The sequence below is a fragment of the Diorhabda sublineata genome, chromosome 10, assembly GCF_026230105.1.
Source record: "Diorhabda sublineata isolate icDioSubl1.1 chromosome 10, icDioSubl1.1, whole genome shotgun sequence".
Lineage (NCBI taxonomy): Eukaryota > Metazoa > Arthropoda > Insecta > Coleoptera > Chrysomelidae > Diorhabda > Diorhabda sublineata.
In genome coordinates this window covers 9,691,321-9,979,678 of record NC_079483.1, presented here as the reverse complement: position 1 = coordinate 9,979,678, position 288,358 = coordinate 9,691,321, and the positions used below count along the sequence as shown (strand labels likewise).

Here is a 288,358-nt window from a genome sequence, read left to right as displayed (position 1 = left end):
CGAGTTTCAATTATCATCTACAATTACATTTTAATTTTTTCACTATGTCATTCACCGCTCTTCCATGGCGGACTCTATTTTAATTTCAAATTGTTAAATTATATAGTTACGTAACTAAGAATAACTGTAGAAAAGCCAACTCTCCTCTAAACCGTTCTTGCACATACTTTATGTTGTTCAGGGACGTAGACTTAATATGGGTTCAATGGATGCATAAAGCACAAACTAATTATATCAGTCAAGTTGCGGTTTCAGCGGCCACATCCCTGGATATACGTGAGGGTTTGCGGTGGCTGCGAAATGAAACAAGTGCCTGTCCAAATGAGCAGTCATCCACAGACAATCCCTTGAGGGAATCCTTTGAAAATTTAAAACAAGCAAAAAAATATTCAGTTGCCTCTGTTGGAAACGAGACGTTCCATGTTATTGAATATTAAAATGGTATCGATAAAATCTACTTTGTCACAGGGATGATTGTTGGAAAAAGGAAAACAAAAATTCTGACAATGTAATAGTTGGATGGGTGCTATATTTTAAATTAAATCTTTGTCCTAAAAAAACAATATATAATAAGAAAATCAAGTGAAAAATTTACTTTTAATTACTGATTAAATTCGATCTACCAGCCATGGGATTATAAGTCGCATTCTCAAACCATTAAACTACCGAAGTTATTTTACATTTCAACTTTATTTGTAAAACAAGTTTATTGTTAACTCAATTCATAACCCTAGAAGTTTTTGTCCTCAAAAAACATCGAATGACAAACAACTGTTAATAAAGATCCATTTTGTGGCTGACTAGATCCTCCATTATGAAAATTCAGCACATTTTTGGTTACAAATTGTTGAACTGACCTGAGCAACTCGCTTTACCTGGAATCGTGCGACATATTCTGATTTCCACGCATTGAAGGAAGGCACAAAAAGACACCGAACTAATTTCACATAATTGAGGAGTTAAAATTAATAACGAAGAAGGCACCGTCAGCAATTTATACAGTTTAGTACATAAAATAATCCAGGCCATGGAAGCACCGTTGGAACGAATGTAATGGTTATGATAAAGAGTATTTTTTAGACGATGCCATCTGAAAGTTTTTCGTTCTGTAATCATTTACATACCGAAAGTTGCATTTTGAGTGTTCCATCAAGTGAAAGTGACTGCAAAACACTTTCGATACGCTCTGGAGTAGACAACTTTAACTTCCTTAAATGTGACTTTAGCCACTTCAATGTTGACAGTTGACAGTTTTACTTCGAGATTTTGCATAACCTTAAATTTTTAATTTTCTGAAATTATTTGTTTTATCCGAAGTTTTGTCTAAATTAATACATAACAATGATGATGATCAGCGATGAAGAGTTACTCGAATCCACGCCACCTGATCTCACCGAAGAAAGCAATGCGGCCGTTCTTAATTCGTTGCCGGATAAATCTCGTACAAGGTAGGTACGAAAAACAGTACGAGCTCTTTATGGAGTGGTGTCATCAGAAAAAGGAAAAGTTTTGGATCTTATGCGTCGTCTAAAAAATGTTTTTCGACGTCTTCCGATTTCTAGTCCACATCCACCTCTCTCTCCTGCATTTCTTCATCTATGCCCTCTGTTCAACTTGTATGTGGTATTCCTCGTCTCCTTTTCCCTTGGGGTGTTCACTACAGGACTTGTTTAGGTGTGTTGTTGCACACCTTGTACAACCATACTAGATTAGTCCGTCTCTTCTGGATTTTCCCGCTGCTCTTCTCCATATTGTTTTATCCGCCACACTTCACTGCCATACGTTATAATATTTTTAAGGATCTTGTTACGAGGATGGTTCCAGAAGTATTATTATCTCAGTAACTTGTTCTGATGAATTCTGTCTGTTATGAGATCATATCCTGGTACTTTTTGAGATTTAATTTTTATCAGAATCGTTTTTTTGGCTTCTTGGTAACCAAAGTTCTACATAGGCTTCTTCATACGAAGTTATTATTCATTTCCTGTATTTTCTCTTCATTAGTCTCACTATCTATCGATTTTATTCTTCTTCCTCTTTCAATAGGACAAGGTCCTTTTCAATCCTGTACGTTTGGCCCTCTTCCTGGATCTTCCTGAGAAGCTAAACACCCCAGCTCTCGTACCACCTCTTTGGTGGTCTGCCTACAGGTCTGCGTGTGTTCGGTTTCTGAGTTTTAGCCCATTTGTCTTCTGGCATTTTTTCTACGTGATCCCTCCAGAATCTTTTTCGTGCCCTGACCCATCTCACCACATCCTGTACGCCCTATTCTTCTCTTATGTCACTCTCACTCCTTATTCGGTCCCTGAGGGTGACTCCCACGATGGATGATGGATCGATTTCATTGTATTTATTAAATGTTTTGCGAATCCATTCAATTTTTCTATATTATTTCTGACCAATTTTGTAACTTAGTCTTCAATAGGTAGAATAGGTTGCTGCAGTCTATTCAGTTTTCGTGTTGTCCGGTACAGTGAATGTTTTCGTTTGCTAATTGTTATCTTGTCGGTTAACTGATATTTCAAAGTCTTATTTTTCCAGCTATTTTGTCTTAGACTACCACAGAATTTTCGTAATCCTTCTATTTCCGACAGCGTTAATTTCCAAGTTGATTGATCATGATGGGAAATATATATTTGATAGATTTATTATCAAAGATATGAGATAAAATCATCCATAAATATTTTCATAATATTGGCTCTCTAAAATCAAAAATATAATGTAAATATTGCAAATATTTGTTCAGTAAATTAAAATTTCATGTACTATTTGGTTTCAAAACCCTTGATAAATAGTTTACTCATCAATGCCGACGACTATGGAAGCGTCACTTTGCCTATATAGAACAATAAGGAATAGACATGTTCTTTTGGAAAACGTGGAACTGGAAAGTGAAATAACGTCCTTCTATTCAACGAACTGTCTGCCAGCTTTCAAACAAACGCTCTCAATACGTTTCTGGGTTATTCATTTCCATTTACATGGAATCGTAAGCGCCGATTGAAAGCGTAAGCACCATTTGCATGCATCTCTATTAAGATTTTGAAATCAGATATGAGTAGTTACAGTTAACAGATCGAGTAATGTCGGATGGTAAGCTAATAGCTGTGTTACAAAGAGGTCAACAAATTTTGATTTGATTTTGTAGAAATCTTAAAAAAATATTTTTTACAGAATCGTCTTTGAAGGACGCTATATCCTTTGAAAGAATTATTAACTTAAATTAGATGATATTCATATGAAATTAATATCTGGAGGTCTGGAAGTTCCTAGACAACCCACAGTGGAAGCTCAAATTCTTATCCAAAATAACAGAAATAGCTATAAACAATATAAATAGTTAAAAATGCTTCAACTGATATTTTTTGTGTTTAATCGCTTTCAAATGAAGTAGTTGGCGTCTTGTCAGCTTTTTATTCCAAAAAAATCTAAAAGCCTAATAACTTCGTGAGATAAACAGTTTTCCGGCTTTATGAAAGTGGACGCACGATTGTTACTAGGGGAGAATATGAAGAAACTCGAGAACATTTTCGGGCGGTAGTAAATTCGGCCAAAGAAATTGGGGATCCAATTTTGTTACATTTAATCCCAACCACATTTTAGGATGCTATTTTAAAACCAAGATAACTCAAAAAGAACTCATATTCTCAGAAATTTATAAATTTATACGAATATAACAAATATAACAAATTATTTACACAGCAGACAACAAAGATATATGTTTTACGACATTTGCTTCCTCACAAATGCCTTAAATATTTATTTGCGCTTTCTCTGATAAACTTGAGGCAATAAAGCACTAGAAATTACTTAAATCTATGTACAAGGACTTTATGAACCAAAGCTCGTATAGAGTAAGTTTGAATGCTTAAATTCATAGTTTGTTAATAATATGTAGTACATTTTACTGAAGTAGTTTCGAAACTAGATATTGTAGTTTGCAAAATTATTCCAAAACGCTTCATTACATCTTCATTAACTTCTGTAATTCCAGAACATTTTTGATAATACACAAAAAATCGCCTGGCAGTATTTTTGTCTTTAGACGTGCCTCCTCCGCCTTGTTGTACTCTACGAGGACTGGTTACAACGAGACAGGTTACGAAAAAGGGTTTTATTATAAAAATTATTCTACATTCGAGTGCCTTTAGAAGCTCTGTGGCTTTTTGCTTCACCACTTCCATAGACTCAAATCGTGTCCCTTTCAAAGCATATTTTATCTTCGGAAACAAAAAAAAGTCGCACGTTACCAAATCTGGTGAGTACGGCGAGTGTTAGAGCACTGGAGTGAGGTTACTGACCAAATGATGCTTCACAGAGAGCGCGTTGTCCTGGTGCAAAACCCACGATTTGCTCTTCCACAATTCGGGACAATTGTTACGAACTCGTTCTCGCAGTGTTGCCAAAACTGAAAAATAGTAAGTCTGGTTGAAAGTCTGACCTCTGGAACCCATTCAGTTATCACGATACTGTCAATCTCGAAAAAAACAATGAACATTTCCTTGAATTTATAGCATTAAGTAGGAGTTTTTTTCAATTCAACGAGAAATTTGAAATCGTTTTTAACCCCACCCGTCTAGGGCGTACTCTAGGCGTGCAGTCTCGTTATTTAATAGCCAGACCTCGTATCTATAGATAAAACAAGCTCTTCCTCAAATAGTGCTTTCTTTTTTTCAGTTTTTTTTTTTTATATTTCGCGTATCGATTCATGGAGATTAAATAATAAGGCAAAACCAAAAGATTCTATATTTACATTCTTGGCAAATATGTTTTGTTAATTTTTTTCGAGTTGGCGGTATTCTATGTAACTAGGGGCTTGCTTGGCGACTCACATATACACTTGAAGACAATGATGCAAAGGTGAAGGCATTGGCAAGCCAGTCTCAATTTTTATTTAAAAGTTTCTAGCCCATTATCTTTTAAACAAACGTGGCATATTTTCAAAAACGTCGTACTGAAACATACGAATATCTATGATAAAAAAAACCATGGAGAGTTTAATCTTCAACATGTTTTTGATTTCATCTTGAGTTTCGTCCATTTTATTATGCCCGATATGGCAAATTCCAACTTAGAAGCGAGTGTGACGAATTTGGAAATTCTTATAACAAAATATGTTACAAAGTAATTATAGAAGTATTGTGCATTATTTATACGGAGTGTTTTTTAAAATTTGATGTTCCTGCAAGCTTTGAAAATATGAAATCATCAGAACTGATATGACAACAGCCGTACTAAAACGAAACTTTTTACAATTTTCAACATCACGATGAAAATTGTCTAACCGATTATCACAACTAAACTTTTCGAACGACATATTTTGAAAATCTCCTGATAAAGTATATTTGATCAATTAACAAATTTGCGTGAAACATAACGTCCGTAGTTTTTTCTATGGATACATAGATGTGATCTTTTGAATCAACATTTTCTGACAGTAAAAATAAAAGAAATTGCAGCACAGACCGCATTTCCAAAACAAGTATTCTAAGGAGCCTCTATAAGCAAAAAAAAAGTGCAAGGTGGATGAATCGAATTGTGTTGGTAGCTGTTGAAAAATCAATTACAACCATACAATCATACAAACATTCATGTCTACTTTATGGAGATGATTTAGAGAAGTAATTTCGTAGTTTTTTTAGTTATACATTCCGCAGACGACGACACACTCTTTACAAAATTACGGGCGACGGTTTTCGAAATTTTGGAATTTGTAACCCAAAAAAATTTTCAAACGAAAATAACTCGAAAACTAAGATAAATTTGAAAAAACCTGTCTAAACAAAAAATGTAGAACACAAAATTTTCTACAAAAAAGGTATCCAGTCATTTTTCCGTTGGAGCCATTATTTCTGAGTAAATTTCCCTCAACACCGAAAGCCGGAGCTTCCGTTCGCAAATTCCCGCCAGTGCTAATTCAAGCCAATTAACGTTCCAGGCGCACATGGAAACTGCTCTAACTCTTGGTTAGTATCTCTATTTTCTACTCGGGTAAGCTAACATAATTTTCGACTTAAGAAATTTTCGAAAATCTTGCGAGATGAAGAGGTATATTGGCCATATAAGCACTTGAAGTTTCAATGGATATATTTCATCACTCGTCATATAAACAAACAAATCCAGCGAGAGATTTATCGTTCATCTTAATATAAATATTTTCATGTATATAACACACATGCACTACTTCTTGGTTTCAAATGAACTAACTTCTAAAAAACGCGATCATGAACACTCTTCGTTCTCGTTGTAGTTTTCGAGTTATTCGCGATTCAAAATATTTTTGAGCGTTCAAACCCATTTTATTATGGAAATTTTGAGGTTAGGAAAAAATTGAAACCTTTTTTTGTACAGATTGTTGTACTCCACATTTTTGGTTCCGACAATTTTTGTCGACATCCTCATAATTTTCGAGTTATCCGCAATTCAAAATGTTTTTGAGTATATACACCCATTTTACGGTGAAAATTCTGAGGTTAGGAAGACCAATCTGTAGAGAATTGTTTGCTGTACATTTTTTGTTTCACACGAATTTTTCGTAATTTTCAAGCTATCGCGATTCAAAATATTTTTGAGTGTATAAACCGATTTTAAGGCGAAAATTTTGAGGTTAGGAACAAATACTTGGGATACTTTTTTGTAGAAAATTTTGTACTCTACATTTTTTGTTACAGCAGTTTCTTTCGAACTCCTCATAGTTTTTGAGTTTCAAAATTTTTTTGAAACCCAATTTTGTTGCTAGTTGCTAGACTTATTAAGGATTCCAAAACCTCTCAGAATCTCAAAAATTTGATTTAAGGTTTTAATTCAAACTGCCAAATTTGCCTGTACTATCACAATTTTAATCATACCACATAATTTCAATAGCAACCATTTTAAGGCGAAAATTTTGAGGTTAGGAACAAATACTTGGGATACTTTTTTGTAGAAAATTTTGTACTCTACATTTTTTGTTACAGCAGTTTCTTTCGAACTCCTCATAGTTTTTGAGTTTCAAAATTTTTTTGAATCTCAATTTTGTTGCTAGTTGCTAGACTTATTAAGGATTCCAAAACCTCTCAGAATCTCAAAAATTTGATTTAAGGTTTTAATTCAAACTGCCAAATTTGTCTGTACTATCACAATTGTAATCATACCACATAATTTCAATAGCAACCATTTTAAGGCGAAAATTTTGAGGTTAGGAACAAATACTTGGGATACTTTTTTGTAGAAAATTTTGTACTCTACATTTTTTGTTACAGCAGTTTCTTTCGAACTCCTCATAGTTTTTGAGTTTCAAAATTTTTTTGAAACCCAATTTTGTTGCTAGTTGCTAGACTTATTAAGGATTCCAAAACCTCTCAGAATCTCAAAAATTTGATTTAAGGTTTTAATTCAAACTGCCAAATTTGCCTGTACTATCACAATTTTAATCATACCACATAATTTCAATAGCAACCATTTTAAGGCGAAAATTTTGAGGTTAGGAACAAATACTTGGGATACTTTTTTGTAGAAAATTTTGTACTCTACATTTTTTGTTACAGCAGTTTCTTTCGAACTCCTCATAGTTTTTGAGTTTCAAAATTTTTTTGAAACCCAATTTTGTTGCTAGTTGCTAGACTTATTAAGGATTCCAAAACCTCTCAGAATCTCAAAAATTTTATTTAAGGTTTTAATTCAAACTGCCAAATTTGCCTGTACTATCACAATTGTAATCATACCACATAATTTCAATAGCAACCATTTTAAGGCGAAAATTTTGAGGTTAGGAACAAATACTTGGGATACTTTTTTGTAGAAAATTTTGTACTCTACATTTTTTGTTACAGCAGTTTCTTTCGAACTCCTCATAGTTTTTGAGTTTCAAAATTTTTTTGAATCTCAATTTTGTTGCTAGTTGCTAGACTTATTAAGGATTCCAAAACCTCTCAGAATCCCAAAAATTTGATTTAAGGTTTTAATTCAAACTGCCATATTTGCCTGTACTATCACAATTTTAATCATACCACATAATTTCAATAGCAACCATTTTAAGGCGAAAATTTTGAGGTTAGGAACAAATACTTGGGATACTTTTTTGTAGAAAATTTTGTACTCTACATTTTTTGTTACAGCAGTTTCTTTCGAACTCCTCATAGTTTTTGAGTTTCAAAATTTTTTTGAATCTCAATTTTGTTGCTAGTTGCTAGACTTATTAAGGATTCCAAAACCTCTCAGAATCTCAAAAATTTGATTTAAGGTTTTAATTCAAACTGCCAAATTTGTCTGTACTATCACAATTGTAATCATACCACATAATTTCAATAGCAACCATTTTAAGGCGAAAATTTTGAGGTTAGGAACAAATACTTGGGATACTTTTTTGTAGAAAATTTTGTACTCTACATTTTTTGTTACAGCAGTTTCTTTCGAACTCCTCATAGTTTTTGAGTTTCAAAATTTTTTTGAAACCCAATTTTGTTGCTAGTTGCTAGACTTATTAAGGATTCCAAAACCTCTCAGAATCTCAAAAATTTGATTTAAGGTTTTAATTCAAACTGCCAAATTTGCCTGTACTATCACAATTTTAATCATACCACATAATTTCAATAGCAACCATTTTAAGGCGAAAATTTTGAGGTTAGGAACAAATACTTGGGATACTTTTTTGTAGAAAATTTTGTACTCTACATTTTTTGTTACAGCAGTTTCTTTCGAACTCCTCATAGTTTTTGAGTTTCAAAATTTTTTTGAAACCCAATTTTGTTGCTAGTTGCTAGACTTATTAAGGATTCCAAAACCTCTCAGAATCTCAAAAATTTTATTTAAGGTTTTAATTCAAACTGCCAAATTTGCCTGTACTATCACAATTGTAATCATACCACATAATTTCAATAGCAACCATTTTAAGGCGAAAATTTTGAGGTTAGGAACAAATACTTGGGATACTTTTTTGTAGAAAATTTTGTACTCTACATTTTTTGTTACAGCAGTTTCTTTCGAACTCCTCATAGTTTTTGAGTTTCAAAATTTTTTTGAATCTCAATTTTGTTGCTAGTTGCTAGACTTATTAAGGATTCCAAAACCTCTCAGAATCCCAAAAATTTGATTTAAGGTTTTAATTCAAACTGCCATATTTGCCTGTACTATCACAATTTTAATCATACCACATAATTTCAATAGCAACCATTTTAAGGCGAAAATTTTGAGGTTAGGAACAAATACTTGGGATACTTTTTTGTAGAAAATTTTGTACTCTACATTTTTTGTTACAGCAGTTTCTTTCGAACTCCTCATAGTTTTTGAGTTTCAAAATTTTTTGAAACTCAATTTTGTTGCTAGTTGCTAGACTTATTAAGGATTCCAAAACCTCTCAGAATCTCAAAAATTTGATTTAAGGTTTTAATTCAAAACTGCCAAATTTGCCTGTACTATCACAATTTTAATCATACCACATAATTTCAATAGCAAGTGATGAAATAATAGCAACTTTTTTATATGTACATAATTTCACAATTTAGTATCATCCCTCTTATAAAAATGTCGATAGAATCCCTCAAATTCGACGGTATCGATTGAATATATTATTTCAACGATTCCGTTTCGAGCATTGAATATAATCATACACTCCGAAGTACGCTTCAGAATAATTGTATCTGATATCCTTCAAGCCTTATAGTGAATCTTTAACGTACTGTGAGTTGTCGAAATAAGGACTCCATCGACAAACGGATTTCAATGGAGGATTTTTATAGCAGTAAAAGATTGATTGAAATACGTCAATACCTTTGGAAATAGAAAAAGATTGATAGTGGTATTGGAAATGGAAATCAATGAGTGATGGTTTGAAGCAATAAAATAAAAGTTGCTTTGTTATCATATTTACAAACCACTCTCGTAAAGGGGATTTCGTTTATAATTGGTAATATTCTAACCTTAAAGCAAATACATTATGAGTTAAATTAGGTTGTGAGTCACTGAATGTAATCAGAAAAATTGTATTAACAAGATTTAATAAGCTGTGTACATACTCTAAATAGTTTTAAAGTACTGAGAACAGAAGAATTTTCAACTTGAATAATAGATTCAAACTTCATTCCTCAGCCCCACAGTTGACATATTTGCATTTGTATCACAACTCAAGCGTTCATTTTATATCTACGACGTTACGCAATTTGGCGGTATTACTGAAATGTTTAAAATACCTACTAAATGTTTGAGTTTTCCATAATTTTTTTCTCTATAAATATTGATCAAAGAATAGAATGAAATTTATGACAAAAGTTATATATAAACTATCATATTTACAAACCACTCTCATAAAGAGGATTTCTTTTATAATTGGTAATATTCTAACCTTAAATCAAATACATTATAAGTTAAATTCGGTTGTGAGTCACTGAATGTAGTCAGAAACATTGTATTAACATGATTTAATAAGCTGTGTACATACTCCAAATAGTTTTAAAGTACTGAGAACAGAAGAATTTTCAACTTGAATCATAGATTCAAACTTGATTACTAAACCCCACAGTTGACATATTTGCATTTGTATCACAACTCAAGCGTTCATTTTATATCTACGACGTTACGCAATTTGGCGGTATTACTGAAATGTTTAAACTACCAACAAAATTTTTCCTTTTCTGTAAAATATCGATCGAAAAATAAAATAAATTATGATAAAAGTTGTAAGTAAACTATCCAAAACTTTTTTTTCTCAAATCATGCCCTATTATTGATAGAACACCATACATATTAGTAATTAAGTAATTGCGCGTAAGCAGAGTGATTGTATCCAATCATAATAAAAAAATTGGGGACAAAAAATTTCAATGAAATTTGAATTAAAGTTGAAAAAATACTGAATTAATCAAACAATTATACTAGTCGAGGAATAAACGCAAAAATTAAAAATAATACAAAATATTTATAAAAATAATGAGGATGCAATAATAAGAAAATACAAAATATCAGAAGGATACACTACAAATATGGGATTAAGACAAAAGTTCATTACTATTCATCATATTTATAGACGAGATCATAATATCAAGCGTCAATTTGAATAATGAATTTTGAAATCCATGATTTTCATGTTTTCACAAGAAACTACAAAATTTAAAACCGCCGAATCTCATTATATTCCAGACGGTGAATACATAAGTATTCGAAAGCTCGGAATCTATTAAAGTGGGTACAATTTGGTATTTAATTTCCCAATACGAAAACGCTTTCTAATATATATTTTCTTCTGACATTCCGTCATCTTATTTGCTCCACGCATTTTCCTTCTCCTCTACTGTTTTTTATTATTTAATTCTACCTTTTCTCTTTTTCTTTGCGTTTCCCTTTATTCCAATCTTACTATCCTTATTTATTCCTTGTGAGTTCTCCAGCATTTTCCTTATTCGTTTGATCTCATTGATTTTCTTATTTTACTTCTTCTGTTCCTATTGTTTATATTCCTTATTGCGTATTATTTATCTCTTGTTGTGCTTTCTTATAGATATTTTCAAGTTTCCCTGATTTTTCTTCCTTTCGTATCTCTTCACAACTATTTACTTTTTTCTACTGTTTTCTTTCTCTTTTGTTTTTCTTATCTTATTCATTTGCTCTGCCCCCTGTTATTCTATTTTTTTCTTTCTTTGTGTTCCTTAAATCCTAATCTATTATGTCTCTTCCTTCCTTTTTGCTCATTCTCATTCAACTTTTTTAGTGTATTACGTTTTTATCCACAATTTTTTTTCAGATCCTCTTTCTTTGCTTTTGACTATTTTCGATGCTCCTTAGTTTCCTTCCCTGGCCTTCCATTTTCCATGTTGACGTTAGTTACTTGCTCTCTTTTTATAGCGTTTTTTCCCCACTCTCTATCTACGATAGCATATCAAAGTATCTTTCTCAGCTTTGAATTAGTTGTCCTATACAGGTTCTTCCTGAAGATTCTCATTTCAGTATTCGTTTTGATTAAGTGTGCTCTGGCATTGCTTAGACCTGACATCACCGTTGCTTTGCTCTGTTTGCTAGTTTCCGTGTTATCTTAGTTTACAATTTGAAAGATTCTTTTTTGTTTTCTTGAGCCAAAATGTTGTAATTCATCGAGTGCTTTTCTGGCTTAAATTCCTCAAACACCTGCGTTCTTGGTGTATTGGTGATACTAAAATACTAAGTTAGGCTCTAAAACTAAATCTACAACCTGCTTCCAACACATAGTTAATCAATTTGTTTTTTCTTAGTTTCCATAATTCGTATTCTTTTTCCAGATGGCTTATCGTATATTCCATGTATTCTTTTTTTTGTGCAAAAGTAACTTCTGGAATGAAGCATTTCGTTAGAATACTTATAGCTAAATTCAAAGCTTCAAATAATAAGTTATAACACAATATGGAACAACTGCATTTTTTCTAATCCTCTATGCTTTCAACGTAATTTCCAATTACCAAGCAAAATATTGATAATCCTGGAAACGCTATATTAAAGAAGAAATATTTAATTAAACCATATTGAAGCAAAAAGTTGCTATGCTAATAATGTATTAAATTTGAAAATAAACTGTGGTTTATTAAAACAAACAGTAATTTACTCAACTTAAATAAAAGTATGAAAATTGCAAGGTATTACAACTTAAGTTTCTGGTGCTAGCGAATTAAAGAACAGTATCGGATTCAGTAAACGTTAATAAAAAAAGAGATAATTTGAAAATACAAGTAGTCAAAATCAGATTAACTTATTTTAAAAATGATTTAAATAATAAAATATCATTTAGACTTTGTCTTCTGGTGTTGTCTCAAGTCGTAAATCGAAACAAATAATCCACCAGCCTTAGTGACATTAAAACCAAAATCGTCTATGTCATCTGTCAAATTAAGCGTAAGAGTTTTGGAGAATTGGATATTTTAAACGTGCGTCACCAAAGGATCCTTGAAGGACGCAACAAGGACTATCTCATGTGGTGTTTTTTGGAGTCGTGACTCTAAACGAATGAACGACGGAACCTAGCGACGCTAAGACCAATATCGTCTATGTCATCTGTCAAATTCACCGTAAGAGTTGTGGAGAATTGTACATTTCAAACGTGCGTCCAATGGATCCTTGAAGGACACCAGAACGACTATTTCTTGTGGTGTTTTTCTAGAGTCGTGAGCCTGATCGAATTAACCACGGAATCTAGCGACGCTAAGACCAATATCGTCTATGTCATCTGTCAAATTCACCGTAAGAGTTAAGGAGAATTGGATGTTTTAAACGTACGTCACCAAAGGATCCTTGAAGGACGCAACAAGGACTATCTCATGTGGTGTTTTTTGGAGTCGTGACTCTAAACGAATGAACGACGGAACCTAGCGACGCTAAGACCAATATCGTCTATGTCATCTGTCAAATTCACCGTAAGAGTTGTGGAGAATTGTACATTTCAAACGTGCGTCCAATGGATTCTTGAAGGACACCAGAACGACTATTTCTTGTGGTGTTTTTCTGGAGTCGTGAGCCTGATCGAATTAACCACGGAATCTAGCGACGCTAAGACCAATATCGTCTATGTCATCTGTCAAATTCACCGTAAGAGTTAAGGAGAATTGGATATTTTAAACGTACGTCACCAAAGGATCCTTGAAGGACGCAACAAGGACTATCTCATGTGGTGTTTTTTGGAGTCGTGACTCTAAACGAATGAACGACGGAACCTAGCGACGCTAAGTCCAATATCGTCTATGTCATCTGTCAAATTCACCGTAAGAGTTAAGGAGAATTGGATATTTTAAACGTACGTCACCAAAGGATCCTTGAAGGACGCAACAAGGACTATCTCATGTGGTGTTTTTTGGAGTCGTGACTCTAAACGAATGAACGACGGAACCTAGCGACGCTAAGACCAATATCGTCTATGTCATCTGTCAAATTCACCGTAAGAGTTGTGGAGAATTGTACATTTCAAACGTGCGTCCAATGGATCCTTGAAGGACACCAGAACGACTATTTCTTGTGGTGTTTTTCTAGAGTCGTGAGCCTGATCGAATTAACCACGGAATCTAGCGACGCTAAGACCAATATCGTCTATGTCATCTGTCAAATTCACCGTAAGAGTTAAGGAGAATTGGATGTTTTAAACGTACGTTACCAAAGGATCCTTGAAGGACGCAACAAGGACTATCTCATGTGGTGTTTTTTGGAGTCGTGACTCTAAACGAATGAACGACGGAACCTAGCGACGCTAAGACCAATATCGTCTATGTCATCTGTCAAATTCACCGTAAGAGTTGTGGAGAATTGTACATTTCAAACGTGCGTCCAATGGATCCTTGAAGGACACCAGAACGACTATTTCTTGTGGTGTTTTTCTAGAGTCGTGAGCCTGATCGAATTAACCACGGAATCTAGCGACGCTAAGACCAATATCGTCTATGTCATCTGTCAAATTCACCGTAAGAGTTAAGGAGAATTGGATATTTTAAACGTACGTCACCAAAGGATCCTTGAAGGACGCAACAAGGACTATCTCATGTGGTGTTTTTTGGAGTCGTGACTCTAAACGAATGAACGACGGAACCTAGCGACGCTAAGACCAATATCGTCTATGTCATCTGTCAAATTCACCGTAAGAGTTGTGGAGAATTGTACATTTCAAACGTGCGTCCAATGGATCCTTGAAGGACACCAGAACGACTATTTCTTGTCGTGTTTTTCTGGAGTCGTGAGCCTGATCGAATTAACCACGGAATCTAGCGACGCTAAGACCAATATCGTCTATGTCATCTGTCAAATTCGCCGAAAAGTTGTGGAGAATTGTTCATTTTAAACGTGTGTCCAATGGATCCTTGAAGGACACAACAACGACTATTTCATGTGGTGTTTTCTGGACTCGTGAGTCTGAACGAATGAACGACGGAATCTAGCGACGCTAAAACCGTCTATGACATCTGTCAAATTCAAGCAATGAACAATTTTGAACAAACGAAGAATCCTCAAAGAACAGATTTATGTTATATATATATATATATATACATAAAAGAATCTAATAAAAAATTCTGATTATATTCCAGCCATATAGTTCGTTTTAATCAAATTTAAAATTAGCGCTCAATAAAAGACTCCATATACCGTCAAAGAATTGTTACATTTAGTTATATTATGAAACATAATGTAATGATACAGCTTATAATAATGAAACCAAATACAAATCTAAATGATAAGAAATGCTGATTACAACCTAGTCTCAGCTTTTGTATGCGAAATGCGATATATTATAAAGAAGCTGGAATGAGATTTTTAAATCTAATAAGATAAAAGTTAAAGATAATATCATATTAATTATACATATCAACGATGTCTGGCTATTAAGTAACGATACTGAAGCTGTAACAATTATTTATTATGAAACTATTAAATATATAAGATAATCCTGTTGGAAATTATTCCCTTCTACAGCAAGTCTTTGATTGAAACCTCTTATATATCGATTCAAAATGCATATCTTTTATGACGATTTTGATTTATACAGAAGAAAGTCACAGGGTGATAGATCCGGTATATAGAGCGTCTATGACAATACTGGAAGTTGAAAACTGTGGCACACAAAACTCGCATTAGTAAGGTTCATTGTCGTGATGGAATATAGAATTTTTCGTCATACCTGCCACTTATGCACCACCAGTGGGTGTAAAAGAAGCAGATGAGCAGCGTTTTAACTTTTATCTTGCTCTTGCCAGCTTTCTTTGGTTCAGGATCATTTGTTAATAGCCTATGTTAACTCTGAAGCTTTGTTTTGGCGCTGCATTAACTTTTATTGCCAGTTATAATGCCATTGAGCAGCTCAAGATCACATTCTGTCTATTCCAAACAGTTTTGTGCGAGGTTTAGCAGTACAATAATGTACTGAGTTGGGTTGAGATTTTCTGGACTGTTTAAAGTTTAATTTTCAATTCGACTGCTATTATTTGAGCTGTTAACCATCGATATTGGCGTTTTAAGACGTTCGTAGCAATGCGAATATCAAACGGTCTTCCTCGATCCTCTTTCAACATTATATCCTATTAATCACTTGTGTACATCTCATAGAATCATAACCAAATACTTTTAATACATTACTGTAAGTTGCAGTCGGTGAATTCAATGGCGACGCGTTGTTCGAGACAAGACGACAAATGTTTTATTACTGAATCATCCTGTTTACATAGAGTGTGAGCATTAAGTACTAAATTTCAACATATTCTAGTTCTAATATCGGTTCTGTAATAGTCCAATCATCTACCTAAGAAATCAATTAACGAGTATTGTAATGAAATGAGTACAATGAGAAGAATTAACTACAAGCTTTTGGAATTCAATTTCACATTTAGCGATGTTCTAAAGCGCTGTCTTATTTTGCATTGTTAATGAGGATACTTAAAGTTTCTAATACTAAAATGTGTACCTGGAGAGGAAGGATACGGAAGTTGGAAGAAAAGGTGGATCGGGTTGTTAGTTCTTGTACTTCAATTAATATACATCGATGGATGTTTGTTTTTGTATAAACAACTGATACAATAAGAAGAGTGGATTTTTAAATTTAATTTATACAATAGAGCGTTACGTTTATGTCGAAAATTTATATCTCAGTATTTGGAAGTCTTGAACGCTCTTAGTCCAACTGATACAGATATGCTTTAATTAAACTGTCCAAAATGTCACGGTGGTAAATGATGGTGCAGAGGCTTCATTTGCGCAAGTGTATTGCCAATCAAAAACTAATATTCAGTGATATCAACTGGTTATTAAGTTTCTATTTCCAGAAGAATCCTCAAAAGGACTCACGATTGTCTAAAGAAAAACTAAGCATTCAGAATGGCTGAAATTCTGCTGTATAACTGGGGATGCTCAGAGTTTACAGCATTCGTTTCAAAAAGTTCGACACGTAGGATGTTTTAGCTATCGATATCGATAGTTCATCAATCTTCCAGATAATTTGTATAGATATTTCGTTTTCTATATATCAGAATTTGCCCGTTGCATTATCTGCAACTTATATTGATAAACACTGACATCATAAAGTTGAAGATAACTCTCTTAAAAATTACTTTACTTATCTATTTTTCAATCGGGCTGCATATTTTGTATTTATTGTTGAATATTTCTAAAGTTAAGTGCATATTATGTGAAAAATTCGTTAATACAAATGAAATATACCAAGTAATTAGTTTACATATTAATCTAAACCTTAGTTATGAACTTTGCGTTTCCAAAATGTTAAAGTTACAACTCCGAAGCATTCTATAAACCATGACAAAGCATTCGCAACTCCTCTCATGTAAACGGAATTGATCAGTAGCAAAACTTTTGATAGGAAGCATACGGACAGTATTCAAACATGGAAACTCATGTAATTATTATACACCAGATGTTGAAATTTTTGCAAATACTAGTTTGTAAACATTATTAACGAGTGAAGGTTAACAGTGGTCCAACAACAACAATGGGTCTGAAAATGATGCCGGGTTTATATTTTCATATCATTGGGCATAGTCCAGGCGTTGAATGAAGAGAACTATGCTCAAATTCTTTCACCTGAGGCCCCAAATAATCACATATTGCCGGCAGATGATATCCCTACTTATCTCAGTTTTACGGCCGTTCCGAATACTCTTCGCCAATCAATCTGATACGGCCAGGCTAAAATCTAAAACTTTTAAGACAATCCTTGTATAGTTTACTTGAAGATTCAGAAAAGTGAGCCTAATAGTTGCAGATCTCTATGTACAAATTAATACCAAGTCTCAAGAAGCTCTACAGAAAGTTTAAACTTGCTGCTTCAATCTTTTTTACTATAGTAGAGCTCTCACGACCACTAAGTTGAATTATTCTAGAAAATGTCTCAAATTGAATTTCACACTCTCGGGGAATTTTTGACTAAAGAAGGATTAACACCAACACAAATCAAAAACAGGATGTTGGTTGTTCACAGTGGCATTTGCCCCATCATTTTTAATAATTAAAAAGTTTTTTCTTTGGGAACGAGAATTATTAAAAGATCCTGTGACGGAGATTACTCCAGAAAACATTAAATAAATGGAAGAAATTGTTTTAAGTAGCATCTTAAAACAAAAGAAATTGACTGCCTTTTTCGAAAGAAGTCTTTTAAAGATCCTGTATAAGCATTCAAAGAAGACAAAAACAACGTTGAGTAGAATGTTGTGAGCAATCTTTAGAGCTTTGCCCTGAAGACCAAGAAAGTGTAATCCAATTCTCACGAGTGATTAGATTAGATAACCAAAAGAAATTCCATGTAGTGGTATCGTAAAGGAAATCCCGTGTCAAGAAAAGCAAAGGGGTCACTAAAAACACCAAAAAAGTGATTACTGCAACGGTATCTTTTTGATTGACAAAAAAAGGGGCGGCAAAATCAACCGAGGTGGGCGCTTGCTTCATGAAGATGCTTGATTCCCAAAGTGGTGTACCACCAGAGGTCCACGGGAGACTCGACGAAGATCCACGTTGGGCGTGATATAAAATGGTGATCCACAATCGTTAGTGGGGATCCATGAAAATTTATTTGTTTTCGATAGTAAAAAAACAAAATGTTAACTTGATTCTCCTATCAATCTAAGCAGATAATGCTTTAAGAAACGCAGCGACTGTTATTTGTAAAATCTTGCATATTCCATATGCGTCGAGACTTGCCTTTACCGCGCTGGTTGCCGGTTGTGTAAATACCATTGTGGAAAGTTCAATTTTGATCAATTACGACTGTTCGATTGACCAACTTTGCTTTTTTGATATCCACTCACAGTAGAATCAATTAAAATTTAATTGAAAATTTGTTTAGTTAATTTTATAACTAAATAATTAACCCTATCAAGTAATCAATTCCTTTTTTTTTATTTTCTTAAAAACTGTTAATTCGTTGTTAAACCTCAACTTCAATGCAAGTATCCATTGATAGATCTTGTCTTCACTTTTTTACGAGATTTGCAGGGGGTCCTCGGATCCAGCAAAAATTTGAAAGTGGTCTGGGAAACAAAAAATTAAGTAACCGATGCTCTAGTCCATATTGCTTAGCTTGAACAAGGATACAGTACAAGAATATAGCTTAACAAAGATCAAATACCCACCATATAACCCTTATCTGACCCTGTTCGACTATTTTTTGTTTGTAAAGCTGTTAAAAGGTGAAAGATTTAACAGCGACGATGTAATTAATTAGGGGGTGTGCGAGTATTTCAACTATAAAGGTGCATCATATTTTTATAACGGCATTGAAGCTTTAGTCAGACGTTCTGAAAAGTGGATGGAAATAGAGGAAAAATATATTGAAAAGAAAGCACAGTTTTTTTATTAATGACCTTTCTTTCTATATTAGGGCAAAAACTGATGGACCACACCATTTAAATGGGATTTTCTTACCAAATTTTTACCTTTCAATTCAATTATTGACTATTATATACTTTCTCTCTTTTGATGACAATAAATAATTCAATAAACAAGCGTGGATTATTCAATAATAACTCTGAACAGAAAAGTCTATGTTTCTTGTGAATATTCACTCTAAAACTGAACATAAAGTAAAAAAATACAATGATGAATCAAAAACAATAATATACCAAAGACTTAAAAAGACTTAAATTGTCTGGAGTCTAAGAAGAATATCGATCGATTTTGAATAAACAATTTTGAGGTGTGTAGCTCAATTCAATACGTTGATTAATTTTGAAATGGATTTTTCAAATAGATGAATAAATGCATTCGAATAGAACATCGTTTATAATGAAATTTAATGCTGTAAAATTGGTTTGCATGCAAACTGAAAGGTACAATACAAACGATTATTGCAAAACAACATTACTGTTAATTAAATTATTCTTATTACTTTCCGGTATTAAAACTGAAGCTAATTATTATTTAGCTTTCGAAACTTTGCTCACGAAACGGAATCAGTGTACAAAAGCGCAATGGACAGATGGAATTAAGTGAAAAATGCTTTTCGAAACCACTTCATTCATTTAAAGTACACTAGAAATTATTTGGCATGGAGAGCTTTAGTCCATGGACAGAAAGTTCTAAAATGTACTTCAAAACGTGAGCTGAAACCTCACCTAGTTTATTCATGTTCTAATAATTCTTCATGGTATATACTAGAAAAATAAAACGAATTTTTAGTTTCTCACAATGAAAAAGACTGTTTCTAGAAAATTATTGTTACTAAAGTGAGACTTGGACAACCAAAGAACAGTTAAAGCAATGGATATACCAAACAAATCGAAGATTGAAGTTTTACTAGGAGAAAAACAACGTTTACTATCTTTTGGTAGGAAAGTTGCAAGTGTCTTTTAGATTTCATCAACAAAAAGTAATAATAGCATAGGAAATCTACTGTAAGATCTCAGGTCGCCGTCAAAGAGTGATACAAAACACACGCTTTGATCTGTACCATGACCACATATAATCTAATGACCTAATATGTCAAAATATCTCTCCCAAATGTACAAGTGGAAAGCTCTCTAGCAGTCACATCAGAGTATTTATTGATGAACTCGACGATGATAATGAAGAAATTATCAAAAAGGGTATTTTATCATTTCTGTTTAAATATGAAATACTCACCACTCATCAATTTGGGTTTTTAAGTAACAGATACACAAATGATGCTTCATTCTTCCTCCTAAGTAATGTTTACTCCAGCCTAAACAGCCATCACTGCACTTCAACAACTTTTTGTGATTTTTCTAAGGCTTTTGATTCTGTTAATCATAATATTTTAATCAACAAATTGAAGTACTATGGTTTTGAGGGAAACACCTCTCACATGGTTTAAGTCACACCTTATCAAAAGAAGTGAAAGCAAACCTTCAAACTACAAAAGAGAGCTGCAAGATATTTACTCGTACTAAACAGCAGGGCTCACTGCAGAGACTTCTTTAAAAGATTGAAAATACTGACTCTTCCTTCATGTTTGAAACCGTTTGCCCAATTCGTAAGCACGCTTCTCCAGAAAGATCGTTGCACGACTATCCAACGCGAACCACGACCTTCACTTACTCCACACACTCCACCTTCAGAATTAATTAAGGGCTCAATATTGTACAACGCAAAAAAATGCACAATTACTTGCCAATTGAAATCAAATCGATACTATATTTTCCGCATTTCGCAATAATTAACTCAACTTAGTTATTTTTATGTTTGTTTTTCAGTTTTTACAAAAATTTGTCTACAAATTGTGACAAGTTTTTGACAACAAAGTATTTCTCTCTCTCTCTCTCTCTCTCTTAGTCGCGTTTATTTTCTAATTTTTTTTTATTCGAAAACATTTCTTTTTGTTTCACAAGGTTAACCAAAAGCAATACATATCTTAGGTCCTTTTTGCTTAAACCATCCAGGTTTAAAATAAATATCTGAGAATTTTGCTTATATTTTCACGTTAGTGACAAGTGGCAGAAAAATGTCTATTCAACTGTAATCTATAAAATAGAGTAATTTTAGGTTAGGTTAGGTTATTGTTGGTTCAAACTAGAGTTTGAGCCGTAGTTTAAACTTGATATCTAATTTCACATTATGTTGTAAAACTGGCCCTTAGTTTAAAGAAGTACTAATCACAAAACAAGTATTATAAAAAACAAAAATGATAATATACGAAGATGTTTTAAAGAAAACATCTTTTTAGACATCGACAATTGTAAATAAAACTCATTAAAGGACTGAAAATATAAAAAGGGTTAAAAATAACGCGAAGAAGTTATTTAAATAATAATGACAAGAAAAATTATGAAAAATACAAGTTAGAATGAATAAAAGTCGTAACGAATAGCTCCGAAACGTTAACAACCATATGAAAAGAAAATGAACAATGGAAATAATATTCCTTCCAGAAATTGTTGCTGCATAAATATCATTTGATCAGTCCTCGTATGTCTATTGAAATCAATTTTACATTGATTACAAGTTTGGTCAAAATATAATAATATAAATTAAAACTAGGATTATAATATTCAGACAATTATAATAATAGGAAGTGTTCGATATAAATTTATTCAGTATATATACTGATAAACGAAAAAAATGAAGTTGGTGCTAATCGTAATTCTTTTAATCGGTATGTAAATGATATTTTTATTTGTTAATTCAGAAGTTATTATCATCCCAATACAATACATAATAAATTTAGTTATTACTCTGCGAAGTTTGCTACAAACTCTCAACCTTTCTTATATATTGTTAAAATTATCGCAATCCTCAATGATTCTGGCTGTGCTACTTACTTATTAAGCAGTAGGTTTCAACAGACGTGCGTCTTCAAGGTATTTTATCACCTCTGTGTCTATTTCGTCTTCTCCATAGAATATGTTCTTCATTCGTTTTCAATTCCGTTCATTTAATGGCTTCTTTAGAATACTCTCCCCTTCATTTCTTCTTAAACAAAATTATTTATGCTCTTTTCTACTGCTCTATTCTTTTTGGCTTGTCCTACTACTTTGTGTGTTCAACCTAACCTAACCTAACCCAACCTCACCTAACCTAACCTAACCTAATCTAACTGCTTCAATTTGTTAAATTTTATGTTTGTTTTGATATCAGAACTTGCCATTCTTTTGTGCCTATACCATTTTATAGTTTTTATTTACCGATGGTTTCCATATAATATTTTTTTGAGGTAATCTACCCATGTTCAAATTACTTCAGTTCCATCCGACAATATATCATCTATGTTCTTTAATTAGTCCAATATTTCCTGGTTTTATTTAAACCTTCATGATCTTTTCTGCACCACGTTTCTTTCCGTTACTTTGTACCGCATATGTATGTCTTCTTAGTTCTACTTCGTCCAATTTTCTGTCTAGTATGGTAAACCCCCATTCTTTCTTTCGATGGTGATGATATTCCTATGATCTTTTGTCCAATTTTGGATGTAAACTTCTTCCCATTTTCTTTGTTTGATAATATTTTTCTATGATTCCTTTTTCAATCATTAATGTTTATTTTTGTTTTCACACGTATAGTTTCTGTCCATATTTCCGTTTATTATATAGATAGAAAGTCTTTTAGCAAAATTTCCTTCTTTTAACTCTATTTCGTCTTTAGTTTATTTTTATTTTTGAGCACTGCAGTTTGCTTTATTATTCGTTTCGTTTGTTGCAGTGCTTTTTGTCTTAACCTGTACTAGTTCAAAACAAGTTCTGTTTTGTATGGCCTCTCATCTGAACTATCTTTATGTCCTAGTTCTTTTACCTTAGTTCTTTTTCGTATCCTGTTTGAGTTACACTATTATTCCTTTAATCTTTCCTCAATGTTTCCTATTATTTTCGTATTCCTTATTATTTTCTTTGATGGAAATAACCATATACAAGGGTTGCTACTCAAATTTTTAATGAGAAGAAATCATTGGGTACCAAACAAGGACTGTACGGACATGACCCATCAGTTTTTCAATGTTTTGACTGTTCAAAAACGTTCACCAGTGCTATATCGTCATGACAATTCTCGGGCTTCTCAGATCTTAAGAAGATGATCGCTAGATAGAAGTTGATGTTTCATCATGACAATGCTCTGTTTTATTGGGCTTCTCAGATCTAAAGAGGATAATCGCTGGACAGTAGGTGTTGTTTCATCATGACAATACTCTGTGTCATTGGGCTTCTCAGATTTTTTTAGAGGATAATCGCTAGACAATAAGTGCTTTTTCGTCATGACAATGCTCTGTTTTATTGGGTTTCTCAGATATAAAGAGGATAATCGCTGGATAGTAGGTGTTGTTTCATCATGACAATACTCTGTGTCATTGGGCTTCTCAGATTTTTTTAGAGGATAATCGCTAGACAATAAGTGCTTTTTCGTCATGACAATGCTCTGTTTTATTGGGTTTCTCAGATATAAAGAGGATAATCGCTGGATAGTAGGTGTTGTTTCATCATGACAATACTCTGTGTCATTGGGCTTCTCAGATTTTTTTAGAGGATAATCGCTAGACAATAAGTGCTTTTTCGTCATGACAATGCTCTGTTTTATTGGGTTTCTCAGATATAAAGAGGATGATCGCTGGACAGTAGGTGTTGTTTCATCATGACAATACTCTGTGTCATTGGGCTTCTCAGATTTTTTTAGAGGATAATCGCTAGACAATAAGTGCTTTTTCGTCATGACAATGCTCTGTTTTATTGGGTTTCTCAGATATAAAGAGGATGATCGCTGGACAGTAGGTGTTGTTTCATCATGACAATACTCTGTGTCATTGGGCTTCTCAGATTTTTTTAGAGGATAATCGCTAGACAATAAGTGCTTTTTCGTCATGACAATGCTCTGTGTCATTGGGCTTCTCAGATTTTTAGAGGATGATCGCTAGACAATAAGTGCTTTGTCGTCATGACAATGCTCTGTTTTATTGGGCTTCTCGGATCTAAAGGGGATGATCGCTGGACAGTAAGTGTTGTTTCATCATGACAATGCTCTGTGTCATTGGGTTTCTCAGATTTTAAGAGGATGATCGCTGGACAGTAGGTGTTGTTTCAACATGACTATGCTCAGTGTCATTGGGCTTCTCAGATCCTAAGACGTTTATCGCTAGACAGAAATTTTGAGCTTATGGAGAGGTTATCGCCGAAGCTGGAACCTATTTTGGGACTAAACACAAAGTATAGAAAAATTGGATGACTATGATCGTTGTATCTCCTTCGAACTATAAAATCGAATTCTATTAAAGAAAATACTTTTCCTTTGCCTACGAATATTTTAGACTACCTCTATAAACTGAAGATCGCCTACTATAGTTTATTTTTGTGTACACTAACGTAAAAAACGTATTTACTAATCTGAAACTTAATGCGGTGATTTTGAATATTATTACAGAATAATCTAAATATTTACGAAAATTTTCATAAATGTATCTAGAATACAAATTGTGGGGCTCTTAGTGGTCTTATGTAACCATAAACTGTACAGAACAATAGAAAAAGGTTTATTGTGTGTTGAAGATTACATAACGGATAGAATCTAGAAATTTCATAATAGACCATAATCACATTGAAAAAAGGAACTCAATCAATATTCTTGAACAATTATATAAAAACTAAATCTCAATACTAATACCATTAAACCATAAGTAGCTTGTTAACTTCTTTTCGAAATTTAGACATCAAGTTAATGGAAATATTTTATATTAAACCTTGTATTGATTTTCTCGGTGATACTATATTGTAAATTAACAACAAGAGTTTATATTTTGTGTTTAATATAAGGTCAAATCATTAGCATACGTACAACTGATGTTATTTTCAATCTAGAACCAATTTGCATATTTTTGTTTTCTATATTCTGAAACTAGGGCGAATAGATAAATTTTTATAAACACTATAAACAAGGAAATTATTTACAGTAACAATGAAAATTTCTGTACAGAATCATTCAATTCCATTACGAAATCTAATCATTGACATTGATATCAAAACAAAAATATATATTCGAGTCAATCAAAACATTTTAAATGTTATTGAAAAAGTATATGAATAGAAATAGAAAAACTTTATAAAAGGGGATTGTCCCAGAAGTACCTGGCCTGACCTAGAGATTTCGGTGGCTGCTTGAAAAATACCACTCAATACAGCACTTGTTTCAAATTTGAAGATGCTTCAGTATTTGTTTGGGAATCCTCAATAGTGAACGTTTCCAGTAAACAGGGAAAAATTACTCATCGTTATGTGATACAAGACTTTTAATTGAAAGGCTTCAGCCAAACCAATATAAAAGCTGGATTCTAGACTGGGTGAGATTATTCCTTCGTTACCAACAATAATATATTGGGTAGCAGAGTTTAAACCTGCGAAGACCCGCATCGCAGTGGTCGATCAAATAGGGTGACGACAATCAAAACAATAGGAAAGGGAGTACCCGCTCCAAAGAAGGCAAAGACCGTTTGATCGGCAGACAAAGTCATGACGTCGGTTATTTGGGATGCGCATGGGATAATTTTTATTGAGTACATTGAAAAAGGAAAAACTATCAACGGCGAGTACTATACGAACTGATTGCAACGTTCGAGCGAAGAAATCAAACAAAAACGGCCGCATTTGGCTAAGAAGAAAGTGTTGTTTCATCAAGATAATGCACCAGCTCACACATCGGTTATTTCAATGGCCAAAATCAATGAAATTAAGTTGGAATTGCTACCTCATCCTTCCTATTGGGCAGATTTAGCCTCCTCCGATTATTTTCGCTTCGCAAGTATTTTGGTTTATTGTTGATCTTAGATGGTTAATAAAGTTTTGCAAAGACGATTAGTATGGTAGAGAAAGAAACCAAAAGGTTGCTGACATTGGAAAGAAAATTGTGTATGCTATTATGGGATGCAAAACAAATGAAGTCCTGATAAGAAAGAAAGAATGTGGTGCAAAGATGATGAGAAAACAGACGTAAGATGACTGGGACATAATATGGAGAGCTTAACTGAAAATTAAGGGGTTGTGCATTATGGTAGAGTGTGTGAAAAGGAAAAAGATACCTCTGTCGAGATAGTCGGATGGGGTAGGGGTGGATTTGGAAATATTTATGATGATAAACTGAAAACAAATCGCTATGGAGTGGGTTAGTGAACAAACTGAAGATGTGAAATAACAAGGATTGATTCTTCCTTCAAAAGAGGTTAGCAAACTCCATAATTTCCACACAAGAGATGTCGTTTCATTTTTAATACTGATATTAACAGAATCCATGTAAAGATCAAATATATTTGGCAAAGTCTTCAATGAATCAATCAGTTTTCAGTAGCACGACGCATTTAACTATTTTTGTTTCCAGAAACAGAACTGGAATCCTTGTAGAAAAGGTTATTTACGAGAGCAATTTGTTTTTCAGCCTCCGATAGGCTATAAATAAGAAACAAGTTCGTATAGAACAATATTAAGAGATTGAGATATTTGACATATCTGTGGACAAGCTTTTCAATACCCTCTTCAAAAAAAGTTGCCGCCAATGTAGTTTAGTAACAATAAAATACAAAACAGACCTTGAAACTTCTGGAAATTTCGTAAACAAAGCTGTAATTGTAAACCTGCGGTTTTCTTTAATCAATCTGTCAACTCGTTGAGAACCAAGTCATCTGAAACGACTGATTTGCGTCCTTGGCCCCCTTCATAATTCACAGACATGTTTAGGTGGCTGTAGCACTACGCCGACTGACTCCTGAAGGTCAAAAATAGCAGAGTATACAGTGCGAGATCTTTACACTCGCCTACAGCGCATGCCTGCTTTCTTCTGCCCGCTTAGTGGCCCTTGTATTCAAATAAAATTCCAAGTAACATATTGAATTCTAAATTTTTTCAAATTCATATATATTTGTGTTGTTTTATTTGCAAGTATCCGACAAACCTATTAACAGAATCATTAACTTGTTGTGTAACATCATTGAAGAATCATTCATTTTAAGTTGATAACAGTTTCAATAAGGCTAGAAGATTTGAAAATTTCCTCAAATTTCATAAATATATTTATAGATGTCCTATAAAATAAATGAGATTTTAATTCTTCTTTTTCTATTTTGCTGAAACTATCGTAAAACATTTTAAAGTTCGTACGTGATTGAATCGCAATCTGTTGAATTTTATTACATTTCTATGCTCTATTTACAGCATGTTCCGGTTGCAAAGCGGACGGGTGTTTAGAAAGGGATTACGGAGAAGGAAATACAGTTTGCGTGTGTAACAATCAACACTGCGACACAATGCCACGTATAAACAAAGTTTCTTTTCCTTATATTCTAATCTACACGTCCAATAAAAGTGGAAAACGATTCAAGAAAAACTACAAAACTTTTACAACTCGAGGTGGTATAAAAAACAGTGTTTCAGGGAAATTTTATGAAGACAAAACTACAAACGAAAGAAATGTTTCTATAAAAACATCCAAATTCACCGAAAAAAAACGAAGGTGAGGTTTCTAATGTTTTATTTAGACGGAATAAATTCATTGACATACTTTAACGTGTAAATGCGATTCCTACATTCAATTCAATGTCAAAAGACAGGTACAACTTCCATTTTTCAAATTGGAAGCATAAGCTTGAAATGTTATTTCATTGCAACAATAAAATGTGAAATAATAAAAAAACTAGATGTTCAAAATGTCAACCACTAGCACTATCTTATCTTATTTAGCATATAAAGATTGATCGAAAGGTTCATTGCCCTTTACATAACCCCAAATGAAGAAATTTAATAATATGAAATGTCAAGTACAACGTAGAAACTACATTGATGTCCAAATCATACCTTCTGCAATACAGGAAATCAAAACCTCGTGTGATAAATTCAAAATCCGGAAAGCACCCAGATCAGATCGCATTTCATCGGAAGTTAGGACTAGGAGTAGAATATACCATAGATTTATTCCTGGAGATTTACAATCGAGCACTCGAAATCGGAACCTTTTCTGAAATCTAGAAATACGTGCTAAAAACGAAGAAAGGAAAACCTCTGCAGGCTCCCTCATCACATAGACACCCGTATCTTCTCAAAACTGCTGGTAAACATCTGATTCTCAGTCGATTGCAAAATGACCTGAACAAGAGGCTATATAGAACTTACAGTTTAGATTTATAAAAGGAAAATCAACAATGGATGCTTTTAAAACAATCAATCAAGACTATATATGACGCCTTGCCTCAGGGATCAATTCTGGGCCCTATGCTATGGAACGTATCATGCATCGACATTCTTAAGCTGACCTTCTTTGCGGAATAACAACTATTGCCTATGCTGACGATTTGGCTCTGATCGTTGATGCACGAGACGAAAACTAATCCCACCATAGATGAAATCAGCTACTAGATGAACAAAAAAAATCTTGAGCTAGCTCCAGAAAAAACGAAATCGATTCTTCTAACATCAGGAAGACCAATAGACCCAATTGAATTCGAAGTAGAAAATATAGCTATAAGGGCACAGAAAATGCTAAAGTATCTGGAAATATGGATGGGAAAAAAGCTAAAATACTAGCACCATGTTATGAAAACCATCGATAATACGTCTAAACTTATTGGTGCCAAATGTGACAGGACCAAAGGCGAGCAAAAGAAGACTATCAGTCTAGAATGGACTCATTGAAGTGGTAAGAACCCACTTATAGATTTGCTAGTCACAAAACGACATGATACGCACTTAGGAAAAGACAAAAGGCAGGAAATGCCCTCTTATTTGAATGGCAACAGCGTTGAAAAGGCACAAACAACTGGACGAGAACACTCTTCAAAACTTGCCTGAGTAGATTAACAGTCAACACGGCGAAATGAATTTCTACCTTACCACTCTCTGGAAACGGATGTTTCAGAACTTATCTGTATCGTTTCCATATCATTGACAGCCCAATATGTCTATACTGTAACAACAACGTCGACGACGATTATTCTCTCTTTCATTGCCATCGGTGGAACACGCAAAGGAAAATACACCAAGCGAAATTAGCACAATCTTCTTTACTGAAATTCTTGTACCAATCCTGCTGGTTCCTGACAGAAATTGGACTACTTCTGCGACGACGATAGAAGATATCCTTGGAGTAAAAACTTACAATTAAAGGAATATTTTGAAATAACATATTAGATAACCTGCGCTTTTGAAGTAATGCTTAGGCGGTTTTAAAGGTTCATAAAGGAAGCAAAAAGAGGTGTGATTTTAGTGGATAGCGCTTTCTACTGCGCCACTCTCAAAAAACATAATGTGAAATCGGGTAATCGCTCTGGCTTTTCTACCAATCTTTACCTCCTTATAAACCAATTGGGACGTATTGCATTGAGATACTCACAGACGTTGCTATGGTAATGTGGTGGTGCTGGAACCATATCGCATCAACTGGTACCTACTTGATTACCATGATTACGATATAAATTTAAAATGGCATAATTTTGTAGTTGCAATGATCACTATTAAAATTGCCCTCAAATAGAGACCACTCAGTTATTCTCACTCCTCTCAAATCTGATTTTACCCTAGTATCCATTTATTTTTCGGCCTGTCTCTTCTTTTTCTAATTCCCTTTCCCATTCAGAATGCCCCAACCACATTTGGGTTCTGACTTGCGTGATATTAAGTTCGTTTCTTATTTATTCCAGCCCATTATTTGTTTTTATTCTCTATAACTGTTTATTTTCACGTCCCCCAGTATTTTTCGAATAATTTCTGCCCAAATATTAATCTTTTGGGGGTATCGCGTGTATTCTTCTCTTATCCATTGAGGATTTTCTGCTGAACAGTAGCGGCAAACGATTAGCATGACCGTTAAATAGAAAGTTTCACTCATAGATAAACATAACGGCTTTTGGTTGGATTCGACTCATTCTTAACCAAACCTCGTATTTATACTTTCAAATTAACAACAAAACTCTTGTTCTTCATTAGTTATATTCCAATTTTTTCGATGTGGTCATACTAACTTTAAATGAAAATTCAGTAACAAGAGTTGCGTTGTCCTGGTAAAGAGATCTATCTATTCCTCATAATGCAGTAGCTTTAAGCAATTCCTCCCTTCACCAATGATGAGTAAAGCTTTCCTTTTATTGTTTCGCCTTTTTGAAGATAGTCGAAGAATACAATCCCTTGAACAATCACCAAAAACGGTTGCCATCACATTTCCAGCCAATGAAACAGTCTTTGTCTTATTAATTTCATTTACACTTATCAATTTTCGCAAAAAATCCGACTGATTTTATTCAAATTGGGTTAGTTAGGCCTGAGAAATGTTCAATGGAATTCACTTTTGGTCGAGATTCATCAAACGTGGCAACCAACGCGTAGATAGTTTACGCATGCATAATTCCTCACTCAGTGTATGTCAAATGCTTTTTTTGATTTGTTAATAGTGTCTTCTACCTCTGTAATCTCAATTCGACGGTCCTCTACTACTCTTTGGTGGAATATTTCTAAGACATCACAAACTGATACCGCTACGGTTAATCTTAACTGCTCAAAACTTTAGGGTCATAAATGATGATGCAAAGTGTCCATATACAGCGGTACTCTATGCTCAATACTTTTCAGAAAAATCGTCAAAATGAATCACTTATGTGATTGTGTAATGAAAACTAAGCGTCCTACTGTAAATTTTCAAAAAAAACTAATATGTAGGAATTCTCCGTATATATAATTATATTTTTTCCAGTTGTCTGAACGAAACGAATGACGTTAATAATAATATACCAAAAACGATCGTTATTAACTCGAAAATAACATATCAGAAAATCATTGGCTGGGGAGGAGCTTTCACTGATTCTACTGGAATCAATGTAAAGAGCTTGAAAAAAAATTTGCAAGGAAAATTAATGAGGTAAAAAAAATATTTTTATTCTCATATCCATCTAATCAAATCTTTTTTTATGGTTTTCGTTGCAGCTTTTAATTTCATACAACCTAACTTTTGGTTTATATATTATCTAAATTATAAACTTTTTTCTCACTCTGAAAAAATACGTTGACAGGAGTTGCTTTTTCCGAAGCTTTTTCCACATAGTTTGTGCGAAGTTCCATCAGTGCCCAGATTAATTCTGCTGTGGCCCTCTATTTTACCCTACATTATAAGCTGCAAAATCTGGTTGTGATGTCTTCTGAAGGCATCACCGAGATATGACAGGTTTGGAATCAACACTGCTTCATATCCTTGCATCGCCATTCAAGATATTCTTAGCATTTCAAATACTTCTATACGGTTGATTGTGGTGGCCCTCAGTCTAAAGATTTAACCCCTTACAGCAAAGACAAAATATAACATTTAATCATCATTCAATCAGCAGCCTAGGTATTTACGTCCTGTCCATTTATCTATAGTGACCCGTTGAGGTTTGGCTGCAAGCTGAAGACTATAAATTTTGTCTTTTTATATGCAGGCCCTCTTTTCTGTCACTTATTCAAGATTGTGCATTATTATAAATCTTCTCCATAAAATTCATTATTGAACGTTCAACAGAAATAGTTTTACCAAAATTTCAATGGAAATTTAGATAATGTATAAATTTCAGATCGTATTTCTCAGCTGAAGGTCTGGAATATAATTTATGTAGAGTACCAATCGGATGTACTGACTTCTCTACCCATGGGTATACCTATGTTGATAACATTGATGATGGTGATTACCGCGAAGATCCCTTACTGACAAAGTTTAAACTAGCTCGAGAAGACCATCTATATAAAGTGAGATTTATTAAAAATTACTTTTAGGTTAGTTCAACCTACTTAGCAGGACATTTGCTATAACATACTCGTATATCCTGAACTAGTTAGTTAAATCCCAGATTAAATACTACAGGCGTTTGAATCGGTTATGTTCAGCGTTACCTCACTATCCGAGCATGAAATGAAATTCCGTAGCTTCAAATCAATAATCGTCTGCGTGCGCTTTGCTATCCCATCCGTTTAAATCAGTTATTTTTCGCACCTTTCTCATAATGTCTTCTCAACCTACTGAGACATATGTGGTTTTAATCTGCGGCTATAGAGTATCTTCAAATAATTTATGCAATCATTTAAAAATAATAATGACTCTGTGTCGCATATTCCACTTCTTCGGGAGTAAAAAACGTTGATCTAGCAATTTATTTTTGATCTACGCGAATAAGAATCATTGGGTACCAAAGACTGTACGATGGATTATCCATCAATTCAATGTTTGGAAACGTTTTTGTTTGTTGATGTGTGAGAGTTCGCATTGCTGGTATTTCATTCAGGATTAACCATTTTACTCGTCTTTAAAGATGCATATAGTCGATTGTTATAGAATATCCATCCACGGAGCAAGTTCGTGGCATTTTCTTGCAGTGACAAAGTACTTTGTGATGCTTAGTTTGATTTGAAGATAGCTATCACCGAGGCAAATAAGGACAATCTGTATATTTACGTACTTTTTTCGACGAGACAAGCTAGAATATGTGAAAAAAAATAAACTTACTAGGAATAATGCTCAATCAAAATTAACATGGAAAAACACGTTCTGGCATTGAAGAAACAATGCCAATCTGCAATTAACCTGCTGAAGACACTAGCTTTCAAAAATTGGAGTGGTAGACTACACATATACAAATTGATAAAATCTAAACTTGACTACGGAGCGATCGTCTATAATTCTGCTAGTAAAACTATTCTACAGTCTCTGGAAGTTATTTAGAACACAGATCACTACGCAACTGTTTGGGTGCCCATTGTTCAAGTCACATCTAAAGCTTATTCAAAGAAACTGGACAGCTACCAATTTGTTACCGAAGAAATCATCTGAGCATTTCGTACGCGGACAGAAATTTTCGATCAATCCAACTACTATTCCTTTCTATCAATAGTTGCTATCCCCCCCATGAACAATACCCAGTCCTACTACAGAACAAGAACTTGCCCAACTCAAAAAATCAGAAATATCAACAAACGTAATAAAACGAAAATTCCTAAGGAGCTTAAGTGACTTTTATAAGGTATATACAGATGCTTCAAAAAATCAGACTCAGGCCAGAACATGAAGATCTCTCCCGTTGAGTACGGTCAGAATCTGGACCAGGAATAGGTTGAAAGTCATGTAGATTTGGAGGAGAATGAGCAGTCGAGGTAGGTTGCAAATCATCTTCCTCTGGTTCAGGAGCAAAGTGAATCTTCTTCTTTTGAATTTCTGAACGCCGAAGCTGGTCAATGTGACACTTTATCTCCACTTGTTCATCGTTGAGCTGAACGATGTAGTAAAGTCTTCCAAGCTTCATTTATGTGCAATTTTTGAATCTCTGGAGATAGATTATAAAGGATTCCTTCTTTAAGTAGAAATGTTCGAAGGATTGAATTAGATTAAGATTGAACTGACCTGAAGGACGAAGATGATCACTAGAAATAGCAGCTTGGAGGGCGGCAGTCGAACCGGCAGTAGATTGTTGAATCACTGTATCCAGTAGCTTCTTCTGTTCCTCTTTTAACGCAGCTAGAAACTGTGCGAATGAATTGATCAGCATTCATAGCACAATGTTTATCTCGTCGCTACTATTAAAAGGAATGACTAAAAAGTCACTACAAACTACGCAGACGCGGTATCATCTTATTAATGTTCTAATTTCACTATGACAGTCACAACAAACCGCTTTCTACTCCTAAAACCTGTCAAAATCCTTTGTACATCCTCCTATTACATCTATCCACTCTGCTGAACTGTTTGCCATTCTAGAAGCACTTGAGAAAATTTCAAAAAGGGGATCTAACAGATTGCCAAAGTTTACTAACGGCAATTTTCCAACAATTCTGCCAACAATTTCTCAATCATCTTATTGAAGATGCAAGAAAAATTCCAAGGAAAAGCAAATCCGAACCAACACGAACTTTACGAAACCGTTAAAAATTATCACGACTATAACTCTAACAATATAAGTAGAAGAGAACAAGTGACCCTCTCACGTCTAAGGATATACTCTAAGGAAATCACAAACCCACGTGCAATAGATAGTTCACAGTGAAACACCTCTTAATTGACTATAACATATGATAATGGAAAACTGGAAAAGCTACTTCCAGAAAACCCAATGAAACTTATGAACTACCTGAGAAACAGCAAACTGAGTAGTAAAATCTAAATTTAACGATCCTATGTACCTCAATTGGTGGTTGATGCGTAAAAAATTGAAAAAAGGAAAAACATTTATTCAATACTATCTGGGGGACCACCATGCGTTTATTGTTAACTCAACGCAACTACTAATAAGACATTATGGCTGAAATATTAATGTTTATTCTTCGACTGTTAATCTATACGTCAGCTGATTTTTTAATAATATTAATATTATGGTGTTGAGTTGAAAGACAAATTAAAAGTGACGGGGAAACAATTAGGAAATTAGATACTATCAAATGTAAAAGCACTAAAAGTTGTGTCATCTCGTAAAAATTTTATGTTGACAAGTAAGCGTCGTAAAAGAAGCTCAAAGACAACTATTTCTTCAGCAACATGGTGGAAATAACATTGTTATGTCTCGTAAATGGACAATACCTACTACTTTTATTTAACTACCTGACCAGACGAACTTCGTACACCGTAAAAGTCAATGAATGTCGTGTTAAACATTAGTTACACTTAATATATGATTTTATGAAAGTAATAAGTATTTAGTTTAGTAATTTTAGAATAATGACACCATAGTATAAGTATATCCATCGTGTATTTCGCCCATTTCCTAACCTAACCTAACCTAACCTAAAAAATAATATATTTTTATTTATTTATAAGAAATCATATCAACTGTATAAATTTATCAGCTACGAAACATTAGGTAACTAAACTCTATTGAATATATTAATTATTTTTTAAAATAATATCAACAATTGTTGAAGTATTTTTTTCCATTCCAATTGAGGTACTTTCAAAAAATGTGATTTGAACTGCTTGGATAGTAGGAACCAAGAAGATAACTGGACAAGAAAGACTGATCACAAAGAGTTACTTTAACACCTTGAGTCAATAATGAAATTCGCGAAAGTATTTTAAATCTTAAATAAAAATCTTCTTCCATCCTATCAAAGGCAAAATTGGAAGAGGAAATATTTGTAGAGCCCCAAATTGATAGAAAATACAGAATTTGCAAACGAAATGGAAGATAAGGAAGATGTATGAAGAGTTTCAAAGAAGTTTTATGTAAATACCTAGTAAATTTCTTCAATTTCTTATTTCTTAGACCTTTTGACATGTTTATGTTTCTAAATTTTCTTGATATTAGGTCTCTTCTGGTATATGGTCAGCTGAATGAAGATCTCTCTTCAATGTTTAACAGTAATCGGCCACCGCTTAGGTTTTCCAGCTCTCTTGTTATATTTTGAACCATCTTTTAAATACACAAAATCTTCCACGTTGCTTTTTGCTCATGTCACCAAAATTTTTCGGAAAATAGTCGAAATGGGAATGAAAAAAGTGGATTTTTATGCTTATATAAAAACCGAAGATCTTGAATTTTTTCAGCATTTCCCCAACTATTTTAAATCACTTGGGGTTTGTATAATTTACTAGATATGTTTATGTTTTAAAACCTTCTTGATTTTAGGTCTCTTCTGTTTTAAACTTAGTTTTTTTAATAGTTTTCGAAAGATAGAGGTCATCAACACGATAAAAAAAATAGAACTGCATTAACGAACCATGAAATTTAAAAAAAAACATAAATTCAAAAAGTCGAAACGTCAATTTTATCTATCTTTCAAAAATTATTAAAAAAACTCTAAGTTTGAAACAGAAGAGACCTAAAATCCAGAAGATTTAGAAGGATGTGAAGGATTTAGTATATTTAAAAGATGGTACAAAAGATAACAAGGGAGCTGGGAAACCTAAACGGTGGCCGATTACTGTTGAACATTAAAGAGAGATCTTCTTTCAGCTGACCATAGCAAAAAACAACCAAAAGCATCTTCAACAAAAAAAAAACATTTTATTGAGGAGCATAAACAATAAATAAATATTTTCTGTATATGTCTTTCTTTAAAACATTATAAAATTATCTTATAGCCGAAATGAATCGTGTTTTTCCATATTTTGGGATTGTACTGTTTTGAAAAATAACCCCACATTGTACTAAACGACTAGATTGTACATCAGCAGTACATTACCGTTATCAAATCACTTTTTTAAGTGTTGAAAAATATCTTATCCTATTTTCTCAAAATAAAAAAATTTTTTTCAACATTTCTCATCGCAGTTCTCTTTTAGATATTTTGATCTAGATTTTAGGTCTATTTTATAAAAAATTTTGACGAACCAATCTACTTCGGTCTTTATTAATATATTATTTGACATTCAGTTATTTGTGTATTTGTTTCTTAGTTTTTGACAATCTTTTGTCTACAAATTGTGAAGGATTTTTTGTCAACAAAGCATTTCATCTCCCTTCTCTCCCTGTAACAATTTTTGTAATTATATTAATAAATAGAGATCTCATTAATTTGAAATAAAATAGAAATCTGTGTTATCAATACAAGTAAATTTATTTTTGTGCTTCTAAATCTTCTTGATTTTAGGTATCTTCTGTTGTTACAAAATTAGTTTTTTCAAATAATTTTCGAAAGATAGATAAAATATTTTCATAAAGACTTAAAGAAAAGTCGAAAAGTCAATTTTATCTATTTTGATACAGAAGAGAAATAAAATCAAGAAGATTTAGAAACATAAACATATCAAAAGGTCTAAGAAATAAGAAATAAAAGAGACAAATAAATTTTTATTTAGTTTTTACACCTCAAAAATATGTAGCAACTATTAACTATATGATTCGTAATTGCATCAAAATTTATAAAATAGAATTATGAATTTCACTTATATTGTTTAGTTTGCTTATTTTATAGATTCCTTTGATAAAACAAGCGAAAAAACTGCAGAAGAATCTCCTGCTTTTCGCTTCTGCTTGGACTTCTCCCAAATGGATGAAAGAGAGTGGAAGCTACCCTGGTAGTATGGGGTATTTGAAGAAAAAGATGTACAAGCCATGGGCTAATTATTTCATCAAATTCTTAGATAATTATTTTTCGAATAATATCACTTTCTGGGGTATCACCACTGGTAACGAAATATTTTATAGCATGGCTCATCTAAAAATTCCAGGTATTGTTTGGACTCCAGAGGAAATGGTAATTTTTTTTATTCACATATTTAGAAACCAAAACTTTTTTCAATTTTTCGATATCTATAAAAACAATGTCAAATTTCACTAGAAGCTCATACCCAAAAATGAAACTACCTACAGTGCTTTTCTCACGTGATTTCTTCATCTCAAACGATAAAGTTGATAAACATAAGGATGGTTCTAGAAGTACCTGGCCCAACAAAAAATATATTTATTTTTCATTCTAATCTCCTTTTAGCTTAATACCCATTAACTGCCAACATCACCCGTTCATTATTAAAAAATCTTTAACCGCCGAGCCATTTTTTTCAAATCTGTGAACAGAAAATAATCCAAGGGTGCTAACTCTGGCGAATAAGGTGCATGAGGTAGCAATTCCAACTTAAATTCATTAATTTTGGTCAGTGCAATAACGGATTTGTGAGCTGGTGCATTGTCTTGATGAAACAACACTTTCTTACGGCGGTTTTTGGTTGATTTCTTCGCTTAAACGTTGCAATAAACTCAAGTAACACTCACTGCTGATAGTTTTTCCTTCTCAAGATAGTCTATGGAAATTATTCCAAAAAACCGACGCCAATATTGCTAATAGATTGTGTACTTTCCAATACAGTGGTATTTTTTTAAGCAAAACCAGGTACTTCTGGGACCATCCTAGTAACTGTGGTTATTCGAAGTTAATGGGATGAGAGAGAAAGAAATATCTCAATATTTAAATTTGAGAGTTGGTATTCTAGGGAATCACATCATTTGTCTTTTTTGACGGAAATCTCAATGGAAAAAATGAATGAAATTCAATCAAAAGGGGGTCTATTTATTAATGACACATTAGATCTTGATGATAATAAGCTTTTCACAAAGAATAGGACGATCTTCCTAATCAAATATGTCTTACATAACTCCACTTTATAGTAAAATGTTAAGAACCAACATTAAGATTAAAAAAATTAAGTTTAAAGAATACATTTCAATTTTAGATTGAAGTAACTTTTCCTAAAACCGTTATAATAATGAGATATTGAAGAAAAAACGGAAAAAAATAATTAATATGAATCATAAGAAAACACTTTAATCATAAAATTGATAATATATATAAAAAAACCATACTGTTTATATTTTCGAAATATGTTACGCAATGTCATTTTTCCAGGGTCATTGGATCAGTAAATATTTTGGACCAAAATTACGAAAGTCTCAACATCATCAAATAAAAATCTTGACTATTGATGATAACAGACCAACGTTGGCTCATTCTTTAGATACGGTACGTTCAATAATATTTTCTTATTGTATTAATTATCCTTGGAAAATGTAGTAGTGCAAACACTCTGTGTTGTTAGAGCTAATTGTTGACACGTAGCATACTCAAAATTAGAGGAGATAGAGCAAGAGAACTTTCAGCCAAAAATTGCTAAAATTCTTCACAAGTTTGAGCGAATTACTACCCCTCTTCACTTTCTTGTCCCAAAAATCGCTATTTTTTTAGAGGTTTCTCTTTAATAACTTTAATTCTTTCCTCACAATCTTTTTCTGTTTTCACCAATTTCTCATATTTTTTCAAAGGTTATGTAAAGTTAATCTTTTTATTAATATTTTGTTGTTTTTGGGAAATCTTCTTCCATTGTTGTCCCCACGTTTGTTACTTTTCTTCTGATATTCAATTTATCAGAAGCTTTCCCAACATGATTTTGCTTGCTAACTTTTTATGTCTCTTTAGGTATTTATGAGGATATATTGAAAAATTCTTAGCCTACTATAGAACCAAACAAAATATTTTATTACTCAACATATTCTCCTCTTTATTGGATAAATTTATTACAGCAAACCTGCAACATCTCTAGACCTTTAAAAAAAATGTTTCTTCTTGCTCTGCAAACCAGATCTCCACAGCTTTTATTACCTCCTCGTTGGAAGAAAATTTACGACCTTTTAAACTTTTCTCAGTTGAGGAAACCATCTCGTGAATAAGGGGGGTGTTCTAGTAATTCAAAGATTAGTGTGCAGAGGCGTTGTCCTGCAAAAACAAAACACCTTTGGATAGCTTTCCGCGTCTTTTCTCTTTAATTTTTTCACGTAGAGTGATCAGTAATGTCGAATAGTAATCTCCAGTTATTGTTCTACCCTTATCCAAAAAATCAATAATGATTACTTCAAGGCAATCCTAAAAAACTGAAACAAGAGCTTTACCAGCAGATTTTTGAACACGAAACTTCTTAGGTCTTGAAGAATCAGAGTGTCGCCATTCCATCGATTGCTGCTTTGTTTCTGGATCGTAGAAATATACCCAAGTCTCATTCATAGTAACAATTCGGCTTAAGAAGTCTATATCATCTTCAAATCGAGCACAGATCGGAAACGATTCTTCTACCCTTTCACGATTTTGGTCAACATTAAAACATTTGGGGATCCATTTTGCAGCAATTTTTCTCATGTCCAAATTGACGTGAACTATATGATGAACGCGATCGTATGAAATATTCAGTGCTTCAAATATCCGTTTCAGCCCAATTCGACGGTCTGACAAAATAATGTCAAGAACTGCATCGATATATTCGGGGACTGACACAGAAACTGACCTTCCCCATCGGTCATCATCTTCCATGGAGAATTTACCTGTTTTGAAGCTTGCAGTTCAATTTTTCACGGTCGCATACGAAGGACATTGATCACCAAGGGTATTAAGCATATCTTCGTAAATTTGCTTACCTCTTAACCCTTTTAAATACGGGTACTTTAATTGCTTAACTCTGGTTTACTTGTTTGACGTCAAACTTCACACTGACACTTCTAATAAGTTATTGTTCGTTGCTATGGTAACGCAATATTTTGTTTATACTGGTCTAAGCTAACTAGATATCAATACATCCTCGTATAGGTCTGCTTTTTTCCCACATTCATCCTTTTTTATATCATAAACTGTACCAAAATATTTTTCTAACTACATTTATCTCAGTTGGTTTGGTCGAACGATTTTGCTCGTTCTTCCGTTGTCAATTCTTGATCTTTTACTCTACTTTACTGTTGGTGGTTAAACTTTTCCTGTCAACTTGATATATTCCTGCTTTCTCTTCTTATAGGCATCAGGTATTTCTCCACTTCCTCAGTGATGTTGAAGCTTATTCCTGTCTCATGAGATTGTTCTGGACACATTTATCTGGTTTGATTGTAGGTTGCTTCTCCTTCTTTCGTTGTCAGCTCTTGATCTTCTACTCTACGTTTCTCACTATAATTCTGATCTTCAGTTCTACTAAATTTCGCAATTATGCTTCCTGCCCTCTTTAAATTCTTATTACTTGTTATTTAGTTAGATACTCAAACGTTTCAAGTACCAATTTACATCTGATTCTCAGCATTTCAATGAATACTTCAGCACAAAACTTCAATAATCAGCATCATTATATTCGCTAGTATTATTGTAAATCTTTTGGCGTGCTTCGCCTTAAAAAAACTTCCGTAATTGTATTTGTGTTGGTATATGATGATTGCAACGTAAGCATTATATGATATTTCTATTTCTTTGTCTCCCAATCAATTATGATGTCAAACAAGATTGGCTCTTGCTATCTCCTTGTCTGATTCCTTTTGTCACATCTATTTTCCGGTTAATTTATAATTGCTCGTTTCAGATATTCTCAAATACGCAGAACGAAGGGTTTATAGATGGCGTTGCTATACATTGGTATTTCGACAATGAAAATAATTCTTATATTTTGGACGATACTCATCATAAATATCCGAATAAGTTCTTATTATATACAGAAGCCTGTAATGGTAATTGAATTGTTGTTACTAATTTTTTTTGTCGAACCAATAATTTGAAATGCAAAACAGTTGAGGATATTCATACTGTTAAACAGGGCAACCACAAATTGTACTTCATACAGTCAACAATGATACCACTATAGTTTTTCCAATATCAATTGCAGAAGACAATCAATTTTTCATTAATACATACGACACTCATACCAAATTAAGAAATGAAAAATAATGTTTACTCCCCGTATAAAATTCGGTAAGCATCCAGCAAACCGTCAGTCCACGTGGACTCATCATCTCCACTGTTTACCAATTAAAACATCGAATCGTAAACGTAAATGCATTTCTATTGGACGAAGCTGTCGGAAGGTGTATGTACACAATTTCTTTGAAATATTCCTGACAGACAGCTTGCGATAAGCAGTGGCGTGGCCTGGTGAGATTTATTTCATAAATTTCTTTAAATAAATAGAAATATAGCGTTCTTTAGACCATAGGCGAGTAAAGATAATGAATTTGCATAGTATAGTGAGAATAAAGTATGAATTTAATAATAAATATTTAGATATACACTCACAGCAAGTTATTTTAAACATATTCGAAATTTTAAAAAGAAAAATAATCAGCAATCTGATAATTATTTGCATCAGATAAAATACTACTGAGGTTCTAGTAGACGGATGGGGTACAAAAAGGGTTCAGTTCATGTCTGGTACCCTGTTTAAACTAAACTCCCTCACAGGCAGGTAAAATTTCACTCGTCTATTTGCGTTTTATAATCTAATATTCAGATACACATTATTAAAAGTATTTATAAAAATAATAAATTTATAAAATGAGGTATCTACGCCTATGGTAGATCAAACAAAATTGTCGGCAAGGTTTTTTATAATTTGCAATTGATATTGGAAGAACTATAGCTCTTTTTAGCCTCTCCATTTTCAAATATTATTGATAAGCGAACTTTTATATTTAGAATTCCAAGTCGACAGTAGTAAATGGAATATTCCCAGCCCTTCATCAAAAAGAGCAATATTAAATCTTGCACCAGTTGCAATTTTACTACAGCTCTAGAAGGGATCTAAAGTACCCTTCATACCTAAAGTAGGAGAAGCACCATGCATCCCAGCTCTTTCTGATCAATCAACCTCTCATCAATCAACTACTCCATCTTTGTCAATACCATATCAAACAAGCAAATCTACGTAATCAAATCTGGGGTATATTAAAGATGAAATGCCGAAAAAAAATTTTCTTTGAGTAAACATTTTTCACAAAAATAAGCTTTAGAAGCAAATGAGATAAATGCAGGAATTGTCGCAAACATGAGATCATCATCTTGTCCAAACGTAGAAGTCTAAGCTCCAGGTATTCCCAAACTGCTTTGGGTATACCTGGGGAAGTTATAAAGAATAATTTCACCCTCCAATGAGTTCTAAGAGAAACTGGAGTGAAGGGAAATGAAACTGCTGACTTATTCGGTGAAGTAGAGATAGAAACACCCTTCACAGGATAGGGTAAAATTCTATAAAGGAAATTAATTAGGAAAAAAAACAGTTACTGGAGCAATATACAGGAATAGGCAAAGATACTCCTGGGAAACCATAACCAGAGAAGATCAATTAAATGTATCAATCTTGGTAAGAACAATCTACCAACAGAAGTCATGTTGAGGCAATTCTGTCTCAATGGACACGTGAAGATAATAGACTCAGCAGATTCTGTTACGGAGAGGACAAAATGTCTATCTACATTCTCTCGAATGGTAAGAGGTAGAGTATTATATCTGGTATATGAAATAGAATTCTTACGCCTTTGATATTCTGAATGCCGCAGCAAAAAAAGAAGTCATGATAGATCTTTTGGGTCTAGTGTACAAGACAATCTAATCACAACATACATTGCACGGTCTCAAGACGTAATGAGCGTTATAGCCGGAATGCTTACTTGCTGAAATGAAAAGTGCCCTCTACCGGCAAAAAGGTTCTATCAAATTAACTCAAGCAGAGCTCACGAATGTAGAACTGAAAAACAACCTACGTCTATGGCAAGAACAGTGAAACTCCTCAGAAAATGGCCGATGGACTTACCGTCTTATTCAACAAATGGACAACTGGATGAACCGTCAACATGGAGAAGTGTCAATTATTACTTGACTCAGATGATATCCAGGATGATACGGGAATACCTGTATCATTTTAAGCACGACACGTCTTCCGAGTGTCTGTTTTGCGCGTGTAAACGAAAATACTGACCATGTATTTTTTGAGCGTACTTGGGTTAAATGGGTTAAAGCAAAAGCTTCATCCAGAGACCTTGGTGAGCACCATGTTCTCATCAGAGAAGCCTGGGAAGAAACAAACTCGTTGCCGGTTGGGGTTTTTAAAAAACTCCGCTGTCTAGCAGGAGATAGAGCAACTAGTAAAGCAAGTAGCTTTAGAAGAAGAAGCTGTGGACTTTAAGCACCTGAAGGAAGAGTATGATTACTAGAAACAGATGTCGAAGAAAGAGGAGTAGGTTTATTTCTGTTCTACGAAATATTTGGGTAAAAGAGTTTCAGTTTCGGTAACCACCATTTCATGTCGTAATGACACTTTATTATGTTTTAGGAGCCGACAATAATCTAGTTAAGCTTGGTTCGTGGAAGAATGCTGAAGCTTATGCTAAAAATATTATACAGGTAACATTAAGCTAGATTGTTGTTTTAGAAAATAAACAACACCATATAATTATAAATTTTGAGAATTCTTTCCTTTCAAAGTGTAAATTAATCCTAAATATATTATTTATATCAAGCAACAAGTTTGAAATGCTCAATATTAAACCTCAATAGTATGTATTCGTGGAAAAAATAATAATTTTAATAAGGAAATTAGAGGTTTTTTCCAATTAGTTATATTAGGTGCGATAAACTTTTATAATTGAAATAGAATATGAATAATTGAAAATACAATTATTTTAGGTGTGTTGAGGTATTTAAGTACTTCAGAGAATTGTGTGAAAGCGAATTCACTTTAAAACAAATACACAATGCAGAGTAGACGATGTAAACAAGATGAACAATTTGTTTTTATATTTGCACGGAGGTATTGACATTTCTTCCACTAATCTTCTCCATTTAAAACGAATCAAAAGCCAAATTATATTTAATGATTACCAAGAAATTCATTCACAAAGTTAACCATTGAAGATAAAATGTTTTAAGCAACCAAACATAAGTCAGTGCCAAAATTTGGAGTTTACCAACCTACTTCAGATATGATGACCAGTCAAATTGAAGTCTAGAAAAAAGCTTCTTTCTGAATAAACCCCATATGTGCTTCTAGAATTTTCCGTAATAATTTAAGTGCTACCATTCACAATCTAAGATTTAAAATCTCAACTTTGTACTAATTTATCCTCAGTGGGAAAATATTCTGTACGAAAATGGCTGAATCAATTTGTTACAAAAACATCTTTCACATACTGATTTTCTCCATGTATATTCCAGCATACTAATTCGCATACGTTTCTAGTTTTTGTGGATTTGGGGTATTAAATTCCTCCAAGGAAGTAACTCAATTTCATCGCAAATAAAGCATCTCGAAACTTTTAGTCTTCCGGGCGGATGTCCTGTTCTAGAAAAGTGGCAATTTCCTTTTTCAACTCATAAACACGTTGTAAAAATTTTCCTCTTGATAGCATCTGGTCTCGTAATAAAATAGAAGCATCCAGTGCTTACAATGAATATTGTTAATTAAAGGTAGTTGTTTTCAGGTCTTTGTGGATTATACAGACACATCGCGAAGATTTTGATTCCACAAATACATTTTGGAATCTTTCAACAACATGCTTTCACTCAATGCTTGCCTCATTATAAAATCAATTGCAATATCAAAGAAACAGAGTTATATAAGTTGTTTTACCTCAAAAAAAAATTAACCGTGAATGAAAAATTCAAACTATTCATAAAATTTCCTTGGGGAAAACAAGCCCTGATATAGGAAACATTTTTCTCTCCGTGGGCTATTTTTGCTCACCCTGTGTGCGTCCGCTTGCTATCGACGCACTAAACAGTTATTGGAGTGTATTGAGCTGCGGATATGTCTAAGGACGGGTATAGCTAAAGCTGTATTTTTGATCAGGCTAAAAGTGTGAAGAATGGTGATGATGTTGTGGCTTGCGCGATTCTATCCTTGACCAAACATCCAAAAATCGCTAATGAGCGATATGAGGCAATGAGATTCAGGCTTTGTAGAGTCTTTGGCGAGTTTAAAAATAAGAAGAAAACCTTGCTGGAAGACATCTAACCTCAGAGAAAGTATGAAACTATTTTAATGATTTCCAAGAGATTACTTCGCGTCCAGGGCTGCTTCCAGCTGGTCGATTAAATGACCTGGATTGTAAAGGGTGCAAGTAGAATGTTCTCATTTAGGTGGAGGATTCTAAAGATAGCTCGCAGGCTGTTTTATCTTCTGGTGTGGAGCATTTTCAACCCTCCACCTTGAGGTGCTGGGTTTATTGCCCAAACGCACCTGTCTTAAGAGGCAGAAATCTCCACTAAAGTATATTCATTCTTCATTGATTGTTGTGCATGTTCAGATAAGAACCATCTCGAAAATATTCACATACAGATGGCATCACTTTGATTGATAACACCTTGTATATTGAAAGAAAATTGAAGTAGCGCCAAAAACAATGGACTCTAAATACTAAAAAGTTGGGAAACACTGATGTAGATCGATTCCATTAACTTTCAACGCAATTTCGTTTAAAAACTGCCTATAAACTGAGTATTCGTCTAGAAGGACGATGTTATCGGCATATTTCACTTTCCCATTATCATTTATGGCTTTTTGATACACTTGTACTAAAGGGTGAATAAATTACGGCTCGGTACACATTTTCATTACATATCTTTCAATTCATCAAAGAACGTGGGGTTACGGTCTGCATGATACATTCTCGTTTGAAACATTTGTACATATTTTCTCTTCTCTTTCATCTTTTTTGTTACTTTATTAAATATAATAACGCTACATAAAAAAAATATAGGATAATCGAATCGAGAAATATGATGAAAAAAATTGAATATATCTATATCCATAGGTACTCAACCGATGGGTGACGGGATGGGTGGATTGGAATATGGTTTTAGACACAAATGGGGGACCTAGTTACATAAGAAATTTCGTCGATTCGCCTATTATTGTGAATTGTACGGCACAAGAATTTTATAAACAACCGATGTATTATATTCTCGGACATTTTTCTAAATTCATTCCAAGAGATTCTATACGGATTAGTTCCAGTCAAAATGATCTTGTAATACAAGTAGCGGCTTTTAAAAGACCCGATAATGGAGTTGCCGTAGTCATTTTGAACCCGTACGTATACAATATGTTTGTAATATTAGCAATGTTTTAATAAAAAATAATATTTCAACCTTCCGCCAGGTACTAACAGTTTATCAGAAGCAGGCGCTAGTCCTACAACATTTTTTAAATTTTCATAATGATTTTAATTTTTTTATCGTTTTGACTTACCACTCACTATACTTCTATATCTAGAAGATATTTTGTACAAGACATCTTAATCTTTTGCTTCCAAAATACTCCTCCCAATTGAAGCTATTTTTCTTGGGTCATTATGTCCTATTTTCTAAAGTGTAAGTACTACTCTTCCGAATAGACTTGCTCGCAGAAATTGCAGTTGTCGTCCTCTGTCATGCCTATCGTCTTAAGGAGGTATTTGACGAGGCAGTGACCTGTTAAATAACCGATCCCCAGCTCCCTGTCATCTTAGCTGATGTGGTTTTAATATTTTAGATTATCTTAGACCTGGAACGTTTCTAAAATAAAACTTAATCTGATTCCTTAGCCTTCCGATCAGTTCATTATTGATACGATATCTCATGAGGTCACAGAAGGGCTCTGGTCCAAAATATGGAGTCGTTGCTCCTTCTCTGGCAAGTCTATATGCTCCCTCTTTGCCTTTGACCAAATATGTCTTCATAGTGATGATTAATTCTTCATTCAAATCAAATTTCTTGACAGCGAGTTAGTTCTCTTAGACTTAGAAACTAGAAATAGTCATACGGAGTCAAACCTGGAGAATCGTTGCTCAATTCGACCACTTTGGCATTGGCGAAGGCGAGGACAAAGTGCTGGTGGTAGAAAAGTACTTTTTTCTTCACCTAATAGGTTCGTTTATCACTCAAATAGACGTCCAATCTGCTCAATAATTAGGAATAGTAGAGCTCTACGCCGTTTTTTCCTTCTCCTAGTAGTCGATGTACAATCTATGTTTCGCGTTCTTTAACACATGTTCATTATGCCTAGTATGTACCAGTAGAACTATATCAGAAAATATCGTAACAAACCCTTCTGGTTGCGGTTAAACAACGTCAAAGACTTCTCTAAATTGCTCTCGTTGTCCGGAGTAAGCTAACGCGATACCAATTGCATTGACAGCTTACTCAAGCTGAAAGTTTAATGCAGAATATTAGCCACACGATCTCTTGAAATACCTTCTGTCTCAGTTGACTTATGCACCTACAGTCGCCTCTTTGCCAATACGAAATCGTGGATGTTTGTCACGTTATCCTCTAAGGTAGTAGTTCTTGAGGCACCTAGACGTGTCTTATTAAAAACCGATTAGTGGCCACGTTGAAACTCGTTAAACCAATTTTTAATTATCGCAACTGCACTGCACGATTGCCCTGAAAATAGGAATCAAATTAACGACGTAAGTGGCTTTTATACCATTTTTCCAAAATTCGCGGAATATACTACACGTTGGTAAATGATTCATTCGATAGTATTGGGCGGTGCGCTTTATGGAATCCCTTCATACTTCCCTTAGAATATTTCTTTAGCTAATCCATTTATAATTGTAAAAGCTGGTTTTGAAACATTCGGAACTAGCTTTGCTAACACAAAGATGTGTTCTAAAATCTAATACTGTAGATGATATTTGTTCTGAACACATTGATTAACTACTACCACTACATCATTCCATAAAATTACAGTGTTTCGATAACCAGTTATCGTCTTCAAGGTCGAAGGTTTAATCACCTCAAATGGAAATTGACATTTAATAATTGAAGCGTTTCATTATGATTCTATCAATATTTAACTGGGGTTGATGATGTGGATCGAAGATTATGAATCATGTTAATTTGATTTCAAGTGGAGGAACTCAACAAAAACTGCCAATAATTTAAATGGTCTATAACTTAATTTGTGCGATTTGATAATTTTTTTTTCACTCAAATTTGTCGAATTTTGTTCCTGAAAAAGTGTTTTTGCGGGGAGTTCTTCTTCATTACTATAATATGAAGAAAAATGCTGCCGAAAGTCATCGTATTTTGATAGAAGTTTATGGTGAACATTCTCTAGCTGAGCGAACGTACCAAAAGTGGTTTGCATGATTTAAAAGTGGTGATTTTGACTTGGAAGACTATGAACGTCTTGGGCAGCCAAAAAAGTTTGAAGATGAAGAACTGAAAACATTACTCGATGAAGATTGTTGCCGAACACAAGAAGAACTCGCAGAATCTTTGGGTAGAAATCCGGGTGAAACCATAAATGGAGATCGCTACCGAACGCAATTATCCCGTTTGAAGAGAGCAGTAGCCGAAAAACGCCTGGAATATGCGACCAGACACAAGGCAATAATTTTCCGTCATGACAATGCTCGGCCACACGTTGATATTCCGGTTAAGAGCTATTTGGAAAACAGTAGATGGGAAGTTTTACCTCCTCCGCCTCATAGCCCAGACCTTACTCCTTCTGAATACCATTTGTTCCAGTCGATGCAGATCGCCCTCACAGGAATACGGTTCACATCAGAGCAAGATATCAAAAATGGGCTTGATTCATTCTTGGCTGCCAAGCTGGCGCAGTTCTTTTGGAATAGGATCCACAAATTTCCAGAAAGATGGGAAAAGGTCATAGTTTCAGATAGGCAATGCTTTGAACAATATTATTGTACATGTTTTTCTTAAATAAACGTTCAGATTTTGTAAAAAAAGCCACAGGAATTATAACAATAAATTACGTATTATATTTTACATTTGGTCACACAAAGTAGGAAGTTATGTTTAGAATCCTGGATAAATTTTGCTAAAAAAACTTTTATTATCAAGTTACAGAACTGAAAATTTGTACAGTTTCTCTACACATTAAATTACCTCTTCGGGAGCTTTTGGATGGCTTTTTTCGTAAAAATCTCTGGACTTGTAGCGCGCACGAAGAACTCTACCCCCACATTGCTTTCGAATCACTCAGTGCCTCTTTCTAATGGACCAAACAAATAATAGTCACATTATGACAAATCAGGACCATAAGAAGAGCGTTCCAATTCGTTCAACGTTTCCATCGTAAGCTGTCTTGCGTTGTCTTGTAGCAATATCGCACTACGGATTGGAATATCACCTCGTTTTGATATATAGACAGGTTTCACCGTGTTTCTTAGGATGTTTAGAAGGTTATTATGTCCTAAAGCGGAGTACAAAACACCTTCCTCGCTGACAATGTCGCTTTAACTGTCGTGCGTTCGTCTTTCTTCATCTTCCTTCACTTCATAAACGCGCATTTACTCTTCGAAGTATAGTGGTCGGATCAAATCTCTTCTATGATGAATATTTGGTAAAGTAAATTCTCTTCTTCCTTTTTATACCGCTGCAGGAGACGCGCTCAAACTTCCCAGCTTGTGAATTTCTTTTCAAAATCCAGAATTCTTGGTACTTATCCATATTTTGCAGAGCCATTCCTGAACTATTTACTCAATACTACCCACACTTTTGCACAAATATTCAGCCAAATGTTTTTGGCACGTAAGTGATTTTTGAAGAGTACTTCAAGAAAAAAAAATTGTTGAGCGCGCGAGCGGCAATGGAAAATGGAGAAAACTTTAAACAGAAGAGATCAATTCGATACAATGAATAGAAACATGTATCAAGAGCGTGAAAATTCTCACTGGAAAACAGTAGACGGGGCACTGTAAGCTCGCAACGATGTACGCTTCTGCGATGGACACCTCGCTTGGGGATTATGCTATGGATGTCAAAACCAAAAATGTCACTGAGATTGAATTTGGACGAGCGGTTATCAATCGAAAAGACACACATCAATGGATCCAGAAATCATTCTTGATGTAGCTAAAATTATAGCTCTCTGAGAAGTCTGTTTCTAAACCAAACTATGCAGATGGAAACACCTAGTAAGAGACAAGATAACTCACAAATAGATGAGGCAATCAACCAATCAACAGCTCTATTAACTGGTGACTAACTTTTTAACTAAAAAAGATCATCTAAGAAACCATCTTCATACTGTAAACGGAATACCGCTGGTGGATGGAGGAGGAATAAACTGAGGCAGATACAAAAATACTTTTAATATAATAACCTAGCACTTTATAGTGAATAAAACTCATACATAACAATCAATTAAACCGTTCTTACAGTAATATCAATTTTATACATTTATTTAATCCGATTCCGAAGCCACTTGCAATTCATTCAACAAATCCACGGATTACTCAATTTATTTGAAGGATTTATTTTTCTTCTTTTCTTCAAAACAACCTAATTTTTTGTTGCGAAGGCCTAAAGCAGAAACAAAACGATGTTATCTTGATGGATGTACAGTTATTACATTTCGAAACACAATATTTTTCCATGTATCTCATCTCTAAAACACTTTACTTCAGGATACGGTTGTCGGCTTTCAGTATAAGAGGTACTTCAGCTCCTAGGAGAATTATTAAACTTGAATTCCAAGCGGTCGTGTGACGATTTTCTATGGCGAAATTAAAATTTAATCTGATTTTAACTGGAGTTATACAGTTAAATCGGGTTTTTAAAACTAGTAGAAAACTATGAGTGGAAATCAAATTATGAGATTGATTTTCCCAATTAATTTTCTTCAAATAGATTAACTTCATATCAAAATACTACTCATAGTAGTGCTAAAGCTGCTGGATCAATTGAATGTTTTCTACATGATGGTTTACCTGATGATTTTTCAATTTATAAGTAATTAACTTATTAATTTAACCCTTTCAACACCATAGGGAGACTAAGTTGGAATTTCTGAAACCTTTGGGGACATTCATACTGAATACTACACAACACCAACACTCACAATTACACTGTTTAACGCACGTTTCGATAATCAAGTTATCATCTTCAGAGACTGGGTAGACTAAAACCTAATGACCTGTTTTATACTAAATTTTCCCACCATTAATACTTCTCCCGCTAATTGCTAGATTATATCAGGACAAGTGGTATTCAAGCTTGAGACATACTGTCTCACTGGTCCTCATCTTTTAGGTAGGAGGATGTCTTGAAAAGTTATTCCACCCCAAAGGTTGCAGGAAATGATAGAGAAAATAATGGAAAAGAGTGAGGATGACAATAATTTTTCCCCGGAAAGTGGTTCGGAATACCGGACGTAAGATTATAACGAATCTTTGGATTCTTATCGCATGGACTGCTCAGATACGGATGCTCCATCACCCCAGTATTGTAGTGCTCTGACATTCAAAGTTCAGCATCTTCGGCAGGTCCTTTGACTTACGTGAAAGCTTTTAACGTTCCTAGTACAATATCTCTATCGAGAACCCCTTCGCGTGATGGCACCACATATCCAAACCCCTGTGATCCCTGCAGGAGTCAACCATGGTTCAAAAGAATATAGCCATTGCTGACCATAACCCAACATACTAATACTAGGTTACAAAAGTTCAATGTTGGGAGAAAGGAAGTCGTTCCCTTTTCGTTTCTGGTCACGTGTTACCTTGGCACACAATTGGTCTCAAAATCAATCATTGGGAATTGATGCCATTAGGAAAGGGATATGCCGAAATCGTTGTTTGACACTGTTGTCAAAACTTAGGTGTTGGATCTTTCAAATTGTCATAAAGATAATATTACCGTAATCGAGAGAAAGAGCAAAAATATGAGGCTAATTGTCCGATGGCCATTCCCAGTTATAATGAGATCATGGATGGGGTAGATCGCTCCGACCAGATGGTGATGTTGTATGACATAAACCGCAAATCCACCAAGTGGTGAAAGATAGTTTTTTATCGACTTTTGATGACTACAGTTGTGATTGCGTAGATCGTTTTTGTGGAAATAAAGCAAAAGATAAAAATTTCAATTCTTGACTTTATGTTTCCTTTGGCCGAACGAATAGCTGGTCGACCCTCAAGTATATCGCGATTTATGCTCTATGCTGAAGACCATCTGCCAGTACAGCGCTAAAACAGGTGCAGCAGAAAAGGAAAAAGAAACCAGAACGAAGACTTTGTGCACAATGTGCAACATTGCATTATGCAAAGACGCCATTCCACACTTAATTAAATGTTTTTATTGTCGGTACAAAATTGGAATTTTTACTGTAGTGACATTCAACCCCAGTGGAACCATATGTCTCACCATAAACCCCTATAGGGTCATATAACCCTCGTCATTCATTTTAAGCCTAGAACCTAAGAAATTCAAATATCTTTTTGAAAAACTTTCAACTAAGTCATAAATATCGTATTAAGACTATGAACGTTTCCATAATCTTGAGGTTGAAAGGGTTAAGGAGTCCCAGGACTGTTTTTATCAACAAAAAACTATTCATTGAAATTGATATTTTATTAATGGTGTTGTAATTTGATTCTGATCATCAATCAACAATCTGGGTGGATAAATTTTCAACTTCTGACAATATTTCTTTCGATTCTTGCAGTTTACTACCTTCTACTGAGTGTTTTATCTCGGATCTACTTTGTCCTTCTCCATAAAACACCTGAGCTCATGACAAAATATTTTCCATAATTCTGCTACAGTTTCTATTCCACTGTCTGAAGGGAAGTATGATGGGTCAAAATTATTTTTAGAAAGGATTTCACAAAAGCTGAAACTCTTACTACCGGATATCCATTTATCACTCATCCCAATCACGTGTTTGCAGTGTTGCCATGCTGCAAATCTCATCAATCAATTTCCACATGTGAATGGAATATATTAATTTTTACATTCCCGTTCACATGCATATAAAAGGGAAGGTAAAAAGCAGTGTCCGACTTCCCTGTCCAATTAGTTCCACAATAACTCAGTCGAGTTAAGCTCGAGCGACTGTTTAGGCCAAATGGCTACTTTCAGAACATTCTTTCATTATTATTTTCTCAAATACTCTTCACACAACTTCAAGTGATACTTGGAATGATTTTCATGCTAGAAAATAATTTTCTGCCTATGAGGCGCAGATCTGTACTCGCTCTTCCTCCAAAACATCTCCCAACCATCACTACGACTCCGCGGTGTTTTACAGTCAGGATTATACATCTCTTAGACGCAAAAGCCTCAAACTTTGACTTATGACTTCTAAAAATTCAGTCCAAATCCACCAAAAAGTCCAGCTCCTCTCAATCTTTTTATTACTGTAGAAATACTGGCCAGATTTCTAGTTTCGTTCATCTGAGTAGCTATTTCTGGGTCCGTAGTCGTCGATCACGAAAACCAATGAATAAAATACGTTCACCTTCAGTTGGTTTTAGTTTTTCGAGACCTCCCTGAACGTTCTCTCTCGCTAAAGGTCCCATTATGTGCATATTTTGTCACATTGCTCTGTGGCAATGGTATGGTTACTTTTGTCTAGTCTGTGATTATCAACCGATAGTTCCTTGGTTTTACTACAATCATAAACACCAAAGCTTACAAGCTTTAGCTTGTTCAAATTATATCGTTTCGACCTTAACTTGACAAAATGAAAAAAAAAATTGTGTGAACTTTTGACCAGTATAGAAGATGAATTCAAGACTTTTCACTTCAGCATACGATTGATATCGAGTGTAATTTTTATTAAAATTCTATTAAACAAATGTTTCACTCATTTGGAAATGACTAATCAATTATTGGAGGTTTGCTAATTTATCGTTAATCTATTTTTGATTTTAGATCCGATGTTAGTCAAAGAAGAACTTTAAGAGACGAGTCGAAAGGGGAAATTCAACTGGAACTAACTCCTCGTTCAATAACGACCTTATTATATTGGTGAAACTAATTATTTACTCGTAGTTTATTTTCAGATACTTTTCTTTAATTATAGAACATTATTAAAACGCTCCCAACAATATATTTCGCTTGGGGAATAACTTGAAAGGTTAGTGGAACATGGAAGGAAAGTGAGAGAGACATTTTCTTTGAAATTGATTCGTTAATGCTAAATTATGTATAAGAAAACACCTTTTATCAATAAATCTACTATTATATAAGACGTAGAATTTATTGATGACAGTTTTGATATGTTGGTAATGATAAAAAAAGTGATGAATAATTATTGAGTTATAATTAAAAAATTCAACTATCACATGCGTTTTTTATTTTTTTCAAACATAATACAGTGGTGGATCTACGGGGGGGCTTTCGAGCTGAACCTCTCCACCCCAAAGCTCGTAATAACGACCTAGTTTATAAAATATCATAGTTGTGTTTCGTTGCTTGCAATCTTGCAATTTTCTTCGGGAAATTGATGAGTTTTGGATAGTGTTGATGTGAATATCTTGTTTTATTGCGAGAGTACTTTTAATCATCGTAAATGTAGACCATGAAGTAAAAATTTTCCAGATTTTATTCATTAATTTAGACAAAACTTCGGATAAAACAAATAATTTCAGAAAATTAAGAATTTAAGGTTATGCAAAATCATCGAAGTGAATCTGTCAACTGTCAGCATTGAAGTTGTCTACTCCAGAGCGTCCTGAAAGTGTTTTGGAGTACGGAACTGTCACTTTTACTACATGGAACACTCAAAACACAACTTTCGGTATGTAAATGAATACAGAACGAACAACGTTCAGATGGCGTCGTTCAAAAAAAATATTAACTAGTTTCCATGTAGAACATTGTGTAAATTCCCGATATACTATGTTCAATCAACATTGACATTGCTCAATTCCAGACTATATTTAGCAACAGAGTGGGAAATAGAACAATAATAACATTGTATCGATTAATATCTGTAATAGGAAGTTGTGTCGCTGACAGAGAAAGTTCTAACAAGGATTATATGAATCATTATCTTGTTATGTTTGTGTTCAGGTCTGAAATAATACGATATAAATCAAGCAAATATGAAATAAATAGAAAACTAAACAGAGTTGGTCTTGAATTATTATTAATTTTATGTTTAGTTTGAGTCATTAATATCAATTTTCATACAGTGTGTTCATAACGTTTACTTCATAAATCTTTAAGATTTTTTCTTGGTTTGTTCTCTACGATCGACGGCTAGGTTAGGTAACGAATTTCTCTTTTATCCCCAAAAAATGCTACTACAGACAATTGAAAACTATTTATAAAATATAACTATTACGAAGTCGTTCACTCACATACACCATGAATCCGGTTCTGTTGTATTATTTAATATAATCTACTGTTTGGCGAATGCGCCTACATATTCTAAAACGGCATTTCTTTGTATTGTTCTTATAGGCTATTTCCATTATGTTGTGACTGTTTCCATAGACAATTTCCTATTTTTTCTCCTTCACATTCTAGAATCTGAATTGTCTAGAAATTCATTGAATATAAATAAATGATATTTTAGGATCCAAAGTTAATAGTAAACTAATCGGTGAATTAGTGCATAGTTGTTAGTGAATAATGAATAGTTTAGTGTATTTGGTGTTTGTGAATAAATGTTTAAAAAATAAATAAAACAAACATTAGAATACTATGAATTCACAATAATCTTGTACTCGTTATCGCTAAATCCACATTAACTATCTCAAATGGCAGAAAAGAAAATGAATAATAAAGCAAGAACCTTCCAGAATGCGCTGGTGTAGACAAAGGGTACTATTTGAGTGTAGGGATTGTAGATAAATTGAGGTATGTAGAATTGAAAAATTCAGTACAGTTCAGTTCATTATTGAAAATTTCAACAATTTGTGTTGTGTAGTGAAAAGTTGTCCAGGGTGTAAATAACATTTGGTGGTTTACTTTGGTACTAATGAAGCGCCACCCTTATTTAACACACCTCCTTTCTATAATACTACGGGGATTTGAAATTATTCACTTCCCTAACTTTGCATAAAAACTGATCTTGTTTGAGTTTCCTGTCCTAGGATCTTGTTAATCGATACCAAGTATTGAAAAGTGAAGTTACAACACTTTTTTTCTTTCTTTATGATTGAATCCAAAATCTTGCAACAGTATTTTGATTTTTCTTTTAAAATATAATGTATTTGGGTTTCTTATATTCTATTTTTATTAAAAAAACCTCACTTTAGGCACAGAAATCATGAAAATAAGCACTTCTACCAATAACTTTTTTTCATAATATTTTCCCTAATATACTTCAGAGAAAGGTAAGCTATTGGAAAATTTCCCAGGTATATTCAGAGGTCGGCATAAGTCAACTCCTCCTGTTTTGCGCTTCCAAAAGAACTGAACTTATCCACCTCCTTAACTATTATGATCATATTCTCAATTTAAGCGAATATTTAAACTTCAAAAGAGAGCTATTAGATAATTACACGAACTAAACAGCAGGACTCACTGCAGGGGCTTTATACGATTAAAAATTTTGACTCTTCCTTATTCCTCTCTGAATCCGTTTGCCTAATTCTTAAGCACGCTTCTTCAATTTCAGAAAGATCGTTGCACGGCTATCCAACGCGAAGCACGAACTTCACCTACCTAGTCTACGTTTAGAATTAGTTAAGGGCTCGATATTTCACAATGCAAAAAATGCACAATCACTTACCAACTGAAATCAAATCGATATTATCTTGTCCATCTTGTAAAATCATTTACGGTAACGTTTCTCAACGGAGAGGTCCAACGAAGTTTGTTAAGCTTTTTTTCAATTGCAGTTCCGACGTCGGGAACGGTGCGTTGTTATCTTGCAAAAACGGAGTCCTTTTGAAGATCCAATACAAAGATATCACAGGATGTCAGGTCATAAGACTCTGCGCGCCATTCAATTAATCCTCGTCTGTCTTAAGCCCATCACGTTACTCTCAATAAAATACGAACCCACGACACCTGTCCGCACACACAAACACACACACCAGACTAAACCGATGTTTCGAGAGCGGGGCCTGACTTATACCAACCTCTGTATAATTATACAAAAATTATGCTAGAAATAATTAGATTCTCGAATGGGGCTTAAGAAATAAAAGTTGTGATACAGAATGGTTTATATCTTAGAAGTGTCGTTTCATCTATCCGGGAACACTTTGTATAGCTCAATTTGATATTTGTCTTTATTATAACAAATGCTTGAAAAAATTGGCTCATGAATAAGCAATTTATAGTTCTAGTTTATCATCTGGAAGCGTCTCTCTATTTATCAAGTTCGAAAATACATTCGCTATAAGTATTTAATACCCTCCAAAGGCATTCGAAAATCGATATCGCTTGGATATAACCAAACCATTTAACTGAAGAATAATATTTCCTTGCATGCCATGTCTCAGATCTGCAAACAAAATTTTACTACTATTAGGAAGCAGCTCGTTTTTCTAGGATCAACGCTTGCTGGCATACAAATAACTTTTGTTTATATTAGTGTAAGTGATTGGGACGTGTTATTTATAGTACGAGGGTTGTTTGAAAACTTTATAACCCTTGCCAATAAGAGTTGATTTACGTTCCTCAAACTAGACGTTACCGTATCCGAAAACTTCCTCGTTTGATGATATTTAAAAAATAATCCTTGGCAAATTGATAAAATTACTGATAAGAAAATTGATGTCACTATTAAAAAAGCGTGAGGTGCATTTTGAAACTGAATCTGTGTTTCAAAATGAAACTAGTACAAAATTATAATGAGTAAAACCCACAATTAGTGAGAAATTTTCGGTAATGGAAAAGTACTGTGGATTTCGTGGTTACGCAGTAGAAACTTTACCAACTAAACTATCCTGGAGACAAACGTACGACTTTATTTTTGAATTCCCTACATAAGAGACCCATCAAAAAATACTTTCCATCCATTTTAACGTAGAGAACCATTTTGAGCTTATTTAAAATATGAATACAGTACCAGTCAGTGAATAATTTTTAGTCATAGTAAAATTCATTCGGATAGTCTTTACAAAACGCAAAGTTACTTAAATAATATCGTTAATTCTCTCATCAGCAATTTTATTCTCAATGACATTGATAATTGTTGGAAAACATTTTCGGAAGCTTGTAACTCGGAAAGAGACGGCAAGGATGAGATCTGTTACTTTTAAGCAACAAGCTTGTGTTGCTCTAAAATTTTTATCATTTATCAATGTTCGAGGGTTAGACGGATATAAAATTTTTTGCCATTTATAGAAAAAATACAGAGCATAAACTAATTTATTAAGAGGTGTAATTAACACAAAAACAATTATAGAAGTTAAGTGAAGATCCAGTTAATTTCTTCAATTGATAAAGATGTATTTCCAGCACGCATGCTCCGTCAACATTCAAGTTTTATTAAGTTGGCATTGTTGTGATCCATAATTTTCATAAGCTCTTGTTGTTGCACACCATTTTTGGCCAATGGACTAACCACTGTCGATCTATTGGAGTGATTATTCATTTTTTTCCTTGGTAATCAGCCAATCGCTTCAGCAGAAGATTTTGTCCTATTTTGACTCGTATTCCTTCCAATGGAAATATCATACCAGTGATTATTTTCGGATTCCCAGCGACGATTATTTTATTCTTAGGAATAGTTGAATATTGAATAATTGCCATTTGGCAAACATTATTTTTAAAAGAGAATTGTTTTATATTTTCCTCGTAACAGCTTTCTTGTTACATGGTTTCTTTAAAGTCTGTACCATCTTCTCTTCTCATATTCACCAGGCCAATCCTTGACAATCAACGCCAATTCTTCCGCCGTCCGATTTCCATCTAATTGATACCTTTTATCATTGCAAAAGTACATAATTACATGCAATTCCTTGCAAGTCTTTTACCATTCCATCATGCTTGCCACTAATCAAAATTCCAAAAGTAAAAGTAAGTAATTTCCTTAACTGCCTTACTTTTGGAGTCTGATGGACATTTTAGCTAAAGAATTAGTCAAGAAAACATAAAAAAATAGTTGAGAATAGATGGAGAAACATTTAAAAAACTCCCGAGGAAATAAAACGTAATATAAGCAGTATAGAAGCTTTTTATCAAGAAATATTGCGTCTTGCAATGCATTGCACGTTACCTTGCATCATGTCAAGCGGCCTCTATAAATATCACTTAAATAACTTTTGGGATTATTTTCACTAATTCGTTCTTTTCAATATGACTATTTATTCAAAACTAAACTAACTGCGCTACATTTTGTACTTATATACCTATCTCAAAAAGAATTCAGTAGATTTAGAACAAAAAGAAACAGAACGAATAAAAAAATAAGCTTTTCTGGAAATTATTCAAAAGAAACAATGTGAATAAACCGCTTGCTATAAAAATTATTTAAACTCAAACATCAAACGAATCCCGGCTAATACGCATTTACCAAATTTTAAAATTCCATTGTAACTGGCCTACGGACCCATTTCGCGAACTTGTTTCTATTGATTCTATAATATCATTTATATTCTCGTCAGTATTACAATCAAATCGTGACATTTCAAAATATTAAATAGTTGAAACGTCAAAATCAAAATAAATCAATACGTATCGATAGCAACGTGATAAAGTGAATACAACCCCAATCAGGTGACTTCAAATTAATTGATTTTATTGGATTTCTACTGGAAAAAAAATTTTTATACCAAGCATATTTTTTTAGTTTGATGGTAACCCCAACTATCGTTGAGCTGATTTCAAGAAATAGACCTTCAAAAACGCACTAATTGTCATTTTTTGATCAATTCTTCTAGAAGAAACTGATTTATACCGATCAAAAAGCAGCAATATTGCTGTTATACATGAATTGCTGAAAAAAAAATTATCCTAAAATGTTTCGTCGTGTCCGTATGCGCGAAATAATCTCCATTAGTCAAAATTTCTCCCAAACTCGACTGACTGGTACAGTATTTTTAGAAATGGCTCTTTATTGTCGTCTTAACAAACACAATTCTAATGTCAAATCAAATTGTTTCGCTTCTAAAATTAAAATGATTGTGTCTCTAACTACAAATTAATCTCAAAGAAAAAAAAGTCGTAATCCATTCCCCAGATACTTAATCAAAGTGTATTGATTCAGCGAAGAACTTTATGGAATTTGCCTCGCTCCATAAATACAAGAATTTCCAGACTCGAATAGAATTATTATTTCATTAATCCCCATATTGGTTTTTCTGTAAATAAATTATGAATTTCTCTCTTCGTTTATATAGTTGAAATTCTAATACAAACAATAACTTTGAAGCTAGAAAATCTGTTCCCGTTTCACCCTTTACGGGGTGTTAATTTTACTATTTACCAAATCAATTATAAAAAGTTTCCAGTCGTCTATGTCTTGCGCCAAATGTTTCGCTTCGACCCATAACTTTCAAGATTTTTCCTAGCGTGTTCCATACTGCTGCTGGTCTTACATTTTTTCTGCAATTTTCTTAACCAGCATGTTTTATGCATCCTTTGTAGATGACTCCACAATCCTACTTACTTTCCTTCTATACATTCTTGTATGGGTTTAACTTTTAAATATTCTCTTGTATGCGAGTTTCCAATTACTCCTTTCAATCTTCTGAGGTATATCATCTTTGCTGCCGCAATTTTCACTTTTGTCTCTCCATTTCAATACCCAAGATTCCATTCCATCGATTTGTGCGAATTGGCCTGTAAATTGCTTTATACACTATAAGTTTTGTCTTTTTATCCTTTTCCTTTATTCTTCATTTATAAATCCTATCTTCATAGGTATTGGAGCTACTAAATTGTCCGATAAGTTTCAATTTTTTCTTCTACATTTGTCACTACTACTATTATGGTTTCATTTTTGTTTATTTCCATTCCGTTTTCTATCAATATCTGGTTCTAGTTGTTCCAATTTCCTTGTAGATCCTTCTCGTTTTATACTATGATCAATATATCATCTGCAAAAGCTCATATACTCAAGCGTTCCAGTTGTTGGTATCCAATCAAGAGAGGCTTAGTTTTCTTTTCTGCACTTCTAATTAACTCATCCATGAATCGTAATGGGCTTTAACGTCCTCTTTGTCGTACTCCTTCTTGTGTTTGTTCGTCTCTGATTTCATGTTTCTGCTTATTACGTTATATCTCATTTTTTTGTACAGGCATTTAATGAGTCTGATCAATTGCTGCAGTTCTATTTTGCAGGTTATTCCATACTTTCGTCCGTGGGACTTTCTTGAAATTTTTTCTCATATCTAGAAATACAACATGTACTGGTTTGTATCTTGCCATTATTTCACAAATAATTTCCTTCAAACAAACCTATGATCTTGGGTACTTTCGCTTTCCCGAAATCCGATTCACGTCTCTTTCAAAATTGTTTTTATTCTTATTATAATCGCTTTCTGTGCTGTCCCCCTTTTTGTGCACTGGTGGTATCAAACCCATTTTACAATCTTCAAGGATTTTCTCTTCTATCCATACTCTATTCTAGCAATAAATATAATAGAAATGGAATGTTCCATTGGAAAACATATTCAAAGAAGTATCATGTAGTATTGACCCAAGCAATCTACGATATTGGAGAGCTGTTAGACTGTTAGACTTATTAAAATCACTTAACAGGATCCCAAAGAACTTGGAATTAATGATGAAAGTGAGCAAAACAAAGATAGTGAAATGATGTATGGATTTAGGGTATCGTATACACTGTGACCCAAACGATCTATTTGGCCCCCTTTCTTGCTCAACGTTCACAGTTGATCAATCAATCCCACTCCTTTTAAAAAGTCTAGAATGTGGAATGGTTGTAATCAGAGATCTTCGACTTCTATTTGAAGCGCCCTCAGGTGTAGTACTGTAGAGGTTTCGTCTTCTGGGCAACAGTACCTGTTAGTATTCGTAGATTGTTCTTACTTAAGTTGATACATTCAGCAGATCTACTCTAGTTATAGTTTCCCAGAAGAGGCTTTGCCTGTCTTAGCCTATGTAGGTTGTCCCAATAATTGGTTTTGCTCAAGCTTAAACAATTGGGATTAAGACTGAGTAAATTGGTTGTCAATTAACTATAAATTGTTGGTCTACAAAAATATTCTGAAATCAATATGAACTTATGGGATATAGCTATAGGGCAGAATCTAAGTCCAACATTCTAGAAAGTTCTTAGTAGTATTTTAAACGCCCCTCGGTATAACTTAATAATGTAATTTCTGAAGATACTTAAATGAAAGTGTAACTGAAGAAATGTCCAATCTATCCCAAAAACACATCCTAACAATCTGGCAAGGAATCTAATGATATCACCCAATATTTACCCATTTACTTATTGCAACTACTCTACAGATTGTAAATAAAGTGGGATATTCAAAAAAAATTATTTGAAAATTTAAAATTTACTTCTATAGAGTAATAGACAATGGTATGATCCAGGTCTTGAAGCAGGTAGACTACTTAAACGGTTCTATGCGAGTTTATATTTGGGCAAATGCTTTTTTAGTCTTTATATTTCTTTATTCATTCATTAATTTTGGACGGTTAGATTTGGGATATACTATGGAGCGTTGAGTAGTTTTAAATCGAAATGACTGAATAATTTTTGAATTTGAAGGATTGCTATATACTCAGAGCTCTACTAGGATTTACTGTCCCAACTATTCCCTATTCCCTTAAGCGACTGAGGTTTATGCGTACCCCACTATTGAGCTCGGTCATAGTTATCACTTTTCACACAGGTTCAAAAGGCTTGGTGCGTTTAATCCAGCGTACTATGCGAGATAGAAAGATTCGTTGTGTATATTTGGGTAAAATGATGAGGTTTTATAGAGAGGAAGGTTTATTGGAGTTAGTCCTGATGTAGGAGCTAGGGTTGTGGTTATAGATTTGTGATTGCTTTAGGCTGAAAAAAGAAAAATCTAAAGACCAAACGTGACTCGAAGAAGAAGAAATGACAGCATCAGCCTAAAAACCAAACGGTTCTTTATAGGTTTAGGGATAAATTTTTGTGTTTTTTTGTTGACTTTTCATTTGTTTTTTTGATTGCTTTTTCTGTTTTTCTTTTCCTTTTTTTCTGTTACTTTTTTTCAAATTAATTTTTTTATGTTTATTATTTGGAAGCGGGTAATAGGGGGGCAGGAGTTAGAGCTGCGGCGGTTATTTGGCTGGTGAACCGGAGTAGTTAGACCAAATCATGCTCTAGGTGACTTTGACAGCTCGATGGCACATACCATCCAATTCTTGGTAATTGAGGGTGAAGACATCCGGTGTCTTCAGCTGAACTTTTGGTAAGTGAAGTGAAAAATTGAATATTGTGAAAAGTCGGGAGAGAGAAAAGTGTTGATCGGATTGTGATTCGATCCTGTGTTGTTTGGATTGCAAGGCCGAGGCGTTGTCCGCTGCACCGTGACGATCATGTAAGTATATGTGCAAAGTGGGTACAGAAGCGTGTGGTGGTGTGAGAGTCAGAGGGTTGTTGGCGTGACGTTTGTCATGCGGGGTTGGACTGGGGAGCGGGAGCTCGTTGAAAAAAAGATTAGACACACGGATAACTGTCGAATTTAGTTTTATGAATATTTGTCAACACAAGTTCTAATCCCAATCCCTCCGACACTTTTCTCTCTTTCGGTTTTTTACAATATTCAATTTTTCACTTCTTGTAAAATGTACCAAAAGCTCAGCCGAAGACACCGGATGTCAACACCTTCAATTATCAAGATGGTGCATGATTTGCTCTAACTACTAACCGGTTCATTAAGCTATAGGGAAACCGCAGAAAACCTGCGACACGTACTATCGAAGGGTTGTGAAAGGTAGTGCTTTATCTAATAGCTAAGGGAGATTTATCCAAAAAGTTACGGTTTTTCTCGGGAAAGTCTTCGTATGCCGTTACTAGGAATCGAATGGGCAGATAAGGGAGATTTATCCAAAAAGTTACGGTTTTTCTCGGGAAAGTCTTCGTATGCCGTTACTAGGAATCGAATGGGCAGATAAGGGAGTTTTTTTGGGGCTTTGTGGTGAGACTATGTGTCTTTTTACTGTTTTTATATGAAGTTCCCGGTATAGATCTTTATTGCGGACATACCGCAAGGCATAAACAGCTTATATTCCTTAGTATCTTGTTTATATGAATGCATACCATGTATGTTTTTAGTTTAGATGAAGGCCTATATATTTCTGGTTTAATGGTGCTATGAAAACTTGAGGATAGTCCCTATTCTTTATGGTAAATTTTCATGAAATCACTTCTGTATCATCAGCAAACGTTGCTATAAATATACTAGAAGTATTTGGTAAATCGGCTGATTTTTAGTTTGTAACTGAGGGACTTCTTAAACAAAATTTCGCATCCTTAATGAGTGAAATAATAATTTGAGGTCCCAAAACATACTTTAGTTTAGTTAACAATCTCTTAACTTGGTTAAGTAACTGAAAATGTTAAAATTTTTGAAAATTGAAACATTGAAAATTTGCTTTAAAGAAAATAAAAATAAAGAAGACTCAATATAGTGCTTGCTGAATCAGTACGGCAGCTTGATAAATGTTTTATCACAGGCCGCCACTTATTATACAAGGGGGATCGTATATTAACCAGAATTTGATGAGAATATCAGAGCTGTAGGAAAACTCAGTCTGGAAAACCGACGCAGTACTGTATGCGATATGGCTGAAGAATTTGGCATCAGCGTAGATAATACTGAGCAGATGATTCATGAAAGACGATGGAAACGTTGAACGAATTGGGTTGAAAAAGAATGAAACAACCTCGGTCCATTGAAAGAGGTTCTTGGTGTCGAGAGTTTTTACGAGATGTGGCAACAGTGCGTAGAATATGACGGAGACTCTCGAGAAAAACTGTACAAAATTTCAGCTCCATAACTTGATAATAAAATTTCGAACCACTCACGTAATTACGTTCAAAATAAACACGTTAAAACGGTAATTTCGAACACGCATATTAAAAAATTTGCTAAAACAATTAAAAATACCCGTCCTAAATTTCAATTATCGACCTTTACACCAATGGACGTTGAGAATTCTATTAAAGACCGATACTTTTGTATTCGCTGTACATAGTAGGGACACAAAAACGAGAGATAATACGAGATTCGAATGGCAATTTCAGCAGATTGTCAATAGTAACGACAGGATGCAATTTTCGAATCGTTCATTGTTATTAATCTAATTTTATATTTCATACAAGGTAAGCTTCATACAAAGTAAGCTCTGGTACATATAGAAACTTAAAATAATCATTTGTCCTATACAGTATGAAAGGGTTTTATTGTAATTTCATGGTTGTCGGATCATCTTTCGTTTTTCTGAAAACATTTCTCATTGGGAATAGACTCCAAAACTAAAGACATAACTGTACCTACGGGCCCAGAACTAAACATGTATGATACACCGAGTTATTTTCAAGAAAAACTTGGACAAGATTTCCTACAAACAACCTTGTCCGATAAGCAAGCTCCGAGCTTCAAAATCATGAGGTCCAAGCTAGTTTAGGAATGCCTGGACATGCCTGCTAAATGAGGTAGGCAATGGTCTCCTTAAGTGAAGAAAAATAAAACGGCATACAAATTTACGTATAAATTTTTTGTACAACTAGAAATTAATAAAAAAATATTAAGAAGAAGAAGAAGATGCTAGGCTTAGCAAGGAATATAACGTGAAGGTTCTAGTACGTAGAACTTTAGAGCATTACAGTTGGGGACTTATAAAATAAAAAATGAAAATTTTTCACAAGAACCACCTTATGTCTCGAAATTTATGGAATGAAATTAACAGATCAGCTGTAAACTCTGAGATACTCATTACAATTTTAATCATTTTGTACGCTTAGTTTTTGTTTGACAATCGTATAAGTTATTGTGAAGATTTTTCGGTTTTTATTGTCCCCTCTTACTCTACTACTTGCTTGGATGAGTTCCTATACGTTCCGATATCATCTGTTGGTATATTACCAAGTCCAAGTAAAACTTGGTTATCAACCAGATGTCAAAGTGGAGGTCGAAGTTAACCCATTCAATACGACAACCATTTTCACAGCTTATGATTGTGTAAAGGGCCATTTGAAGTAAACCTTTGGGTGTGACAGGAAAGGTTTTTTAATACAAATTAGTTGATCTAACATTAATTTCAATTAAAAAAATCTCAAGGTTCTATTTTCGATAATTAAGCGGGTGCGTCTCGGCACGCTCTCCGTCAGTGGTAAAGGGATCAGTTCACCTGTGCAGCGGGTAGCCTAACTTCGTGACTTACCTGGTAACTAATTCGTTGTTGGTTCCAAGACCGAGAAATTAAACTAACAATAAAAAAAATCAATAACGACAATTTCAAAAAATGTAATTGTGTATATTAATGTCAACGATTACTCATATACATCATATACATATTTCACCTTTTTTTTATTGTCAATCAAATAAAATTGTTGTAGGAAATATAACAAATAAACAACCTTTCACATTTTTTTATAAAACGTTTATTATATGTACAATTTTTCAAAAACTACTAAAATTAACATAAGAAAATTTATTAAATTTAAATTAAAATCATATTTACAATTAACCGTAGATTTATTTACCGAAATTAATATAAGAAAATTTATATAAATTCAATTAAAATTATATTTATAAACAAAACACTCATGTACTACAATTACAACTCCATATTTTTATGATATTTTACGAAACAGTCAACTAAGTACAAGGGGGGTTTATTTGGACAGGCCAAAGTTTTTCTCTGAGGAATGTTCATGATTATATCGTATTCTAACTTCTAAAAGTCGAAAAAATGAACAAAAATACACTATGAGAAATATAGAAACGATATTGTTTTTAAAAGTTAGAATGGGATAAAGTGAAATCAGAAAAAATAAAAACAGAATGTTTTATGGCGAAATATATCCCAAAAAATAACTAGAAAAAAAAATAATTCAAAAATTATAATTGTAAAACTGGTCTCAATATAAGTATATAACTTGCGAAGTTATTTATCAAAAATAGTTTTATAAAATAGGCTGAACGAAATGTTGAATAAAAATATTTAATTAAAATGTCAACTTATGTTAGCGATTTAGTTATTTAGTTGTCATATTTGTTTTTCAACATGATTTTACTTATATACAGGTTGAAATTGAAAATTAATAGCTTAGCTGAAATTCAATTTAGAAAAAGGCACACTTTCACTTGTTCGATTTTAAAACGGTAAACAGCGTATTGTACACTGTTTCTTCTAGAATCACGGGAGTACAAAGCTCAGTCCTTTGGTTGTAATGGATAGTTAGGTGTCGAGTTGTAAAGTGAAGGGAAACGAGCGCGCCGGCACGCTCTCCGTCATTGGTGAAGGGAAAGGAGAGCGTGCCGCCATGAGCATTGAAACCAATTCTCCTATACCAGAAAAAGTTTTTTGATGATACAATCATCAATAGAAGAGGATTCGATTGATTCCAACGACGAAACATATGATACTCTAGAGGTAATTTACTTACATTAAGTAAGAAGTTCAATTGAAAAAAATAAGAACAACAGAAAGTTGGTGATTATAAAAAAGTATTTCAGATTTTATTTAATTCAATCATTCTTATAACTGATGTATTTGATTCTTAAAAGTCAATCAAAAGGATGTCCTCGCAAAATTCAATTGCATCCATCATTTTTTGGGGGGGCTTTTCATGACTTTTGCTTCATTTGGCACGGGCTTTTGGATGCCAGATCATAGTAAATGATCATAATTTTATCATCCGTTACAATTAACCGAATTCCACCTCCTTAGTTCTTGCTGCAAATCTCTAAAAGTCGCTTACAACATTCTATTAGGTGCTGCTTTTGGACTGTACTGAAAATTCGAGGCACCCAGCTTGTTCTAATTTTTGTCATATTCAAATGCTCATGTAGGATCCGTAGAACACTCGTTTTGGAAATGCTGATAAGCGTTGCAATTTTTTTTGTCCTCAAATCAATTTTTTCCATTAATTTAATGTGTCCTGGAGTAGTTACTGTAAATAGCCTCCATTCTATTTTTGTTTTGTGTTGGTGTTAATCCTTTCTTAGTCAAAAATGTGTTAACAGCGCGACTCAATTTGAAACATTTTTTGAAACAATTTAACTGAGTGGTCATTCGAAAACTACTATACATACATGGTTCGCACTACGTATTTAATATCAAACCTAAAAGCCTTAAAAATTTCTAGTTCGAAGTTTTTTTTTCGGCAGAAAATATTCGTTCCTACAAGGAAATTATTTCAACTAATTATTGTAGCTACAGTGAATGAAAAATTAGGAACAAAAATTACATATGTTTTAAGTGCTCCAAGTTGGAAAATGATTTAAGGTACCTCAAAATTTAAATCAAAATTGTGTCGCGAAATTGCGGATCCGCTCACAACAAACAACGAAACAAATTTATAGATACATAATTATATGATCTCTTCCAGAAATTATACCTTTATTATGGTGAGAAGGCTTTATTTTCTTCCCTTACCATCCTTATTTGTAAAGTTTCAAAGTGATGGAACCCAAATAGAACTAAAATAATTCGAAAAGCAACATCTGAACCAGAATGGGCGGCTGCAAACATCCAAAATAGTCCATTGTATGTAAACTATCCTGCTTTGCAAAAATAGTGTTTTAATGCCAAAAAACTTATCCAAAGACCATGTCTTATCATGAAATAAAATGAATGGAACGCCAGGTAAGTAGGTAAAAGTAAAGATGATCTACACCAAGAATTCCACAATGTTTGTTTAATTAATATCATTATTATTATGCTTTTCCCTTGTTTCTATAAATTGTTTATAACATTTTGAAAGCTCCTTCAAATAAATCGGTGAAATTTGTGATATAAAATTACAGTTAAATTAATTTTTTTTTCACAGTATAATATCCTTTATAATTTCAAAGCGATTGTCCACAGTAGTAGTTTACTTAAGTTTTAAACACCCTGTAGACCTAATCCAATTATTTTCCGAAAATTTCCCTCAATATATAAGAATCTACATATCATTTTACTCATATAGTTTTTTTTTCATTTCGTCGTATTCATAATTTTTTGGATTTGTATTCTCAATAATCAACTCACATTTGAAATAAACTTTAATCAATAATGTTTGAGGTTTTTCAAAAATAAATAAGAGAAATTTATTATAAAAAATAATATTTTTCCTTTAAACATAATTATCTCACCTGCTAATCAACTCAGAAGTACAAACACCAATTAAACAGCTTTCACTTTAATACACTCTCACCAAAAAATTTGTTTTTCGCCCGATCAGCACCACCAAAAAGTTAATAGTCAACTCCCAATAAGTTAATAAAAAAAAAACGCACGATGTAAAAAGCGATGGAGCAGCTGCCGAGAAGGCCGTGGAAAATCTACTACCTGTTGCCGACGCTCAGCGTCGCTTTCGTAGTAGGCAAAACCGACGGCGCGCCGCGACGCAACAGCACATAGTAAAGGCCCGTTTTTAGGAAAAAAAAGCTGTAGCTCGAAAATGTAGTTTCGTCATTATTAGATATAGTCTTCACTCCACTACATTATACAATATTTTATGTGAAAAATCATATAAATTTCAGAATTGAAAGCATAATTAACAATCCGTGTAACTATTAACAAATATTTTGAACTATACAGGGTGTCCCAGGATGAGTTAAAACTATCTGTATATGGTGAAATACTTATAGTAGTATCATGAAAATTTCTACGTTTGAGCTTCCGGATACGATCTTTTCAACTAAAATATATTCAAAGACAGCTCTACCAGAAGTCGACTGTAACTTTGTTATTTTAAATAGAACACCCTGTATATTAATAAATTTTTGAAATCTACGTGAAATTTTAGTATACTTTGGTCCAAAAACTGCTTTCGAAAAATGCATACTTTTTGAGTTATAAATTTTTTTGTAAAAAATTTGACCTTTACAGATCCTCATAAATTATTTTTTTACGAGGATACCCATAAAGATATGAAAATGATTTCTGTTTGCTTGCTTTTAACAAGGTCAGATGTATTTGAATCTATGTTGAAAATTTTTTTTATTTTATACAGGGTGTGTATAAAAAGTGTTCAAAGTTTAACGTTATTTTTTTTAAATAGAATCACCCGATTTACAGAAAATATTCAATATCTGAATAACGGTAAGGTTTAGGTATAGGAAAGTATACATGAATTTGCCTTGTTTTTTACACCTAAATGCATTAAAATAGAAAAACCGGGTTGTTCTATTTAAAAAAATAAAAAAATTTTATATTTATGAAGTTAAACTTTGAACACTTTTTATACACACCCTGTATAAAATGAAAAATTTTTCAACATAGATTCAAATACGCCTGATCTTGCTTAAAGTAATCGGATAGAAACCATTTTCATATCTTTAAGGGTATCCTCATAAAAATATAATTTATAAGGGTCTGCAACCGTCAAATTTTTAACACAAAAATTTATAACTCAAAAAGTATGCATTTTTCGAAAAAAGTTCTTAGACAAAAGTATACTAGAATTTTACGTAGATTTTAAAAATGTATCAATATACAGGGTGTTCCATTGGAAATAACAAAGTTACAGCCATCTTTGAAAATATTTTAGTTAAAAAGATCGTATCCGAAAACCCAAACGTAGAAATTTTCACCCTGTAAAGTGATATGGGAACCCAATAATAAACGGAATAGCAATGCAGTTAATGAAGATTTTATGGTATAAATTGCATCCGTAAGAAAATAGAAAGCGCAACTAACTCGTTGCAATTTGTGATATTGATTTGTTTTTTTCTAGTTTCTGTTGTTTCATTTTTCATAATGTCAACTCAACTAACTCGCTAGAAATGTTTTATCGTTAAAAACAGCTTACAAAGATAAGGAAAACTGAAATGTTTGAAACGTTTCCAATATCGATCAATAATGCTCATTAACTTTGTTAATCGATGAAAATATTAAACTAATCGAAGATCTGGTACTCCCAGACAAACCTGTTTGGTGACAAACACGAAATTAGTTCGTCCATCATGATAATACACCTTCACACACACACACACACACACACACACACACACACACACACACACACACATCAATTTCTATTTAATAGTTTTGGTTACAGACTATGTACGAGAAAGTGATAAAACCTAATAACTTATCCAACAAAGTTAATAAAAAAAAAACTACGGTCCATGAACACATAATTCAAAGAATCTCTTTCCAAAAAATTTAATCGATTTTAGATTTTTCCATATAGTTCAAAGTAATGTATTCTTAACAGTTAAGTTTAGAGGCAACTTAAAAAATGCAGTATCTAGACTACATTAAACTAATTTTGAAAAGACAAAACTTTCAAAAGCCAAATAATTTAAATCCTCACATAGTTTAGTTCAGAAGGCTTCGTTAAAGGTGGTTTATTGACTTTTAAATCGTCCTGTTAACTATCATGAGGAGATGAATGTTGTTGTTTTTAAAGAATGGTTCGGAAAAATTATAGATCTTCTTCAGTACTGAATAATAATAACTTATCCCTCAAGATCTTTTTAAAAATCCACATCCAAGAGGTTAAACAAGATTTACATAATTGGTATTTAAAGTATATTAAGTTTCATTCCGGTTTTGTAAGAGAAAAACTGTATTCAATGTTATTAGTGATTCAATTTTTTTTAACAGTACAAGTTAAATATTAGAATTTCCTCCAAATATATTTGTTGTATTAAATTCATGACCAAGATCTGTCTGAGGTAACTTTTGAGGTTAGTAATATTGTATTTAGGTCAGATATTGTTGCAAGTGATAGATTTGAGGATGATCTTTCTGCGTTAGAGGATAGACACAATTTGCAATTGCAGTGGGCACATTTAGGTTCAGTTTTACCATCAAATAGTTGCACTGATCATGATTTCAGGGAATCTTTCCCATCACGAAGCTTATATGTAAACGTTGACAATTTGTTATTCATTTAGCACTCAATATTTCACGCACTTTGCACTATCACTAATCACACGCACTTTGCACTATCACTAATCACACGCACTTTGCACTATCACTAATCACAGCTTCCTTAGCGACCTCATCGTTTCCTTTTATCCCAATATGTGATGGGACGCATTTTTTTTGTTGTTATCTTGTTTATATATTGCAGGTGCTGCTTAATTTTGATTACCAAGAAATTTGTGGTGGGAATGTTCTGGAGAGTTTGGATTGATCTAAAAGAAGTATGAGGTGATTAGGTGCTCCTGAAACAGCGATGTGTGTAGCTATCGATATTGTTTGTAATTCAAAAGATTAAGTGTATGGGGTTGGAGGAGCTCTGATCATATATTTGGAGGTTGATGTAATGACGCATCTAGAAATTTAGATGTACAAAAATTTTGTATTCATCAAGTGTCTTTTGATTAGCGAATGGTTCGTATAATATTTGTCGTATGAGGTGAGTTGGTTAATGAATTTGATGTTTTTTATTGTCCATGGTGGAGTCTGAGATTATTGGATAAAAAGGCAATCCGGAAAGAAGAAATTTAATTTTCTTGGATGTGATCTAATTCTTGAAGGTTTGGCGGCTCTGGGCTGATGTAAAAAAAGATTTTTTTTAATTATATACAGCAATTTTACAATCTAATAAGCAGAGTAATAAGTAAAAGTCACTGAAGTGAATCAAGAATCATCCATTAACGAATATTTATGGCGATATTCTCTTCAATCTTCTCTTTGCTTTGTTGAATCTTGTGGAAAAGTTCTTTATCACATATTTAGTTAGTAGGATCTTCCGATGGTTATGAATTGTTTGGTTAGTAACGTAGTAACCAGGGGGTTCTACTTAACATACGGTTTTGGATTGGAATGTTCGAAGTATCTTCGTATTTGAAGGTTTACTGCAGCCTCATAGTTCTATACAATACAAACAAATTCGTATGAATATAGACTTGTAGATGAGCAATTTATTTTCGAGTCGTAGTTGAGACCTTTTGTTGAGTAGCCAGTGCATATTTCTTAGTTTCAAATCTAACTGTTTTCTCCCGTTTTTGATAATATGTTTTCCATCTAAATGCAACCCTAAGTAATTGACAACTGGTTTTTGTAAATGTTATTTGCTTTGATTCCACTGATCCAGTTTTGTAACAAATTTTAGATGATTTTGTACTTTTTCTGCAGCTACAGTTGGGTTTTTAGGTTGCTATGAATATATCGCCTGTGCTTGGAACGTCTGCTGTGAATGTCTGATACAGAAATTGGCCTAGAACACTACCCTGAGGTACTCCAGATTGTATCCTATGGTAATTTGAGTAGGATTGACTTGAAAGGAGCAGTAGGTGATATAAGATTTTGAAAATAAAGTATAGTGGTTCCGTTAAATGTAGTTTTAGTTTGTAGAGGAGACCATCATGCCAGACTTTGTCGAACACCTGTTATATGGTAACTATCCTGTTGCATTGATGAATTCTGGAGTTTTTGCATCCGAAACCGAATTGGTGCTGTGACATAAGTTCCTTTATGGGAACAACTATTTGGATTCTACGTAGAACTAGTCTTTCTAGTAGTTTTGACATTATTGGAAGTAGGCTTATAGCGGATGTGGCAGGTTTTTGAATCATAATAACCTGGGCATACTCCCCATGTATTGGATGACATCGGAGGCGTAATATACTATTACAGATTACTGTTAACAGCATCACTACTTTTCTTGATGGCGTCTATAGAAGTTTCTCTGTTATTAGATCATACCCAGGAACTTTCTTGCGATTTAGATCATAACCGGCATGGTCCTCCAAGAAACTTTCTATATTTTCATCGTTATTATTATCTGGAGCTGAGAATACATTTGAAAGTGTTCTGCAGAACTGTGATTTAGTAAAGGTGAGTTCCTTACTGTTGGTTGCTATTTGTAGCTTTCCACGAGAAAATGTCGAAACAAACAGTCTAGAAAGATTCATTTTTTACTTCTTATAGTACCCTATTTAGTCTGCGACTTATTCTATAGGAATGAGTTTTGTTTAAGTGATTTCTAGTCGCGCTCTTCTTTTTTCTGCTACGGAGAACTTCATGGAGAGTAGATTGGATTTTATTTTGGTTGCATACGTGAACCTCAACTATATTCTCTTTTTCCTAAAGTTGGTACCCCTGATTCTCAGTACAGACTTTCCACTGGTATTGTTTTGAATGCACCTGAAAACTGTCGAGGTTTTCTAGAAGCGTTTTGTTAGCTGTTGAATATACAATTAATCCAGAGTGTAATCCTGATCGAATACAATTTTATTAGTGCATGTCGATCTGCAAACCCATTCTTTGTTCGTTTGCGTTCCCAAAAGTTAAATCGTTGCATTGCAAGCTAGAAGAAGATTTCTAATATGATGATTCCAGCCTAGAGTTTGAGCAAACAGTATACCGAGAAATTTTATTGATGTTATTGATTATATAGTTTCGATACCGGTACGTTTGGTATATTCTTCTGTCTTCAGAAAAGAATATGTGGATACGGGATCGCGTATCAGCTATGAGTGGTACCGAAGAAGTCCAGGGCGAGTCAAAACCACCAGAGAGTGGTCAAAGTACGAAGACAGATTTCTTTTTGACTTTTCCCTATAAAACGAGTAGGTTGGTTAAGTAAGATAAGATGAGATGCCCGCCGCGCATTTTGGCACAAGCTTCCACCCTACTCAATAGGACAAAACAAGTTAGGTTAGGTTACATTACGTTACGTCAAGTTAGGTTAGGTTAGATTAAGTTGCGTCAGGTTTGGTTAGGTTTACATTACGTTACGTCAAGTTAGGTTAGGTTAGATTAAGTTACGTCAAGTTTAGTTAGGTTTACATTACGTTACGTCAAGTTAAGTTAGGTTAGATTAGATTAAGTTAGGTTAAGCTAGTATATTTTTTTCAAAACTGTTCGTAATTGTATGTACTTTCCGAACAAAAATAAGACATTCTTGAAAAAAATTCAGTACAATTTTCGGAGACGAATCGAGGAATTTATAGTTATTGGATTGGTTAAAAAAGTGTTCAAATTATGGTTTTGAAGGGCTAGATCTCATTTTTATATTTATTGCACTGAAAATATGAATAAAATGAAAAAAACTTATAGGAAATTTTTATTTGTCTATCTTTATTGACCCCCTTCCAAAAATTTGCCTAAAATATATACATTCTTCACATTATTTATCATTTTCGAGTTTAGTCTTCAAAAACAAGTATTTGAGTAAATTTTTTGGGTCTCGTTGTTACTTTGGCACTTTATTCAACTTGAAGCAATAAAAAAAATTGAAGTTCATATTGAATTGACATAAATGAAGTCGATTTATTCGAATGTCTGATAAAAATGAATATTTCATTGATGTGAATAAAAATTGCATGGTTTTCAGAAACGTATACTAGACTATAATGTTTTTAGGAAAAATCAACTTTAGACGTGCGCGCGCTGGATATGTCTCCGTTCCACAGTTTACTTGTCTGTTCGTTGTTTTCCCCGGCCACGACCGCCGGGATCCCGCTACCTGACGCACTCTCTCTCTCACACAAGCGCATCACGACAAGGTCTTCGCGTCATGAATGAGTCCACCAGATAGTTTTGGAATCAACAGTTTGACACGGTCGTGTTGTAACAAACACTCAAACATGATGGTATTTTATAGGTCGCTGAAGTTTACGTACATGGCTTGTTAAATGTTGATAATTGATAAAGAGGGGTTGAAATTAATCAAATAAGAAACCTCTTTGGCGTTGAAGTTTTGTGTCATATTGAAAATTGGGTCACATTGTTTCCAATGCAGACACGATTTAATTCAATAATGGTTTGAGAGTATTCGAAACGTTGGAGAAAAGGGGACCATATGATAAAATATAATTTTGAAACTAATTAAGAAAAACTTTCATAATATTTGGAATCAATACCAAAAAAAAGGACTTTTTGGAAACTATGATCGGGTTAATCCATATGGTACCCATTTGATAGGATCCTTTCTACCCTGATAGATCAGTGGGTAAACGCGATCAGCTGATGGGTTATTTCTGAGTTCTGGTTGTAACTGAGCTTAAAAATATGATATTAAACTTTAGTGCAAAATCCGTGTGAGTGGGTAAATCGTTGATAACTACCCAATAACAATCATTAAACATTTAGAATCTATCACACAACGAAACAAATATCAGGGAAGAATTAACGTAGAAAAAAGTAGGGTTGAGGGTCTCATTAATTTGGAATAGATCGGTACCCATTTTAAAGAAATTGGTCGTACCATTTTCTGCATTATGGCATAAATAACTTACTTTAACATAACGATTAGAGATTATTTTCAAAAATTTTTATTTCTGTTTGTTGGAATATGAGAAAAGGCTAAGGATTAAGTTGGTGTGAAACGTGTTTGAATATAAAAACTATTTCATTCATTTTTACTCATTTTAATTCCTGTTGGTTATGAGAAATATTCTTCCAAATTTGAAAACTTTTCAGGTGTTTTTTTTTATGCCGGAAGACGATAGAAAACTTACAAATAAAAAGTGGAAAGGTAATAGGGTAAACGACTATTTCAATTATCAAAAAAAAATGGTGATACAATCAAAAACAAAATTAGAACGCAAACCTATTCTTTAATTTAACATATTAAGACGTTTTAAGCTCAAGAAGACCTACTAGAACTTCATTTTCTTGAGCTTTAGGATTCAATAAGGAATCTGTCAGTACGTTTTTCGATTTTCTGAAGAAGGAAATGAAGAGATTCAACTTCAAAATAAACAGAATTATTAATGTCGACGAGACTGGGCTGTGCATTATTCAATTAAAATGCGCCGAAGATTTTTTGATGAGAGGCAATTAGAAAAGAGTAGGTCAAGCACTGCTTGGTTATGAACCGGACTTTTTGAGGTTTGACACAAAGAGATGTCCGCAATATTACTTCTCAGCTTGCAAGACCAAATAATATTCCTAATTTAAGAGATTAATCTCAAGAAGACCTACGGGAACTTCCTTTTCTTGAGCTTTAGGATTCAATAAGGAATCTGTCAGTACGTTTTTCGATTTTCTGAAGAAGGAAATGAAGAGATTCAACTTCAAAATAAACAGAATTATTAATGTCGACGAGACTGGGCTGTGCATTATTCAATTAAAATGCGCCGAAGATTTTTTGATGAGAGGCAATTAGAAAAGAGTAGGTCAAGCACTGCTTGGTTATGAACCGGACTTTTTGAGGTTTGACACAAAGAGATGTCCGCAATATTACTTCTCAGCTTGCAAGACCAAATAATATTCCTAATTTAAGAGATTAATCTCAAGAAGACCTACGGGAACTTCCTTTTCTTGAGCTTTAGGATTCAATAAGGAATCTGTCAGTACGTTTTTCGATTTTCTGAAGAAGGAAATGAAGAGATTCAACTTCAAAATAAACAGAATTATTAATGTCGACGAGACTGGGCTGTGCATTATTCAATTAAAATGCGCCAAAGATTTTTCGATGAGAGGCAATTAGAAAAGAGTAGGTCAAGCACTGCTTGGCTATGAACCGGACTTTTTGAGGTTTGACAAAACGAGATGTTCGCAATATTACTTCTCAGCTGGCAAGACCAAATAATATTCCTAATTTAAGAGATTAATCTCAAGAAGACCTACGGGAACTTCCTTTTCTTGAGCTTTAGGATTCAATAAGGAATCTGTCAGTACGTTTTTCGATTTTCTGAAGAAGGAAATGAAGAGATTCAACTTCAAAATAAACAGAATTATTAATGTCGACGAGACTGGGCTGTGCATTATTCAATTAAAATGCGCCGAAGATTTTTTGATGAGAGGCAATTAGAAAAGAGTAGGTCAAGCACTGATTGGCTATGAACCGGACTTTTTGAGGTTTGACACAAAGAGATGTCCGCAATATTACTTCTCAGCTTGCAAGACCAAATAATATTCCTAATTTAAGAGATTAATCTCAAGAAGACCTACTGGAACTTCCTTTCCTTGAGCTTTGGAGTTTAATAAGGAATCTGTCAGTACGTTTTTCGATTTTCTGAAGAAGGAAATGAAGAGATTCAACTTCAAAATAAACAGAATTATTAATGTCGACGAGACTGGGCTGTGCATTATTCAATTAAAATGCGCCAAAGATTTTTCGATGAGAGGCAATTAGAAAAGAGTAGGTCAAGCACTGCTTGGCTATGAACCGGACTTTTTGAGGTTTGACAAAACGAGATGTTCGCAATATTACTTCTCAGCTTGCAAGACCAAATAATATTCCTAATTTAAGAGATTAATCTCAAGAAGACCTACTGGAACTTCCTTTCCTTGAGCTTTGGAGTTTAATAAGGAATCTGTCAGTACGTTTCTCGATTTTCGGCAGGAGGAAATGAAGAGATTCAACTTCAAAACAAACAGAATTATTAACGTCGACGAGACTGGGCTGTGCATTATTCAATTAAAATGCGCCGAAGATTTTTTGATGAGAGGCAATTAGAAAAGAGTAGTTCAAGCACTGCTTGGCTATGAACCGGACTTTTTGAGGTTTGACACAAAGAGATGTCCGCAATATTACTTCTCAGCTTGCAAGACCAAATAATATTCCTAATTTAAGAGATTAATCTCAAGAAGACCTACGGGAACTTCCTTTTCTTGAGCTTTAGGTTTCAATAAGGAATCTGTCAGTACGTTTTTCGATTTTCTGAAGAAGGAAATGAAGAGATTCAACTTCAAAATAAACAGAATTATTAATGTCGACGAGACTGGACTGTGCATTGTTCATTTAAAATGCGCCGAAGATTTTTTGATGAGAGGCAATTAGAAAAGAGTAGGTCAAGCACTGCTTGGCTATGAACCGGACTTTTTGAGGTTTGACACAAAGAGATGTCCGCAATATTACTTCTCAGCTTGCAAGACCAAATAATATTCCTAATTTAAGAGATTAATCTCAAGAAGACCTACTGGAACTTCCTTTTCTTGAGCTTTAGGTTTCAATAAGGAATCTGTCAGTACGTTTTTCGATTTTCTGAAGAAGGAAATGAAGAGATTCAACTTCAAAATAAACAGAATTATTAATGTCGACGAGACTGGACTGTGCATTATTCAATTAAAATGCGCCGAAGATTTTTTGATGAGAGGCAATTAGAAAAGAGTAGGTCAAGCACTGCTTGGCTATGAACCGGACTTTTTGAGGTTTGACACAAAGAGATGTCCGCAATATTACTTCTCAGCTTGCAAGACCAAATAATATTCCTAATTTAAGAGATTAATCTCAAGAAGACCTACTGGAACTTCCTTTTCTTGAGCTTTAGGTTTCAATAAGGAATCTGTCAGTACGTTTTTCGATTTTCTGAAGAAGGAAATGAAGAGATTCAACTTCAAAATAAACAGAATTATTAATGTCGACGAGACTGGACTGTGCATTATTCAATTAAAATGCGCCGAAGATTTTTTGGTGAGAGGCAATTGGAAAAGAGTAGGTCAAGCACTGCTTGGCTATGAACCGGACTTTTTGAGGTTTGACACAAAGAGATGTCCGCAATATTACTTCTCAGCTTGCAAGACCAAATAATATTCCTAATTTAAGAGATTAATCTCAAGAAGACCTACGGGAACTTCCTTTTCTTGAGCTTTAGGTTTCAATAAGGAATCTGTCAGTACGTTTTTCGATTTTCTGAAGAAGGAAATGAAGAGATTCAACTTCAAAATAAACAGAATTATTAATGTCGACGAGACTGGACTGTGCATTGTTCAATTAAAATGCGCCGAAGATTTTTTGATGAGAGGCAATTAGAAAAGAGTAGGTCAAGCACTGCTTGGCTATGAACCGGACTTTTTGAGGTTTGACACAAAGAGATGTCCGCAATATTACTTCTCAGCTTGCAAGACCAAATAATATTCCTAATTTAAGAGATTAATCTCAAGAAGACCTACTGGAACTTCCTTTTCTTGAGCTTTAGGATTCAATAAGGAATCTGTCAGTACGTTTTTCGATTTTCTGAAGAAGGAAATGAAGAGATTCAACTTCAAAATAAACAGAATTATTAATGTCGACGAGACTGGGCTGTGCATTATTCAATTAAAATGCGCCGAAGATTTTTCGATGAGAGGCAATTAGAAAAGAGTAGGTCAAGCACTGCTTGGCTATGAACCGGACTTTTTGAGGTTTGACAAAACGAGATGTTCGCAATATTACTTCTCAGCTTGCAAGACCAAATAATATTCCTAATTTAAGAGATTAATCTCAAGAAGACCTACTGGAACTTCCTTTTCTTGAGCTTTAGGATTCAATAAGGAATCTGTCAGTACGTTTTTCGATTTTCTGAAGAAGGAAATGAAGAGATTCAACTTCAAAATAAACAGAATTATTAATGTCGACGAGACTGGGCTGTGCATTATTCAATTAAAATGCGCCGAAGATTTTTTGATGAGAGGCTATTAGAAAAGAGTAGGTCAAGCACTGCTTGGCTATGAACCGGACTTTTTGAGGTTTGACACAAAGAGATGTCCGCAATATTACTTCTCAGCTTGCAAGACCAAATAATATTCCTAATTTAAGAGATTAATCTCAAGAAGACGTACTGGAACTTCCTTTCCTTGAGCTTTGGAGTTTAATAAGGAATCTGTCAGTACGTTTCTCGATTTTCTGCAGGAGAAAATGAAGAGATTCAACTTCAAAACAAACAGAATTATTAACGTCGAAGAGGCTGGACTGTACATTGTTCAATTAAAATACGCCGATTTGTTTTCGATGAGGGACAAAAGAAAAAAGTAGGTCAAGCACTGCTTAGCTATGAACCGGACTTTTTGAGTATTGACACAAAGAGATGTCCGCAATATTACTTCTAGACTTGCAAGACCAAATAATATTCCTAATTCAAGAGATTAAAATGTTTTAATCTCAAGAAAAACTACTGGAACTTCCTTTTCTTGAGCTTTGGAGTTTAATAAGGAATCTGTCAGTACGTTTTTCGATTTTATAAAGAAGGAAATGAAGATATTCAACTTCAAAACAAACAGAATTATCAATGTCGACGAGACTGGACTGTGAATTGTTCAGTTAAAATGCGCCGAAGATTTTTCGATGAGAAGCCAATAGAGGCTCCTACTTCAGCCGAACAAGGCTCTTCAGTCATAGTTGTTTTATGCATGAGCACTGCCAGGTTTGAAATATAACTGAAGAAGGGAAAATAGATCACGAAACGAACATTGAGATAGATAGGTCAAATAATTTCTAAGTCTATTCCAAAGAAGAAATGGAATTGAAAAGTAAAGCTAAACAATAACGAAATATTAAAGGATACAGACAATAAAAGAAAATAATATGATAACAGAAACTAGTCGCTAAATGATATCAAAATCATGATCTCATTTGACTAAATATTGTTCAATACTTGTTGATTTTACTCTCTGATTTACCGATAAAGGCATTTAGATTATGGTAAACGTCGGAAGGATGTTTTTCGATGACGCGCGACGTGGCGTATGACCTACTTTCCCATTTACGTAGATATTTCCACTAACCCACTTGCAATTTAAGAAGAGAGGACAGGAAAGGACTATAAATATTCCATTTTAAATTACATTTGAGATACAAGAGTTTTTTTTAATGTGATTGGAGGAAAAAGACACCCGGCAACAAGTAATTACACAATGGTGTGGCATTTTTAATAACAAAAAACCTCCCTCTTTAGACCTGGAGGAATTCGACCATTGATTGTCCTCGATTATCCGATTCTTGCCTTTTGAAGTACTGAAAGTAATTACGATTAATGGAAAAAAGGTTTTTATCGACATTTTTCTGGGAAAAATTGAATTCTCTATTTTACGATTCCTGTTCATAGGACGATAACTAAACATCAATTTGATTATGAGAATTTTTTGGCAACTAGCGTGCAAAAGCTCTGGTGGCTAAAAAATAAAAATGAAAATGCAAAACAATCATTAAATATTGGCAGGACTTCCAGGACTGGGGTGTAACTCAGCGTCGAAACATTTTTACGAAGAAGATTTTTACCCTGAGTCCGTGATTTTCCGAGATATAAAATAAGTTTTAATACAAAGATAATAATATAAATAGACATTATTGAGGGTGGTTACGTTGACCTTTTATCCTGTTGGAAAATGTGTATTTTGGTTATAAAAGTGAATTTTAATTCTACCAAAATTATTTTTGCAAATAAAAGAAATGTATTCATACTCATAAATATAAAAATATACAAAAAAATTATTATTCATTTTCTTTAGTTCATTCTCATTGTCATGGTGGCCAAATTGCTCTTCACCTTTGGAGGCATTTTCTGCCTCCATCACTTCAACATTCAAACGCCAAAAAAAGTTGAAGGAAGGTACAAAAGGTCCACTCACAAGATGTAGTAGTAAGTGTCCATATCACTATCTTCAATAAGATTGGACATACGTTGAAGAGTGAGCTATTAGAGACAGCTCTTCAAAGACTTTGGTAAGTTAGAATCTTTGACAAAAACACCCTTACCACATTTACTTGTAATCGGAAACAACTGTAGTTTATTTTGAAAAAATGCGAGCATTTGAGAGGCTTTTTGTACTATGTTCTAATTGGAGATGATACCACGTTTGATAAAAATGGTTGTGTAACAGGCAAAACTTTCACACACAGCTAAATAAATGGTCTTTGAATGTGTGAGGCGGTATTCTTAGTGAACATATAGTAGGACCATATTTTTTTGAGGAGCTTCTAGTAAACCAATTACCTTTTTTATTGGAAGAAGTCTCACTTTGTACGTCAATTGAAGTTTTGGTGCGCTGTCCACGCTAATCAAAAAAGATGGATCGGAATAAATGGGTCACTACAGTGGCCACTACAAATCCACACAATTTTCCATCCTCATATTCATCTCTTTTTAATCTTCAGTCTAAATTTAAAATTTGAAAATCGTAACTTCAAATTCAACGGACTTTCATAGAAATTTCTATCCCCTATTCAACCAAAGGAAAATCCAGAGATCCTTGCTTTGTGGAAGGTTATATTATGAAGGAATCTAATGTACAAATTTCATAACTTTATCGTCAGTAGTTTAGATATCGTCATAATATATATTCTTTGATATATTTTTTGCTTACCTCAATCCCATCTCCTTCAGTTATCTCCACAATGCCTTTTTCTCCAATTTTTTAAAATTACAAAGTTCTTGGTATTATTCTGTGGAATTTTTGGACCACCCGAGTTATATTCGAACAGATATATCAATAAGCTTGTAAGAAAAATATATTCTGTCAAAAAAATACAATCTAAATTAAAATTTAAAAAAAAAAATAGAATTCTGCGATTTTCCAAGTCCCGACCTGTCCGTCAGCTATCTATCCAGGTGAAAGGAACTTCCCTTTCCAGTGTTCCACTCTTTCCAGATGGGATATAGACACGGGAGCACGCGCATCTTCGATTTCGTGGGCGTTCATCTCTTCGGGGATTTCATCAGCAAATAATACGTTGGCTGCCTGTTGGTTATATTTACCATTTACACCCACGTTTATATTTGTACGATACTGAAATTAAATGAAAACAAAAACAATCATTGCAAGGGCATTTTTAACAAAGCAAATAGTAGAGTAATTAATAATGGAACAATAATTATCGATTGTAATACCAGGTTTGATTAACAAAAAGAACGAAAACTGAATGTAGATGAAAAATATTTTACTCTGAATATCGTCTTCTCATTCCGCAATAAGTGAAAACTGTTTCAAAAGCATAATATACTTAAACTGGGTTTTCCCATTCGACATCTTTATCTATTGTCTTTCGCGGCTTTTATTTCGTTTATAATTATGTTAATTACAATATTTGGTCCCTTCATCAATACATCCAAAATATATTAATAGTATATAATAATAGTTTTCAATCAATCATATATTCTGCTCAATTACCTTTTGCCATCCTCCTTTCGACTTCATGATTCGGTGCTCATAAAATTTCTGGTCCTTATCAGCAAAAAAATGAACCAGGTTCGATTGAAGCTCATCGTCATTCGTAAAAGTTTGACAATTCAAATAATTCGTCAAACTTCCAAATAAATTGTAATCAGATGATGCCAGATCAGGGCTGTATGGGGGATGTGGCATCACTTCCCAGTCAAAATCCAATAGTTTCTGAACAGTCAACACATAGAAATGATCTATCGTACAATCCTTGCTTGGCACCCAATGATTTCTTTTTATTCCCGCAGATCAAAAATAAATTGCGAGTTCAACGTTTTTCTACATCTGAAGAAGCATTTGAAGCATCCAAATAACATGGTTTTGAGATATCTCAAGCGGAATGGTAAAAATGCTTCGACAATTAGTTCAAACGCATACAAAAGTGTATTGATCTTAATCTAGAATATTTTGAAAAACAATAAAGTCATATACAATTATAAATATTTGCTTTTATTTGGATCTCAAAACTTGAGTAGCAACTCTCGTACAAAGAGACCGATTGGAACCTAAAGAATGCGAATATTAATGACATAAAATTCAAACCTCAAGGATAGTATTATGTCCTGTCCTCACCAGTATATACTACAATAAAAAAGTGTGAAAAAAGTTAATAAAACATAGTAGGTACATATTCAAGAAACAATAATAAAAAATATAAATTAAAAGAAGTATAAGAATGATCGAACGTGCTACCACAGAAAAGGTTTTAAACTAATTGGAAATACGAATGAATGTAACCATGTTAAGATCATATTGGTTTTTTACGAGGATTGTTCCAAAAGTACATGGCCCAATAAATAAAACCCAAAAATTTGAGCTCCATAAACTTTTCCTAGTGGTATTCAATTAGTTCGATACTCTTTCTATGATAAGAATCGTCAAGTTCCTTATAAATACCCATTAACTGCCGACATCTTCCCTTTTTGGGAAGAGAAATTAATCCGAGTGGGCTAAATCTGGCGAATAAGGTGCATAAGATAGCAATTGAAATTCATTAATTTTGGAAAAATAACGGATGAGTGAGTTGGTGCAATGTCTTGATGAAACAACACTTTCTTATTAGCCAAATGCTCTCGTTTCATTCGCTCAAAGATTGCATGATACTCGCCGTTGATAGTTTTTTCGTTTATAAGATAGTCAATGGAAATTATCCCACGCGCATCCTAAAAAACCATCGTCATGTCCTGAAAATGGAGCCGATTCTCCCTTTTCACTCCATTATTTTGATTGTACTTATGTTGTATTCGTTCCATCGTGAGCAAACGCAGCACCCATCTTGCTCACAGCTTTCCCATGTCCAAATTTTCAGTTAATATACGATGTACTGCACTTTTTGAAATGCCTATGTGGATTTTCCTCAACATTTCTGGTGTCGTCGCTTTATTTGATCGACCACTGTGATCATATTCTATTTTACCGTTGATAACGATGAAGCAGTGTTACCCAGAGTAGAATTTACTTCAACTTTTATATTGGTTGGGCCTTAGCCATCATATAACGACGACCATTATTTCCATGTTTACAAAGTCACTAATTATTACTGCTATACAAATACTAAACAACATGACGTCTTTAAACTAGAAACGTCTGCTGTATAGATTGTGTAGTTTCTAATATAATAATAGAATGTAAGTAACTACCGCCATCTCCAGATCACGCTAGGTACTTCTGAGACTATCCTCGTATATTAAGATTTTTATTTGTCCACTTGATGATCAGAATACCTAGGTACTAAAACACGTTGAGAAGGTAAAAAATAAACTTGTAATAACCATTTACGAAGTTATTCTGTCTAATATATTATACGACATGACATTTTATCCGTCCACGGACGTTAAACACGGTTTGAAAACTAGATGTTTCACGGTATTTTTTCTTGTTTTATTTTTTCTGCTAACAATAGCCGGCGTTTTCAAGTAGAATCTCAAATACGGGGTTGACCGCTCTTGTTACCATTCTCTCACAAGGTTTTGATGTTTTTCTTTAGCTCTTTTCCTTTATGTTACATTTCTTTTAACATGTTTCACGTTTATAGATGTTTGCGGCACTGAATAAAGAGTTTTTGTATTGGAAAGTACTACTATTAGTCCAGGAAAGAAAATAAATCATGAATTTTTTGGGAGACGGAAGATTATATCCCTAATTGAAAATATATCGGCCCCTAATTATGTTTTTGAACTATTCCTTTAAAGTTTGCGACGCAGTCTGCAATCACAGTCTGGGGCGGTCCAAATTTCAGTATTTCACACTAATATCTATAAAAATGTGAGGGCAGTATACACTGGTAAGGACAGGACAGGTTTAAATTTTGTGTCACTAATTTTCGCAGTATCTGGAAGCGATTTTTGGTGTTTCATATAATATACGGATGTGTTCTAGATATTAATAACTCCCTTTACTAATTGTTCTTTGAGTCTCTCTTATTACAGACATAATTCTGTTTTTCATATTCCACATACTTTGGGTTCCAATCGGTCTTTGTACGAGGGTTGCTACTTAAGTTTTGAGATTCATCATCTGCAACAACTACTTCTCCAGAAGTAGAAAAACGTTAACCTCGCAATTTATTTTTAATATGCCGGAAATAAGAAGAAATTATTGGGTGCAAAACAAGAATTGTACGGAAGATCAATTCGATGCTTTGACTGAGAATGATTTGTCTTTTGCCATTGGTTAGGTTAGGTTTTGATAGCTAAATATTTCTGCAATAATGAATGTTTTCGAGTGGAACTAATGCCCAAGTATGCCTCAATCTCACGGTATGTCACATGACGATTTTGGACGATTTTCACGAAATTCATCCTGTAGCGAAGCGCGACCACGATTGAATTAGGACAACCAGCAAAACACGGTCGCTCGAGATGGTGCTTCATCACCAAAACTCGAAGCGAGTAGCAACAGACTTGTTTCTTTGACCCCAAACATCGACATCTTTAAATTTTCGACACCATTCACCAATAACTTCATCACTCTTAAAGGTGTCTTCAAGCACTCGATTCATTACTCGATGAATTTCTCTACTGCCTGCAAGAAACGTATAACAGCTTGCAATTTACATTTGGCGGGAAAATCGATAGTGTCATCTATGGGTTGTGACCTCAACGATAAATTACCTGTTGGAAAATCCAGTGATAGATCGCTTTAGCGAGAAAAATGCGCAATCGCCTACTATACACACCAATCACCTGCTGCATTCCTGGCTTGCTGGAAAAGAAAAAAAACGATGAAAGGGTAAAACAATCCAGCTGAGGAATGTAGCAAAGGATGAAAACGCAAATCCCAATACTTTGATACTTTAAAAGGTATAAAGAGTTCTAAAGAAGAAAAAACAAATCAAGACATCGCTACATCAAGATATTGTAGACAAGCAAAGCTTTCCTTATGTGGAAACTATTTATAAAGTTGAACTATGTGTCTGTTATAACTTATTCCAGCTTCTGATAAATTCTAAAATGGATGATTCTTTTTGGCATTATGCTTGTTCCTCTTTCAATTGAAGTCTACCCATTTGAAAAATTTAAAACTACTTCCCTGGATAAAACTGGCACACTATTAAACAAATCAACCTTTTTCAAAATTTTTATCAAAAATAAATTAACAAAACAACTAAATTTTACCATATTTTAGCCATATAATTAACATATGATTGAACGCTTCAAAAGGATCATTGTTTGTTAAAATATATCTTATCACTTATACAGGGTGATTCATTAAGAATGTCCAGTCTGTGAACTGTAGATTCTAGACCTGAAAATACGATGATTCTGCTCAACATGCCTTATGCAAATATTGCTAGTTTCCCGGATACACCCAGGAGTGTTTAAAGTTTAAATTAAAATTTTGATTATCGCAATAATTTTTTATGTTATCACAATTTCTCTTTGAAAATTGGTAATATTTATTGAACTTTTTAGAAGCAAATAACTCGATAACCGATTGAGTTACACGAATCAAAGAAGAGTAACTTTTTTTGTAGAATTTAACGCTTTTTAATATTTTTTTATTTTTTTAGTTGTAAGTTCAGCCCAAAAAAAGTTTACTTTGATTTAATTAACACAAACAAGTGTAACTAGCGCCCTCTATTAGCAATGTTAAATTAGAGTGCAAATTATGTTTCCTCGTGCCAAAAAACGTAAAATTGCCAATTTTCAAAGAGAAATTGTGGAAACATAAAAAATTATTGCGATAATCAAAATTTTAATTTAAAGTTTAAACACCGCTGGGTGTATCTGGGAAACAAGCAATATTTGCAAAAGGCATGTTGAGCAGAAGCATCATATTTTGAGGTCTAGAATCTACAGTTCAGAGATTGGACATTCTTAATGAATCACCCTGTAAAACGAAAGGTATAAATTCGCCTTTCATCTTCTTGTCATCTTAAGACCGTCGAATACATCGATAATTATCTGGCAAAACAATTAGCAAACAGCTACAGCATTTAAAATTATATTCGGTTCGCTTGTTCGTATAATTGTTGGATCATTCGTTAATTTACGAGCAAATAATAACGAGGAAAATTATTTATTCGTTCGAAATAATAATAGGTAGGTAGTTTATAGATTGAAGAATATTTTGATACAACATATCAGCTTCTCGGGCATATATAGTCTTCGAATTCAGATTCAAAATTTTATTGATCAAATTATTGTCCTTCCTAGTATGTAATTTCGAATGGTGTTGCGGGTTGAGGACTCTTGGGCAGTTTTATTTTGAGGGAAGCAATTTGGTATAAAGGTGAATTGCCGTCATATTTCGAGCACCCCTATAAGTCTCTGCATTGCGTCGGTTGTTAAGCCGGACACCCTTTACATATCGAAAACATTAACTTACTTCAACGTTACCTTTTTTTTTCACCTACAGAATTTTCATTCCTCTGTTTCGATATTAGAACAAATTTATTTCCTGGTAATTTTTTGGCAGCTCACTGGACGATGCATTATTCAGTCCTGTGCGACGATGGTATATTTAACATATTATTTACCAAAAATTGTAATGAGTTTTTTGACAAACTGAATGTAGCCATGAAATATGGACAAAACATAAAATTCTATAGTTTCTATATATGTAGAATCTATATAATATAGAAACAAAGCAACAACAACACTCTGATTCTCCAAGACCTAAGAACTTTCATGTCCAAAAATCTGCTCGAAAAGCTCTTGCTTCAGTTTTTTGGGATTGCGATGGAGTAATCACGATTGATTTTTGGATAAGAGTAGAACAATAATTGGAGATTACTATTCGCTATTACCGACCACTCTACGGGAAAAAATTAAAGAGAAAAGACGCGGAAAGCTATCCGAAGGTGTTTTGTTTTTGCAGGACAACGCCCCTGCACACAAATCTCATGTTGCCATGCAAAAAATTCGTGATTTAGGGTTTGAGTTACTAGAACACCCCCCTTATTCACCAGATTTGCCACCGTCCCACTACCATCTCTTTCCTCAACTGAGAAAAGCTTAAAAGGTCGAAAATTTTCTTCCAACGAGGAGGTAATAAAGGCTGTGGAGGTCTGGTTTGCAGAGCAAGAAGAAACATTTTTTTTTGAAAGGTCTAAAGACGTTGCAGGTTCGCTGTAATAATGTATCCAATTAATAGGAGAATATTCAATATATCCTCGTATCTCTTCTTTGGTTAATTTAGCCTTTTAATGGGCTGTACCACATCTGAATGGGGTCCACCTGATGGTACTTCCTAAGCTTGCCAAATCGCCTGCTCTATCATTTCCTTTAATATGAGTGTCCAGCCGAAAATGTTAAAAATGTTATCGTTGATATTATTGTCCTTCCTAGTATGTAATTTCGAATGGTGTTGACTGTTGAGGACTCAAAATAAAACTGTCCAAGAGTTTTTTCAAAATTTTGATCTTTTGTTTGATCTTTATCAAAGCTAAAAATAAATTGTTCATTATCGTCATCAACGTTCGAGTTAATGTACCGTATATTTCTAGCCTTGATAAAGATCAAATAAAAGATCGAAACGTTGGCATTTTAAAAAACTCAGACAGTTTTATTTTGAGTCCTCAACCCTCAACACCATTCGAAATTGTTAAATATATACATTAGGGAAATTGCACCGTAACGTAGGTGGTCGGTTGGTAGCACTGATTCATATTTGACAGTTGACTTTGGAAATACACATAATAATTTCAATATATTAAACCATCCATTAATAGGTCTTTCCAATAAGTTTTCTCAATATAGATGTATGTTTTGTCCATATTTTATGGCTACATTCAGTTTGTCAAAAAATTTATTATAATTTTTGGTAAATAATATGTTAAACATACCATCGTTACACATGACAGAATTATGCATCGTCCAGTAAGCTGTCAAAATGAAACTGCTATTCAGGGGCACCAACCCACTTGTTAAGGGCATTGAATAATGGTAAGTAGCGGGTTTTCCAATAAGAGGTGTTATTTTGATATTCAAAGAAAAATGCCATTTTTTGAGATAAATGATCGGATGTTTATTTCATTATAAAGAGGAAGGTATGCCGTTAATAATGGAACACAACTTCAACCAAATGGCCGCCACGACTGCGCTTACAGGACCATATCCTTTTCATGAAAATTCCCGTAACCAAATTGCAAAGCGGCTGCCTATGTCCTCGATAGCCTCACGAATTCCATATTTGAGGTCTTGAATCGATGCTGGACTGTTGGCGTAGACCTTATCTTTCACGTGGCCCTAAAGGAAAAAGTCGCAAGGTGTTAAATCACAAGATCTCGGTGGCCAATTGTGATCACCTCTTCGAGAGATAACACGGTCCGGAAATTATTCCCGTAGAAGATCGATGGTTTCGTTGCTTGTGTGGCACGTAGCGCCATCTTGTTGAAAGTAAACGTTGTCCAAATCAATACCATCCAATTCCGGCCATAAAAAATCATTAATCATCCCTCGATAGCGCAATCCATTCACCGTAACTGTTGCTCCAGCCTCATTTTCGAAAAAGTAAGGTCCAATGACACCGTCAGACCATAAATCGCACCAAACAGTCACGCGTTGAGGATGGAGAGGATTTTCAACAATAACTCTTGGGTTTTCCGAGCCCCAGATTCGACAATTTTGTTTATTGACGTAACCACCAAGGTGGAAATGGGCCTCATCAGTTAAAATGATTTCTCGATGAAATTCCGGATCATTTTCATACATTTCAAGGACCCGATCAGCAAAGACATGACGTTGTTGATGATCGACCGGCTTGAGTTCTTGTGTTAACTGAACTTTATAGTCCTTAAGACCCAAGTCTTTATGTAAAATACGGTGTAATGACGTTTGTGGAATGACTAATTCCAAAGAACGACTAGGAATGGACAAACCTGGGTTTTCTTCAACACTTTGGGCTACAGCAGCAATATTCTCGGTTGTTTTTGAGCGACGTGCACGGGTTTTATTCTTCACATCACTAAATTGTCCCATCAACTCAGATTTTTCCACCAATTTCTATATTGCGGTCCGACAAGGTGCTTCACGTCGACCCAAAAATGTTTTAGTTTTACGAACCGTCTCTGCCAAACTTTCACCATTTTTATAGTGAATTTTAATAATTTCAATGCGTTGTTGAAGCGTGTATCGTTCCATTTTCATTAATGGCGTAGTTTCTACTTGTCAAATGTCAAAAAATGACAGCTTCAAAAGTGACATTTACCGAAATAGCGGGCTGTTCAAAATAACACCTCTTATTGGAAAACCCTTTATATTTCAATTGATTTAAAAAATTTCATTTTTATACCATATAAAATTTAATTTAAGCTTAATTTTTTCACTCCAGTAATTTTCAACAAACTTCTATAATCAATTTTTTTATATTCTTCTCCAAATTTTTTGAAGATAAGGAATCAGTTTACCTATTTTTAAAATTATTATAATTTATAATGAATTACGATAAAATTGCAAAAAAAAAAATAATGAATTGACGTGTTTCTAATACCGCAGACATTATTCCATAATTGACAAAGTTTAATTGAACTTCTAAAAAGTTGTTCGATTGTAACAAATCCACCGAGAGCAATTTTCGAGCGCTTGAAAGTCACTTTTTCATTCTAAAGTTTGTTTTCGATATACCCGTTAATAAATAATTTGATGCCGGGCGACGGATTTGCAAAAGCAGAAAGTAGGTTACGGTCACGAGCTGTTTTCCTGTTCCCTTTCAGCGTTCTCCCCACCCTATTTAACCATTTCCGCCGGGCAACATATTCCTGTTCCAGCACCGGTGAGTAATTGGTTATTGAATGTAGGTCAGGATCATGCCGCAATCCATTATCTCTTTCGTCGTCGTTTGTTAGCATCTCTGTCTTTTTGATTTTGATATTTCTGCTAGTTCTAGTTCATCGATGATGTTCGATGTTCATTATTCGACGGTTTGTTTCTGTAATCACCTCGAATTTGGGGAATAAAATCGATAGATACGAGGGTTGACTGAAAACTTTCGTATAAAATACGTCACCTGTGATTAAACTGTGATACAAGGATGGTCCCAGAAGTATCTGGCCAAACAAAGAAAACAATTTTGGAAAAAAATATATTTATTTTTCAACGTAACTTACTTTTAGCTCGATATCACTTCACACTTTGATATCACCTCTTCATTGTAGGCAAATTTTTGACCACCAAGCAATTTTTTCGTGTCTGCGAACCGAAAATGATCCGAGGAGGCTAAATCTGTCTAATAGGGTGCATGATGGTGCAATTCAAACTTTAATTCGTTAATTTTGGCCATTGCAATAACGGATATAGTGGACCGTGGCGTATAGACGGACCGGTTTTGGCTTCTTTGGAGCCGGTTCTCCCTTTTCAGTCCATAGTTTTGATTGCAAACGCGGTACCCATCTTGCGCACAGCTTTTCCGCTTTGTGGATTTTCTTTTACATCACGTAACGATGACCTATTTTTTCCATGTTTACAAATTCACTCAAAGCTTTCACTATTGATAGTTGCCAAACAAATACTAAACAACGTGGAATCTCTACACTTGAAACATATACTGTATAGATAGTGTGTATTTTAATACAGTGGTATTTTCAAGCAACTACCGCCATCTATAGGTGAGGTCAGATACATCTGGGATCATCCACGTATATAAATATGATTGATTTTGAAATGAAACCTCAACTCTGATCTCATAATATACTAGGATGTGGCGGGATATGTTACAAAATAACAGTTGTACTGATTTCATCATGAAAAAAGTTATAAGAAATAATATCACTCAACTTCGAAAAAATATGGACTTGGAGGTTTTTGTTTCTAGGTACCTCATTTTTTATCGTAGACAATTTTATAATATAGTCGAGGAAGTAAAAACAAAAAAGGAAAAATGTAAGAGTTTGTAAGCGGTAAGAAGGATCAAAACGCTACAAAGTGTATTCGATTTGGGAGAGCCTTAGGAAACTTTGTCAACAAAAACTATGTACTAGAAATGAAAATTGCATTAGTGCATTTAAAATGCATTTTAAAAAGTGCATTTTGATTAGTTAAAAAAATTATTACTCAGAGGATTTTGAGGATACTGAGCACAACAGAAAAGGTCTACGAGAGACCTGGTACTCAGAGTGGCTGACATCTACATCGTCTACTGTAGTCCCGTGGAAATTAGTTATGAAATTGGCAGTTACTGCTTAGAAATTTATGATTCACTTCCTGGACTAATATTATTCCCCTTTTTTCATTGTCAAGCGACATGTCATATGTCAGTTTAGTCGGCAACTGTCAGTAGGGTAGGGTGGGATTGTTTATATCTTTATTTACAAACAAATAAACGAAAAACATTGAAATGGATTACTTATTATACAATGAATTTGTTTTTAATTTAAAACTAAGTTTAATTGACGAAATGGTATAACATATTCTAATCATCGATATTTATTCTAGGTAAGTCAATCAAAACTATGATCTTACAGAGACTTTTGAATTTTCCTTTATTAGATCAATTTATTAACATGGAACAAGGAGAAGCTGAAAAAGATAAGAAACAAGATGAAGCTCAACAGCTAAGTCCAAATGCTTTGAAGGTAGCAGCTGCAGATTGCCTTAATAGTTGGATTCATTATTTACAGGTACGTATTGGCACATTTTTATATATTTTATGTAAGTGTCCTGTCTTAGAGATGATTATTTATGTCTCCATTTTTCTTTTGCTTGTAACTTTTATTTGCACACAATCCATTCAAAAATTATCGTGCAAACAAAAATGGTATATATTATCATTTTTTCTAGATGTTGAATAGTATGTGCGCAGCTGGTTTGCGCCTATCTCAATCTCTAACAAATCTGTCTCAAATGCAGAACATTCCTTTTGCTCTACAATGCCAGACTAGCTGGGAAGAGCTATCTAAATCGACTGTAATTGCTAGTAATAATGTAAAAACTCACATTGCTAATGCCATGCAGGACATGAGTATTGGTAAGTGATTTTATTCTAAACTCAAATGTATGCATCTATGTATTTTAGGTGAGACATTTACCGAAGGAGACGCTCAAAGGCAACAGGAGCACAATCAACAGATCATAACTGAAAATTTGCTCGCTTTTGTCAATCTCCAATATCAGTTTTCCATTGCTGGCTGTGAAAATTTTGGGTCCATGGCTATGTGCCCGTTGTGTCAAACTGCCCCCGGTGGGATTCATAGCTCAGAATGCAGCTTAGCTGCACTTCAACAATGTTTTAACAGGTTAATACATTTAAGAAAAAAAATTATCTAGAATTCATATAACTAACCCTTAAAAATATGATTGTTGTTTAAATGAATATCTACTATTCACAATAATAAATTACACAGGGTATTACAAGAGTCATCTTCACAACGTTCAAGTCCCCATTTACCAACAGAACTTTGTACAGACAGTCCCAAAAGTCACGAAATGTCAAAAAGCGAAGTTCCAAGACAAAGAAGCCCCCATTCAGACACTAGAGAACATTCTCCACACGCAGAAGGTATTCATAGAGGACAAAGTCCCATTCATGCTTTCGGAGAAGGTACAAGCAAAACTATAGGGCCTTTGGAGACATTGCGAGGTGAATTTTGTTTACAAATTATATCTTGACTATGGTAGTTACTTCATTATTTATTTTCTTATTAGGTCCTTTTCCTATACCAGGTCCTTTGCATACAATGAAATCTCCTTTCCCGGGTCGGGGTTCTCGATCCCCTCTTCACTTTCCACTTTTTCCTTTGAATTGTCAACGTCGCTGGTCGGAAGCTGGTGTTATCGAATCTTATGGAGACAGCGGAGACGAACAGAGACGACGTTGGTCGATGCCTTGGGATACGGCATGGGGAGAAGCTGGTCAACAGAGATATCTACCATCGAAATTAGCCGCCCCATCTGGGTACCCTCAAGAAAAAAGCAGAAGTACTACTCCAGGTAATCTAAACTATATTCGAAACAAATTTCTTGTTTATTAAGGTATAATTGATACTTGAACAAAAATATTGCACACAAATGATATAATGATTTTAAAATTTTGTATAATTACAGCTTGAAGAACTTTTTTTACTGACCTTGTTGTGCTATGACTATACTCAGGTTATCTTTGACCCCTTGGCAAGTCATTAGGTGGCTGTCAAACCACTTTTCAATCTTCTCAACAGCATACAATAGTAGTACCATTCCTATTTGAAAGTAAAGCTATTTATTTTGAAGAAAAATCTGCTCAATATTGGCCAATAATCCGAATGCTTCTAAAGTAACTCAATTGACTACATTCAGGTCGTCTTCCACCTTTGGGCATATCATTAGGTGGCTTTCAAGCATCTTTTCAATATCCTCAAGGTAATACAATGATAGTACTGCTCCTATTGACTATACTCAGGTTGTCTTTGACCTCTTGGCATGTTATTAGGTGGCTGTCAAACCACTTTCCAATCTTTTCATCGACATACAATGGTAGTACCACTTATATTTAAAAGTAGAGCTATTTCCTTTGAAGAAAAATTTGCTTTATGTTGGTTAATAATCCGAATCAATTTAAAGTAGTTCAATTGACTAAATTCAGGTTGTCTTTGACCTCTTGTTATATCAATAGGTGGCTATCAAATTAAACTGTGTTAAAAGAGTAATTACTATTAGAATATAAGAACAAAATTACCTGGTTTTCACTTTTTTCTGCTTATTCCATTCTTCTAAAACTATTGACAATCCATTTCATCTCATTCTTGACCAGTGATATGATTTAAATCAAAATTTTAACCATCAACCTCAAATTTAATTTTCAGAATTCCAAGGCAGAGAATACACTGTGTACATAAATTATTTTCAAGTAATAAATCACCCCTAGCAATAATTAAATTGTGTAGAGGCTAGAAATCACTTTAAGTTTCTGAGGATGATAACTTGGAGAGCGAAACACATGTCAGACAATTGTTTTAGTGGTAGTAAATATTGTGTTCAGTATATATTTTTTTGTTATACACAGAAACTGTACCCCCATTATCCCAAGCTTCGTCTGGGGGTCCAGGTATACTTCCTGGTACTGAAGGTTTGGCCGAAGCCATACATTTGTTGTCTTGTCGTCCTGCTAGATGTTCAATACCACAAACATCTGGACAACATTATATGCCTCATTGGGGAGAAACGCACGAGGAAAGAATGCACCGTAGACTGATGTATCCTGGACCAGCATCCCAAAGGTAAAAATTTTCTTATTTTAATCTAAAAATTTGACTTTTACCATGATAAACACCAATTTCATAAATTTTATCATATTCATATAATTTTTTGTTTTTCTAGGGGTAACTGGCAATCTATCGACGTACCACATTCAAGCGGTATGTCGGTGACTGAGCATTGTGATATTTTTCCATCGGGTTTACCATTAACTTCAAGAAAAAGTAGCTCCTCAACTGATTCCTCTTCATGTCTGTCGATTCACAGTCGATCAACTACAAGTTCTTCAGAAAGGGGATCCGCCAGTGAAGCTAGTGGCACTGTAAGACATTTTTATGTACCCAACTAATCTTATTTTTATTGCTTTCAGAGTTTAACTTAATGTTAATTCAATTATCATAGGTAGGTATGTATAAAAGTGGGATTTTTTTTAAAATAACTATTTTGATTGCTTTTTATATTTTTTAAATTCGTTTAATTGGTTTTTTGAAGTTGTCATTCGTTTTCAATTATTATTTTTACAATTACAGTTAATGTTAGTTTTTTTCTAGTTATTTTTGGATTGGTTTAAACTAACGCTCATTTATACCTAACGGATTTCTAGATCATTCGAAATCTAGAATTACACAAACAAACAGACCTAAGAAATTGTCTCTATAAAAACAGTCACAACATAATGTAAATAGCTTATAAAGACTACACAAAAGAATGTCGCTTTATAACCGGCGTATCCGCCAAATTTCAATATCGTCTAACATAATCGAACAGGTCCGACTTTACGGTCTATGTAAGTGGACGAGTTTATACAATTTTTATACTTTTCGCTTTTTTCTCTACTTTTGAATCATGATTTCGTTCGATTCTTATCTTTTCCGAAATAATTGATGTTTTTATTTGTTTTTAATCATTATTATGCAATATTAACTTATTTTTCTGTAAGTTTCTCGTCGATTTTAGTTAATATTGATTTTTTTTCAGTTGTGTACTTTTCTTCAATTTTTTGAAGAAAAGATGAGAATATAAGGATAGTTATATATTTTTGGTTTTTTTTGTAACCATTTCTTTAGTTTTATCTTTTTTATAGTTATGTCTATCTTTTAGTTTTTTTTTGCTTTCCTCGCATCATATTTTCATTTGTTCTTTATTTTTCTATAAATTTTAATTAGTTTTATTTGTCTATTTTATTCCGTCTGTCGTATTCACCTAATAATCTAATTTAAACTTCAATTTCAGTTCATTTTTATTGTTTCTATCAAAATTTGATTTAATAGCAAAACATTTTCATTGCTCCATTTTTCTCCAACAGTTTTCATAAATTTTTTTCTAGTTCTTTTGAAGTCAATTTAAAAAAATTTTCCTAATTATTAAGTTTCTTTCCATTCTATTTAGAAGTTTCCATTTATTTTCTAGGATTTTCCATTATGCTCCATTCAATGAATCCAATTGTATTTTCATTTGATTTTTAATAATAAAAAATGATAATCAATGATGCGTTGACGATTAAAAAGGCCAAATTTACATATTTATAGAAATGGAATGCCCCTTGAATCGTGAAATTTTTATAAATAATAAAAATAATTATTTATATCTTGTTGATTCAGATAACTCCATACTCTTTGCTATATTCTTCCAATTTTTTGATAATTTCTTCCCAATTTTCAGTTAATTTTTCTCTATTTACAAGTTTTCATATAATTATTTCATTCAATTTATCATTTAATTTAAAAAAAAATGATAAATGATTATAATGATAAACATGTATACATTGTTCTTATTTATATTTCTTTTTTCAGGAGGCTATTCGACTTCACGCAAATCTTTATTCGATGTGGAGTGGTAGTGAACATCTACCGTTCATACGTTTACCGGAATCTCAAGAACCTCAAGATGATAGCGATACTGATGATCCTTCTACAGAAAAAAGCATCAGTAGATATTTTCCCAAACCCACTTAGTATGATACTACAACCAACTCCTTCGTTCCTCGATTCCTGTATTTCTCAAATTTTCATCATTTGAACATACCGTATTTACCTAACCATTTGTCATCCTGGTTTATTTAGTTCTCTATCTCTTCAGATTATCGATACCTAAGAGCAGAAATTCCCAAACTTTTTTTCTATTAAACAAATTTCAAAAAACTTATTAACAGAATTAGTGAATACATTCACACCATATTCCCAACCCGTCAAAAATTCAGATCTTGGGGGTACACCTGGACCACTTTGGATATGTCCGTTTCGGATTACTTTTGCAAAAATCGAAATAAAGTTTTGATACTTGTATAACTTTGATAATTAATCATTTTATTGTTTGTAAAAACATTACATTCTTCAACCTGTTTTTCATGTAATTATTAAATGGACATAGTACATTTGTGCTCTAAATTTTCTTTGTGTACTGATTACTCAATGCTTCTCTATCCCTGGACTCTTTTTGTAACCTGTAGTTGAAAATTGCTTGTATTTAATCCACTAATCGACTCCATGGTCTCTGTTTTTCAATTTTTCCTGTCTGTTCTGTGTCTCATATTTTTTTTGTTGTTCTTAAATCTCTCCCAGTTCCTTTATTCTTTTGCTGTGTTCTGATTCTTCAAATAAATTCCCTTTCCCTATTTCGTTTTTATTCTTAAAATAAATGGAAATGATGTTTTTTAAAATTATTTATAAATGTATTCTGCCTGTTTTGTGTCGTTTTAAAGTTTGAAAGCAATCGAAACGCTCATGGAATATAACCAACCCCTCATGGGATGCTAGGTTTATTTCTGAGGGATATAGTGACAGATATAACATTAGGCAAATTACTTAAAATGGAACTAGGACTGGCCATGTTCACAGAAGAACAGGCAATCAGTGAAACAAAGGAATTATTGAATGGAGACTGAGAGAAAATGTCCTTAGAAGTAGAAGACGTCCACCAACATGTTGGTCTGACGATATTAAGAAGTTAGTTGCCAGTTGGATGACAATTGCTAAGACCGTGTACCGTGGCAAAGTTTGTCTCAATCGGTTCATTATTTTGCTCTGGTCTACTTCTCAGAATAAATTCCCTATTTTATTTAAACTCTTAAAATTGGTGGTGTGATGTATATAATATGGTGATGTATAAAAATATACAAAAATACTTTCTGCTTGTTCAATGATAATTTTTTTGTCGTTATAAAGTCTGTCCCAGTCACTTTATTCTTTCAAATTCTGTTATTTCACTCTCTTCTGCTTTCCCATATAAATTTCCCATCAATTTTTCGCTCTTACATCAACGGCAAGGAAGTTTTTTTCTCAAAAATATGTACAAATACATTTGCTTGCTCTGTCTCATAATTTTTTTGATATTCTAAAGACTCTCAGTTACTTTATTCTTATACATTTCATTATTTTGCACTAACCCTATTCCTATTTTGCTCTTGAATCAATGGAAATGAAGTTTTTTCAAAAAGATATTAAAATACATATTTTTTTTCCTTCTAAGTCATTGTATTCTTTCAGATCTTGTTATTTTGATCTGTTTTAATTCCTAGAACAAATTTCCTATTTTGTTTTATTTCTTAAAACGAATCCAAATGATTTGTTTCAATAATATGTGGTTGTTATACAGTTTGTCCCAGTCACTTTATTCCGGATTCTGTTATTTTCCTCTTTCTCCTGTTTCTCCAAATAAGTTCCCTATTTCTTTTTTCTTCTCAAATCGATGGAAATAATTTTTTAAAATATGTGAATATAAAATATAATAAAAACTTGAAACTTCTATTTTTTTAATAATCTTTCCAAATCTATTAAGTTTTAAGTAATAAAAACTTAATACTATACTTTGTGTCTTATACTTATTTATAATAAATCATCTGCTGCTTTATTAGGGATGACAGTCTGGTTTTTGGCTAAATTTGTGAATCAGTATATCATATGTATATACAAGCACAAATAAAATGCAAAACACAAACTGAAATACTGAAAAGAAGTTCATACCAGAGGTAAAAAGTCTTGTAAAGAAAATAAATGAACAGCAACAGCAATTAACACATCTGGAACAAGTAAATTTAATTAATAAATTGAGGCAGGAAAATCATGATGATACTGAACACTAGATCTACTAAAAAAATTAAAAGACAACAATATATTGAAGGAATTACTCAATAAAGAGAAAATAAGTGAAAATTGAAATCTCAATGCTAATACTTTTGAGGGAATTACTGCTGGAAGTATTTTAGAACCCAAAATAGTAATAAAGGAAACAAATGAGGAAGGAACACTAAAAGAATTGAAACAAAAAATAACAGAATATCTAATAAGTCATAAAATGATAAAAATGAAATAATAGTAAGTCTACGTGATAATGATAGTGTAGAAATTGTAAACTCTAAACTTGCGATTATGGGTTTTATTAGGTTTGTTCGTAGTAGCTGCACTGGCAGAACTAATTCAGAAAGTGTACACTAAAGCGTTTTTTGTAGCAGAACCAGCGCTAGTATCGCTATTCTTAGAAGCAGTGCAAGAGAACTAGTTCATCCAGTTCACTGTACTGCTTGCACTGGATCTAGAGTCAGTGCAGTGCATTAAGTATAATCTGGAAACGGTACACTACATCTTCGTCATCGGACGAATGTAAAATATCCAAAAGTATTAAATCGTTTTCCATTATTATTAATACTACAAGGCCTGAATCACATCAAACAACCTCAAACCCAACAATCAACTTGGTAGCTGCACTGAACTGGACCAGTGCAGGCCTATTAATAATTTCTTATTATTGGTCTGTTTGTGACAGTTTTTTCCACTTTTCCAAAAATTTCTTGAAATGGACTTGGCGAATTTTCATTCTACGCGTCTAAAGTAATAATAATTTTGTTTTTTTTTGCCTATCGTGTACTACTTTTATAACTATTCCAAAACTTTAGAATATTCAAAAAAGAATATCCAATTTTGGTCTCGTTATCATAATTATTCAAATTTTAAGGGTTCGTTTATTGAGATTTTATATTGGAACGCACAATTTGCCGAGGTTATGAGTTTTGTCTACAATTCTTCAATAAATTTTCTGCATGAGAATCAATTATAAAAATGTTTATTCGAATGAGCACACTGAAATCGTCATTGCAATCTCAAGTTTTGTTATTTTTGGAAACGTATACTCAGAACGTTTTGAAATTAGAAAAATATTCCAGAAAAAGAGGAAGAGATTCAAAGAAATAAAAACTACAGTAAATATATATACAAAATGTATTTCAGTCTACTGTTATACAGAAGTCACGCGAAATATTGAAAATTGTAATTATAGGAGATGCAGAGTATTCTTCTTATGAATTATATTCTAAAATAACCTAAATACAATTTATAATTTATCCTACATACATTTAATATCAAGTAATTAATGATATATCAAATAAGTAATCGAAAATGTCTACTCGTCTTCTTCCTCCTCCTCATTTTCGCTGCTTTTTTCACCGTTTTCTTCTTCGGTCGATTCTTCTTTTTCTTCCTTTCGCCTCCTACCGCGTTTGCTCACTGAAAGAGAAGAATTTTTTTAGTTTTAATACTATATCTGTTTAAACGAATTCAGATTTGAAACTAGAGTTGAACTGAACTACCCATATTTCATACATCGTTAAATTATGCATTTAAAAAAATATTTTGTTTGAATCAAAATAATTTATTGACATGTGAATAAATTCAAAAGTATTTTTCAATTCTAATTATTATAGGTATTGATGAATGCAACTTACCTCCGTTAGTTTTGGACTTTGTCTCTTTTTTTTCTTTTGTTTCTTTCTTTGTATCTTTCTTCACTGTTGATTTCGGTCTACCTCTACCTCTTTTCACCACCGGAGCATCTTCAGCATCAGCTTTAGTATCCTATGTGAAAAATGATTAACTTAATAAAACAATTAAAACATTTCTTAAATATAACAGTTACAAAATTATCTTTTGAACAAAATGGATTGAAATATTTTGTACAAAAAAATTCTGGACCTCATCCAGCTAGTCGATTGTTGAGAAGGCACTGGTTCTTAAAGGATTCAAGCACCAATTAAGGAAAGAAAGAAGATGCCGTGTATTTTTTGAAAAATCAGGGGAGATGCAAGTATAAAAATTTCTTAAGTAATACTGGCAGAAATAAGTCAATTAAACTATAAATAAAAAATGAAAAAGAAAATTGAATATTAATAATTAAATTGTTTTCCAGATAAATATTTTTGATTTTCGGTCTTTTTTGATAAAAAAATAACTTAAACAGGCAAAGAATGACAATATTTATCAAAATATTTTGATAAAGACTGAAAAAGATCAATGCTATTTATTACTTGCTTTTTAAAACTAATTTTTTATTAAATGACCTAAAATTAAGAAATTTTTTCACAAAAACTTACAAAAAGGTGGAAAGTTTGAAAAAATAATTAAATTGTATATATACTAAAAAAATAGTATAAAATATAAGAATTATATTTGCTACAAAATTATTTTCTGGGCACACTGTACAAATATTTCGTAACAACAATATTTGGGTTGTCTTTCAAAAGCCACACATGGGGATGAAAGTATAAAAATTTCTCAAGTAGTACTGGGAGAAATAAATCAGTTGATGAATTTTGATAAAAAAATAATTCAAACCAAAGAAGAATGACAATATTTATGAAAATATTTTGATGAAGTCTGAAATAGGTCAAAACGTTACTTTTTCCCTTTTTTGAACTAATATTATATAATATTATTTATTACTTGCTTTTTAAAACTAATTTTTTATTAAATTAAATTTTTATTAAACACATATAAAAAGATCTAAGAAGTGAAAAGTTAAAAAACACACATTGTAAAAGTAATTTTTAAAAAAATATTTGGGCAGTTTTTCCAAAGCCAGATCTGGAGATGAAACTGTAAAAATTTCTTTAGTAGTGAACTGGGATAAACAAAATGGTTGATTTATAATAAAGAATATAAAAAAATATTGAATATAAATAATTAAATTATACATATACTGAAAAAATGTTACAATAAAAAACGATTCCAAACTAACTAGGCATTTTTAACCTCTGAATATATGATTAGCGTCTCAACTGGATTTTGGCGGTTTTTATTGGCGTCAATATACTGTATCAAGAAAATATTATCGAAAATGTTGTAATAACATAAAGAAATTATTGAATCTTACCTTTTTAGTACGTTTTGTGGTTTCTGCTGCAGGTTTGCGTCCTTTTTTGGTAGTTTGTACCTCTTCATCAGACATTTTGAATACTGAAAACAAAATATGCACAATTAATTAATAATATAATTAAAAAAACAAATATTCACAAACTTTAGTTTAAATTACTCGTTAATAATAATAAATTATAATAAATCAATATTTGTTTTAATTTAAGAGTAAATTAGAATATTAAAAAATATGTAAGTAGTGAATATAAACAAATAACAAATAAATTATTCTTACTTTTAATTCACCACAAGTGTAGAAAACAAATTTGTTTTGTATATTGATATAGAAAGCTTGGCTTGGCTTCTGTTTATGACAACCGGCTCACAAGCTTGTTACACTCTACCTTCCAGTCGATGAATGACCAAACAGCATCAGTGAAAGAATCCAAGCTCTAATAACGGATATTTCAAATGAAACGACAAACAAAGAGAATCGACAGGGCGGTTGCGCAAAAGAGCGTCACAGCATTTTGGCAACTCTGGGCATTGAGAACATTGAACTTCAAATCTGTGCATAACGCAAAAAATTAGAATGAATTTTGATTATTTTATTATCAGGTTAAAATTAATTGTTTTCTCAATAAATTGATGTTCCTTATTCTCAATCTAAATATGATCGATCTATTTTAAAATAGTTATGCATTTTGCATCCTTATAAAAGCATTCTGTTAGGTATATAGCCACACTCTTCGTAGAATATAGCTCCAATTTCCAATACCTTTCAACCAGAAATGTATTTAGAAAATCGGATTTCATAATAAAAGGAAAATCTGAAAACTATGATTCAAAAATCGTGCACATACAATTAAAATATAGTAGGGTTCATTAATCAATCAAAATCAAAGCAATATGTTAAGTGTGATTGTACGAGGGTGATTCGATAAATACGGACGTGTATTTTATATCTAAAATTTTCGGGTAAACAAAAAATGTAATGTTATAAAGATATCAATCTGCAATGAAAATATCAATTTCAATCGTAAGATTAAGATACAATGTTTTCTCAATAATTCTAATGAATAATCAAAGAATCTAAATACAATTTTAAACTGGTTAGGCAATGATTGTAAAAATACACTGTGAGCTATATAACCACGCTCTTCCTGCTATATAGCTTAGAACTTCCTACCAGAAATGTAATGTATAAATAAAACGGAAATCTCAAACAGTATTTGAATAAATAGTAAACTGACGATGATACAATTAAAATATAGAACACTAATTAATTAGAATCAAAACCATAAGTAAGCTCTAATAATACGAGGGTGCTTCGATAAGTATGAACGAGTATTATGTAACAAAAATTTGCCGAAAAACATATAATGTAATCAGGGCCGCATTTAGCATTTTGAGCCCAATAATTCTTCTCGTCCCTTAGTCTGGTTAAACTTATTTTCCTTAAATTCCTTAATAAAGAATTATGTCAGGGTTATATGTTAATTGCTTGAACACCACTCCACGATGCTATTTTTTGAGGAATTTACTTGATTCTGAGTCTTACGACACTTTTATCAATTTTATGTATTAACGTGATATCACGTCCGTGGGACTGAAACAATACAATCCATCCCGCAAAGCATTTCCGTAAAAAATCAAGGCAATTGCACAGGCTCACAAACATGAACTCCATACAGTACTTGATGTTAAATTATCAATATCTATTTTTATTTCTAGATATTTTTTGCTTTCGGGATGGGTGGAGAATAAGTAGTTTTTAATAAGTTTACAATACTCTTCCATTAATAAATTTATTTAATCCTAAGCCATATTATCGATAGTTGTATGGCTACATTACGAAAATAGGATCTTATATTAATAGAATTCATAAAATAATGAAAGCTTCTTTTATGTTAATAGTATGCTTTGGCTCCCTTGGTATATTTATCGAATCGATAATAAATAATTAACATTCTATGATCTTATCATTATATGTAATATTGGTCCACCAGAATATTTAATTGAAGAAGAAGAGTATCATTTTTTTAGGTTATAGTATATTGTGACGTTTTCGGTAGTTCATAGTTTAGTCACAAATATTTACAAACATGGATATTGAAGAAGAAATTGATGATGAAAATCTATTTATCACTTTTCCTCCTATAGTTCAAAAAGCAATTGAAGAGGTAACTTAGTTTCCGTCATTTTAGTAAGAACAAATCAAAATTACCCTTATTTGAAGGTATTTCCTAGTAAAGATCCTCTAGATGAACCTGATTTTAACAGCATCGATTATATTAATTCATTATTTCCAACTGAACAATCATTATCAAATATAGACGAAGTTGTATTTAAAGTTGAAAATAAAATAAGTTCGATAGATAATGAAATAAGTACTGTCGTTCGTAGTCAAATAACAGCAAGTGAAGAAGGAAGACAAGCTTTAGAAGAAGCACAAAAGGTTTGTTTAAACATAATAATTTACTTATATATAAATTTAGTGTTATACTTTGTACCATAACTTTTTTTAATGCGTTTAAAGACTTGTATAAATTTAAATGAATTCCGAGTTCACTTTGAAGCAATCTTATCATTCTTTGTCTAGCTTGAACATAGTAGTTTATTTTTAATTTCTTTGTAAGTTTTACTTAAAAAATTTATTATGAAAGCAAATCTTATTAAATTTTTTCTTATTTTAGGTGCTTAGTAGATTCTAGATTATCTCTTAGATATAGTTTTAATATTTTCAATGGAATTATTATATTCATAAATTTGGGAGTAAATTTATCATTTCCAAATTGTAAAAACTCATATTTTTCTAGTGTATATTGTTGTTGAAACATTAGTTTTAACATTCATAATAATTAAATAAAAAATTTTTGTTTGGTATAGGAAATTAGTTTTGTGAAAATAGTGCGGAAAAATTGGTATTTCATACAAATTTGACAAGGTGATAAACTAGGGTTGAAATAGTTTGCATCTTTTAGTTTATCATCTCGTCACACTTGTGCGAAATATCAAATTTTCTACATGAGTTATACACTATACTAAGGTTTGTGTACTAGATCATCTAAAAAATATTTGAATAATGCTGATGAAATGGTTGATGAACTTCCCACAATGTAGGAATTATATTTGAGAGTTTTTAGGTCATCAAACAACTTTTTGCACATATTACTGACATTAAGGAACAAGCGGAAAAATCTGAAGAAATGGTCCGTGAAATAACAAGAGATATAAAACAACTTGATTCTGCGAAAAGAAATTTAACCCTGGCTATAACCACTCTGAATCATTTACACATGTTAGTTGGGGGGGTTGATACACTGAAATCTCTCACACAGAGGAGATTGTATGGTGAAATAGTGCTACCACTACAAGCTATAAGTGAAGTTATGACACATTTTGAGAACTATTCCAATATACCACAAATAAAGAGTTTGAGTGATCAAGTCAAATCTATACACTTTGAATTAGCAGAACAGATAACACACGACTTTAAAGAGGCATTTTCTGGTAAGTTACACAATCTGCTTGATAGCATTATCTTATATATTTCTCAAAGTTTCTATAATAATTAGTTTCGTAGGTTCAAATACAAAAACTGCTATTCCAAACAAACAACTAGCTCAGGCATGTTTGGTGCTCTCGATATTGGATCCCAAAGTGAAAAAGGAATTACTAAAATGGTTTGTGAATGTACAGTTACAAGAATACAGTCACTTGTTCCAAGAAACCGAAGATACAGCTTGGTTAGATAAAATAGACAAAAGATATTCTTGGATAAAGAAACATTTATTGGAATTTGAAGATAGATTAGGTAATATGTTTCCACAAAATTGGGAAGTATCAGAGAGAATAGCTGTTCAATTTTGTCATGATACCAGAGAAGCCTTATCGAAAATTATGGTGAAGAGAAAGAATGAAATAGATGTGAAACTGTTACTTTATGCCATTCAAAAAACTTCTGCATTCGAAGGACTTTTAGCTAGGAGATTCACCGGTATCACATTGAATGAAAATAGTGATGCTTCTAAAGATAACGGGGATGACAATAAACATAACGATTATGGTAAAATTGAGGATATTAATTCATCTGCATTCCACGGACTTATAGGTAAATAGAGTTGAAATTATATTCATTTGATAAGTTTTTGGGTGACTTACTTATGAACTCATACAATTTTTTATTTTGAATAACTTCTGTATTTGAACATTGTTGTAAATATTTTGTAAAAAACTGTGGTCTTTATAGATATGTCCTAAACGAACAGATTATTAATATCATAATCTAGTAGTGAAATGATTTCAACAATTGGAGACTCGGGATTTTTTTCTTAAGATGATTTAACAAATTCAAAGAAAACCAACTAAATCAAGTATTTATCAACAGTGAAATATAGTTCTATGGAAAATCTAGTAGTACTGACACATATTCTAACCTCAAGAAACAAAGTGAAAGTAAAACAGGTATTAGAGGACTAGAACTGATCCTCAATATTGTTAAACTTGAAAACCATGAAGCAAAAGATACTTCCAGGTCAGGTAGCAAGTAGCCAGCTTCAGCAGTAATAAAGAGCTTGCGAGGAAACATGAGCTAGTCTTCAACATTCTCTAATCATAAGAAAGATCAAGTTAGAGGCGAAGATAGGGAATTAGACTTCATTTATGTTGAGTTAACTGGCATTAACAGAATATATAGTCAAATAGTTCTAAGAAAAACCTAGTGGTAGTAACAACAGCAGAAAAAGACAGTGCAAGTCAACACAAAATGGTCTTCAACATTGTCTAACCTCAAGAAACAAAGAGTGAGATAAACATATGTTGGAGGACTACAGCTGGTGTTCAATATTGTTCAATTTGGAAAACATGAAGCATGAGATTATAGGAACAGAAGTCTGCCAGTTCAGGTAGCCAGCACCAGCAGAAATGAAGAACTTGCGAGGAAACATGTGCCGGTCTTCAACAACCTCTAACCATAAGAAACATAAGTTAAGATGAAACAAAGAACATATGAGTAAATAATTTGAAAAATAAAATAAATGAAATATCATTATGGCATATCTACAGTGAAATATGCATCAAATATTATACTAATAAAAAAAAATACTTTCCATAATCACCTTTTTGTCTAAAAGTGTCATTAATTGATTATTTACCTCAATTGATCAAGAATAAGACTGTTTTGACTGCCAGAAAATAGCTTTTGATAGTTTTCCTTGTACCTGGCTTATATTATTAGTGCTTTTTATGAATGAAAAAAATCTTTTATTTTTAGGTAGATGTTTCATCCCCCATTTAGAAATCTACATCGAAAGTGTAGATAGAAATCTGGCTGATTTGATTGAACGTTTCGTTTTGGATCAGAAACAAAGTAAACCTACAGAAGCGACCGAAACACAAGCTTCCATATTACCCAGTTGTCCTGATCTGTTTGTATTTTATAAGAAGAGTATGATACAATGTAATCAACTGGATAATGGTCAAACTATGTTGAATCTCACTAAAACTTTTCAGAAATATTTACATGAATATGCGGAAAAATTGTTGTTGAGCAATTTACCCAAAATAGAACCACAAAGTTTGGGTACTTCGGTGCAAAATTTCACCAAAGATTTGCAGAAAATATCAACGTCCGGATTGATACAGAACTTTTCGTCTTTGTTGAAAGAAGGAGAATTAACCAGGTATGAAAATCAACTAAAAGGTTAGGAGGGGGGATATTTTCAAGGAAGTTTAAGACCACCTCGACCTTAACTGATCCATATCTTCTGGTATATAGACAATACCATTTGCAAACAGTCTTTAGAGCTACCACTTTATCATCATAGATGGATTTTAACTTTCAGCAAGGCACTATTCGTCTTCTTGTAACAAAACTTGATTCATAATATAAAATAGGCACATTGTTGACAATTTTATACCACTTTTTGCTCTATTTTCTCTTCTTGAATAAATAAATCGAAATCCAAGCAATGTTTAACATTCCTAATCTCAATCTGATAGATGCCAGAGTATGAGGTATAGGCTAAAGTAATGCCCTTGAAGGTTTCTTTGAGAATGGATTTCATTTTCTCAGTTTTAGCCTTCTCAATATCAGGAACCAGAGCCACTAATAAAATCGTTTTCCCTTGAACTGATTTTTCGCACATTTTGGCTTATTTTTAAGGTCTAAGGACAATTAAATGATACATTTCCATTTATACCACTCACAAACAGTATTCACTTTATCATACATGGATTTTAATATTTCTTGAGGAACTTCTTGTTTTCTTGAAACAAAACTTGATAAGTTAATCAAGCTCCATGTTCTTTTCCTGTATTTATCATACCTCCCACTACAATAGTATTTTCACCTATTTTTCGTTATATTTGTACTCTTAGGTTCAGTAAAGAAGAACAAACAAAAATTTGTTATATATTAACAACAGCCGAATATTGTTTAGAAACCACTCAACAACTGCAGGATAAATTAAAAGAAAAAATAGTACCTTCGATGGCGGACCAAGTTGATTTGACTAAAGAACAAGATAATTTCCATAAGTGAGTCAAAACAAACCTTTACGAGTATATGGATATTGTTGTTGATTCGTTTATTTTTTAGAGTAATATCAAATTGCATTCAATTATTAGTACAAGATTTAGAAAATTCATGCGAACCTGCATTGACAGCAATGAGTAAGGTTAGTATCGGGTGGGATAAATTCACACAACTACTTTATATTTTTAATACACTATTATAAATAACTAATTTATATTAACTGTTCTGGGTTTTTACCTAAAAGTAAATCAGAAAGTTGTTAAACTAGAGAAGAAGAGAGACCAGCACTTATACAATATTGGAAAAATTTAGAAAAAAAGAAGATTGAACTACTGTGACAACATTGTTGGGTTAAGACAAGCTATTGTACTACTGGAAAACTATGACCAGATGATATTGGAATTATGCATTAGCTGAAATAAATTTCCAATAAAAATTTCCACACAGTTTCCAACAGAATATTATCACCTGAATAGACACCTTAAAATTCTAAAACTGGCAGAAAGAGACGAATGTAGTTGTTATAGTCACCAGAATCAAATGGATTAGAAGTAAATAAGATTGATGATGACCTAGTGAAGAAAGAAGACAAAATATCTCGTGAACGATCATGGACACCTTAAGAAACTAAACTAGTGAAAGAGACTATTGCAGATTGTTTGATTTGGAAGAGGAAACATCTACGTACAAAATAGGTGAATGCAAGGCTCAAAAACTATCTTGTTCATACACACAAACATAGTTTCAGGGACAGTCCTTGGAAATTGAATAAAGAGGCAAAAAAACTCTTCCAGATCCAGCAAATCACCACCTCATTAAGCTTACAACAAAAATATTTGCGCATATATTACAGAATGGCTTCATATTAAGAAGTTGTAACAAGATATCTCCATATAACTCAGTGAGGTTCAGAAAAGTTTCAAAAAGTTCTCAAGCTCATGACACCAATATTTCTGTGTATATTAAAGGATGACTTCATATTACTTGAGTTGTAATAGGATCTTTTCACGTAACTCCTCCTTTCCCGGGTAAAAATAATATTGACAAAGGAATGTTTTCGATTTTTTTGGACCCTGGGTGTGGACAGAAGGGTTGTTTTTGGGTTTTTGGTCCTTTTGGAAACTGAGAAATCTTTCAGATCTCAGTGAATCATCGCCTCATAAAGCTTACAACAAAGATCTTTGTGAGTCGCATGGTTTCATATATCTTGAGTTGTAACAGGAAATCTTTATAAGTTCCTTCCTTTATAAACAAAAAAATCGATGGAGGAGGATTTACTTTTGGATATACTTGGTAATTCAGTAGATCATGAGCACAATAGATCTTTTAGATTTAAGTGAATCTTCACATCAAAAAGTTAACTTCAGCTTTCGAGTTTCCGTTCCTTACTATTTTGTTCTTGATTTTTATACCAGATTTTTAGACCCATCATCAGCTCTAATAGGCTAGGAATTTTCTAAATTACGGGATTCACCTTTTCTTTCTATAAAATATCATGTCATATTGCTACTTTTCGAAATACGAACAAACTCATATAATAGAGTCCAACGCAAATTCTATTGGCATTATAGAATGTTCAAGCATCTTCAAATCTGAGTTTGATGTTCCATAATCTTTAGTTAGTGATAGTGGAACGGAAATTAAAAGAGAATTTTTAGAAGATTGAAAAATGTTGTATGAGGTCTTTTAAGTTCTTTCACTTCCTCCTGTATAATAATCTTAAAAAAAATTATGAGAAGAGGAAGGAGAATAAAAAATACATTTATATTTTACTAATTTGTATTTTTTTGTATTATAGGTCCAATGGCAGAACGTCGACACCGTCGGTGATCAAAGTTCATACATAACCTCAATTACCACTCACCTGAAAACCAACGTTCCTATAATACGAGAAAACCTGTCACATTCAAGAAAATACTTCACTCAATTCTGCATAAAATTCGCCAACAGTTTCATACCTAAATTCATCCAAAGCATATACAAATGCAAACCGATCAATACCGAAGGTGCCGAACAACTTCTTCTAGATACTCACATGTTGAAAACCGTATTACTGAATCTGCCGTCAATAGCATCGCAAATAAACCGCACGGCACCGGCGGCGTACGTTAAAGTTGTCACCAAAGGTATGACTAGAGCGGAAATGATTTTGAAAGTTGTTATGACACCCATCGAACCGGCTAAGAATTTTGTTGAGCAGTATAAAAAGTTGTTACCGGACAGTCAACTCACGGAATTCCATAAAGTTTTGGAGATGAAAAGCGTAAAGAGACAAGATCAGACTGTATTATCCGATATTTTTAAGAGTAATAAATAAAGTGAAACATTTTGAGGTATTCTCAATTTTTTAATATGGAAATTTTCATTTCATACAGATCCTGAGTGGTTTTGAACCCCCCCCCCCACACACACACATATATATATATATATATATATATATATATATATATATACATATATATATATATATATATATATATATATAATTATTTTGATTGTATTTATAAAACTCTCTCCTGGAGAAACTCCCATTAAAACTATGTAATGAGCTCACTATTTTTGTTGCTTTCTTTGTTTGTGAGTCGAACTTTATTTGTCTCTTAAGGGCTTTTCGTCGCTTTTCTTTTTACTTTTTTCCTTGGCTTCTTCATATAACAGGTGTAAGTTAGGTTAGAATTTGTACTGAAAACATAACCTCCAAAGATAACAAACTTAAAATAATGGGGTTTTAAATATTTACCTTTTTAGTAAATTGTGAACGTGAATCAACATTGTATTGGAAAATTCAGAATCTTCAGTGCAATTTCACTTGTTTTGATAACTTTAGACAAATTCGAACTTAAATTCACGAAATTTCATACACAATCGAGTTGAGGTTAGGTTGTTGTTTTGGAAGAAAATCAACTTCATGAAGCCAACTTTCCACATTATCATGTTCTAAACATCCTCACTCTCCCCTAAACAATTAAATGAAAATAGTTTCGGAAGAGAGGTAGAAGAACCTCCAACTGAAACTTCATACACAATGAAATTGTGGTTAGGTTGTTGTTTTGGATGGAAATGAACTTCTTGTAGCCAATCTCGCAAGATCAAATCATCCTCGTCCTTCCTTGAACAGTTAAAGAGAATAGGTTATATGAGGAGGGGGAAAATCTCTTCATTTAGCCATTGAACACCTGGGCAGTGCAAAAAATGCTTCAGACGAGAAACTTAAGGAAAAATGCTAGAAGCTATCACATATGGTGTAGTTTATTAGTACTGGTAGACGGTTGTATGATTTTGAGGGAAAAAACCGAAATGTATTTTAAAAAGAGGAAGGAAATTCTAACTTTTAATAATGCCAACTATCTTGGAATTCTGGAAACTGCATTTCCGATGAAGATTTTTAAAGTTTTAAATTAAATCTTCAAATTACGGTTTGGATGTGATTAGTGTCTTAATAACACTGACAATAGAATAAGTTTTTAGGAAATTCGAGCTTTTAATAATTTCACCTACCCTGCAATTCTAAAATCTCGGTTTTTGTTATCTGCTAAGCAGGAGGCAGTTTCTATTGATAAGAACTGGTTAACGAACATAAGTTCTTAACTCTAGAATAAAATTGGGATTAAATCGAATGGAAACTAGATACATATTAAATTTAAGATAATATATATTACACATAAAATCACAGAGATGCTACATAATATAACCTACAAAACAACCTACTGTGGGGTAAAATAATCGAGTCGCAATGTTTGAAAACATTTTTTGTTTCTTAATATTGATATTTTGTCCAATTATTGCAATTAGATGAAAAATTGGTGTTCAAAATTGAACACTACCATATTTTCCTTGTATCACTCTAAAAAGATGGATATACTTGTAATGCTACATTATCAATCAGTCTTTGATTGTACAACTGTTTTTTTAAAGGCTTCCTCATTTGTTTTTTTACTTATACCTTTTCGTTTACCTTTTAAAAAATAGCGAAACAGAACTTTTTTTATAATTCGAGGTTTTCGCCCCCCAATACATATCCCTTTCTCAATAATATAAAAAAAACTTATGTGTAAAGTAAAAAAAGGCCTACAACTTTGTTTTTGAAGTTTTTGTTTCTATCTTTAACCATTTGTCTAAAATTAACAAGAAAAAAACAATTTTCCATCCCTACCCGAGCTATAATTCTTGACAGATCTATTTTAGACACCTCAAAGTAACTTACCCCACCTTTTGCGGACCCATTTCCGGGACTAAACTATCCACTTTAAGTATAAAGATCAATAATACGCGGGATAATGATATGCTGCGGTAGTGGGAGAAGTAACGTGAGTCCTCGTAGGATGATGATAAGGATTTTGAGTCACGCCGTAACTACCGAAACCTTGAACTGGAGATACGGCACCGGTAGGCGTCGTCGTCGCCGCAGCTAAAATCCTACCGTCGCTGATCAACCTTCCCTGATCCATCAATCTCGTTTGATCCGATATAACCCTCGACTCATCCGATGGAATTAACTCATTATTCAATATCCTGGACGTACTATGATCCGTCAAAATCCTTGGATTCCCGTTATCGGTTATCAAATGACGCAAATCCGCGTTCAACAATCGACTCTGATCCAATAATCTGTGAGGATTATTCTGCAAACCGTCGGTCAATAATCGAGTATTAGCGATGGGATGCAAAGGATGATTCCTCAAACTCAAATCGACGCTATGTCTTCCGGGAGGTGTTAGATCCAACGAAACGACTCGTAACAAATCTGCGTGAGTATAAGTCGGAGGCGGCGGGCTATAATTCAACCTCAAATCTACATCGCCCGGATATAACGGCCGATAACGATTCATATTCGGATAATTGTGAAAACTTCTCGCTGACATATCCAAACCTTGTAATTCGGAATTTAATATGAGCGGTTCGAAATTTCTGTCGTTTCTGAAATCGTTTTCGATTAAATCGTATTTGTTTCTATTTTCGACGGTATCAATTAAATCGTAAGTTTTATTTCTGAAATCGAGTTCGGCGTCGTAAACGTGATTTCGTCTTAAAGTGTCGGTATCGACGGTGTCGTAACCTTTTAACCTCAAATCTAAATCTATATCGAATTTATTTCGAATTTCCGTTGGTAATTCGTCTCTTTCCGATTGTTCTTTATTATCGTCGACGTTTCGTACCGGTAAATCGTTATTAATAACGTCGATATCGTCGTCGAGCTTCAATTTCCTTATATAATCTTGATTGTTGGATTTGTAGGTTTTGTATAAAGAAAGATCTAATTGTATGTCGTTTTTGGCGTGTAAACTGAGATTTTGTACCGTCATTCCGTTACTATCGTCGCTGGATAAATGGTCGGGGTTCACTTGGTGTCCGAATAAATCGTATCTAGACGGATTTGGCGATGTATTATTAGCGTTTGGCGGCGATAAACTGTTTATGTAATTCCTTACGAAATTCGATCGGTGGATATCGGGCGTATGCGGTGGACTAAAATCGTTTTGATGAAAATTCGAATAGTGCATACCGATGCTGTTATCCTGTCTCAATTCGTCGTTTAATTCGTCTGTAACGGAAACATGATCGTTAACTGAAGGCGAAATTAAACTGATATCTCTCGAATCGTTTATACACGACACATCGTTTTGTGTTAGATTATATAAATTGTTTACTAAAGAGTCCGCGCAATTCGGCGTACCGTCTATATCGATATTAGGTTCGTTACAAACCGAATCTAAAGCAGCTTCGACCAATAAACTAGCGTTAGACGGTTCTTGTCGGTTAAATTCGGTACCGACGAGTTTATTTCGATCGTATATTTCGTTTTCTTGTAAAGATATATTCGGAAAATCGTCTCTACTAAGTTTTTCCACGGAATATATATTTTCAGTAGGTAAATCGTCGCCGATCCATTTTTTCGAACCTTTACTCAACACTTTAAGGTTAGTTTTGTTGTATTCTTCCTGGGGTGGCGGGGTTTTGATTCGATCTTTTTTAATCGACGATATAGGATCGTCCACGTTTTCGCTGTCTTCACCTGAAAAAAAAATTAATTATAAAAAGAAGATGAAAGGAAACACATTGGGAAAAAAGGCTATAGGGCTACAATCTTTCATAGGTTTCCCTCAAAGCCATCGAATCATGGTCATAAAAAACGAGATTAAATCAGAAATATGAAATGAGGCCCCAGGTCTGGAAAAATCGAAAATATTTCTCTCTTCTTCTACCAACTAGTTTCCAAATGCCCTTTCACCGAACAAAGACGAGGTAAGGAGATTTACTGGTATACTCACTGGACAATGGCCGTTGAACTATCATCTGAAGAACATCGGACAAACTCCCGACAACTTTAGTCGTTTCTGTACCACCAAAGCCGCATAGCCCCCTGGCAGGTAGCTCACTAAGCAAAATCGTTGCTACTTGACTGGTGAATAGTCACGGGTACACAATTGATCAATAGGTCAAAGTGCTAGCGAGGTAGATTTACCACCTTTACGGCTTAGCTCATCTAATTTAATCTAATCTAACATCTGGCATTAGACAAGCGAGGATACACTTCTATGTTCGTCCGAACAATCAACAAATTCGTTTAAACAGGCGACTGGCCTTCTCACCGGACACGGTAATCTCAGAGGATCCGGAATGCTACAAGTGCTTGGAGAAAGAGGAAACTGCAGGCTGTGGCACCTTAGTGCCTAAACACTTCGACGAGCTGCACAATTTGCTTAGTGACGTTAAAAAGTTCAAGCCACAGTGCCTGATTATACGGTCACTAGCCTTTGAACCAGACATAATCATTATAGATGATTTGGAATGCCTCTGGTGCATAGAGGAGGAGAAAACTGCAGACCACGTCATCGGTGAGTGCCTAAACATTTAGGCCAGCTGCACAATTTGCCTAGTGACGTTAAAAGAATCAAGTCAAGTTGCTTGTTTATCTTTTTCCAAACGTCAATAGTTTTAAGTGAGGGCATAAAGGACTTATCAGAAGGCGTACGTGTCTCTGACCATCCACTAACCTAACTATAAACTATAGAAAAAGAAACATCGATAAAACTCCCAAATACTTACTACCTTCATCCGAATTGACACGATATTCTTGAGTAGATTCGTTTCTTGTTACTTCGTCTTCTTTTTTATCGTGATTGCTACCACTGTATGCTTGAAATGTATAATCAATGCTTCTTTCTATTTTCGGCATGTTTTCTTCGGTGTAATTGTGAATTTTTTTATAATGAAATTGTAAGCATTGTTTTGTTGTAAAGGCAGCTTTACAAGTCTCCGTAACGCACCTAATAATAAACATAAAAATTAATTTAAAACTACTCAAAATAATAAATAAAAATACGTTAGTTTAGCGTTTTCGAAGTTGTAGAATCCATTTATCGAGGTCCCGGATTCCGAAATTAGTCTTTCCCGTTATAAAAATAATTGGAATGGTTAATTTCCGGTTTGGTTTTTTGAAATGGGTCTATGAATTGCATAAAATGGCTGTCCCTAAACTAATCGAAAACAGAGTAGAAGTAACTTAATAGAAGCTCAAGTAAACCTAACCTTATTAATGCTAAAGTAAATCTAACCTAATCTTAGTTAAAGTGAATATAACCTAACCTAATTGCAGTTAAAGTGAATCTAATTCAACCTAAGCTAGAATTAATCTAACTTAAAGCTAAAGTTTACTTTCAACCTAACCTAATTGAAGCTAAAGTAATTCTAACTTAATCTATGTCAAGTAAAATTAACCTAATTGAAGCTATAGTATTTTACTTAATCTAAGTAATTCTAACCTAACCTAATTGTAGTTAAAGTAATTCTAGCCCAACATAATTCAAGCTTAATTAATTATAACCCAACCTAATCTGAAGTAAAAGTAACCTAATTGAAGATATGGTATTTCACTCTAAAGATAAAGTAATTTTAACCTAATTGAAGCTAAAGTGATTATAAACATAATTAAAGGTAAAGTAATTCTAACCCAACCTAAGCTGAAGTAAAATCACAGCTAAAGTAAATCTAAGTTAACCTGAAGTGAAACTAATATAAATTAAAGTAAATCTAACCAGAAAACGAACCCATTCCTTGGTTTCGAACAGTGGAAGCCCCGTTGAAACAAAGGTATTAATTATAATGGAGAGTATTTTAAAAACAATTATATTTGGGCATGCCCTCGTATATATTAGCTTCGAAACACTATTTTCTCCACAAAATCATCTCGTATCTTTCAAAAATGACGTTTGATATACTTACTTGAAAGGTTTTATTCCGCTATGAGTTAGCATGTGTATTTTGAGGTTAGATTTGTTTTGGAAACTTTTTCCACATATCGAACAAGAACAATTCGTTTCAGTTTGTTTTTGATGCACCTCTTTGGAATGCCTTTGTAAAGCGGCCCTCGATCCCAATACTTTCAAACAACTTTTACATTGAAATTCCTTAAGGACTTCAGATAAATCTAAAATGAATAAATTAACAAAACAATTTCACTTGACTTGAAATTCTAGAATATAACTAGATTTATGTTAATTACAAGTTTATATTACCGAAATAATTTCTAAGACGATCTTTTTGTTGGTTTAGACAGTCTAGAATCCGAATTATCTAGAAAGCCTTTGAATATAAATAAATTAGTGTGTTAAGTATTAGTAAATAGTTATAAGTGTGCATAGTGTAGTGAATAGTTTAGTGTATTTAGTGCTAGTTTATAAATTCTGTAAGTGAACTACACAGTGTGCAAATTCACCCAACCATTTAACAAACTGTTTATAAATTCATGTTACAAAATTCGAATGATTTTCCGTGGGGTTTTTCTATAAAAAATTATACCCCTACAAAGTGGTAACTAATTTTGAGTTTTGAATTATTTTTCTCAAAATTAATGTACTTGAAATTTTTTAAATTGCAAACGCCTAACAACCCTCAATTTGAATTCAAGGAAAAGAAATTTATTCACTAATTTGTAGGGAGGTAATATCTCTGAAAGGGGTGGGTTAAGGAAATTTCATTATATGAACGACCAATCATAATGTTACGAATTCGCTTACTGATATAGATCGTAAAGCCGATCCTGTTCTATTATATTAATATAAAGAATGGTGGATGCGGCAGCAATTCTTTGTATCCTTTTTATAACATGTTCACATGTTGTAGTCTTGTATATAAATAAATTAGTGTTAAGTGTATTAGTAAATAGTAATAAGTGTTAGTGCATAGTGTACTGTATTTAGTGCTAGTGTATAAATGAATTCCGTAAATAAAATATACAGTTTGTATAAATTCATCCATTTAACAAACTGTTTCCTTCGCAATAATTCAGAAACACAATGTATATTATATTTGTAGTGTTCACACTCTCATTAGCACCGGGTGTTTTGACTATTTGAGGTTATTAAGAGGCGGGATTAGGAAGGAAGACATTTTTTCAAGAACGAGGGTATATGGAATGCGGTGTTGCCGATAACTCAATACTTTACGAACATTTAAGGAGAAACAAGAACTCCATATTCACTGATTAGAATTTTGTATATGACAAAATTTCAGTTCCTAAAAATTTGCTGTAAGTGTGAGGTAGATCACTTTATAGTACAGTCAAATTATACAGGGTGAACGATTGATTTATAATAAAAACGATAAGAATATACATTGTACATACATACATACATGTACATGTACATAAGAATGTACATTAATTGAATTATAGATACTCACCGCTGTGCATACGCTTGATGTGGATCCTCAGTTTTTGTGGTTGGCAAAATTTTTGACCGCAAAAGTCACAAAGCGGTCTGGAACGATGAGGATTCGAAGAACAGCCATAAGTTCGATGCATTTCCAAATAATTTAAACGCAAAAAAAACTACAAATAATGAATAATCTCACTATATAAGGATGTTGACACATGTTTTAATTATTTTTCACACAATAAATTGATTAATTCATTAATACGTGACTAAAAACGCCAATCGGAGCGCTTTGACGTCACTATCCAGTAAACAAACAATCTTATTAATAACCTATAAGAAATTAGAAAGTAATAAAGTTTTGATGGTTGTTAACACTATCATCATATTTTTTCTTTAATAATAAAGGGGTATTTTCAGATAAAAATGGAGTTCATATAAATTTAGATTTACAATATATAATCACTAATTTACAATTCAAATAAAAACTTGAAGATAAATTTAGTAAGACAACGATAAATTGGGAAAGTATATTTCAAATATGAGTTGCATATTTTCAAGGGAGTCATAGTAGAAAGAAGGGTGTATAAGAGGTTGCCTACCTAATAGGATTGTGATATGAACAACAAGTTGAGAGTATGTAGTCGAAAATGTAGTTTGAAAATATTAATCGAAAAAAACTTGTAAAATGAATGAAGGCATTTCGAACAATCATTATTTTGAGTAAAAGGTAAAAATCCATTGATTCATTAAAAAATAAACAATTTTAATAAAATTATTCACCTGCAAACATAGACAATAATTTTGATTTTTGTAAACAAAGCAACAATAAATTCTAACCTCGACAATAAGTTATTAATATTTTTTTGAAATTTTTTTTTATTTTGAAGTTTTACTTACTTTTTTACAAAATTGACACTGGTAAGCGCCTTGTCCGTTATGTAACTCCGCCGCATGTTTCATTATATTTTCTTTTCCCAAAACCGCCACCCCGCATATTTTACAATGGTATTTTCTTATGGTTAAACTAAATCTGATATCATGGAATATTGAACAATGTATTCTATAATATTGCGGATGACTAAAATCGATGTTACAACCACCACATGCTAATAATAAAAAAAATAATTAATATATAACAGTCCTAAGTTATGCAACTGAAACTGGGATATGCAGGAAGTTCTAAGTGCTAAGGCCTGGTATACACGAGTCGAGTAGGTCGATTTTTCGGGAGATTGACTTGTTGATTGTTGATTTGTTTCAACTTAATTGCTCGGTAAGACTTTGAGACCCGAGTTAGAAAATATTTCAAAAGAACTGATGAGGTTGTATTAGAACAAATATAAAAAGTTTTGGAAGAGGAATTGAACAGAAAAAACATGGGTTAAATATTGGTTAAGAAGGTATCAAAAGTATTAATTTCAATGTAGGTTCATATCACAATTAGTTCATAACCAGACTTTTCGATTTTTAACATTTCTTGGTTGTAAGTTTTTGATTTTGTTCTTTGGCTTCGGCTAATCGAAAACCTTATTTTTTCATGTCCATAACAGTTATTGAACAGACTTAAAAACCGAGAATGAACCACAGAAGAAACTCTTAACCTAACTTTGAAACTGAATGGAGAACAGAAATTTCACTGGGGCAAATTGTAGTGGAGAGGGTAGAGCAACTCCTTTCTCAACTAAACCACTCGACTCGCCCTGCAACTGTCTGGTTATGCTGATTCGCCCACTTTACTCGACCTGTGTAAACCAGAAGTGAGTATAATAAGGTCTGACATTCAATCAAATCAATTTTAATTAGAAATGTACAAGATGACGTTCGATATTTTATGTAATTAAAAGATTTAATGTCGGTAAATGAATTATTATTATAAAACTTGCACTTATAATAAGAAGAAAAAATACATATTCGAATTAAATTAACCTCAAATTATTACGATCTACGTTTAATAATAATGAGACCTCAAAGGGGTTTATTTTGAAAGATAATCCGTTTTTACAACTTTAAAACCAACGAGACATTAGCTTCTAGTAATTCAAATATGAACTAAGGGAAATTTAAAAACGGCGATTTGACATCACCTTGTATATAACAAAATTATTCAAGTCGATATGTTTATTTTTACTTATTAGTTTTTTTTCAAGATTTAATGATGAAACTTCATTATTTCATCATTTTAAAATATATTTTGGTTGATAAAGTTTATAAAAAAAGGAGCCGGAGTATATTAAGAAAGAAGAATTAAAATTCAGGCGTTTTCATATAATCAATCGACCTTTTATCACCTTCAGTAGGTTCACTAAAGGTACCCCATACATTTTATTAGAATTTTTTAAGAAAAAAAGTTTTGAACCACCTTGTATATAGTTTTGAAGAAACCTAACCTTTTATTTTTATCTGACCACCCTGTATATGAAATATAATTATTTATAATGACTTTAAACGGGTGTTAAAGATGTCAATTTTGACGGTTTGAAAATAAAATTTCAATACAAAATCAATTTTTCAAGGTTTTCAAAAAAATCTAGATATACAGGGTCGTTCAAGTTCAACTAGTCGTGTAGAATAAGTAGTACAAAGGTGGTAACTATTTAGAATTTGTTAAATAGATTTCCAAATACAAGAAAAAATAAAAAATTACATTATCAATAGAATTCTCTGTATTTGTAAATGTAAATTTTAAAAAACTATATAAAAAATGTCGATTCACTAAAGGTATATATACGTATAAAAGTATATACTGATTAATCGTTCTTTTAAGAAAAAAATTTTTGAACCACCTTGTACATAGTTTTGAAGAAACCTAACCTTTCATATTTATCTGACCACCCAGTATATGAAATATAATTATTTATAACGACTTTAAAAGGGTGTTAAAAATGTCAATTTTGACAGTTCGAAAATAAAATTTCAATTCAAAATCAATTTTTCAAGGTTTTCAAAAAAATCTAGATATACAGGGTCGTTCAAGTTCAACTGGTCGGGTGGAATACGTAGTTCTACTTTTGAAGAGTATTCAATCAATTTTGATAGTTCAAAATAAATTCTCTAGACGTTTCAAGGAATCTAGATATACAGGGATGTCCACGTTCAAAATATGAGGCAGTCCTCCACATAATCGTGTAGTCCAAGTTCTGATCAATTTTGAAGAAAATGCAAGAATATTCGAGAAAATTGGATAAGTTATAAAAGGACAGTAATCATTAGAAAAATGTATCACATTTATAAATACCGATATCATCAACTTTCGATTTAGTTTCAAAAATTAATCACTTACCTGTCTTTTCCATTTTTTTCTTATTAGCAGCTAAAGGAGGATCTTGCCAGTACAATAGTTCATCTCCGATAGCAACGGACTTAATAGTTACAAAATATATTTTACAATCCTTAGTTATCACAGTTAAATTCCTATTTTCCCTTACAGGAGCCGGCCTTATATATTTAAGCCAATTCGAATCAGTACTACTTTCAGTATCGATATAAACATTTCCCGATGAATCGTTAATTTCCCATATATTTTTCATGTTTACATCCTCAGGAATATCCATTTCTTTAATATTATTTCCTGAAATTATCATTATTACGCAGCTGTTCAAAATAGCACAATAATATACACTGCCGGTCAAAAGTTTTTGATCACCCTATAGTCTGTGTGTTAGTATTAATTACGAAAATAGTAAAAATAAAACTACAGTCTGTAATTATGACAACTTAATTATACATTGTACATCGTCAATATTTTTTTTCTTCAATTAAAAATTTCCACTTGAGACATCTCATTAAAACGACAATTCATGGGAGATATCCATTGTATAAAAAAACATTTTGTACATGAGTATTGTGCCCGACGCGTCCGCCAAACTTTAGGTCCTGTTATATCATAGTCCCTCATATCATAGGATAGGGTATTAAAAATGATGTAAAATGTCACCCATCCCGAGTCTGTATCTCAAAAAGTTTCTATATAAGAATCAAATAATTAGTATTTATAACAACTTTATAGCCCTGTACTTCGAAAACATCGATAAAATATTACATTTTACCATGTCTGTGTCAATGGTAGTACCCTGTGCCAAATTCAAAAAAATTTAAAATTGAATGACTTCAAAATTGTTAGTAATTTTATTTATTATAAATCTATAATTAAAAAAACTCATCATTTTGTATTAAAAATTCTTGTTAGCTTACCAATGAGAGGACCAAATTGTGTAAAAGGTTCCAAATCTCTCTTAGCGAAAATTCCTAATCCGTGTGATGTATTAGTATCCATAATTTCCAGGCAATTCGGCAGAGATAAAAGAGAATAACTGTATTTTAACATATCTTCTTCATTTAACTCCGATTTATCTTTATTATCTCGTATATCTTGTATCACTTTATACTTTTCCTTCCATTCATGTTGTTCCAATGAGTCATTAAGGATGTAATGAGGGAAATTAATTGGGCAGTGATCCTGTATATGATGAGTATTACATAAATTGCATAACTTTATTTTTATTTTATCTATATTGTTACTTTCTTTTTCATCAGGTTTCTCTATTTTTGTTTCGTTTGGTTTGTTTTCACAAATTTTCAAGTCTTTAAGCGGTAATTGCAGCTTTTCCATATTTTTCTTACCAACAGTATTTTTGTTTGTTTTCTGCATTTTTTTTGTTAGTTTCACATTTTCAGTCTTCGGAATTTGTGCTGGTTTATCAGAAATTGTGTCACTTATAATATTGGCAACATTAAAATTTATATTATTCACAGATTCGCATCCTTGAACTGAAGGTTTCAAATTAGTTTCATCTGTTTTTAATTGTGAAGTTTTAGATTTATTTTTAATTTTTTGACTTTCATCATGTTTGAAACTTTCTGTTTCATATAATCTAAAAAAAATTATAAATATGTAAAACATGTGTAATAAATAGCAAAGCAAGTTAAATGTGCAAAATTAATAGATAATGAAAGTAGATTTATTCCATATTTAAATGTTTTGTTGTTGAATGATAAAAAAATTCCTATTCTTGCGTGGAATTGGCTACTTTCATGCCTGTTTTTTGAGAGTTAAAAAGCTTTACAAAAAGACGTGGCAAAAAAATGATTTTTTCGAGTTTTCTCAGGTCCTAAATGTCTAAGTACTCGACCAATACTCATTAAATGATGCTGAATAGATGAATTTTTTGGACAAGTTGTGAAAGAAATTATTTTTTCTGAATTCTGCTGAAAAAACTCGGTAAAAGTTTTTTTGTGAAGCTTTTTTACTCTCCAAAAGCAAGCGTGAAAATCTCAGATTGTTAAAAAAATTGCACAGTATGGCACTCAATTTTCACTTATTGTTATTTCTGTCTGCTCATAATACTATGCTAACTTTAATGACATGAATACTTTGTACTCCCGACTCTTGTTCAAAACAAAAGTTCATCATATAGATTAGAAGCAAAATTTCAATTGACTAACATAAAAAATAAATACAAAAATTATAATAAAACATAAATTTTTATTTCAAAACAATTTGTCAAACAATACGAGTACTTATACAAGAAACATTCATTTCAATTTTCCTGTATAATATAAAGGTAAACGAATAATTCATTGCAATAAATTTAAATATTTTCTTTATCTGTATACCACGTGGGTGTGTTTATGTTTGACAATTTATTGATCTGTCAGAAAATACAAACCCCTTTCCCTTCTTTCATAAAATCAGTCTTGTATTCTTGCACAAAGACCGATGAACCCAAATATTTAAGAAAAAAATCGTTAAAACAAACCCGTTTAAGTATCCTTGAGCAATATCCAATAGTTTTGTAACAAATTCTTCGTTTGTTTTGAAACACAATGCAACCTTTATAGCATTCCATCTTTTTATATTCTGAGGACCTATAAAGGTTGATAGATTAAATTCACTAGTGTTACAATAGTTTTCTTTAAGATTTGAAATTTCACTCTCTACTGATAAACCGTTCTCTTTTTGTATTTTTTTGAACATAACTTAAAGGTGATAGACTATTACAAATATGCTATCCCCTTTAGTACGAATCACAGACTACTACATTATATTGACGTATTGTATATATCATTGATTGTTAACCGTATTTAAACTCTCTTCTTTAACTTCAGATAAGAATCAGGTAAATTTATTAATATCATGTATTTTGATAAAAAGATTCAAATATTGATAAAAACGCTAATATCTTAAAATCATAATTACAGAATTTAGAGGGGACTGTTGGTGTAAGTATGTAATAGCATACTTTAAAAGAAGACTCAGTGACGCTTTTATGTTGGCGAATCGAAAAGTAACTAGATTTGATCTTATAAATAAAAAATCAACGGAAAACGTGACAGCAACAGAAAGAACAAACTAGAAACTACAAAGAAATTTTTGTGCAAAGTATTTTAATTTTGGTGTCGAGTTTATAAAAATATATTAATCAATATGAATCGAGAAGAGTTGCAGAAAAATATATGTTACTCCGAAAAATATTATGATGATAAATATGAATATAGGTAAGCTTTGTTCTCTAAATCGTATTCAACTGACAATAAGTATAACTAACAAATTCTAAAATCAAATATTTGCTGCTAATTCTCGTTTAAGTTCACAATTTCGTTACAAATTTAACTTGGGTTAGGGTTGTAAATACCGGATAAGATAATTGATAACATTATTCAAACAATGTTCTTTATAATATTGCTCATACTAATTTGATAAATTAATTATGAAGTTGTATGTAGTAAATACGATAATTTCGGCTTAAACAAGGTTTTTTACACTACTTTTGTTATAATAGACATGTAGTACTTCCTAGAGAAATGGTTAAGTTAGTACCTAAAACTCATTTAATGTCTGAAGATGAATGGCGAGGAATCGGCGTACAACAAAGTAAAGGATGGGTACATTATATGATACATTTACCAGGTAGGTACAATTTTCTTAAATGTACAATTTCGTTATAAATGTTTTGGTTTGTACTAGCTTCTTGATTAGAATTATCTTAGGTTTTTAAAGGAAATCATAATAATTAATTCTTAAGATATAATATTATTGTTTTTGAAACCTCTGTTGTGTTTTTTGCTCTCCTATGTTTTTAACAGCTTTGCCACTGTTTATTTCAATTTTTCATTTATTATTTTAAGAGTGAAAAAGTTGTCGTTAAAATATCCAACATCTGGTGGTATTTTTCCTTTAAAAACTAATATTAAATATTGAATGGTCATTTTTTGTTCATGACTGTTACACACCAGTTCTCTGTTGCTATTCTTTCTAAAACTTTTTTACTTGCTATTCTAGATATTATTGGAATGTTGAAGATATAAGATTTAATCTTTTGTATTTTTTTGAAAATTCTATTGATAATATATATAATTTTATTTGATTTTCAGAACCGCATATATTACTTTTCAAACGACCTATCACCACACCACCTCCGTCGAAGAGTTAAATCGATAACTGTACAAAAACATTTTTTTTTTAAGTTTTAGATAGTTTACTTAAAGTAAAAATACCAACATCTCACTTATTCTATTCACCACTTAATTCTGGCGTTTCATTTTTTTTTCTATTTAAATTTATTGTATGTATCTTGACACAATCCCATTGTGGTAAAAAAACTCTCATAATTGTGCAGTTGATGAAAACTAAAAAAATCTGTCGGGAGTAAATTTATTTTGAATCTTGGGCAGTAAAATTACGAATTTTTGGGGGGTAAAATACCTTCTTATATAGAGTATAATAAATTTTTTATACATAAAGTTAATTGTGATTGAAATATGTAGATTTTATTGAAGGGTTTTCTTTTATCTTTTTGTATTTCGATAATTTTCACTTATATTAAGGGTAAATACAGTTCTTAGGAATCCCAGCTCTGATGCTTAAAGATCTATGCAACGATATATTTTTGGATCTTCAAAATTTTATTATGAAATTTATTGGGTATGGAATAATTGAAATTTTTATGGAGGATAAATACAAATGTCCTTTTTTAAGTATCTTATCTTTTTTAGGCCCAGCAATTACAATCACTACCATTTAATATTCTATTAGCACCATCTATTATGTCTGAAAAAATTTATTAACTAAAATATTTTACGGAAAATTCATAAAAAAATTTTAGCGGGTAGTTTTTCCGTTTGCTTCGAGTCTTTTGACCAGTTCACTGTGCTTCAGTATGTGTAGTTGATTTATGGTTTTCGTCAGATGGATTTTTCTAATTTTTGTACTATTTAAAGTCAATTATCCATATTATAAGATTAGGGATGTTTAAAAATGGTAAAGTTGTCAATGTAGCCCTTGGAAGTCTTATAATATCTCTTGAAAATCTTCAGATTATGTCTCATAATTGTGTTAAGTTATCCTAAATAATAAAACTAGGCTTCCTCTGGTTAATCAGTCAAGTGACTCGTAAAGTTTGTTGTAAATCTCTTTATTGTGACTCAAAATTGTAGTCAGATGCTTAAATAATGAATTTAGGACTTACTTCCTTCGATTACTAGTTTATCTAGGGTAAAGTATGTTGTAAATCTGCTTATTATGTTTTATAATTGTGCTCAGACACCTAAATAATGAATCAACGTCTTCCTACCTTTGATTACTGGTTAAATTGTCAATTGACATTTAAAAATTGTTGTAAATATTGTCATTATGTCTCATAATTGTTCTTGGATACATAAATGGTCCATTAAACCTTCGGTCTCTGTGATTACTGGTTAGTCTGTCAAGTGACTAGTTAGGATACTGCAAATATTTTCATTATGTCTCATAATTGTGTTAGGATACATAAACGCATGCATCAAAGCTTCATTTTCAACAATTACTGGTTAAGGGTCAAGTGTTACTATCAAGTGACTAGTAAGGCTGCTGTGTAAATCTGCTAATTATGTCTCATAATTATGCTCAGATACCTAAATAATAAATCAACGCCTTCCTACCTTTGATTACTAGTTAATCTGTCAAGTGATAGTTGAAATTTGTTGTAAATATTCTCATTATGTGTAATAATTGTGCTCGGATACATAAATTATGCATCAAAGTTTCCTTTTCTTCAATTACTGGTTAATCTATCAAATGACAAGAAAAGTTACAGTGAATCTGCTGATTATGTCTCTTAATCTGTCAAGTAACAGTTGAAAATTGATGTAAATATTTTCATTATGTCTCATAATCGTGCTAGGATACATAAATTGCCCTTAAACCTTCCGTCTTTCTGATTACTGGTTAATCTGCCAAATGACAAGTAAGGCTGCTGTAAATCTCGCGAACTGCGCTTCGTACGACAACAATAGTGGAGATCATTTTTATAGATAATAATTTTTGCCATCTTTTTTATTTGAAACTTTTTTTTGTATAATGCACAGATTTTTAATTATACGCCCCACTCGGATTTTCATTCAGGGGAGAACCCCGAACATATTTTTAAAAAAATCCGTTCTCTAGAACTTAAAAAAAAGAAAAAAGTTCCTGCGCTTGGCCTATCACAACGTAAGCAGTTGATACCCACACAATGTTGATATTTTAATGTTTTGTTTAGGATTAAAATAAATTTTTTTGCGGCCAATTTTTACAGCATCACATGGAAATCATTAATCATGCGTCTGTCATCAAAACTATTTTAAAATAACAATGATCTAAATATAAATAGATAAATCCATCTGGAAAGAATGTATACAATCGATCTATATTTGTTTATAATATAATAAATAGATATAATAATACTCGGCATAAATATTTTTTTTTATTTATACATAAATCAGCAATCGGAATCAAAAAGTTATTCTGTAAGATAATTGGCTGGTATATAAATATCTCCAAGTACTTTTCGGAAACTCCAAAAGAGGATTTCCTCCTATAACAACCTCTACGTATCCAATTTACTCAAGAGTTCGAACGGATTTCGTACTGCTACATCTTTTGCCCTTTGTTTCACCGATATTTGCGAAAATTTTCACCTAAAACTGATTGGATTTGAACTAGGCACTGACTAATTGCGAGCTACCGAGTTGCGCGTTAGTCCCTTTGAATTATAATATGTATAATAGATCGAACGCAAACGCGCGATATTCGGTCGCTCGTATACCTGCTCGACGTTGGCTAACTATTTCTTTTGCAACTCCGAAATTATTTCGAATTCGCTTCTGAAATTTTAGTGACACGTTCTTGGATAGTTTCTGACATTTTTGCAAAAATACGATTTTTGGAAGCCCCTAAAGCAGGTTCCACCTTGAAGGTAGCAGAATGTATAACTTTATGTGTTACTTCGTTTATGAAAATATTAATTAGCGTAGAAAATTGGTTATTTCAAAAGGTGAAGCTTCTACACGTGTTGTACACTAAATTATTTCCACTTCCCTTATTCAATAAATACTAAATGTGGTGTAATAGGATATGAAAGTAACATTTTTTTTTTGGAGGGAATTTAAATATTTCAAATTGTCATCGTTACTGATTTTATATCTATAGATGAAGGTATTTTTACTATAAATGTTTAATTTATCAAAATAAAAGGCTGTAATGGAAATAGATCAGTAGCTTTTAATCGTCCTTAGATTTACATGTATTATATCAACTTTTCTACTTTTTTTAACAATAAACATTGATCTTTTTTGCTTTTAATGTTGGATGCCATTAAGTTTTGTGATATTTGCCACGCGGAATTTTCTTACAGATAAAAAATTGATTGAATAGTCGTAAAGGGCTGTTTTCTATTATTATTTTTCTGATATATTAGTATATTGTTCTCAAATATGGTTTTTAATGATTATATTATTCATATAAATCCATTACTGATAAATAAAATTCAAATCAGCGATCATATGAAATTTTTAAAACATATTCAGGTTCTTGATGAATAGTTGGAGTGCGTGTAATATTGTTTTCATAATTTTTCTGGTTTGGTAGCTAAATAGAGAACAGCTTATTACGAAACAAAATGCTTAATCTGGAACCTAATGTATTTTTAAATAGTGCTATGTAGATAAAAATCGTTCTTATTTGGAAATAAAGTTTTAAAAAAACAAAAAAATCATTTTTTATTCGAACTTCTCCCCTCAAATATTGTACTATTGGTGCCAGAAAATATAACCTCAATTATTGTCTAGTAAATAGTTCAACTATTTGCCTCTAGATGACGCTAGTGCCATTACGTCGTAAAGTAAAAGAATGTCACGCACAGAAAGTACCCAATAAGAAGGTCGACTTGCCTGTAAATTTCAGCAACACAAATTTAGTTCTGCCATTTACTACTCGTGACGCTCGTGTAAAAAAATTTGTCAATTGTTTTTTATTCGAATTTTTCTTTTATTAAAAACGACACGTTTCCAATTAAGTCAAAAAGCTGGATTGTTTTCCATGGTTTAACTATGTTTATAGGGGTGAAAACAGTTACTGGGGTTGAAGTAGGAACAGACATTCATTGGAAGTTATAACTAGGCAACACACATGTGGTAATGAGAAGTGGCGTCCCTCTAAGCATCCACCTTCGGTTAAATGGATGTGAAGAAGAAAATCTCACCACTCCCTGTCATTTCGACAGGACCTCATTCCGCGCATAGACTCCTTCCTCTTCTCTGAGTTCTATGGGAGATTCGGGGAAGATTTATATTTTTGTAAAGAGTTAACCTGTTGGCTATACACTGTTGTCTTCTTCTTCTGGACGTCTTAATGTGTGTGTGTTTTCCCTGCCTCGGGTAAACCCTTTCAAACCTTCTTCGGCAAGAAAAGATCTAATCCGAGTGGTCCTCCGTCTTGTTTACAACTGTCCTCGATGTATAACTCGGAACTTGCTTACGGAGTGCCGGGGGTGTCCTCTCGGTAAACCCAAGATATTTGAAAAAATATTTTTTTTTTTAAAATTTTTTTTGACTGGAAATTTTTTTGTTTTTTTGATTTTTTATTTCTTGTTTTTTTTCTTTTTGGAACTTTTTTGTTTTTTTATTTTTTTTTGTTTTTAGAACTTTATTTTATTTTTTGTTTTTGGAGTTTTTTTAAATTTTTTTTGTGCTTTTGGAATTTATTTATTTTTTTTGTTTTTCCTATTTTTTTATCTCTTGTGTTTTTTTGTTGTTGGAACTTTTTTGTCTTTTTTTAAATTTGTTGTGGTTTTTTTTGTTTTTGGAGCATTCTTTTCATTTTTTTTTGTTTTTTTATTTCTTGTGTTTTTTTTATTTTTGGAACTTTATTGTGTTTTTTCATTTCTTGTATTTCTTTTTTGTTTTTGGAATTTTTTTGTTTTTTCTATTTTTTTAATCTCTTGTGTTTTTTTTTGTTTTTGGAACTTTTTTGTTTTTTTATTTTTTTTGTTTTTAGAACTTTATTTTATTTTTTGTTTTTGGAGTTTTTTTAAATTTTTTGTGCTTTTGGCATTTATTTATTTTTTTTGTTTTTCCTATTTTTTTATCTCTTGTGTTTTTTTGTTGTTGGAACTTTTTTGTCTTTTTTCAAATTTGTTGTGGTTTTTTTTGTTTTTGGAGCATTCTTTTCATTTTTTTTGTTTTTTTATTTCTTGTGTTTTTTTTATTTTTGGAACTTTATTGTGTTTTTTCATTTCTTGTATTTCTTTTTTGTTTTTGGAATTTTTTTGTTTTTTCTATTTTTTTAATCTCTTGTGTTTTTTTTTGTTTTTGGAACTTTTTTGTTTTTTTATTTTTTTTGTTTTTAGAACTTTATTTTATTTTTTGTTTTTGGAGTTTTTTTAAATTTTTTGTGCTTTTGGCATTTATTTATTTTTTTTTGTTTTTCCTATTTTTTTATCTCTTGTGTTTTTTTGTTGTTGGAACTTTTTTGTCTTTTTTTAAATTTGTTGTGGTTTTTTTTTGTTTTTGGAGTATTCTTTTCATTTTTTCTATTTTTTTAATCTCTTGTTTTTTTTGTTTTTGGAACTTTTTTGTGTATTTTTTTTGTTTTTGGACTTTTCTTTTCATTTTTTCTGTTTTTTGTTTTTTTATGTTCTTACTTTTTTTACTAACCTAACTCAACCCAGTGATCCTGCTGTTCTCTGTTTTACTTTACTTGGGCGATGATGAAAAAAAAATTCTTATTCCCGTCAGCGATCATACAAAATGCCTAACAAAGAATTGATTACTGTTATTAAAGTTCTAAAGTTGGAGGAAATTCATTATATTTACCAACAGTGCAAAGAACAGGGCGTAGAGAAAGTTCTAGTAGCGGACCGCTAATAGCTTAGGAAAAACTGTGTTGAACATGTTATCAAACTTTGGAATTGAAATGGTTTGGTTTCTTTTGTTTTATATGAATAGAATTTATTTTCCTTTATGGTTGGTGCTTTGAAATTTCGTTTTCCAGAAAAAAAAACGAATAGGTTACAAAAAGGGTTTAGTTCACGTTTGGTACCCTGTTTAAACCAAACGCCCTTACAAACAGATATATTTTACTCGTCTATTTACGTTTTATAATTTAATATTCAGTTGGAGCAAGTAGAATTACAATTAAGTGCATCTGCGGAATTTTTTAAAAAAAATAATAATAAATTTATAAACTGAGGTATTTACGTCTATGGAAGATTAAACAAAATTGTCGGCAAGGATTTTTATAATCTGCAATTGATATTGGAAGTACTTTACAACCATGTGTACGAGCAGTTTTTTCCGAAGGGCAATAAAGATGAACTGATGCTTTTTTTTCATAATTTTCCTTACCCTATTATGCCCACACTTGGCACTGACAAACAATTTTTGTACGTATTCTATTGACCAAAAATTCGACCAATATCCATTTGCCGTACGTACGTCACAGATAAAAATAAGTCACGACGTTAACGACGCTCGGCGTCTCTGCTAGGATCAGTCAGTTAAAATTTCGGCGGCGCGCTGCAAAAAATATAATTGATTTTTAATTTCTCGATTATTTATTGTCTTGAAAACCACCCTGTTTGTGTGAACTTGAAAAAAATAACAATTTAGTGGTACGTTTTACATAGTTTGCTCTAGCTGAATCAACAAGTGGTAAAATCTTCAAAGTAAGTTTCTTCTGTTACGTTAATGGAAATTCTTGGTTATAATTAAATGAGTGTTAGTAGATTAAAAATATTTTGTAATTGGAAAAAAATTATTTAATTAGGAACAAACTACTTTGACAGTTATTAAAATATTAATGGATATTTACAAATTATTTGTTTTGCAAATTCTTTAATTATTTTCATACCAAAAATTTTTTTGGTTATCTAACAATTGGCATTGAAACTATTTCAAGCAGTGATTGTATCACAATAATGATTAAATTTATTTAAAGTATTCAAATGTTAAAGGATAATAAATCTTTCTTTCTACAAATTTAAATTTATAAACATTCATTTGCAAATATTATGCCAATAAAAACCATCATTGTAAATACCTTGACCTCTTATTTTTCTAATATTTGTGTCTCTTATGTATAGACTGTGAAGAAAAATTTAATTTTATTCTACTTTTGGCAAACATGTCGATGGCGACAGAAATATTAATCTTTCATAACAATCAATTAACATGGATTTGGCTAATAAAGATATATTGCAACTAATTATGAAGTAGATAACGACTTTGCTATCGACTATTCAGTGTAGATTAGCTTCAGTTGACATCGGTTACATTACAGAATGTAAGTGAAATCAAGACAAAATCTGGTAGTAGTGAAACCAGAATCCATAGCAGAAACTAAAAATAAATCTGACAATGTTAAGAAATCTGATAATGGGAAAAAAACTACAAGAACCTTCATAAAGATTCAATTATTTTCGATACATCTCGGCTACTACAGATTGCCTAAATATTTTTGACAGATAAACAGCTACAATAACATCTTTAGGAACGTAAACATTTACATTACATAACAGCTACTATAACTTCGTTAGAACCATAACATTTACAATAAATTACTGCTAATATAATCTTAAAAACGTCATAATTTTCGACAGATAACTGCTAATACAGCTTCCCTAAAAACGTCATAATTTTCGACAGATAACAGCTACTACAGCTCTCCTAAAATCTTCAATAGTTTCGACAGATAAACAGCTACTATAACTTCGTTGGATACATCACATTTACAACAGATTACAACTAATATAATCTTCTTAAAAACGTCATAATTTTCGACAGATAACTGCTAATACAGCTTCCCTAAAAACGTCATAATTTTTGGACAGATAACAGCTACTACAGCTCTCCTAAAATCTTCAATAGTTTCGACAGATAAACAGCTACTATAACTTCGTTGGATACATCACATTTACAACAGATTACAACTAATATAATCTTCTTAAAAACGTCATAATTTTCGACAGATAACAGCTACTACAGCTCTCCTAAAATCTTCAATAGTTTCGACAGATAAACAGCTACTATAACTTCGTTGGATACATCACATTTACAACAGATTACTGCTAATATAATCTTCTTAAAAACGTCATAATTTTCGACAGATAACTGCTAATACAGCTCCCCTTAAACATCATTAGTTTTGACAGATAAACAACTACTATAACATTCTTAGAAAAGTAACATTCGCAACAGTAATATAATATTGTTTAAAACGTCATAATTTTCGATAGTTAACAGCTACTATAGCTTTTTCCCTCTTCTTCTAGCGGTTACAGTGACATCTACTAGGTAGGCAACCGGCAAAGGAATGTTGTTAAATTTATAACATATAACAGGAATATTGTAAAAACTGTTGTCTACCTTTTAGTTATATTCATTTGATCGAATAGAATAGGGTAATAGAGTTAATAATGATGGTTGTGCTCATCATGTTTACGTTAGAATTCACAAACGAGTAACCTGATCCAGGGGAAATCAACTAACCAGGATTGTTCGATGAATTTTTGCAGTTTTAGGTTATGTTCTTGAAAGAACTGCATGTTCTAATTATTTTATTCACATTTAGTTTTATAATAAATTTTATGGAAAAGTAATGCATACTTAACTCAGAATATAAAACGTATAGCTATAAAAATAAATAATCAACATTCTATGCATATTCACGAATATGCAATTGATTATAATTATGTGATTAAAAAAAGAGCTGCACGGAAATACGTAATATTAAATTGAAATAATCAAAAAAAAACTATTTATAATTTAATAGAGGTTTCAAAAATTATATTCGTTATAATATTGGATAAATTTCCTGCTCTTTATCACAAAAAGGTGCCTCTCATTTAAATATTTTACATACAGATCATATTTAATGAATGAATTTGTTGTTCCAATAATTCGGAATTCTATTTTTCGTTCGTAAATTATAATAATTTCAATATTCTCTTACAATACGACCACAACTTTTCAAACTTCTACCTACATTCTACCGCAACTCTTAATAATCACAAGTATACAAGGTGTTTGAAAACATTCTTGGTAAACGTCCACTTGAGATGTTACTTCATCTTTGAAAATATTTCAATTAAAAAGATCGTATCCGATAACCCAAACATAGAAATTTCCATGATTGTACTATAAGTATTTTGCCAAATACCGATAGTTTTAACTCGTCGTGGGACACCCTGTATAATTAGATTATATATATCATATTTGATGTGACTATATGAATCGCGATATCTCCGAAATGGTAATTCTTAGAAAAAAAATCATATCAACCATTTTTATAGAGAATTTAAAGAACTACAACTTTAGTTTTAGGTTTTCTTTGATAAAACTTACTGTTTTCGAGTAAAATCCAAAAAACCTAAAATTTTGACCTTTGACACCGATTAACTTTTGTAGCACACATAGGATAGATGGGGATTTTTAAAACTTTATTTGAAATGGTAAACCCCAGCTTTCTACCAATATTTGGTTTTCTGGAAATTTTTTTTGCCTACCATTTTTATGTCTGAATTGACCGGACTATAACTCAACCATTAGTTGCTTTAATATTTGGACATTTTTCACTGTAATCCATTTCTCTTTACCTCAGGTTTATACATTAATTTCGTTTTTTCGCTTCGGAGAATTGGAGCCGAACAAGAAAGTCCGTTTTTCTTTGTTAGTTACGTCCCCCAGCATGGATCACGATGACGATGAAGGCGTCGGTTTCATCAGACCTAGCCATTATTTGAAGAGTCCTACTATTGCCGAACAACAAGCGATGGCACTTCTGCAAGTGCCTAAAAAAACCGGAGATAGAGAAGGGAGCATATCATCCAGCGTAAGTGATTTGGATATTCCCATTTATTCGTCCGAGAATTTAACAACTTCTGTTAGGAGGGAACCACATGGGGTAAGTTTCTCTTTATCTATTCACTTCTATGGTTAACTAAATTTCTTGATTCTTCGATTTCGCTTGAGGAAATTGGGATAACCCCGATTGAAACCCGTCCAATTACATCCAGTTGGTTTCATGGCAACATATCAGCGAATTAATTTTTTATTGTAGTTAATTATTGCTAATTTTTTTATAGCAATTTAATTGTTTACTATGTCAATCTCAAATCTACTTAAACAATGATGATAGCAGCATCGGATCTTGAAGTTTTTCGGGAATGGTAAAATCATTGTTTATATGTTTAACTTACCTATGACGCAATGGTTTTGGCACAACATTTAGGAGTTTAAAAATAGATTGTAATAAGACAATATCAAAATAGCTTTTTAAACAAAAAATGTTTGTCATCATGGCATTAGCTAGACAAGTCCTTTTTTATGTCAGTCATATTAAAATGTTGGTTGGTCACATCCATAGCCTAACCTAACCATTTTTCAATAAGAAAATATTTAGTACTACTATTATACTGTGGTCAATCAAAACCCAGTTGATTTTTGGCCTCGTTAACAAGTTGCCTCCATAATTTTCTATCCTCAACCATGTCTACTTCTCCACCAAGTCTCTTTACATCTTCACCTTGCATAAGCCCATATATGACGCTGCGCACTCTTCGCGCTCTACCTCAGAAACGGTTGATCGTATGGAAAAAAAGTTTAAACAAAAGTTGTAGAGAATTTTATACTCTACAACTTTTATAATAAACACAAATCTCATTTGAGCAACAGGAACCGAGATATTCGTAAAAAACCGATTTTGATGACCATTCACCTTCAATATCTTAAGACGCAGACATAATAGCTGACGTGACTTTTGAGACAATATTTAGAATGACAAAACAAAGGTTTATACCAATTTTCAGCTTATTATCTTTTATTCCGAGGTGAAACCCCTAATATGACTGGACTATAAATAAATAAGAAAGAAACAATACGCGTTCATGGAGATGAACTAAGGGACGGGACACCAGACAAAGGATTAATAAATAATTCTTGATAATATTTTAATGTTATTTAAAGGATAAAGATAAAATTTATATAAAAATGCGTGTTTAATCACCTGAGCATTCTTTAAAAATGCGTCAACGAGTCACATTTTTCTGGTTATCTAATTAGATTATCTATAACTACGTTTGTTAGATATTAATATTAACACTTTATGATATAAATAAAGGCGTAAAGATAATACATATGTCTTTTTACGACTTTATGACGGTTGAAAGTGTGTATTTAATAGTTAGGTCTAGTTATAGTCTATTTTTATGTATGAGAGAGTAATAAAATGATGAAGCATTCGTAGTCTCTAGACGTATTCCTTCTTTTAATAGACAGTTGGCATATACTTACTATCATAGCGAATGGATAGAGGGAATTAATAAAACGATCAACAAATTAAAAGAAGAAACAAGCAATTACGAAATGGACATAAATGCAGAAAAACCAAATACAATTTTGGAATAGTATCGACTTTTAATTAACTAGGAGTAACGTTGAGACAAACAACCATAGAGAGGATAAAAGAAAGGATACAAAAAGGGTATCGAGCTTATGGAAGAAACAAAAACATAACCAAATAAAACCCTAATAAGAACAGTAATCACGTACGCGATGGAAACAACAGTAATCAACAAAAGGGAAGAAGAAAGAACCGATAGAAAGATAATGAGAACTAAAACAGGTCCAAACATAACAAAGGAGGTAGAAAGAAGAGCAAAGAAAAGCGAGGAGATAGAGAAAGAGCTAGATTAGGAAAATATAGTGAGATAGATAAGAGCACAAAGACTCAACTGGGCTGGGTATATAATGAGAAGACAACCAACTGAAACGATCAAATTGGACCCCATTGTGCCCAAGGAGAAGAGGCGGACCGAGAAAGACTTGGAGAAAGGAAATAGAGGAAGACATAAGGGCGCTTAATATAGATAATTGGAGGGCAAAATGCCGGAACCGAAATGAATGGAAAATAATAACAAAAGCAGCCAAGACAAACGATAAACTAGAAAGAAAACAAAAATAAAAAAACCTCCAAAAAGGATTTTAAAGCGCTATAAGCGATAGCCATAAGCCAAAGGATTGAAAGGCTTGATGATGATGATGATTTGAGTATGACATAACATTTGTATAAATATAATATAGGGTGTACACGAGGTGTCGAGGATTTTCATTTGGAATATAAATTTTTTAACGCAGTTGGTCGCTTTTGACTTCAGAAAATCCACATATAATGTGACATGTATGAAAACCGGTCTTGACTTTAAGCCCCAACAGTTTGCCCTTGGGATTTGAGGACAATCATTGCATGCAGATGTATAAGGAAATTGGTGACGCTGCATGGTGCATCCTGGTTGTCCTTTTGATGAGTCAAGGTTTATTCTTGGTATAGGCACTTCTTTGCCACTAACAATTTTTGTCTTCATTATGTGGTTGCACAGAATTGTTACCACGAGTCATACACCATTACATAGTCCTTCTGATACGTCTAAATTACGTAACAACATTATTAACACTTTTTTTTTCAATTTTAGTTCGTTTGACGGTAAATTGAGAAATTCTGTTGTAAATTCAGCTGCTCATTCAGGTTGATCTTTCATTAAATCATGGCTATAGTGTTCCGGGAAGTTTGGCAAACATTTCATCATTAATTCCTTCAACATCTTTGTTAGGAGGCGCGAGTATTGCCCTGTATTCATCCCCTCATTATTTGGTTTGGTTAAACAGTTACCAAATAATTGGTAATCAGATTGTTGCTTGAAATGACATTCTATGGCAATTTAATTTCTTCCATAGTATTTAGGATCAGTTCGCCGTTGCCTAATTTTAGTAAATAATCAGTTAATTGTCGTTGCTTTATAACAACATATTTTCCTCTAGTTTGGAAACGGACCAGACGAAGCATCGCTTCATAGAAAGATCTGATACTCAAACTCCACCATTTTCTTGTTATTTTTCTTCCAATACAAAAAAATTAGGTTTTGTTTAAGTTGATAATCGAAGAAGTTGATTAATGAAAAATTGAACAAAACGACATTTTCTAGAAATGAATTTGGATATTTCATGATATCAAAAATATATTGTTAGTTATTTTTCTGTAAACATAGAAACTAAACACGGTTTTCTGGCAAAACTTATATCAATTACATTCAGGGCTAGGCCCAATAATTTCTTCCGCCCCTTAGTCTGGTTTAAGTTACCTCCATGAAAAAATTTTGATAGGCTTCTATGTTAATAGCTTGAACACTACTTCAAGATGCAATTTTAACAAAATTTGTGGAATTTACTTGGCTCTGGTCTTAACAAAAAGCAATATCAAAACACTTTTAACTATTTTATGTATTAAACTTTGGTGGAACTGTGTGATAACTTTCTAAAAGTGCTTAACATTCTTCAACATCAATATAGACAATTTTTACCCTGTAGACGAAAGCAGATCCACCATAACATATCAAAAACATATCGTAGACCAAAAAGCAGTTAAAACATATGGTTACTTGAGATGTATCGGCGCCAAAGTAGATTTTTTGGGCAATAGAATCATAGCGAATTGTCTTTTTGACGTTAATAGATTTTTACATTTTAATAAATACCAAAATTAAATTTAACACCTGCATTATTAAGATTTAGTAATTTTTAAAAGCTTTATAAGCATATGGTTAATCTCAGTAATGAACAAAAAGTAAAAAACATCATTCGATATAGACTATAATCTATTTTTTTAAAAATTAGCACCTTGAGACTGTCTTTAGTTTTTCGGTGCTGCTTTGGCACCCTCCACGGAAATTTTCGTGGCTTTTAAAGACACGGAATTTTTTATAGAAATCGCCACCCTCCACGGAAAAACCCGTGGCCATCATATTAACCTTATAGACCCGGAAATTTTTATAGAAACGGATCAGAATGAAGTTTTTTTCCGTGTCTCTAAATCTTACAATATGATCCAAAATCACCACTCTCCATGGAAGAAACCGTGGTCTAATTTTAATTTTAGAAACATGGAAATTTGAAAACTAAACTAACCTAACCTAATCATTCGTACTCAATTGCCACGAACTTACTAAGGTTATTCTTACAATAAATTATTTATTAATAAATTTTTAGTATAATTCGTTCTAAATGAATGAAAACAATTTCATCTGTACATCCCGTGGATGTGTACAGTTTTCATTCGGCCCATACTTTAAAAATGTCCTCTATGGTTGAAATTAGAGTCACGGATTTTCCCGTGCAGGGGGCCAATAGACACTTCGTTACTTTTTTCGTCTCTAAAATTTTGTAATTTCAAAAATTTTGCCACCCCTTAAATCATGCCGCCCTAGGCCCGGGCCTCGCGCGCCTAGGCGTAAATCCATCACTGATTACATTAGAATCTCAACTTCATTTCATGTTAGGAAATTTTTTGCATATTGCATGATTCCAACTAACTGTTTTTAACAATTTATTATATTTTTTGGTTCGACCCATTCTCTTTTGCATAATTAAAATTTGACATTTGTTTTTGATATATCGTTTTCCAATCTATTTCGCATAATATATTGGTTACGTTGTTTTGATTTATATTATTGCTTTTAACTGTTTCTATAGATAAATCCTTGAATGCTATTTTATAATCTAGTACCAATTAAAAAATTCTCTCAGCGAACTTTGTAGATTCATTTTGATGTATTCATTAGATAACAATCATATCTCTACACCTTGTATATATTATTATAGTAGTATAAAATCAGTTCCTTTGGCATAAATCCTCTTATAACTTTTCATATTCCACTTTGTCTGTTACTAGATTTTTCCTCTTTCTGATCTGTGTTTCGGTATTTTCTTCTAAATCATCATCGTTATCTATCACATTTACTTTTCTGTTATTTGCCATCTGTTCTGTTCTAATCATTGTTGTTGTATCTTGAACTCCTTGTTAAACCCCAAAATGTAAATATTATTTTGCAAATGAACGTGCCCCAGTTCTAAGATGTTTTTGATCATGAATTCAGAAAACTGCGAAATCAAAACTGGTTGGAAATTTACAACATAGAATTCAGTAGATATTCTGTGTTGTATGACTGAATTACTGTCTAATAAAATAGGGATACGTCTATGGATTACGAATGCTTCATTATTTTATTACTCTCATTAATAAAAATAGACTATAACAAGGTTTTTATGAACATATGATTGTATGTTTTGTTCAATTTTTATTCTTCTTGTGTCAAACAACAGCGCAACCATTTCTGTTTGTCACATTTTTGTTTTACCTCTATTCTCTTTCATTTGCCAATAACCTTATTTATATATAGTTGGTCGAAGCCAAAACAAGTATTTTAAGGATCCTACATGAGGATTAGCCGATGACAAATATTAGTGCAAAGTAGGCGCCTCAGCGCAGTGTAACAGCAGCGTCGAGTAGAATGCTTTAAGCTATTTGTAGAGCTTTGCCGCGAGGACTAGTTTTTCAAAACTATTTTCCAACGTCAAAAAGGGATTCTATGGACTGGCATCGGCAAGGAGAGTCTGTGTCAAAAAAGCTAAAGTCACGGGAAGCACCAATAAAATCATAGCTCCAGTACACGCTGTTTCGCTTTCTAAAGATGGAACACCCTCCATATAGCCCTGAACTGGCACCGTCCGACTATTTTTTATTCGCAAAGCTGAGGGCCAAGTTAAGGGGTAAAATATTTAATAGCGACATTTTTACTCTAAAGATGCACAACATTTGATAGGGTTAAGAAGCTCGAGTTAAACGCTCTAAATAATTACATCTTTTTTTATGTAATGACCTTTCTTTCTATGTTAGGCTAAGAACTAATGAAGTGCACTACGCATGACCTTCATTTGTAACATCTCAGAATTTGGCATCCACATATAAATATTTCTCGAAAATTATCTGTTTTCAAGCCAATTTGACTGGACTACCTACGTCACTTATAGACCAGTGAACAAAGATAAGAATATGGTATCACCTAAGAAATCCATAGACGCATGGAATTTTGTGAAATTGAGTTCTATTTACCCTTTATTTCAAAATTTACCCTATGCCAATAGGTGCAAATTATTGTAAGGGATGAAAACTATTCCCTATTGTCAAAATTCGATAAAATAAAAGTTGAAACGTTTAGAAAGTTAATAAAACATTTTTGGATACTATTAATATTTTTCAGCCTTTAATCGATGTATTTCAACCCATATTCAATGTATGTCGCCCCTTAAAAACTAGCCCCACTTATGATAAAATTGAAAAAAATTTATAATACTTTATCTTGCTTAATTACTATTAAAATTGTTCTTTTTGTTGTATTCAAACCAAATTTTCTTTTTTACAAATTACAATCAGAAATCTACCCTATGCCAATATGTGCAAATTATTGTAATGGGTAAAAACTACCCCCTATTATCGAAATTCAATAAAATCAAAGTTAAAGCATTTAGAAAGTTAAAAAAACATTTCTAATATTAAAATGAGGATCGCACGAGGTTCTAGGATAATATTTATGTTTTTCAATCCCTGATCAATGTATTTCAACCCTTAAAAACTAACCCCACATATGATAAAATTGAAAAAAAATTTATAATACTTTATCTTACTTAATTCCTATTAAAATTGTTCTTTTTGTTGAATTCAAATCAAAAGTCTCTTTATTACAAATTACACTCCAAAATTTACCCTATGCCAATATGTGCAAATTATTGTAAGGGGTAAAAACTACCCCCTATTATCGAAATTCAATAAAATCAAAGTCAAAACAAACATTTTTTTTAGAATGAATTCTCCAAACCATTCAAGCTTCTTGATTCTATTTTTTGTATTCAATTAAAGTGATTTGTAAATTCATTTCAATAACGGTGGCAATACCAAGGGTAGAAATGACGTTTTTGTTTCATGAAATCAAGGCATTCTACCTTTTTTTGACTTAACTTCCTTATTATATGTATTATAAAGTCTTATAAAGTCTTTTGCCCGTTTTCCACTTAATCAATTTTCAAAATTTGTTTGTATTAAGTCTAAAACCAAAAAAACATTCTTTTTATTTTTTTTAAAGTTAATTCAACCTTCTCAGTTTTTTCTGATCAAATCTAAAGTTATTTGTGATTAAAAAAAATATTTTTTTCGTAACAAAAATTCAAAATTTCAATCAAGAATAAGTCAAAAAGTATTAATTTTTCGAAAAAACTTCTTAGAGTAATTTGTGCGTCTTGATGGAAATATTAGGTAAAAACCATTGTTTACTGGACTATTTAAAAAAATTCATCGAAATCGGATGATTTTTCAATTTTCTAGAACCAAAAAACATTTGGACTGAATTACCGACTATCATTTTTCATGTTATAGTGACATTTTCCTCCTGGAAGACAATAGTCACTAATTTTCAAAGAAAGTAATGAAAAATATAACGCATGTCCTTTCGATTTTTTTGTAATCGTATATTATACCGTAAATAATATTCCTTTGTACATATTATTTACATTAATAAATATTAAAAAGTGCTTACGTAACATTTATAGTTCGCCAAACATTTCTAGAAAGAGAAATCATTATTTTCATGATAGGAATGAAAGTCAAGGATATTTCAAAACGAGTTTGAGTTATTTTAGGATCAATAATTACAGGCATGTGACCAGCAGCTCTCGGATTGGTCGATAAAACGGGTGTGGATATGTTCTGTAGACTATGACCGTGACTGGATTAAACGTTTGGCATTCAGTTCGCACTTACGTAACTAGATTTCTGTTGTACATTCTAATAAAATAAAATTTATCTTCGTTTCAAAATCACATCACTCAAATTATCACATGTGCAATAAAAATTGCGTCAGCCAAGTATAAAAATAATTTAGGAGTGGCTAACAATCCGACCTACAAACGCATAATACAACATTAAAATTAAACGTTCACGAAAGTTTTAAACACTGTATATAATGAATTATGGCGGAAAAAGAAATACAGTGTGATTTATTATTGATATTATATTTTCGTTAGGTTTTGAATGATTACTTTACACTGCTATTGGAAGCACTTGAATCAGAGGATGTAAATTCGGCCAAATTGATTATCAGTTAACAGACTTTCCTCCGAATTTGCTAATTTATTGTCTTATATGTTATTTTTTAATTTTTGTTGAATTTTTTATGTAAAATGCAAATATGCGAGCCATATTCTAAAGATGATTGAACCTGGGCCTTGTAGAGAATTGTTTTTTTTTTGTTCATTTGATTTATCTTTTGTTTAGAAATTTCTGTTAGTGATATTTTATAATAAAAATGCTATAACGAAGATATTCTGTATTCCAAGCTATGTTACAATTTTTGAAAATAGGTCTAAACCACTCTCTCCCATAGCTTTTAACATTTCAGGTGTTATTTTATCACATCCTGCCGCTTTTCCTTTTTCTATTTGATTGCTTCTATAACTTCTTCCTTGGTTATATTTTCTTTTGTTTACGTCGTGACTGCCTTTTTTACTTATTTTATTATTTTCTTTATTTAATTCATTGTTTTCTTCTGTTTCTACCAGTAATTGCATAAAATATGACTTGCATCTCTCCATTATTTTTGTTTCTTCTGTTAAAATTCTTACATTTTCATCCTTCATGTAAATTTCGTATTGTTTCTTGTCGTATCTTAAGGATTTAATTGTTTAATTTGATGTCACGTCCCAGTTATCGAAGTCTGCCCAACTCTCTTTGTTTCAGCTACCACATATTTCACTTTTTTCCCTGTTCTTTGTATTTTTTATAGTTTTCTATTGTTCTGTTTGCAAGATATAGCTTCCAAGTGCCTTTTTTCTTTCTTAGCTCTTCCTTTATTTGGTTCGTTCACCATGGTGTCAATTTTTTATTGCTAGTTGTTTTACATGTCTTGCCGCTTCGCTTATCGCCATTTAGAAAACACTTCACGTTTCTTCCAAGTCTTCTGAAACGCTTTTCAATTGCTTATTTCGTATATTTTCTATTCAACAAAAAATAATAGTAAAATGTACATTTTTCTAAATCAAAACATCAAAAAAAAGGTAGCATGTATGGAAAAATAAATACAGTTTTTTCTATTTATGACCTTTCTTTCTATGCTAGGTTAAGAACTAATAAAGCGCACTACGTATGACCTTCATTTGTCCCTTCACACAATTTTGCAACCACATTTAAGTACAAAGCAAAAAAAAATATGCGAGCAAGATTCTAAAGATGATCGAATCTGGGTCTTGTAGAGGATTAGCAGCTGTTGCGGAATATCCAGCTTTTTGGTCTTAATGTGAGCTCCAGGTTTTTATGAGGTTGTCTTAGCTAATTTGTCTAAAACGTATTGCTCCCAACCTCAACATCCAACAAGCGGTAATGGTGATATTTTATATCCAAACAGGACCAAATCCTGAGTCGCAGTCCTGCGGAAAAAAATGATTCAATCATCTGCATAAATTCGGCCAAAAAGTGTCACAGCTACCTGAGTACATGAGGCAGGTGGGTAAAAGGATAGCTTGAAATACTTAGAATAGCTTCGTTATAGCATTTTTATTATAAAATATCAATAACAGAAGTTTCTAAACAAAAGTTAAATCAAATGAACAAAAAAAAACACATCCAAAATATTCTGGCATCAATTACTTGAAGTATTCAGAGAAAAATTGTTGTGGGTTTGAATAACTGATTGTATGTTGCCAAATTTTGCGTCATTTGAAAATATAAAAATAATTGCACGACCTAATGGAAGGTTACTAAAGAAATTATATTTTTTTAATCATCAGAAATTATTGTTTCGTATTTATGTATGATAATTTGTATAAAATCATATTTTGTTAATTACTTTATCATAACTCTCATTTTTTAAATAAAAAAAAAGTTAATAACCGCTTTAACATGTTTTATGTAAAATTCAAAATGTTAATAAAAGGATGTATATTCATGTATATTCAACAGTAAAATAATATGTTTTAATATTGCAACATGTGAAAATTGTATTATAACATGACACATGGTATTTCATTCTTGGAACCGTAAAGCAAACAAAGTTCAAAATTCACTTTTTAATCTAGAAATATGACGAAATATTCGCAGAATATAACTTAATCCAAGCAAATTAACAATGATTTGGTATTTCCGTTCGTTTTTTACAAATTTCTATGATGAAATAATAGTGGGTCGGGATTTTGGAATTTGACCTATTCTGAAGGCACGTCATCATTTAAATATTACTTATTGTTCAAAATAACGAATATTTTTCTTGGAATTGATAATGTTATCTGAAGATTACCTATTCCTAAACCACTCAAGTAAATACTATCAGTATTTCCAATATACAGAAATGAATTATACCTTTTAAGTGGTTTTGTGAAATTTCCAATTTATGAATCAATTTTTCGACGAAAATATCTACAGAGTGTTCCGGTATTTGATACAAAAAATTCGGGAGTGAGTAGATGACGTCTAAATAATGCTGTGTCATGAAAAAACTTCTTATACGACCCCTAGTTTCTGAATAAGGTATTTAAAGTTGTGAAATCCTAACTTATATTTAACTATATTTTCTAAATTATACATTTTGAATTTTTAATGGATGATTAGGTATATCCGTGTAGTGTGGTTAACGAAATAAATAAGGCCAGGTGCGACTCATGCCCATGAGTCATGAGGAATTAATAAAATCGTGTGAAACCCGCTTCATCAGTAAACAGTACATTTCCAACAAATGTATTATCAGTTCGTTGTTTATCTAGAAATCAACGAGCCGAGTCCAGTCTTGCAGGTCTACTTCTATAGCAAGCACTTTCTGGATGAGAAAGGGTTAAAGAAGCCGCTCCTGGAGAAACTTATGAATAGTTCTCTCCAGCTCTAAAGCTGGTGCACCTTTTTTTGACAGGACACTAAAATATCATTTTATAAAAAATAATGGAAATTAGTTTACTTAATTTATGTAGACGAACCTGTTCCTCGTAAGCTGCTAACAATCCTAACAAAAGTATGCAATCTTCTGACTTACCAGAAGCCAAATCATACATCAAATGCATGGCGACATATTCACTAAAAGTAAATTCTACCATAATGAAACTTTAAATAATATGTAATAATTATTGATAATGGTTTTGAAAAGATTGTTTGACATTAACGAATCGCATGTAATTTTTTTATTGAATATCACGTTAGGGTAGGTTTAAGATTTCTAGCGCCCGGGGCTAAAATAATGACGGGGCCCCCTTAAGGAATAAAAATGATAGGCATTTCCAATAAATTAATTATACCACATATTTCCTGTACAAATATAATGTTGTCCAAGCCCGGGGTTATAGCCCACTCAAGTCCCTAGCTTAATCCGGTCCTGTATCACGTAGTAGCTTATTTCAAGTTTTTCTTTATGCCAGTATTATGATCTTCGATATAAAGTAGTACAAATTTTTAGTTATTTATTCATCAGTTCTCCAAGAAATGTTTGATTGGCATGTACAAATCTCCTAAACCGTGAATTTTATCGTGTTAAACAAAGAATACCTTTTTGTTAAAATTTTTTTTGCTATCTTTAGATTGTACAGGTTGTCCTTGGAAAAGTTGCGCATTGTTAACCATTGGGATAAGTCGCTTCTGGCCTTCAGATAGAATTAAATAACTCAAATCACCAACTTGATTGTTAAAAACAATTTAATTAGCAAACTGAGGATTTAATAGTTACAATTAGTTACAGCATTAGTTACATTAATAATAATCAATTGAAGACGGTACCTTAATGGGGTTGAAGTGCAATCTATAAAACTGACAGATAGACTAAACATAGACAAATTTATAGCAACGATAACTTAATGAGGTTAGAGCTCATAATAATAAATAAGTAATTGATGATGAGGGGCCGCTGTGAAGAGGATTGCTTTGGATTACTTAACTATAGTATAAAAATCTACTCATTCCCGAATATTCTGCATCAAGTCCCGGAGCTCCCTGTATATTTATATGAATCATCTTTGATAGTTCGGTAATGTGAATATCTACATGAAATTAGGAACAAAAAAAGTGGCGATAAGAAAATAGTCTATTTTTATTAATGAGAGTTTTAAATAATGAAGCATCCGTAATCCATAGGCGTATCACTTGTTTCTGGCGATAGTTAAAATATTTTAATATGTCAATAAAACAGTGTCGTACTGGTTATACAGGTATTAGTGTTTAAGCCTCTTGTTAAAATTTCCATCTAAGTCAAATTTGCCGCACACATTCATTGTCAACACATTTGTCAAATTTTTGACGTGGAGGGCCCACCCTAATGCATTCTCAACTTCTTCTCGGCCATCTTGAGAACGCTTTAACCACTTAAAAACACGCGGACTCTACAAACATTCATTACCATACACTTGTTTCAATAAATTAATAAATTTTCGTTGTAGTTTTTCTAAATTTCATCTGAAATTTGACAAGTATCCGTTGCCTTATTTACAATCTTCCCCTTTAAAATAAAAAAAAAACAGCCCCTACACTGGTTAGTCAACAGACACAGTGTATATATTAACCTTTGGTGAGCGCGTACTTTTTTTGAAACAGTACTAGTCTCGTTACTTAATAACCATCCCTCGTACATTGCCACAACATAAGTTAAACAACAGTTTAGATAAGACACATCATTGTTGAACTCCTCGTTGGATTTGGCATAATCTGATGATCTTCTATTGATTCGAACCAAGGTTACTAGAATAATAGAAGGTTTGTGACAATAATAAGATGCGCAGTAGACAAGTGACGTCACCGGTTCTTCACAGCTGTGAATTCGTTAGTTAGAAATATTTTCGTTTGCATAGGCAGATCAGCAAGAGATAACACACATTCTCATAACTCGAACATAATTTTAGTGAGGTTCTGTTTGACATAAAAATATAAAGAAAACAAAAATGTAAACATAATCATGTTGTAATAGAGATAAGGTGTGTTCTTGCGCACGACCAATGAAAAAAACTTCCAAAACGCCGCCATATTGGAAATTCAGCCAATCACAAGACTGCGCGAATTTAAATGCTGGATGCTATGATGACGCAATTACATTCATTTATTGTTTGCTTGTTTTAAGAAAATATAAAATTTGAGTTTGAACTAAATAATTTAAAATGATATATACCCAAGTGTATAGCGCGAAACTTGCCCAGGTTATTATTTTCAGAACAACAATATTATGATTGCATGGCAATATGGCGGTGTTTTGGAAGTGCGCAGAACAGGTCGAAAATTGGTCTACGGAGAGAACACACCTTGTCTCTATTACATCATGAACATAATGACGTAGCTGTTGTTCTAGCAGCTGATCGTTTGTTTACAAAAACATGCGCTTGTCACAAATCTTCTATTATTCTAGTAACCTTGATTCGAACGACTACCTTCTGTACCATGAACAGGTTCTTAATCATACATAAGTCTTTTTTATCAACATCATTGTATCCCATTATATTTATATTTCGTGCTGCTCTCTGTAGAAGGCCTTTTCATAATCAAAAGTATCCTTCCTTGGTACCAAGAACATTTCTAAAACCGATTTGCTCTCGTCCAAATCTCGTATTTGTTTCTTATTCGATGACCTATGATATTAAGAAAAACTCGCCACGGTACATCAGTTTTACGATAAAAGTTCTACTTTTCATAGTTTCCCAAATAAGTATACTTGAAGTGTATAAATATTCACAGTTAAATTATCACGAATAGTCCATTGAAATGTTACAAAGCTATCCACATACTTGTTTGCTTCTTCCAGCCCCAATCTTCAGGACTTTGATATCTTCCGAGTCACGACTGGACCTGGTGATATACTCGAAGACTGTGGAAACGAGCTGGATCTTGGGTTGGAGGCAGTCACAGTTCTGGCAAATAGTTTATATCCAGTGACTTTTCTTTATTACCGCCATACAATGCTAAGAAGAAAAGTTCACCAACAAGAACCAAAAAACACGGATCAACTGCTACTGATGTTATATCGCAACCTGAGAAAGCATGGAGAAACAACAAGATTTCCATACATGAAACTATATAACTGATCTGATGCCCGACCTTTAGAAGGTTTTAAAAATGAAATGTTTGTTTTGTTCATTGTCCAAATTATTCATAATTTTGGTCGCTCAAGTAAATTTTTCACTACTTAAGCTTTTACAGTTCTCACTTTAGTGTCCCCCGAGAGGTTTTTTACAAATAAAACAATCATTCATCATGAACAATTGAAAAAATTCGAAATGATTATCGAACAATCAGAAACTCTGTCCACAAAACTTTTAATTGTAATCAGTGGACTAGAAAAATGTTTAATACGTCTACACTTAGCAAAATATGTAGGATAACTGAAAGAAAATGTTTAAGAAGGAACAGCTGAGCCTCCAAAGGGCAGAATATAATAATAATAACGATAGTACTAGCTGGCAGATGTTCGTCCCCAAACGACGATTAGGACTTTTTCTACATGCTTAGAATTCCCATAAATTCCTCTCAGATTAAAATCACAGTCGATTAAAAATAACAAATTATATATAAATGTACAGAAAAATCTGAGTAAAGGAAAGAAAAATAAAAAAAAAATGGAAATGATAACTAATATTTTGTTTTTAGCACAATGTGGTGAGCATAGACGCGCCCCGGCACTTTTGGAGCACTCTCTATAAGAATAAGTGAAAGTAAAAAAATCAACATATAAAATTAATCCTCAAAGAACGATCTAAAAGATTGTTCTGAGGTAATTTCATCGAAAAATTAAAAAAATAAAAAGTTATTGAGCGGAAAAAGAAATTGTTGACAACATTTTTACACTTTTTTGCTCACAACTTTTTAAATACGCGGTTAATGACAAAAAGTGTCATAAACAAAATTGTCGGCAAAGCGATTTACCACAATTTATGTCTTCACGAATTTTTTGTAGGGACAATAGTTCGCGAGATAATGTGAAAAATAGCTTTTCATCCCTTTATTTAAGATGGCGGTCTTTGGGACAAACTTGGGATTAAGCTTTCCTTGACCTCCATCACACACCGGGAAAATAAAATTGCGTCCTCAGAAAAACGCAAGGTAAGGGTAAAAAATTTGTAACATTTTAATGGACCAGAGCTATTTCTCCGTTATAAACAAACACTCGCTATATTCTCATCATCCCTTAAAGCCTACGCGAAACAGGTGGGCAATTGACGGCGCATGCCTTACGAATTTTCCGAGGGCAAAAGAAAGACGTCCATTAGTTATACACGAAATTTCAATAAAACCATTCACGGTTCCTATTGAACTACTACATTTATTTAATAGTGCTTAAGTTTAAAAATCAGGTAAATATTATTATAAGGTAGTATTGTGATTAACTACACTTGTAGAAAATTGTTTCTATTAAATGAAAATTCCATTTAAACATAGATGGTTTAACGATTACGAAACATTCTAGTTGTTTGGTAAAACATGAAAATACTAAGCAAGTTAGTAGAGGTTAGTAATTATTACATGAGACCGCAATAATTAAATACGAGATAAATCATTTCAAAGGTCAAATAACAAGTTCACTATACCTTTGAATGAAATAAATATGTAATACATTTTGTTATTGAATTAAGTAAAGGTGATGACAGGAAATTTGAAATGCTGCTTGTTTTTATCATCGCGTTTTTATTATTTGTTAAAATACTGTCTCAATTTGTTATTTTCTTTTATTATCTCAATTTTCTAAATGTGTATTATACTGGCAGCTGACATAATTGCCCAAACGGCACAAGGGTAGGAAGTTATAGTCCAGGCTACCAAGGTAAAAATTATGTATTACCTCCGATTTCCATGAACCCACATCGATTTGCATAAAAATTCAGATTTAAACTTGTCTCACCTTTATTTTCAAAATCTACCCTATCCCAATATGTGCAAATTACTCTTAGGGGTGAAAACTAACCCTTATTGCATAAACTCAATAAAATTATAAGTGTAAGCATTTGATGAGTAGAAAAATACTTTTAAAGATTGAATAAATGTTGTTTAATGCTTCAATACGGTATTTATAATTTTTCAACTCTGTTTGATGTATTTCACCCCTCTTTATAAGGGATTATAATATAAAATCAAATATAAATTATTTTATGACTTTACGTTAAATGAATTATATTAAATCGATTCATTTTCTTTGTGTTCAAAACAAAAATTTTACGTCCCCGATGTTCAACCCTTATAAATCACCTCTTATTTCGAAAAAAAATTCAATTATTTATGGACGTGTATATTTTTTTGCTGACTTATTTATTTTTAAATGGACTTTTAATTATCTGTATCGATTTGAATAAAAAAAAAATATATTTACAGAGGTATTTATACAATTTTTTGATTTATTTATTTCGATTCGACATTGTTTTATCTCTTAAGTAGAATATTATATATCTAAATTTTTCAACCCCTATAAATCATCCCTAATTACAAAAAAATTATTTACGACATTGATATAATGCTATACATCCCTTAAAACTTAACTATCATGGGGAAAAAGTTTTAATTAGACTGGTAATTTAATAAATAAAAAGGAAAATTATAATGTTAATTTTATATAATTATTTTCTTCATGTTTCTAATCTTCTAACATTGTTTTTGAATTTTTCAGATAAAAAAACATGATATTCCAATTTTTGGGCAAACTTTCGCTATTATGTAACTATTATGTAAAAAAATCCAGAAATTTTTTAAAAAATTGTCATGCAAACTATATTTCCGAAACCACTTCCAATATCGATGTATTTTTGACGTGAATCAATTAAGAAAACGTGTATCTAAGTGATTATATATATGAGATTACCACAGTATCATTTTTGTGACAAATATACAGGGTTGAAGTTGCAGTTGAGTTTTTTTCTGAAAGTATCTACAGTTGTGCAATGGCAATGACAATCAAAATATTTTGATAATTTGAAAAAAAAAACTTGAAACGTCAATTTTATCTTTCTTTCAAAAATTATTAAAAAAACTTATTTTAGAACAGAAGAGACCTAAAATCAAGAAGATTTAGAAACATAAACATATCAAAAGGTCTAAGAAATAAAAAATTAAACAAAATTATTTTCTTTTACACAATAAAGAAGTCAAAACTTTTTTTCTAAATTATCATCATCGTCGTCACTATTTTCATCTAATTCTTCTTCATAATCCATTATTGGCGCAAAATTCTGTCAATTTTGTTCGGCACAATGACCACAGGTTGAGTTGCAGAATAACCCAACTTTCTGATAACCACATGATGCACCACATCCTTTTTCACAAATGCAGAATATCATTTGCAGAAGTTCCTGTGGTGCAGGGCTATTCTGCATTCTGATGGATTCCAATGAGCCTTAATCCATTCCCAGTCTGTAGGTTTAATAGTTTTATTTCGAAGCCAAACTTGAACTTGGTAGTAAACTCTTATCTAGAGCATCCACAGTTTGCACAAGGGATGATAACTTTACTGTACTGTTTTTTGTAGTCGTCTTAATGAAGGTCACTCCAAAATCTATCCTACTCCAAAATTAAAAAAGTGTATTTTGTTTTTTCGTCATATCTTGGTTAATTTTCAAGCTATTCAGTCACTCAAAACGTAGTTTTATAGGGAATTTGTCTAGTTTTAAAGAGGCAACGTTTAAAGGGTTCGAAAATGATACCAGTTATACTGAAGGGTAAGCTTTGTAAGGTCATATTTTAGTTATTTTATAAGTTAGAAAGAATTTAAAAAAAGAAAAATGTTTGTTAATAAAAGTACCAACTTTTTGTTCTGTGCTAATTTTTACGTATAGTTTTTCCTAAATTTAAGAAAAAAGAAGAATTTTTTTAAAATTTCGAAAATAATTTTTCGGCTTTAAACATAATTTTTTCCGAAATTATGCATTCTAAATCGTTCAAACTCCCAGAAATCATTTTTAGAAAGTAAATAAAGTAAATCGACAGTAAATAATATTTTTATTACAATTTGGATACTATTGCTAAGGGTGAAATTGAGTTTTTTTCTATAAAAAAATAAAAATCGATTTTATTTCGGCCGTAGCTTTCTTTGTTTTTATGCTAGAGTGTTGTAATAACAATTATTTTAAAGCTTTTTAAAAGTACTTAGAAAAAGACTGTATGCAATTTTCTCGAAAAAGTGACCGTTTCTCCGTTATTCGACGTTGAATTTTAAAAAATTTTCGTTCGAATAATGTATTCAACTTTCAAAAAATCATAGCTCGGTTTGTATTAGGCCTACAACCAATAGAAAGCACCAATCTCTTCGTTTTCTCATAAGCTTCATTTTTGTATGTCTCGTTTTTCTGATAAAATCAATAGTTTTTGAGTTATTCATGAGAAATCGATTAAAAACGTGTTTTTTTTTCAACAAAAATTCAAATTTTCAATCGCGCATAACTCAAAAACTATTGAATTTCCAAAAAAAATGCTAAGAACAATTTTTGCTTAAAATTTGATCCTCTATCGATTTCCGTGGTTATTTTTCACATAAAAACTTTCAACCCCTAGTTGGGGTGGAACTTGGTGTCAAAATTTCATTAAAATCGATGAAGGTTCATGAAAATTGGAGGTGAAAACTTGGTAGCCTGGACTATTATCTTTTATTATTAACTCAATCTCTTATAGCTACGTGTTTATGACAATACTTTTTTCATTAATATAAATTCTATGCACGAGTTATTTTTAGCAACTATTAACCTTCAAATGACCTCTGCATCTTCTTTTTGGCTAGATATTATTTCTACCTTCAGTTCTTTCTACTAATTTCAGTAATGGTTGATAATTGTACCTTTGGTAATTTGTTTTCCAGTAGGAGTTCTATGGAAATGCCAACTAGGTCGCTAATAATTTGTTTCCTCAGAAATCATCCACTATTATTTTAATTAAAAAGCAAAAAACGATTGCGGTCATACAAAGCGAGTTATTTCAGTATTTAAACGGAATCGTATCGTGCTGGTGGTGGATGTACAAGGGATTTGGTGTATAGATTAAGTTGGAGGTGACGACTCACAATATGCAATCATTCATTGCGGAAATAAAAATAGGCATAATTTTGAGAAAGTGAATTTACAACTGTAATGGTACAAAGAAAGGTAGTGAAACGAGAAATTGCTTGAAATAACTCTGAACGACACCTAGAACGAGCCTAATCTAACCTAATTTAACCGAACCCCACTTATTTACATTTATCAAGTCTAAATTTAAACTTATCTATTTTACTTTTCGTGCACTAACGTTTCCATTGGTACTCAATGATATAGTTAAGGTATATTTCCCTTATTACATTACGCCTACGAAAATATGCACCTATTGGTCGCAATGAGGCTTCAATTCTGAGTGTTTCCTCCTTCTCGAGACTCGTAACTCTCTATCATTACATAGTATATCATGGAAGCACGCCACTCATCTATGTGTACCTTTGTACTTTCTTCCACATGGTTTAACATGAATGAGATCAATATCTCGGTTATTCTCGGGACAAACTTCTAATCTGAAATCTTCTAAGTCGTCAGAGATGAATACTAACAGCCAGTGGCTTCCAAAGTCTCGTGCTTTATGGACTTACGCCTGCCAAATTTAACCTCATCTATCTGCACCATAGTACCCGGTTCTATGGTATTCTATTATGTCCTCTTTATAATAACTGTACCAACAAGCTATTGTTTCTGACTATGCTCTACTATCCTCTTGCCTGAGTTTCATTATTGAGTCATCATTGTCGAAACTGTACATACTTCTTGGAGTTAGTCTTTGTTCCTCGAACCACGAACCTGAAGCTTTACAATTCTCAACTCTTTTTGTATATGGTGGGGCTTAAGGTATCATAGTCTTGATATGATACGAGCATTGTAGATCACAAACGACCTCTTACATCAGTCTCAAAAGACTCAACTCAGAACCTCAACCGTAAGTCTAGAATACATTATAATGGTTAAAAAATCACATGGGCACAGTTCCGCTCCCAGCTGCTTCCCCATTGGTGAAAGGAAAGGAGAGCGTGCCGGCACGCGCACCGTCAGTGGGTAAGGAATCGTAGAGCGCGCCAGCACGCTCTCCCTATTGAATATACCAAACCCTACTACCATCCGTTACCGGCATGATATGGAAGTCTAGTCAGTCTGGAAGGAGAAAATTTTTTTTTTTTTTCAGTTTCTGGTTTCTGTAGAAAGGGGTTTTGATATAAGTATTTCGAAGTTGCTCGGGAAAAAAGTATTATAGGCGGATTAAAAAACATGGTATCCAACTTTTTTCTCCAAACTTTCGCCATGAAAGGGTATTTTCAATTATTATGTAAAAAAATCCAGAAATTTTTTAAAAAATTGCCGTGCTTGTGTAAAAAAATCTATATTTCCGAAACTATTTGCAATATCGATTTATTTTTGACGTGAATCAATTGAGGAAAAGTGTATCTAAGTGACTGTATATATGGGATTCCCTCAGTTTCATATTTGTCAGAAATATACAGGGTTGAAGTTGAAGTGAGTTTTTTCTGAAAAATAGTATCTACAGTTTTGCAATGGAAATGTGGTTATACAAGAAAATCAGAAGAGGAACGTTGATTCTATCATAGATAACATACAACAGCTTTTTCGTGTTTTACATAAAGTTAGAGGTTATGATTGCAGTTATATTAATTGATAATTTCAATCATTTTTACTAAAAGTGTATCGCATACATTTATATACGTGGATAAGAATCAATGTTTAGATCTGAACGTTAGTAAGACCTTTTGTATTGCCCCTGTATTAAATTGCAGTTTGAAAAACGTATTTCTTCGCCAACTTCATGCCTCAAAGTTAATGTCTGATACTTGCTTAAGTCCCACCAATATTCTTACCTACTTTAGTCATATATTTCTTATTTTTTTTAATTTAACAAATGTCTGACAGACCCTCGTTTTCGTCCAATGAGAAATGTGTACGTGAGTGACGGCAGGTAGTGCGGTCTGTCGATGATTTCTTCAGTAAACAGAGAAGAAAGTCATTGAGAAAGCCAATTTAAATTTGTTACGATGCACCCAGTTCTGAGAAACGTTTTCAGGCCAATAAAATGAAGATTACATTTTAGGATCGTTAGTTTTGAGTTTTGATTATATGTTGATGAAATAGAAACAATAATTATATTCATAGAATTGAAAATAAGAAAAAAATGTTGAGGCGAGGTACCAGAAAAATATATACAAGGACAAATAAATCTATTGATAAGACTGTTTTCACATACCAATTGGTTTTTATTTGTTTTATTTTCCGCATTGATTCCCATCATCGTCAGATGTATAACAAAGAAAATTCGTTTAATTTGACTTTTGTTTTTTCTAATTTTAATGGGATAAATAATTTCTTGTCATTTGGAAAGTCTTTCACTTTTTAAATACAATTCATTTTTATTTTTTTTTGTTTTTCGTATGTATTCCAATCATCATTAGTTGTCAAGCAAAGAAACCTCATATTCAGTTTATTTTTTCTGTTGTTCCTCCTAATTTTAATTTGATTCTATTTTCTTGTCGTTTGTATAGACTTTATGATATTGCCATAACTTCATTTTCACACTTTTTCTTACTTCTTGAATGTTTTCTTCATATTTTGTCACAAAAATGAGACTAATAACACTATAAAATTATTTTTAAAATGTTCCCTGTCTCTTATTTTACAAAAATGAGGTCAATACTACTATAAAGTTACCTTTTAAATGTTTCCTACATCTTATTTCACAAAAAAGAAACTAATATTATTATAAAGTTACCTCTAAAATCTTTCCTACCTCTAATTTTATAAAAAGAGACCAATAATAATATAGAGTTACTTTTGAAATATTTTCCATTTGTTATTCTACCAACACCAACTCATATTAAGTTATTTCTGAAAATTTTCCTACCTTCTATTTCACAAAAATGAGACCAGTACCAATATAAACTTTCCTCAAAAAGTTTCGTCCTTTTATTCTACAAAAATGAGACTAATACTATTATGAAGTTACTTATAAAATGTTTTTTACCTTTCATCTTATGAAAAAAGTCCAATACTAAGTTCCCTCTAAAAACCTTTCTATCTCTTATTCTACAAAAATGAGATCAAAACTACAATAAATTTACCTCTAAAAACTTTCCTACCTCTTATTTCACCAAAATGAGACCAATACCTATATGAACTTACCTGTAAAATCTTTCCTACCTCTTATTTTACAAAAATGAGACTAATAGTACCATAAATTTACTTCTAAAATGTTTCCTAGCTCTTATTTTATGAAAATGAAACTAATACCACTATAAAATCACTTCTAAAACTTTTCTTACCTCTTATTTTATAAAGAAGGCACAAGTTCATGTAAAATTACCTCTAAAGACTTTCCTACCCCTTATTTCAGAAAAATGAGATCAATACCAGTATAAACTTACCTCTAAAAATTTTCCTACCTCTTATTCCACAAAAATGAGACTAAGACCACTATAAAGTATCTTCTAAAACGTTTCTCACCTCTTAAATGATGAAGAAGACACAAGTTCATGTAAAATTACCTCTAAAGACACAAGTTCATGTAAAATTACCTGTAAAGACTTTCGTACTCCTTATTTCGGAAAAATGAGATCAATACCAGTATAAATTTACCTCTAAAAATTTTCCTACCTCTTATTCCACAAAAATGAGACTAAGACCACTATAAAGTATCTTCTAAAACGTTTCTCACCTCTTAAATGATGAAGAAGACACAAGTTCATGTAAAATTACCTCTAAAGACACAAGTTCATGTAAAATTACCTGTAAAGACTTTCGTACTCCTTATTTCGGAAAAATGAGATCAATACCAGTATAAATTTACCTCTAAAAATTTTCCTACCTCTTATTCCACAAAAATGAGACTAAGACCACTATAAAGTCACTTCTAAAACGCTTCTTACCTCTTATTTTATGAAGAAGACACAGGTTCATGTAAAATTACCTCTAAAGACTTTCCTACCCCTTATTTCAGAAAAATGAGATCAATACCAGTATAAATTTACCTCTAAAAACTTTCCTACCTTTTATTTCACAAAAATGAGACCAATACCTCTATAAAATCACTTCTAAAACGTTTCTTACCTCTTGTTTTATGAAGAAGACACAAGCTCATGTAAAATTACATTTAAAGACACAAGGTCATGTAAAATTACATCTAAAGACACAAGCTCATGTAAAATTACCTCTAAAGACTTTCCTACCCCTTATATAACAAAAATGAGATCAATATTAGGTACTTTTCTTTGTTGTCTCTACATAAATCAATATAGTACTATTTATCTTGAATAAAAATCTATCTTCCCAACTCATTAATAATATAAATCCACTGAATTGAAAGATATATAACCCCCTTTTCACGTTCTCTTTGCCACTTTTTCATAAATATTATGACTGTCCTATAACCATTTTGTAAATATTTTACGACTCTATATAGTTTTAATACGTTAATGATTTCATCAAGTACCTTAAACTTATCGTTTACCTCATTATAGACGTGTTATTTGGACACATTTACCTTTCAAATATTGCAACCAAAATTAAGTTATTTGACATGCATTTAAATGCTAGCAATTATCTTTATCTACAACAACTATTAGCACAAATTTTTAATTATTAATAAAATACTTTTTTACAGCATTTCGTTGGTGTTACACACAATTAATTATCGATGTCCCCTTGTATGTTTTATTGATTTTTATTCATGATAGTTATCATATTATTACGTCCGACATCTTTAAACGCACAATATAAAGTAGAGCGTATCTCAGTGTTGCCACAATGTTTTGACGAAATTTTTTGTAATCAATCAAAATAATTTCGTTTGTCAACAAAATATTTCACCAAATAAATAAAATACTTGGAATGAAATTGCTAAAAATTCGAGAACAAAACTGACAAATTCATCTTATAAATAGCGTCTAATTAATTTTGATAAAAGCTAAATTTGTTTCTATAAAAAGTATTTTAACAATGAGTATACAGTTTTGATTTCAAAAAGTAGTGGTTAATAGGATTTCAAAATCCTTTATGGGGAAGGAAATTCTTTAATATTGGCAACAATAGACTGTATACGTGCGCGTTGTCACGTAGTTTGTTTAGTGACCCATTCGATAAGATTCGTTGAGTTCATTTTAACGATCGGTTGAAAGTTTTTATATTTACATGCTTCCATCTTTCTGTGAATTTCTTGTTTACTCTCGTCCGTTTCTTTACATAAACATTAGTAGGCTTAGACTATCCCTTTGTTTTTTCCCTTTTGGTATTTATAATTTTTTCTTTGGTATTCCTAGTATGTCTAATATCTTCCACAAGTTGTTTCTTTGGATTGAATCGAATGTTGCTCTTAGATCTATGCAGTTTTTTTCCTTTTTTCATCATAGAGCCTTCTGATTTTTGTCTATTCAGTTGTACTTTCCTTTCTACTCTTTTATTTACGCTTTTGGTAGTTATAATTTTTTCTTTGGTATTCCTAGTATGTCTAATATCTTCCACAAGTTGTTTCTTTGGATTGAATCGGATGCTGCTCTTAGATCTATGCAGTTTTTTTCCTTTTTTCATCATAGAGCCTTCTGATTTTTGTCTATTCAGTTGTACTTTCCTTTCTACTCTTTTATTTACGCTTTTGGTAGTTATAATTTTTTCTTTGGTATTCCTAGTATGTCTAATATCTTCCACAAGTTGTTTCTTTGGATTGAATCGGATGCTGCTCTTAGATCTATGCAGTTTTTTTTCCTTTTTTCATCATGGAGCTTTCTGATTTTTGTCTATTCAGTTGTACTTTCCTTTCTACTCTTTTATATACGCTTTTGGTATTTATAATTTTTTCAATGTATTCCTAGTATGTCTAATATCTTCCACAAGTTGTTTCTTTGGATTGAATCGAATGTTGCTCTTAGATCTATGCAGTTTTTTTCCTTTTTTCATCATAGAGCCTTCTGATTTTTGTCTATTCAGTTGTACTTTCCTTTCTACTCTTTTATTTACGCTTTTGGTAGTTATAATTTTTTCTTTGGTATTCCTAGTATGTCTAATATCTTCCACAAGTTGTTTCTTTGGATTGAATCGGATGCTGCTCTTAGATCTATGCAGTTTTTTTCCTTTTTTCATCATAGAGCCTTCTGATTTTTGTCTATTCAGTTGTACTTTCCTTTCTACTCTTTTATTTACGCTTTTGGTAGTTATAATTTTTTCTTTGGTATTCCTAGTATGTCTAAAATCTTCCACAAGTTGTTTCTTTGGTGTGAATCGAATGCTGCTCTTAGATCTATGCAGTTTTTTTCCTTTTTTCATCATAGAGCATTCTGATTTTTGTCTATTCAGTTGTACTTTCCTTTCTACTCTTTTATTTACGCTTTTGGTAGTTATAATTTTTTCTTTGGTATTCCTAGTATGTCTAATATCTTCCACAAGTTGTTTCTTTGGATTGAATCGGATGCTGCTCTTAGATCTATGCAGTTTTTTTTCCTTTTTTCATCATGGAGCTTTCTGATTTTTGTCTATTCAGTTGTACTTTCCTTTCTACTCTTTTATATACGCTTTTGGTATTTATAATTTTTTCAATGTATTCCTAGTATGTCTAATATCTTCCACAAGTTGTTTCTTTGGATTGAATCGAATGTTGCTCTTAGATCTATGCAGTTTTTTTCCTTTTTTCATCATAGAGCCTTCTGATTTTTGTCTATTCAGTTGTACTTTCCTTTCTACTCTTTTATATACGCTTTTGGTATTTATAATTTTTTCAATGTATTCCTAGTATGTCTAATATCTTCTACAAGTTGTTTCTTTGGATTGAATCGGATGCTGCTCTTAGATCTATGCAGTTTTTTTCCTTTTTTCATCATGGAGCTTTCTGATTTTTGTCTATTCAGTTGTACTTTCCTTTCTACTCTTTTATTTACGCTTTTGGTAGTTATAATTTTTTCTTTGGTATTCCTAGTATGTCTAAAATCTTCCACAAGTTGTTTCTTTGGTGTGAATCGAATGCTGCTCTTAGATCTATGCAGTTTTTTTCCTTTTTTCATCATAGAGCATTCTGATTTTTGTCTATTCAGTTGTACTTTCCTTTCTACTCTTTTATTTACGCTTTTGGTATTTATAATTTTTTCTTTGGTATTCCTAGTATGTCTAATATCTTCCACAAGTTGTTTCTTTGGATTGAATCGAATGCTGCTCTTAGATCTATGCAGTTTTTTTCCTTTTTTCATCATAGAGCCTTCTGATTTTTGTCTATTCAGTTGTACTTTCCTTTCTACTCTTTTATTTACGCTTTTGGTAGTTATAATTTTTTCTTTGGTATTCCTAGTATGTCTAATATCTTCCACAAGTTGTTTCTTTGGATTGAATCGGATGCTGCTCTTAGATCTATGCAGTTTTTTTCCTTTTTTCATCATGGAGCTTTCTGATTTTTGTCTATTCAGTTGTACTTTCCTTTCTACTCTTTTATATACGCTTTTGGTATTTATAATTTTTTCTTTGGTATTCCTAGTATGTCTAATATCTTCCACAAGTTGTTTCTTTGGATTGAATCGGATGCTGCTCTTAGATCTATGCAGTTTTTTTCCTTTTTTCATCATAGAGCCTTCTGATTTTTGTCTATTCAGTTGTACTTTCCTTTCTACTCTTTTATTTACGCTTTTGGTAGTTATAATTTTTTCTTTGGTATTCCTAGTATGTCTAATATCTTCCACAAGTTGTTTCTTTGGATTGAATCGGATGCTGCTCTTAGATCTATGCAGTTTTTTTCCTTTTTTCATCATGGAGCTTTCTGATTTTTGTCTATTCAGTTGTACTTTCCTTTCTACTCTTTTATATACGCTTTTGGTATTTATAATTTTTTCTTTGGTATTCCTAGTATGTCTAATATCTTCCACAAGTTGTTTCTTTGGATTGAATCGAATGCTGCTCTTAGATCTATGCAGTTTTTTTCCTTTTTTCATCATAGAGCCTTCTGATTTTTGTCTATTCAGTTGTAGTTTCCTTTCTACTCTTTTATATACGCTTTTGGTATTTATAATTTTTTCTTTGGTATTCCTAGTATATCCAATATCTTCCACAAGTTTTTTATTTGGAAATATTGATTTTTTATTGTGGAAATAATATGTTATTGTAAATCTTCGAAATGTTATGTTTTTCTCACTTTTTTGGTTCGGGGATCACTTTAATTGTTTTGTTATTGGCAGAGATCGTGACGTTTAAGCAAACCAAAGCAGAAAAATAAATTCCAAACAAATAATCAATGTCAATCATGTTAATAATATTATTTTGATTGGAAACTTTTACTTTTTATCTAAAATTATAATTTTAAATTGTTTGTCGACTATACTTTGGTTCCTTTTGTTGGAAACTGTTGAATTTTTAACTTATTAGTTTTATTGAATCGAGGACGGACACAGAAGTACCTGGTTTGACCTAGACATAACGGTAGTTGCTTGAAAAGTGAACGTTTTCATTGAATTTCTAAACATTCCTTATGTGATACAATACTTTTATTTGAAAGGCCTTGAATGCCTTAGCTCAATCAATATAAAAGCCGAACTAGATTCTACTCTAGTGAATCAGTTGCTTCGTTATTAACAGTAATATATTGAGTAGCAGAGTTTAAACGAGGCCGAGAGCTTAAACCTGCGAAGACCAGCATCGCAGAGGTCGACCAAATGAGGTGACGACTCCACAAAGTGGAACTGAATGATCGTGGACTAACAGTGTGCGAGCTAGTAGGCATTTCAAAAAGTGCGGTAGATCGCATATTAACTGATAATTTGGACATGAGAAAGCTGAGTGAATGTAGATGCAGCGTTTGCTCACAATGAAACAAAACCAGCCTCGTGAAGATGTTTCCATCGAGTGTTTGGCAATGTTTCATAACCATGGATGAATTATGGGTCCATTACTTCACACCCGAAACAAAAGAACAATCAAAGCAATGGATTGAGATGGAAGACATGGCTTCAAAGAATGCAAAGACCGTTCCATCTTCAGGCAAGATCTTGGTGTCGGTTATAGCAACGTTTGAGCGAAGTAATCAAGCAAAAACGGCTGCATTTGGCTAAGAAGGAAGTGTTATTTCAATAAGACAATGCACCAGCTCACACATCCGTTATTGTAATGGCCAAAATTTATGAATTAAAGTTTGAATTGCTACCTCATGCATCATATTCGCCTCTCGGATTATTTTCGGCTTTCAGACTTTCCATTTCCAAGGATTTTCCATTAATGAAGAGGTGATATTTGCAGTTAATGTCTATTTTGAGTAATTCTATTCTATTCTTATTATAAAAAGTGTATCGAACTTATTGAACATCGCTGGGAAAAGTTTATGAAGCTAAAAGGAGGTTACGTTGAAAAATAAATTTTTTTGCAAAAATTTTGGGTTTTGTTTGTTGAGCCAGGTACTTTTGGTACCATCCTCGTATAAGAGTGTGTCTTTGGTTAATTTTTCTATATAATTCATTCATAATTATCAAACATAGTCTAATCTATTTTTAAATCGATCTAATATGATTTAACTCAATTAATTCTGTGGAATTTGTTTAAGAATTACATGGTTCGGTCCACGTACGCACTCGCAGATCGGTGCCTTGATCTATTTATTTTTGTTAGTTCAATCACTTGTTCTTGTGTGTCAATAACGTTAGTTAACATTTTTGGAGCCACGAAAAAATTGGAAGTTATTATTTTACAGAATCTCCTGTTCATTGTTGGCAATTTTAGCAATTAATAGATTCTGTAAACAAAATCAAAACGAACAACAGGAAGGAATTTGCTGTGGTACGTTACACAAAGGAATTGGAAGGTATTTTTTACAGAGTAGGTTTGAAACTGGCTCATAAATATAATAATACATTGAAACAATTGTTGGGTAATCCCAAGTTCTACATTTGGAAAAGAGTTGTATTAACGAAATTAGCTGTAATAATTTTGACGAAGAAGTATGTTGGACAGACTTAGAGATGTGTTAACGTCCGGTTTAAAGAGCACCTTCATTTAAAATAAAGATGGGCATTTTAAAATAAATGAAAATGTGTGAAATTGTTAAATGGATGGAATAGTTTGAACAGGGACAGAGGACTTATTTCCTTATAGTCCTTTCTGTAGTACATTTCCAGCCGAAGTAGTTGGTTGCTAATGGAAAAAATTAGTACAAGGGCAGCTCAAATATGATAGAGACAAACGCACATTTATTTATTATCGTTATTTATAGATTTTCTAGACAATTTTCATTAGTAGTTACACATTTTTTTCCACTGAGCAACTCGGACACCCATGTGCTCACAAACTTCTCTATTTCGTCGTAGGATCGAATAGATCTTTAAATAGTTAAAAATATTTAAATTCCGCCATGTTTTGGCGGAATTTGGCTTTACAATTTAAAATAAAAAAAAAGTAAAGAAAATTGCGTATCTGTTAAAAACAGTGAAGTATTTTTATTGAAATAAAAAGATGTTACCAATAAAAAAGGGTGCAAAAAAACATTGTTGTTATAGAGGATGCCGTAGCGATACACGCAGTAAATCCTTTTTAGAAAATCAGTATTTTTTTGTGAGTTTCCCAAAACCGTCAAAAACGTATTAAAGCAACAGTGAAAAATCATTTAAACACTTGCTCCAAGCGTAGTAGATGTGATTTGTGGGTTAAGCGTTGTGGTCGAGGTGATGGTCGGTTCCAAGGGATTGATCATGTAATTAAAGACTTTCAGAGTTTATCATAACATAGATAGAGTAGCTAGTTTTTGTGTGATACGATGCTTTTATTTGACTTTTCAAACAATAAATATTTTGAGACGTGATGGAATCAAAAATATAATCTGTAATTATGTTACTGTCAGCATATAGCTTCCTTCTTTTCATAGGTTTTGCTGTACTGTAATCTAAAATGTTTGACTCATCTTCTTCATCGTCATCAATTTTCTTTCTTTACTATCTAAGATGAAAACAGATAGTCATAGATAGAAACTTCATCAATTAATTTTGGCAAACTTGTTGATGGAAATTTTTGCCATAGAATTGGGAAACTCAACAAAGGACTATTATTTACTGCTTGACGATTTCGTTGCTTGTCTTGTTCTAGCTTCAACCACTTTCCTTTGTCTAGACTTGGATCTACTGGGACACGGTTGCGAATTGCGTTCTTTGCCCTAAAAAAATCACAATTAATTTTAGTGGTCAGATTTTTTTTTAAATATTTATAGAAGAATGCAGTTAAAATTGTAATTCTAACCTCTAAACTAATTCTGCCTTATTTCCACCTTGAGGACGTCCATGACATTTTAACCACGGTCTTAATTGAATACAATTATGAGCTTCTACCGTTGGATGCACTAATGATGCACCATCAATTAATTTTATTGGTGGCAAAGGTGATACAACTTGTTGCCCGGCCATATTCAGAAAAAGTGGCCGAAACTTAAACATTGGATTGGTATTGGATTCTGGTTAACCATTTTCTTACATGGAGCTTAAGTAAAATACGTATTACCAACTTATTAATCATTACATTCTTCTCATGTTAGGATCACTACTATTGATAAGGATAAATTTGAGGTAATTGGTTGAAATTTTGATCAAAAACATAACCTAATTTAAACTAACAAGATGAAAATTTAGAGGTACGTGTAATAATGTGTAGATAACAAAATGGTCAACTTGGGTGTAACTAGTATAGACCTTTACGGGTCCGGTTCAATGAGAGACGCAACTAGAGAGCAGTGCATCGTCGGTTATGAATTGTTGACCTTCGAGGGCTTCTTAAGTGCTAAAAACAGACATTCTCGTATCTATCCTCTTCATAACCCTGTATGTGGAATAGTTAATGTTTACCTTTATTCTGGGTGTATCATGGGTGTCGTACCAGTAAGTTGAGAAACGTTGTGGAGGGTACATTTTACTTTTCAGCAATGTGTGTCCTGGCCAACAGCTGAAGGGCAAATGCATACAAGACAAGACGAAAATCACAGTGATCGTTGAATTAACAGATGATTAATCCGTCGTAAAGTTCAAGAATCAGAAATGAGACTTGATTCAAACCGCACTTGCTCAAAAAAAAATTCCAATTTGTCTGAGATGTGCCTGTACGAACAAAATGAATCTTAAAGATGAATTCTACAATGTATACCAACATTAAATTATCTAGTTCTGTATCAAGTTCGCCAATTTGATATCTACTTATGATGGCAGATTCAATTAGGGCTTTGAACTTTAATTGATTCAACCTTGGATCATTTGTTGGAAACGTCTAGAAAATAGATGATTCCTGTTTATGGAAGAAAATGAACAAGCAACAATATGAATAAAAGAAACCTTTGTCTGCCTCATTAGTTCGCAACGTTTTTTAACGATGCTATAAAAGCGTCTTTTTTCCTAATTATAAATTTTTATCATGCACTTTACTTACATAATAATTGCACATTTGTAGTCTCAACAATACGTGCAATTTGTGCTAAAAGCTCGGTTACACGTGACAATTTTTTTTTGCTTTTCTTTGCATAATTATTCGCTTTTCTCATCGTTTTTGCATTGTAAAATCATATCAAATTAAAATGGTACATTCTACATTCGGTTTTATTAGGTTTTATCAGTCAACTACCTACCACAATGCTATTAAAATCAATTATTGTTGACAAGCTACCGCGTCATCAATTTGTTTAATATTCCTATCTAATTTATCTTCAGCTGAGGTTTTATTATTGACTATTGTAACTTTCCGTTTCGTTTACTAAACAGATTGACCATTTTGACCTTATGAAATAGACGCACACTCAGATAACAATTTAAGGATGATTCAAGAAAAAATACCTTTCCATAGTATATAATACGTTTATACAGAAGAAATTTGATGTAAAAACTTACCTGTATAAGTAGAGTTGATTCTCATAAATCCCAATCAGAATCGGAACTAGAAGATAAACTGTTGTAACCATGAATCCATCATTTCATCGGTAATATTATCAATATCTTCTTCTCTAATGATGTACGGCCTGTTTAACATCACATAAAAGAATTATTTCGCATTGAAACTTCTCCCTTCATCTGTGTCCATATCATCACATCAATCGGGTTTAGCTCGCAATAGAGGGGAACATAAAGAGTAAAGTTTTTCCTCATTTCCTTAACACATATTAATGACCTAATCAAGTTAAAACAAGGTAAACCTTACTAGGGCTAGGAACACGCTAGAAGCGATTCAGTATAACCCTATTTGAAATAAATGGTTTCCCCTGATCATGATCATATAAAGAACCTCTCAGGATTACCGATCACTTTCCAGGTCATATCGAATCTCTCAGGTTCACCTTACTAAATTAAAGACTATTTCTTATCAGGTTATCCTGACGGGGTCTACACGAGGTTCACATTAGATTGACCTGTTTGAAAATTAATTCATTTCTCATCCTGGTCTTCCGGATCATGTCTATACAAGGAATCTCTTTACTGGAAGAATAATATTTATTGAATCACTCATTTGAAACCATCAAATCGGAACCTCCTATGAGATGATTACAATAGAAATCAATCAATATGATTCAAAGCAAAAGTTATACTTTCTTATTTTGCCTTTTTGATTTTGTTTAAAACTTGCTTTGACTCATCTGTAAAACTTAACAATAAAATGCTATTCTAAAACAGCACATTCCAATAATAATCAAAGGATGATTATGATATTGAATTAAAGGATAATATTGAAGCTCAGTACCATTAAATACCAACCAAAACTTAGGTTAGGTGAAATTTCAACGATGCGTGCTCTGCATTATTATACATTCTTCTCGTCTAAGATTTTTCTGTCTGCAGCGTAGCTTGACTTTCTGAACGAACTCCTACTTGAAGAGGAGTTCCAGATGTTGTCTTTCCAGGTCTGTGTGAACCGAAGATTCTTAATTTGATCCAACTTTTTTTGCACGGACTCGCAACGGATCTTTAAATAGACCAGATTTCCGCTCTCGAAGCATTTTTAAAGAACAGTGTAGTGATTAAGAAAACTTTTGTCGAAACAAGTGATATATTAACAAAATTACCGTTTTATGATTTTGTAAAGACACTTTATGATTTGTTTATTTTGGTTTATTGTTTTTATTAAATGTTTCTTGTGATATGAATTTAAAAAAAAATTATGATAGAGATAGATAGGGGGTTCGCAAAAGAAACCGGAATAGCATTGCCATGGGTGGAACTTTTGTAGTACTAAGTTCTGCCGCTAGGACCTGCCTAGCGCAACTCGTCGCCAGTTCAGTGCCGCGCGGGACGTTGACCTGCCACGTTTTTGCTAGTGCTGTTTCACTGTTGCTTCATTTTTTTATAAAATTTAAATCTAAGTGAACAACGTGCCGCTGTGATATTTTGTTTTCTACTAGGTAAAAACGCTGCTGAAACTGTTTTAATGTTGAAAACTGCTTACAAAGATGATGCTATGGGGAAAACTCAAGTGTATGAGTGGTTTTCTCGATTTAAAAATGGCGACATATGGATTGATGACAAGCCTTTCTCTGGACGTCCATCAATTGCCCGAATCGAAGAAAATGTTGAAAGAATTCGAAAGCTTGTGCGCACAGACCGTCGACAGACAATTGATCAACTGTCTGAAACCAGTAGAATATCTTGAAGCTCGGTACAGCCAACAGGTGACCGGTTCTTCCACCAAGACAACGCACCTGCACACTCAACTATCACTGTTAGCCAGTTTTTGGTTAAAAATAATATAGTTCTGCTGCCCCACGCACCTTACTCGCCTGACTTGGCTCCGTGCGACTTTTTCTTCTTTCCACTCATGAAAAGGGGCATGAAAGGACGACGATTTGAAAACATTGAAGACATCTAGAAAAGAACGAGACAGGAGCTTGCAGTCATCTTTAAAGATGAGTTCAAACAACGTTTCGAACAGTGGAAGCACCGCTGGGTCAAATGTATTACATGTAATGGAGAGTATTTTGAAGGGGATAAGGTTGTTTTGTAAATATATAGCATTTAAAAAATAATTCCGGTTATTTTTATTTACTTCCTCGTAAGTTTCTCTGATGAATAATTTTTGTTTGCGTGAACCACTTGCTTCCATACAAACCAGAAGGAAAATTTAATTAGAAAGTACCAAGGAATAACTAAAGTAATCCTAATAAGAACCATATATGGTAATCCTGATAAGGATCTTATGAGACAATCCTTATCAGTACCATATAAGATAATCCTGATAAGGATCGTTTAATGTAAATCTGATTAGGACATCATTACTGATTTGCATTATATCCTCATCAGGTCCTTATTAGTTCATCAGGATGCGGAATTACCGGATAAGGTCCTTATCGAGTCCTCATGAAAAATTCCAGTCGGGAAGGTTTATCATTTGTATGAACTATTATTAAAAGACACTAATTCAGCAACTTGAGACCTAGACTGAAAATCTTATTGGATCTTGAAAGAAAAAGTTTTAGTTCCACCACTCATAAAGCCGCAGATTAAGAGCTTGATGTATGATACAGAATTTGCAAATATAATGAAAGATACTTGGGTTGCTTTTAAAGAACTTGTAGGGAATTAGAAAGTCCCAAAACTGTGTTGAGATTCGTAATTCCAACCACTGTGCGCTGGAAAAGTTTTGGAAAAGTGTTTTCTTACATCTGGATAAAGCAGCCAAACATAGGTCTGGTATTGAAATAGTCGCAGTAGCTGAAGAAAACACCGTATCCTACTTATCTAGCACTCAGCTATTACTCTTTTCTGATCTTGAGGAGCATTTGCGTGGTAAACGTTTTTTTTTTTGATAATGAAGTCAAAGTGATTTGAAATTAAAAATTTTGAGCATAAAACATATATAGACGTGAGTGGTAGACACAAACTCTTTTCGTTTTATTGTTAACAAATTTTGTTTTTTTTTCTGATCACTCTTCGTATATAAAATGGGTACTTATATATCACCACCACGGAAATTGCGAAGTATGAATAATAAAAGTGTCTGGATGGGATGAAAAACTATTTTACATAAGAAAATGGCTAGGTTAGGTTAGAATACGTTAGGTTAGGTTAAGTTAAGTTAGGTTAGGTTAGGTTAGGTAAGGTAAGGTTAGGTTAGGCTAGGTTAGGTTAGGTTGGAAGAGGCGGAGTGCCAGTTCATGTGGAGGTCTAAGTAAATAAAAATTATTATGGAAATATAGGGATTGAAATATATTGATTAAGTTTTTTTGTATTTTTCCAGATATAAAAATGTCGACTCTTTTTCTTTTGTGCAGATTCTCAAAGATATTGCTAATTTCGATAAAAAAATATGAAAAATATTATAATTATAATTATATATAAATAATTTACATATATGTTTCATAAATAAATTTTATGATTTTCACGTGATCTTTTTTGGGATTATGTATGTAGAATTTTTTGGAAATATAATTTTTTTTACGTTTTCGGCCTTAATTTTAATTGCTTTTCTTCTAAAACACTGTATTTCGTCGTTATTATTATTATTATTTTGGTGGTGGTTGTAAAACGAGGAAGACCCGTAAAATGATATTTTAACAGGTGTTGTTAGGAAAAGGAAACGAATAACTGAAATTTTAAAAAATCTCTATCGTATTAACCGTTATAATGTATAATTGAAACAACAGTAATATTTTATTATATCCCACGCTAGAAATATTAATTTTGATTTACAAATTTAACGACTGTCTAGTTTAATATTAGCTAACAGTAATGAACATTTTTATTGCTTGTTAATAAAGGAATTTTTTTGAGTTGAACTTTTAGTCAAGGATATCTAAATTGATCAGTCAATTAGTTTTAGTCAGAATTAACCGATTACGAACAGAACAGCACGCACTTTTCCTAAAATTGCCATTAAACATTAGAGAAACATTCTGCACTCAAGTTTTGAGAAATGGCAATACTATTTGAGTTGTTTATACTTACTTGAAACATTTATCTTGGTAAAAAAATGAGATTAAACATTTTCGTACGATGATTTTTTATGACCTTCGACGTAGATTAAACTATAAGCAGTTTGCGGATCAACTCGCTTCGACTTTTGGTGATGAAGCACCATCTCAAGACACAGTGTGTCGTCGCTAGTTTCCCGGTAGTAGAACGGTCAATTCTGAATGATACACCGGCAATCGCAGAAGACGAATCGTTTTCCACCACGACAATGCGAGTTCTCACACATCAGTTCAAACAAAAACGTTTTTGAACAGTGAAGAAATCTCATTCTCGGGAGGTCAACGTTTTTCTACACCCGAAGAAGCAGTTAATGCGTTCAAATAACATTTTTGGGAGGTACCTTAATCATAATTTAATGGATTTAAATCAATAAAGCCATATCTGATTATAAATATTTGTTTTTATTCGTTCAGTGGCAATCCAAGTATTAAAATCAAGATAATTCTATATCAGGCAGGAACGTACTTAAACGAATATTGAACTACATAATATATTTAACACGTTGACTGCCACGACAATTTTCAGAAGTCTATGTCAATGAAATGACAATTTGATCCTGATGACATATGATATTATTAACAGCTCTAACTGATTCTAGTATATAGTTATAGTGAAAAAGCCTAAAAAATGCGTGTATTTAAATAAAAAGGTCTTACTAATTATCTGGTAGTTGATTTCAGTAACAGAAATCTCCTCACGGAAGTCAACTACGAATTAAATCGCGCACAGATACACACAGACACCTTCAGGTTGTTTCTCTTAACTAATTTTTATAATTATATTTTTTATTAGTTTTTCAATTTCAATAGATTCAACTGTAACTAGGATAGAAACAACGGATGTATAAAATGCTAAAACAAATGAAATAAGTATGAGATTTTACTTCTAACATACAAAAGAAATGTCTGAATACAAAAAATATTTTGTGGTTATATGAAATGACATTTCTGGTTGGTTCAAATAGGGCTAACCCAGCCCAGCGACAAAGGAAAGTCAAAAAGTTTGTGAATAGTTTCCAACGCGAGCCCGAACGTAACGCGAGCGTGAACGGAACAGTTTATAAATCCAACATTGTATTTGCTTACTGCTAAGAATGCCTAAGAAACGGCTAACACAATCAATGAAAAAATCAGTTTGTAGCATAATTCTTTCCATAAGAACGAGTCTTGAAACACTATATAACCATTGAACATTTTAAACCTTGAGGAATGTATTTTCTTCTATACATAACCATCACTCAATAAGTCGTGTGACTAACTAAGAAAAACACATTTTTTGCCAAAAATCATTAATGTAATCTCCTGCAATAGCCATACAATCATTCCAACTCTTCTCTAAGTTCTCGATGCTGTGCTTGTAGAAGGATTTGTCTTTTGTCTCAAGATAGGCTTCAGCTTCAGCAATTGCTCTTTAATTTGGGCTGAATTTCTCATCGGCGAGCATTTTTTTGAGATCAGTAATCATTGGGGGTAGATCTGGACTATACGGTGGATTAGAAAACAATTCGTTCAATTTAACCATCGTTCCATCGACTTGTGAATCGGTACATTGTCCTGGTGGTTTTCCTTGATTTTTGCATTCAAACGATCCAACAACTCCTTGTACTATTCGATATTGATTGTCTCTCCTTTTTAGCCATAACCTGACTATTGTGCCTTTGGACGCTTCGGACATGGTTCACCGGCTGTAATCCACTCAGATGATGATCTTGGAGTAAACTGATAGATCCATTGTCACATATGGATGCAAAAAATCAGATTTGTTACGTGTAAACAAGGCCAAACACTGCTTTGAATCATCAACAACGTGTTGTTTTTGTACGACTGTGTGTAAACACTTTTAAAAAAGCTTTCTCATGGTCAAATGTTCATGCATAATTGTCAAAACTCTGCCTTCTTATATCTTTACGGCTTCAGCTATCTCACGCTATTTCAATTTACGATTAGATATAACCAATTTGAGGACTTTTTTGATGTTTTCTGGAGTAACTACCTCATTTGGACGACCAGCACGTTTACAATCATTATTGTCTGTACGACCACGCTTAAATTCGGCAAACCAAAAACAAATGGTTCTGTTTGATAGATTAAAGTCCGAATAATACTTTTGAAGCCATTGCTGAGCTTGTACACTATTTTTTTTTTTCATCAAGAAGCAGTGATAAATTAACAAACGAAATTGTTTTGAATCCATTGTTTTAAAAATAACAAAAGTAGCTTCAAAATGGCTGTTACTTTTTTCTGACCAATCGAAATGTCACAAAATTTTACACATAATCTTTTGAAAGTTGGTACTTCATAAACGTCATATGGATTTGACAATAACAGCGCCATCTGTGTGTCAGTCACACGACTTAAGTGGTATAGTACATCACATAATTCTACTATTCTTTCTTTTTTAAAGCAGCTTTAAGAATGGAAGCAGAGGTAAGAAAACTTTATAATGGTTTTGTATACACTAATTTATTATTTTCAAATGGAACATATAATATAAACAGGGTGATTCATAAGTTATTATACAGATAGTGTCTTATAAGTAATATCGGTCTTAATATGTAAAAAATTCCTACGTTTCAATTTAAATATATCTTATTTACCCTCTTTGTTAATTATTCTTGCTGGTCTTACGATTCTTCATACATACTTTAGTTTATTAAGACTCTTCTTTTTCAATTCTTTTAATTGCACAGTTATTTCTTCTGATTTGTTCAACTACTATTTGGACCGTTACTTATGAATTTTTGTAAATAACTTGTCTTGAATTTACGTCTCTTTCAATAAAATTAGTTAACTCTCGAGTTTCATCGATTTTTCTTTCTACTGATCGAAAGCTTTTAGACACATCCTTTTATTCCTTTGACCTCTTCTCCTAGATACAAAAACCTCCAATTTCGACTCATTATTTCATAGCGGCCTCTCATACTCTTCATGCGTCCAATTTTTATGATCTTTAGTCCACTGAAACCTCCTCAATCTATTTTTACGTCTTTAAATAGGTTTCTTCACTGACGTACTTCCAAAAAGGAGGCAGATCACTAGATTCATTGATCTGAGATACCATCTCTGAGCCCGTAGTCGTCTATCACGTTCATGGATATACAATACGTTTATCTTTAGTGGGTTTTTTTAGACCTCCCTGAACGTTCTCTATCGCCAAAGATCCCAGTGGATCCATATTTTATCACATTGTAGTGTATGATATTTTTAATTAGATGGTACGGCTACTTTTGCGATTAATGCACGATTTTCAATCTATAGTTTCTTGATTTACCCATTTTAAAACTCACAATTCTGAATTTGCGTTTCACAGACTAAACTACAATCATAAACACCGAAGAAATAATTTACAATTAAAGAATAATAAATCAATCGGCTGGTACTTGCAAGTTTTAACTCATCGACAAAATATTTTATTGTATTATTTTGAAATATATTGAGTGGATTGTGGGGTGGGTAAAAACTTTTGATCGGCGGTAGTGTGAAAAAGGTCTACGATAATGAAATTAGTTATGAATATGTAATTTATTAAATTTCGTTTTATTCCATGCATTCAGGCTAAGGAATTAGAAGCTAAAAAAGAAAGTAATCTTTCTAATGCTTCTTCTAATTCATCGAATACAAAAGATGAGGGGGTAAGTATTTTCTGAAGGACTATTTATTTCATTATTTTTGGATTATATTTCTTTGAAATAACTCAAAAATGTTTACGTTTACTATTTTACAACAATTTTCATAGAAGGACTAAATTTTGTGACACAATTATGCTTTTTATAATTAAAATGATTTACAATGAGTTTACGTTTTTTTACCTTATGAAGACCTAAGCAGAAATCATACAAAAAAACTCAAAGAGAGCGAACGTTTGCCTTGATATTCTTAGAATTAGTAGCAGTTGGTTTCTGTATAGGCTCCTTCATAACTAGTTTAGAGAAATTAACTAAAACGAGATTAAAATTTAATTACAAGATGGAGCTCTACCCAGTTACACACTGGGTAGACGGATGGAAATTATTCGTTAAGGAATCACTTTAACTGTCACTAATGACATGTAAAATCATGTGCATGAAGTCAAAGATCAAGGAAGGCTTATGTCAAGCAGTGGACACAACTGCTGTTTGATAATGATGATCCTATATATCTTCTTCGAAAAGTTAAAAGTATGCCGACTTGAAACGTATATAAAAATAAAATGTTTTGATGTTAGTACCAATTTCAAAGACCCGACTGATTGGAAAATGAGTCGAGAAGTTCTAAAACACTGGATAAACCAAAATCCGGGCGACAAAGATCTTCTAGAACGGTCGAAAACGTAAACTTGGTTTGTTCGTGACGAGCTCGACTTGTCGTGCCTCAATTTCATACAAAGATTTGGAGCTGCACCCTAGCAACATTCAGTTGGTGCCAAAATTGAAGCCTCAGGATGCTGGTCAGAGGCTTGATTTTCGTAAACCTGATGATTGAGCGCTTTCCAACGTTTACCAACATCTTGTTTTCGGATAAAGCTTATTTTCATTTCAATGGACACGTCAACAAGTAAAACAGCTGCTACTGGATTGCAACAAACCCAAAACACCATGGTTCCAACAGGACTTTCCCACAACGTACAAACCACAGCTTCGAAATTTGAGACACTTTTGAAACAGAATAACACCATGAGGTCCATAACTCAGACAGAAGTTTTTCGAACCGATGAAGAACGGACTTCATCACTAATTGATACTTTATTCGTAGAAGTGTACTGATAATGAAGATCAAGTGTTTGGTATTTCTGATACATATGATAACATTATGATAACGTATCACTAAACTTCTATTCTATATCTAATTGAGATTTTGGTTGCAAAGAATTTTTCACGATCTAGGAAAGTGACTCTGCACAATAAATAGCCATACATTTACGACTTTTAGGTCTTATCGAATTTTATATAGGTTTAGGTAGTAGAATCACTATCTTAGATTGTAAAAAATCTATACAAGGTTGATATAATTCGAGTGAAATTCACTTTTTAATCAAACAAAACAAAGTTTGACGTATCTGTAGATATTTTAGGTTGTTTAACTGAAAGAAACTTGTTTCGAAGGCAGTCCAATTATGGAGAAGTTTAATGAGCTAGGGTGAAAGAAATTTGCTTCGAAATCAGTCCATTTATGAACAACTTTCTTGAGCTAGGATGAAATAAACTTATTTCGAAATCAGTCGGTTTATGGACAGCAATGGGTCTCAGTAATAGAACCATAGTCTGTGCTGTACTATATGTACACTGTGCCTTCCTAATACGTACTGTTTCTTCTATTGCCAAAGAAATTAATGTTTAAAAACGTTGGGCATTTAGGGCCATAAATTTACATGTTTTTTTGTGAGAAAACTGCATGCATGCTAGTTCTTGATGTTGCGTAAGTCTTGCTGGTCTAAATCTTGCGAAAAGCTGGTTTTAATATCGCTTTTTCTGCGAGATCAAGACCAGAGCCTCGCTCTTTACTGGGTAGTTAATACAAAGATCGGCACCCATGAAGAACTCTAACTAGAGACTCAAAGGCAAAATAAATTAGAATTTGTACAGGTATTCAAAAGACTTGGTATGAATCAAACAATTTTTTTCTTAAACTTTTGATTTTCTGATTATATCAATTTTTAAATGTAAAATTATTTGTTTATATGATATAGCTGGGAGTAAATCATGTCTTTCACCCTTATTATCAAGAAAAACAATCTACTTCCTCAATTATAAAGTTTTATAATTAATCTACGATATTTTCTGATTCAATTTCCGTCAAATATGTATTTCCAGTCTTATTGTTTTGTTTAATCATTACGTATAGATTCCTTACATTTAACTAAGTTATTAACATCTACTTCCAAGGAAATGGTAAGATCAAATAATGTTATTTTAGTTGCTTTGTCTGCTTTTTTAACGCAAGTACCCGAAATTTTTATTTTTTCACCATTCTCTATCAATTTTTTCACTTTTTCCATAATGTATTGTCCTTTACTTAACTTTACATAAGCGTAATTGTTTTTGAAGTTTTCATTTGCTACAATTTTTTAATCTGTCAATGGGAGAATTGGTTTGGGTTTTCTACTACTACTACTACTACTTTTCAGTAGTTTCTTTAAGTTTCTGCGGAAATATGTTTTAATTTTCATACTTAGAAATATAATAGAAAGGCGTTATAGTCCAGTCATTTTATGTAGATTTAGTCAAGAATTTCGAAAAATCGAGGTACCCAGCTATAAAGTCGTTTAAACTTGTTCATTTGGCATCCTTAAACTCCTCTCAAAACACATATATAATTCAATGTGAATCACTTTAAAAATCGGGGGTCAAAAGTAAAAAAATCGATTTTTTGCACATTTTTTGCAAATAACTCGTTTCCTATGGGTTTTACGCTATTTGTATTAATAATCAATATTATAGAGTATTAAATTCTCTATAAATTTTATTTCAAAAAATTTTTCATACGGTGAATCGTTTCTGAGATAGAGGGCAGAGCGCGCGTGGTTAAAATCCCGTTTGAAATAATCTATTATAAAGTTTATAAATTATTGCTAAATATATAATAATAAAGATTTTTTTTAACAACAATTACATTATATTTAAATATTTTTTGCTTAATTATTTATTTCCAGTCAAATATAAATACATTTAATAGCACTTACCTGCACGTGTAGTTTCAAAATCGTAGAGAGAAAAATTTTAATCATGTTATAATTCAAATCTTATTCATAGTAGGTATTATTAAATAAATAAAAAATAATAGGGAAGAAATAAAAATGTAATTAATGTGTATTAAAAAATATCATTCGATACATTTATGAATGTTAAAATTAAAAAACAAATAAAAAATAATTATAAGGACAATGAGCTTCAATTTCAATTTTCTTCTTCTTTATCGTCGTTGTCTTCCTGCTGAACTGGACAGTTTTCTTCTTCAAGTGCTGCAAATTCATCCAAATTATTATTATTTTGATTGGGATTACCAGTTAATTTCAAACAGAATTCTAACCGCCCCATATCTCAGAAACGATTCACCGTATGAAAAATTTTTTGAAATAAAAATTATAGAGAATTTAATGCTCTACAATATTGATAATAAATACAAATAGCGTAAAACCCATAGGAAACGAGTTATTTGCAAAAAATATGCAAAAAATCGATTTTTTTGACTTTTGACCCCCGATTGCTTACATCGACTTATATGTGAGTTTTGAGAGGAGTTTTAAGATGTCAAATGAACAAATTTAAACGACTTTATAGCTGGACTATTACGAGGAAGGAAAAACATTGCACTTAAAGTTCATAGACTTGAGAGCAGCATTCGACTCAATCCAAATAGAAGCAAATTAGAAAAACCAAATAATGACTATCACAAGAAGCGTATATAAAAGAGTAAAAGGGAAAATACAACAAAAATGGAAAAAGATCAGAAGGCTTTAGTAAAAATGGGAAGGAAAAAGGGGACAGTAAAGAAATGGACGAGACAGATACGAACGAAAATATGATACCTCAACATGATCCCAATAAACTTATAAGGCTTATTGTATGTAGACGACATCGTAATTATGGTAGAAAGATGAAAGGACTAATAAAAATTTGGATAGAAGAGATAGAAAAACTGCAAATTAAAAATTAACATAGATAAATGCAGAAATATGATAATAAAGAGAAAAATTGAAAGAAAGTCAGACTAATGGCAAACGAAGAATATAACAAACCACAACTTTCTAATATCTCGGAAGAGTAATAACAGATAACGTCAAAATAGAAGTGGGGATCACAAATACAAATGAAAAAGGCAATAAATAAGAAGAATGAATCAAAGAAAGTTAATAAAAATGTATACAAAATACTATTAGGCAATTATAATATTGAATACCATAGAATTTTTCAGTATTTAAGAGCGGTCTGTACACAGATGGTCATGGGATTATTGAAACCACGTCTAACTATTTATTTAATTCTTTAATAAATAGTTTCTTGGTCAACCATCATTGGTTAGCCCGAAGATACATTACAAGAATAAGAAATGAATTTATAAGAAGAAACAACTTACAATAAGAAAATAATAATGAGAGAATCTTGTGGTTTGGATATTTAAAAAGGATGGAACAAGATTAACAAGACGAATATGGCAAGGGGCAGACATAGAAAGATATGGAACGAACAAATAACGGATATAGGAAAACATAGGCAAGATACTAGCACAGGACAGGAAAAGATAGAAGAAATGGGTTAATGGATAATAAATATATTTCCGAAGCACTAGAGAGAGCAAACTGAAAAATAAGAAGATGAAAAAGAAGAACAAATGTTTTACACAACTATTTATCTGTCAAATTTATATAAAATTTTGACATATGACATTATAAACAATATAATCACTGTAGTCTATGACGTTTCTGTCAAATAATCCTCTTATAATTCATATTAAAAAAGAAAACCGTTTCAGTGATTATTTTTTTGAATTAAATTATAGTTTTTTCTTAATTATACTCATTATTCAGTATAATTTGATTTTTCTAAATCATAAAATCATACGGGGTGTTTCTAAATTCATGAAACAAAATTCAGGAGATGATTTCTCGTATGAAATTAAGATGCGTCTTTCCGGAAATCACCCTTAAAAGGTGGTGACGAAAATTGAGTTCTTATTTTTTTTCGTATACGGCAATCCACGACACGTAGGGTAAATTAACGTATTTTGGTTAGGGGTGGTTATTTCCAGCATTTATTATGAATCGTATTGCATTTTTCATCTTTGTTTTTCATTCAATTTATTGGAAAAATATAAATAATGAGGTTTTATTTTGTTTTGGGAAAAATTTAAGAATAAAAAATATTTTTAATAAATGAAACAAGCATTTTAAGTTATAATTTTACTTCATAAAAATTCATCTTGAAACAAAGTTTTGATATGAAATAAAGTTGGGATTAGTAATGTCACCCCCGTATAATGTAACAGGAATATTGAAAAAATACCCGTAGTTAGACCTTTGCGAGTGCACGAAAATTACTGAATTTCAAGTTTCTTACTGAAATTTACCCTTTCAGTGGCAATATCTCGGAAAAATTTCATACCAGCAATCACCTGACTTTTATCGCATGAAAATAGAACCACTCTGTATATATGATGATGCGGCAGAAATATAAACAAATTTGTTCGATGGCTAAGTTCGTAGATTATCAATTAAGCCCCAATTTGCGAATATCAAGGACGTTAAACAAATTTTTTTGTTTATTAAAATATGAAATGATCTTTGATTTGTAAATGACTATTGACGGAATCACTTAAATAAAATACTTCCTCATATTCTACTCAATTAAATCTGAGATGAAGGTCAAGGTTTATTACTAGTTATTTCTTTCTAAGTATGAGTATAAAAAAATAACAGAAATTCATTGTTGGCAGTTTTTAAGTATTAAAAAAAAATTTTGATAACGAATTTTTTTTATTTCTATTTTAAATGCCACTTGACATGATGCAATAAAACGTGGAATGCAACGCAATGCAAAACGTAATATTTCTTGCTCAAAAGCATGCGCAGATGTGTAAAGTCATTGAAAATGGGTATAGAAACATTTGAAAAACTCCCAATGAAAATAAAATGTAATATCAGCAAATTTTACGCAATAAAAATGTTACCAAACCGATAAAGTTCGAGATCTTGCATGAAACAATCAGCTGAACTTCATCTGGGCATGCTTTTGATGCACGTTGTCTTGCACCATGTCAAGATGTCTTAATATATTTCAATTTAGGTACATGGCCAGTATATATTAGCATATTAGAAAAACAAATATAGCAAAATTAAAAGACTGGCCATTTTATTAAGTTAAATAATTTAAATATAAACATTAAAGTTTTTGACTACTTCCATCGGGTTTTGTATTTGGCATGAAGGAATTTTAAGAAAAATAAGCCACGTGTGTTTCTGTGTTTAGCCAGAAAAAAACTAACAGGAAAATAGTTTTATATTATATTGTCCAACACTGTAAATTTTCAATGCTTTTTTCTTCAAATTCAACCCATTTATCAGTAGGCTGTAGTCTATGGCGACAGATTTCAAAGGGCAGCGAATTTAGTTAAAGTTCCTTGCCCTTTACGTGGAAGGAGGTTTGAAACTTTTTACAGAAATGGAAGTAATTACATAAAAATAGAAATATAGTATTATTTGCAGTATACTAAATACTTAAAATGAACAACTACTAAACGTTTTGTTAAAGGTACTTTACGATTATGAATATTGCAACAGCGATCTAATTGAAATTTAGTTATTTTCATAAACTATTCAATTATAAATTTCAACTGAATTACTAAAAATTTTCCTCTATGTCTCTAAACATTATGGAATCTACATACACAATCAATCGTTCAATATTTATAGCAGAGCATCAAACTGAATAAATTGTTTACACCAACCACTACACCAACACTGACAATTACACTGTCTGACACGCGATTCGATAACCAAGTTATCGTCTTCAGAGACTTTTAGTTTTCAGTTATCGTCTTCAGAGAACAAACTGTTTCTACTACCACTAAACTCACAATTACCATATCTGACACGCGTTTCGATGGCCAAGTTATCGTGTTCAGGGACTGAAGGTTACCTTCAGTCTTTACTTCAGTCTCCGGAGGCAATAACTTGATTGTCGACTGAAGGTTTGCCTTCATTAAAGACTGAAGATAAACCTTCAGTCTCTGGAGACAATAACTTGGTTATCGACTGAAGGTTTACCTTCGTTAAAGACTTAAGATAAATCTTCAGTCTCTGGAGATAACAACTTGGTTATCGACTGAAGGTTTACCTTCGTTAGAGACTGAAGATAAACCTTTTGTCTCTGGAGACAATAACTTAGTTATCGACTGAAGGTTTACCTTCGTTAAAGACTGAAGATAAATCTTCAGTCTCTGGAGACAATAACTTGGTTATCGACTGAAGGTTTACCTTCATTAAAGACTGAAGATAAATCTTCAGTCTCTGGAGATAACAACTTGGTTATCGACTGAAGGTTTACCTTCATTAAAGACTGAAGATAAACCTTCAGTCTCTGGAGACAATAACTTGGTTATCGACTGAAGGTTTACCTTCGTTAAAGACTTAAGATAAATCTTCAGTCTCTGGAGATAACAACTTGGTTATCGACTGAAGGTTTACCTTCATTAAAGACTGAAGATAAACCTTTTGTCTCTGGAGACAATTACTTGGTTATCGACTGAAGGTTTACCTTCGTTAAAGACTGAAGATAAATCTTCAGTCTCTGGAGACAATAACTTGGTTATCGACTGAAGGTTTACCTTCATTAAAGACTGAAGATAAACCTTCAGTCTCTGGAGACAATAACTTGGTTATCGACTGAAGGTTTACCTTCGTTAAAGACTGAAGATAAATCTTCAGTCTCTGGAGATAACAACTTGGTTATCGACTGAAGGTTTACCTTCGTTAAAGATGGAGACGATAACTTGGTTATAGACTGAAGGTTTACCTTTGTTAAAGACTGAAAATAAACCTTCAGTCTCTGGAGATAATAACTTGGTTATCGACTAAAGGTTTACCTTCGTTAAAGACTGAAGATAAACCTTCAGTCTCTGAAAACGATAACTTGGTTTGAGGGAGAAAGCCAAGCAGCTAACAGCTCTCATTAACAAGATCGTGTCACATCAAAAATTCCCATACGATTGGAGAACGAGTACTACTATCCTCATTTTAAAAAAAGGAGATAAAAATACCATATAATTATAGAGGAATCAATTTATAATAGGGATTTAGATCGGGAAGGTCGTGCACAGAAGCGATCTTCGTCACCAGACAGATAACAGAAAAATAGATTGAGTACAACAGTTCAGCATTTATGTGCTTTATAGATCTACAAAAAGCCTTCGATCGAGTACAACTAAAAGACGTAGTACATCTACTATGAGATAAATAAATCCCTTATGACTTGATGAAAACCATTGAAAATATATACAAGGACAACAAAATCTAAGCCAAAGTGAACGGAGTGCTAATGGAGCAAATAGCAGTACATAAAGGGATTCGCCAGGGAGACTCCTCAAGCCACTTGCTTTTTAATATCATTATGGACGAAATAATCAAGAAAGTAAGAAAGTTAAGGAGCTACCAGATGGGGGATCGAAATATTACAATATTATATTACGCTGCTCTAGTCGCAATCTACAGGTATTTAACTGCACAGCTAAATCTTTCAATATGATAATATCTGCGTCCAAAACAAAGTGTATGATCAAAGCTCCGATAAGATGTAAGCTAGTCGTACACAAGACAGATAATTCACCAAGTAATGAAATTCAAATACCTAGGAATCGAGATTGGAGACGTAGAGAGCGAAATAAGAGAACAAACAACTAAAGCCTTAAGTATAGCAGCATTTTTGAACGAAACCATCGGAATAGAAGCTAAATCGAGAATATACAAGGCCACGGTAAGACCCATAATGATCTACACCGCAGAGACACGGCCATAAACGACGAAATCCAAAAGAAAACTCTACGAATTGGTTGTATCAAGAAAGAAAGAATGGAATGACCACATAAGTCGTATGGATAACAACAGACTGGTCAAGATAGCGAGCGATAAAACCGAAGGAGTACCGGCCGACCCAGAAAAAGATGGTGCGACAACCTTGAAGCAAGATAGGAGGCAATGATGTGGAAGATAAAACAGGCCACTATGCCTAATACACGGAAGAAGAAGAAGAAGAAGAAGAATTTGGTGTATTGTTATCTCTTTAGTTAATATTAACTTCTGGGAACGGCTGCAGTTTGCATTAAACACATTACGTTTCTGTATAAACATACATAATATAATGACGATGCATATCTCCCGAAGGCAGATATAAATAACTTTTTTTTTCATTTCTTCCGCGTGTCAGAGAACCTACAGTTAAATATGATAAGCCTTTTTAGTTGTATGCTTGATTAATAGTCACATTGCAGCAATTAAAATGAAAAAAAGTAGTAACCGGTTTCTTCCAACGCTATTTATTACTCTTTCAATATCAATCTCGCAGCTGGGAATATTTTTTTTCAATTCGTCGCGTCGTGCTATAATCTTCATTACGATAATGAAGGTCGATACTATACAGGGTGTTCCACGATGAGTTAAAACTATGTGTATATGGAAAAAACTTATAGTATTCGGTTCTAGCGGAAGTCGACTGTAATTTTGTTATTTTAAATGGAAAACTCTAAATATTGATACATTTTTAAAATATACGTAAAATTTTAGTAAAATTTTATCCAAAAACTTTTTTCAAAAAATGCATACTTTTTGAGTTATTCCGTTTTTTGAAAAAAATTTTACCGTGGCAGACCCTTATAAATTATTTTTTTTACAAGGATACCCTTAAAGATATGAAAATGGTTTCTCTTCGGTTGCTTTTAGCAAAGACAGATGTATTTGAATCTAAGTTAAAAAATTTTTCATTTCATACAGGGTGTGTATAAAGAGTGTTTAAAGCTCAACTCCATAAATATCAAATTTCTCTATTTTTTTAAATAGAACCACGCGGTTTTTGCTATTTTAATCCATTCAGGGGTAAAAAATAAGACAAATTCATGTATATTGTCCTATACCTAAGCCTTACCGTTATCCAGATATTAAATGTTTTCTGTAAATTTTTAGAGATGCAGGTGTGGTCTTAATTTTATTTATTCGTTATTAAATTGAGACATTTTAACAATTTTCGAAAGTATTAACAGTTGACTAATGACAGTTAAATAAGTGTCATTTATTACAAAGCCTACTAAAAAAATACATAAAAAATTAAAACTTGTTAAAAATACAATAATAATTTAAAACATCAAATATCTCGAAAACGATTAAAAGTTGGATTAGTAAATACAATTTGATTTGATTTTTTTACAGAGCAAGATAAAGAACAATACTTTGACTTATTTTTCACCCTTGAATGAAATAGAAAAAACCAGGTGGTTCTATTTAAAAAAATAAAGAAATTTGATATTTATGAAGTTAAACTTTGAACACACACACACATATACCCTGTATAAAATGAAAAATGTTTCAACATAGATTTAAATACGTCTGTCCTTGCTAAAAGCAACCGAGCAGAAACCATTTTTATATCTTTAAGGGTATTCTCGTAAAAAAATAATTTATAAGGGTCTGCAACGGTCAAATTTTTTTACAAAAAAATTAATAAATCAAAAAGTATGCATTTTTGTGAAAAAGTTTTTAGACAAAAGTATACTGAAATTTTACGGAAATTTCAAAAATGCATTAATATACAGGTTATTCTATTTAAAATAACAAAGTTACAGTCGAGTTACGGTAGAATCGAAAGTCGGCCATCTTTTAAAATATTTCATTTAAAAAGATCGTATCCGAAAACCTAAACGTCGGAATTTTTATGATTTTACTCTAAGTATTTTGCCATATACAGATAGTTTTAACTCGTCGTGGGACACTTGATGAAATATTTAAATTTGCATTACCACCCCTCACATTTTTATATAACAAATATTCCCAAACGTTGATAAATTTTTCTTTAGTAATTATTTATTTCAACCCAGTATGTTAATCGCGATTTGCGCACCCAGGTGCTCTATTGGCGGCTCAAATTGTGCAATTGTAAAGCAATTAATCCTATATAATAAAGACAGCTAGTAATTTGAGAAAATTCAAATAAGAGACGAAAAAAATTCAATTTCAACAGTCCAATATATTCAACAGGTAGGAAAATAATTATTCCTCTCCCTACAATCATTTTGAATGATCTTTTTTATATCTTGAAAGTTATAGGAGTCATGTTTAAAATATATGTTTGCAGTTGAAAAAAGCGACTCGAAAAAATGCAGTTAACGATGCAAACGTGTTTACTAAATCAAATTTATGGATATTAAATTCAAACATAAGGATCGTCTGAATTTCTTTTTAAAAGGGCAATAAATAAAAAAAAATTATATGATTTATACCTGCGTATACAAATTTACGGTTACTCTATCATAAATATTTCTGAAATTGTTTGGGTATTTACATTTTTTATTGGATAATCAATAATAGAAATTATTGATATCAATTTTATAGACTCACAGATAATAAAAACTATTATATTGTGATAGTACTAATAATAAAACAACAACTACAACCATAATGAGAATATACAGCGTAGGTGCGCCATTATAACCAACACAGGGTGTTGAAGGGAACCCAAAATATGAGGACATGTTCCAATTTACCTCTATACCAAGTTGCATCCATAAGGAGTTATAGGGCTTCAATGTAGAGCTCAAAATTTCAAAATTTCTTCACAACCCTCAACTTGAAAATACCATATTTGGTACACTGTACTTTGAGGGTCTTATAAATTGATGCCAAAAATGTTTGGTATTATGCCGATGACGGAAATGGATGGGATTTGGTATGTACGTTGGGTTAGAGATGAAAGTGATTCTTCAGCTGTTATTGGACAGAAAAATTTATTGAAACGAAAAAATCGCATCAATAGCGTAAATTTTGAGAAAAAATTGCTTGGAATAACCCAGAAACGACACCTAGAAAGAGCCCAACCTAACCTAACCTGACCTTACCTAACCTAAACTAACTTGACGTAACATAACCTAACCTAACCTGACCTAACCTGACGTATCATAACCTAACCTAACGTAAAAAATTTATTCTTCTTGAAACTTCTTATTTAATTTTTCCTGCACAAACGTCGCCTATGGAATTATTCACGCATTGATCGCCGTAAAGCAAAAGTTCCCAAACTTTTTTTCCTTGTAAGCCACTTCTAAAATACTTATTACTAGTTTTATTTGATACATTTACCCCGTATGACCAATTCGTTAAAAATCAGCTCTAACTGTGGAAATTAAATTACCCCTCTGTTGTAGAGCTTCTTGTGGACCCCTGGGGGTGCACCTGGACCATTTTGGGAATCATTGACGTAAAGCTTCAATTATTTGAGTGTTAAGTGATATAGCAAGTTAATTATAGTTTTAATTTTTGTATGCTCAGAGCACTTTTGAAAAAAATTATTGAATTTACGAGTTTTGATTTCTTCTAATTCTCGAAGATCAAAAATAAATTGCGAAATAAACATTTTTCTACGCCCGAAGAAGCGGTTGATGCGTTCAAATCACAAGTTTCGAAAATATTTCGATTGAAATGAAAAAAAATGCTTCGATCATTGTTACAAATGGAGAATATTTTGAAAAATAATCAAGCCACAACCAACTACTAACGTCAAATTGACCCCTACTCCCAATTTCTGCCACGGAGAACTGTCTAAAACGTTATAATGGTCAAAAAATCACATTGGCATGGTTCCGCCGCTAGCCGTTTCCTCAATTTTCCATTTCATATTTAGAGTACCCACCCCCACCCTATTCTACACACCAAAACTCATTGCCATACGTCATCGGAGGTTACGGAACTGTTATATGTCTGTTACCCATAGAGGGTATACCGACAAAGAGTAGAAACGTAGAGGGGAGCCCTAAATTGATGATTGGGGGCAATTTACTTATATACCAAGCTGCATCTCTGGGGAGTTATAAGGAGTTTTAAGGCCTAAAAATAGGACATACAGTATACCAGTGGGTTAGAATAGAAAATAGAGGCCATTACAGTTACCAGGTCGAAGGCAAACTGCAAAAATTTACGAGATTGGTAAACCCATATACAAATACATCCTCGATCCGGATTAATGTCAATTCCGTACTTTCAGTTTCCATTTATGTTTGCTGTTTTGGAACCATCCTGTACAATACGATTTATAGATTAGTTTTGAGCAAATTTGTACAGGATTTCATCCTGATGCATGTTCCAGATCACTCATTGAAGATTATCCCTGAAATATTTCCCTCCACGCTTCTTGCTAAAACATGGAGAAGTGCGAAATTCACTTTTATGTAGCCGTTGGGCAAGTTCTAATGGCCCCGGTGGTATTTAGACTAGCTCGTGGGCCTCATATGTGACGATTGATGTACATCATAGTAGTGCTTTTACTGGTTACCTCCTCCTAATAGTATACTATCTAGGATGAAACACAGTTATCAATCCTTCCACTTAATAAATTGGCTCTCCAAATTTAGTTTATTGAGTAGGTTTTAATCGGGTTGACATTCAGCTCCACCGATCGACAGTATCTTCTTGTATATTCAAATCCTCTTTGAACTATGTTCCGGAATGTATTCTCAAAATCCTTCCTTGTATAAATTACTGTGTGGTAATTGAGATTAGTCAGTCTGCATAAGAATTCATCTATTACCAGGCTCGACATAAATTTAGTAAACAATCTATTTGAACTGACAGAAATGGTGTCTTCCCAGTTTTCATAGCTATTAGTTGTGACATCCATCTAGAGTTTGTCCTATCATAAAAGTTTTTCGACAGGCCCATGTCAAATACTGTCAAAGGCGTTTTCTATATCCAGAATTGCACATTTTCTTCGACAATCACAACATTCTAAATTTCTTTCGTCGATAGTAGGTAGCTATGCAGTTTAAGTAAATTTAATTTTTTGTTTGAGGATGAAATTATCTTTGTTCTGATGTAGTTATCCACAGTTTTTGAAGTCGATTAATCCGAGTGTTCTTTTCCACTTATGCTATTATCCCGAGCTCTGTTTTATACCCCAAGAATTTCTTACTAAAAACAAGATAAAAATTTTGTGATAAGTAATTTTATTTTCGTTCAAATCGCTTCTGGTACTTGTTGTATACGTACACAATTTTAATTTTTGCTTAAACGTTAACTGTATTCATTTATATTCTTCACCCGATCACCTATGAACTCAATTGTTTTCTTCACAAAAATATGAAAATTAGTTCTATTTTCACAATTAAGTTACGGAAACATTTTAAGAAAACGATGGCGATCGTTAAATAAAATTAATATTTTATTTCATACTATACAAGCGTACAATGTATAAACTTTAATTAGATCTATAGTTTATTTAGACAGTTATCAAACCAATTAAAGTTATAAATTTAGCTAGAGTTAATAACGAAACCCAAATATGCAATTTCAAAAGATTATTTTATTAATTTTACACTTCGGGCTTTTGGTAAATTAGATTTCACTACAATTTGTTTTTATTAAACGAAATTTGTTGTTATTTTTCTTTAATTTGGAATAATTGCTCAATATCAGTAAATGATAGGGAAGATTCGTCAGACAATTCTGGAATTAAATCAAAAATCGGTTTCCAACGAAGTGATCTTGTCATAATTTTAATTCGATAATTTTTTTTATAGAACTGAATCTTTATTGGTGCTTTAAAGAAGATTTTTTCCATGTTTGAAATGGAATTATTTATAATCTAATCTCTTCAGTAACCCTATTCAAAGCACGTTTCATGTATTAAATTTTGCCCAACTTCTTGCATCTATGGTGCTACAATAGACAAAATTATCTCAACAACTAACTACAGTTTTTTTATCTTTTTTTCGTATCAATATTTACAAAATCTTTCCACACTGTACAATGTCACACATCCTCTATTATAGTATATTGTTATTTAATTCAAACCTTCTTAAAGAACCAATTTGGAAAGCTAGTTACTCGGCATCTAATCAGCGTATTGCGGTTATCGTAAGTCATGAAAAGAGCACGCAGAATCTCAAATGAATTATAATATGGCAATATGGCATTGTTCGATCGGTCAACTTTACTGAACGCCATTCACCGGTATTACGCCTGCGATTTTTTATCAAAGTATTACAAGGCGTCTGCGAAGTATTTGATTTACGTGATCAGGTCTACAGCACTGCATTAGCCGCCCCTGGTTCCAGTTATGCGTAAACAATTCAATCTATTAAGGTCGAGGTATGTCACACGTGATTGTGACGTAAATCTATCGCTTCACTTTACATTCAGCCACATTGCTTACCAGATTTATGCACGTGTGAAATCGAGAGCGAGCTGATCGAATTTTTCCGTGTCGACTATGAATATCTCGACGATTTGAAGCTCTTCACTTGTTGATATAAAGGCGGTCAAATCTGCAAATTCTGCCGATTAGTTGAATGTTTGTTTCTCTTCTTTGTACCCATTATAAATGGGATTGTTGTTGGTAATTGGCTGATCCAGATCGTGGGTAATGTTTATAAGGTGAACGCGCTGTCACCGAGAGAATGTAAGTCGCTCAAAAACTGTGGGGGACTTAGACGACGGATTAACTCCTCCTGAAGTCTCGACAGCAAGTGGATCCAAAATAACATCTTATAAACATTTCGCACGATCTGGATCAGCCGGTTACCCACAACAAACCCATTTATAATGGGTATACAGAAGAGAAAGAAACATTTAACTAATCAGTAGCCTCCCTATTAACCAACAAATAGCTGAATAAGTGTAAGACAATCATTTCTATGGTGAGACTCGGTTTTTTCTGTAAACGACTTACGTACCTGCCAGGGTGTTGTAGCTTAGGGATTCGTCTTGTCGATTAAAGGACATTCCTTTCGTTCAAATTTGCCGTTTACAGTTTTTAATACAACAACAACAAAATATATTGTTTGTAGTAATTCGGAAGCGGTAGTTGTATGAATCATGAACAGACGTCCAACGTCGATACGCTGGGGACCAAATTCGATCAGCTAACTATCGTTACCAAAGATGATAAAGAAGTAAGCACCAACAACTGTTCCGAACGATTCGTTTTCTCCTTTCACGTGGCGATAGGGAAAAGTCACATCAACAAATATTTTGAAAGAATCAAAATGTCCAGTACTTTAGATAGAGCAGCTGATTTTCTAAAACCAGGGGATACAAAACCCTCCGTGGTGAAACTTTGATACAGGAAAAAGTGTGAATAGAGGTCTAGATAATTCCGCAGGAGTTTAAAGGGTGGTCCTCGTGGAAACTTTTATTGAAGATGACACTAGTTCTTAAGCTACACCATTAAAATTCTCTTGGGGATGAAATGATTGGCTTTGCTTGACGTTGTTTACTTCTGGGACACTGTTATGATAATATCGTCTGTAAATGTATCACAATAAACTAAGAATTCTTTTTTGAAAAAACTTTACCTTGTATTGTATGAATAGTTGATATGAAATATTCAGTGTAATAAATAAATTTGCATTGTCATATTACGCAAAATGAATTCAATGGAATGAACGTAAAGTAAATAATGTAATTGAGGCGTTTAAGCAAATGTTAATAAAAAAAAAACCGAAATTTCATTGGACTATTAAAGTTATTTAACTACATTTTATTGCATCCATATCAATTGTGGGAATAAACAGAATGATTACTGATAGGAAAAACACAATTAGATCAAAATAAAGAAAACAATTTTGTACACTTCCAAACAATGATATCAACAATAACAGTTGTTTAAAAATGAAATTTTAAACATTATTTCCTTTCAAAACGTCAGTTAAATCAAATGTATTCGCTTCAAAGTTGAATTAATCCTGAAGATATGATATATATTTAAGTGTTAAAACTCTACCAGAGAAGTGTGGAGGACTCACTTTCTTTCCAGAACTTCTTCCACGGCACAACAATGTGGATAGCGATACCAAGCAGAATGGAAAATCTATAAGGAAGGCAGCAGAGCTAATGCAAAAGCTATAGAGGTATTGTAGTGATCAGTACAGTTAGTAGAATTTATGGCGAAATCCGAAATTCAAACCAAAAAGAGTTTATAAGGACCTTGAGAAGAACAAGCTGGTTTCAGACAGATCCACAGTAGACCATCAATATTGTGTTAAACAAATGATTCGATAAAACCTACCATAGGAGAAGAAATCCATTTATTATATGTGAATCTGCAGAAAGCATTTGATAGAGTAGAGTATCGCGTAAACCACTGTTAATAACGTTTTAACAAATAAATATCATAGTAGAAGAGATCTTCAGTTGTTATTGTGTGATCTGCAATCAGATCGTTTATATACCAAAAAAGAAATGGAACTCCATTAAAGTCTTTCAAGTTCCTGCTAAAAAATTTTTAAAAATTGTAGCTTCACGTGTACGAAAGCTTTTCCAACATTTTTTCTCTGGTATAGATAGAAAATTGAAAGATATTTGATGTTTGTCCCGTTAAAACTTTTTTTTTACACCTTTTTTACGATTTTGCCGCAACTTTTCAGTTTTCTATACCGTATGAGTCTGAGGAAACCGGCTATAGGATTTCTTATGTTGCCATTTAAACTCCATGTTAACTGCGCGGCAAGACCCGGGTGGGGGGCGGTCCACCGCTGACCTTTCCGGGTCAGTCTTTCTGCCTGAATTTTATTGTTGATACATTGAATAACAATTTTTCTTAATGCTATTTTATTAAACAATATGAAATTACATTTATTTTGTATTTTGAATGACAAAAATCGAACAACTTTAACAAATGACAGGTCTGATTAATAGCTTGAAACTGTATATCCTAGAGACGGGATCACCTTTTTTGAAACACCCTGTATACCCAAGTTAGAGCTGGCAGAATGCATTTTTAACCTTTAACTGCTACCTACAGGTAGGGAGGTACTACTTTGGTAAGATACGCAAGATACTACTTGATACTTGATAGTAAGTAGGTTCCAGGTGATGATGGCATTGATTTAAACTGGTGAGATTCGAAGGGTACTCTTCTTCTGGTGATACCCCAAATATTGTTCAGTTTTCTATCTATTCCAGAGACGTATCACCTTTTTTTTAAAACACTCTGTATACAACAACAACATTTGAATTAACTGATACCTACAGGATGTCCGAGACCTAGCCAGGTTCAGATTTTACAATTCCAGGAATAGTAATTGTGGAGCGACTGTGTTTCCATGTGTTCTAGGTGTCAGTGACAGCTTTGAAGGTGTAGTTAGTTCTTGTCGCAGGTTTTTAATAAATTTGTAACCACATCTTTGATTCTCTGTAACCCACTTACAGTTAACTCATACCATTTGTATTTTGGGAGGTACTACTTTGGGAAGATACGCGAGATACTACTTGATACTTGATAGTAAGTTATACTATTTAGGATATAAACTTACCCAGAGTAATGAAAGAATAGCAGGCGTGAGGTTCCAGGTGATGATGGCATTGATTTAAATTGGTGAGATTCGAAGGGTACTCTTCTTCTGGTGATACCCCAAATATTGTTCAGTTTTCTATCTATTCTAGAGACGTTATCACCTTTTTTTGAAACACTCTGTATACAACAACAACATTTGAATTAACTGATACCTACAGGATGTCCGAGACCTAGCCAGGTTCAGATTTTACAATTCCAGGAATAGTAATTGTGAAGCGACTGTGTTTCCATGTGTTCTAGGTGTCAGTGACAGCTTTGAAGGTGTAGTTAGTTCTTGTCGCAGGTTTTTAATAATTTTGTAACCACATCTTTGATTCTCTGTAACCCACTTACAGTTAACTCATACCATTTGTATTTTGGGAGGTACTACTTTGGGAAGATACGCGAGATACTACTTGATACTTGATAGTAAATAGGTTCCAGGTGATGATGGCATTGATTTAAACTGGCGAGATTCGAAGGGTACTCTTCTTCTGGTGATACCTCAAATATTGTTCAGTTTTCTATCTATTCTAGAGACGTTATCACCTTTTTTTGAAACACTCTGTATACAACAACAACATTTGAATTAACTGATACCTACAGGATGTCCGAGACCTAGCCAGGTTCAGATTTTACAATTCCAGGAATAGTAATTGTGAAGCGACTGTGTTTCCATGTGTTCTAGGTGTCAGTGACAGCTTTGAAGGTGTAGTTAGTTCTTGTCGCAGGTTTTTAATAATTTTGTAACCACATCTTTGATTCTCTGTAACCCACTTACAGTTAACTCATACCATTTGTATTTTGGGAGGTACTACTTTGGGAAGATACGCGAGATACTACTTGATACTTGATAGTAAATAGGTTCCAGGTGATGATGGCATTGATTTAAACTGGCGAGATTCGAAGGGTACTCTTCTTCTGGTGATACCTCAAATATTGTTCAGTTTTCTATCTATTCTAGAGACGTTATCACCTTTTTTTGAAACACTCTGTATACAACAACAACATTTGAATCTGCAGCTGTTTCCTATAATTCTAGTCCAAAGATTCAGACTGATTTTAAGATGGTTTTGTAAATGATTATTTTACTAGATTGTTTGAACTAAAGTTTAAAGAATCTAGCTAAGTTCGACTGAATAATTTTTTTAGTAAACACTCTGTATGTATGTAGAGAGTTAACAGGAAGTACGTGGTCTGATCGGACAATGGTTTACTTGTTGGGTTATTCTCATTATTCTCCCTAGTATTGCTTTTATGAATAGGAGTGGTCCACCCACATTCGCGATACCATCTCGTAGTAATGACCTCTTCGTGCAGTCGGCGCCTTTGAAGATAATTATACACTACCCACTTTTATTAGTCAATGGAATAACAGTCTATGATGGTATGTAGTTGTTTAAAACGTCGGTGTCTGCGGCCAAATGCGAAACATTATAAAACAATGTTTTGGAAAACGTTATACGAGGTCTGGCTATTAAATAACGAGACTGGTTACGAAAAAGGGTTTTCGATACGTCTTTCGCTTCTCTCGACTCAAATCGGGTCCCTTTTATAGCAGATTTTATCTTCGGAAACAAAAAAAAGTTGTACGATGTCAAATCTGGTGAATACGGCGGGTGCTCGAGCACTGGCCAAATACTGCTTAACAGATAGTGCGTTATGGGCAGGTGCGTTGTCCTGGTGCAAAATCCACGAGCTGTTTTTCCATAGCTCTGACAAATAGTAAGTCTGGTTGACAATCTGAGCCTTTGGAACCCATTCAGTTATCACGATACCGTTAATGTCGAAAAAAAAACGATCAACATTGCATTGCATTTTAATTTGCTCTTAAAAATGCTTACACCACTCAAAAACGCGCACACGAGATAGACATTTGTTCCTATAGGCCTCTTGCAATAATTTGTAGCAATATATTAAAAGTTTAGTCACAAATTCACCTTAAATACATCTGGATGTCCAAGCAAGTACCCCGATGGTTGCTTTCAAAATTGCAGTTTCGGGAAACGTGATATAAGAACCATCCATAAGGAGACCAAATAACTGACATTTGTTGTCCATAGATGAAACAAGTGAATTAACAGAGACAGGACATTTATATTTTGACTTGTTCTTCTTGGTAAATAAATGAAACTTGTCCCAATTTCATAAATAAAAAATAATTGAGAAGAGAAGGAAAACGGAACTCTATGGAAACAAGAAAGTGGGCTGAAAGTCATTCAGAAAAATTGGAATCTTTTGCAGCTTAGTAATACCATCCCATCAATTTGTATTCAAACAGAAACAATTCGAAAATTACTTAGAGTTGTGTAGCTAAACAATGGAGACATTTAACTTAAGAAATATTGTTTTGCAGTATTCCTGGACAATAGCCAGGGCTTCGACAAAGTCATTAGATGAGGAATAAATAGTTCCAAGTAGCATATTAAGTATATTATGTCCTCATATTACCACGGCCACAATCGCCAATGCTGTGTCATCATGGCAAATGACAAAAATCTCGAAATAGCCTGACCAAAAAAGAATAAAGATGACAAAATCGAGATTAAAAATAAATGAGAACAAATTACAATATATAACAGTTGCAATGCGTAAGGAAACATGTCCGTCTGTGAAACTGTACGGCACCTAACCAAGGTGATGAAGTGAAATATATGGGTATGCCTTAGAAATCACATATTCTCCAAAAGACTTAACTGAACAACAAGTTAGGGAGCAAGTACTGGGTTACTAGGTAAAAAATTCATCTTCTTTTAACGCTTATCCATTAATGGATGTTCGCGACCACATTTTTCATGGCTTCTCTATCTCTAGCGGTATGGATCAATGTCTGAATATCTTGTATACCCGTCCACTGCCTCACGTTCCGCAACCATGACATCCTCTTCCGTCCCAATCCTCTCTTACCTTCAATCTTGCCCTCGACTATCTGCTGAAGGAATTGATATTTATGGCCTCGCATTATATAGCCAATCTATATCTTTCGTTTCTTCACGATGTTCACGGTCTTTATTGATACGCCTGAGAATATCCTCATTCCTCACTTTGGCAGTCCATGGTATCTTCAGGATTCTACGATATACCCACATTTCGAATGCCTCTAATTTGTTGATGTTTTTCACCTTAAGGGTCCAACCCTCCATCCCGTAAAGAAGCACTGACCAAACTTAGCACCGCACAAGTCTTAGTCTCAGGTAAAAAATTAGAATTATCAATTGAAACCACCAGCAGTATCTGGCCTGACCTAGAGAAGGTGGTAGTTGCTTGAAAAATACCACTGTACACAATCTATACTGCATATGTTTCAAGTTTGAAGAAGCCACGTTGTTTAGTATTTGTTTGGTAGCCATATCTATAGTGAACGGTACTCTGAGCCAGATTCTAGTCTAGGCGTGTCTGTTGCTTCGTTATCATGTTATCAACAGTAAAATATTGAGTAGCAGAGTTTAAACGAGGCCTTACGACCTGCGAAGACCAGCATCGCATTGGTCGACCAAATGACGTGACGACTCCAGAAATGTTGGAGAAAATCCCCAAAGCGGCACTGGATGGTTGTGGACTAAAAGTGGGCGAGTTAGCAGACATAGTTTAGGCATTGAATAATTAGTCCTATTCAATATATAACTTAAACCGAAACGATTTGCAGAACATCGGTGGAGTTATAACTATAATTTGCACAAAACTTGGAAATTGACGATTAAATTTATCAAAATATAGAAGTTGACAATTAAATTTGGCCAAAACTTGATAATTAGCAATAAATTTTGAGCAAAACGTAGGCATAAGACCGATTTTGACTCAGTTTCATAACCATGGATGAAACGTGGATTCATCACCTCACACCCGAAGCTTTTGCAATCAAAGCAATAGATTGAAAAGGAAGACTCGGCTCCAAAGAAGGCGAAGACTATATTGAAAAAGAAAAAACTATCAACGGCGAGTATTATGCAAACTTTGTGCGAATAAAACGGGAGCATTTGGCTAAGAAGAATGTGCTGTTTCATCAAGACAATGCACCAGCTCACACATCCGTTATTTCAATGGCCAAAATTAGTGGAATAAAGCTTGAATTGCTACCCTTTTCGCCATATTTAGCCCCTCGGATTATTTTCTGTTCCCAGGCTTGGTGGTCAAAGATTTTCCAACAATGAAGAGGTGATGTCGGCAGATAATTATGAAAAGGGCGTCGAACTTATTAAACATGTCTGGGAGAAGTGTATGGAGCTAAAAGGTGATTACGTTGAAAAATGATACTTCCGGCACCATCCCCGTACACTATGACCTAAAAAACGAATCGAAACAATCAAGGTGAAAGTTGACTAATAATTGTGTAATAACCCCGTGATACGTACACGTCTTTTAAGTAGGTAATCCATCAATGAATTAATTGAAATATGTCGTAGCTTACGAAGCAGAAAAAAATATGTTTATACGGCCAAATCAAATATTTCCACTGTTTAAACACGCGGCCGTCTATTTGTTTTTAAAAATATAAACATCCGAAGATATTGTTTCAATAAACAATAAAGTGATATAAATAGAAATAAATAGAGCTTGCGTATACAAAAATTAATTTTGAAATGGTACTCACGATTCTAATAGCGGATATCGTTAAGCCTGTTTCATACGTGTGCGCTCCTATGCGGTTCGGTTCGTTTTTGATACAAACCGGAAACGAAATAAACCTTGTCATACACGATTTATATTTCTTTTTCCGTGTCAATCCAAGTTAGGTGTATTGAGGTGTAGTAATCTTGGAGAGAAGGCAATTGGGTGCATCCTCTTATCATTTTGAGGCAAGAATTTGGAATATTCTATACTATTTTCCCGATGCTAAGAGAAAACGATAACAAATTGTTTAAATACTTTTGGATGTGAACTAAATTATTTGATGATTTGCGTCTTTTGAAGTTAAAGAACCGTCTTCAACGCCAAAATAAATTTATGAGGGAATGAACCGATTCAGAACCAATTGTCGCATACGTATGAAACTGGCTTTAGTTACCTTCATTAATATAATTTATTTGCTGTGCCGCCTACTCTGTCTACATGGGATCTTATTTTTACTGAATTTACTTTTCCATTTATGTTTATATTATGAATGACATTTTTTACAGCACGTGTCTGTAAGATTACTGAACGAATCGAAGGCTAGTTATGTGACCAAATCAAACATAAAATAGCACGTTTAGCATACAAGGTTTTATCTACGTTTTTTTTCAAAAATATACATCGTTAGTCACCTGTATTCAGGTGGACAAAAGGTGATGTTTTTCTAAACTTTTTCTCATGCGCATACGAAAATCTAAAATTATGTCTAGGCGTACATGACGTATGTAATGGAATAATTCGTGATTATCACATTATATAAGTTACAGGATATAAGGAGAGCGTGATTTTTTTCCCTGTTCTACGATGGTCAACTAAGCCAAACATCATTCACACTGGGATACAAAAAAAATAAGTTCCTCCTGCTTTGGCTGAGATCAGTTACCAGAGAACTAAACTTATCCATCTCCTTAACAGTTTATTATGCCCTTATTGAGTCGCATCTCAGATATGCCCTTCCCTTCTGGGGTACGTGTGGTGCGACTCAACTGTTCCTTCTTTCATCTTTGAATCCGTTTGTCTCATTCGTAAGCACGGCTCTACAATTTCCTTTACCTACTTACTCCACGTTCAGAATTAGCTAAGTGCTCAATGTCTTAAAATGAAAAAAATGCACAATCACTTGCCAGTAGAAATAAAAACGATTTTCGCAATAATTTGAGGAAAGTGGACTTTACTTAGTTATTTTTATGTTTGTTTTATAGTTTTTACAAGTTTTTGTCTACAATTTGTAACAATTTTTTGACAATAAAGCTCTCTTTCTCTTTTTGTTAAACGCCAGTCGTCGATCTTCTGAAGACTGTTACCATTACCGGTCGGATGCTGCTGATAGCTGTGGCAAAATATGACCAGAGCTGCAGAAGCCACAATTTATATACTTGGAAGCAAAGAAAAGATAAAAGTATTTCACTAGCTACTAAAATGTCAATAATGGAGGGAAAACCCGTTGGAATAAACGTTACTGCTTCGAAAAAAAATACATTCATTTTATTTATTACATTATATAGAAAGTCATAAATTTTTGGATGAAAATTTAGTAGAATTAACTTAAATTGTGGACAACTTGAATTATAATTGGTTTAGGAGTAAAACTGTAGAAGATCTGAGCTCATAGAGAAAGTGGGAGTGTTGGAGGAGGCAGTATTTAACGAAAATGACAAAAATGCTCGTCAGACTTAGCAGTTGGGTTATTTAAACAGTCAAACTGATACGATTTGTAATTATGTAACATAATTGTACATTCCCATTGGATGAATATGACAAAAATGAAGTTAAATTCGTAAAAACATCTTCAAAACAGCATCTTAAAAGTTTACTTAATCATTTGAAGGTGAGAATTTTATTCTCATTAGTTTTAATGACAAAGTTAGATAATTTAAAGTGGATCGTTTTTCTTGTTTTGTAAGGATAACCATATTTTTCCCAATAGCAGTGTAATTTTGACTAATAGGATGATTATTATAATGGATCATTCGATCATAAAAACCATTAGAGAAGAATTTTTAAGATTTTCTAATCGTTCGTTTACATACAAAAATTAGATTTTAATGTCTTTAAACTGCGTAAGCAGCACATATTTCGGTAGTAGAGATGAGTGTATCTATGAGTTTTGATGATAAATCTGAGGCCAGGTCAAAAAATAAGGTAATAATATAAAACGCTGACAAATGCTAGAAAAGTATGGTTGTTGCGAATTTACAAATAGTATCTTATTACACATATAGATATTTCTTGGTTGTCTAGGGTTCATTTCTTCTTAAATTGCCGGTAAAAATATTCGTGTATGTCTACGTTTTACTCCCGACTGACTCGACTGTTATTGTGGACTTTAGGCTGCTGAAGGAGAGCTCGTGTTTCGTGCGTGGCTCTATTCGATTGAATAGAGCAATAATCTCGATCCTACACACATAGGCAAGAATAATTTGATATTGATATACCATTGGGTCTCTTCCCTTATTTAGATCCTACCTACTACAAAAAATGCAGAACGTTAGTTGTCCAAAAAAAAGCTTTCAGAATTTTATTCGTGATTCTACTCTCATTTCCTCCCCTATTCTCTCTAAACCTTCCATTCTTGGATATATCCACATTTCGATGATATAAAATCCATGTATTCGAGTGGTGCCTACCGTATGGAGATACCTGTGGATATTGATCTCGAACTTCTGTATGTTGTTGTGTTAGGGAAGCTCACACTTCTCCAGAGAATGGTAACCCTATAAATTGACGTTCTGGTCGTCTGCAGGCGAACTCGGTGCTTATGAGCCACTTCTGCCAGTCGAGTAGATCTTGCCAAAACTGCTCTAGGTGTTGAACAACTCGGACAAGCATTTGCCGTGGTGGTATTGGTGCTCTAAACTGTCCAAGTTTCTAGTAAACGGATCGCCTCTAAGTCTAATTACTATTTTCTGTATCGAGACGAGTATCTTCAGGGTATATACGAAAAATCCTCCAAAAATGAACGAATCTAGGTCTTGTAGAGAAATAGAAGCTATTGCGGAGTATATAGGTCAAGTTTTTGTGAAGTTGCCTTAGCGAATACGTTCACGTGACTATGCCAGGACGTATTACTCCCAACCACAACACCCAATAAACGAATTTGCGATGATAAGATAATTGTTTAAATTAGTTTGAATAAACATGTGATATTAGAAGACTAGTTTACACAGGACAACATGTCTGCCAAAAACTAGCACACAACAAGGGCCATCATCCGTCGATAAATATCGATTAAAATTAAGAAAATGAATCATTTCTTTCTCCCAGAATTCCTGTAGCTGTAATGAGAGCCAGTCCTCTACTGTGCTATTCAGTTCGTTGCCGAAGTTGAATCGCTTTCTTTTGAGATGTTTTTGAAGTCACAGGACAACATGTCTGCCAAAAACTGGCACACATCAACGGCCATCATCCGTCGATGAATATCGATTAAAGTTAAGAAAATTAATCATTTCTTTCTCCCAGAATTCCTGTAGCTGTAATGAGAGCCAGTCCTCTACTGTGCTTTTCAGTTCGTTGCCGAAGTTGAATCGCTTTCTTTTGAGATGTTTTTGAAGTCACAGGACAACATGTCTGCCAAAAACTGGCACACATCAACGGCCCTCATCCGTCGATGAATATCGATTAAAGTTAAGAAAATGAATCATTTCTTTATCCCAGAATTCCTGTAGCTGTAATGAGAGCCAGTCCTCTACTGTGCTTTTCAGTTCGTTGCCGAAGTTGAATCGCTTTCTTTTGAGATGTTTTTGAAGTCACAGGACAACATGTCTGCCAAAAACTGGCACACATCAACGGCCATCATCCGTCGATGAATATCGATTAAAATTAAGAAAATGAATCATTTCTTTCTCCCAGAATTCCTGTAGCTGTAATGAGAGCCAGTCCTCTACTGTGCTATTCAGTTCGTTGCCGAAGTTGAATCGCTTTCTTTTGAGATGTTTTTGAAGTCACAGGACAACATGTCTGCCAAAAACTGGCACACATCAACGGCCATCATCCGTCGATGAATATCGATTAAAGTTAAGAAAATTAATCATTTCTTTCTCCCAGAATTCCTGTAGCTGTAATGAGAGCCAGTCCTCTACTGTGCTTTTCAGTTCGTTGCCGAAGTTGAATCGCTTTCTTTTGAGATGTTTTTGAAGTCACAGGACAACATGTCTGCCAAAAACTGGCACACATCAACGGCCCTCATCCGTCGATGAATATCGATTAAAGTTAAGAAAATGAATCATTTCTTTATCCCAGAATTCCTGTAGCTGTAATGAGAGCCAGTCCTCTACTGTGCTTTTCAGTTCGTTGCCGAAGTTGAATCGCTTTCTTTTGAGATGTTTTTGAAGTCACAGGACAACATGTCTGCCAAAAACTGGCACACATTAACGGCCCTCATCCGGCGATGAATTATTAAGAAAATGAATCAATCTTTTTTCCCATCATACCTGTGGCTGCGACAACAGCTAGTCAAGGTAAAGGTAAATTGCTTCTAGTCGTCATATTTTGGGCTTCTCTATACGTCGCACCGTATCGGTTCTCATGCCTCTACATCACCCTGTATATATTTTTAAATATTTATTATAATTTGATAAGCCTATAAAATCGCTCTACAATATGAGTCACTTTATATAAATATGATATTCAACCATAGAAAAAAATTTTTAGAATTATTTAAAATTTTATTGTATTATTATAAACTTAGTTTTCTTTGAATATATATTTGCACAATTGTGTGTAATCAACGACTTTTTCCATGATGCTACTCAACCAAATATTGTGCCGGTTTAATGTTTCCTTGATTTTTCGACAAACCATTAAACTTGGCGCCGCGTCTGCCGTAGACAGAGTAGTGGGCAACGGCTGTCACTCCTATATTTTCAACCAATCAAATCCATTCCACTAAAGTTGGAATATCTATAAAACGGTATGCGGTGTCGACGAGCCCCCAAGTTATATTTTTAAGGCTGGGTATATAATATAAGTTGTATAACGTTGGCCAGTTTTAATCTTAAAATCGAAAGCGGATTAAGCGACATTTGTGAGTGAGATTTATTTGGTTATTTATAAGAACTGAACGTCGCGATGGGTAAAGGAGGAGAAACTTTTATTTCAGACTCTAGTGCACAATTGGAGGCCGGTCTACCTAAAAAGAAACAAGTTAAAGGGGTAAGCTGACTAAATTAAATACAATTCATAACAAAAATTATTTTTATTCTATTTCTATAATAATTAAAGTAATGAATGATTTCTTAATTGTTTTTTCACATATTATACATGATATTTTCAACAGTAAATCCCCTAATATTGCTCATAATTTGCGTTAGAATATATATTTTTACCAAAATGGTGCATCAATAATTCAATTAAAAATTTGATTCGATTCTTACAGGAAGAAACAACCCGTTATTCTGTCATTTATTATTTTTCAAGGGGCCAATTCTACTTCGTTTTCTTTTTTTTTCTATTTTTTTATTATTCTACTCATGTTTTAATTACATTATTTTCCTATATCTTCTACCTACAGTTGACATATTTTTATAACAACTACTGCTTACGTAAATAAATGTGAAAAAATTAAATAGATTTGGAAAAATGCTTATTTTAACAATAACACAATAATAAGGAAATAAATACGTTTCAGTAATTACCAACACTTGATAATTTAAGTTAAAAGAACCAATTAACACAAGGGTTACTTGAAAAGTTTCTGTCGTAACAAATAAACAGTTTATTTTTATCCATAATCATATTTATTTTTAATTGTAGTTTACTTTTAGGTCTATACACTTAGTCCAATAATGCTTTAATTTTTTTAAACCGGCCGTTGAAACCTTCTTTACAATTTTCAGAGCAGGTTCGCCCTTCGCAATCCACACTCTTAAATTTTTTTTTTGTGATGATAGATGTAGGTTTCATCTACAGTTCGGAATACACTCATTTTGCTTGAACCTCGTCAATAAGATCTAGGAAATGTTTTTGGTCCAAAGTGATAAAACCAGACAGTATATGGCAAAAGCGTTCCTATGATATGCCTATAAACTCTTCTATTTGGTATCATTTGGTAAACTTTTTCGTTGATCTCGCTGATTGTCGCAGTTTTTGGTCAAACTGGTTTGATAAAATACACTCCCCTGCAAAATTACCTATTTTTTTAATCACAATAATATAAATTTATGTTTCCAAATCGTCTTGATTTTAGGTATCTTCTGATTTAACAGACAGGTAACAATTTGACGTTTTAACTTGCAATCTTCATCAAAATATGACTTCGTATTGACATTTTGTTTATTCATATTAATCAACAGATCGCTTACATCATGAATACCAAAAATCAAAATATCAGACGATGCAGACATAATGAAACCCCCATTTTTGTTCTTTGACTTCAACCCTGTAAGATACCAAACAGCTCCGCAGTATTTATACTAGATATGGGGTAATCTGATTGGTTTATTCGTGGTTGAAATTCAAAATTATGATCTTAGTAAGGATTTTGTTATGTTGAGTCAATCCATTTTCAGAAACATACGATTGTCAAACAGAAACTAATAAAATATAGTCAAAAAGGTTTCAAACAACCCTCGTATTATAGCACCAAATTGCATTTTTTTATTAATAATATAAATTTTATTTAATTTAACACGGCAATGATAATAAAAACCAATCAATTACATTTTATTAAACGTAATTTTTCTTTTTGCTTTGTCATGAAGGTGTAATTATTGATGAGTTAATTGGAAATGTACCTTGTCTGTTGAACTTAGCCAGACCATAAATTATGTTGAAATATTTATAAACCATTGTATTGCACGGGGTGTTTCCAAAGTGAGCACTTCGTAATTTTAAGACAACAACTTTCTACAATTTTTCCAATTGGAAAGCTGCTACTAAATGTATAGAGGTAACAGGAACTAAGGAGAAAAATAATGACCAAAAATTAATGTATATACAAAAAATTATACTGAAAATAAACACTTGATATCACGAGGACTGCCTTTGCGGATAATGAGACTGCAGCTCCAAGTCCTGTCCAACGCTGTAAATCAGTGTTTTCCAACGTAGGGCACACGCCCCAGAGGGGGGCAATTTTAAAATTTAACCTTTTTGATCAATGCAAATTATGCAATTATAGTTTTCGGTGTTAAATTTAAATATTACGTATAATTTGGCTGCTTAAAATTGATGAAATATGTGAATCCAGAAATGATAGAGTAGCCAAAAACATCTAGTCTGTTCTTAATGCTATTAAAGCTAATGCCAAAAGTGAGCGTCTTCCCATACAGGATGTTATGAGAACCCAGTATAGGTCTAAACTTGAGTCAAATATATACAATTCTGGACCCAGCTTGGTAACCCAGACTTGGTGGTACTCTGGGATGATAATAATGTCCCTCGCTTGGTTTGCAAGCCTGGAACAGGCCTGGTTGCTTATAAAAATAAATTTTTAATATATTGTTATTAAAATTATAGTTTTATGAGAAATTTCTATTAATACACTCTACTAATTAATGTACATAAAAATATTAGTTGAATAATTAAACATATAAAGAAGTAATTATATTTTTTATTCTTACTTTTAATGTTAAGATATCTATTAAGGATAAGATATTAGAAGAAAACTTTATATAGTTATTCAGAGTTCTGCCAAGCCTGGTTGACTATACGATTGCCGAGGTCGGGTAACACAGAGTTCAACCAAGCTTGGGCCATTATTGGTTTGCCAAGGCCGGGTTTCCCAGCGTTGACAAAAGCTAAGCCCCGTCGTCGTTCAAATCTGGGGTCTCCTACATGGGTTTTCACTTCCTACAACTACAAATCAACAATAGAAATTTAATTGTTGCTATCTCGTGCCAGTTGATGTTAAGCCTGGACTAAATTAACATTTCCATTATGAAAATTTTAAATTTATATTTAAGCTAGTCGTGACTTACCAGCCCATAGTGTTTTGGTCTTACAACTTGAACACAATGAATTACCAATGAGTTTTCTAAAAATTTCCAACAACTTTTTAAAGATGATTCGAACGCACTTCAATGCACTTAATTTCGTTACGGTTATACGTGGTCAGAAGGTTTTATTTTCTTCAGTCATTTGCGTTGAATTGCTGCATTGAATAAGAGTTGGAGAACCTCGAAGTTCATGCAGCTTTTCTTCATATCTTCCTTCTACTCTTTCGATTTCTTTTGCCACAGTAGGAATTTTAAGATCTCCAGTTCAAATACACCATGACGAATATACGATATCTCTAAGAAGTTTTTGAATGATGATAACATTAGTTTTTTTGCGTATCTTCATTATTGAACTACGTAGAGGCTTTAATATTTGTTTTATAATAATAATTTATCTTGATTATCTACCTGCAAGCTTTTGTATTTAATATGGGATACTCTAGTTTGGATATATTCAAGACAATGTAAAAAAATACAGTTCTAGAGCTAGCAGCTTGATTGCTACTATCCTAGGGTGAAAAACTAGCTTGTGTAGTTTGAGTATTATGGTAATTATTTAGTTTAGGTTGCATACTCCCGATTCCCTTGAAATTTTAATGTGTTACACAGTTTTTTATGCTTAAAAAAAGGTATATACATGTTGGGCGCGGAAAACATTCTTTCACATAGTTTTTATTGTTTGAACATTGGAAAATGTACACTATCTTGAATAATTGATATTTTGCAAATACTTGATGTTGAAGAGAATTAGGAGATTAGGAGACTATCTTTTAAAACACACCCCCCACCCGGCGTCAATCTTTTCCTACATTAAATATAATTAGTTACGACTAATGTAATGACACAAATCGATTTCTAACCATAATCATTTATTTACACGTACAAATAATCATCAATTTCTATTGGATATATTCGAGACATTTCTTCAAGAAATGCTTTAATTCTATTTGAATATGAATAATGTCTTTTAAATAGAAATTCCCCAAAATACTGAGGATAATGAGATCTAGTATGAGCCTAACCTAACCTAAACTAACCTAACCTTACCTAACCTAACCTATTTTAACCTAACCTAACCTAACCTATCTAAATTTTCAACCTCGAAAAAGTATGTGAAGGAATAATTTCCGCGCCCATAATTTTCTCCATAATATATTAAAATATCAAGAAAATTAGGAGTATGCAACCTAAACTAAATAATTACCGAGTATTATTTTAATTATAACCACGTATGTGTTGTACAAACGACCTTTTTTATTTGTATTTAATTTTAACTTTTGATCACGTTTATTATATTCCATTCAAAATTTGTTTTAAATTTAATCGAAATTTGTTATTGATGTAACCACTCTATTGTCTAAGGATGTCTCAAATATTGCATAAACTCGCATATTATAGATTTCTGTTATGGAAAAATTGACGATTCATAAAAAAAATATAAAAATTTTGACGTCCAACGTGTTTTTATATAAATTTTCAACGTCATTCTGTTACCAAGGAAGTGGGATACTTTATCAATAACCTTGAATACGTGTATTCAATCATTGTTTGTCTGTACATCAACTCCTAGTAGTGGTGAATGTAACTAATACAGGGTGTATGTACAGGGTGAAACGCGAAAAGTTATTATTAATAGTTATTCAGAACGTCCCATCTCCGGTAGTACCGGAAGTAGACGTCAACAATATTATTTTTCGACTTATACATGAAACTTTGAATGAAATTTGTGAACAATTTGCTATACTGAACATGGGGTTTCTTACAAATATTCTTTTCGAAATCGGAACTCTTATCTTCCTTAATAACGCAGCTAAAGATTGTAACCTATTTCAACTCATTGATCTAGGGTGTTTTAAACTAGAACTCTCTGTTTTTCATTGTTTTATTACATTTTCTGCTGTATTTTTTCAAGTCAATACGTTTGGTATCCAACCACTTTTGAGAAATTTCATTTTGGCATAGGTTTCTTTAATAATTATTTGCATTCAACGTTCTTATATTTAATCAATATTTCATCGCTTGTTTCTAATTTCCATTTCATGGGATTTGAACGAATTATTGAAGATTTCGATCCATTAACCAAGAAAATTAACAATAACAATGATGCATTAGTTAATAAAGTTTGTTTAAACAAACAGAAATTTGTATTTATACATCTTATGAACCGGCTATGTAATCTTTAGTACACATGGCTTCTGACCAGTCCAAACCTCTTTCTAATATTCACTACAACTTACGATTATAGAAGATTGATAAAAAACTGAAAACTTGTAGTAAATTTAGAAAATATTTAGATTATGCTGTAATAATATTTAGAATCACCGTACTGTTTTTTATCAGTAATTGGTTTTATTACTCTCGCGTACATAAAATGACTATAAATAGCCAATAAATATTATTCCTTTAGAATTTCAAATACTTAATGGGAGAAAAAACGGGTTTTACTTTCTTGGAAGCTCTTTCTTCATTAATTATTTCAAATACGTTTATTGTACAATCACAAATTATAAAAGCAATGACTTTATTAACGTTTTTTGGAATTGCTACAGTAAATAACGATCCCAAAGTTTTAGGATCTACGTGTTCGTATGATATGATCAGAGAAACTCTTAAATTTAATTCCATGGGACCAATATTCTTGAATTTATTTTTATGCTACAACTTCTCATCTGAGTAATGATGATTTTTTTTATATAAACGGTTTCAAATTGTTTAGCTTTTTAAAAACTTGAATCTAAATTCATCTTTGTATTGATCCATAATGCCCTAGGTCATTATCAACACGAAAATTTAAAATAATACAACTCCTTTATAGCAGTCTTCAAATTAAGCAATGATTCAGCAAGCAAACACCCAATTATATTTAGAACAAATGCAAAATGGACAATTTTTAGTTCTTATAGTTGCAAGTGAAAAAAAAACTAAACAAAATGGAATAAACAAAAATCTTCAATTCGAGCATGAATATTTTCAGATTAAGATGATTTAGTTCATAAGATTTATGAAACCAATAAAGCAGACTTTAATTCTGATGAAGAAGATATTGAAGAATTATGTGCACAGCGAAAGTCATCAGCATGGTGGTTTGTCTTTTCAATTTAATATATTTTTTCAAGATTTTTGGCTCTTTGTTTCTAATGTAGGTTTTTGATAAGATGCGATTTTGTTGACATAACCTCTACAATGACTCACCACTAGTAATAATATATAATTAACCAGTTTATTAATTAAGGGGTGAGTTTAGTATGCATTGTGGGTTTTTTCGTTTTATACGGTTTTTTCCGTGGAACCTACACCGATGGATGGATTTTATGGTTTCAACAGGAAATGTAGTTCATTTCAATTTTCTATAACACCAATCCGTATACCAAAATGGTCATTAAGTTTTATTAGCATTCATTTAACTTATGTAAACAATATTAAAAAAAAAGTTTTTATGTAAACAAAGATACCTGTTTAGGAAAATTATATATCTGGGTATAAAATTTAGTGTAAATTCTTTTATCATGCATAAACAGAACAAATATTTGTTTAAATATTGATCAAAATTTATGCGGCATAGAAAAATGCGGCGTAATTAGCAACTAGATATACTGAAAAATCGTTTATATATTTTTTTATAATGTGTGCCAAAATCTGACCCAACAATTTCCATAACTTTTGTTTTTTTGCTTCCGTGATGAACCAAAAGATAACGAGAACTATAGCAGGTCCAAACACAACATAAAAAATAGAGAAAGGGCTGGAAATGGAAAAACCAACTGAAACGAGCAAAATGGAGCCCATTGTGGCCAAGGAGGGGACGCGGACCGATGAAGACTTGGAGAATCGAAATAGAAGAGGACATAAAAGCACTTAATATAGAGAACTGAAGGGCAAAATGCCGAAAGGAATGGAAAATAATAACAAAACAAACGATAAACTATAAAGAAAACACAAATAGAAAACGAGGAGTAACCTACCTCAAGCCATAATCCAAAGGATTGAAAGGCTCGATGACGATGATGATGGTGATGATGAACAATTCAATAATCAATAATATTTGAAACAAATTATAGTTTAAATGATCTTGAAAACACAATGTTATCAATAGAAATAAGATAAAATGTCCGAAGAGAATATTGAAGTCATTAAAATGAATGCGTGAGGTATGGCATGAAAAATTGAAAAATATAAATAATATAAAATTTTGGACAATACTACTAATTAAAAAATTAGAAAAAACTAAAATCAGAAGATAAATGACGATTAAATGAAAAAGCTTGACAAACTATGAGAAGAATTTGGAAAACTTGAAAAAGCCAAGACATTTTGAAAAATACTGAAAACTGGAAAAAAGATTAAAAAATTCAAAAATAAATCCAAAAATTTTATAGTGAAGTACAGAAAACTTCAAAGAAATTTAGAAAACTCAAAAAATCATAAAAACTAACGATCAAAAAATTATTTTTATCCCCAGTAGAACAACCAATTTTAAATTAATGGAAATGGTTAGTTACAGTTACAGTAAACAGCCTCAATTTTGTTTTTGATTCGACTTGTGCTTTAAATGTTTTTTAGTCACAAATAGCAGCACGAAACTCAATTTGAGACATTTTTCAAAACTTAACTTAGAGGTCGTTCGAACTGTACTATAATAAAGTGGATCAAAGTTGGAACTTTGTGTGAAGCTTATTGAGACTTGCATAAAGAACGCACTCTATTTACTAAAAGAGGCCAAGAACTCATAGACCACACTCATACTTAAATTATTTACTCAGTTAACGTTGCTTATGGTACCATTTTGTTTAAGCAGGTAAAAAGGATTATTCAAGAGCTGTCCAATTTAGATTTTCTGCGGTTGTTTTTTGCGTTTTTTTATATATATTTTTCGTCGCGTCAACTTTAAAGGTTATTAGCGACATGTCAATTGTTGACAATATTTGATACAGTTGAGTGTCTTTTAGATATTTGATTAAGTTTGTGGTATTACAACTATTTTTGAATAGAGAAATTATGGTGTTTGGAAAGTTGTTAGTTAGTCTTTCGTTTTCGTTATTTTGACAGTTCAACAATAGGTGTTTCACGTTTAGATTCTCGATGCACATATTGGTGGGTTTTCTCGGTTAAATAAATTTGAGTGTGTTACTTTAGTGTGCTCTTAAACGATCGATTTTTATTTGATCCTTACGATTTTTCCATAGTTGGACGGATGGTTTCATAGATTTTAATATTGACTGCGATCTGTTCCACTTACTTTGCCACTGGCACTGTACTTTTGTTTTGATTGTCCCTTTAGAGTCGTTTGCTATCACTTCGTTTGAAATTATCGTTTCGTTGTTATCTGCTACTTCTTTGACACATTTGTCTGTTTTTTCGTTTCCTGGGATGCCTGTGTGTGATGGGACCTAAATACGTTTGCCTTGGATTGGTGGATAAAATGTAATTGGATTTTAAAAAGGGTGTTTGGGAAAAAGTTGTTGAATGGTTTGTATTGACCTCATGGAGTCTACAATTATGGGTGTTCTATTGTATTGATTTTTCTAGCGATGATATGATGGACGCTATTATGTGGGGTTAGTCTAAATGTGTGTATTTCGTTGTTTACTACTACTGCAGCTCCTATTCTTTGAAGCTTACTTTTGTAAGAGTACGGAGCGTTGTGTTATTAGAGAACGGTTTGTTTCTTCTTTTTTAAAGGAGCTCATGTTGAAGTTGATTGTAGGAATAGGGATTGTCCAAAGATGGAGGATATTTGTGTTGGATGGAAAGAAATCTGCTAATTCAAGTGCTAGGGTGTTTATGTATTGGCAAATTTTTTCATACAACGGAATAGTGATTGTTTTCGAATAGGTGTTTAAAGCGATCTGTTTCATTTTTTTGATTAACGTTTGGCTTAATTAGGCCAAAATAAATCGAAAATGGGAAATGAAAATGTTTGATATCTCGCTTCGTTTTCGAGATATTGATACTTAAAATTATAATCAAACGTTAGTTCAATATTCGCTTTATTGAACAGATGGCGTTCAATACTTCGTTTCAAATGATTATTTTATTACTTCATACCCCGATATTCTAAAATTATATTGAAGAAAAATATAACTTAACATACGATAAATACATGAATAATTTGATGTTTTTCATAAAGAATTTTCGGTTGTTTTTAATTATTTATAAAATAAAAAAAAATATTTAATGATAGTTTCAAGATTTAATTAGTAAATTAATGTAAAAATATTCTCTCTCGGGCAAAAAGTACGTTCTGGATGCTTTCAAAAGTTAATTATTTAGGTTAGGTTAGGTTAGGTTAGGATTTGGTTAGGTTAGGTTGAGATAACACTCTATAAATAGACTACACCTTTTACAAACGGACTAGACAGTTCATTAAAAGACAAGCTTTTAACACATAAAGACTGAGACTTTTCTATACGGACTAGTCCTTTTATATAAGGTCTATTTTTCATAAACGGTTTGTAAATAAATTTTTCCAACTTCAAGTATCGATATCTCGAAAACGAAGCGAGATATCGAAAAATTTTATTCTTTATTTTCGACTTACTTGGTATCGATTTACAAAATGGCATAGTCAAATCGTGCCTATTAATTCAATTCTTGTCTTATAAACTAAATTGTTTACCACATTTTATTCCGTGAAAAACTCACGAGGACAAAGGGATCAAGGATCAGTCTGCAATGTTTAACTAAAATCTGATCTTTTAAAGTGGGTCAAAATAGAATGTAAATGAGTCGGTTACAAGCAAGCAAACATACAAGTCGATCTGATAAAAAAAATGTTGAAATAATTAATTTAAATGCATTGGAAATCATTCCTAAAACGAGGGCCGAAAAGTTCGTAGGCTAGCACATAAAAGAGTTTTTGTATATAATCGGTACATTTTTCTTGCTTCCATTTTCATTTGGCTTCCAAAAATTGTTATTTTAAATCTCTATTCTCGCGTTTTATGACCTATAAAAAATTGTGACTCATATAAGTTTTAACTTCCGCTTCAACTGAGGGCGTATCAAATATAAAATATGACCATGATGTATAAACATGTAATATTGAAATCAAAATTTATTAAAGTGAACGTAAAATTGTGTGGGCACACCTGTTGCGATAAATATACATATATTTAAAACAAAAATATACAATTAGTTGCTTACACTCCATGAAATCCATCTTTACAATGACGTCATACTAAAAAACACAAACTAAACCAATGGAAATCAAAAGGAACGAATATTTTGACATATAATTGCTGTCAAAATAGGTTTGTTGTTTATAGTTCAATTATTTGACATATGTACGTATTATAAATTGAATATAACCTCAAATTTGAACCCTACAAGAGTTCACCAAATTTTGTCGTCCATAAAAACTTCGTAGTAATATTCAAACATTGTAATATCAAATAATCATTCAAAACACCGGTTTATTTGATTTAGAAAAGCCAAAAGAATGTTTAGAATATGTAGGAAATATATTTCGAACCGTATATTTCATCCTCTACAGAAAATAACAACAATATTTACCTGTGATTTTCAATCTTAATTTTATATCTTTTTTTCAGTCCTTCAATTTAAAATTGGGATTTGCTATCGTTGCCGGTGCTTTTGGATCGTCATTTCAACATGGTTACAATACTGGGGTCCTCAATAACCCACAAGCAGTAAGTAATTATTTATCATTGAAAAATAAATCAATTTTCATCCTATATCAATATATCGTTCTTTTCTATTGTCAACAAATAAGAAGAAGCTACAACTTTGTTTGTTTACTTTCTGAATAGCCCTCGTAGTTGAATACAATATGGCGTCTAAGATTCAATAGAACCAACATTCGATACAGTGATTATCGTTAAAACAAAGGACGTTTTGGTGAGAAATCTTCATATTTTTAACAAGTATACCATGAACTTCAAAGAAATAAATCTGCAACCTTTACCAAGGATGTAAAAAAAGTAACTGGAAATTTATCAAATATATGGAAATGCAGTTTTGATACTCCATATCTATAAATAATAGAGGGACAATTCGATTAATTAATAGGTAGATAAATTTCCACATGACCTTTTCTTCCTTTGATCTTCCAACGCCCTATCGACAGACCCACAGTTTTGACCATTGATTGTTAGCGAGAGTTTTGCTTGTCTTTCGCTATAGCCCAAAGTTGTACTCATTTACCTTACTATGACCGCCCAACGTGTTTAGAGCACACACACACACACACACACACACGATGCCTTACTAACTTGAAGTCAACTTATAGAGAATGGAGTGTCCTCAACTCTGTTTGGCTGTCTATAAAGATTGCAATCGAATGATAAACTTTTGGAATCCTTAGTTACCCTTATTGGAGAAGATATTCCTTGTTTTAGCACCATTACTCATTTTTCTACCCGTTCCAATGGCCATGTTCTCCCTACCTGGTGTAGCAACTTGAACAGTAAAAAACAGCTAGATATGGATGAAGAATTTTCTTAATATTGAGAAAATAGAAAATTAAGGAACGAATCGGGCAGTGGGACGAAATATTAGCATCGGTAGGATCAAGAAACAACATTGGTATAAAAAGAACCGGTCTGAGAAGGAAAGGAAATTTCTATGCATAAACTGCACATGAAATGCTTTGTCTAAAGATCGACCATGTTTCAAGACTTCCCCCACCTTTCAGAAGTTGGATTAAAAGGAGTTTAGTTGTGGTACCTGATGTTGAATATTAACTACAATGACTTCAAATGAAATTATAACCATTGATATCAATAAAGGAAAACTGTTGCAGCTCAAATAGTTGAAGAAGATTAAAAAATATTCGATATGTTGTGGTTGATACAAAAAAATTAGAACAGATTTAGATTCTGCATGAAATCCAAACGGAATCTGAGTAAAAAAAGTTTTCAAAACTCTTACTTCCACTAAGAATCTAGTTGGTTCTAATTACCAGGGTAATCCTTTTGCAATCCCCTTGGTCGCTCTACATGGCTTATGGAAACTTTCTGGTTCTGGTATAGAAGAATCCTTGAGGCGTCATTAATTGATGCAAGTCAAAAATTAGGGCTTTAACTCATGTGTTGGTAAAAGATTCTTCCTCTTTTATATACAACCATGTGATTAGACGTAGTTCAGACTTTGCCTTCCCTGTATTAAGCTTTAATATTTTCGATGCTGAAGGTTTTGGCTTGTCTACAACCATATTATTGGAGTCATGCTACTTGTTTGTTCCCTTCCCCACAATAGGTTGTTTGGAGCCTGTTAGAGGTTGAGTGACTCAAAGCTTAGCCACGTCGTTACTTATAATTTCATTACTCGTCCTCTACAATCAGGAACGGACCGTATCCTTAGATTAGAACAAATGGGGTCGTAAAAGTCTCAAACGTTTCGTCATCTTGTATCTGGCATCTTCAATTTTACATCGAATATATTTGTGGACTTTACGATGAATGTATTTTCCAGGTTATTGAAAACTGGATTAAAGAAAGCATGTACAACAGGACAGGCACAATTCCCACGCAAGAAAACGTCACATTCGTTTTTTCTTTGATGACTGCTATGTTTTGTATTGGAGGAATGATTGGAGGCTCGACCACAGGTGAGAAATTAATTGATATAAAATTAGAATTTCAACAAGAAAAAATAAGTATTCAGGTTGCGTAACTTTGTTAATACGAAATCTGATAATCTGCAAATGGCGGTAATAGATGTATACCTAATAATATAAAGTATGCAGACACTTTTAAAATTTCTTAACTAAATGGAAATTATCGTCCATCTCATTACGCATATAATGAAAATAATTATGGATGAAGTTTATTTTTAGTATAAAATTTATTGCATGTTGTAAGTAGAAGGAAACAAAACAGACTTTCAAATCGATCAGTTTTTGAATAAACTTTTTAACCTCTACCACATATTCAAACGACAATTGAGAATTGATTATTATAATATTTGAAATAGAATCAAAGATAGTATAAAATTAGTTTATAGTTTGAAAATTAACAAACACTATGCCGTTTGTTCATTAACTGTGTCTTCCCCTGCAATTTCACACAGTTTCGGACATGTTACGAACAAAATGAAATAAATAAACAATAAAGTTGGGTTAACCGAGAACTGTCAACTATCAACTGTCACTGTCACGTTATGACATGGAAGGATAAGGGTGCTGCGTCATGAAACTACGATCTCCAGCGGGAGATTACCGTGATGGTTTTTAAATTGGTTAAATTGTTCTTCTTTAATTAGTTGACAATATAATTCTTATATACACCGTCGAATGCAATTATAATACTCAAACGATCTAGAAAGTAATGCTGCGAAAGGTTTTGTTTACCCGATGAACTGTATAGCAAGGAGGCAAGGTATACAAACGGCGTAAAACAAGAAGAAGAGGAAGAAAAAGAAGTTGATTGATTGACAACCCAATAAGTTCAAAAGTTAATATTCAATGAAATATATGAAGAATGTGTTATAAAGGTGGTAAACAGATAAATAAGAAATAGATAAAATGAAAAGATGAAAGAAAATACTAAAAATAGTTTATATTTTAGTATAAAAATAACATCACATTTCATATAACTAGAGACTTGTTTATTCTGAGATTTCTAAGAGTTCAATATCCTCTGAAAGGAAAACTATCTTTTCTTATTGTAAATTACTGTGTAAAACGTGCTTCGTAATGATGTAACAACAAACTGATAAAGCGAGGAAGTGTTTGTATACTTGCAGCAGTTATATAACTGTGTCTATGTAAAATCTATTGACGTTGTACGAATTATACATCCCAGTGGCGTAACTAAACGCATAAAAAAATGGTAGCATTCTAAAAGTAAAGTACAAAAATGAATAAAAAGTTTGTGTCTTTCGTACAATTTTGTACTTATAAAGTAATGATACCCTGATATCACATCTCAAATTATTTGCCTATATTCTCTTGATTATCGCCATCTACATAAATAGAAATCAACTATTTGTCAAGCTACAGAAAGAAATCACGTATATTTGCAACCATTTTTTATTTTTTTAACGTTGATTTTATATATGGAGGGTAGAACCAGACCTGTCTTTATTGGGGGACAACTCGAAAAAATGCCTACCTATAAACAACAAGTTATAGTTCAGAAATCTACCGGTGTAGCGCTAATGTAGTTAAATGCGCTTCATAATTCATAATTTTCTTGTGCTTTGTGTACTTACAAATTATGCAGTATTCAAAATCTTAACTACTCACGTAGTCAAATGTAATTGGAAAAACTATAGATCATAGACCATCGATTTAAAGTGGATTAGAGAATGCGGTGAGTCCCATCTGAGAAGGGGTTGCGGAGCCCACCCGTTTTTTTATTAGAAGATAAAGATTGAGGTTATGTCGAGCGTAACCTATCTTACAGATAACCTAACTTACGGAATTAAAACCCCCCGGGTTTACTTGTAACAAAGTATTGCCAACTTAACTTAACCTATCGTACCTCATGGACTATTTGCCATAAAAATATTAACATCCAATTCGACGGTCCATAATCTAAAGTTTATAGTGAAATAGTATATTGGGCAACAAGTGGGAAAAGTTCAAGTTTTTTCATGAGTATGGAAGATTGTGGCACAAGCCCGAAGGGCGATTGAGAAAAGTACTTTTCTCACATGTTGCACACTATACTTTTTCTACAAATGCACAAATTGAAAGAATAAAAGTAATGGAAGTTAATGTTTAGTATTATTTTGGATTTACTAATTATAAAATTAGAGTATACTCTAAAATGTTGAATAATATTTTTAAAATTGTAGTTGAATGTATGATTTCTACCATTTTATATAGTTAAACACGGAACGCCACTTCTTTTTATTAAATTTTCTGTTAATTTTAGATGTTGAGGGTTGATCGTTCATAAACGGTGTATTTTCTGTAAAGGGTTCGAGATGTTTTTCAATGGAGTTAACTATTTTATCAGCAACGTTAATTTTATTATTCGACGTATCCTTCTGCCACAGTACTGATGGATTACCATCCTCCATGGCGGTTTAAGGTTAAGTTGACAATAGCCAACTAAGTTTTCGTCGATTTTTGTTGATTCTCCATATAAATGTGAGTGTGAGCAATATGTGGTTTTAAAATTGAGTTAGCTAAGAGAGAATACATAATTTTTATAGCAGTTGTAGAAAAACATACATAAAACAGTTATTTCTAATATAATTACGAGTGATTGTCGAAAAAATTGAAAAATAGACAAATAATTAACGAGTTCAAAAAATTATCAAAAATATCAAATAACTGCTGTGTCGTATTTTTTCCATTGTTATATTGTAACTTCCATAATTGATGAAGCAACCTATTAATACTTATTTTGGGTGTTAACTTATTTGAAATTCCTCCACATTCTTTTCAGTAGACACTGAGTTAATCCTTTTCTGACAATCCAGATAATTTTTTTCCACAAGCATCATTATAGGCCAAGAGCCGTTTTTTTTTTTGTAAAAAACGTACGGGATTAGGTATTTTTTTTAAATATGTTTAAGGGCGTCCCCTGAATGTAAATCCAAGTGGGCGTCATGAGGGGGGGAGGCTTCACTTCAGCCGCCATCTTCAAAAACACGTTTTATTAGATATCTCACGAACCGCGCATCGTACGACAAAATTTGTAGAGATGATTATTGTAGATAATAATATTTGCCATATTTTTTATTTGAAACTTTTTTTTGTATAACGCATAGGTTTGTAATTATAGCGCTCCAAACTTTTTTCAATATGGTTTTTGCTAAATATTTAGTTAATGGTCAATGATAAATTAAAAATGGCGGTAACTGAATTGTAGAGCATAAAATTTTCTATAAATTTCCTTGGAAATCTATGCATTATACATTCAGGGGTGACCCCTGAGGATATTAAAAAAAAATCCTGTTCCCATACATTTTTTTCACAACCTACTTTTTTGGTTGGGGTTCTTGGACTATTAGCTTTGTTCGCGGTCTGATTCCGAATCAGTTTAGGGACCGATCGCATGCGCACTTTCAGAATTGTCGTTCGTGGAGGTAAAAGTCATCGGCCCCGCGAAAATTTACTACTAAATTTACACACAACCAAATTTATATGGTATTACTAAAAAAATTGTATTTAGAATATTTAGAGAAAGAGAAATACTTTGTTGTGAAAAAATTGTGTACAGATTGTATACAAAAAGCTTATAAAAAACTTGTCATAATATAAATAAGTGATTTTGAAAAGAAATTATTTGTCCTGCAGGTATGATCGCTGACCGTTTCGGCCGTAAAGGTGGATTACTTCTAAACAACGTGCTGGTATTTCTGGCTGTGCTGTGCGAAGCTTGTTCTAAACCGGTTGCCTCCTACGAACTCTTTATTCTCGGTAGATTCTTCATTGGTCTAAATTCCGGCTTAAACGCTGGTTTAGCGCCGATGTATTTAGCCGAAATCTCGCCGATAAATTTAAGGGGAGCCGTAGGAACTGTCTATCAATTAGTCATCACAATTTCCATCCTGATAGCTCAGATTTTGGGTTTGCAAAGTCTATTAGGAACAGATACCCTCTGGGTAACTCTGTTAATGATGACAGTGATTCCTGCCATATTCCAGGTAATTACTTTACCGTTCTGTCCGGAATCTCCGAAGTATCTTCTATCGAATAACAAAGAAACTCAAGCTGAAAAAGCTCTTAAATGGTTAAGAGGAACGTACAACGTACGCGATGAAATGGAAGTGATGAACGCTGAATATGAAGCTGTGAAATTGATTCCTAAAGCAACAGTTAGGGAATTGGTGACCAATTCTGCCCTTAGAATCCCGTTGATTATTTCGTTAACTGTGATGATTGCCCAACAGCTTTCTGGAATTAACGCCGTAAGTTAAATTTGTTTTATTAGCAAACAACCCAATTTTATGTGTCTTTTCGCAACCAGTATTTAAAACTTATCAGTGACCAAATGCAACTAAAGTTGTGTTACAATTTATATCATCAACATCAACAATCAAAAATTTTCAGTTTTCAAACGTTTATTGTCTAAAGGGTGGAGGTAAAAAAATGAGCAGGGGTTTTTCGTTAATATTATATGACTTATAGTGAAAGGGAGTTGTTTTGGGTAACTCAATATGGAAAAGAATTTTTTTCTTGTTTGAAACAGAGCTATTATTTTCCTATTCATGAAGTTCTTTTCATAAAATTTTGAAGCAACTAAAGTTGACGCCTTTTTCCGAAAAAAAAACTGAAAAACTTGTACATATTTTACCAAATCTTTATTATATACATCCGAAATAAATGGGGAAAAATTATATTTTTGATATATTGAGAATATAACTTGAATAAACTTAACAAAAAAGTTCTGTGGGAAAAGGGACATTACTTGGGAATGAAGTAAATTATAAAAAAACTAACTCTACAAGATATAAACATGCAACAGGAATAATTGAATATGGACTGATGAAAATACAAATGTCTAGAGTTCTAGAGTCCCAAAATCAGCTAATCAATATTCCAAGAATCTTGATTCAAATTATTATATAGAAGAAATCGATTTGATCGATTTTTTTTGTGTCATAAATGTTACCAAGAATGAGTATTGCATATTTTTGACAATTCCAGAGGGAATGTATTCTGTACATTCTTCATAATTATGGTCATGAACCACACCTATCTTATACAGTGAGAGATGTTCTTGGTTTGGATTGGTTAGATCATCATCAGAGTGTTTGTATCATATCTAACAATTTACTCAAGTAAGAAATGCAATGTATCATTTGGAGTACCATCAACTATGAAACATAAGTTGAAGATGTTTTTGGTTCGGATTGGTTAGATCATCATCAAAATCTAACAATTTACTCAAGTAAGAAATGCAATGTTTCATTTGGAGTACCATCAACTATGAAACATAAGTTGAAGATGTTTTTGGTTCGGATTGGTTAGATCATCATCAAAATCTAACAATTTACTCAAGTAAGAAATGCAATGTTTCATTTGGAGTACCATCAACTATGAAACATAAGTTGAAGATGTTTTTGGTTCGGATTGGTTAGATCATCATCAAAATCTAACAATTTAATCAAGTAAGAAATGCAATGTTTCATTTGGAGTACCATCAACTATGAAACATAAGTTGAAGATGTTTTTGGTTCGGATTGGTTAGATCATCATCAAAATCTAACAATTTACTCAAGTAAGAAATGCAATGTATCATTTGGAGTACCATCAACTATGAAACATAAGTTGAAGATGTTTTTGGTTCGGATTGGTTAGATCATCATCAAAATCTAACAATTTAATCAAGTAAGAAATGCAATGTTTCATTTGGAGTACCATCAACTATGAAACATAAGTTGAAGATGTTTTTGGTTCGGATTGGTTAGATCATCATCAAAATCTAACAATTTACTCAAGTAAGAAATGCAATGTATCATTTGGAGTACCATCAACTATGAAACATAAGTTGAAGATGTTTTTGGTTCGGATTGGTTAGATCATCATCAAAATCTAACAATTTACTCAAGTAAGAAATGCAATGTTTCATTTGGAGTACCATCAACTATGAAACATAAGTTGAAGATGTTTTTGGTTCGGATTGGTTAGATCATCATCAAATACTAACAATTTACTCAAGCAAGAAATGCAATGTATCATTTGGAGTACCATCAACTATGAAATATAAATTATTGACGTTTGGAGAAACACTTTGAGAAACATATTAGTAAATTAAATCAAGATTAATAATTTTTTTGATTGAAAAAAATAATTTCACAACTTTTTGATGTGATTATCCTGAATTATTCCTTAGAAGCAGTTTTAGTTGCTTGGACGTAACTTCATTAATGCTGATTTATTCATTCGAGACCATTTTGAAACAATATCAATGGAAAAACTAATTTTGTTTTTGGACATTAATGGGTTAACCAGTTAAGTTTTTTCCTAAATTTCAGGTTATGTTCTTTTCGAGTACAATCTTTAAAATGGCCGGCCTGAAAGGTGATAATCCTACTTACGCTACGTTAGCTATGGGAGGAATAAACGTTCTAATGACTATAGTTTCATTGTTCCTGGTAGAGAGAGCTGGAAGGAAAACTTTATTGATGGTTGGTTTCGGTGGTATGGCTGTAGATACGTTATTACTATCGATTGGTATGCGATTTGTGGTGAGTATCTCGATATAGTTTACATAATAAATATATTGTTATCTATGTTAGTCACTACATTTGTGATAATAAATATACGAGGTGTAATTAAAAAATCGTTTTATTGAAATTAAATTAGAAACATTTGATGCAAAGAAAATCGTTGATACATTTCTTTGTGTATAGCGTTGTAAATGGTCCAGTGCACCAACTGTCTGTTTTTGATATCAAAGTGTGTCTTCGTCCTTATTGTTCATACTATTTGTAAAACAATCTTCATCATTTTAAAGAAATTTTAACATTTTGTGAGATTATTAGCATTATTTTTTAACTTGAATAAAGAGTTGAGTGTTAAATCTTTGGTTAAGATTCTTATTTCGGGACATAACCTGCAAAATTGATTTCATTGAAGCGGATGTAGTTGTAGTCTAACCGGCAGACTAAAACATCACTATAAACATATTTTAAAATTTTTTTGGAACTTATTTTAACTCAAATAAATTCATTTTTGTTTATAAACATTGTTTCACTCACCAAAGGAAATATAGTGGTGGTCTAAAAAGCAGGAAAACATTCACACTTGCAACTGCTATTTGAAAATTTTTTGACCACATTTCATTTTGACTATAACATCTCTTCTTTTGAAACATATAACCTGTTTTCAATAACACTAATAATCAAAATATACTAAAATGAAGGTTTCAACAACGTCTACGTTTTTTGTTTCAGGATACTGGATCAACAGCTGGAATTTTCTGTGTACTGTTCGTATTGATTTTTGTTATAATGTTCGCGATTGGGCCCGGTTCAATTCCATGGTTCTTGGTATCTGAATTATTCAACCAATCTGCCCGTCCTACTGCTACCTCATTGGCTGTTGGTATTAATTGGACAGCTAACTTCATCGTAGGTTTGGCGTTCTTGCCCCTTAGTGTAAGTAATGTTATTTTCAATATATTAAGATGTACAAAATTTGAAACAAAAAAATGTGGCTTTTTGATTTTTAAATACTAATATTAGTAACTTTAACACGTTAACTGCCAAATAGTTCGAGAAAGTTTGTTGTCCTTTTCGTGATAACTAACCTAACCTAACTTTTTATTTAAGTTAGTGCTTTTGATGATATAATATGATTGAATCAAATTTTGAAAATTGCCTTGGCAGTCAAAGTATCAAAGGGGAATCAGACAAAATCCAATGAAGTTTAATTTCAGTAATTTTTGTTCTAAATTGATTCTTCGGGATCATAAGCGCTATAATTTATTTAATAATTTAAAATAATGAATGAAAAATGGAATTATTCAAAAAATATGAGATAACATTCGAGTTTAAGTAAATATTGTAGTCCGTTAACGATTCATTCCACAGGGTGTTTTGAATAATTGCTAATATTTCTATTAAACCCTATATATAACAAAAAACGGAGTAATGCAGGACAGTGTTTAAAGAATTCTACAATGTAAAGAAAATTTCTATTAAAGAGTTTTTTGCTTTTTATTGGTATTTTAAATAGAATAAATTTAATTTTTTTTATGTTCACGTCACAAAATGAATTTTTATTAGCGGTTTTAATTCAAACGACCTTCGAATTATAAGGAAAAGTGAAGGTTGATAAAATTAACTTGGCAATAAATCATATATTTAGAAACAAGGCGATAAGACCAATACGTCTAATTAAAAAAAATGTACAGGAAATTGAGATTTGTAACGAGGTCATACTTCTTTCCTGCTTATAGAAAAAAAGCCACTTTTGATTGAGGAAGTTGAAAATATTTCTGAAGCTACAATTAATGAAATTGAACAATCATTTACTGTGGTATTTCTTTAAGGTGAACCCGAGAAAAAATATATATAAAAAAATACCAAGAACTAGATTAGTTAATAAACATAATAATTGAAATTAATAACTTCCAATTAAAAAAAAGTATTAGACTTTTTAAATCATCTTTGAGTTTTAGATTTGTTAGTCCTGTCTACCCAAAGACAAGATAAGTTCCTTCTTTTTTTTCCATAAATAAAATTTGCCCATTCTTTTTCATTTTTTACTATACTTCATGCCATGTTTTTTTCCAATATCTCTTGTGATCTTGTTAGTTTTTTAAATAAATTAGTGCAATTGTGTTTTTAATAACATTAATCCAAAACATTGTTTATATAAACATTAAACAAGTATGTGTTTGAAAAAAGAGTAAAAAGGAACAAAATTTAGGATGAAAACGTTTATACATGATGTGATTAACTGGAATAATAATTATTCGATTTTGTTGTTACAGACTATAATGGGTTCGTACGTCTTCTTGATCTTCTTCGCGTTACAATCTTTATTCCTACTTTTCATTTACAAAAAGGTTCCTGAAACGAAGAACAAGACTCTAGAAGAAATATCAGCGATCTTCAGACAACAGTCTTACCAATAGAATGAATTTTGATCAGGTAAAACTGATGTATGTGACAGTACTTCGTGTATAGTTGGTGTATTGAATTTACCAATATCAGATCTGATTTAAAAATTAATCAAAGTGGATGGTTTTTATTTTCAAACATCCGACTAAGTTCGATGGTATCATCGAAATAAAGACATTATTCAGTATCGACAATTTTTTTTGATACTATGTCGCCTTTGAAATATTTTTTCAGTGAACGCTGGTTTTTGTATATGATCATACTCAACTATACTCCTCAAATAATAATTTGTTTGTATATAGACATTGTGACTGAAAATTGAAAAAAAAATTAGGTATAGGTTTTTACAACGATTCCAATGGGTGATTGTAACAGTAGCGGTTAAAAAAAATTTTCCTTTTACTATCAGGAATGGTACTGAAATGTTTGTTTGTCGTGGTGGAACGTTTTCAGTATATAAAAATTTGTAAATTTGGAATTTTCTCATGAAATCTCTTTACTGCTACAGATTCAAGATATGACTGGTCTAGAATGATTTATTATAGATACTTGAAACGACTAGCAATGCCAACACTAATTTATGACAGACAGGTAAAATCATTGGAAAAACCTATACCAAAACAAAAATGTAGAAAGCCTCTCAGCAATTTACCAAAAGTATTTAACTAGTTTACTTTTGAAAAGACTGCATAACCAAAATACTTTCTTTATAGTTAAGTTAGTAAATAATAGTTTTTAAGTAGATGACTTTTCCTTACAAGTATATCCAGTGAGTAATATCTGAATCCTCTCTTTCAATCTCTTATTGTTTAGCAATAAATTGTTTCACCAACTTCTCATTTATTGTTAAAAAATTGTCTATAATGCTCTCTAAATCACATACGGGCATTCAGAAGGTCCTTCGTTGTACATGAGGTCTCTCACCTCCACTAGTTGGTCAAAAGTATTCAGAGCCTCGTATCTCAACTAGTCCTATTGAATCCTCCACCTTTAGACCTAACCATACAATTCCAAGCCATGATGACAGGGATGAGCAACTGATCATATGAAAAACTAGATGTAGGTTGCTGTCCAATCGTTTTGGGTACTGATCAAATGGCATATGTATATGTTAACAATGAGTGTTTGGAGAACAGTGAGCTGGTGATTCTAAGCGCGCAATACTAAATAATGGAGTATACAAATCTTGAAGGACAGGATTCTATATAATAAACACAGTAATCTTAATCTTAGATCGTCTGAGAGTGTTATGTACTAACACGTGCGAAGTTAAAACACTTGGCAAGCCTCATAGTTTGCCTAGTGACGTTAAAGAATCGAAATGAAAGTCTTTCCTAATGCCTTTAGTAATTTTAAGTGGGGTACGACAAGCGTTGACCACCCACAATCGAACTATAACTATATCACGTAATTATTTTTGTTTACTATTTAATTATGTAATTATATGCAATTGAGAATACTCCAATTTCTATCTTACGTAATTTACCTTTCAAAAATCCTCTTCAAACATTAAAATTCCTTTTTAAGTATGCGCATCATAATAATATTTGTTAAAAGTAGGGTTATGTATGTCAAATCCAATAAGCCTGTTTTTCGAAATATACATCACTAACCTGATCGGTGGTAATGACGTCATTAAAACTATGTTATATTAACTTGGTGAGAAAATATATGACGATAGATAACCTCGTTGTACGGAGTGGTTATTTAATTTTAAATTTTTCAAGGATTTTATTATAAAAATCGATTTGAATTAAATGGATTCTCAACAATTAAACGACTTTTGGTTTAATCTTTTGATATAAATTCTAGTGATTTTTACTATATTAATTTTGGAAGTTAATAAATTTATATTCCTTATTAGTTAGTTTAACGTGTAGCTACACGGAAAAAATTGCTGTTTTTGAAAAATTGATTCATTTCGACATAAATGAGTTAAATTGTAGTTTCCGTACATAAAAATTTTATTTAACTTCAACAGCTGTGCAGAAAAGTGAGGGTAATACATTTCTCGAAAAATGGCCGCGGCGAAGCATGCGCGTAGGAAATAAGTTTTAGAGAGAACGTTCACTATCCTATTATAAGTTTAGATATTTTGATTCAATATTGGGAACGTAAATATATAGACAAATAACGTAAAAAAGTTAATAGAGAACTTTTATTGTTAAAAAAATGACAATTGAAATTTGTTTTATAATTCATAAACTCCGGGATTCTACATAAGGTAAACTTATCTTTTTTATTTATTTATTGGTTGTTGTATGAATCCATTTAGGTGCACGAAACTGCTCACTGGGTATCACTATCTCGAAATACGACTATTTTCAATTGTACCACACATTTTCAAGTGTACATTAAAAAATTATTGTCTAATGTTTGTTTGAAGTTTTTGGATATAGATTCATCCCGAACAATGAACAAATTGAAATTTAAAAGCTGATTAATAATTGACTTTGTTCAATTAGAATCTTCAAATTTACAAAAATACTTACTTAAAGCCTTATATACCTTCGCCTATGAGTCAATAGTACAAAAAAACTTTTTATAGTCATATTATTGAATATAATGGATTGGTTTTCAACGATATAGAGTTATGTACTTTAATAATGCTTAAATTGAAAAGTGGTACATAGAGAATAGTATTTCACTCAAATTAACAAGAAAAATAAGCAACACCCTGAATTAATTTAAGGGCTGTGCCGTAAAAATAAAAATTTGTAGTTCTAAAAGATGATTGTCTAGTCAGTTTATTCGAAAATTCAACGGTTTCTACCGAAAGCTGTTGTTCAAATTAACAGAAGCGACAATTTACTCAGGATACACTAAGAAAACAATCCTTAATAAATATTTTCTTATTTCATAAAGCTATAATGTAATATTTAGAAATGTAGAATACAATTTAGATCAAGAGATTTTGTTGATTTCGATACTTTTATATGAAAAATTAAATATTTCATACAATTAAATTACATTTATACTAATGTTAGTTCAAGAAACGAATAGACTACTTTTTTCAGTGTATTCTGTTATTTCTCAAAAATTTGATACAACAAATTGTCGCCTGTTTTTGATTAGTAGCTCTCTGGTTTATCAGTCTCGTCAACAAGTGCTTTTTTGTGAAAACTTTTTCTCTTTTTATTTTCAACCCTCGTTAAAAATTATGAATATTAGTCCTACATTTCGGAGAGTCCAGAGTTTTTTTACGAAATTTCCTGTTCTTTTTACAGATTTGATTTCAGATTTCAAATTTTTACACGCGATTCTGAATCGATTGACATCTTAACAATATTTTTACTTTTGTACTTTAAACGCATTTGTTGATTAGACTATATACTGTATTTTATTTTTTTACCCATAAAATTATAGTTCTTCCAATATCAATTACAGATTATAAAAACCCTTGCCGACAAATTTGTTTGATCTAGACGAATAAAATGTAGGGAGTTTGGTTTAAACAGGGTACCAGACGTGAACTGAATCCTTTTTGTACTCGATTCGTTTTTTTCTGGAAAACGAAATTTCAAAGCAAAAACCATAATTGTATTCTGGATAATCTGCTACCTTTTGTTGTATTACTTCTAATGTCGCAGCCCAGTTCACCTTAAATAAACTATAAATTGTCTTGTACATAAAATCTTGGGTAGCTTTGTCAACTGATTTCAGTTTTTCTTTACTCGGTTTCTCGGTTCTGTGCATAATCCACAGCAACCCCTTTATTACATCATCAGATTGTTGAATATTTTCCTTTTTCAAACTTTCGAATATATTTAAAATAATTGCTGTGTTTGTATATCTAAATGTCATTGTCTTCATTCGCCCATAAGAAATTTATGAATTAAATTAATCTCACCAAGCAACGCCACTGCTGTCAATTTCAAAGAAATTGTGTACATACTACTTCCGACAGCTTCGGCCAATATAAATGCATTTATGTTTTCGATTCGATTGGTAAACAGTGGAGACGATTAGTCCACGTGGACTGACGGTTTGTTAGATGTTTACCGAATGTTATACTGGGAGTAAACATTATTTTTCATTTCTTAATTTATGGAATATTGATTGTTCCTCGCATAATTGTCTTCAGGAATTGATACTGGAAGAACTATAGAAACTTCGGTGAAGATTGTTTTAGTTTTGGCTGCGATTGAGAAAATAATTTTTATAAAAAAAGATGCTGAGAGGCAGTATTTGTTTAATAATTGTTACAAATAGATATTTGATAGGAAACTTTGTTGTTTTCTAAATATTTCAGATGCTCATTAGTTGTTAGAAAATAAAATAGTAGTTTGAGTGAAAGCAGCTTTTATACGTATTTATTGAAACATATATTTATTTCTTAATGATTTAGTAATTAAATTAGTAACAGGATATTTGAATCTATTAATTCAGTATTAATAACAATTGAAAAGAAGAATTTGTCAATTTGATTTAAATTTATGCAAAAATGTAGACAACAATGATTCAAAAATAATGTCTTGGTACTAATTTAAATAATGAATGAATTTATTATCTATTTTAAAAAGACAAAGTAAATCTCGAAAAAAAAAACTTTATATATACGTAAATAAGATACAACTCTACGGTTTAGTTTTGTGGAAATTTAATTTGGGTTGAAGGTCTTGAAATAAGTTCGTTTTACATACAGTACAACCAAATTTATAAAATCGACTTTGAAATTCATTTTAATTCTTAAAGAAATTTAAAAGTCAACGTATAGTATATAAAAGTGAACATTTTGAGGCCTAAAAGATAATTTTGAAAAGTTACTACAACAAAAATCAAAATTAAAACATCAAAATATCTATGAAAAAAGGAAAATGTGGAAAAAACAAAAATGAAGGCTTTTATTTATCGATTACAATAAAGCATATGACAAAATTAGCATAACTGATATGAAAAATTAAGAGAATTCCTATGTGCAATATTTGAGGAGGTAATTTTCAAAATGCAGTCATAACATTACGCGAGGAAAAAAATCTCAAGCTTCCATTCTTCTTTTTAATTCCAGCATCTCAAATCCATTAGTTTTAGGAATCATAAACAATGAAAAATTGTAATTAACCCTAAAAAAATACAAGGTTAAATTCGTCAAAATAATAATAATTTATTTGTAATTAATCTGTCAATATTTAGAATTTCCTTTACTCGAGCTTGTTTCTACCTCAAATTTTTATCTTATAAATACTCTATAGGATTAAAGTCCGGGCCATGCATTGGTCAATCCATAGTTCCTATTTCAACATTAGTATGTATTAGGATGAAGTTTTCGCAGATGAATCTGGCGTAGTGAACGACGTCATCCCCTCAAATTTCTTCAATGTTTCAGTTCGTCGTTAATCACCCCGCTCTACTGTCAGTTTTAATGGAAACCGAGGTTTTTTCTTCAGTTGGAATGCTCGTCGAAACCATCCGGGAACTTTCTCGAAAAGCCACGTTATTTTTATGCAGGGTGGAATTGTGGTGGATTATAAAATTATTCTCGGCAGTTTGGCTGGTGAATGGGTTACCTGCAACACTCGGGAGAAAACTGAACATTATTAAGAGCCAATTTTACAAGCTACTGTAAAACTGGATATTAAACTATGGTTTTAACTCTGGATTAAGCCAAGAATAAACAAAATTCTGCCAGATGTCATAAATATAATCAAAGTGTTTCCGATATTAGTTTTAAAGTTGATTTGTTTAAGAAAGTTGTATGAAAAATCGTGCAATTTCTATCTAAGTATTACTTTTGGTTAGAAAAAGTGATACGGTAACTTGGAAGGAGAAGGGAAAAAATTGGGAGAAGTTGGCAAACGAATTTAATGATGAAAATAACTGAGACGGTGATGTTTTGGATAGAACCACAAAAATAACGAATAACTTCTTGTTTTCTCGGCGTTTCGATAATGTTGATAATTTCTCCATCATCAAATATGAAATGTATCAATTTGGAAAAGTTTGGTTCGGATCCTCTGTTTCATGTTAAACTGAAGTTTAAACTAACCCCAGACCGCCGGTAATGTTTAAACCAGAGATTATCAGTAAACGCTACAAAACGTGGAAAAACCGGTATCTGTAGTTTAAACCGACGTTTGAGGTTTCTTCACTTGTAAAATTGGGAGGAGGAGAAATTTTGTAGCAACTTTTCAAAAAAGAAATCTTTATTTCATGATAAAAAACATATTTTTCCTTCAACTGAATAAACTGATCTTACATATCACTTTTATTCATTGTTATGTACTATTTTTTTTTAAATGAAAAATTATAACAGTTGTTCTGTTTGAGGAAACGTGTGTTTTCATATCGATTTTGTTTTTTTTTTTCTGCGTTAGTCCATATTTATTTATTTGTTTTTGTAAATTTTCGTTAAATTGATAATTTCTAATTGAAGAGTTCATTGAATTAAACAGGTGTTATCTCTTAGCTAAATAGCGTTAACAAAAACATGTTTTGTTCAAGGTTGACGTAAATAATCGATACAGGGGCATGAAAAATTAATGATGACATACTAGTTGCACTTTATTAATTGTTCAAAATAATTTTGTGATACTGATAAACTTTTCGTCATATAAAATTTTGAATATACTAGTGCCACCAAACAATGATATTCGAATGAAAAAATATTGACGCGTCACGTTTGTTTGTGGCATCAAAACATTTATTTTTGTAAAAAGTACAAACATCAGCTACATTTAGAGATATTATTGCTTAATATAAAATAAATACTCATGATTTTGGTGAATATTTGGTTAGCACAAGGAAATATCAGTCCACTCAAAACTGCTGGAAACAGATCCTGATGACATTATGTAAGTTCATTTTTGTTATTTTCCTATTCATGAATTTTGGACAACGTTTACAAATCATTTCCAGGCGAGGTATTCCTAGTCATTCAGTTTTTCGTCGAGGCTCTTTTCCTTTATCAATTGCCTTGTTTGTAAACATCTAAATATGAATTGTTACCTCGCTGAGTTTGAGGAATTTTTCTTCAAATCTTCCAACAAATCTACTGCCATCTTTAGGCTAAGCTTTTGAATAAGGTCGAACTTTATGTGCAACATGATAGAAGAATGTCATCAGGTTTCACTAAAAGATCATTTGAAACTTTTTCATGATCTGAAATGAGTGATTCGCACTTAAACCACACTATTTTTGTATAGTGATTTGCTTTGCCTCTACTATCCCATTCGCGAATGAAATATCAAAATATCAATCTGTAGTTCAAGCAAAAATTATTTACCGTATTAAAATTTCTCAAGAAGAATCCTCATATTTTCGAAAGTATTTTTTGTTTCCACTATGCACCAACAATGATTTCAAACTAGTTTTTAATTTAATAAATGTAGATTAAATCACCTACTTAAGGTGATGTCGAAAATATGAAATTTTTGGTAATTATCTAGATTAGGTTACACCCCTCCGATTTCGTTAAAATTTTAGTATGTTATAGAGAAAATTATGCTGAAAAATTTGATGTATACATGTAGGGCGCGGAAATCATCCCTTCACATAGTTTTTCAATTATAAAGTTCCAGAAAAAGAAAAATAACCACTAATTTAATTATTTTTCTTTTTCTGGATCTTCATAATTGAAAAACTATGTGAAGGGATGATTTCCGCACCCTACATGAACACATCAAATTTTTCAGCATAATTTTCTTTATAACATACTAAAATTTTAACGAAATCGGAGGGGTGTAACCTAATCTAGATAATTATGAAATTTTTGTATCAAGAGAAAGTAAATTCCAGTCGTTTCTAGACCCCAGAAGTTCAACATGTTTTTTAGACCGATTCAATTCACATCGACGGCTCATAAATTAGGTCACTAGTTTCAAATATCTTATAGAACTGATTTAGAACAACCTCCGTAGTAGAATCCTGACTTTCTGATTATTTGGAGACTTTGGTATATGGCACTCTGTTGGCCGGAGATAAATTTGGATACTAGACTTGTGTTTGAGTCTAATCTAATCTAATAACAGTCTTACACAGGTTACACGACATTTAAGTTAGATTTATAAACTCTTACGTTCGCGCTCGCGCTCTTGTTCGCTTTACATTCGTGTTCGCGTTGGAAAAATATTTTTCCTAGAAGAAAAGTTTTGGCATTTATAACCTAACCTAACGACATCGACAATTCATAGTACTCCCAATAGATTGGGCCAGGAACACGAGCGTCGATTATAAAAATTGGATATCACCCAGCGTGAACTTGAACATGAGCGCGGTCGTTTCTTAGCCTGTTTATGTTGAACGCGAACGAAAAATTTATAAATTGACGGTTATGTGGAACGCAGGATTTATTTTAATTCCTCAAAGAATATCCAATATAGTCTAAATAACACTATTCAATTCATAAAATGAGATGTTCAAGTTAATTATGTAATATGTAGCTGCCACAAATAAACAAAAATAGTGTTGGCGAATGTGTATATTTAGTTGATAATTGTATTGATTTCAGGTCTACCTGAATTGAAACTTTGTTTTAAAATAGATAAAAATTTACCTATTACGCCCTTTATATTTATTATATCTATGTTTCAATTGAAGAAGACTAAAAACAAACACTACCACATAAAATTGGTGTAAGAAATTGAAGAAATTTGTAAATATAATTAAGGTATGTTCACACAGGACCGTGCCGTATCGAAATCAGTATCACAGTTATTTTAAATGTATTTTTCTAGAATTTCACGTGTTGTTTTACATTTTTTTCTCTTCATACCCAAACACGATAATAACTAAATATTTTTTTGAGTATGAAATTAATTTTCAAAAATGATTAAATGAGACTAACATTTTTTTCTTCTTTTTTTGTTATAAACTTGTACATATATATAGAGACGTGCTCTAGAATAGAATCTCTTATTTGATAAGTTAATATATTATGTAGTTTTGATTTTGCCAAATTTTTATTTTAGATGATATATGTAAATAATTTTTTCGTTTTATGATGTAGATAATTATTTTTGTAATTAAAAAAAAATACAACAGGCATTGTTTTCATGTAATTTATGTTTTGTACGAAAACAGACACACACAAAGCAATTATTTAAACTAGTCGAAAATATTGTAAGAATCCAATAATATATGGCAAATAATATTTCTTGCTGTTTTAGTAGAATTGATTTGGAAAAAAAAGTGACTGTATTTATTTATTGAATAAAAATAATAATTTTAAAAATTTGTGCTTTATTCGAATCCCATTTAGACCGAGCTGGATGGAAAACGTCCAAGCAACAACAACAATTCGAACCTTTCCCTGTGACGGGAAAAAAGTTTCACATTTTATCTTTGTTAATGTCACTTTCTATGAATATTTTATATTATATTTCTTCCCGTTGATGCACTTAGTCGCCAATCTGGTGTTATTTCAGCACTACCATACGTTCTAAACACTTTATTAGCCATTTCTGTTCTGTATGCTACCGATTCATCAATTTACCTTTCAGCAACCGTTGATGACTTCCAGCTACCCTGTTTCTTAAGTGTCAAGTGTCCTCCAGATTTAACTAGAAATGTAGCAGACGATTTTCGAAATTGATGACCTGTATATGAGTTAGCATTTCAAAATTAGCGACTATTTCAGGAACTTTCGAAAACTGGTTTTTATCGGCCATCTGATTAAACATATTTTTTAGTAACTACAAATCTCCTATATACATAATTCTTTGTGTTCTCAAGTTAATAACGTTCCCGAATCTTCAATATTATCTAATGTTTTCTAGCTTATTACACAAATTCGACAAGCTCCTGAAATCCCAAATACAACATTGACAATTAAATAAACTTCATTAGGATCATTATTTGAAAAAACAGTAATTCGTCTACTCATAAACATCGCAGCTATCATAAGCTTGTAACCTTCTCCATTTTGTTTAAGAAATTCAATTAGTTTTAAATTAGACGACGCCATCTGAAAGTTGTTCGTTCTGTATTCATTTACATTCAGAAAGTTGCGTTTTGAGTGTTCCATGTAGTGAAAGTGACAGTTTCGTACTCCAAAACACTTTAGGGACGCTCTGGAGTAGACATCTTAAATGTTGACAGTTGACAGTTTCAGTTCGATGATTTTGCATAACCTTAAATTTTTAATTTTCTGAATTTATTTGTTTTATCCGAAGTTTTGTCTAAATTGATGAATAAAATCTGGAAAAGTTCTACTTCTTGGTCTACATTCTCGATGATTAAAAGTACTCTCGCAATAAAACAAGATATTCACATCAACAAATATCGAAAACTCATCAATTTCCTCAAGAAACAAAACAAAGGGTACAATGCAAAAAAATCAAAAACTTTAACCAGAGAAAATATAATAGAATTCTTGTTACATTCTTATGCGTCGTCTAAAAAATGTTATGTTCGCTCGTCTCGTAATTTTCAGACTCGTCCAACAAAGTAGCACTTCCGTCCTTGGCATACAAATAACTATTGATGGCTTTTGTGTTGGTGCCAAAACATCTTTTCCAACAAAGAACTGCTTGTTTTTATCATCTTTCATTCTATCAATCTTGAATACGCGGTTTCGGGACTTTTCCGGGATTCAGATGGCAATAATTTTTCTGGCTACTTCGACTAATTCCGGTGGAGTCGAAGAAAATTCGGAATCGAACATTTTTTACTTTATAGTATTGAAAATAACTTCTAAACAACCACTAAGTTCACAATTTTTAAATCAAATGTCAAAATTAAACTTTTTGATTACTTTAGAAGTTTCGATAGCATGCGATAACGTCTGATGAAAATTTTACTCCTGCAAGTGAAAATTTAAGGTTAGGAAATAGTAAAAAATCGCTGGGAGCTAAATCTGTTTGTGGTCAACCAATTTAAAGTGCAATTTGTGAATTGTAACCACCGAAGAGTAAGATGGTGCATTATCCTGATGGAAAAAGACTTTCTTTTCCTTCAAACGCGGTCACTTTTTGCAATTTCCCTCTTTACGTTATCCAGCAATGATGCGTAATATTATCCTTTTATTGTTCCACCTTTATGAAGATAATCGATAAACATAATCCCATGACTATCTAAAAGAACGGTCACCATTACATTTCCGGTCGATAAAACAGTTTTCGCTTTTTTCAGAGCAGGTTCCCTCGCTGTATTTTCGTTTCAGGGCTAGTGGTGGATATAAGTTTTTCAATCAATATATGGCAAAAACATTTTTTTGATACACCCATAACTTCTTCTATTTCTCTAACTTTTATGTGTGAGGTAACCAGTATCATTGGCTGAACTGTCTTGATGTTATTGCAGTTTCTGACTGCTCTGTACGTAGCCTCCGTACGCAGTGTGTAACTCGTGCATTTCCACGACTCACTTATACAATTGTCGAACAGAAAATAAATATCCAAAATGACTGAGATTTTAGTAATAACTTATATATAATTTATATTGATTAGGTGCTGACATCTCCAGGTTGATATCGGAATCTTTTAAGTCATTCCTGTCTACGAAACGATGTCTACACTATAATTTATCATACGAGGATGGTTCCAGAAGTACCGGGCCAAACAAAGAAATAATATTTTTATTTTTCAACGTAGTATCTTTTTAGTTCCATACACTTTTCATTGTCTTTATCAAACAACATTATCTTCTTAGTCAAATGCGGTCGTTTTTGCTTGATTTCTTTGCTCAAACGTTCCAATAAGTTCGCATAATTCTCGCCGTTGATAGATCTTTCGTTTCCAGAAAAGTCAATGAAAATTATCCCACGCGCATTCCAAAAAATCGACGCCATGACCTTGCCTGCAGATGGAACGATCTTTGGAGCCGGTTCGCCAGATCTCCCTTTTCAGTCCATTGGTGATTGATTGTTTGTTTTAGATGTGAAGTGATGAACCCACTCGATGCAAACATCTTCACGGTGCTGTTTTTGTTCCATTGTGAGCAAACCGACTATGTCTTCAAGCTCTTGCACTTCCAGACGAGGATCATCCAGAATCGCTTTGTGGATTTTCTTCAACATTTCTGGAGTCGTCACCTCATTTAGTCGACCTCTCTGATGATGGTCTTCGTAGGTCCTACGACTTCGTTTAAGCTCTGCTACCCAATATTTTACTTGTGATAACGAAGAAGCAGTCTCATCCAAAGTAGAATTTTTTCCTTGTTCCATTATTATATAGATTGTGTACTTTCAACTCTAGGTCAGGCCAGGTATTTCTGGAACCATCCTTGTATATACAATTTAATCGACATTTTTATCTCATTAAAATCCAATCACCTATGATCTCAACATATGTATCTCCGAAAAACTGAATTTTAATAATGTGAGCTCAGAAAATCCAAAATTTTAAATGTATGAGAATAATTTTTTCATAAGACTGAAAAGAGAAAAGCCAAAGTTTGATCATATACGAGAAGAAGCCAATTTTTGTTCAAACTGAACTTCGAAAAGACAATTTTTGATCAAATTCCACGTTGAGAGACCCCTAAATTTAGTTCGAGTTGTCTAGAGTATTCAAAATAAAAATATAAACGTTATGAAATAATTGTTTATCCACATCCATATTACCTCTGCATACGTCCGAAAAGGGCATACCAAAAGGAATGAGACTTATACATAAAAAATCACCTGACAGAGAAAACTACACAACAACGAGTCCAAAAGGAAAAGTGTGACAAGATTTAGAGCTACAAGTATTTATCCGATGAATTGCGCCAGACAGAAGAGCCCACGACCATTCAAAACGTTACTGAATTATTAGCAATTGATAGATTAGCACCTGGCCAAGACAAATGGAGTTAACCCACCATTAACAAAGAGACCACCAACAAATGCTAGCACAGTTGATTTTCCATCTCCTTTCTCATCAGTGGAAAGTGTTTCACCATCATCTGGTCCAGTATATTCACCAATCACAGGCACATCACTTCAAAGTGATTAGCAGTTTCTAGTCTTGATGTTGTGTAGAAACTAATTAAGTTACCAGAGAAAACTAATACCCACAATACGATTCAAAGTCACAAATAAATATTTCTATTAATAAAAGAAAACCAAAGAGAAAAAGAAAATAAGAAGAAGAAAACAACCTGCCTACCCAAAGAAGAAAATAGGGAAAAGGGAAAAGGTATAACTAAGGGCAAGGGCCAAGGAAACAAAATGCAGAATGCGACTGAAAACTTAAAGAGGATGTTTCTTCAATAAAAAAAATAAGACATACCTATGTATCAGACGTGGATACCGATAATTTATATCAAGATGATGATTTAGATTATGTTGACGATACAGGAAAGGTATGCTTTACTTGCAGAAATAATAAGTTTTAGTACAGGTGTACATCATGTGGTTTGTGAACGCAGATTGTTCTGTGTGGAAATCTGCAAAGGCTTAAATTTTTGTATGGCCTTCAGTGCCGATCTCAATTACCCTTACCTCATTGCAATGGAAGTTGTTTTGTACATTTATAATTCCCAACGATGATTATTCGTGTGATAATTACTGATCTAAAATGATAACAGACAATACATTATTTGAAAAAGGTGTCAAAGCCCCTAAATTATTTCACCGCAAGCTACCACTGGACTAGATATTTGAAACTAGATGTTGAAGAAAATTCCATATGTTTGTGAAACATTTGATCAAAATTGGCATGCTTCTTGTAAAGTTATAAATTCTTGAAACATACTAACATTTGATGATATAAATAAAATTTGATTGCAATAAACTTTGACTATAAAATGCTTAATAATTGACGTATTATATATACAAAAGTGCCTGTTCTTTTAGTAAGCAGCATTATAATAAAAGTATTAAAAATATTTCACGGAATTGCCTATAAAAAGAACATAAATAACAAAAAAGAATCAAAAGAAATGATAATTTACCAGATAAATCGCGTGCTTTGTTGTAATTCGACTGTTGACATGCGAGGTAAACCAGCATAGACATAACAAAGTATTAGATCATTAGAATGAAGAAAATCGAAGTTTATGGCTCCTCTTCATTTAAAAATTATTTATAACATTGCAATAGAACGCAAACTAAAATAAAAGTACTCAAACTTAAACGTAAATTTAGCTTGCTTCTAGCGCAATGGATTTAACATAAAGTGTAAGTCATTAAAGTTGAAAATCCACAGGTCATATCCCAAGTTATTAAATTATTCATAATTATTAATAAATAGTTAACCCGGCGAGCTTTGATCCGCCTTCGAAGCAGAGAACGAGCAGGTTTTAGATCTTATTAAGTTCAATTTTTCATTAGGATAATAAATATAAACAAAAAAAATCAAGGACCTATTTAAATGATTATTTTTTGACCAGGTATATTGGTCCATCTGGAATGATTTCATAACTCCCTTAGACAACAAGGCTTTCCACTCAAATAAACCTATTTTGCGACAGGCTCTAGCAATTTTTCTTTACGATGGTTGCTACAAAAGTTTTGAGACATGGCAACACTGAAGTCAAGAATACGTCAAATCTGACACTACCATCATGAAGTTTGACATTTTTAATGGGGAACGTACTCAGAGTTGTCAAACGAGTGCTATTTGAGTCGTTTACAGATACATTTTGGTCAAAAAATGGAATTAAGTGTTGTGCGATGATTTTCGATGTAGATTTAACCAACAGCAGTGGTCCGATCAACTTGCTTCGACTTTTGGCGATGAACCACCATCTCGAACCATCGTCTTTTGATGGTTTTTCGAATTCAATCGTAGTCGCACATCGCTACAGGGTGAACTTCGTGAAAGTCGTCCACGAGGGTTGCGAATGTGTCAAAGCTGACATCGCCATCAAACATATGAAGTTGTTGTGCCAGAAAACATCGATGCTGTGCGTAAACTGATATTGCAGCTTCGTCAAGTGACATACCGAGATATTGAGGCATTAATTCCACTTGCATCATTCAATATTTCATGAACATTTGGCTTCCCAAAAGATTTGTTAGCATTGGACATCGCATTATTAGACAAAAAAATTGCTATCGATTGGTACAAGGAAATTGTGAACAAATTCAATCGCAGAGCTTCAAATAACGTCAATAAGATCGTGACAGGCGACGAATTTATACATGTGAACAAATCCAACAAAAGTTTATCGCGCTCGAAGCATTTCGAAGCGAATAATCGCTTATTTTTTAATTTTTAATAAAAATTACGTTTACTGAATATAGTATTATATTATTTTAACAGTGTAAACATTGATTTTTTTCTCTGTCACACGTCGAAGTAACCAACAATCGAAAAACACGACAAATTTTGTGATAACATCCCCTAATAAGTCATTCTTGGGGGTGGTATCAGGAGGTTGACGGCGGTGGTTTATCGTCGGTTTGTTCCTTTAATCAGTAACTCTCGATCGCTCATGTTGTATATACATAATATTCAGTACGAGACATTTCCTGAGTTAGTGTTTCGAATGTTTTATATAAATATATTAAATGAAAGACGTAAGTTTCGATAATTTAATGAGAATCAACAGAAATATTTTTTTAATTGAAATAAATTTGTTTAAACCCAATTTCGAGATATATTTTTATATATTATATATAACAACTGAACTTTATTATATTACTTTCAAAAAAACGTAACCGAGTTAAAATAATTTTGAGGTTAGGAATATTAGTTTTGCTATTTGTTTGAAATAACCTATAAAAATATATCAGTTTTCTGAACTATATAAATCTATTTATATGTAGAATCAAATTTTGTAATATTTTCACTAATTTCTTTAACTTTTTCCAACTTTTTCTTAATAAATCGTACTAATTTTAGGTTTATTTTGATGAAAAATCAGTCCACCTATTTTGGTTTTTGTCAAAGTACGACTTGATATTGACAATTTGAATAATTAGATATTATATCAACCTGCAGAAATCTGTTTCAACCATAAAAAATGATTTTTTATGGTTGTTACATTTCAAAAATATGTAGCAGCAATCGAGGATTGCTACTTCAGATTTTAAATAGACAAATAAAAACAAATACTTATAATTGGATGTGGCTTTATTGTTTTCCAAAATATTTTCAATTAAGATTAATTCACTTTTGGATGCGATTAAACCAATTTCCATTCCGATTGAGGTACCTCCAAAGTATGTGATTTGAACGCACCAACCTCTTCTTCGCATTTTATTTTTGATCTGCGGAAATAAGAAGAAATCATTGGGTACCAAATAACGGCAAATGACCCAAAAATTCAATGTTATGACTGTTCAAAAGCTTGCATTGTTGATTCTTCTTCTGCGATTGGTTTTCGAACACTTTTGGCAAACAAATGCTGGTGTATCATTCATGATTGATCGTTTTAAGTTGCTCTAAGGGAACGGTGGCACCACACGAGCCTTTTTTGAGCGATTGTCAAAATATGTAGTATCCAACGCGAACAAATCTTTTAGTCAGCCAAACATTCATACATTATCTTTATTTGCAGAATTTCATGAGAATTTTCGAAAATTTAAGCAATTCCTAAAGAAAATTTGGAAAATTCAAGCAATATTTCAACAGTTTTGGATTTTCCTGGAAATCTCAAGCAATTTCTCAACATGTTCGCTAGTTTTTAAAAAATTTGAAGAATTTCTAAGCAATTTTGGATGTTTTCGTGCAGAATTTTTTGAGAATTTTTGAAAATTCAAGAAGTTTCTAACAAAATTTGAAAATCCAAACAATCTTTCAACATTTTTGCTAGTTTTTAGAAAATTTGAGAAATTTCTAAGCAATTTTGGATCTTTGTGTGCAGAATTTTTTGAGAATTTTTGAAAACCAATCAATTTTAACAAAAATTGGAAGATCCAAGCAATTTTTCAACATTTTTGTTAGTTTTTAGAAAATTTGAGAAATTTCTAAGCAATTTTGGATCTTTGTGTGCAGAATTTTTTGAGAATTTTTGAAAACCAATCAATTTTTAACAAAATTTGGAAGATCCAAGCAATTTTTCAACATTTTTGCTAGTTTTTAGAAAATTTGAGAAATTTCTAAGCAATTTTGGATCTTTATGTGCAGAATTTTTTGAGAATTTTTGAAAACCAATCAATTTTAACAAAAATTGGAAGATCCAAGCAATCTTTCAACATTTTTGCTAGTTTTTAAAAAATTTGAGTAATTTCTAAGAAATTTTGGATGTTTTCGTGCACAATTGTTTGAGAATTTTGGAACATTCAAGAGATTTCTAACGAAATTTGGAAGAATAAAGCAATCTTTCAACATTTTTGCTAGTTTTTAAAAATTTTGAGTAATTTCTAAGAAATTTTGGATGTTTTCGTGCACAATTGTTTGAGAATTTTGGAACATTCAAGAGATTTCTAACGAAATTTGGAAGAATAAAGCAATCTTTCAACATTTTTGCTAGTTTTTAAAAATTTTGAGTAATTTCTAAGAAATTTTGGATGTTTTCGTGCACAATTGTTTGAGAATTTTGGAACATTCAAGAGATTTCTAACGAAATTTGGAAGAATAAAGCAATCTTTCAACATTTTTGCTAGTTTTTAAAAATTTTGAGTAATTTCTAAGAAATTTTGGATGTTTTCGTGCACAATTGTTTGAGAATTTTGGAACATTCAAGAGATTTCTAACGAAATTTGGAAGAATAAAGCAATCTTTCAACATTTTTGCTAGTTTTTAAAAATTTTGAGTAATTTCTAAGAAATTTTGGATGTTTTCGTGCACAATTGTTTGAGAATTTTGGAACATTCAAGAGATTTCTAACGAAATTTGGAAGAATAAAGCAATCTTTCAACATTTTTGCTAGTTTTTAAAAATTTTGAGTAATTTCTAAGAAATTTTGGATGTTTTCGTGCACAATTGTTTGAGAATTTTGGAACATTCAAGAGATTTCTAACGAAATTTGGAAGAATAAAGCAATCTTTCAACATTTTTGCTAGTTTTTAAAAATTTTGAGTAATTTCTAAGAAATTTTGGATGTTTTCGTGCACAATTGTTTGAGAATTTTGGAACATTCAAGAGATTTCTAATGAAATTTGGACGATTAATGCAATCTTTCAACATTTTTGCTAGTTTTTAAAAAATTTGAGTAATTTCTAAGAAATTTTGGATGTTTTCGTGCACAATTGTTTGAGAATTTTGGAACATTCAAGAGATTTCTAACGAAATTTGGAAGAATAAAACAATCTTTCAACATTTTTGCTAGTTTTCAGAAAATTTGAGAAATTTCTAAGCAATTTTGGATCTTTGTGTGCAGAATTGTTTGAGAATTTTGAAAAATTCAAGCAATTTCTAAGGAAATTTGGAAAATCAAACAATCTTTCAGCATTTTTGCTAGTTTTTAGAAAATTTGGATCTTTTTGTGCAGAATTATTTGAGAATTTTGGAAAATTCAAGCGATTTCTAAAGAAATTTGGAAAATTCAAGCAATCTTTCAACATTTTTGCTAGTTTTCAGAAAATTTGAGAAATTTCTAAGCAATTTTGGATCTTTGTGTGCAGAATTGTTTGAGAATTTTGAAAAATTCAAGCAATTTCTAAGGAAATTTGGAAAATCAAACAATCTTTCAGCATTTTTGCTAGTTTTTAGAAAATTTGGATCTTTTTGTGCAGAATTATTTGAGAATTTTGGAAAATTCAAGCGATTTCTAAAGAAATTTGGAAAATTCAAGCAATCTTTCAACATTTTTGCTAGTTTTCAGAAAATTTGAGAAATTTCTAAGCAATTTTGGATCTTTGTGTGCAGAATTGTTTGAGAATTTTGAAAAATTCAAGCAATTTCTAAGGAAATTTGGAAAATCAAACAATCTTTCAGCATTTTTGCTAGTTTTTAGAAAATTTGGATCTTTTTGTGCAGAATTATTTGAGAATTTTGGAAAATTCAAGCGATTTCTAAAGAAATTTGGAAAATTCAAGGAATCTTTCAATATTTCTGCTAGTTTTTAGAAAATGTGTATGCAAATGGAACTAATGCCCAAGTATACCTCAATCTCACAGTATGTCACTGGACTTTAAATTTATAGAATAGAGTTTGAAATTTTACTTATATTGTTTAAATATTTTGTGTCATTGACAGCTTTCTCGTTTCTATGTTTGTGAACCATTTCTAAAAATCACTTTTTCTTGTATTCGCATCCGTTTAAAATTTTTTGAATTCTAAAATTGAATATATGGTTTTTAACATTTCATAGATCATTAATACAGTTTTATTTTTTCATCGTATTGATAACCTCTTAATCTATTTTCTAAATACTGAGATGTTTGTCCTATGTAAATATCATCACAATCATTAGAAGGTACTTGATATATAATGTCGCTTCTTTCATTTATGAGTGTTTAAGATTTTAGTTTAGCTTAGTTCAGAAAATTCGATAATTGTTGGGAAAGCTCTTTGCAAGGGAAAAATTTAGAAACGAAAGGAGATGTTGAAAATGCAGTGCGACAATTTTTTGCGTCTAAGCCCAAACAATAGTTTTATTTTGTATGATTATATAATAACCAAAATGTATCATTAGAAACCTGTATTATCTATGAGACACCCTCTATATTTTTTGTGGTAATATCTGGTAACTTTGCAACACAACTAAAGTACACAATTAGAACTAATTTTTTGGATCACCCCTAAAAATATTCTGTTTGTCAATATTCGTATTTCCCTTATTTATTTTTATCACTTTCATCGGGTACATTCCTTTGCTTACTAAGGGAATGGACAATAACTGTAGCAAGATTTCAAATATTCTTCAGATTTATGAGATTTCGTTTCCACGATGAGCGATCAACGGAAAAGACAAAGGACTGAATCTATGATTAAGCTCAGCAACCAGATGAAAGAGTCGAAGCTTTATTTCGAAGAAGCCAACAGTCACATCAAAGCGAGGAATCTTTCTAGAGCAATCGATTCATATAATAAAGTGAGTAAAACTAGATATTATATAATTACAAATGCAATATAATATTAATTGATCATTTATTTATCTACGAGTTCAATCAGGTAAGAACTGATCAGATTTTTCCTTAAAATTGTTGAAATAATCTATTTATTTATATGATTAACAATCTACATTACATTTAGTATAATTCAATAGCTTTCTTATACGACGCCATATGAAAGTTGTTCGTTCTGTATTCATTTACATACCGAAAGTTGCGTTTTGAGTGTTCCATGTAATGAAAGTGACAGTTCCGTACTGCAAAACACTTTCGGGACGCTCTAGAGTAGACAACTTAAATGTTGACAGTTGACAGTTTCACTTCGATGATTTTGCATAACGTTTTATTTTCAATTTTCTGAAATTATTTGTTTTATCCGTAATTTTGTCTAAATTAATGAATAACAATGAAAAAAATTGATATTCACATTGCAAATATCATTAAGTACATTATATTGTTCAATAAATAAAATGTTTATAATTCTCTATTAGTCATTTTATTTCCTCAGTGTAATTGAAAAAGTTTTGGATACTATTTTTTCATACTGTACTGTAAAGTCGACTTTACAGTACTAATTTGAGCCCGGAAAATGACACTTTACGATATCTTTGTACTTTACAGTACTCTTAAGTTCTCCCAATCCCGTTGGAAATAATTATAAATCAAAAATATACTGTTACCAAAAAAATGTATTATAGGAATTACTGGATGTAGTTCTTTAATATCAATAATGCTGGAAGATGTGTGGTTTTGGTTTAACACTTGTACAAAATTTTCATTCAAATATCATTCTTGCTATTTTATTTTTTTTCTCGACGGATTTTTCCACATATTTTTCAGCCACTAATGAACCCTTCCATCCACCGTGCCGTTTTAATTGATAGCATCCGCAGTGTCGGCCAACAGCGTTGACGAAGTCCTTCTGGTGTACTTTTCTAGATGTTCAACAGTGTGTATTCCAGCTCTTTGACCTACGCATGCTTTTAGTGAAAGGTGTTTTCTGTACACATTCAAATATTGCACCGCGTTGCTGTTGATCACAGTAAAAACCCGTCGAACATGTGTAATGTAACACCTTCGACTAGTTTGCGTAGTAATCTACACTTTGATTTTTTTTTAATTTTGACATTCTCATTAATCATTACCATTTGACCATCGATTAATTAGACCATAATGAAGAGCTATTTGATGTTTTTGACTGAAAATTTAAGGTTTGGAAAGAATGCTTCTAAAAAGCAACTGTTCTTACCATATCCAGCAATTTTATTTGGTTTATGTGGAAAAACCAATCAATCTAGAATCTTCGAGAGAAAGAAATTGGGAGTAGTTGGCCTTTTTGAAAGTGTGGCAGTGAAGAAACCTCTTCAAAGACGTAGAAGAAAATAAAGAAGTCGCAGTGGGCTAAAGAACATAAAAATTGGACGCATGAAGAGTGGGAGAGAGTTTTATGGAGTAAGGAGTCAAAGTTTGAGCCCTGGGTCTGTTTGTATGCAGATCAAAGGAAGAACAGATATTAGATAGACGTGTAAACTACTGTGAAACACGGCGGGGACTCGGTGATTGTTTAAGAAAATTTATCTTCAGGCATAACAACGATCCCAAGCATTCCTGGAATATTTAAAAAAATTAGAAAGGAAGAATGTGCTTATAGAAATGATTTGACCGCCATAATCGCCCGATTCAGTTGTTGTGGAAGGAATTAGAAAGCAATGTCCTTTACATGTTTGGAATATCCAGAACAACGAATGGAACCAAATAGATAACGATTATTTGTCGAAATTGTGCACCGATGTAATAAAAGCTCTATGAATTTTAAAATTGAAGTATGTGGATAACAATTACAGAATGTAGTTTTATTAATACTATATCTTTATCTATACAGTTAAAAGTATCTGTAAATAGCAAAATACTTTAGTAAAATGATGAAAACTTCTGCGTTTGGGTTTTCGGATACGATCTTTTCAACTAAAATATTTACAAAGACGGTTCTACTAAAATTTGACTGTAACTTTGTTATTTCAAATTGAACGCCCTGTATATTAATAAATTTTTGAAGTCTACGTCAAATTTTAGTATACTTTTGTCTGAAAACTTTTTTCGAAAAATGCATACTTTTTGAGTTATTAATTTTTTTGTAAAAAATTTGATCTTTGCAGACCCTTATAAATTATTTTTTTAAAAAGATACCCTTAAAGATATGAAAATGGTTTCTATTCAATAGCTTTTAACAAGGTCACACGTATTTGAATCTAAGTTGAAAATTTTTTAATTTTATACAGGGTGTGTATAAAAATTGCTCAAAGTTTAACGTCATAAATATCAAATTTCTTTATTTTTTTAAATAGAACCACCCGGTTTTTCTATTTTGATGCATTCAGGGGTAAAAAATAAGGCAAATTCATGTATAGTTTCCTATACCTATATGCATTTGACAAAAAACTAAGTCTAAAAAGTCAAAAGGCTAGTGCTAGGCGTGCGCATCATTTTTGTATGACCCCCCTCAGTTTGAAGAAGATTAATTTTTCAATGTGTTTCAAATTATCATTTTATATATTTATTCTCTTATTTCATTCTTCGCTACTTAGTTATGATTAGAATTTAGTCAGAATTGAAAACAAACAACAAATTATTGTAAACTAGTCATAACCAAATGTAATTATTGGTTAATGACAGATCAGTTTACATAATTGTTGTATGGAACTTTATACAGCAAGTAAGTAATTTAATCTTGATGAAATGAGCCGTTTGGTTAATATTTATCATCTCAATAATACAATTTTCGCAAAAATACAAGTTATAAAACATTAATCGATAACTAATCTATAATAAACAATAAAAATTTACTTCGATCTTTTGAATATTCGATATGAGCTCCACGCACTTTCTAAGTCTAACACAATTCTGTCTATCAAATCTCGTCTTCTTTACGCAAGTAATGCGTACACTTAATTTTTGAGATAACCTCAAAAAATCCATTCAATTGACGTCATCAAATCAATAACCATTGTTAGTAGTCCGCTCCTGGCTTCAAGACGATACTGTAAATTTGTTCCGTACCAAAATAAAGATCAAACGAATTAAATATAAGAAAATGAGATAAAAATACAAACTTTGAAGAAGGGGATAATGATTACTCAAAATGAATCTAGTCAAAAGGGAATAGAATAAATGATCGTACCCCGTATCTTTCTCTACAGCCAGATTAGCTACTATTGACTGGCGAGGCTCTTACACTCGAAGGCGTTATACTTTTCACACATTGATTACACCTTTTTCGTAACCATAGTAACGTATAAAGTGTTATTTTCGCAGTAAAATTCCCATTACTTTGTGCTCTAAAAATTGAAAAAATTTCGCGTTGACCGTTGGTTTTCTTTATTAAATTCGTTAGTAGTAATCATGAGCGAATTTATGAAAACTTATGCTGAAAAACGATTGAGTATAACACGTGAAACGGAACTATTACAAAGTTTCGTTAGAGTCAACGTTACAGAAAATGATTTATCAGAAAACGAAGCCGAAGAAAAAGATGAAGTTCAAAAAACAGAAGGTAAAATTATATTATCGCTTTTTTATATAAAAAAATTGTGATGAAATGTACTTTTGATGCAAACACTAACTTTATTTATTACTAGTAGGCGTTTCTGGTACTTGAATCATCGTCAATAGCTCTAACTATAATCTCAAATATTCAAATTAGTCATTTTTTTGCAGAAACACCTTTTAGTTTACAACAATAACCATACACACAACTGTTTATCCATTTATACCCTCAACACCATGTTATCTCACACTATAGCGTACAACACTGAATTTTCCACATACCTGCGGTTCTCCATGTTCTTCCATATCCTCCTCATCTATGCGATATAACCGAGAAAGTAAACAGAATCCATCGGTCGGATTCAGGCAGTAATGGAGCGCCAAAAACAGAATAATCAAGGACAGTTTTTACCCAAATTACAAGTTGATGGCCCGCTAAAAGAAAAGAAACAGACATCACCACCAGAAGTACTAAAGACTTCAAGAAACCATGAACCAAATTGGCGACTGGTCTATAAAGAAACGAATCAGCATGAATGTTGAGAAGGTATTTTAAATCGAACAGGAATATACGTGAAGATAACGTGAGAAGAAGAAGAAATAACCTAGACTACTAAGACCAAAAGTTAAAAGTTTCCTGGACCAAAAACTGACGTTCAAGGACCATATCTAATACTTACCTGACAAAATAAGGGAAACAAGAGAACGACTGATAGGAGTCATTAAAAAAAGTCCAAGGTGGAGCTGAAGTGTAAGCTGGATCATCCTTATTCACATCAGACTGTACGTATCTATAGCGTTGGGGTGTATTGTCATGAATAACCGGAAGATTCTCCATCAGAAGATCAGCTTGAGACATCCATTGAACGTTTCTTGATACATCAGGACCAAGATATAGAGTTCGATCGGAAAAATTTGACCATGACTAGCAGTGGAGTCATCAAAAAGAAAAATAATAATGTAAGAGGAGTCGCCACCTTTTGAAGTATCTAACAATCCATGAAGATTAGCAGGATTTGTTGTTTGTATAACTTCATACGTATCTAAAGCATTGGGGTGCATTGTCGAGAATAACCGGAAGATTCTCCATCAGAAGATCAGCTTGAGACATCCAATGTAAGTTTCTTGATACATCAGGACCAAGATATAGAGTTCGATCGGAAAAATTTGACCATGACTAGCAGTGGAGTCATCAAAAAGAAAAATAATAATGTAAGAGGAGTCACCACATTTTGAAGTATCTAACAATCCATGAAGATTAGCAGGATTTGTTGTTTGTACAGCTTCATACGTATCTAAAGCATTGGGGTGCATTGTCGAGAATAACCGGAAGATTCTCCATCAGAAGATCAGCTTGAGACATCCAATGTAAGTTTCTTGATACATCAGGACCAAGATATAGAGTTCGATCGGAAAAATTTGACCATGACTAGCAGTGGAGTCATCAAAAAGAAAAATAATAATGTAAGAGGAGTCGCCACCTTTTGAAGTATCTAACAATCCATGAAGATTAGCAGGATTTGTTGTTTGTACAGCTTCATACGTATCTAAAGCATTGGGATGCATTGTCGAGAATAACCGGAAGATTCTCCATCAGAAGATCAGCTTGAGACATCCAATGTAAGTTTCTTGATACATCAGGACCAAGATATAGAGTTCGATCGGAAAAATTTGACCATGACTAGCAGTGGAGTCATCAAAAAGAAAAATAATAATGTAAGAGGAGTCGCCACCTTTTGAAGTATCTAACAATCCATGAAGATTAGCAGGATTTGTTGTTTGTACAGCTTCATACGTATCTAAAGCATTGGGGTGCATTGTCGAGAATAACCGGAAGATTCTCCATCAGAAGATCAGCTTGAGACATCCAATGTAAGTTTCTTGATACATCAGGACCAAGATATAGAGTTCGATCGGAAAAATTTGACCATGACTAGCAGTGGAGTCATCAAAAAGAAAAATAATAATGTAAGAGGAGTCACCACATTTTGAAGTATCTAACAATCCATGAAGATTAGCAGGATTTGTTGTTTGTACAGCTTCATACGTATCTAAAGCATTGGGGTGCATTGTCGAGAATAACCGGAAGATTCTCCATCAGAAGATCAGCTTGAGACATCCAATGTAAGTTTCTTGATACATCAGGACCAAGATATAGAGTTCGATCGGAAAAATTTGACCATGACTAGCAGTGGAGTCATCAAAAAGAAAAATAATAATGTAAGAGGAGTCGCCACCTTTTGAAGTATCTAACAATCCATGAAGATTAGCAGGATTTGTTGTTTGTACAGCTTCATACGTATCTAAAGCATTGGGATGCATTGTCGAGAATAACCGGAAGATTCTCCATCAGAAGATCAGCTTGAGACATCCAATGTAAGTTTCTTGATACATCAGGACCAAGATATAGAGTTCGATCGGAAAAATTTGACCATGACTAGCAGTGGAGTCATCAAAAAGAAAAATAATAATGTAAGAGGAGTCGCCACCTTTTGAAGTATCTAACAATCCATGAAGATTAGCAGGATTTGTTGTTTGTACAGCTTCATACGTATCTAAAGCATTGGGGTGCATTGTCGAGAATAACCGGAAGATTCTCCATCAGAAGATCAGCTTGAGACATCCAATGTAAGTTTCTTGATACATCAGGACCAAGATATAGAGTTCGATCGGAAAAATTTGACCATGACTAGCAGTGGAGTCATCAAAAAGAAAAATAATAATGTAAGAGGAGTCGCCACCTTTTGAAGTATCTAACAATCCATGAAGATTAGCAGGATTTGTTGTTTGTATAACTTCATAGCTTTAAAGTAATTTTTAGTGGTAATAAATCTACTATGAGTGTTTTTTCTACTACCCCAATGAAAAGAAGGGGATATTTAGATACTTCCAATAAAAGCTTAGAAGCAGTAAGGAAAGTCAGCAACAAAGAAATCTGACGACGTCTTAGGACATTCTTTGAGGTCTTCCTTATTTGGACTATGTATATATGTGATGCTTTTTGACGCTACTTCCTCGAGGATTTGTACAGTTAAAATACCTTAATTAATAAAAAAAGTTACAAGGCAATGATCTCATAGCTTTGCTGTCGGAGGTGGATTAAACCATTTTTTTAGATGTCTATTACGTACGGAGGATCTAAACGTAACTTTAGCGTGGATAAGTTACCTCTAAATAGCCTTTTTGGCTACTTTCATTCCAAAACAACGTTGAGAAGCTACTGGAACTATCGAAAAGCCACCTAAATTTCTAGATCTCAATTCTTTGTACTTCTTCTCATATGAGTACTTGAAAACAAACAATTCTAAGACAAACCGGTAAATTCTGAGAAGCTAAAACAGCGGGTATAAATGAATGTAAATTAATTACCCTCAAATAACTAGAAATGTCTAAAACGAATTGTGTCTATAAGAATTTGAACGATAAATAGTTTACGTAAAGTTAATAGAATGCGTTTATAGCATGCAAATCCTCTTCAATCGCAAATCAATTATAAAGGATTGGCATATGTGGAATTAACAATTCCAAACTTGCATGCAAAGGCGCATGGAAAATTCCGTTTCATCAGTACATCAGGTGATTTCGATATGAATTAATTGCGTAGTTGGAAACATTAGTGGTTTAAATGTTATTAAATCAGAAATAGAATTCGACGAAATTGTAATAAACGAAGTCTTGAGGCACGTCAGATACCGTAGAATCATGAAGGTTGCTATTAATATTCCTACTCCTTAAAACACTAACATTTCCAATACAAACTTTACGTTTTTGAGGTAACCTCAACAACAAAATTTTATTATATTTGTTGGGTAGTTCCCAGTTATACGTTGTGGTATATCTTCAGCTCGTTAACAATCCCTCTCCATTTCTGTCTATCCATAGCCATTTGGTTCCAGTTTTCTCACTCATATTCTTTCCAAACCTCATCTAATCATCACGACCATGATTTTCCTTTCTCGCCCTGCGTTTATTCCACCAAATTCACCAAAATTCTCTTTTTCTATTTCTTAATTTGTTCTTCTACTTACGTCATTTTCTTAGCACGATTTCAATCCAGTCTTTGTCGTAGTCATAGTTTCTGGAACATAAATCATGATGGGCTTTATTGTTGTTTTGTATATTATACGTTTTCTATTCGCTGTTTGTATCTTCTCTCTTACTACTTGTGTTATATCTACATCGTTCATTATTATTACACATAGATACTGGAGCTTTACCACATTTTCCACTTTTTATTTTGCCTTTTCTCTCTACGTTTCATATACTTCGCGTACTCAATATTAACTTTTAGGCATACTTTTGTGCCTTCTTTCATTATTGATTTCGATATTTTTGTTCTTTGCTACTACAGCGTCTTCGCTATTACTTAAACCCATCGTTTTCTTCCTATTGGCTCAAGCTATTTTAAAATAAAGTTTGCATTTAGAAAAATAGTTTATTGAAAAAAATTCAGTTACGGTTTGTTAGAATAAACTTTAGATTGACATAACCCCTCGGGGAAAAGTCCATTGATGTTAAATCGGGACACTGCGTGAAAGCCAACACATGTCACCTCTCCCGAGAGATCAAATTACCTGGGAACATTTCACTAGTGGTAGAGATCTATTGGACGTATCTCAAGTTGCTCCGTTCAGCTGGAACCAAGTTCCTTGGTTATAACCATTAAAGTTTCGCAGTTAAAACACGGGAAGTCGTTTAATATCTGCATATAACACTCTGGATTCACAGTAGATTGTTCACAGCAACTCAGCACCTATATCTAGAAGATATTTTGTACTACAAATTATAGTTCTACTTCCAAAGTCCACCCAAAGGAGTTGGGGTTTTTATATCCCACTTCCCCAAGTGCTGGTACAACTCCTTCAAGGAACTTAAGCATTGTAGCGAAATGGGAAGGGAATTTTCCATGGCTTGCTCACAGAATCTGCAGTTATCGTCCTCTGCCATGCCCATAGTCTTCACAGCAACTCAGCACCTATATCTAGAAGATATTTTGTACTACAAATTATAGTTCTACTTCCAAAGTCCACCCAAAGGAGTTGGGGTTTTTATATCCCACTTCCCCAAGTGCTGGTACAACTCCTTCAAGGAACTTAAGCATTGTAGCGAAATGGGAAGGAAATTTTCCATGGCTTGCTCGCAGAATCTGCAGTTATCGTCCTCTGCCATGCCCATAGTCTTCACAGCAACTCAGCACCTATATCTAGAAGATATTTTGTACTACAAATTATAGTTCTACTTCCAAAGTCCACCCAAAGGAGTTGGGGTTTTTATATCCCACTTCCCCAAGTGCTGGTACAACTCCTTCAAGGAACTTAAGCATTGTAGCGAAATGGGAAGGGAATTTTCCATGGCTTGCTCACAGAATCTGCAGTTATCGTCCTCTGCCATGCCCATAGTCTTCACAGCAACTCAGCACCTATATCTAGAAGATATTTTGTACTAAAAATTATAGTTTTACTTCCAAAGTCCACCCAAAGGAGTTGGGGTTTTTATATCCCACTTCCCCAAGTGCTGGTACAACTCCTTCAAGGAACTTAAGCATTGTAGCGAAATGGGAAGGAAATTTTCCATGGCTTGCTCGCAGAATCTGCAGTTATCGTCCTCTGCCATGCCCATAGTCTTCACAGCAACTCAGCACCTATATCTAGAAGATATTTTGTACTACAAATTATAGTTCTACTTCCAAAGTCCACCCAAAGGAGTTGGGGTTTTTATATCCCACTTCCCCAAGTGCTGGTACAACTCCTTCAAGGAACTTAAGCATTGTAGCGAAATGGGAAGGAAATTTTCCATGGCTTGCTCGCAGAATCTGCAGTTATCGTCCTCTGCCATGCCCATAGTCTTCACAGCAACTCAGCACCTATATCTAGAAGATATTTTGTACTACAAATTATAGTTCTACTTCCAAAGTCCACCCAAAGGAGTTGGGGTTTTTATATCCCACTTCCCCAAGTGCTGGTACAACTCCTTCAAGGAACTTAAGCATTGTAGCGAAATGGGAAGGAAATTTTCCATGGCTTGCTCGCAGAATCTGCAGTTATCGTCCTCTGCCATGCCCATAGTCTTCACAGCAACTCAGCACCTATATCTAGAAGATATTTTGTACTACAAATTATAGTTCTACTTCCAAAGTCCACCCAAAGGAGTTGGGGTTTTTATATCCCACTTCCCCAAGTGCTGGTACAACTCCTTCAAGGAACTTAAGCATTGTAGCGAAATGGGAAGGGAATTTTCCATGGCTTGCTCACAGAATCTGCAGTTATCGTCCTCTGCCATGCCCATAGTCTTCACAGCAACTCAGCACCTATATCTAGAAGATATTTTGTACTAAAAATTATAGTTTTACTTCCAAAGTCCACCCAAAGGAGTTGGGGTTTTTATATCCCACTTCCCCAAGTGCTGGTACAACTCCTTCAAGGAACTTAAGCATTGTAGCGAAATGGGAAGGCAATTTTCCATGGCTTGCTCGCAGAATCTGCAGTTATCGTCCTCTGCCATGCCCATAGTCTTCACAGCAACTCAGCACCTATATCTAGAAGATATTTTGTACTACAAATTATAGTTCTACTTCCAAAGTCCACCCAAAGGAGTTGGGGTTTTTATATCCCACTTCCCCAAGTGCTGGTACAACTCCTTCAAGGAACTTAAGCATTGTAGCGAAATGGGAAGGAAATTTTCCATGGCTTGCTCGCAGAATCTGCAGTTATCGTCCTCTGCCATGCCCATAGTCTTCACAGCAACTCAGCACCTATATCTAGAAGATATTTTGTACTACAAATTATAGTTCTACTTCCAAAGTCCACCCAAAGGAGTTGGGGTTTTTATATCCCACTTCCCCAAGTGCTGGTACAACTCCTTCAAGGAACTTAAGCATTGTAGCGAAATGGGAAGGAAATTTTCCATGGCTTGCTCGCAGAATCTGCAGTTATCGTCCTCTGCCATGCCCATAGTCTTCACAGCAACTCAGCACCTATATCTAGAAGATATTTTGTACTACAAATTATAGTTCTACTTCCAAAGTCCACCCAAAGGAGTTGGGGTTTTTATATCCCACTTCCCCAAGTGCTGGTACAACTCCTTCAAGGAACTTAAGCATTGTAGCGAAATGGGAAGGAAATTTTCCATGGCTTGCTCGCAGAATCTGCAGTTATCGTCCTCTGCCATGCCCATAGTCTTCACAGCAACTCAGCACCTATATCTAGAAGATATTTTGTACTACAAATTATAGTTCTACTTCCAAAGTCCACCCAAAGGAGTTGGGGTTTTTATATCCCACTTCCCCAAGTGCTGGTACAACTCCTTCAAGAAACTTAAGCATTGTAGCGAAATGGGAAGGAAATTTTCCATGGCTTGCTCGCAGAATCTGCAGTTATCGTCCTCTGCCATGCCCATAGTCTTCACAGCAACTCAGCACCTATATCTAGAAGATATTTTGTACTAAAAATTATAGTTTTACTTCCAAAGTCCACCCAAAGGAGTTGGGGTTTTTATATCCCACTTCCCCAAGTGCTGGTACAACTCCTTCAAGGAACTTAAGCATTGTAGCGAAATGGGAAGGGAATTTTCCATGGCTTGCTCGCAGAATCTGCAGTTATCGTCCTCTGCCATGCCCATAGTCTTCACAGCAACTCAGCACCTATATCTAGAAGATATTTTGTACTACAAATTATAGTTCTACTTCCAAAGTCCACCCAAAGGAGTTGGGGTTTTTATATCCCACTTCCCCAAGTGCTGGTACAACTCCTTCAAGGAACTTAAGCATTGTAGCGAAATGGGAAGGGAATTTTCCATGGCTTGCTCACAGAATCTGCAGTTATCGTCCTCTGCCATGCCCATAGTCTTCACAGCAACTCAGCACCTATATCTAGAAGATATTTTGTACTAAAAATTATAGTTTTACTTCCAAAGTCCACCCAAAGGAGTTGGGGTTTTTATATCCCACTTCCCCAAGTGCTGGTACAACTCCTTCAAGGAACTTAAGCATTGTAGCGAAATGGGAAGGCAATTTTCCATGGCTTGCTCGCAGAATCTGCAGTTATCGTCCTCTGCCATGCCCATAGTCTTGTTGAGGAAGTGGCCTGTCAAGAGATCAGCTACTTCATGTCTTTTCTAGGCAACACGAGAAGTTCTTCAAACTTAGGCTTGTAGTGTTTCTTCAGAAAGACTCCATTTGATTCTTTAGCGATTCGTTCAATTCGTTATTAATATGGTATCTCGTGAGGGTTCTGCTCGGAGAGTGTTGTCTACTTCTTCATTTCGTGCTTTATCCTGGTGGCCTTTGTCAACATATTGTCTTCCTTTAATTTTATTATTATTTCATAGCTCTCTTCTTTTAAGTGTGTTGTTTGAAGTTTCTCCACTTTAGTCATACTTTTAATTCTTTGCTATTTTTAATTAAGTCAAAATATCACATCATTAAATTATATTTCATCACATTTTTTTGAAAAATTGTACCGATCAATGAAGCTATTCACCTCTAGAAACAGACACGAAAAGCAAACAGACAATACCTGACGAAACAACGAAAAAGTTATCGAAACAATTCGTGGAAGAATCAAAGAAGAAAGGTAGAAGAAGAAGGCGACGCAACGGTCCGAAATATGAAGAAATTTATTGTGATAAAGATCGTGCAGCGGCCGTGAATCTTGGTTCTAAAGATATCAAACATTCTTTGAGATTGAAAAGAAAACAAGATCGTTCGAAAGCTCTACAAATTCCCGAAGAAGCGGAACCCGGAACGTTTTTGGCTTTAGGAAATTACGAGATGTGCAGAGGAGACATACGGATTGCTATCGGCTTTATTTCTAAGGTTTGACATTTTTTTCTGTTAATATGAAACCTAATTGTGTATAAATAAAGTATATAGATTGATTTGCCCAATTTATCCTTCTATTTACAAAGTTTTTGTATCATCAATTGAGGGTACGGTATTTCAGAAAAACGCCTTTATATCCAATTGTAGAACAAATTGAATTTAAAATTGAAATTTAGAGAAGTTTCAATTAACAAATTCACTTTCTAAGTCCTATTTTATATTGGCGAATTCACCCTTCAGTAACAAAATTATTTAATGCAAAAAAAATATTAAAAATGAAATCAACGACACGTGAAATGTTCCTGTCAGTTTAATTTCTGAATAAATAATAAAGGAACGATTTAATCTTGATTCAGAAATCGTTTGTTCTCAATTATCTTTATCGATTATTGAAAATTTTTCCATTTTATTCAAGTAATTATTTTTTTTTTATTCTTTGGGAAAGTTGTTCCGACTAAGGAAGACAGAATGGCAACGATTTCTCTATCCTCCGAGGTTCCAGTTCGGTTCTGCGCAATCTCAAGCATGCGTAGTATATATAAAGTGTCTCGAAGGAGAGGAAAAACGAATATTGTCGGCACCGTAACGTAGGGACGTTTTTTTCCATACTAACTGTCCATACAGGAATATTACATATATGATACATTTTCTTATCCCTGTCAATTTATAAGTTATAGAATGCCGAGTTTTATTTTCGTTTTTTAAGGCCGCTTGACATGGTGCAAGACAACGTGCATGCAATTTCTTACGAGGTGAAAATATTCCATAGATGAATATTGCACGTCGCGTGTTTCTTGTCATTGAATAATGGCTGTCACTAAAAAAAATTCAATAAGTGAATTAAGTTAATATATTACCTACAATTTGAATCATTATTTTGTGAGCGGTTTAAAAATTATGATAACAAAACTAAGTAACGAAGTGAAAAAGTTGTTCACTGTTAATAAGTATATCTGCTGTTGCCTTTGTTTTGGAGCCTGGCGGATAAGTTAGTTGTTAAACCAAAAGTAACTGGATTCCTCCCTAGAAATGTTTTTTATCACGAAATATTAGATTGCACAGTGTATTGCATCATGTCAAGCGGCATGATTCTAAGTAATTTCCATAGTTTTCTAATAAATTTAGCTAGAATGTATTTAATTATTCCTCCTAGTTGTTTTCTAAATTTTCCCAATGATTTAAATAAATAAACAAATCATAAGGTTATGTTTACATGTGTTATACAAATCGAAATACGTAGATATCATGGTGGTTGCCTATACACTGCACTTGATTTTGGTTGAATATTGTTCAAGTTTAGTTTTAAATCAAATATTTGTGCTTCTAGTAAAAATAAAACTTCAAAATCTCAAGCACAATGTATATAATTTTGAATTTATTTTGTTTTTTTACCTTTTTTCTAAATAGAGCTGTACTTTCTTACCGATTTGTTTTACATCCATTAAAAGTAGTGGCAAGGATATTAACCCCGTATACTTCGTATTTCATCTTTTATATATAATTCTTTTTCACTTAATTGAATAATAAAACTATGGAGGGCCCCTCCATAAATAAAAAAAATCTGAAGGTTTTGGTAACCTTGTATTATACAACTCCAAATACATCTATGATAGGGGTTGCCTATACACTGCACTTAATTTTTCCTCAATAATGTTCAAGTTTAGTTTTAAATCAAATATTTGGACTTCCAGTAAAAATAAAACTTAAAAATCACAAGCACAATATATATAATTTTGAATTTGTTCCATTTTTTTTCTTTTTTCACATACAAAGCCGTACTTTCTTATTGATTTGTTTTACATCCATTAAAAGTAACGCCAAGGATATTAGCCCCGTATATTCCGTATTTTATTTTTTTCTCATAATTTTTCTTCCTTTATTTGAATAATAAAACTATAGAGGGTACCCTCCATAAATAAAACAAATCTAAATATTCTGGTAACCTTGATGGTGGTTGCCTATACGCTAAAATTAACTTTCATTGATTTAAAATCAAATATTTGTGCTTTTAGTAATAACTTTAGTAATAAGATTTCATACCATCACAACTTTTCCGTGTATATTCTATTGAAGATATAATAACCAATCCATGTATTTGCGAAATATTCATCTCTTTTATCCAGTCACTTTTTCAGTTAAGAAGGGGTACTTTATCTTTATTTGTTATTTTATATTTTTCTAAATAACAACTATAATTTTCTATAAATTGTTTTAAATCAATTGTACGTTCACCCCGAATATCAATTCTTGTATTAAACATTAATCGTTCTTTACATTAAGTTACTTGTATTATACAACACAGTATACTTAAGTTTAATCATGGTTGCCTATACCCTGCACCCGATGTTAGGTGAATAATGTACAAGATACTCTCAGACATTATTTATTTTTGTATAAATCGTCAAACAACTAGATATTTCGGAATTTACAAATAATATGATTTTATTGGGAAAAAATCTCATTCATAAAAGATGTATTAGGGTTATACATATATCTATAACAAAAACTGGGAATTAAAATTTGAAAAACAAAAAGTTGAAAGTGAAAAATTGATGACTTCGCTTCGTTTTTGGGTTATGAAGCACCCTACTGTGTTTTGCTGGTTTTCCGATTCAAACGTAGCTGCAGGATTGATTTTGTGAAGAACGTCCAAAATCGGCTATTTTGCCACATTAGTGTTGTACGTAAACTCATATTGCAAGATCATCCTGTAATATTCCGTGAGATTGAGACATATTTGGGCATCAGTTCTACTCGCATACATTCTTGTTCTAAGAAAAAACATGTCAAGGATTCTCCCCGTTTCCTCTGTTTCACTCTCTCTACCTAAATATATTCCATTACTTATGTCTGTCTTTCTCTCCCTTTGATTATTCCTCGATATATTTCTATAGTCCTCCTCTCTGTCTATTTCTTTGTCTTTTTTGTTCCTTTTTATATCTCTCTCTGACTATCCATCTCTCTTTACATCAAAATATATCTCTCTTTGTTTACTTCACTATGCCTTTAAGGTTCTCTTTATTCCACAATCTAATTTTCTATTCTATCTCTATCTATCTCTATGTCTATCTATTTCTTTATCTCTATTTATATACCATCACACATTTTTTTAATTATTTAAAAAAAATTCCAATTTGCTGTTATATTGATTAGATTTCTATTTTTGAATTCTTATAATACCACAATATTCTACTAATTACAGAAACATTAGGAAAATAAAAAAAATTATTTGTTTTCTACTCCACCCTTTCTGTATCTCTCTCCCTCTCTTTCTATATGTATTTTCCTAATTTTCTGTTTGTCTCTCTCTGTACTGCTCTGCCTTTCTCTACATTTTTTCTCTCTCTATTTTTTGTTCTATCTTTATTTATATTTATCTTCTTCTCCCCACATATATTATTTTATCATCTATGTCTTTAACTAATTTCTTTTGTATTAAAATAGCCTGCATTTACACTTTTGGTACTGATATCAAGACATTAATTGGTCTGATTAAATGTTTTACATTTACGCATACCCTCGTATTACAAGATCCCAAGAAAAGCATATTCTTCTCGGTCGTTTTTGCTAAGCATACAATTTTTTCCAGATTGACTGGTTTAATGAGAATTATTTAGAGAAAATTATTTCATAATTTTAAAAATTATAAAAAATATATGTACGTCAATGGTAGTAGAAGATATTGACTTTGGATTGACTATAACCACAATTTAATCAAAGAAATACTAACAAATGGAAACTAGAATAAATACAATAAATAATAAAAAGTGCATTTTCTCGATTATTGATCAAACTCGATCATTTCTTTTTTCAATATTGTCTGTTTTTAAAAACGTGCATGCTTTCAAATTTATATTACGGAAATTGAGACATGCGAGGCTAAAACTAATTTAGTTTATGGTTATTTTGTATGGATATATATAGTAGATTTATTGCAGGTGAAACAGTACGGTCCTAATGGACTAATTAAGCAAATATCTTTGCGGCAAAACTATCCTTGGATATATACTAGGCGATTCTATGTTAAGTTAGGTTAGGTTAGGTTAAGATGCATGCAAGTTTCACAAAATGGCAGCGATCATTTTAACCTAACCTAACCTAACTTGACATATGATTGCTACTCAAGTTTCGAAATAGACAAATAGAAATAAATTCTATGTTTTGACTATTCAAAAACGTTTTTATTTGAAGTGTGAGAGCTCGCATTGTCGTGGTGGAGAATGATTCGTCTTCTGCTCTCTTTTGTTGGATTTGGCTCGCCTTGAAAGACTTATACAGTCGATTGTTGTTTAGTTTCGGCTTCATATGCATAGATTCGTCACCTGTCATGATCTTATTGACGGGTTTTGAAGCACCGAGATTGAATTTGTTCCTTGTACCAATTGACACGAACTTTTCTTGAGCGATTGTCAAATTATGCGGAATCCAACGCTAATAAATATTTTTTTATAGCTAAATATGCTTCAATCTCACGGTATATCACATGACGATATATGTCAATATAAGTTTACGCACAGCATCGATGATTTCTGGTATACCAGCTTCATCTGTGAACAACTCAAATGACAACCCGTTCTGATGACAATGTCAGATTTGACGTATTCATATTAGTGTTGCCATATCTTGAATAGAAACCATAATAAGATAACCAAACTGAATTTGGTGATAAATGAAGACATATTTTTAAAAAAACGTGCATATTTGAAAGAATTTGTGACGAAATGACAAATGTTTTTGGTAATCTTTTATTTGAGAATAGTTTTGACATTGGTTCTGACATATTCTGACTGAATCACGTGGACAATTCTTTTTTATATCAGCTATTTAGTTTCTCACGTTTTTTTGATATCGTCGCTTAACTTCTAACTCCGCGTAAATCAACGAAATATTGACTTTCGAAAGTCATTCGATTAAATCAAGAATCGAATGACGCACCTCTAGACCAATCAAAAACGAAGATTTTAACCAATGAGAGCGTTTTATATTTTTTATTTTTGATCATAGTTGAATTAAAATATAATGAATGTTATTGTAAAAAATGTTATTTTACTCACGAGATGTTCTATTCAAAGCAGCGTTTTATATAACGTCAGTTTTAAAATTTGAATACACCAATGCACCATGGACTACGACAACAGTGATAATGAAGAGATTAATGACTTGTATAAACAACTCGGAACATACCACTGAAAAATAAAAAGGAAAATGTCTACTATTTAAGTTTTGAGTGCCTCAAAAGGTAGTGACAGGCGACGAATCATGCATATGAATCCAAAACAAAACAATAATCGACTGTATGGGTCTTTCAAGCCGAATCTAACAAAAGTTGTTCGCCAACGAAACAAATGGTTGTCTATGTTTTCGAAATAACTGAACATTTCGACATCTTTCCATTAGAACAACGTAGAATTGTCACATCTGAATGGTACACCAGAAGTTTTTGCAAAAATCAGTCAAACCAGTCGTAGAAGATGAACCATCTTCCATCACGATAGTGTGAGCTGTCACTCATCAGTTCAATCAAAAACGTTTTTTAGACGACGCCAAATGAAAGTTGTTCGTTTGCATAGAGAAAGTTGCGTTTTGAGTGTTCCATGTAGTGAAAGTGACAGTTCCGTACTGCAAAACACTTTCGGGACGTTCTGGAGTAGACAACTTTAACTTCATTAAATGTGACTCTAGCCACTTCAATGTTGACAGTTGACAGTTTCACTTCGATGATTATGCATAACCTTAAATTTTTAATTTTCTGAAATTATTTGTTGTATCCGAAGTTTTGTCTAAATTAATGAATAACAATTAATGATGATGAAAAATAAAACATCATCAATTACAAAGGGTACACTGCAAAAAATCAAAAACTTTAACCAGGGCATACAATATGGATATATTAAACAATCGATATTTTTCGAAAAATAATCGATTTTTTTATCTTGAATTATCGATAGTCGATATTTATTTTCGAGTTTCAAAATCTATATTTTTTTAAGACCTTCATAATATTTTATACTAATTTTGTATTCCACTTAATATCGTAATATTTTACCTGTTTAGCTCATTGTTTGAACCTTGATTGTTGATGGGGTACTGAAGGAAATTCCCGCATTTTCAGCACTTATGGTCACGTTAAAAGTATTTTTACATTTTTAAACAATCTGTAAATGCTTCAGAGCGGAACAACAAGCTTCAGGCAAAAAATAACGCGAAGTTTTGACATTAACTCAGGCAGTCAGTACTAGATGGAACTCGTGCTTAGATATACTGGAACAGTTTGTTAAATTGTCGGAAATTATATCTAAAATTTTAGTCACTAAAAGCCAAACTAACAAGAATACGCCTGATATGGTGTCAACTTCGCAGCTTAAAGTAATTCGAGACCTTACTACTCCTCTTAGGCCTTTACTTCATCAAGTTACTAATCAATCAACACTATCATCGATCACTCTAGGAGAAATTGTTAGAGGTATTACTCAAAAAGTCGAAGAAAAACTCGTTCCCCTTGAGAAAAAAAATTCTTTTCTCTCGGGGGCGACTATATTAGATCCACGGTTTAAACATCTTCATTTCATGTTTCCAATTGGTGTCTCTAGTGTTATTTCAAGACTCAGCAATGAGATAGCTCAGAGCATAGCCAAGAGGACAACAATCTCCAGATCTAAGATCAGCTCAAGCATCACAAGAAGCTAGTTCGTCGACTATTTGGTGTAGGCATGAAATATTAATAACACTTAGTTCAAATAGAGTAGAAATTATTATCGAATATTTTGACCAACCATTAATCGAGCGAAAATCAAACCCGATAGAATTTTGGGTGAATCGTCGCCATTTCACACCAGTTCCATATGAAATAGCTTTAAAATATTTGATACAGAGGAAGCCTGACAGGCTGAAAGACTTAATTAATAAATAAAACTGAAAAAATTAAATGTGTGTTCATATTTTTTAACGTTCGAATAATTTGATAATTTTTTAGAAATAAAAATATCGATAAATCAAAATATCGATATTTTCTATTCTGCATAAATCGATATCGATAAATATCGTATCGATATTTATCGATATATTTTTTCATTTGCCTATCGCTAAACCAGAAAAAATATAATAGATTTCTTGTTATATTCTTATGCGTCGTCGAAAAAATGTTGTGTACGCCGCGTCTGAAATTGTTGGGCTCGTCTGTTGCTCAATTTTCAGACTCGTCCAACAAAGTAGCACTTTCAGTCCTTGACATACAAATAACTATTTGAACGGTGGGTCATCTTTATTTTTTTGATTTGTCAATCACAAAACTTAACTAGTAACTCTCGTAGTACCAAACAATGCCAATATTAGCGGCGAACTGAATGAATATGACCTTTCTGAATGCAATAACCTTCTAATTTGGAACAATCAAATGTGATAAAACCTATAATAATAGGTTTCTTTTACTATAAAAATAAATTTGGTTTTCACAATGTTTGTTGCTTTATCTTGTTTTTTTTTTCACTTTTAAAGCTTCTCTGAACATCCTAATGTACAACCCAATGTTACTTCGCTCAACCAGTTTCGAAAAAAATTAGATTGCAAGAGCTCCATGATACTTGATACCTGAGAACCCAGTCTTTCCAACTGATTCATCAATTCCACTCTTTTTAAAAAGTCGAAAATGTTGGATGGCTTTAATCGCAAAGAAACTTCGTCTTCTATTTCATACGCAGCCAGGAGTATTTCTCTGGCGTTTCTTAGTGCTTCACACTTCGAGAGAATGTGGATTTAGATCTTGTCCTTTGTGCAACAAAACCTGCATGTCGCATTATCTGCTAGGTCTAGAATCTTCAGGTGTTTGTTGAGGCGACAGAACCCCTATTAGTAAACGTAGATTATTCTTACTTAGATTGATACATTCAACAGATATACTCTGGTTATAGTTTTCCAGAACAGTCTTTACCTGTCCCAGCCACTGCAGGTTGTCCCAATAATTGGTTTTCATCCTAACTACCTTCTTTTCCAGTGCACTTTTCCCATTGTTCTGTAGCTGAAACTACAGAAGGTTTCGGATACCATGAAGGGATTGTCTGCCCACGCTTTAGGCTCCAAATTTAAATCCATCCATTTTTTTTTACTTTACGTTGTGTACCTTAAAAGTATTGACCACGTGTATCAGCTGCCATGTCGTATATGTATCCTATCGAGTTTGTCTGTCAACGTGTTAACTTGTTAGTTCAATTATTTTCAGGCTTTAGAATTAAATCCCAACGAAAAGAACGCTCTTGTCGCAAGAAGTAAGTGCTACATTCTACTTGGTCAACCAAAAAACGCGTTGGAAGACGCGGAACTGGCTTTAAAAATCGACAAGAACTTCATTAAAGCTATTTACCAAAAAGCCGAAGCTTTATATTATTTGGGAGATTTTGAATTGAGTTTGGTGTTTTATCATAGGGGATTGCACGTTAGACCAGATCACGAAGGCTTCAAATTAGGTGTACAAAAAGCTCAAAACGCCATCGAAAACGCAATTGGTAGTTTCGCTACATTCAAAGGTATAAACAAATCTTTGACATCTGTAAATGAAGAGGAAAAGAGAAACGACAGTAAGTACCTACTGTTTACGCCTCAAATGTTATATTTTTATAAGAAATTATTCTTTAAACAACGTGGCAACGTCGCTTTGATCATTGTTACTTCGCTAGACCATCACCGAAGGCATTAGCCACTGAATAGATGCTTGCCCTTTGAACCTTTGGAAGAATATTGTTAACGTTATAAACAGTAAATTAAACCAGATAAAAGATGTTGAATAAACATATTAAATACAAAAAAAATATGTTTGAGGTTATACGCTTATTCTAGACCTAGAAATTTCATGGCTATTGTGCTTGAAAAAATTGAATACTTTGTATGTACTTTGAGATATTTTAAGAAATGTGTGACCAACGAGAAAGTTTCTGCAATGGCTTCTGAAGAGTTACCAGAAGCCAAATCTTACATCAAATGCAGGTATATTCTCTAAAGGTCTACAACTCAGAAATTAGGGGTCGTATGAAAAAATTTTTTTTGTGTGACAGCATTATTTTTACGTTATTTACTCACCCCCGAATTTTTGGTATTAAGTATTTAACAATAAGACTCAAATGGTGGTTTTAGCTAAATTATTATTAAATTATTAATTATTGGGATATCTACTTTGTATAAACCATCGTTATGAGGACATCTTCCTCATCAAACCACTAAATAGTATACAGGGTGATCCAACGGAAAGTTTGAACCTAGTTTTTCTCTTTTTTTGTAATTATGCTTTTGAGGGGGGTACATTTTAAATATATTATTCGATCTGCGCCTTTAACCCACTAGCGGGGGTGAGTAACAACCCTGAAATTTCAAATAGAAAGAGGGACTGATATATTATTTCAAAGGGCACAAAATTGTCTTTCTAATGATACCTATTTGTTGAATTTTACTAAAACAGTTAATGCGAAAACGGCTTTAAATACATTAAGCCGATAATTTTGGTATTAACGAAAAATACAAATAAGTTTTAATTATTACGAGCGAAAACAACTACAAATGGGTTTTCAAAAACACGACATTATTTATCAGAACTAAATTCCTCACTGATAGTTTCCGTTTTTTTTTGGTGAAATGAAAACTGCAGGAAACGTGTAGGAAAAGAATTTACAGTTTATTTCAGTTTCTTCATTGAAAAATTTTGGTTGCTTTTCAAGTTATTTTAATTTCGCGGCACAAAATGATTTATTCCATTCCAGAACAATTGATCCTTTAATAACACAAATAATTGAAGATGACCAAAATCATACTGCAGATCGGCTTCATTTTCAGCAAGATGGAGTATCTCCGCACTATGTGGCTCCTGTAAGACAGTTCTTAGATGACCGGTTTCCTAGACGGTGGATTGGAAGGAGGGGTCCAATTGAATGGCCTGCCAAGTCACCGGATTTATCGCCTTCAAACTTTTTTCTTTGGGGATACTTAAGAAATAAATGCTTTGCCACGAAGCCCGAGTCCATTTTAACTAAATCTGTATTATAGTATAGAATCAATTTTCAACATTTGTTAATGTAAGGTTTTAATAAATCAATTTAACGACTAGTTTATTTTTCTTATAAAGCATGTTAAAAATAATAAACATTGGAATGTACTAACGATTGCAGTTGTTTTCACTCATAATAATTGAAACATTTTTGTATTTTTCACTAATACCAAAATTATCGGCTTAATATCTTTAAAGCCGTTTTCGTATTAACTGTTTTAGTAAAATTCAACAAATAAGGTATCATTAGAAAGACAATTTTGTGCCCTTTCAAATGATGTATCAGTCGACCCCTCTTTAAAATGTGTTTAAAATGTGTCCCCCTCAAAAGCAAAATCGACGTATCCGAGCATTTTTGAATTTAATTACAAAAAAAAAGAAAAAAGCTAGATGCAAACTTTTCGTTGGACCACCCTGTATAAAATAACAGATATTTAAAAGTTGATAAAAATATTGATACGAAAATTCATCGATATTTGATACAAGTTACTTAACTAATGCTTAATGAATAATTTTCAAATGTATCGTACGACTTGATAAATATTTAGTTCATCCATAAAATAAAATTTATTAATAAATATTTGTTAGCTAATAATAAATATTATTTAATTGTTAATAAACGTAAGTAACTAAGTGAATAAATTAATTTATTAACAGTCAATTAATTTTTTAACAATGTATTCATGATTCTTCTTGAAAAAATTGTAATTCAATTACCAAATAAAATCATTCACTTGAACAAAATTTCATCTGAGAAAATTTAAGTATCTTTGTACTGACCTCCGTCACGTGGATCAGCATGGTATGTCCCTTTAGACCGGGCTACGTGGTTTACAACTAACAATGAGAATAACTAACTAATATTATTAAATAAACCACGTACAAATCTAACAAACTTCCTTACATGGAGAAACGCGTATCTCCCACTTGATCTATGATTGCTGCAAAACGGACACTGAGAGGCATCGCGGACAGGTGGGGGAGCCACGAACCCTTGTATGTATGGATTTGGGGTCTCGTATACACTGCGACCCAAAGGATCTATTATGTCCCATTTTCTTGCTGCCATACTTGAGAACCCAGTATTTCCAACTGATTCATCAATCAATCAAAAAGTCTAGAATGTTGGATGGCTTTAATTTCCAGAGATCTTCGTCTTCTATTTCATACGTTACCAGGTGTAGTGCTCTGGAGCTTTTTAATGTTACACACTTTGAGAGAATATAGATAGAAGTTTCAAGTTTATCTGCTAGCATCTTCAGGTGTTTGTTGAGACGACAGTGCCCCGATAAAACTCCTGTCAGTATTGACAAATTTTTCTGCAGATCTACTCTGGATATAATTTCCCAGAAGAGTTTTTGCTTGTCCCAGCCCTTGGAGGTTGTCCTAATAGTTGGTTTTGCTGCTATCTACCTCATTTTTCCATTGCTCTGTAGCTGATACCACAGAAGAATGTTTGTTCCAGTCTTATGTGAGTCCCAGATATCCCAGATGGGCTCGAGATTGAATTTTTTCCTCCTAGTGAAGGAAATTGTTCGAATTGACTACATTACACTACATTTTTGTATAGTTGAGACCTCTTCGAACTATGTCCTTGGCAAAGTAAATCGAGCTCCGTCAAGTGGGGATACGACTCCCCCTTGTGGGCGTCCCCTGTTTGCATTGATTGAAATGGTGTCTTGCCCTAGAGCCCATATAGAAAACAATCCACGATTTGCAGCTTCATTACTTTAGCACGAGGACTTGATTAAACCATCTGGATCACCAGATCTGAATCTTTCAGAATTTTTTTGATGAAACTGTATGATATCAAGACCTGTTAAAATGCAGATTCTCATATAAATGTTGACGTGGCATTTTTAGATAAGAATTTGTTAGAGGATTAAGGATTTGATAACTAAGATTTGTTCTTAATTGTACACAGTGACCTTGTGAAAAGTAATAACTCTAAATAACTACGGAGGTTATAATTTCCTAGAAAATAAAAGTTTTCTCTTCTGAAATTGAATCCGTTGGATTTCCCAGTTTTTAGTTTAATTTTCATTTTTAAGGTAGAACGAGTAAAGGAAGTGGTAAAAGCACCTCCGTCGGGAGTTACGCGTCGAAGAAAACCAGACTTCTGCGAGAATTGGAAGTAGATAAAGAATATTTAGATCATCTAATGAATAATCCAGATATTAAATGCAAGTTTAAACAGAAGAATGATTCCATCGAACGATGTATTAAAGATACCGTTGATTATTTGACAGAGCGACAAGAGTTTTGGCGACAACAATTACCTCCTAGATACAAATAAGATCAAAAATAATAGTACCTTCTAGTGTCATACTGAGGACAATTATTATAATGGGTGGCGCAACAAAACGCATGAATTTCAGTTGAGCTAGTTGTTTTGTAGGTTAGGGCGTCCAGTTTTAGTAGCAATGACGCAGCGGACCATGGTTCTTCGCGTTTTCTTCAAAAGTATTGAATCTGGATCAGTTATAAAGCGGAAATCGTTTGGTCTTCCTCGCACGCCGCGAATTCCACAAAATGTCGACAGAATTGGAGCGTCGGTTCTTCAAAGTTCTCTCCACCAGGCGGCGCGCTCCAACTCTTAACTTGCTTCGACGCTCGCAGCAAGTAGCGTATCCTGAACGATGATTGGAAAACTTCGAAAAAAGACTTTTGATGTATATAGACGTAGAAGGACGCCATTTGTTTGAATTAATTTTCTAAAAGAGATCAGTTCACTACAAACAGTTCATATCGATTTTCCAATGCACAAAATCATAAATTGGATAATCTAAACATTGTATTTATGTGACTCCATTTTGTATATAATCAAAATAAAGCGAATCAAACTAGTTCTTGCGTTCTTTTTGCGCCACCTTGTACTACCACTACATCTACACTCACAATTACACTGTTTGAGGCGCGTTTATCTGAGCTAACCTCCAGTCTATGAAGGCGATAATTTGGTTGTCGAAACGCGCGTCACGCAGTGTAATAGTGAGTGTAGATGTAGTGTGAACAGTGTGTTTGGTACGAACACCACCAACGGTTCCAGAAATTCCAATTAACCTGTTAGTGTTATTGGATTATAACTTTTATGATCTTAAAAGTTCACAGTGCAGGGTTAAATAAAGCGGGAAATGGTGGAAAAAAAAGTGTAGAAAAATATTGGGACATGTTTGTAATCGCAAAGGGACGGGGTTCGAAATTAATGATGGATACTCATGAAGATGATGCAAACTATAGTATATTTTTATGATTGAGGGAGTAATAAATGATGAAGCATCCGTTTACCTCGATCATTTTCATATGAAATAACATTTATATAAACATTGTAATCTATAACTTAATACGTGCGGCTTTTTTTCAAAATTATTGATATCTTGCTCTGATGTGAACCGTATTCCAGTGAGGGCGTTCTGAATCGACCGGAACAAATGGTAGTCAGAAGGGGCAAGGTCTAGGCTATAAGGTGGGTGAGGTAAAACTTCCCTTTCAATATTTTCCGAATAGTTCTTAACCGGAATAGCAACGTGGGGCCGAGCGTTGTCATGATGGAAAATTATTACCTTGTGTCTGGTCGTTTTTCGGCTACTGCTCTTTTCAAACGGATTAATTGTGCTCGGTAGCATTCTCCATTGATGGTTTTACCCGGATTTAGCAGCTCATAATACAGCACACCCATCAGATCCCACCAAATAGAAAGCATTACCTTCGCGCGATGGATATTCGGCTTTGCCGTTGAATTGGCTAGTTGGCCGGATTTCACATATGATTTTTTGGGCTTGGGGCTATCGTAATGGATCCATTTTTCATCACCAGTAACAATCCGATGCAAAAATGTGGCGTTCCAGCAGCATGTCGGACATGCAAAACCGCCTTTCGACGTCTCTCGGCTTGAGTTCATGTGGAACCCAATTTCCTTGCTTTTGAATATATCCAGCTGCTTTTAAACGTTTTGAAATGGCTGCTTGAGTGACACCCAAAGATTCTGCGTGCTTTTCTTGTGTTTGGCAACAATCTTCATCGAGTAATGTTTCTAGTTCTTCATCTTCAAACTTTTTTGGCTGCCTAGGACGTTTATCGTTGTCCAAGCCAAAATTACCACTTTTAAATCGTGCAAACGAATTTTGGTACGTTCCCTCAGCTAGAGCATGTTCACCAAAAACTTCTACCAAAATACGATGATTATCGTCAGCATTCTTCTTCATATTAAAGTAATGAAGAAGAACTTTTCGCAAAAACACTTTTCCTGGAACAAAGTTCGACATATTTGAGTGAAAAAAAAAATGATTGTTGTTAACGATTCAAATGAATGACATCTACTGAAAAGACGTACAATAACAGTATTTTTCCAGCGCAGGTTGGTAATATCGTAACGATATAGTATTATACAAGTTCCGCCATCTCTTATCAAACTGCACGAATTAAGTCATAGACCAATAATTAGTATATCGGGTGCCCACTTATATTTTCACCCAATTAACCTGCTTATAATTACTAAACTTTATTATTTTTCCACAACCACTTGTTCAATTTGATATAAAAACTCCACATTCCACATTTTCTTTTCTTCTTTAATCGTATGATTAATTGTGTTTTTGCAGTTTTCAGGTTCCTAAGCTAATTTCTTCTTCATACTGCAATACCGTTTCTTTCTATTAAAATAGACTACCTGGAATGCTTTTTCCATCAATAATCTATTCCCTTCGAAAGTTTCCTTAGTTTTCTTCGACTCAGTTCAGGATAATCCTTATCATTTCGAAACGTGGTAAGAACTTTGTCTACTGTCGGAAATTCTTTTCTAAATAAGAACGTTTGTATTTTCTTTCGAAGTCTTTCTCTCGAATGATTTTCATTTGGAAATTTGGGTTTTTCTCTTCTCAAAAACTCGATAAATGGTACATTTCCCAATACCAAACATACTTCTAACTAACTTCATTGTGTCATCAACACTTTCACATAAATTTTGGTCTGTGAATGATCTAAAATAATGTTTCTTTATTAACTATTAGAGGACCCAATTTTCGGCGTTCCCAACAGATTGCAAACTGCATCTTGCAAGTGGAAACTAGACTAAACTGTTGAAAATACACAACTTGATACATGAAAACACATGAAATCTTCGGTGGAATTGGTTGGAAAGAGATTCTTTGAACTTTCATTGTCAGATAAATATTTATAGATCTCATGATACGACTATGTAACCTTTAATACACAAGGTTTTTGACCAGTCCAAACTTGTTTTATTGTTCTGTACAGCTTATGGTTATAAAAGACCAATTGAACTATCAGAAAAAAAAACACAATAAATTATCGATTATTTACGACATATTAATTATAATTATTAGTTATAAGTGGATTTGCTTTACCCTCCATAACCGTTAAGTCGAGTAAAACTAAACGACACGGCCGTATCATCATTTTTTGAATAAAACTAGAAGCATAATTATCAGTAATCAAAAAAGCATTGTAGAAACACGGTACATATCAAATTTCATTCAATTTGAACCATTAGTTTGAGAATTGAGACAATTTTGACACAACTCCATGTCTTTCAAATTCCTAAACCTCTGGGAACCATAAATACAACGCCATATGTCTTACTATTAACTGCGAATGTTCGATCTCCTCAAAATTACAAAAACAACTCGATATGTCTTCCTATTAACGACGTATGGACGAGCACGTCCAAATAATTGACATAACGTCATCTGTCTTTCTGTTGACTGCGTATATTCGACCCCCTCGAAACTATCTACAAAAGCTGTACGTCTTCTTATCAACTGCGTTTGCTCAAACTTCTGGAAGTAAAATAATTAAAACTCAAAGCTAGAGAGTTATTCAAAGAACCTAATAAACGCCACTGCTTTATATTCATTTCGAAAAGTTATTATCTTGACACGGATTTTCATATAAATTATTACATATTTAAAAGGGGACGGAAAAGAAAAAAAAACGAATGGACTATAACGTATAAATCACCATAATTATGCGGTGTTGTTCAGTGAACTAATAAAATAATATACAGAGTGATGTAACTTCACCACAAATTTAGAAAGGTTACCTTCAAAACCAAGTGACTTTGTTTTGAAAAATAAAAAATAAAGTGGCGAGGTTTAAATGAAAATTGCTATTACACTCTGGAGGTCATTTTATGAACTTAAAAATAATTTTTTTTATTTCTTATCGACTACTTTATGCTTATATGCAACAAAAGTTGAAAAAGTGTCCTGTATATGACAAATGACAGTTCCAAAACTAATCCAAAATGGCGTTAGAGTTTGGTACGATTATAGCAATTGTAGAAGAATTGAAATATGTCAATTTCAAAATATAACCTCAAATAAATTACGAGAAAAGGTGCACCTAGAGTGATTTCATTTCGTTGTTTTCTCACTAATAATATTTGTTTATATAAATTGTTCTATTTCTCTCCACCCTCCATACTTTATACAATAATTATTTCAAACCAAGTCTTGACTCTCTTATTAAGCTGGAATTTCTGGAACCGTTGGCGATATTCATATTAAGTACACTGTTTACACCACCACTACACCAACACTCACACTGCCAGACGCGTGTCGGGCAGTGTATTCAGTTTGATGTTCTTATAGAGATAGCTCTCGTCTTAATTGGACACCCAGTACGTAATTTCTATACCGAACAATAAACAAATGTACACATAATTTATTTCATCATAAAAAATTACTATTCAAATAGAACAATAACAAATTTCTCTAGACATTTTTTTTTAATTATAATACGAATTCTATTAACGCAAAATTTCCCATCTTCTCGGAGTTTTTTCAGTTCCCTTGAAAATCGTCGAAAGCGCATGTCTCATTTCTCGCAACCACTTGAAGAAAATTACGATAAACTGATAATCTTGGCGCGAGTCATGAGCAGTTACATCGACTTTCATTCAGTCGCTTTCAAAACACAGAGTGCGTCGATTCTCGTCAGCCTACGTCTTACCACGAGTGTATGCGCTAGAACTGTCAAAATTTAAACGCTAAAGACAGTTCGCCAGTCAATCAATCGCAAATTGGTTACGAGAACCGTTTCGAATATTTATTCGGGTGATTTTTATCGAATGACCGTAGCAGTATGCTGTTACAAACTTATAAAGATCCCCCAGGAAGAGCCGTACAACGTCCTCCAGGAATTTTGGATTCGCCAACGTTAGCCAGAGTAGAAAGGGCTATGTTGAGACATGGAGAAGGGGCTAATCGAGAAGGACAAGATGCCATTAGGGCTCAATATACACAAGTAAGTGATATTATTTATAAATGTCTTAGATATTAGTGTCTGTTGGATAATAGATTATCAGAACTCACGTTTTTTTGCTAGAAATGAATCTGTTATGAAAATAAATAGATCAATATGTGTTTCTATGTGTATAGCTTACTAGTAATCATTACATACTAAAATGTTATACAAAATGTTTTGAAATAAGTTATAAAATTTAGTAATCATATATCTATGTATTCAGAAAATTTTATATTGTTTCTCGTTTGGTAATATATTAATAAATGTTATTGAAATGCACAATGCATGTATTAGAATTGAATATTTACAATTATAACTATGAGTAATAAGTAAGAAATACAAATTAAATGATGTAAATAAGGTCTACTACATAGCTTTTTATATATTCTGTTTTAATTTCCTAATTATTCTTTTATGACAATTAATCTTTAATTTACTTCGATCTGTACAAGTTTGATGTCTGCCATTTTGATAATGGTATATGATAAATTAAAAAAAATTAACATAATTTTATAGAAAAATTCGAAATGTATCAGTAGAAAGTAGTTTAATGAGATTGTATTATAAATTCTAAGTATTAGAAATCCTTATAAAAATTGCAATGAGGTAAGTCAAAGCATCAACGAAATTACGTACATATGTCATTATATGACGATTATCAGTAGGGGCGAGTGGGCTATAGGGCAAAATATATTTGTGGGATCCTAATATTACGCATGAGTAGTAAAGTCGATATTGTATCTTATATTCATGATATTATATTGGATTTACATATTTGATTATTTTTAAATTTATTCTGGATAAAAAAATGCGTTGGAAACCGTATTTTCATGGGGCGCTTTTGGATTCATGGAATTGCCCGTCTTTGGAAACTATGAAGATACAAAACTTGACTTATTATGTCTATAGTACTTCTGATGAAAAAATCTGCGGGATATACGAGGTGTGATTAAAACATACGATACTTTTTTTATTAAGAACTAAGTGAAAATCGAGCACAAAATTGGCAAGAAATCTTTTGGATATTTAGGAATGCTGAGAAATCGAAAACGTGATTTTAACTCGTTAGGAAATGCGCAAATAGAAGACGCAGCGCGACCTGACACGACACGCGTGAGTTCACAGACGTGTCAAGCTGTAGTTCAGATACAGTCCACTGTGTTACGCGTGTAGGTGACTAGCAAGTCTTTTCTTTATATTTTTATGAAAAAATGACAAGAAAAGTTAGTAGAGGCGGTAAGGGCGATACGATACAAAAAAAAATGGTGATTATATGAAGACGAAACTGATTATTCATCAAGGAATAAAACAACATTTCCTCCTCGGCATTATAGGGCATTAGTCCATTTGAAAAGTTAAAAAAATATGACGTACCCTTGCATTTATCAAAGTCGGAAATTTTTTTTATGCTTAGGGGTGGTACGGGAAGCTTAATACCAAGTTTGTGGGGCTGTAACCTTTGAGGAGAATCGACCATCATTGAAAAAGAGGTTTTGCAAACTAAAAATGGAACAATATACCGCGAAAAAATTGTTTTTTTGTGGGAAATTCAATTATCTACAAGAGGAACAAATTTCACATTAATTTCGTTTAATTTTAAGAATTATACAGCGGATAAAACATTATTAGTTTTCGTAGTAAATTAAATTCTCTACAAATTTGCTTTGTTGACATTTTTTTTGGAAAATAACGAAAAGTTATTAACAAAAAACGATAACAAATCATTATTTTGTAATCAGATACTGACCAAAACGTACCAACTACATTTTCTTTTAATATTTTCTTTTTTTCCTTAAAATACCTTCAATTTTTACCAGATCTTCAGTTTCTCTTCCTCCAAAACATCCCCAAACCATAACCGAATCTCCGCCGTGTTTTACAGTTGGAATTAAACATGGAACCAGCATTCGTTTTTCTTTGACCTATGTACAAATATTTTCTCTTAGGACTCAACAACATCACACTTTGACTCATCACTCCATTAAACTTCTCTCAATCTCTTCTTTGTAAACGTTTATCCTCAGCGGTATTTCGAAGCAGCCCTGAACGTTTTCTATCGGCATAGCTTCTACTGGATGCATATTTTTTCACGGTACGTCTTATGTATTTTTGCCTAAACTATAGAGACTAATGCACAAGTTTCAACCGATAGTTCCTTGATTTTACCAATTTTTAAACAATTTTTATACGAACTTCACATACAGACGCGTTCTTGATCCTCACAAAGCTGTGGGTAAACTACAATCATAAACACTTAAAAAATAATTCACAGCTATAGAATAATAAACAATTCAGTCGGTTTTAACTTGTCGCACTCACTATCAACTCATAATCAGAATTGGAAGTCTAGAAAAAAATCAGTTTTGTAGGAAGAAGTTAAATCGTTTTAGTATGGAAAAATTGATGATATCCATTTCCATAGAGGAAAGTTCCAAGCTTGATCCAGGCTTGGCGCAACTATGTAGAACTCTGGGTCAAGCTTGTAAGCCAGAATTGGCCCAGTCTTGGTAAAACTCTGGAGAGATATCGATGGGCCAAGCTTCAATGCCAGAGCTGGGCAAACCTTAACTGCCAGGACAGAAATACCAAGACTTATTCATTACATAACTTTTTGTTCTTTATCTTTATTAATTTTTTATTCAATATAATTTTTTTGATTTTAAAAATAAGCAAACATAAATTCTATATTTAATCTTACTCTTAGTGTAATTAACAACATAATAATATCAGTTTATTAGTTTATTGAATTCGTTTTTTCTCTATTCAAAGCACGCCATCTTTGAACTCGAAGATACGCATCAGACATGGTTACATTTAGTAGAAATAAATAATAACACACTGAATAAACTAGAGATCGGATTGATCAGACCCATAATAAAAAAAGTGTGGTTGCCGACGGGATGTTGGGTAAAAAACTCGAACCACACCGGACGTAGCCTAACAGCCGAAGCTAGGCTTCCCAGGACTGGCCCAGGTTTGGCCCCTTTGAACACTCTGGGGTTTCCTGTATGGGTTGTTGTTGTAATCATTTTGGACCGCTTCTATGAGTTCCTGGAAGTTGAAATGAGTTTGAGATTACTTATTAAACCAAATCCCAGGTCTGATCAATAAGGTTCATGTCTGACCACGTAATTTTTAAATATACTGAATTTCTAGTGGATTTTATACCCTTTTCGTGCGATGGTGCCTAAAATTGTCATTCAATAATGGGTTAGGTGGATTGAGAATGAGACAATTGATCATCGGATTATTGGCCACTGAAATATTACAAATTATCTAAGTACCATGGGGTCAAGAATTCATTCTACGTATTGGTCTAATGCGCTTTTTCTAGAGGATATCCTGGTTAAGAGCGCGGGAGAGCTTATCATAGGGCTAAATGGTTGAACTGCTGAGTGCATGGCTCAATCAAAACCCTATTTACTTTACGAAAAAAATGATACAAATTTCCAAAGTAAAGGTGTATTAATTCAAACATGAATCATTTTTTCGATTCCATTCAATTCTGTCATTTATTTACTTTATTCGTTAATATTTCGGAAAAATTTGACAAATATTATCTAAGGAAAAAGCATAGTCATACTTTACATATATTTATATCATTACAATATTATAATTATTATCTGTTGAAATGCAAACAACAACCAAGTGATTTCGACTAGAATTTAGATAAAACGAAATATAAAATCCGCTTTTAGTGGGAATTTACTTCAATGTGATTACGTGATGAAATACATTTTAGTTTCACCACATTTCCTGGTATGGAACTAAGATAATCTTTCTATGTTTGGTTTTTTTATCAATTTTTAATCGTACGTAACATGATTTTCGATAAAACTGCGCAATAATTCATTAGTTAATTTAATTAACCACCAATTTTGTATTTTACATTCTTCTGGTTTGTTTTAGAGAGAATTTTATGGTAACTCAACCTTTAACAACTGACACCCTAATTTTAGATACTAATACTAACTTAAGAGATTCCTTTCTACATCTCTCTCCTATTTCAAAACAGTATTTGATCAGTTTATAATAAATTGAATGTATTTATTTATATTTGTATTACAAATTACAAAAGGGATTCGGAAAAGTGTTCAAGTTTATGCCCATATTGATCAATGCTAGGTCAAGCTGTTCGCATATTCTTCTCCAATTGCAGTTCGGAGGTCCTACAGGAAGAAATCCCGAACGTTCGGGTCACTCAACGCGAGCGCGAGCGTTGGATTGTTGTCCATTTGCCCAAGTAAATCTTTGATCATTTCCTGATAACTTGACTCCTTAAAAATGTAAGGATCCACGAGACCTCCATCATGGATACCTGCCCACAAAGACATCCCGGGTGATGAAGACGTAAGGATTCTGGTAGTACACGCAGTTACGCCGATTGACGTTCAGCTTAAAGATTGCAAGATGGAATACTGAAAATGCGGATTGTTCAAATATAAACATAAACGAAGATAAATTGTTGGAGAATTGTATTCCAGAAGTGCAAATCACAAATCGTGCTTTGCATGAAATCCCTTGTAGCAGCCCGCACACTTAACGACGGGGCTTAGCTGGGAAACCGGACCTTAACAAACAAATAATGGCCCAAGCTTGGTTAAAGTCTGCGTGACTTGGACCCGGCCATCCAAAAGTCACCCAAGCCGGGCTGAACTGTGGCTAACCCGACCTTGGCTATCCCATAATCAGCCAGGCTTGATAGAACTCTAAATAACTTTATAAAGTTTTGTTCTAATATCTTATTTTAATATTAAAAGTAACAACAATATATTGAAAATCTATTTTTACTAGTAACCATCCTGGCGCAGGTCTGTAGACCAGTCTTGGGTTTATCTAGGCAACCAGGCCTCCCCAAGCGTTATCATCCCAGAGTCCCACTTGGATCCCAAGTCTGGGCCAATAATGGCTTCCAAGCTAGTGCCAGAGTTTTACACACTAAACTGGGGGCCCATCGTAAAATCCTATATGGGATGTGGCATTTTTTTGGTCAAAATTGACACTCTGACAATAATTTTTGCAGAATTTGTAGAACTACTGCAAGTTTATCGATTTTCAGCTTATATAATAAGTGAATTTGGGTTTTGCAACGTAATTTTTAGAGCATACGTAGCCATTTCCAAGACTTCTTCATGTAATTGGTTTTCCCTAATAACTTGCTAAGCTTTGAAGCAATCAGCTTCCTCAAAAAAGAATTTTGTATGTTTTTCAAGAGCTGTAAGTTTATGTAAATAATTTTTTCAGGTATCATTTTTAAAAGGGCTAGGATGCTAGGACTCAAAAAAGGTACTTTGCGGGAAGGCGCGTTCGAATATGATAAATTATATCGAAAAGAATTAATATTTTGTCCTTTCCTTAGCTCAATGTTGTAAAATCTTGTTTATAAAAAGAATTTCATGAAATTTTTAAATTAGAAGTATTTAATTTCAGGTTACAAATTACACTGTTTTATCTCCAAATAACAATTTATAAGTTTCGTTTTGAATCGTATTAGAATTCTAAAAAAACTAACTCCCAGACGCACTATCGCAGAATTACGAAATTTGCATATGGATGACACATGTTGAAATATTTATCACTTTTTATGGACTAGTCTCTATAAAGTTATTCGTTCCCAGGAAAAAAAACTCACACTCTGATTACTTGAGTGTGTGACACTATGAAAATTTTTTCAAAAAAGTATAAAAATGTGAATTAAAATGAATATATTTTATACAGGTTTTGCAATTTAAGAAAATATGAGAAATGTGAATGTGAAATTGTGAAAAAATTGTTTTTCGCTATATCCTTTTTTCTCGTGAAATAAATCGAAAAATGTCTAGTATGAAACTTGTAGAGCGTATTCAGACCTACAAATTTGTTTTTTTATTTTTTATTTTCGAGAAATATTACAACTTCTAGCGCGCCGCAAAGTTAGTAAGACTGTGCCCGGTTTTGATTTAGCCACTCGCACGGTTGTATCCACACGTCAAAATGGATGATTGGTCGTTCAGGGTATTATTACAATACAAAGTAAATCGCTAAACTAGCCAAATTATTAAACATATGAAATTTATTGATCAAATAATTTTTATGCGGCAAAAAATAATAATTACAGGTGGTCATTTTTTTCACATGTTTTTCGTCGTTTTGCGACGCGCTAAAGGTCGTAATTTTTTTCGAAAATAAAAAATAAAAAAACGAATTTGTAGGACTGAATACGCTCTACAAGTTTTATATTGGACATTTTTCGATATATTTCACGAGGAAAAAGAAAATATGCAGAACTTTCGTTACTAAAAACCTTTATGATAAAAACCACACTAAATTTCTAAGAATTTAAGTTATCACACTATAAACTGATGAAAATCACACTGTATAGATAATACTACATACACTATGATGTTTAATCCTAATTTTCTCTAATTTCATTTGAAATGTAAGCTGACTTTAATCTGGAAATCGAGAACACAACGTGGATATTGTATTTTTATTTTCACATATTTATTTACTTACTTTATATACATCTTATTATATATTATATGTATTTCGTACTGCCATATTGGTTCCCTCGGGTACATCCTCTGTTTTTAGTTCTAATGGAGGTTTCCGACTAAATGTGTGTGTTGGGAAAACTGGATTAATTTCCTTCCTTTTTTTTGAACATGCCGATTTTACTGATATTTTCAGCGTAGTTACCAATTCTCCAGAGATTTATAAATTGCACAAAATTTTCCCGTTTCTACTTTATGTATATATATGTAAGTATTCGAAAATACCCGGAAATATATTAAAGTTAGTACACTAAAATGTAAATAGTGAATGGTGAATACGAAACCATGATAATGAGTTTACTTTTCCAAACTCGGATACTTTGGAGTTTTCTCCTTAAACTTAAATATTGATTTTATTGTTAGAAGATAAACATTATGGCGCCTGTATCGATTTAACAGATAATTTTTTTTTCTAGTATTATGATATCATAGAAAAATATGATGATTAATAGTAGTAAAATGTGTTTATAGCGTTCGATTGACTACTTGTTTTGTTAAGGTTAAATTATATCCTTTACAAAATTCTTCAGTGACTAGATTTCCCAATTTACGTTGTCTTGCGATTTTTATCGAAGTTGTTCTTGTTTAGTGTGAGGATGATTCATTGCAGAATCTTGAGTGAAAAATCGAAATTCCTTACGAATCTCCATTCAATAAACGATTTCGTTGAACTGCATTCAAAATCGCAGTCGCGGATTGTCTTCAGAACGTAGTAGGAAGACAAGAAACAAAGAAAAGAATTCACAAAGTGGCAATCAGACAAGACCAGAAACATCAAGGGAAACACTATTAGAACAAGAAAGAAGGGACATCATGTGGTTAACGAATGGTGTTTAAAAATTGAAAATGGAAAAACGGAAAAGATCTGCAAACATTGCGAGGAAAAAGTATCACAATCATTGGATGTGAAAACTGTGAGACCTCTTACCATCCAAGCTGTGCAGTCCAAGCCAAAGTTAGCAATAAAGAAAATGTTGTATTATGTTGCAAAACACATGCAAAAAGTGAGGTTAAAGAATCCGATCTCGACGATATTCTGAAAAATTTGTTGTTTCACGGTCACCTGGTTTTTTGGCTCTAGAAAATCGAAAAATGGATGGATTTTAATGATCTTAATCTCAAAATGTTCCATTTTACGGCGGATTTATAAAAAAAATTAGTAGAAATAGCTGGAATGAAAATTTCTCATAGTTTTACTGTTTTAAATCTTAAAAAAAAACGGTTTTGCAAAATAATCCTTTACAAAAAATTATGGTAATTATACACCTTCGCGGTCACCTGGTTTTTTGGTTAGGTTAGGTTAAGTTAGGTTACGTTGGGTTAAGTTGGCTCTAGAAAATCGAAAAATGGATGGATTTTAATGATCTTGGTCTCAAAATGTTCCATTTTAAGGCGGATTATATAGAATATAGTACGAAACTATTCACGAAAATTGATTGTTTTTCATCGATTTAATTTTAAGCTATAAAAACTGAAAAGATCATTCTTTTTGGATTTTTTTTTAAATTGTTTATTAATTTATATAGAATACAAAAAAAAATATAAGAACTTTATCTGAATAATGAGATAATTTTTTGTAAAGGTTTTTTTTTACGATTTAAAACAGTAAAACTATGAGAAATTTTCATTCCAGCTATTTCTACAATTTTTTTTATAAATCCGCCGTAAAATGGAACATTTTGAGACCAAGATCATTAAAATGCATCCATTTTTCGATTTTCTAGAGCCAAAAAACCAGGTGACCGTGAAAGTGTATAATTACCTTTATATATATATTTAAAATATTTTAGTTGTTTTGTTAGATTTTAGTCCCTGGTTCCAGTAGCATTGTACTATTTGGGGGTCAGAAATAAAGATTTTGTAGAAAAAATATCGGAGCGTTAAAAACCCAAGAAGGAACTGGCGTTAGACCTATTATGAAAGAAAGAAGAAGAATAATTCGAGATGGATTCTTCACGATAACAGTTTTTTATCTTTGGGACATCCGGTATGATGAACGAGCTGTTGCACCTATCGAATATATTCGTAAAATGAAGAATAACGTTTCGAAACCCAAAATAGTAATAGGAAATTACGCGACGGAATTTTTTAATTCGGTTCCAGTGTTACAAAGGAAGTTGAAATGTTTTGAGAAATATTGAGTCGGAGAAAGAAAGTTCATTAACACTAATTATAATGATTGATACAACAGGTTTTAATAGATTTATCTTATAAAACATAAAATATTGTTCGATATTTAAACGTTTTTGTTTTGTTAAACAAACACGTTTCGATGTTACGTTTTCAAAAAACATTATGTTTATTTTGATTGTTTTGTAGAGTTGTTGTGTACATTTTGACAAGAAAATTTATGTAAATATTTTACTTTTACTGTTATTATGTAACACATGGTTTATTTTAATAAAAACGATATTAAACATTGAAATTTTCTTATCAATATATATGTATAACATACAAGGTCGGGATAATGCATGGGAATGATTAAATATTTTTAGGATCAAAAGGGGTATTTATGAGGGGCCAGTACAATAGTGGATTTTACGCAACGTCGTGTCCAAGTACGATGGTTGTCCGATAAGTTTTCGATCTCAATTTGAAGATATCAGTACTTAATAATATTTGCGCACGCGTTGAAAGATTTTCACTAAAAGTTCAGCTATTTTGGACGCGCAGTTTCTTTTTGATAATCGTATAAGTGAATCATTGTGTAGTTCAATCAATAATGGTAAAGAAAAAGTGTAAATACAGTACCGATTTGGGTAATTTTATACTTTTGCGGTCCCCTCATTTTTTGGCTCTAGAAAATCGAAAAATCATCCGATTTTGATAATTTTCTTTAAAACCTTAACCCCCAGCCGCTCGGCCTGCTCCCAATTCTCTTTAACAGTCATGATACCACTTTTTTAAAGGTGAAAATTTTCAATTTTTCAACGTTAACTTTTAATATTGTACAATTGATTAGAATAAATGATTTTAAGAATGTTTTTGTTCATATAACTTAATAAAAAAAGTGCAACCGATTATATGTGAGAAAAGGACAATTTTAAGAGAAATTGTTATTATTTTTAGTTGTAAAAACATTTTTGTATCAATATTTTTTCAATTTGTTAGTTTTTTTGTGTACATTATGAAAAAACTTCATTTGATCATTTGGAAAAAAGTTATCAACAATTATACGTGAATGAATGCATTTAACGCCCTGAAAACAATTTAAGCTTTAATTTTTTTATTCCCGAAGGTTTTTAAAACAATTTCATCGAAATCGGATGATTTTTCGATTTTCTACAGCCGAAAAACCGCGAAAGTATAAAATTACCCCGATTTGTTGAATAATTTGTTTCTACTTCAAAATATATCCTGTTTCGAGGGCTGCTATTTCCCTGGAGATGAGGAAATGCATAAATTCATTAATTTCAAGCAACTTTTGTTCCATAAAGTTTTTTCTAAATGTCAATCATTATCATTTTATTCACAAGTAATATTGTCGGTTTTCAAGTAAAACCATTTTCAGACTGTTCGAAGAAAAAATGGAGATAGAAAGATCCGTTGGATATCTTTTAGGTGGGATGAGGAAATTACGATGAGAAGGGTTCATTGGAATTGGCCCTGACATAGGAGTAGCTCCTCTGCACTGCTTCAAGCTGAAAAAAGAACAAACTAACAACCAAATGGACTATTACAATGTCATTTATATCTCCTCTATTAACGTTTTTTCGAAAAAATTCAGTTAGATAACTTCAGACGGGTTCATTAATTGCCATTTCTTTAATGGAGTATCTTACGACACCCCAATATCATCCTTTGACTATTCGAGAAAGAAAATAATCACCGTTTTCATTCTAGCGTGTCAAAAACTGAAGTGCACTCACTTCCCTTTGTTTTTCGTATTGTTCAGTACCTAAGATAAGCAAAGTTTTGGAAACTTCAGTCCTTCAGTAAGAATATAAAGTACCAACTTTCAATGTGTAAAATTTCATGAAATTTTTGTTTTTTTTTTGTTATTCTCGAAACAATTTCGTGTGGTAATTTATCATTACTTCTTGGTGAAAAAAAATAGTGTACAAGCTCAGCAATGGCTTCAAAAGTATTATCTCTGGACTCTGCTTCATCGAAAAGAATCATTTTTTATTGGTTTTGCTGAATTTAAACAGACACCGATGATGGTGAACGTCCTGGTCAACCATTTGAGGTGGTTACTCCAAAAAACATCAGAAAAGTCCATAGCTGATGCCGTAAAGATATAAGAAGGCAAAGTGTTTACAATTATTCATGAAAAATTGACCATGAGAAAGCTTTTTTCAAAGTGGATACCGCGTTTACACATAGTCAATCAAAAACAACGTGTTGATGATTGAGAGCAGAGTTTGACCATTTTTACGCGTAATAAATCAGAATTTTTTTGACAATGGAGGAAACATGGATCTAACGATCATCATCTGTATGAACTGCAGCCGGTGAAGCAGTTTAGGATGCTCACGCAATATTGTTCATCGGCTATCTCCAAAATGGGGATAAAATCAATAGCGAATACTACATAGATTCGTAAACTACATAGATTTGAAAGCAAAAATCAAAGAAAAGCGGCGTCATATGTCGAAGGAAAAACTACCGATTCGTAAGTCGATGTCAACGATGGTTGAATCGAACGAATTGCCTCCTCATCCACCGTATAGTCCAGATCTGGCACCCAGTGGCTACTAGCTATTCGCTGATCTCAAAAAAAGGCTCGCCGGTAAGAAGTTCAGCTCAAATAAAGAAGCAATTGTTGAAACTCAAGCTTATTTCGATGCAAAAGACAAATCTTTCTACAAGCACGGCATCGAGAAGATCACTCATAGAATTTTGTCACTAAATATCGAAGATTTAAAAATGAAGCTCTACAAAGAACACATCGGCATTAGAGATCTAAAATTGGCGACAATTCTTATACTTGAGTTAGAATCACGCTTACTTGAAACTGCGATCGCAACTATACACTTGACATAAATAGAAACGGAACGTATAATTGTGGATATACCTCGTAGATATTCTTTCATATATTACAGCAAATGCAACGATGATTCATCGAGTGCATGAAACAATCAACGCTGTTTAACATTTCTGATCTTTAGTTAAAATTAACAATTGAAAGCGTCGAAAGTTTATTGAATCCATTGACCTATCCGGAATCTTTTTATACAAAACACTATTGTTTGCAAAACTTATAAATGAGACCGCGGAGTATACAAAATATATCAAGCCAAAAGATACAACTTCGGCGTCCTCGTCCAACTTGTTTGGAACATGGTAAACGTAGCTTTAAATGAAAAAAAAATCTTCAAACACAATTAGTATTGACATTTATTAATTGTCAATTGTCAAAAATATGTATACTAGCGCCACTCAACATTATATCATGAACTACTTCTACAGGGTGGTTCTATATTCGACCGACAACGCTCTACCACAGAGAGATCTCAATAAATAAATGATTCATTTTGATATAGGAATGCGAAGTTGCTGAGATATAGGGTGTTCAAAATTTTAAATAAAAAATTTGCCATAAATCAAGAATGTCCTTAATTTTTTTTTCAAATTTGGTGACCAATATGATCCTTAATAAAATAATATTTTGAAATAAACAAACTTTGGAAAAATTTTTAACCAGAGACGCGTTGTCGCGGTTAGTTGTCACTTTTATCCCCCTGTTTTTTACGACACTGAAGCAAATTCTTTTTTTAATTTTGTTTTAAATTGTCTGATTATTTTCAATTAAAAAACTAATAACCATTTATGGACATAAAATGAACGGTATTGTAGAAATTTGCCTCTAAACAAAATCTGTGGTAGAGCGTTGTAGGTCGAATATAGAAACACCCTGTAGATTCCCTATGCAAATATTTTGTTGTTTATCTATGGTTATTGAGTCAGGAATTAGATATTTGTATAGAAGATAAAATTTATCTCTTTGAAACTACTTCACTCTAATGTCTTTTCGATCAGTAAAGATTTTCACTATTTTAGTAGTAGAGCGTTGTAGGTCGATATAGAAACACCCTGTAGATTCCCTATGCAAATATTTTGTTGTTTATCTATGGTTATTGAGTCAGGAATTAGATATTTGTATAGAAGATAAAATTTATCTCTTTGAAACTACTTCACTCTAATGTCTTTTCGATCAGTAAAGATTTT

At 32.6% G+C, this 288,358-nt stretch overlaps 9 protein-coding genes and 1 long non-coding RNA gene across 14 annotated transcripts in view; 7 read left to right on the top strand and 3 right to left on the bottom strand.

The window, feature by feature from the left end:
- The first annotated feature begins 26,259 nt into the window (after window positions 1-26,259).
- Window positions 26,260-54,318, top strand: LOC130449843 (putative glucosylceramidase 3). The gene is made up of 12 exons (XM_056787882.1): window positions 26,260-26,330; window positions 26,396-26,502; window positions 27,546-27,734; window positions 31,080-31,233; window positions 31,922-32,093; window positions 37,242-37,523; window positions 38,670-38,783; window positions 41,146-41,290; window positions 43,682-43,705; window positions 43,903-43,955; window positions 46,364-46,641; window positions 54,219-54,318. Exons 1-12 carry the CDS (start codon window positions 26,260-26,262, stop codon window positions 54,316-54,318), a joined length of 1,689 nt encoding a protein of 562 aa, XP_056643860.1.
- Window positions 54,319-93,878: 39,560 nt separating this feature from the next.
- Window positions 93,879-100,542, top strand: LOC130449333 (uncharacterized). The gene is made up of 9 exons (XM_056787084.1): window positions 93,879-94,060; window positions 94,115-94,245; window positions 94,406-94,592; window positions 94,641-94,860; window positions 94,969-95,204; window positions 95,270-95,554; window positions 96,606-96,819; window positions 96,920-97,118; window positions 98,590-100,542. Exons 2-9 carry the CDS (start codon window positions 94,129-94,131, stop codon window positions 98,749-98,751), a joined length of 1,620 nt encoding a protein of 539 aa, XP_056643062.1. The 5' UTR covers window positions 93,879-94,060; window positions 94,115-94,128; the 3' UTR covers window positions 98,752-100,542.
- Window positions 100,543-101,995: 1,453 nt separating this feature from the next.
- LOC130449683 (cilia- and flagella-associated protein 251-like) lies at window positions 101,996-105,528 on the bottom strand. The gene is made up of 4 exons (XM_056787642.1): window positions 104,213-105,528; window positions 103,937-104,019; window positions 102,513-102,642; window positions 101,996-102,294 (listed from the first exon to the last, which is right to left on the bottom strand). Exons 2-4 carry the CDS (start codon window positions 104,009-104,011, stop codon window positions 102,191-102,193), a joined length of 309 nt encoding a protein of 102 aa, XP_056643620.1. The 5' UTR covers window positions 104,012-104,019; window positions 104,213-105,528; the 3' UTR covers window positions 101,996-102,190.
- Window positions 105,529-105,946: 418 nt separating this feature from the next.
- On the top strand, window positions 105,947-112,806 carry LOC130449684 (vacuolar protein sorting-associated protein 53 homolog). Its single transcript, XM_056787643.1, has 8 exons — window positions 105,947-106,100; window positions 106,157-106,375; window positions 107,064-107,430; window positions 107,504-108,031; window positions 109,193-109,601; window positions 110,299-110,457; window positions 110,519-110,597; window positions 112,254-112,806. Exons 1-8 carry the CDS (start codon window positions 106,023-106,025, stop codon window positions 112,770-112,772), a joined length of 2,358 nt encoding a protein of 785 aa, XP_056643621.1. The 5' UTR covers window positions 105,947-106,022; the 3' UTR covers window positions 112,773-112,806.
- A 1,283-nt stretch (window positions 112,807-114,089) lies between these two features.
- On the bottom strand, window positions 114,090-126,147 carry LOC130449158 (uncharacterized). The gene is made up of 8 exons (XM_056786832.1): window positions 125,868-126,147; window positions 124,303-124,982; window positions 123,392-123,679; window positions 121,009-121,217; window positions 120,137-120,284; window positions 118,679-118,883; window positions 117,503-117,723; window positions 114,090-116,468 (listed from the first exon to the last, which is right to left on the bottom strand). Exons 1-8 carry the CDS (start codon window positions 126,083-126,085, stop codon window positions 114,715-114,717), a joined length of 3,723 nt encoding a protein of 1,240 aa, XP_056642810.1. The 5' UTR covers window positions 126,086-126,147; the 3' UTR covers window positions 114,090-114,714.
- Window positions 126,148-126,385: 238 nt separating this feature from the next.
- LOC130449159 (cyclin-dependent kinases regulatory subunit) lies at window positions 126,386-131,117 on the top strand. The gene is made up of 3 exons (XM_056786833.1): window positions 126,386-126,606; window positions 126,891-127,018; window positions 127,483-131,117. Exons 1-3 carry the CDS (start codon window positions 126,536-126,538, stop codon window positions 127,539-127,541), a joined length of 258 nt encoding a protein of 85 aa, XP_056642811.1. The 5' UTR covers window positions 126,386-126,535; the 3' UTR covers window positions 127,542-131,117.
- Window positions 131,118-133,895: 2,778 nt separating this feature from the next.
- LOC130449486 (solute carrier family 2, facilitated glucose transporter member 1-like) lies at window positions 133,896-231,378 on the top strand. 5 transcript variants are annotated; one of them, XM_056787337.1, is made up of 9 exons: window positions 152,463-152,583; window positions 175,569-175,588; window positions 176,716-176,793; window positions 215,255-215,353; window positions 217,137-217,272; window positions 220,918-221,531; window positions 223,602-223,814; window positions 224,523-224,726; window positions 226,067-231,378. In XM_056787337.1, the coding sequence occupies exons 2-9, from the start codon at window positions 175,577-175,579 to the stop codon at window positions 226,208-226,210; spliced, it is 1,500 nt and encodes a 499-aa protein (XP_056643315.1). In that variant the 5' UTR covers window positions 152,463-152,583; window positions 175,569-175,576; the 3' UTR covers window positions 226,211-231,378. The 5 variants fall into 5 exon arrangements, with proteins under 5 accessions (XP_056643313.1, XP_056643315.1, XP_056643314.1 ...); XM_056787336.1 differs by having other exon boundaries at window positions 175,566-175,588; XM_056787335.1 differs by lacking the exons at window positions 152,463-152,583; window positions 175,569-175,588; window positions 176,716-176,793 and adding exons at window positions 133,896-134,069; window positions 137,003-137,305.
- Window positions 223,898-227,761, bottom strand: LOC130449487 (uncharacterized). Its single transcript, XR_008910445.1, has 3 exons — window positions 227,683-227,761; window positions 226,205-226,507; window positions 223,898-226,145 (listed from the first exon to the last, which is right to left on the bottom strand). It is a non-coding gene; the product is annotated as an uncharacterized LOC130449487 (long non-coding RNA).
- A 17,923-nt stretch (window positions 231,379-249,301) lies between the features above and the next one.
- LOC130449746 (outer dynein arm-docking complex subunit 4) lies at window positions 249,302-271,146 on the top strand. Its single transcript, XM_056787735.1, has 4 exons — window positions 249,302-249,550; window positions 258,027-258,355; window positions 266,577-266,935; window positions 270,444-271,146. Exons 1-4 carry the CDS (start codon window positions 249,400-249,402, stop codon window positions 270,682-270,684), a joined length of 1,080 nt encoding a protein of 359 aa, XP_056643713.1. The 5' UTR covers window positions 249,302-249,399; the 3' UTR covers window positions 270,685-271,146.
- A 4,119-nt stretch (window positions 271,147-275,265) lies between these two features.
- LOC130449747 (uncharacterized) overlaps window positions 275,266-288,358 on the top strand; it is a 66,637-nt gene continuing 53,544 nt past the window's right edge. The window contains exon 1 of the mRNA XM_056787736.1: window positions 275,266-275,654. Coding sequence (XP_056643714.1) covers window positions 275,493-275,654 — 162 coding nt within the window. The 5' untranslated portion in view covers window positions 275,266-275,492. The remainder of the gene's footprint in view (window positions 275,655-288,358) is intronic.

Coding starts and splice junctions, on each gene's coding strand:
- LOC130449159 (XM_056786833.1), top strand. CDS start 126,536: ATGAATCGAGAAGAGTTGCAGAAAAATATATGTTACTCCGAAAAATAT. Junction 126,607..126,890: donor GATGATAAATATGAATATAG/GTAAGCTTTGTT, acceptor TTGTTATAATAG/ACATGTAGTACTTCCTAGAG. Junction 127,019..127,482: donor TTATATGATACATTTACCAG/GTAGGTACAATT, acceptor TTTGATTTTCAG/AACCGCATATATTACTTTTC.
- LOC130449158 (XM_056786832.1), bottom strand. CDS start 126,085: ATGTTCAAAAAAATACAAAAAGAGAACGGTTTATCAGTAGAGAGTGAA. Junction 121,218..123,391: donor GAAAAAAATGGAAAAGACAG/GTAAGTGATTAA, acceptor TTTTATTATTAG/CATGTGGTGGTTGTAACATC. Junction 117,724..118,678: donor AGCGGAATAAAACCTTTCAA/GTAAGTATATCA, acceptor GTTTATTATTAG/GTGCGTTACGGAGACTTGTA.
- LOC130449843 (XM_056787882.1), top strand. CDS start 26,260: ATGGGATGCAAAACAAATGAAGTCCTGATAAGAAAGAAAGAATGTGGT. Junction 26,331..26,395: donor AAGATGATGAGAAAACAGAC/GTAAGATGACTG, acceptor GCATTATGGTAG/AGTGTGTGAAAAGGAAAAAG. Junction 26,503..27,545: donor AACAAATCGCTATGGAGTGG/GTTAGTGAACAA, acceptor CTCTATTTACAG/CATGTTCCGGTTGCAAAGCG.
- LOC130449486 (XM_056787335.1), top strand. CDS start 137,090: ATGGATCACGATGACGATGAAGGCGTCGGTTTCATCAGACCTAGCCAT. Junction 217,273..220,917: donor GATTGGAGGCTCGACCACAG/GTGAGAAATTAA, acceptor TTTGTCCTGCAG/GTATGATCGCTGACCGTTTC. Junction 224,727..226,066: donor TGGCGTTCTTGCCCCTTAGT/GTAAGTAATGTT, acceptor TTGTTGTTACAG/ACTATAATGGGTTCGTACGT.
- LOC130449333 (XM_056787084.1), top strand. CDS start 94,129: ATGGAACAAGGAGAAGCTGAAAAAGATAAGAAACAAGATGAAGCTCAA. Junction 94,593..94,640: donor CATGCAGGACATGAGTATTG/GTAAGTGATTTT, acceptor TATGTATTTTAG/GTGAGACATTTACCGAAGGA. Junction 95,205..95,269: donor GCCTTTGGAGACATTGCGAG/GTGAATTTTGTT, acceptor TTTTCTTATTAG/GTCCTTTTCCTATACCAGGT.
- LOC130449746 (XM_056787735.1), top strand. CDS start 249,400: ATGAGCGAATTTATGAAAACTTATGCTGAAAAACGATTGAGTATAACA. Junction 258,356..266,576: donor CTATCGGCTTTATTTCTAAG/GTTTGACATTTT, acceptor AATTATTTTCAG/GCTTTAGAATTAAATCCCAA. Junction 266,936..270,443: donor GAAAAGAGAAACGACAGTAA/GTACCTACTGTT, acceptor TTTTTAAGGTAG/AACGAGTAAAGGAAGTGGTA.
- LOC130449683 (XM_056787642.1), bottom strand. CDS start 104,011: ATGTCTGATGAAGAGGTACAAACTACCAAAAAAGGACGCAAACCTGCA. Junction 102,643..103,936: donor CCACAAAACGTACTAAAAAG/GTAAGATTCAAT, acceptor TTTTTCACATAG/GATACTAAAGCTGATGCTGA. Junction 102,295..102,512: donor AAAGTCCAAAACTAACGGAG/GTAAGTTGCATT, acceptor CTTCTCTTTCAG/TGAGCAAACGCGGTAGGAGG.
- LOC130449684 (XM_056787643.1), top strand. CDS start 106,023: ATGGATATTGAAGAAGAAATTGATGATGAAAATCTATTTATCACTTTT. Junction 106,101..106,156: donor TTCAAAAAGCAATTGAAGAG/GTAACTTAGTTT, acceptor CCTTATTTGAAG/GTATTTCCTAGTAAAGATCC. Junction 110,458..110,518: donor GAACAAGATAATTTCCATAA/GTGAGTCAAAAC, acceptor TTTATTTTTTAG/AGTAATATCAAATTGCATTC.